Source organism: Phoxinus phoxinus (assembly GCF_949152265.1).
Source record: "Phoxinus phoxinus genome assembly, chromosome: 10".
Taxonomy (NCBI): Eukaryota; Metazoa; Chordata; class Actinopteri; order Cypriniformes; family Leuciscidae; genus Phoxinus; species Phoxinus phoxinus.
The window spans coordinates 20695278-20909036 of NC_136885.1; the positions used below are offsets into that span (position 1 = coordinate 20695278).

The 213759-nt window shown below is 38.1% G+C and overlaps 13 protein-coding genes, 1 long non-coding RNA gene and 1 pseudogene across 27 annotated transcripts; 5 read left to right on the top strand and 10 right to left on the bottom strand.

Moving 5' to 3' along the window:
• Positions 1-668: 668 nt before the first annotated feature.
• On the bottom strand, positions 669-9397 carry ddx61 (DEAD (Asp-Glu-Ala-Asp) box helicase 61). The gene is made up of 14 exons (XM_079626805.1): positions 9249-9397; positions 7567-8522; positions 7351-7414; positions 7147-7251; positions 6894-7023; positions 6255-6401; positions 2963-3057; positions 2739-2861; positions 2470-2598; positions 2210-2326; positions 1685-1748; positions 1489-1590; positions 1161-1369; positions 669-1057 (listed from the first exon to the last, which is right to left on the bottom strand). The coding sequence occupies exons 2-13, from the start codon at positions 7740-7742 to the stop codon at positions 1170-1172; spliced, it is 1452 nt and encodes a 483-aa protein (XP_079482931.1). The 5' UTR covers positions 7743-8522; positions 9249-9397; the 3' UTR covers positions 669-1057; positions 1161-1169.
• Positions 9398-9933: 536 nt separating this feature from the next.
• bcl3 (BCL3 transcription coactivator) lies at positions 9934-35090 on the bottom strand. Of its 2 annotated transcripts, none has more exons than XM_079626796.1 (9): positions 34202-35090; positions 33013-33175; positions 24628-24736; positions 15453-15660; positions 14652-14740; positions 14434-14511; positions 13979-14146; positions 11720-11786; positions 9934-11627 (listed from the first exon to the last, which is right to left on the bottom strand). In XM_079626796.1, the coding sequence occupies exons 1-9, from the start codon at positions 34695-34697 to the stop codon at positions 11107-11109; spliced, it is 1899 nt and encodes a 632-aa protein (XP_079482922.1). In that variant the 5' UTR covers positions 34698-35090; the 3' UTR covers positions 9934-11106. The 2 variants fall into 2 exon arrangements, with proteins under 2 accessions (XP_079482922.1, XP_079482923.1); XM_079626797.1 differs by having other exon boundaries at positions 9934-11646.
• Positions 35091-38418: 3328 nt separating this feature from the next.
• cblc (Cbl proto-oncogene C, E3 ubiquitin protein ligase) lies at positions 38419-55685 on the top strand. Of its 2 annotated transcripts, XM_079626799.1 has the most exons (13): positions 38419-39007; positions 39222-39824; positions 46094-46240; positions 46377-46533; positions 47130-47251; positions 47475-47612; positions 47701-47788; positions 47932-48063; positions 48694-48891; positions 53537-53683; positions 53859-53914; positions 54047-54102; positions 54290-54717. In XM_079626799.1, the coding sequence occupies exons 2-13, from the start codon at positions 39436-39438 to the stop codon at positions 54445-54447; spliced, it is 1788 nt and encodes a 595-aa protein (XP_079482925.1). In that variant the 5' UTR covers positions 38419-39007; positions 39222-39435; the 3' UTR covers positions 54448-54717. The 2 variants fall into 2 exon arrangements, with proteins under 2 accessions (XP_079482925.1, XP_079482924.1); XM_079626798.1 differs by having other exon boundaries at positions 38425-39824; positions 54290-55685.
• irgq1 (immunity-related GTPase family, q1) lies at positions 55638-60324 on the top strand. The gene is made up of 3 exons (XM_079626804.1): positions 55638-55882; positions 56485-57219; positions 58237-60324. Exons 1-3 carry the CDS (start codon positions 55875-55877, stop codon positions 58967-58969), a joined length of 1476 nt encoding a protein of 491 aa, XP_079482930.1. The 5' UTR covers positions 55638-55874; the 3' UTR covers positions 58970-60324.
• Positions 60325-60949: 625 nt separating this feature from the next.
• LOC307005378 (uncharacterized protein) lies at positions 60950-65321 on the bottom strand. The gene is made up of 3 exons (XM_079625484.1): positions 65124-65321; positions 63617-64794; positions 60950-62962 (listed from the first exon to the last, which is right to left on the bottom strand). Exons 2-3 carry the CDS (start codon positions 64783-64785, stop codon positions 61780-61782), a joined length of 2352 nt encoding a protein of 783 aa, XP_079481610.1. The 5' UTR covers positions 64786-64794; positions 65124-65321; the 3' UTR covers positions 60950-61779.
• A 1495-nt stretch (positions 65322-66816) lies between these two features.
• On the bottom strand, positions 66817-69065 carry LOC307006027 (interferon-gamma-inducible GTPase 10-like; annotated as a pseudogene). The gene is made up of 2 exons (XR_013800706.1): positions 69023-69065; positions 66817-68193 (listed from the first exon to the last, which is right to left on the bottom strand). The product of XR_013800706.1 is annotated as an interferon-gamma-inducible GTPase 10-like (transcript).
• Positions 69066-74542: 5477 nt separating this feature from the next.
• LOC307005760 (trypsin-1-like) lies at positions 74543-75911 on the top strand. The gene is made up of 6 exons (XM_079626212.1): positions 74543-74682; positions 74763-74913; positions 74993-75243; positions 75343-75476; positions 75567-75668; positions 75762-75911. The coding sequence occupies exons 1-6, from the start codon at positions 74643-74645 to the stop codon at positions 75807-75809; spliced, it is 726 nt and encodes a 241-aa protein (XP_079482338.1). The 5' UTR covers positions 74543-74642; the 3' UTR covers positions 75810-75911.
• A 6060-nt stretch (positions 75912-81971) lies between these two features.
• LOC307005094 (uncharacterized protein) lies at positions 81972-83884 on the top strand. Its single transcript, XM_079624904.1, has 2 exons — positions 81972-83648; positions 83782-83884. The coding sequence occupies exons 1-2, from the start codon at positions 81984-81986 to the stop codon at positions 83833-83835; spliced, it is 1719 nt and encodes a 572-aa protein (XP_079481030.1). The 5' UTR covers positions 81972-81983; the 3' UTR covers positions 83836-83884.
• Positions 83885-84405: 521 nt separating this feature from the next.
• Positions 84406-85555, bottom strand: LOC307005095. Its single transcript, XR_013799215.1, has 4 exons — positions 85108-85555; positions 84839-84920; positions 84670-84730; positions 84406-84540 (listed from the first exon to the last, which is right to left on the bottom strand). It is a non-coding gene; the product is annotated as an uncharacterized lncRNA (long non-coding RNA).
• Positions 85556-86408: 853 nt separating this feature from the next.
• Positions 86409-88028, top strand: mrpl17 (mitochondrial ribosomal protein L17). The gene is made up of 3 exons (XM_079626832.1): positions 86409-86864; positions 87527-87595; positions 87691-88028. The coding sequence occupies exons 1-3, from the start codon at positions 86691-86693 to the stop codon at positions 87946-87948; spliced, it is 501 nt and encodes a 166-aa protein (XP_079482958.1). The 5' UTR covers positions 86409-86690; the 3' UTR covers positions 87949-88028.
• A 472-nt stretch (positions 88029-88500) lies between these two features.
• tmem145 (transmembrane protein 145) lies at positions 88501-105085 on the bottom strand. 3 transcript variants are annotated; one of them, XM_079626801.1, is made up of 15 exons: positions 104827-105085; positions 100808-100882; positions 100127-100204; positions 99660-99746; positions 99262-99363; positions 97296-97380; positions 96154-96225; positions 95861-95929; positions 95548-95628; positions 95061-95139; positions 94686-94779; positions 93137-93309; positions 91823-91943; positions 91554-91739; positions 88501-90469 (listed from the first exon to the last, which is right to left on the bottom strand). In XM_079626801.1, exons 1-15 carry the CDS (start codon positions 104920-104922, stop codon positions 90224-90226), a joined length of 1644 nt encoding a protein of 547 aa, XP_079482927.1. In that variant the 5' UTR covers positions 104923-105085; the 3' UTR covers positions 88501-90223. The 3 variants fall into 3 exon arrangements, with proteins under 3 accessions (XP_079482927.1, XP_079482928.1, XP_079482929.1); XM_079626802.1 differs by lacking the exon at positions 104827-105085 and adding an exon at positions 102734-104120; XM_079626803.1 differs by lacking the exon at positions 100127-100204 and having other exon boundaries at positions 104827-105048.
• Positions 105086-105259: 174 nt separating this feature from the next.
• lipeb (lipase, hormone-sensitive b) lies at positions 105260-129665 on the bottom strand. Of its 3 annotated transcripts, XM_079626789.1 has the most exons (14): positions 129513-129665; positions 126599-126633; positions 123059-123300; positions 122457-122741; positions 121702-121792; positions 119965-120110; positions 119143-119328; positions 118372-118524; positions 115922-116066; positions 114735-114962; positions 113374-113514; positions 110969-111213; positions 109351-109611; positions 105260-109176 (listed from the first exon to the last, which is right to left on the bottom strand). In XM_079626789.1, exons 2-14 carry the CDS (start codon positions 126612-126614, stop codon positions 108787-108789), a joined length of 2529 nt encoding a protein of 842 aa, XP_079482915.1. In that variant the 5' UTR covers positions 126615-126633; positions 129513-129665; the 3' UTR covers positions 105260-108786. The 3 variants fall into 3 exon arrangements, with proteins under 3 accessions (XP_079482915.1, XP_079482913.1, XP_079482914.1); XM_079626787.1 differs by lacking the exon at positions 126599-126633 and having other exon boundaries at positions 129513-129661; XM_079626788.1 differs by lacking the exon at positions 129513-129665 and having other exon boundaries at positions 126599-127019.
• Positions 129666-130029: 364 nt separating this feature from the next.
• On the bottom strand, positions 130030-133158 carry cd79a (CD79a molecule, immunoglobulin-associated alpha). Its single transcript, XM_079626831.1, has 5 exons — positions 132996-133158; positions 131935-132285; positions 130655-130770; positions 130448-130507; positions 130030-130361 (listed from the first exon to the last, which is right to left on the bottom strand). The coding sequence occupies exons 1-5, from the start codon at positions 133033-133035 to the stop codon at positions 130245-130247; spliced, it is 684 nt and encodes a 227-aa protein (XP_079482957.1). The 5' UTR covers positions 133036-133158; the 3' UTR covers positions 130030-130244.
• Positions 133159-133310: 152 nt separating this feature from the next.
• On the bottom strand, positions 133311-181023 carry arhgef1 (Rho guanine nucleotide exchange factor (GEF) 1). Of its 7 annotated transcripts, XM_079626780.1 has the most exons (33): positions 180606-181023; positions 169301-169365; positions 165844-165930; positions 164244-164357; positions 163408-163506; positions 160532-160574; positions 160304-160409; positions 159985-160125; positions 155129-155158; positions 152993-153110; positions 152822-152876; positions 152478-152510; positions 150805-150981; positions 145976-146117; positions 144916-144927; positions 143577-143732; positions 142456-142646; positions 142206-142352; positions 142009-142091; positions 141759-141884; positions 140834-140948; positions 140477-140577; positions 140132-140206; positions 139965-140040; positions 139699-139866; positions 138603-138690; positions 138337-138456; positions 138128-138189; positions 137895-138038; positions 137677-137796; positions 136578-136750; positions 136324-136424; positions 133311-136226 (listed from the first exon to the last, which is right to left on the bottom strand). In XM_079626780.1, exons 2-32 carry the CDS (start codon positions 169325-169327, stop codon positions 136350-136352), a joined length of 3204 nt encoding a protein of 1067 aa, XP_079482906.1. In that variant the 5' UTR covers positions 169328-169365; positions 180606-181023; the 3' UTR covers positions 133311-136226; positions 136324-136349. The 7 variants fall into 7 exon arrangements, with proteins under 7 accessions (XP_079482906.1, XP_079482908.1, XP_079482907.1 ...); XM_079626782.1 differs by lacking the exon at positions 152478-152510; XM_079626781.1 differs by lacking the exon at positions 144916-144927.
• Positions 181024-182545: 1522 nt separating this feature from the next.
• On the bottom strand, positions 182546-213198 carry erfl1 (Ets2 repressor factor like 1). The gene is made up of 6 exons (XM_079624907.1): positions 213112-213198; positions 190912-190988; positions 188662-188896; positions 187068-187254; positions 185374-185503; positions 182546-183985 (listed from the first exon to the last, which is right to left on the bottom strand). Exons 2-6 carry the CDS (start codon positions 190973-190975, stop codon positions 183153-183155), a joined length of 1449 nt encoding a protein of 482 aa, XP_079481033.1. The 5' UTR covers positions 190976-190988; positions 213112-213198; the 3' UTR covers positions 182546-183152.
• Positions 213199-213759: the final 561 nt, after the last annotated feature.

A 213759-nucleotide genomic window follows, 5' to 3' on the forward strand; every position in this document is an offset into this window, starting at 1 on the left:
AAACTGTCTGCCAGTTTAAAAAAAAAATGCAGGCTGAACTGTTGAAATTAAAGTCCTGCCTTTCCAAACATCCGAGCTGGGATACCTGGTGTCAGACAAGCAAATCTATTGCTCACCCAGCCAATGCTGAGGTAGGTGATGTCCACTACCAACAAACCGGTGGGTCAAATAGAGACCAAGTGAATTATGGGTTTGAGGTATTAGACAAGTCTAAATCTAGCTGGTAACAATTTTTTCCACTAACAATCCTGACCAAAGCAGATTTTTTTTTTTGCACTGCACACCTAGAGCGCTCCCTCCTACCCAGAGGAAGTATATAGATTAAGGCACTTAGAGAGATAGAGATGGCTGAAGTCAGAGTGAAAAAGCAGAGACTGAATAAAAATTAAAAAGTGTTGGATGCTTTCAAAAACTTTTGGGAAAGATGACACTGTGATGAGACAAGTTTAGCCAAATAACAAGTCTATTTGCATTTGAAAGCACAAGCCTCTCTCAAGATATTTACACACAAGGCTGTAAACAACCAACAGAAGACCATTATGAATGTGTTAAACCTCCCTAGTTTTCCCTGATCAACTGTAAAGCTCTGAGTAAAACTCATCATATAATGCGCAAAAACCTTTCACATTAGGCGATGGATAGAAAGCACTAAACGTACTTCCTAGTAAAGCTTGGGAATTTGTTTTTGGCACCAACTCCTTCCAGTATTTTCTATTTTTATTGTTCTGATAAATAAAAGATGGGGCAAAATCCTTATGAACAGCAGTTATGGTTGGTAAATGGTCTTTGCCAATGCTCTGGGTCCAACGACCAGTGGCTTATTGTGCTTCAAATGGAAAAAGGGTAAGCTGCCTCAGTGAGTCTATAGAGAACAAGCCTAATGACTTTATACCAGCCCCTAAACTTGTGGCAGCTGATCACATTTTATCATGGCAGTTCCAGACCACTGAAGCATTTGGTGAGAAAATAAACTACAACAAAAAACAAACAAAGTCATCTTTGCGTCTGTCTTCAGTAGAAATTGTGCAGAATGCCAAGCATTGGTCCCTTTATTCTCCTGAAAGAAAGGGAGATATTGCTACATTACAACTGAATAGTCACATCTGTATAAACAAGTTGAAGTGCTTTAGATCAGGTCATTCTGAACATGGCTTTCTTACCAGTCAGGGTTAATTAAGCTCGCCTGCTTTGTGAGCAGCCTCCTCCTCATCAGGGTTCAGGGAGTGAAACTCTGCCACATACAGGCTCTTATCAATGCTGCTGGGTATGGGCTTTATGTCAGTCACCAGCTGGTCCTCAATGCCCTTTAGATTGAAACGATCTTCTGAGGTGATCAGGTTAATGGCCAGACCCAGGTGACCGTACCTACCTGAGAACAGAGAGAGAAAACGCAATTCAATTAACAAACCAATAATAATATAAAACACTGATTATTATTGTAGGGTTTCCATGAATAATTTGTTAACTTCTGATGATGTTGATGGTTACCTGATCGACCAATACGGTGCAAGTACGTCTCTGCATTTTTGGGGAAGTCAAAGTTGATGACTACATTGACAGCCTGGATGTCAATTCCTCTTGTGAAAAGATCTGTGACAGGTAAAACACCACCAAAAATGTTTCAGAAACATTTAGGAAAATCCCTTAAAAACAGGAAGAGTGCTGCGAATGTGGCTATCCATACCTGTGCAGACCAGGTTTCTACACAGTCCGTTTCTGAAGTCATGGAACACACGATTTCTGTATTCCTGTGATAATATAAAATAATTTAGGAAAACACACTACTTTCAAAAGTTTGAAGTCTGTACGATTGTTTTTGAAAGTAGTTCCTTATGCTCAGCAAGAAGCAAGAAAGATTTCACATTAAAATAAAGTTTCTAATTTAAATTTATTTTAAAATGTAATTTTAATATATTACTCCATTATTCTAGTCTGTCACATTATAGATTCTAATATGCTGAATTGGTGCTCAAGAAACATTTCTTAATATCATTGTTGAAACTTATTGTGCTGCTTAGTAAATTTGTGGAAACCATGAAAAAAAAAAACTAATTCAGGGATAGAAATTTCAAAAGAACAGCATTCATTTGATTTTTTTTTTTTTAACAATATACATGTCTTTACTGTCACTATCGTTTCAATGCATCCTTACTGAAAAAAATTAATTCTTAAAAACTTTTTAATTATGTAGCTGCCTTATGAAGCTGACCTGCATCATCTTGGCATGGATGTAAAAGCAAGAATAGCCAAGCTGTGTGATCTTCTTGGCAAGGAGTTCCACCCTTTGAGTGGAGTTACAGAAGATGATCGACTGGTTGATTTGGAGCTAGGAAAAAGTGATATAAAAAAAAAATACAATTAAAAGAGAGAAAATGAAATTACTTTTTCCATAGGTGAGAACAAATCATTCAAAAAGCCTTTAAAGATAATACAGTTAAATCAAATGTAGTATGCAAAGGGTACGCTTACCCTTGAGAACAGTGTGTTGAGACAGTGCACTTTCTGTCTTTCTGTCACATAGGCATAGTACTGAGTGATGCCTTTCAGTGTCAGCTCATCCATCAGATTGATTTCATATGGCTTCTGAAGGTGTTTGGACTACAAAACGGGACAGAGTCATTAGCATGATTAAAGCTAATTTATATGAGACAATCTGAATATAGTTAAATGTTTTACACATTAAATAAAATATATTTTGCTTCATAAATTCTAGGATGATTTTAAAAACAGTGTCTCACCATAAATTTCTGCACACTGGTGGGGAAAGTGGCAGAATAGAGAAGAATCTGACGGTTTTTGGGCAGGAAGCTGATGATGTCCTCAATAAGCACCACAAAGTCTTGAGAAAGCAACTTATCAGCCTGTGAAGACCGAATCGGATATTATGAACTTCTCCATATTAGCATTCATTTAGAGAGGACGCTTAGTTGGAAATTAACTCTTTTTGCGTTATTTTTCTCACCTCATCCATCACAACCATCTGAGCTTTGTCAACCTTGGCCACACCTTTCTTTATCAAGTCAAGGATTCTTCCTGGGGTAGCTATTATAACATGTACTAGAGAAAAGATATTAAGGTTAACAGGAGGAGAAAGAGGGATTGCATTTAAATTATTTTAAATACCAAAAAAAAAAAAAACCTGCCATGAAGACATGGCCCCATATATGGTTTCAATCCTGGTCCTGGGGACCCATCGCTCTGCTCATTTAGTATGTCTCCCTTATTTAACACACCTGATTCAGATTATCAGTTAATTAGGAAAGAGATCCATGAACTGAGTTCTGTGTCAAATAAGAGACAAAATGTGCAGAGCAGTGAGTGACCAGGATTGAAAACCACATTACAAAAGGGGTGTCCAATCCTGCTACTGGAGGGACACTATCTTGCAGATTTTAGATCCAATTTAATAGAGAGCCTAAGTCCCTCCCTTTCCGATGAACCACCATGAAGGACCTTATTTCAGAAACATATTCTGTATGGTAGTCAATGGCGAGAGACAACAAATATTTTGATCTCGTTTGAATTGTGCCCTGAATTACACATATGATGTTTGTCAATTTAAAATATACATTTTAAAGTCAAGAAAGTCACAGTTTGATGTAAAACTGTTGAGGTATAAGACTGTGAAAATACACAATTACAAAGACTACAAACCCAAAAGGCGCACATGTGATGTCATACCTTTTCTCTCAATGAATGAAGCTAACTTAACGTCTGTCATTTTTTCTATAGTCTTACGTTATAATCGTAACGTTACGCCGTCATGCCTGAGTGTTTTGTACCAGACTGCACACATACGAGCAACGGATCTTGCTGACGTAACAGTGCGAGACGAGAGATGTAGTTCATTGAGCAATTTTCACATAAAACTAAATGTTACTCTTCTGTTTTATGACAAACTGCGACTTTCTTGACTTTCATAATTATCTTTTAAATTGACAAACATCATATGTGTAATTCAGGGCACAGATCAGACGGAATAAAAAGTTAAGTTGTCTCTCACCATTGACTACTATACATATTTTTTTCCGAAATAAGGTCCCATGAGCCGGAAGCGGAGTGGAGGGACTTAGGCTCTCTATTAAACACACCTAAACCAACTAATCAAAGGTTGTTTCTCAATTCCAAGAGCGGACTTGAATTCTTGAGTAGACCGGTCTTGCCAGGCTACTTTGAAAGAACCAACTCGTAAGGACACAGAACGCATCCTTGTGAGAATTGAGATCTTGTTGCTCAACTGACCGTCCCAGCATAACAGACGCTATGGCCAATGCACGATAAAAGCAACAGAACATCAAAAAAATAATATTAATATATAAAATAATTTAATTTAATATTTTTTACGGTTTTATTTTACCACATGTATTTGTGAAAATGAGTATGTGTTTAATGTTATGCTTTGTCAATGTCAAAATTATTTTTATTATGCCAATAAAAATACTGGTGGCTTCCTCCAGGTCTTTATCACTAGTAAAATTAAGCACACAAGAAAAAAAAAAAGACAAATATTCACTAAAATGCGCTGTAATGTCAGTGTATTATGTCAATTAAGCGGTATGTGAGCATCAGTGTTGTGGGTAACGCGTTATAAAGTAACGCGTTAGAGTACTCTAATTACCTTTTTCATGAAATGTGTAACTTAACGCGTTAGTTTTGTGCGTTAAGTAATCAGTAACTTCGTTATTTTTTAAAAAAAGTAATCCGTTATTTTAAGGAAAGGAAAATCCCGAATTAAAAAATTTCCCCAGGATCAAGACAGTGTTTCTGCGCTTCAATACCCCACCACCCTCCAGCTTCATTAAGGCACACGCGCGCGGTCTCTTGCTCTCTCTCCCTCTCTGCTGTGCACGCGCTGCGCGGTTTGGAGCACAGTCTCTGTCTCGCGGGCGCGCTCGCTCTAGATTCCGGGAGATTTTAACTAATTCGCGGGCATCAGTGAGCCGCTATCAATATGCGGGAGACTCCCGGAACTTCCGATAGACTTGGGATGTCTGCATTTCTATACTGAAATAATATCGCCATTATAATTATTGATTTTTTTATTGAAATAATAGCCCATCCGCGCATCTCTACTACCCGGGCTGGGAAGGTGTGAATTTTGATTAATATGTTCTGTGATAATAAATAAATAAAACGCTATGTGGAATAGCCTATGACTGTCTTTACTGTTATTGTTATCCTGCAGTGTTAATTTAGTCGGATGACTGACGTTATTCATTGCCAGGAGTCACGACTTCTAGGTGCATTTAAAGGGGGCCGTGTCTGTCAATCAAGCTGCAGCATGTGTGAGGCGCTGCAAACGGCTTTTAATTTTTGGTAACGCATGAGTACTCGAACGCGTTACTTTTATGAATAGATAACACAGTAACGTAACTGATTACTTTTAATTGATGGTAACGTTGTAACCTAATTAACTACTTTCCAAAGTAACTATACCCAACACTGGTGAGCATTGATCCAAAACAAATTCCTATCAACTTTGTTGAAATGGCTAATAATAATAAACTAACTAACTAACTTCACAGCCATCACGTATTTGCAGCGGGAACAAGAAGTTTAAAGCTTACAGGCTTCCGTACATACATAAACGGTTCGATTCTCTTAAGTCTGCATTGGGTGCATCCTTGATATGAACAACAAATCCAGGTACTTCCATGCTTCCTCTTGTATTTGGATTCTTGAGTACTGGAATTGAACTTTGACGACTGATGACGTAGTACGAGAACACAAGATCGCACATTGAGAAATGGCCAAGGTCTTCAGGAATGCCTGAAACCTACGAGCAAATGTGTGTGGAGGCAGGTTGGAGCTAAACTGCAGGATATTGACCTTCCGGGAGCAGGATTGGACAACCCTGCATTATAATAAAGTCCATATAATTATGAGACTCCTTATGTAACAACATTGCTCTTTAAGGAACAAGGAAGCACAACTTAAAAATTGCTCAAATGTCTGTGGTCTGGCACGACTTCAGAAAAACAGTTGGTAGGTGTGACATCCCGACAAAACAAGTCATTTCGAGTGGAACGCCACCTTTGGGCAAATTTCCAGTTCAAACTTAAGAACTCACTGAACTTTAATGCTCAATGAAGAATTAACCCTAAGATTGCCTGCAAGGCTGCCATTTGTAAGTGTTAATGTAAAGGCTTTTTTTTATTTTTTTTACTTACATTTTATAACCCTTTCTTTAATTCTCAAATCACACGCATTTTAAAACTTGGGAAACTCAAAGGATGGTAGAGAAATCCAATTACCAGTCTCATCAAGACGCATGATGTCATCCCTCAGGTTGGTGCCACCTGTTGTAGCCATAACCTTGACGCCACCAAGGTGCTTGCTCATGTTGATACTTATCTGGCTCACCTGCAGAGCCAACTCACGAGTTGGTACCATTACTAAGGCTAAAATAAAGTTAGAGAAAGAAAAAAATTAATTTATACACACACAAAAGTATATATATACACAAAAGTTTGAGGTCAGCAAGATTCTTTTGCATGGATGGATTAAATTTATCAAAATTGACAGTTATAAACTGGCAACAAAAAACGCAGTTCAGTTTAAACTGTTCATCAAACATTCCTGAATTTCCATAAAAATATTAGGCAGCACAACTGTTGTCAACAATGACAAGAAATGTTACTTGAGCAGCAGATCAGCATATTAGAATGATTTCTTAAGGATCACGTGACACTGAAGACTGGAGTAATGATGCTGAAAATTCAGCTTTCCATCCCCAGAATAAATTAAATTTAAAAATACATTAAAATATATTTTAACTTGCAATAATATTTTTTTACAATGTTATTGTAATTTTAATAAAATAAGGATTGATTGGAAGTATACGTAATTAATGAATAGAATTTTACAAATAATTCATTCAATGCATGTCAAACCTTGAACATGGTCCTTCTTCAGATCAATCCTTTCCAAGAGGGGGATGAGGTAGGCTCCACTTTTACCTGTGCCATTTTTAGCTCGGGCGAGAATGTCCCTCCCTGACAAGACAATGGGAATACTCTCCTCCTACAGAGACAGACAATGAGGGATATAAATATCAGGACAGGCTCATTTGACAGCCATTCTAAAAGGCATAAGCCAGGCAAATAGACCACAGTTTATTTTCTTACTGTACACAGGTTAGACTACCTGGATAGGGGAAGGCTTCTCCCAGCCCATCTCGAATATACCCATCAGCAGTTCCCTCTTAAGGCAGTAATCTTCAAACTCGTTCCCCTTTGTTGCAGTCACATCCTGTCAAAAAAATAGGGCATTCAAATAAATAAAACAACTGGGAAACCAGCAACCCATTCCAATATAACCATCTAATAAGAAACTGGTTGCATTACTTACTGTGGTTCGCACTCTCATGTCTTTTGGTGGAAGTTGCAGGCACTTCTTCCAGTCATCTCCAAACCTAAAAGAAATCGTTCACGAAAATGAATTCAACTTTATGCATTATGCAAGATTTAATTATTTTATTAATAAACAGCTCAACTAACATGATTAATATAAGGTATCAATGACAAAAAGTACCAGACTCTTCAAAAAGTATTAAATAAAGACTACCTGATACCGCCACTGCTTCGGGGTATACTGCTTCCTTTCTGGGGCATCACAGGTATTTTTCCTGACTGTGTTGAGGAAGTAAGTGATCCTGACTGGAGGGTCATAGGCTTGGACTGTCCATTCTGTTTGGTCATTTGCATGACTGAAGCAGGGATCTCTGTTCTCGCTGTAGCCATTGTCAGATGTTTTCCTCAACGGTTTCAATCAAATTGATATTTTTGTGTGTATGTGTTTTTTGCTACTTTTGAGCTATTTGTTAAACTGTTTTACTGTTACGCTCAATGCGCTTTTGTGTAAACAGTTTCCGGTACGTACAGACCTCTTAAAAAGAAGAGTGCCTGCCGTATAACAATTATTAATAATAAGCTCTCCCAAAATAGGAGAAAATTATATTTATATGAATAAATATATCACAAGCCTAGAGTCAACGTACAAAACAACTAGCAAACAAGTACTTGTAAAATTCAAGTCTTGCACAAGGATTTCAAAAATGCAAGTGAGCAAAAATCTAATGCCTTTCAAAAGTCACTTTTACGTTATCCCTGAAAAGTGACAAAGTATTCACTTTTAATTCTTTTTTTTTCTTTTTTTTAAACAGCTGGATTGCAGAAATCTTGAAGTACCCTGTTTTCCTTTTGGTATCCAAAAAGTATAAAGTATTTACATTCAAAAGCACGAGGCTCAGCTAAGGATTCTTAATGTGCTCTTAAAATTCTAGTATTCTCTTCGTCACGGGGAAGTTCAAATTTTGCTCAGTGTCACTTGCTCGTATTTAACCTGCTGAAAAACTCCAAAGACACTGAGGGATTTCAAACTGAAAGTCAATGCAGGATTACGAGTCCAAAATTAAGTAAACAGTTCATAAATGTTTCCACTCTTGACTTCGCGATGTCTCGTTTCTCCTCACTTTACTGTCACAGTTCCTGAACACTTTAGTGGAGGAAATCCTGGAACACCTGCCAAATATGAAAGGTATAAAACAAAATTAGCTTCATATCGATGACAGGCTATTTCTGACATTAAGCAAAGGGTTAGTTTCGCAGTTTATCATTAATTACACATGAACAGTTGTGTTCAGATCATATTAAAACGAACCGACCATATATAGTACAGTTCTGCGAGAATAATACCTAATTTTCAATACACAAACTAGCTAACAGTTTCAAACACTTGTTAAAAGTGTGAAAACCCCTGGAATTCGTATGACAATTCGGATTCATAACATATCTGTTTCATTTTGAATCTGATTTAAGGTCCTTCACTAATTAGCTAAAGGTTTAACGCTAAGCTCTGAAGCTAAAAGTGTGCGAGAGCGTCAGGAGTTGTTAGCGGAGCTAACTGAGCTAGCCGACAAGCACCACAAAGGTGGTTTATCGACAAAGTTTTTTTCGTTTCCGATTCAACGAAAGAGTTCGCGAATATAGTTCTGACCATTATATAAGAACAACTCAGCGCAAAACGTTTTTTTTTCTTCTGGGGACAGAGCAAACTTTGTTTCCTGGGTTGAGAGATCGATTAACTAGATTTAAAACATACTATTAAACAGCATGCTAGCTCAGCCTACCAGCGGTACATTGTTGATAGCTTAGCTAAATGCTAATAAGAGCGCAAGAGAGAGACGATGTGCACGTTGGGAAAGATACATGTCTATTTTAACTAAATTCATGTTTGACTATGTTTACCTCCTATATTTGAAGGAGTTGAATCTTCGTGGATATGATTAATTCTTCAAATGTTTCTTGAGAAATTCTTTGTTGCTGTGGCTTTTGTCTCTTCCGTCTAGAGATTTAACATGGCCGTGCGCTGAATTGATCTCGGAGTACGTGAACGCATCGAAAAAGCGACGTCGACCAATCAGGTGACCGAGTTTGAATTTGGTGGGCGGTACGTAATCAAATCTACCCACGTACTTCTTATATGGGCACTTTAGAGCCTGTGGATTTTCAGAAACATTTATCACACACATATCATCATCACCCACCACAACTTTTATATTTCATATCAAGCATGCCCAAATATTTAGTTGTGGTGATAATGTTTCGTCATGTATGAAAAATTATCACATTAACATCATTATTAATATAAATAATAAATATTGACGAGGTTTAGATCATTAGTTTTAAACATACATGAATAATGTATTTTTATGTTAACATTGAAAGCCTATGTCTGGACAAAAGGTGAATAAATAAATACATCTATACATAAAAAATAATTTGAAAAGTAGTAAACAATTATAAAGACATGGAAAAAAGTCTTTCATATAACTTCATTTAACAAAAAAAAAAAAGCATTTTGTTGTTGATGTTTGAAGAAATCATGTTGCCTACTGTATTATACAAATATTAGTCATGAAATGCAGATATGTATAAAAATATGTATTTTTTTATTCAAAGTAAACTAGGTGACTCTAGATTTCTGAACTTATTTTCACACATTCATATGAAAATTAAAATCTATACATTACTGTCAGCAATATCACCATTAAGTACCTTTTTTTAAATTCATATCAAAGCCCATGTCTGTCTGCATGTTAATCACAGTTTCTTAAAATGCTGTTAATGGTTTTAATTCTCCTGTTACCACAGTTACCTTTTTTCCACACTGGCTTTCTACAAGATTATACATTTTAAGCGTCAAAACTAAGAGTCAAAACTCAGAATTTGTCACATAACTTCCTCAGACAGAGATTTCAAGCTGCCATTCAAAGATTTGCACTAAAATAAAATTGGCATGAGTAATCATTTTGGTGTAATAAGGTGTAATAAACAGGCACAAAAACAATATAACTGCAAAAAATCTCAATGCTTTCTTTGACAATAGTTGACCATGTTCATTGTAGATAAATCTATCCCGACCTCTATATGCATTGTACTTGGTTGATATTGGCTGTCATGTGTGTACCTTAATGATACTCTTTTGAGAGCCACACTGTGTGAAATAAATTTTTTGACAATAAACATTTTTTTGTAAACATGAATGCGATTAGAGATTTTCTGTCATACGAATTTGGGTAACTTAATTCTGGAAAATCTGTACATGGGAAAACTAAAATGCTGTCAATAAATATACAGACTCCACAGTAAAAAAAAAAAAAAAATGAAACGGGAAAAAGAAAATATCAGTTTCTTGCTATAGTAGTATAAATATCATAGCTCTTTAAAATACAAGACAAAATCACCATAATCATTTCAATTACAAAGCAAAACACTTGGTAACACAAATACACAGTTATGTTATTGATTTAGCAAAACTTCATAACATCAGCATCAACTTATACAAATTTGAAAGGATTTGAAAAATGTTTAGATACATATACATGCTATAAATCAGTCAGTATGTTCTCCAAACACAAATAATATTCAAACACCACTTTCAATTAGTTCACCCAAAAATCATAATTTACTCACTCTAGAACCTTACTAATTGAATTATATGGTCACAAAAGCCATTTAGTTACTACATATGTTCAAACAGGATTTTCATTTTTGGGTGAACTATCCCTTTAAGAGGGCCAGCTGTTTAAATATCTAGCAGCTATCAACTCACACCTCTTTCTTCACTGTTTACACTCACAGTAGACATGTCTGATTGGTCACTGCTGCGACTGGATGGCCGTGATTGGCTACCAGCACCCTGTGAGGGAGAGCCATATGCGATTGGCACAGGGATATTGGGGAGTAAGATTATCTGTGTATCTGAGTAATATGGAGATCTTTGAATACCAGGGGGATAGTAAAGAGGGGAAGCGATTAGAGTCCTTCTCTGGATGTGAGAGACAGGCGGCTTAATTTGGTCGTACCCAGACGGTGACAGATATGGGAAAGGATGGAGTGCCATTCCGTAGCCTGCCCTGTTGTCTACTGCTATATTATGGTGTGTCCGAGGCAACATTTGCAGAAGGGTTTTTTCATTGCTGTTCATCGGTGATTGACGTTCTGAAATGCTCTCCACCGACTGACTTCGTGGTAAATTTGGATTCACAGGAGAATGCGACGTACTGCGCTGAAAAGTGGGAGTCATCTGGGGAGAATGGTTGGAGCTGCCAGGGGACAGAGAGCCTAAACAGGGGGGAAATGACTAAAAACTTTAAATGCCCTACTTGAAGTGTTTAGAGATAATTTCACTCTTGTAATTTCAGAGAGACTCTTACCATTACTGCTGGGTAATGTTTTCCCATTGCAGGTGCGAGTGCCCCTCCCACGCAGCACATCAGACACCTTAAGACAAAATCACATAAATACTTGTTTAGATGAGTTACAGAAGTTATAATGACACGCATGGATAGATTATGGGGCCAATGTTGTTGTTTTTTTAAAATTCAGGGACCTTTAACTTGAGAAGCCTGGAATGGACTGACACAGGAAATAAGGCTTTGCTAATGTAGCATCGAAATTGACGGATGAATAGAGCTTGATTGTGTGACAAAGTGAAGTAAAGATCTGATATTCATCCCAGATACTCTTTAGTATTATAAACTTGGAAGTATTAGAATTGTTGTTCTTCAACTTAAGCATCACTTTCAGGTTTTAAAATCACCCTGTGGGGATAATCATGTTTTTAATGTTGTCTATATGTCTATATGTGGCCTTTTTAATATGCTTTAAAACCCTTTCACACGTAAGTTTAAAATATTCTAACTGACCCCCCAGCGTGAGTTTTTCAAGGTGACTGTTATTTAGAACCTGTCACTTTATCGTTTCCATGGTGACGCGTCATTGCTTGTCACTTGACACAGCGCAAACAACACAGCGCTGAATGAATGATGATCTGCTTTTATGTAATTTTCTCTTTTTGATTCAAAATATTCAAAAATATTTTAGATATAGCATGAAACACAGATATTCCGATTGTCAAATATGTGCATGTGGATGTGTTTGGTTGTTTAAACACTTTTATAACGATCGCGTTAGTTGAGCTGTATGCGCGATGGGCGACGCCATGTTAGTTTGTGCCACAGTTCAGAGAATCGGATCTGTTGGATTTACAACACGTCAATTCCTCCACTTCTCACGAAATACATGAAAGTAAGTGGCAGGTTAACTGGGAGAAGAATAGGGTAAAATGTAAAGCTAACGTTACTTACACATTGTGTATCTGATATGAATAAAACGTGTCGTCTTATTATAATGGAAAGGATTATTATTGCCGCTTCCATAGACATCTGTGTATTTTACAAACTCAAATTCATTGGTTTGCTAGTAATTATGTGATTTTAAATGCCTGAAACCTAAAATAAACATTATGTGGTTGAAAACACTGAATAGTCGTGATATATGACAAGCACTAAGCACGTCCGTCTCTGGCTCAGCGCCAGCCAACGCGCGAAAGCACATTTGAATTTAGCAGTTGATCACGTGATGCACTGACCGTTCTAATCACACCGGTGTGATCGTACGCTCCAGGGACCAGCCAAGACTGATCACACCGGTGTGATCGTACGTGCGAAAGGGTTAAGTGCAGGCGAGCTTTAGCATATCATTAACTGCGAAGCAGGGCAGTCTCAAGAGAAGCCAGTTTATCCCAGTATATTTTCCGGTTAACATGAAAAATTGTGTACATTTAGCAATATAGTGGGTGAATTAGGTATTTGATGTATATTACAATGTTATTATCAACTATATGCCACTGGTATGCCACTCCACTGACGTTCTGAGTTGTTCATAGCTTTTCTAAGGATGCTGTTTTTTAGAAGGCAGACTTGAGATGGCGAACGGCAACGGGAACATGGTTTGTGTAACATTAGCAACGCATTATTAGCTGTTTGACAACATAGTCAAACAAAAAGCTAATTAGCAAACTAATGGATCCACATATACTAAATGAAGCAAGGGCGTTACATTCAAGCTATTTAAAAGGCATTAAGTTGTTGTTTTTCACAGGACAAAAAAAAAAGCTTAAATATGTAATTTTGGTGATCAAAGATGAGTTTTAAGGGATAAAATTATTGACTACAGGGGGACTTTATAATGTTTTAATTTTTGAGAAATAGATTTAAAATTCTAAGATTTTAAATCACAAATTAAATCACTAGTTGTCATAGGAAATGTTATTTTGTTAATTTTTTTCTTAGAAGAAATGGTCTCCATGAGGCTTCGTACAACAATAATGTATCTTTGGTGACACTGGTAATTAAGGTGTATGGTTAGTTAATATGCAATACAAATGAGCAATGAAAGTTTTATGAATCGCCACTTGTTGGCAGTGTTCATGTACTATATATATTCTACTGACTTTATTAACTATTATAATGAAAGACTTAGTGACTTTCTCTAATTTATTTCTAAATATGATGTTGATAAATAGAAAAAAGCACTTTATTTTGTAAATAAACACACAACTAGGCAAGACTAATAAATATACAGTACATGTTTTCAAATGCACTACTGCCATTATTTCTTTCAGTTCTTACCTTTTTGTTTTTTGCTACCATGATGGCGGTGTCATTGTGGTTGTTTTTAAGACTGCTGTCAGCTCCATTCTTCAGCAAGACCCTGACAATCTCTATCTGACCTCTGCCACAGGCGCTGTGTAAGGCTGTGTTCCCACTATAAGACTGTGCGTTCACATCACACCCACTCTGAATGACACGGCACACAGAAAAAAACATTGTAAACACTAATAACTGCTTCTCATGCTCTCATACAAACACTGAGTAATAATGATTAATAGTTTAAGTTTTCAGTCTCCTAGTTATACATGTTCTTTCCTGTGTTCACCAACAGAGAAGTACAAGATAAAAATGAAAGGAACAGACAAAAATGATGATCAAGAAAATGACCGTCTGATTAGCTGACTCATTGGATTTGACATCACATGTGAAGTGTGAAAAAAAACTCAACAGAAAAAAGATATGCACACACACACCTCGATCAGCAAGATGACCATGTCAATAGAGTTGTTTTCTACAGCATGAATCAGTGCACTGCGACCGCTTTTATTATCCTGTGTTAAAAGAGGAAAAGAGACATAATAAACAATTGAACCATAGAGATCATAATACACAACTAATTGCACCGATACTGCAGGGATAGTATCACATCTGAAAGCATAAAGGTAGTGGATATGACAACAAATTCACTGACCCCAGCGTTGATTTCAGCTCCGCTCTCCAGTGTGAGTCTTGTCAATGTTTTATCTCCTTTCTGCACAGCCAGGTGGAGGGGCGTCAGACCTTAAATTAAACAACAAAATATTCATGCAGTAATCTGAATGACCCACTGAAGCGAGTTTCGGCATGTTTCACCAATACACAAACAAAACACTAAAACTCTGTGTTTCTAGGGACTTTTTGAATCGTGACAGCAACAGGAAATGTCTCATCTTACATTTCTTACACATGAATGAAGCCAATATCAACTGCAAGTACTGTTTACTATTAAAAGACTATTAAAATAATAATACTTTAGTTCAGCATTCTTAAAAAATTACTGTTTTCTTTAGTAGTAGAAGTGGTTATCTGTTACAAGAGGGAATTATTGTATCAGAATCCACAAATAAAGCTAGATGGCGATATACTTCCCTCCTTCCTGATGAGCAAAAATTTGCCCCCCAAAAAATACTAAAGTTCAGCCTTCTGAAGATGGAATGTATAATTTTCTAAAGTTTTGGATTATGACACAAACAGGATAAATGCTCATTTCCAGTTATGTATTTGCTTATATTGCTGTACTAAACAGGACCTAAGAGAGCTGTAGTGTCAGCACATCCATTCAAGTGGTGCTCCCTGCAGAGCCAAATGGGTCGATCTTGACCAAGTCCACCTCTGTGGATTTAAGGCGTGAAGCTTAACCCTATTATGAAATAACATTTCCCTATTGTGCTACAAAAAATATATGTATATAATTCAATAAATATACCATTCTAGATGTAGGTCCAGCACTCACCCTCATAGTTCCTGATCTCCAGGTGGGGCAAAGGGTTTTGGGGGTAGTGTCTGAGGATGACAGAGAGGCAGTCTACATCTATGTGCTCACAGCACAAGTGCAGCGCTGTCTGTCCATTACGGTCCAGAGCTCCAGGGTCAGATCCTGCATCCAGCAAAGCTTTCACCAGAATAGGCTGATGGGTGATTACAGCCAAGTGCAATGGTGTCTGAGAGAGCGAGAGAGAGAGAAAGAGAGTTTACTGATTTAGTTAATAAAATCCACAGTATATTTAAGGGCCAGTTATATTAAAACCACAGGATCAAAACTCTCACAACTCTTATTGCATGTCAATATTTAAGCTGTGTATCAAAAAAAAAAAATCTACTAGTCTGATGTCTTATAAGGTGTTCAGGTTTATTTGGACTAATAGGTTGAGTCACATCCTGGTGTGGATTCCTGTAACCGTAGCTGCTAACCTGGAACTTGTCTAACAGGTTAAAGGTCAGTTCCACAGATCTGATGAGATAAAACTGGTCTAACGCCCCTTTGTAAACAGCTATGCAGTGACTTATCTAACACACAAATAAACTAAGAGCGTAAACATGACTTGTTAAAGGGATTTAAGCAAATAAAGAAAAGCAAAGAACAAGTAAAGCAGTAAAAGAACAAAAAAATATTGTAAAGTAATCCATTTGAACTATTTGTGAATAATATTTTGGTTTAAATATGCACATATTCACTCTTTTATAGTATGCAAATATGCTAAAAGTAAATGTGCAATGTTTCTTTTCACTCCAGTTATGGAATGCATGAATCTTGTAAATGATTGCCTATATTGTCATAAAGTAGTTTGCAAGACTGTCAGTCGATTCTATTGCATTTCTATTGCAAAACAATTGTAATTCACGCTCAGCTTCTGTGAATAGTAAAGCCCGCCTTCTTTGATTTGATTGGCCATATTTGATTACACGGTCTAGGTGGTGGTTACAGCATACTATAAACTGATTAAAGCAGAGTGATACATTTATAGAAAAACATAAACTTATTTAATATTTCATTAATGTTTAATTTTCACCTATAAATTAACCGACATAACTGTAACACAGCAAAGTTTGCGTGTCTGCTCGGTGTGTTAGTGAAACTTTATAAGTAATCTTGGTCAAACCAATCATGGAGAACTTTATTTTCGTTTCCTTCACCTTTGGTAAATTCTTGAGAACTAGCGTTGTTGAAAGCAGTAAAACAATAAAGTGAAAGAAAAAAAACTTCAAGGCTTACAGACAAGAACTGAGAGTCAAAATGACAACACACAACACTAGTTCCTTCAATGTAAGCATATACAGGTAAGGAAGCAAAAATAAAACATTACATTAGTCACTTGATAGTTCTTGAACATGTAAATACATTGGAAGTTAGCATTTCTGCTAATATAGGAAGCTAAAACTGCATAGCAGGTCAAATAATCTATCGTGTATGTTTTGTTGACAGAGAGGACGATTGAGAAAAAGATAAAGAGAGGTTTGTGGTTTTTAATGATACCCGCTAAAGATTAGCATCAGTGCAGACTTGCTAGGTAAAGTTGGAGGGGGGTGGGGGGGTGGGGGGGTGGGGGAGTTGGGTTGGGGACTAGTTTATCACTGGAGGAAGGATGTTCCAGTAAGGCACAGTAGAAAAAAAGTACAGCGAGAATGAGGACAGAAATTCCTCTGGTGTCACAATGCATTTGGCCCTCCCTTCCTATGAAAACAACTCCTATTTCCCTGAATCCTGTCTGACTCACCAAGCATCACACACTCGAGTTTTGTGTGCATGTGCTAAAAGACATGTTACCACACACATAAAATTTGATGGGTTTTTCTTTGTGCCCAGATCAATCTCTACAAATCTAACTTAGAAACAGTGATGGATAAAACACACTCACATCCTCTTTAGGCAAGCCCTGAAACAGGAAATTGTAAGAAAGGACGTCAAATTACATTGAGAAGAGAAGTTTTTAGTGCAACGGTACATTTCTCAATTTACAATTCCCATAAATGCAATAACTGACCAATAAACCACCAATAAAGGTTTAAAGAGGAAATGTAAGTGCTTGGTAGAGCATGGGGGAGAAAAGGAGGGACGAGAGAGACAGAGAAAGGGAAAGGAGGAGCCGGAAATGATCAAGCAAAGGGAGTAATGAAGGGAAGAGATAGATCAGAGAGGGAAAATCCCTTTCCTCTCCCCTGCAGTGAGTTCTGAGACTCACATTCCTGTGTGTAAACACAGAAAAAAGAAAAAAGGGGAATGTTGGATGAATAAGGAAAGTGATTGAAGGGAAGACTCATGACACATGCATGAGCCAAAAACACACTCTAGCGAACTGAAACTAAATCTTGCATGATTTAGCATTGATGACTGGGCTGAAACAAAAACACAAGGACAAGAAAAGAAAGGAAAAATAAACAGTGCACTCAATCCATGCAACAAAGATATGAATGCTGCTTTATACACATTCATGTCACACTTTTGAAATGAAACCCATTTTAATTCCATAATGTGACGTATGTGAAGCATGATATTTAATGCAAAATAAATATTGCAGGGAAAAATAGAGCCAGATCTAAATAACAAAAAAATCCAGGATAAATCAGCATAAAATGTTTTGCCAGTCTTATGTGGGTTAAGCTGGTCTCCCAGCCTGACCAAGTTTGTGGTCAGCTGGTTTTAGACTGGTTGCCAATCTGGTCCCCCAGCATGACCATCTGAAGAGTGCCCAAAATCCCTCTAAAACCAGTCAACAGAGCAGTGTGACCAAGCTGAGCAAGGTAGCTATTTGGCTATTGTTTCAAGTGCCCCTGTAATGCTATTTTAAAGGCTCCTAATTTTGTTTTGGAGGTCTACTACAACAGGTTTACATGCATCAAAGGTTAAAAAAAAAGTCATCACCATTCACATCACCACATTTTTCAATGATTCTTAAATGACTCGATTGATGAACCAGCCTCTCTAAATCCCTCCTTTACGCGAGCCTACTCTGCTCAGATTGGCCAGTCTGTTGTGATTAGTCTACCACGTACAGCGCGTGTCGGCATTGAATGTCAGCAGCACCGGAGGCTTATTCAGTCCTCAGCGATTGTACACACTGTAAATATAGTAACGATGATACCGATATCACCATATCAACCCGAGTGTGAGTCCGATGATGAAACTTTGGAAGGACTAGTTATTCAATCTGAACTCCCATCGCAAGGATGACTTGAGCAGGACGTTGCTCAGTGATACGCTACTCAGTTTGAGGTACATTATTAGATGTTGCAACTGTAATTCCTCACCATTAGCATCAACAAGTGCAGGTTCATCAACAAACCAATGTGTATATTTCAAATTTACTGTGGTGCACATGCGGGAACTGAATCAATAACAGCGCATACATTAGCTGAGCACTAACGTAAAGGACTGATGTAACATTGTAAAACAAAGCTTGCTCCATCCTTTATCTTTACTCAAAGTAGTAAGAACTACAGATAATCTACATTAATAGACTAAAGTTTAGGTAATAGTGGCCCACAGCTGATTAGCAGAACCATTTCAGTAAGACAGTGATAACATGATTTAGCCGTTAGCCGGAAACTTACACAATACAAAACAAAAAATATTTTGAACACCAGGAAGAAAATATATACATCAATGATTATTTATACATACAGATTGTGATTCTGAGAAACAAGCTGATCTAAATAAACTGAGAACTGATCTTTCAAGAGCAAGCGTTTTGCAAATCCAATGTTGGAACAGTCGTCAGTAAAATAACCCGGGCAGACAACGTGCAACATAGGGGGGCATTATGCAAATGTATCTTCTAGTGACGTAGAACAGCAAAGCAGTGGGTTTCGAATGAAAAACTACTCGGTTACTATCATAACCTCGGTTCCCTGAGATAGGGAACGAGTATTGCGTAGCTATACGCAGTGGGGGAAACTCATTTCCTCAGATTTATTGAAGCTTAAAAAGTAAAGCGCATTGCAGCTGCACAGCTAGCACAGTGAGACTGGCTCACTTATTGGCTGTGCTGCAGCAACTGCACATCCAATGGCAAAGGCACCTCCAACGTATGCGCCAATCAGCTAACAGCACGCCGACATACGTCAGAGCCCGCCAACAGGGCATGGCAGAGTCTATAAAATGAGCCGAACTCACCATTATAGCAGGTTTAGATCGACTGAAGCGACAAACTTGCCACGTTACTAGTGCGGCAGGCTACACAATACTAGTTCCCTTTCAAACGGTCACTTCGTATTGCGTAGCTATACGGAATGGGGACGCCATGTAAAACGCCGACCATAAGTAACTGGCCGAACATGAAACTCAGGACCCCTGAGTCCACGAAACAAGACAGAATAAAAAAAAATATATATATATATATATATATATATATATATATATATATATATATATATATATATATGCATAATATACTGATAAGAACAGACACCGTCGGGTCTAAATCAGATATATAATAATAACACTATCCTCATACCCCCAATAACTTATCAATAGACCAGAACCCTCGGGTCTAATACAAAAACAGCCAGAGGCTGGTTCATAGTAAGGGATAGTGTGCTTATGAACAGTGACTTAAATACATAGATAAGACCAGACTAGTCGAGTCTTAATCATACAGAAAGGACCTTCGTCTGCAGGAAAGGAACCTCCAAGTTGTAAAACCTCACCAAAGTGGAGGGCGAAGACCAGCCGGCCACTGCACAAATGTCCTGAATGGGAAACCCACAGAACCATGCCCATGACGAGCCCATACCTCTAGTGGAATGGGCTCTAGTGCCTAAAGGGCAACCCTGGCCCACAGAGGTGTATGCCAGTGATATGGCATCCACTATCTATCTGGACAGTCTCTGCTTCGTGACAGGAGCCCCTTTGGACCGGCCACTGAAGCAGACAAAGAGCTGTTCTGACTGCCTATAGGATGCGGAGCGCTCCAAATAGACCTTCAGAGCCCTGACAGGGCAAAGTAAATTGTCTTCCCCGTCCCCATCAGAAGGGAGAAGAGCCAACAATGAAATCACCTGTGCTCTAAACGGTGTAGAGAGCACCTTGGGCACATAGCCATGCTTGGGTTTCAGTGTGACTTTAGAGTCACCTATACCAAACTCCAAACAGGAGGGGCTCATGGAGAGTGCCTGCAAATCTCCCACTCGCTTGATAGACGCGGCTTCAGCATGGGTAGGCCCCAGGCACGAAACACACTCTGAGTGCCCGTCGCCCTCGTGCAGATGGGATCCGCACATGGTGCATGTAGAACGAGCCATTTGGAACAACGCTCGTTGAGCTCTTTCAAACTGTATAACGTAACAGTTTTAGAGAAAAGGATATATGTTGATCGCCGGATGGCCACAGGAGAACGGCGACAGAAGGAACCTGTTGGCGGGCTCTGACGTATGTCGGCGCGCTGTTAGCTGATTGGCGCATACGTTGGAGGTGCCTTTACCATTGGATGTGCAGTTGCTGCAGCACAGCCAATGAGTGAGCCAGTATCACTGTGCTAGCTGTGCAGTTGCAATGCGCTTTAATTACATTTACTTTACATATAGCTACGCAATATGAAGTGACCGTTCGAAAGGGAACAACTCGTTAAGGCGGTTCAGAGTCGATTCTTTCTTTTGGGAGACAATAACTTTATTCATTGTGCACTTTCGACTTTACAACTTTGCAGAACGTTTACATTCACAAACAGCTATATAACACACTGCATGAAAGGGAATATTCGAAAAACCATAATAGGGGCACTTTAACATTAACATTAAATTGCACAAGTTGACAGGAGGAAGTTTAAACACTAAAAATAGAATGTATTTTTTCTTTTGAAGTAACATGCACCAATTAATCATTCACAATAAGACCAGAACATGCATTAAGGAATTCAACAGGCACTATTAATGATATGCTTTATGCTTGAAATTAATGCTAATATAGCCATGCATAGTTAACTTATGGGTTAGTCTTTCTGTGAAGATATCTATGAGTCTCTTACTCGTAGTAAAAGCAGATAGGAATGTTTTATAATTCAGGGTAAAAAAAGATAAAAAGAGAGAGAGAGAGAGAGAGAGAGAGAGAGAGAGAGAGAGAGAGAGAGAGAGAGAGCGAGAGAGAGAGAGAGCGAGAGAGAGAGGGAGGGAAAGTCCCTTTTAATACCCTTCAAACCTCAACACAAGGTATGTTGAGAAACAACCCAGGGTGTGAGGGGGGGGGGGGGGGGGGGGGGGTCATGTGACTTATCGGAATGAGGATACTTAAGTTCATATGCATACACCAGCAGCTTTTACTGTGTTTGCACATACACTCATACTAGTATAAAAACATATATGAATTCACTGACAGGCCATGCAAACAACTCATCAGCTGCGGTCTTGCTTGATTGATAATAAGCAAAACACATTTGGCATGTGCACGCACACGCACGCACACACACACACACACACACACACACACACACACTTCTCTTCTCATGTGCATTTTAAATGTCAGTGTCAGTGTTGGTCGTGACAGACATGTGGGAGGACAAGATTTACAAAAGTGTGGAGCTGAACCAGAGACATGGCGATACAAGTCATTCTAGCATGTACAATTTCTAGTGGTAGTAATAATGATAGCTGTAGTAACACTTTCCTCTGTATCGTACAAGTCAGCTGTGTGTGTCTGCCTGCCATTATAATATCACATTAATCATTGTGTTCCCTCGCTAATCTTGGATTTTGAAACACCAAAACAGTAATTTTCTTCAAATGCTGCAATAAAAGTGAATCAAAACTCCATCTAAGCTTCAAAGACATGCTAATGTGCAGTTCACATTTCTGGGGAAATAAGAAATGAACACAGGATATAACACAAATGTTAACCTCAACAATCTGACAGAAACAAGTTTCAGCCCGCGGCTAAGACATACACGCAGCTTCTGGTAACTGCCGGCTGCCTGTGAATATACAGGCATTCGTGTGTGTGTGTGTGTGTGTGTGTGTGTGTGTGTGTGTGTGTGTGTGTGTGTGTGTGTGTGTGTGTGTGTGTGTGTGTGAAAGTGCGTCTCTACATGAAGTGAAACCTAAACGTGAATTTGAGGTAATTTTTGATGCCTGGTTAGGCATGCAATGGCGGTAATTGATAATGCGGTTGAGTGACAGTGGTGGAAGTAAGGGTTAACGCAACCAGGAGTTGCAAAAAGGAGAAGAGCAGGATGTGAAAGCCTGGGAACAGTCTGACAGGTCTGTGCGCTCACAATGCTGCTGACACATGGGAGCAAGATGAAGCGAAGCACACAGTGTGTTGTGGTGGCCATGTGGTGAGCACACAAGTGGGCAGGCCAGAGACGACTAAAGGTGCTCAAATAACCGCAAACAGTACGTCGGCACTGCCTGAGAACAACAGTGCCCTTGGAGTAATTTCCTCTTCTGTTTAAACCTAAATTTATCATGTAACAGTTAAGAACACTATTGTGGAAATTTACAGTTAACCAACATATGCCCCACAGGGACTAGAACTCAGGTTTAACTAGCCCGGTGTTGTTTGTTAAATCCTATTAATCCAACAATCACTAACATTACTTCCCTTCTTTTCTTTTACACCCTGCTGTAAAGGCCAATGTAGGTAATAACACTTTACAATAAGGTTAAATTCATTAACTTCATTAACTAACAATAAAATTTTATTTTACAATTGCAATATTACAATATTTCCTCCAGCATTTCTGCTATAATTATGACAAAGCTGCTTTTTTTTTTTAAACAGAAACTGTAAAACAAACAAAAACAATTGTTACTGAGAAGAAAAATTAAAGTTTTCCGCAGTTAAAACAACATTCCTTCATGTCATGTCTTATGTTCTTTCATTTTTATTTGATGCTATAAATTATCTAGAAGGAAGAGATGAGCAGCTTTAAAGGAACACTCCGACTTTTTGGGACTTTAGCTTATTCACCGTATCCCCCAGAGTTATATAAGTCCGTACATACACTTCTCATCTCCGTGCGTGCCGTAACTCTCTCTGACGCACCCACCGCTAGCCATAGCGAAGCACTGCTACTTCTACGGAGTGATTTGCTCGCAGCACCTGAGAAGCCCCGTGGTGAGGAGCAGAGAATTCGCTCAGAGTGTTGTGCTAATCACTCCGCCCAAGTAGCAGTGCTTCTGAGAATAATAGTTCCCAGTATGTATATGGTTAGAAGATGGCCGTGTCTCATGTGACCTTGTTATTTGTACACGCTGTGACTATATAAATCACAACATGTATATTAGGAAAATGTTGGCGTCTTATTGGGAGCAGTATGCTAGCTGGAGCCGTTTACCTCCAGTCTTTGTGCTAAGCTAGGCTAGCGGTGGGTGCGTCAGACAGAGTTACGGCACGCACGGAGATGAGAAGGGTATATATGGACTTATCTAACTCTGGGGGATACGGTAAATAAGCTAAAGTCCCAAAGAGGCTCTACAGCGATCTGTCAGACACATTAAAGAGCCACAAAACGGTATTTATTGTTTACATTTCTTTAAAAAATGACCTATTTTGAAATTTGAGACTTTGTTTCATATTAAAAGTAACCTGGTCTGTCCTGTCTGTCAACACCTTGTCAAGTGTCCTCTTTGCTCCGCAATGTATTTTTCATTGTGTGAGAACATGGTGTGTGACGTGAGAGCGGCGTCGCTTGTCGGACATAGCAACAGTAACTAAAGGGGGCTCTTTGAAGTTTTTGCGAACGGTCAATTGTGACTTTATATCACACAATTCTGAGATTTGCAAGAATTCTGAGAATTGCGAGGTATAAATTTGCAATTGCGAGAGAAAAAAAGTCCATTACCTTTTTTATTCCATGGTGGAAACAAGCTGCCATATCAAGTTGTTTCATACCTATATTAATTTCTTTCTTCTGCTGAACACAAAATAAGATATTTTGAAGAATATGGGTAACCAAAAAGTTGATGACTTCCATATTGACTTCCCATTGACTTGAAGAAAATACTATATAAATCAACTGTTTGTTTACCAACATTCTTCAAAATATCTTCTTTTTTGTTCAGCAGATAAAAGAAATTCATACAGGTTTGAACAACTTAAGAGGGAGTAAATGATAACAGATTTGGGTGAACTATCCCTTTAACAAATAAAACCTTATTGTAAAATGCTACCTTCTTTGCTGTGTTTGTATACACCTTACCTGTCGTAGATTATTGAAAATGTCCAGGTCTTTGTGGGCCCGTTGAAATATTTCAATTAGCCAACTAACCAGTTGGATGTTCTCCTTGACCACAGCAATGTGAAGAGGTCTGCAAATAATACACACATGCATTAATTACCTAAACACAGAAATAACAGCAAAAGCAGCATACATAGTCCTGTAAATTCATTAGCATTTAACCACACAAACAAAACTAGTACCATCAAAATGTATAGTGATGCATTTCTTGTAACAATACAGGGTTGACTGTCTTTTTTAATGGCCCGCACAAGTCAGCCAACGAGTTCAAAAGGTTGACTGAATGACACTTCACCTGGTGGACTAAAGGTTTGTAAAAAACAATCATGTGTATGACTCATCTTGTACACAGTGGCTTTTAATGCAACCAGTTGGTGAGTACAGGGAAATGCTTATCTCTCTATCATTTCACAGAAAGCCTCTCTGAGGTGAGAGTGTAGAAGTCAAAGTTTGGGAAGAGGAAGAAAACAGTGTGAGAAAGAGAAAGGGACTCTTCATGAAATCTTTTAAATGATTTTTTTTTTTTTTCTAAATCTGCTTCCAGGAACAGCTACTTTGGTTTGAAGTCACTTCCTGCCCTCAGGGACAATGGCACTGTTCTTTCTGTTTTGAATACTAATTATCATTATATTTACTTTTGCATTAGGGGCTTTCTGTGCTTTTCAGACTCCTATAGCAGAACTTCCCACGAAACCCTGAGAAATTTACAAAGAAGAACCTTCACTGACTTGAAACACACGCATGATATATATATTCACAACTTATCTGAAGAGTACAACATGCACCATTTGCACACCAATTGCTCACTATAAAATGCAAAACAATATTAAAACAGTGGAATCAATACTATGTGCAGAGTGCAACAACATATATGGCCATAGAAAATTGCATATTATAAAACAAATATCTGAAGCATTGCAAACATACAGAAGCCATCAAGATAAAATATATTATAATTTTAAAACACTTTTTTAGCACGACTAACACTTAGGGTTCTTATCAATGCCGACATCAATGTAAAATGTTAATTTCTTGCATTATGAACTATAAAACAGTTCTTGTGGCAAGAATGTTAATAGGCCCTGATGGGAAGTCATACTGCAACAGCTGGAAAAATGAGAGAGGGACAGAAAAAAGGGAACAGTAAAGAACAGGGGCTCTCATTGTTTATATTGTCTTTTGACTTGTATTGAGTCACTGTGGGATGAAACAAGCCGGAACACAGACAGTGGGAAAAGCCAATGATTTGAATTATGGAGCTGATTCATAGTGATAAATGTAAATATTGTCCTATAATTGGCTGTTGCAATTGCCTCATGTGGGTTATTCCATTGTGGCAAGATTTTGGAAATAAAACAGAGAGAAGGAATCGCAGTACTACATATATAACCACAAGTGTATAAGAACATGTATAAGAACAGGTGATATAACATAAGATCGGAGACGATTCCCTGTTCGGATCAACAGTCACCATACAATCAAATTCCTCCATGAAGCATCAAACCAAAAGAGGAAGAGAAGAGCGATCTAGTCAAAACGAATACAAGCTGGCCTGACTCAGGCTATGACCCGCCTGCACTGCCTGTTCTTTGCTTTTGATAAGAAAGCAGAAGAGATTATTAGTAGCTTTATTCTTTCTTTATTTGCCTCCTTTCCTGTAAGTGAGCTCAATGTCAGCGTACTTCAGGAAATCTCATGCTTTTTCAGTTCTGCCATCAGGGCCATGTGTTCAGCCCTTGTGACAAGACCCTGTTTTGGATCAAGGAGTCTTTATCAGGTTTGAGAATTGTATGTTTACACAGAACAAGTAAAACTGGCCATGTTGCAAAGGCCACATATAAGTCATATGTGACAGACGTATTTTTTTCTCTATGCATCAAAATTGCAAGTAGAGCTGAACAAAATGAACAAATCTCTGCCTATTGCATTTGCAGTGAGCGCTGTAATAGTATGGGTCTTCAAAGTCGTCAAGGAACGGAAATTGCAATCGCTTTCTCTATTGGGACTTATATTTGAGTAAAAAAGCTTCTCAAACTGTAGAGCAGGACTTGATTTAGTCAACCAGGAATTGATTGGTTCATTGTTGTTAGCTAATTTCTGCGATCTAATCTGAGTGACAAGTTATTGGGGGGGGAACTGCACACATCACCAGAGAAGAGATTAAAGCCAGCATGACATGGAAGTTGTGATAGTCTTTTCTTCCCTATTGTGATGTATATCAGAGTGAAACGGCTTCCAGAACAAGAAAACATTTAGGTTTTTACTTGTAGTTTTTTTGTCCTATTGCTGTGATCTCATGTGAGTGACAGGTTGTCCCGCCCCTCATGCCAATAAACACATCATAGAAGATATGAGAAATCGCTGCAAGATTTTGATTAAAGATTACGAGGGCACATGAATTTGACAAAAAAAATAACGATGTGCACGGATAAATTTTCTAGGATAAGCACGGCAATATTCCATAAACAAAATAAGGATTGAATATTTTAACATGCAATTTAAACATCATAAAAAAGTGAGTAAATACATTAAAATGGTATATTACTGTTATTACAGGTCAGGCTTAAATACAACACAATTTTATACAACATTTGAAAGACAGTCCCTCCTCCATCTGTATTCACCAAGGGGTATTTGGGCTGAAAATGGTTGAAGACCACTGATTGTCACAATTATTCTTAGTTTCACCATCATGGACTTTTAGTTTGTTTCCTGTCTTCCTTTGTTCAGTATTTCCACCACTCTTTAGTTGTCATAGTAACAGATATAATTTGTTTTCAGTTCAGCTGTGTGTCATTCATTACCCTCGTTTGCCTTGTTGTTTAAGTTGCTGTGTTTGTTCACCCATTGTCTGGTCACGTTTCCGCATAGCAGTTGGTTTTGTTTGCTTGTCTTCTTTTGTATTACCTTCTGAGTGGATTAAAGACGTTATACCTGATCTTCATCTTTATTGTGTGTTCCTTGCAACTGCTAGTAACACTGATATAGTCAACCCGATCTCACGGCAATTCGTACAAATTTTACGAAGTGGCTAATTCGTATGAATTCATACGTCTTCACTCATACGAATTCGTATGATTTTTGCTAAATCGTACATATTTTACAGGTTGCCCAATTTGTATGATTTCGTACGAATGACCTACCCCTGACCCCGCCCCTAAACCTACCCATCACTGGCGTTTAGACAAATTGTACGAATTCGTACAAGTGAAGTCGAACGAATTAGCCACCTTTTACTCACTTATTCGAATTCGTACAAATTGGTCGTGAGATAGCGTTGGTATACTGCATACAGAAAACAACAACAACAAAAACAGGTAGCCTTTCATTAAATTTTGTCGGTAAAAAGATACTTTTTATAATAATTTTATATCACTTTGTGATATAAGAAAAGCCAACTTTGTGTTTTCGATAGAAATAATGTACATAAAGATATTTTATGTACTAATGTTAACTAATTGGCCATTTATCTTATGTTCTTGTCACATTTGGTGGCCAATTAGTTTTACATTATGTTAAATATCTTTATTTACATTATTTTTATCCAAAATACAAAGCCTTTTTTTGTCACATATATGTCTGTGTGATGATCACTGGCTTTGTTGTCACTTATACTGCAGGTCATAAGTTTCTCTCTCTCTTTCTTTTCGGCAGATGAAACTCTCTGGGTTCCTGGAAGTGACTGAGAGTTAGTTAGACCGCAGCGCCAGATAAGGCCCAGGCTGAGACTGACGTAGGAACCTGAACATCATCAGAAGAAGATGAAGGGCTCAAGGCGGGGCAGTGGCGCATGTGTGGCATCCTGTACAGCCCAGAAACACAAACCTCTAACATCCCCTGTAGCACACAGGCCTGCTGCTGCTGTAGCAAACAAACTCAGAGGCTGAGACAAGACATTAACAGCCTGAGCCAAACACATGCAACCTTGCTCTTATTTAAAAAAAAACTTGAATGGGTATAGAGGAGACTATAAAATTCCTACAAGCAAGGTGAGTGAAACCCTATGTCAAGGCTCTATGTTTCTCTGCACGAGAGCTGAAAACAGCTTTCACATCACATACAACCTAAACATTTGACAGACACTTTTATCCAAAGTGACTTCTATTGCATTGAATACATTCCCTGAGAACAGAAATACCAAGTCTGTCACTTTGTTTCTTCTGTGAAACACAAAGTAAGATATTTTAAAAATTGTTTTTGTCCAAATAAGAAAGTCAATGGGGTCCAAAAAATATACATTGGACCCCATTGACCCTCATTGTAGGGACATTTTTTCAAAATATCTTCTTTTGTGTTCCACAGAATAAAGAAAGTCATACAGGTTCGAAACTACATGAGGGTGAATAAACGATGACAGAATTTTTAAAGCATGCATGGACTACGAAATGCATACACTAAATATACACTAAAAATGCGTAGACTACAAGAGAGGAGGCAGGAGGAGAAAGTGGGTATGAAGAGTTTAAATGTCACAGGGATGTAAGCTTACAGTACAGAGCGAAAGGAGGGAAGGGGGGGGGGGTGATAAGCAACAGAGAAAAAGCGGTAAAGGAGGAAGTGAAGAGCGGATGTTTGGGTTTTTGAGCCCATTCATTTTAAACACACACAAAGCAGCGAAAAAAAGATGAAAGAGAGAGAGAGAGAGAAAGACACCTGAAAAAACCACAGTCACACAACAGACTCGCACTCATATCAGGCTTTCCCGAAAATGAGGGTCTGTGAAGTGCTGAGAAGAAAACAAGGTGAGAGCACGAGACACCCTTTGACGCAAGAGCCAGGACAGAGCACACACAAGGGGGGAGGGCAGTGTGTGAGAAAAAAGATAGAGATTGTTGTTTTTCTGTTTGTGTTAATGCAGTTGATTTAATAGCATGATTGACATACAGTATGTGCATGCAAACAATAGACAGAAACCAGGAAATAGGGATCAACTGGAAACTAAAACTTTGCTATAAATTTAGCAGCGTATCAGTTCAAGGAGGAAATGTGGTTTGAAAAAATCTCACCAATTAGAAAGCCAAACAAAATATCAACATTTTAATGAGAAAAGTTCACACTAACAGTTCACCTCATCGTTTGCATGTTATTTTAAACTTACACATGAATTGTTTTTGTTCTGTGGAACATAATAGGTGAAATTCTGAAGAAGTGAACTGGTGGCTCTTTTCCATAAAATTACAATGACAAGCAAAAGCAAAAGCACCATAAAAGTGGTACATATGACTTGTGGGCTGCATTACATTTGATCATGCATTTCTTAGGAATCTAACCCATGACGCCGGTGTTGCTAGCGCCAAGTCAGTAATTTGAACTTTGAGAACAGAAAGATTTTGTGAACCGGAAGAAGCGATTTATTAAACGATTTGATCTGGAATCACTGCACTCTCATTAAAGGGATATTCATTTTAGCTCACCCAAAAATTGTCCCATAATTTACTGACCCTCAAGCCATCCTAGGTGTATATGACTTTCTTCTTTTAGCCGAACACAATCGGAGTTATATAACTTATATTAAATAATATCCTGGCTCTTTCCAGCTTTGCAATGGCATTGAATAGTGGCCGAGTTTTTGAAGCTCCAAAAAGCACATCCATTCATCATAAAAAGTAATCTGTCTCCAGGGGGGTTAATAAAGGCCTTCTGATGCGAAGCGATGGGTTTTTGTAAGAGAAATATCCATATTTAAAGGGGACATATCATGAAAATCTGACTTTTTCCTAGTTTAAGTGCTATAATCGGTTCCCCAGTGCATCTACCAACCCAGAAAACGTGAAAAGTGACAACACAGTATCTTTGTTTTGGTAAGCCTTTCTCTGCAAGCATGTAAAAAAATAAGCCGATCAGATTTCGCGCTCCTTCTGACGTATGAAGGGGATTTTATTGTAATATTACCGTCCCTTAATCTGCACGTTTTAACCCACGCGCCGCTGCCGCCATTTGGTTTTCGCAAGTGACAACAGTGTAACCAGTTCTAACGCAATGGCAAAAGTTAGAGCAAAGCATGCAATCTGTTCTGTCGTTGGCTGCACAGACGAGCACAGAACACTATTTGACCAAAAAATTTCACAGTTGTCTTATAAAGACCTCAGGGAACTGTGTCATCTTGTCACGATGCCACGCCTCCTTCAAAACACATAAACGCACACAGCAGAGTTTGCGGAGCGTCACGAAACGAGAGACAGCATTAAATTACCTCATGTCTCAAAGCACATGAACAAAAAAACATTACAATAATAATGAACGTAAACAACTTACTGAGCTCTTATTTACCTCCTGACTGCTGCAGATTCATGTCAGTGTTGATAGTGTTGACATAGAAACACATAAATCCGAGTCCGAGGACATGAACAGCTCAGAGTAGAACGTCACGGGTTTCCATCTTGTAATAACAGTTATGACATGTCGTGAACACAACATAAGCTCATTGTTTTGGTTTAAGAGAAACTGTAATACTGCGGTTTGTTTACGGTGCCCGGCGACTGTCTACAACGCGCTGATGATGTGTGATGTCTGTGTGAACAGGATGTGCAGGTATGGAAATACATATGTTGACAGGTAGGACATTGTATCATTGCATTCGGACCGAATGACTTACACAGAAGATATATGGACATGTTTTAAAATTTAGACCACTTCTTTTATTGATTGCTTTCAGGATGTGAAAAGGTTTCAACCAATATAGAAAAATGTTTTATAAAACAAATTGCCTACCTTTACGGGTGATTAAATTATGGGATCATTTTCATTTTTGGGGAAACTATTCCTTTAATACATCATAAGGAGCTAGGTCAGATTATCAGTGAATAAGAACTTTTAGTTTATTAAATGTTGGTCTGTTTCTCATAATATGGCTTTAGAATATCTCTAACAAATCATATAAACCAATTTTATGATACGTTTGTGCACATTTTAAAGCTTGAGGTCCCTGTTCATTGGGACTACATGGAAAAGAGCATAATTTACTAAATATTTTCATTTGTGTTCTGAAGATGAATGAAAGTCTAAAGGTGCAGTCACATTTTCATAGGCAAAATCCATTCATTTCAATAGGAATCTACAGTATGCGATAGGGAATTTTGTGTAAGGGCAAAATATTTCCCCATGCAGATTTCGCAACGATTTCAACGGATTCACCCTATTGACCAACTGAAAGCTGCTTTGTTTTAAAGTGACTGTGTGTGCCGTGCTTCATACATCAATTCACTATTGACAATAGACTGTGGACCTTTTTTGTTACATTTTTATAAAATTTCACTTACGTGACCACACATTGGGTTTGGAACCACATGAGGGTGAATAAATGATGACAAATGTTTTTTTTGTTTTGTTTTTTTTTTTGGGGGGGGGGGGGGGGGGGGGGGTGGTACTATCCTTTTAAGTGGTATAGGTTTTATGGGATGAGTCAAATAAAACATGGTTAGTAAAAATACGCAGAGCTCCATATATCACCACATTTCTCAAAAAGGGAATCAGCTTCATTTGTTTACTAAGCATTAAATGCTGACTAAACCTTGATATCAATATTACGTGACACCAGGTGTCATTTTTGGAGAAGTTTCACTCACATAAGAAATGTTATTTTCATACTGAGTGAAGGTTCCGATATTATAGTAACAACGTACATGTATTTGTGTTCATGCCAAAGCCTGAGGGAGCCAGAATGTTCATCTCTGGCATCCCCATGACCTACCACACTCATAAAACCAAGCCCTGAAACAGCAGCACGTGACATATCGAAAACCAGTTTCTCTCAATTACTCTTACTCATACCCACAAGACATACCCTCCTCCAGAATCAGTCTCCCTTTCTCTCTCTCATACAAAGAACAGATCTTTCTTTTGGTGTTGATCATTACCAGATAAGATGATTTTGGTGGGCTCAGTGAGCTTGTTGAACAGGAAGTGTAACATCAGTGATGAAATATACTGGGTAACAGGGGTCACAATGACTCCCTACTAAAATCGTGTCTCTTGTGATTCAACATAAACAGAAGGCACGTCTACATATTTTTAAACACACTGGATCTCTTTTTTTGTTCTGGATGACTAAGCAAGAGTCAGAGTGACATATCTAGGATAATCTGGAATTTCCAAAAAAAGCAAACAGAAAGTACATGTCACTGATACTCATAATTTACCTAGATACTAATAATAAACCCATGTGCAGTTTTCCGACTTAAATCCGACTATTTAAATATACAGTACAAACTATAAAATATGGTCTGATCTACTTCTTTACCTGTTGAAAATTCTCTGTTGGAATGCATGATGGCCCTGTGACAATTGTGAGGAATGTTGTTCCATCATACCACAAAACAAGACCGCATGAAAGGGTGAAAGACTCACGTGTCACCATCTTCATCCTGACATGTTGCTGAAGCAATATCTGCCAGCAGCCGATCTGTGCTTTCCAGCGGCGGAGGAGGCGAATGAGTGGGAACCGGAATAGCAATGGATTTCTGTTGGCTGTAATGCGGAGACCACTGGAAAAATGGATAGCCTGTTATAACTACAGAGAAGAAAAAAATATTAATATTAACCAAAACAGCCATGCATATCAAACCAACACTAATGAAAAAGAGTTAATTGAAGAGTTGGCCTGGTCATAATGAAGAATGAACCTTTTTACCAGGTCCTTCCATTTTACCAGCTAAGAAAAAGTAAAAAGAGATGTTTGCTATTAAGTTGCTAATGCTTGGGCTGAATTTTGGAAATTTGCAGTGTGGATACATTTGGTTTAGATTATCTTTATGACAAAATAAGATTGTTCTGCATAGCACACTATCAAGAGCAAGAAATAGACCACTATTGGAATTCATACCAATGTCTGACGCTTTCAGCATAATTATGTAGATTAATATTTGTATGTTAGATTATCTGTATAAAGGAGAACAAGGAATGTTGTAACACAAGGTAGGATGTAACACTCAGTTAAATGAATGAGAAATTAGCTGTTATCTCACTAAAGGTGTTATCATATGGCCACAACCATCTAGATTTTAATCTGAGCTGTGAAGTTAGGCTATACAACATCACTCAAGATTTTTATCCACTTAAAAAAAAAGGAACTTTTGGAGGGTCTGGGACAGGTCATTTTATTGACATAAATTTACGCACATAATTTATTATGTCTATGTTTACTTTGATAAATAATAGGCCTATGTGGATATTATGATTTTGGTAACATGCCTACTGAAAAAAAACAAAAAAACATTATATATTATAATATTCCTCGGTTTCACCTGCATGTCTTAACCCACTGACACGTTTTGAAAACAGCTCAACCAAACATCCTGCTGATTAGCTCAATGGTTTCGCGTTGACTGACTGTGGTTCGAGCCTGGACTGACCATGACTGCGCAATCATATTGCGGACGCACGCGTTCCAACCGAACGGGCACACATAGGCTACTTCCAAAATGACACAAACCAATGACACACACCAAGTATGAACAAGCTGAATAGCACAAAGTCATCCAAGTTTTGTGCTTAAAATATAATATGATCAGTCAAAATAAACATATTGTAAACTTACGACATGGTGTTACGAACTGAGAGTCAACGCTCGGGAGACCACGAAATGGGTTGAATATCAGCGATGCATCTGGGTGTATTTGACCCACGGCAGAGTCCTTCAACTCTTTTGCACCCGGGCTATGTGGAATATTTCTTGGAGCACTGGTATCATGATCCACATCCGGAGGGAAAGGACGTTTCTTTATCGGACGCGTGTTGCACTTAGAGGTTATAGGTCGGGTTTGTGTGGGACCCTCACGCGTCCTGTTTGCCCTGACATCCCCATCATCTGTTTGAGTCGTCTGCGAAACTGATCCATCACAACTGTCCCGTGATTCAGGGGGAAGGATCTCGAGTCCATTGCTGAACTTGTGCTTCGGTTTCACCTGTCTTTCTGGAGTATGTTTAGGGCGACCTTGGTCTCCCGGTTGCGCGCAGCTCCCACGCTCTCTGGTTTTGTTGGTAAGATCCAGTGGCACAGATCGCACAGTGTGATTACTGCCGCTCATTGTCATTGTCCTCGGGTAGGCGATATATGGGTCCTAGACGAATCCTTTTATTAACATTATGTCAACATGACTAACTTGACTCGGTCCCAAGATGCTCTTGCTGCCCAGATTAAACAACATACTTACATGCGTTGCTCAAGATGTTTTAGCACAGCTCACTGAAGCATTTAAATTCATAGCCTTCGCTTATGCACAAAGTTTTCTATGAAATGGTCAGTTTAAAAAAAACAGAACTGAATAAACATCCTAATTAATTTCACATGCAATTAGAAGAATGCCATTTTAGTGCAATGACAATATGTCATGTGCATTATTATTATTAGGCTATTATTGATCACGCGCTGCAGTCATGATGATAACCTCTGCGCTGTGCTGCTCGCTGGCTCTATGATCTGAACTGAATTCACAGAGTCTCCCTCTCTCATTCACTCAAATTAGGAAGTAGGTGGGTGAGTGAACTGGGGTTTTCCCTTTCAGCTGTAACTGAATCGTTTGTACTACCCATTTGCGAAACGATTAAACGCTCTGCAAAAGGTCTGTGCAGTTGATATATATAAAAAACTAGTAGCACATTTATTAGTTGGCTACTTTGTACTTAGCATTATTATGCACATTATTATCACTTTTACGCGTCGTATGTTTCATGGACGGTTTCATGGAATCGGTTTCGGTTTAATTGTTAGACGACGGTGTTTGGCATATTTTGACGTATTGTCTGACTATTGAAACTTTTTTTCATCAGTGCAGCTGAATGTGTCGCGAGCTGTTGGATAACAGGTGTGCAGTTTTGCTTTCCCTTTAGCCGTAGCTAAACTTTTTCTCTCTTTTTTTTGCTTACCCTGGTGCCTGGTAGGAAGCGGGCTGGATCTCCGGCGGGGATCTCCCTCACAGCTGTTGTCGGGAAACCTGCCAGGCTCGACCTCGTCTTCCTGTAGCCTTGCACATTCACATTGGGTCAGCGGATCATTAGTGACTGATTGATAAGAACTGATAAGATAGGGTCATTTTCTTTCATTATGATTTCATTTATGACTCATATCGATGATAACAGCAAATTACTGTCGTCTTTCACATGCTATCTCAGCATCTTATCTGGAAAGCACCCCCATTTTGACCAGATCCCTTAAAGATGCATAGCTGTAGCTATATACAATTTTTGGTTACAAAATAGAACCTAAAGAGAACATTAGAACGATAGGAATTTGTTATTTTAGAGAGAGAGAGAGAGAGAAAAAGGACAATGTTCAGTTTCACTTTATTTTGATGGTCCCTTTAACACATTCTGTTGACTATAAGTATACCGTTAGACCTACATGTCTACTAACTCTTATTAGAGTGTTAGTTGACTAATGGTAGACTGGTAGGGTCAGAATTAGTTGACGTACTTGCAAAGTTACTTTAGTCAATAGAATGTCTGTTGAAGGACCATCACAATAAAGAGTTAGCAGATATTAAGCAGACAGTGAGTCTACTCTAAAGAGAGTTAGTTGACAAGTAGTTGTAAAGTTATAGTCAACAGAATGTTCAAAAGAGACCATCCAAAAAAAGTGTTACCCAATGTTCTGTGTTAGCTAGGAATTTGATATCATTAGCATCAGCCTTCTGCGCCTGCTCTATATGTAGAATCAAAAGACCTTACAAAAACGTACAAGTATCAGATTATGCGACAAAAAAATCAGCGTCATACCCATCTCTTTCCACCTACACCCCATAGCATTAGTTCCTCCTCACACCAGAGGTTTGGAGTTACCTGGGCCAGTTTGGGACTTTCCTTCATTGTGGGGTTGAGCGGGTATGGAACGGCAAACGGAAAAAAAGATAGGTGTTTAAAGTCCCCAAAAACACCAAGAAGACTCCACGGTGGGTCTGAACTTGTCAGTTGGTGACAATACCGTCCAAATGCGGAATCGCAGCCAGTTTAGTTCCCATGGGCCAACTGAAGACCTACAGCAAATTAACCTGGTAATTTGATCACACAATTCAATTTAATGATAGGTTAATGTTAGTTTTTTATTTATTTATTTTTTAATCACAGGACTACAAAGTGGAGGACTACAAAGTGCTTTAGAGAGAGAAAAAAAGACAATAAGCATTACTGGTGTGTTCAAACTTGTTCAAATTTATGTATTGAACATCCTGTTCTCAGGTTGTGTTTTCTTAGAATGGCTGCATGATACACATTTGCAGGGAAAGTGATAAGTGCTGCTAACATATAGGCAGAACAGGCCCCAAAAGGAGTGTGCTTGAAATGACTACAGTGTAAGAAATAACCTTAAATAATCAGATCTCAGACATTAGGCCTACTATAGACATTTTTTAAGATGGGTTTACTAACATTATATGGGCTGACAGTGACTTTTTCCAGGACATGCTCCATTTAAGCGACATTACAACCATATTAGTCTTGAGAAGGGGAAATATATATATATTTGCATTTAAAGGGATATAGTTCACCCAAAAATGACAATTCTGTTATCATTTACTGCCCCTAAAGTTGTTCCAAATCTGTGTAAATGTCTTTATTTTGCTGAACACAAAGGAAGATACTTTGGAGAATGTTTGTAACCAAGCAGATCTCGGGCCCCATATATGTCTTTGTTCAGCAGAAGAAGAAGAAAATATACACAGGTTTGAAACAACTTGAGGGGGAATAAAGTATGACCGAATGTTCATTTTCGGGTTCATTTTACCCTTTAAGTATTCAGGATTATACAGTCTATAATAAATCAATTTGTTAATGCAAGTATTAATTATGTATCATGGAGGGACCAAAATCATCAAAGCTACCCATGAGTTCATTCAGAACACCAAAAGCATCTTGCATCTTGCACAAATGCTGTTAAGCAGTGTCCTCTGCTGGTGTCTCTTTGCAACACAAATTAGCGGCTACACACATCGTTTCATATAAAGAAATAGCTTCGGAGCTATATGGATTATGCAATATAACAGAAAAAAATCACAAAAAAATCTTTATGAAAAATAATTGGTTGCCCGAATATAATATAAAAAAAGTAAAAAGAAAATTAAATTCGGAGTAATGATTAGCTATTTAACAGGCTATGGATTATTCAGGGAAATCCTGATGAAAAAATAAAGGGTTACCTAAATATAAAAGTTAAAAAAATAAAAACAAATGAATAAAAACGACAATGGTAAAAGTTACAGGCATTGTCAGAGAAGCTTGTTATTAAATTTGTCCATTAGAGGGCCACAAAGAGCCAAATGTTTAAAACAAGTTAAATTTCGAGAAAATTTGTGCTAATACCAGCTTTCCATATGAGATTAATATCAGTCTTTTAGATCGTTTTTTTTTTTTAAATCTGTGTGGATGTGTTTAGTCTTTGATTAGTGTTTTTCTTTTTTTTACTTTATGTGGTTTTATTTTATGTTATTCTAAAGGCATTGGCTATATTGAAGATATATTTAACAGCATTGCATAAAGAATCATATCAATATAGGCTATTAGTTTTAAAGTTAATTAATTTATGTAATGATAATGTAGTTTTAAGGCCAGGCCTAGTACAACGGCACAGACACTCTATCTCTCCCTCTTTCTATAGTCTTTTGTTATGTGTTCAGGAAGTTGTACACACATGGTTTGTCCAATACGTCACAATTCAAACAGCGTCCCAACTGCACACAGCCCATGCTACACAGCTCACTCACAGTCACAAAAGAAAACAAACCTGTTTGTCTGCCTCTTAGCTACCCGGAAACTGATCAGAGAGAGAGAGAGAGAGAGAGAGAGAGAGAGAGAGGGAGAGGGAGAAAGAAAGAGGTGAATGTCTGCAGCTGAGTTCCTGTCCTAAACCAACTTGAGTGTAAGTGCCTCTTAACAATTTTGGACACAGAGATACTCAGACAGACTGAGAGACACCGTATGGATGAGAGAGATAATGACTGGCAGTATGGGTGGAGTGACGGTGCAGGAGGCCGTTAGATCTAAGAGCAAAAAATGAGTATCTGAAGAATTCATGTTTTAGGGCTTCGTTTTGCCTTGTTTGCAACATCTTTATAACGGAGACCTGGCAAAAGGACACATGGAGCGTTTTTTTTCAATGGAGTCATAGCACATTTTTTGAGGACGTATAGGCACCAACCTGTATACTTTTTAGGTGTTGGAGGTGTGTTGTTTGAATAAGTGAGCTCTTCTTGTTCTGCTCGTGAAGAATGTATCTTATGAAAGGCATCTGCCCTCACAGTGGCAATGGTGACAAACATCTCTCATCACTTCTTCGCACTTGACCGGACCTGTGGGCCTTGATATGGACAATTCAAGATTTTTAAACTGGATTACTGAACAAAGGTTTGCTGTGGTAAGATGATAGTTGATTTAGAATTCATCACAATTACAGCCGCTTTTAAACTGCCGTTTCATCATTATATCATAATCAGTGATAACAGGACAAAGAGTTACCGAAGTGGTTTTCAGATTATTCTTTTTACCTAAAAATAGATATCTTTTCTGAGAATAATAGTGTAACCGTTTGATAAGTCATAGCCTCAGAGGTTTTCATCTTTTCATGCTAGCTCTGCTAAAGACGATGCTCTCCATAGACTCAACTAATCATCAATTGTTGTATCATGCATACAAAAGGACAACTGAATCAAATACACTTTAATTGTGTGAAGGAAGTGAGTGGACTCAACACTATCTCAGACAACTGTTGATTCAGGCACATGTCTGAACATTAACATAGCCTGACTAACACTCCACGTGTGGCTCATTGGATACATCTCATCTATGATGGCAACAGCTAGGCGTTCAGGACCTGCAGGCCGAAGTCAAATTCTTGACGCTCCTCAATCCATGTCTCAGTCCCCCACCAGTGCAGACCGCAAAGTTCTTGATAAAGTTTTCAAGAGACTGGAGAAACTGCATAAACTGAGCACCGACCACAGGCTGGGACTAAAAAACAGTCCGCCATACCTCCCCGAGCTGGTGTCGGAGACCGCCACCCTCCTGACAGAAGTGTGGGCTCCTTACAGGGGGTCAATGATGACCGTGCCCCGAGGGGACGAGGGTGATTATCTGAGGATCCATATTCGCCACTTACTGGACAAGACAGATAGAGCTGTGCTGCTGTTTAAAGATGGCAAGGAGAAGATGTTTGAAGAAACATCAAGCTACAGGTAAGACAAAGCCAAGCAATGTGGAGGTCAGTTTTTAGTCTTTGCTCACTGGTCACAATGTGTGTGTTCTTCATTTGTCTACATTCAAACATCTCAAAGACCATCAAAGTCGGCAGAATGATGTTAAAGTCCACGTGAACCGGAAGTTGCAACCGACTTTTCTCCAGTGTTGTGACGTATTTCCAAGTGAAACGGAATATTGAACAGAGGGCAGGGTTTTACTTTAGCGCTCCTCCTCTCCATCTCTGCTCACAGCAGACTAACGGTTTGAGGGGAGTGGTTAAGCGTCATCAGAAAAGGAACGCCATTCCAGACCGGAAGTAACTTTTCAGACTTTTATAAAAGATTACCACGGCAAACTAATTTTTTTTGATAAACTTGCACGGATTAATTGTTCACCACAAGACGTGTAATTTGCGCTAACAAAGTAAATAGGGTCAATTTTGATTTCATGTCGACTTTAAAGGGGTCATATTATGTTTTTCTACTTTTTCAACTTTAGTTAGTCTGTAATGTTGCTGTTTGAGCATTAAAGTCGGCATGAAATCAAAATTGACCCTATTTACTTTGTTAGTGGATATTACTAGTCTTGTGGTGAACAATTAATCCGTGCAAGTTAATACACGGAAAAAATTTATTTGCTGAAGTTATCTTTAATCAAAGTCTGAAAAGTTACTTCCGGGTCTGGAATGGTTCTTTTTCTGATGACATAGGCTTGACGGCTTGGGTTGGTTAAACGCTTAACCACTCCCCTCAACCCGTTACTCTGCTATGGGCGAGAGATGGAGAGGAGGAGCGCTAAAGTAAAACCCTGCCCTCTGTTCAATATTCCGTTTCACTCGGAAATGCGTCACAACACTTAAGAAAAGTCGTTTGCAACTTCCGGTTCACGTGGACTTTAAAAAGATCTGCAAGGTTACAAAGCTCAAATTCCACTCCAATTTAACAGAATCCCCTTTTCAAGAACTACAACAAACTAAATTTGGACTACAATGCGATTTTTCTGGGCTTTGTGAAGTCACAATGTTACTCATTTAAATAACCCCGCCCACAGAATAAGCAAAAAGGGGATGAGGCCTGGTTGAAGACCCTGTTGTCACAATGTAAAGAAGACAGACACTGTTTTTTGCACAACATTTCCAAAACTCATTTGTTTGACCTTCCTAAGGCTGATGAACTTCTTAGAGTAGTTACATTTTATTTTTTAAACATTGTTCCTGAATATTAAAACCCAAACGTTTATCGGAGCATGCACATTTTATGGAGAACATTTTACTGGTTTTCTGTAGCGTTTGTAAGCTCTTGCTTTTGTAATGGTTCACCTCTCCTTAGGAAAATTAACCATGCTTTTGTGATTGATTAACGTTACTGTTTCTATTCCTACCTTAGTTTTCCGACAAATAATGGTGGATAACATCGTATCAATACAAATTAATGTATAATCAAATTACAAAAAACATACCACTCAGACTCCGTTCTGGACGATCCTCTTGTTTGTTGGTTAACATTTTCAGGGTCTGAATTAGGCTACGTTAGAATTGGTTTGAAATTGACGCCATTCGTTAATATTTACATTTGAGTAGAGCTCGCGGTAATGAAGGGGCGTGACATTTCCCGAGCATGCGTTAAGCTCTGCCAATCACAACACACTGGGCCAGCTAACCAATCACAGCACACTTCGTATTTCGGAAGGAGGGGCTTAAACGAAATCAGCCACGTTCGAGCCAGACTGGGGAGAGAGGTAATAATGTAAAATATGTGGAAAAGAATGCGTTTTTTGAAAAGTATGAAAACATATTCTAGTACAGCCCAAAAACATATTCTAGTACAGCCCAAAAACGAAATCAAGACTTCATAAATGGGCGTAACAGGAACTCTTTAAAAGTTCCAAAAACAGACAGAAAGTATATAAATAGTAAAATAGTAAAGCAGATTATTCCTACATTTACATCCTGTAGTCCAATCAAAGATGTAATATAGAATGGCAATTAATGCATAGTTTTTGTTTTAGTTTTGTATAGTTTGCAATAAAAAAAAAGCATAAAATATGGGAAATTGTTCTCTGATTAAACCTCTCAACATCTCATTTCAATAAACACTGTGAGAGGCAGAAACACAAAAATGATATAAAACTCATTCAAATGAACCAGTGTGTGTTTAAATCAGCCATCAAATAAAATGACCACCACATTTTTTAATGTGAAATGTCTGCCTACTACAGAAGTAACTACAATGCTTGGCAAAAATGTCCGCAAAAGACTGTAATAAATGCGTACATGTCCATACAAGAGAGGGTCATGTGCTTCGGTTTTGCGAGGGTTGAAACTAATTTCCTAGGCTATACCAAACCTGACGGCAACAAAATGGCTTATTTTCAATCTTAAGCAACCAAAGATTGCAGTCCCTATTTAGTCTTGACCAAGTTTCTGGTCTGCTGTGACTACTAATGACCTGTCTGTATAGTGCAGTATTATCATGTAAATTGAGGAAACTTCCCTCTAGCAATGGAAGCCAGCAGTTTAATGTTGTTTCGGCACTACAGTTTACTTCCTGACTTTTTTATTCCTTCTTTTTTTTTTTATGCATGCAAAAAGAGTGAGTGAAATACAATCTTCTAACAATATATCGACTTTAAATAACTTAAAATAAACCCAATAGATTTTCAGTCTACTCTTCATTTATCTTAAAGTAACAGTAGCCTAACTAAATGGCTTGTTCGCAAGGTCTGCAAATAGTTTTCTCGTCTCTTCTGTGAAACTCAATGCTCAATGTTCCAATGAGTATTTAGTATTTGGAATGTGCATACATGGTGACGAGTGCACGAGCTTGGTTTGAGAACAATGTTATATATTGCCGTACTCATTCAGAAATTGCTTTGCAATGCTAATGCTATCAAAGTATTGTGTTGCCAATAACCAGGTTAGCATTTTCTGAATTGGCTAGTTAAAGTTAGCCAAGTTTCCATTACTTAAAATATTTAAATAAACATTAACATTTACATTTTAAGTTAATAGCAGTTAAAATGTATGAGTACAAAATAAAAATCTGCCAGTTCTGCTTAGGTTCTACTTACATTCTTAACTTAATTTTTTTTATGCAACTGATTACCACAATTGTTTTTGAGTTTTGCCAACTTATTCAGTTTTCCAGTGCAACAGAACATGTCTTGCTTGACCTACAAATGAATAAATGTTTCACACAGCATGTCACACCTAGAAATTTAGCGTAGAAAAACACAATCTAAAAGGAAACTGTACCACTGTGCCATGCAGCAGAAAATGATTTCACCAAGTGCAACATGTTCAACATTCCTATCAACTAATCAGATTTGAAACAAGTTTACAGTTTATGTTTATGTATACACTTCTACTTCCATCATTTCCCTCTCATTTTAGGGATAACTTATGGTAAGGGTGTTAGTGGTAGGCCTATTGGATTGTATTGTGCATTGTTTATCTGTGGTTTTATGTTTACTCATTAGGATACTTGTTTACACTTTGTACAGCACTTTGGCCAACAGCTGTTGTTTTAAATGTGCTCTATAAATAAATATGACTGACTGACTGAGGGTAAGGTTTAGGGGTTCGAAATATGTTGAAGAAGGAACGCGTCTAACTCGGCAAAAGCAGGATGAGTGTGCATCATGCATACTTTAAACACACACGCACGCGCGCGCACGCACACACATACACACACACACACACACACACACTGTCATTTGTCTCACTCACTATTAAAGGTAACAGAATCACCACACAAACCTATTACTGTACATGTGGGTAAATTTAGCTAATTTCGCCTAGTTTGTGACTGCTTGACAATGCTGAAACCATGTCAACATGGTTAGTGGACAGGACAGTATGTGTGGTGGAAACTTTAAGAACATAACTGAAGGAAAGTTCAAGCCTAAGAAGCGGAGCACTGTGCTTTGTGGCTAAGCTAGAGATAAAAGTGGAAAGTAAGCGGTCATATTGTCTGAGTGGAAAGATCTGTTGCATACAAGCCATGGTTGGTCAGTTTAAGACCCAGGCCAGAGCGTTTATGCATATGCATTTCAACACACTAAGCCAAATTATCCCTTAATAGCCTCAATGAATGTCAATTACAAGAAGATTTATTATTTAAAGATTCAATCATTATTATATGAAAAGTATTAAAAAAAAGTATAGACTACAAATAAACTACAATAGACTTTCTTCAAACATTACTAAAGCATTTTTTAAATAGATTTTTTGGACCAAAAAGTACAACAGACGAAGGGTGCCGATCTGTGCTGTGCTGTGTAGAGAGGATGCTGACGTTACCATGACAACCTCTTTGATCAATTAGTAATGGAAAATTCTGTCACCAGTCTCACCACACACACTCAGGACAGGATGTATCAAAGTACTACTTCCTGTTTCTAGTGTGTTGTGCTGATGTATGTTTTTGCATGCAGGAATATGTCGTGTATAAACTTGTTGACATGATTATATGACATATCAACCAACAATCATCATATCTGCAAAAATTTGTAAATAAGCACCACAGCTCTCCTGTGCAATTAGTATTTCTGGCAACCTTTTACAAAAAAATGTGTTTTATGTGCAACACACACTAAATATGTGTGTTCATATTTATTTATTGGTAACACTTTATAATAACTTTCATTAATAAATCATAAACAAACATTATATAATGATTAACAGATCATTAGTTAATATATATTCACATAGCTATGCGATAACATGCTTGTTAATTTTTAAATAAACATATGTTTAAATAAACTTACTTAAACATGATTAACATATCGTTATTTAATGTAAATAAAATGCTATCTAATGTCATTAAACTTCTATTCATATATTACCTAATGCACATTTCTACATTTACAAATATTGTGAATTTTTTTTTTATATTAATAAACTAATTCATCTAATTAGTAGTTAGGAACTGCTTAAAGGATTAGTTCACTTTTAAAATGAAAATTCTGTCATCATATACTCATCCTTAAGTTGTTTCAAACCTGTATGAATTTCTTTCCTCTGCTGAACACAAAGGAAGATATTTAGAAGAATGTCAGTAACCAGACAGTTTTTGGTTCCCATTGACTTCCATAGTATATTTTTTTCCTACTATGGAAGTCAATGGGAACCAAAAACTGTCTAGTTACTGACATTCTTCTAAATATCTTATTTGTGTTCAGCAGAGGAAAGAAATTCATATATGATGACAGAATTTTCACTTTAAAAGTGAACTAATCCTTTAACACTTGTCACACCCTGACGAAGGCATGTAAAGCCGCAACGCGTAGGTGGATCTGTCACCATTTTCAATGTTTTGAGCCATCAATGAAATAAAGGCTTTTTAACTTTTTTCTACTTATTTCGAGTGCCTTGGAGTTCCTAACTTATTAGATTCTGTATCCCATACAACCAAAGAGCACCGATATTTTACACCCTGAAGCAGCACTTTTTTTTTTTTTGCATTCTTTGCTCTAGTAATTGTAAGCACTTCACACACTATTCATGTTAACAATTTTCATTAACTTATAACCATAGTCTCTAAAGGTCATACACTGGGTCTTCTTTTGTTGTGGTGTGTATTTTTATTTATTTATTTAACAGATAATTTATTAAGTATTTGTTCATGTTCTGCTTGCTCTCTTGTGCTTCTTTCAGTTCTTTGTCAGTTCTATGTTTCATTTAGTTAGTTGTTTTGTTCCTGTCTCCGAGATTCTGTTTTGTGAAGTTTTGAGTTTCTTTTTGAATGAAGCTGCTGCATTTAGATCCTGTTTCATCTCTTCTGTAACCACCTTGTAACAGTAATATAAGCCGTGTTCCCTTTTAGTAATCAGACTGACGCCTGTACACTGGTGACCTCTTAACAAAGACTTGTATACCCGTACCACCAAACCTGACCCTAACCGTACCCGTATACACCTCAATAGCATAAGTGTTTTGCACTTTGATCATGAACACACGTACATTGTACCGAACAATCTTTTTTTGACGTAAGTACATAGTTAAAGACACCTAAAATAAAGTGGGACCAGTCATTCTTATATTGTTCAATTTACTGTTGAAAATACTGTTGTGAATGTGAAAAAAAGTGCATTAGGTAATATGAAGTTTAATGACACTTATAGATTTTCAATTAAAAGTTTATTAACATTTGTAAGCATTTACATGAATAATGATCTGTTAATCAATCAAAATGTATTAATGGAAGCTATCATAAAGTTTTACCTATTTTTTTAATCTTATGTTTTAATTTGCTTTATCTTTCAGGAGAAATCTTACTAAGTTGTCACTTCTGTTCAGCCACATGTTGAATGAAATACGAAATATGTTTCCTGGAGGACGATTCCAGGGTGATACTTATAGGGTTACAAAGACGGAGGCCAAAGATTTCTGGAGGAAGGCTTTTGGACACAAGTATGACAAAGATAATTGATTTAATGTGTATGAAAGACTTTTAAACCATATGCATCGATTTTTGGACATTCATTACACCCCCCCCCCCCCCCCCCCCCTCTCTCTCTCTCTCTCTCTCTCTCTCTCTCTCTCTCAGGTGTATAGTGCAGTGGAACATTTTTAAACAGCAGCTGAGGAGGGTTCATTACTTCGAAGAGGGAATGGAGTCCATGGCTTTGAAGTCCACAGTTGATCTCACTTGTAACGATCACATATCCATCTTTGAGTTTGATATTTTCACCAGGCTTTTTCAGGTATCCTGAGCTTGAGAACTTCTAAGGAGATAAGGAGATCTTAAAAATAACAGGCACATTCCATGAATAGTTTGTTCTGAAACTTATTAGATATGTTTGATAAACTAAATCTACATATTTAATCTAAATTTTAACCACAGCAAATGGCCATTTTGGCCTGTTTGACCATTTGGCTGTGATTTTGATCTTATTGAGTTTATCTAACAATTAATATTATTCAAAAGTCTTGTCATTTACATAAAATATTATATTGACATTAGTTTTATTGTAGTAAAAAAAATATTAACTAATTTTAATGACAAAAACAATATTTATATCTTTTATCCTTAAAATAATATTATTTGGACCCTTTCTACACCATTTTATTACACACATTGATTTGTGAAGCTCCAATGTTATCTATTTAATTTTTATATGTATTTTATGTTTAACCCATAATGAGAAAACCCCATAGAAATGGAATAGAAAACAAAACAGTTTATAAAAATATACTTATAATAAAAAGTTTGTTTGTATTTTGGTCCTTTGTCATTTTCTTCATCATGTTGTAATTACTTCAAAACAAAAATCTATTTAATCGTGTATTCTCCCTTTAGCCCTGGTCAACTCTGTTAAGGAACTGGAATCATTTAGCAGTAACTCACCCCGGATACATGGCGTTTCTCACCTACGACCAAGTCAAGGTCCGACTGGAGCACTACAGACATCGTCCTGGCAGGTGAGACATGCAGCAGACAATATCACGGTTAAAAATTATGTAAAAATAATGCCACTGGCTCACAGATGGGGCAGGGCAGAGTACCTGTAAAGGTGGGCCAGTTGCGATGATCACATCGTTTTTGCATATAATAATAATAAAGTATTTGTTATAGGATGCTTTAATGTTTGACATACTATGGTTTAGATCTAATCTCTTACTGGCTCTCTCTGTGCATCCACAGCTACATCTTTCGTCTCAGTTGCACACAAATGGGTCAGTGGGCGATTGGTCATGTGACCAGTGATGGCAGCATTGTGCAAACCATTCCCCAGAATACACCTCTCTACCAAGCACTCATACAAGGTTTCAGGGAGGGCTGGTGTGTATTATTTTAGGGGAAAAATTACACACTGAAATTAAAGCTGTCACCATAATGCTAATATAACCTGAAATACTTCCATCTGCAGCTACTTATACCCGGATGGGCGCGACGTGAACCCTGACCTCACCAGCCTGTGCAGTCCGGCTCACAAGGGTCGAGTTAAAGTCACAGAGGTAACTGAGAGATAATAAATGAGAGTATCAAATTTATTTCTGATTTGCTCGTTTCTTTTATCTCTTGAATTCAAGTCCATTTTGTCTCTAATGCAAGATGGACTTTTTTCTGTCTCCTTCATTTGTTCACTTTCTCTCTTCAGGAGCAGTATGAATTATACTGTGAGATTGGCAGCACATTTCAGCTCTGCAAAATCTGCACAGAACGAGACAAGGACACTCGCATTCAGCCATGCGGCCATCTGCTGTGTCAGCCCTGCTTGACTGGCTGGCAGGTAAATGATATTCTTATTGCGCTCAAACCTTTACATCTGCCTTTCACACTTGGATTCACACTCATTGGCAATTATGAGGTGACAACCAAAAACCCACAATCAGAACAGCTATGATAGCATGATTGTGGTTTGTCTTGTTGGTGTAATATAAACATTAAAAATAGAACTCATTGGAGTATAACTATTTTAATATCAATTGACCATTGCCATAAACTGATAATTAAATACTTGCAAAAAGCAAAGTAATTCAGAAAGCAGCACTGCATGAATTATAGTGTTTGCCACGGCGTCATGCAGGCAGCATGACCTGACTTTTTGGCTCAAGCTTCCTGCCTGTGTTTGATCAAACATGTGACTGATTTTCCACTTCTCTCAAGTTCAGTCACACATCATTGCATGGTGAGATAACATTTACCTTAGAGGATGTGATGCATTTCTGCAGCTCTATTAATGTCACACATTCAAAGAGTAGTGCAACTCATTCTCATAAGATGCCAAGATATAAGCTTTCTTGTGGTATGATGTTTTTGGGAACTAAGAACTAGAGTCCATAGTTTTGGTGCCTTTGTGCATTAGATTAGTAGGTTGAAATTGAGGTTCAAAAGTAGTGTCATTCCTTCTAATATGCAGAAGTCAGATGGACACACGTGCCCCTACTGTCGCTGTGATATCAGAGGCACAGAGTCCATCCTCATTGAGCCCTACCTGCCAGTGAGAGACAGGAGTGCAGAGGGGAATGAAGAAGACGATGAAGATGAAGATGAAGATGAGGAGGATGATCATGAGGATGTGGAGCTGGTAATGAAAAAACTGGCTTGTATGAAAAAGGTGAGAGTGCATAATTGTGGCATCAGGAAACTTTTGGTTACCAATCTGAAACCCACATCCTTACTGAATAATCTAAATTTCATCGAATATTTCAACAGATTTTACCCTTATATGGTTTCTCATGTGTTCTTAAATATTCATTGTGCATTGTTTGCATTATCATCAGCTTTATTTTCACACCTCACATTGCAGTAATTTCAATCAAAATGCATTTACATTAAACAAACATGTACTCTAATTATATAAATATACAGCAGTGTAATGGCTATGGTGATTAAACTAGAAATGCACAGTACACTATCAAAATGAATATCCGTTTTCATACTTTATAATTTTTTTATGCCTAAAGTTACACTCAGCGGCCACTTTATTATAGGGACACCTTGCATAGTACAGGGTTGGACCCCCATTTTCCTTCAGTACTGCCTTAGTTCTTCATGGCATAGATTCAACAAAGTTCTTGGAAACATTCCTCAGAGATTTTGGTCCATAATGACATGATAGCATCGCGCAGTTGCTGCAGATTTGTCAGCTGTAAATCCATGATTTGAATCTCCCATTCCACCGCATCCCAAAGGTGCTCTATTGGATTGAGATCTGGTGACTGTCACGGGTATGGTGCGGATGAAGACAGGCAAAGGCCCAAAGTTCCAATTCAAACTTTTACTATAATAAAACTTAAACAAAACTGGTACAGGCAAGGGTAACACTCTCCATACACAATGACATATACAAACACAAACATTGACCGACAACTGAAAGGAGAAAGACAGGAACTAAAATACACAAAGGATGACGAGGGTGCAACAGGTGATGACAATGAAGGGTGATTAACTGATTAACTAGACAGGTGATGAAAATGAACTAATGAAAATGACGACAGAGATGAAGAAAAACACTGAATGAGAAAAACAACCTAAAAGTCCATGGAAACAACAGAAAACACATTAACAATGTGACAGAACCCCCCCCTCCCCCCAGGCGCGTCCTCGCGCCGTAAAACATCCAAAGGGGTGGGAGGGTGGGCGCCCTGGAGGCTGATGAACAGGTGGCCGATCTGGAGCAGGAAGCCTCCAGGGCGGAGCAGGACGTGCAGGTGGCCAGGGCGGAGCAGGATGAGGGCGTGGCCATGGCGGAGCAGACGGACCCTCAGGCGTCCATGGTGGTGAGGACCCTTCGAGTGGCCACGGCGGAGACGACCCCTCGGGCGGCCACGGTGGTGAGGACCCTTCGGGCGGCCATGGCGGTGAGGACCCTTCGGGCGGCCATGGCGGTGAGGACCCTTCGGGCGGCCATGGCGGTGAGGACCCTTCGGGCGGCCATGGCGGTGAGGACCCTTCGGGCGGCCATGGCGGTGAGGACCCTTCGGGCGGCCATGGCGGTGAGGACCCTTCGGGCGGCCATGGCGGTGAGGACCCTTCGGGCGGCCATGGCGGTGAGGACCCTTCGGGCGGCCATGGCGGTGAGGACCCTTCGGGCGGCCATGGCGGTGAGGACCCTTCGGGCGGCCATGGCGACCGTGTCGGAAGGGCCTCCACGATCCCCTCAGAGGACTTATTGCCCCCCCCCAAAATTTTCTTGGGGAGGTCAGCACTGGACTGGACCCGCGGCGAAGAGGACTCTGAGCTGACCGGGGCCAGCGGCGAAGGCGGTCCTGGGCTGGACGGGACCAGCGGCGAAGGCTCTGGGCTGAACGGGACCAGCGGCGAAGGCCCTGGGCTGGACGGGACCAGCGGTGCAGGAAGCTCTGGGCTGGACGGGACCAGCGGTGCAGGAAGCTCTGGGCTGGACGGGACCAGCGGTGCAGGAAGCTCTGGGCTGGACGGGACCAGCGGTGCAGGAAGCTCTGGGCTGGACGGGACCAGCGGTGCAGGAAGCTCTGGGCTGGACGGGACCAGCGGTGCAGGAAGCTCTGGGCTGGACGGGACCAGCGGTGCAGGAAGCTCTGGGCTGGACGGGACCAGCGGTGCAGGAAGCTCTGGGCTGGACGGGACCAGCGGTGCAGGAAGCTCTGGGCTGGACGGGACCAGCGGTGCAGGAAGCTCTGGGCTGGACGGGACCAGCGGTGCAGGAAGCTCTGGGCTGGACGGGACCAGCGGTGCAGGAAGCTCTGGGCTGGACGGGACCAGCGGTGCAGGAAGCTCTGGGCTGGACGGGACCAGCGGTGCAGGAAGCTCTGGGCTGGACGGGACCAGCGGTGCAGGAAGCTCTGGGCTGGACGGGACCAGCGGTGCAGGAAGCTCTGGGCTGGACGGGACCAGCGGTGCAGGAAGCTCTGTGCTGGGCAGCGATGAGGGCTCTGTGCTGGGCAGCGATGAGGGCTCTGTGCTGGGCAGCGATGAGGGCTCTGTGCTGGGCAGCGATGAGGGCTCTGTGCTGGGCAGCGATGAGGGCTCTGTGCTGGGCAGCGATGAGGGCTCTGTGCTGGGCAGCGATGAGGGCTCTGTGCTGGGCAGCGATGAGGGCTCTGTGCTGGGCAGCGATGAGGGCTCTGTGCTGGGCAGCGATGAGGGCTCTGTGCTGGGCAGCGATGAGGGCTCTGTGCTGGGCAGCGATGAGGGCTCTGTGCTGGGCAGCGACGAGGGCTCTGGCGCAGGGTCAGCGGGCTCAAGATCTGGCTGGACGCGAAGATCTGGCTGGACGCGAAGATCTGGCTGGATGTCTCCCACAGTGAGTGAGGAACCACACACCCAAAGTGCTCTGTCCATAAACTCAATAAAAGGTCTATCTAAGTCCCTGAGCAGCAATATCTGGGCTAGTGGATCATCAAGTCCTCTCCAGAACCGTTGCTTCAAAAACTCCTCCTCCCAGTAAACATCCTGATGAAGATGAAGGTAAACTTCCACCAACTCCTCCAATGAACTCCCATTCTGATTGAACAGAAATGCCTCCATAGCGTTTTTGGTCGGTCAATCTGTCACGGGTATGGTGCGGATGAAGACAGGCAAAGGCCCAAAGTTCCAATTCAAACTTTTACTATAATAAAACTTAAACAAAACTGGTACAGGCAAGGGTAACACTCTCCATACACAATGACATATACAAACACAAACATTGACCGACAACTGAAAGGAGAAAGACAGGAACTAAAATACACAAAGGATGACGAGGGTGCAACAGGTGATGACAATGAAGGGTGATTAACTGATTAACTAGACAGGTGATGAAAATGAACTAATGAAAATGACGACAGAGATGAAGAAAAACACTGAATGAGAAAAACAACCTAAAAGTCCATGGAAACAACAGAAAACACATTAACAATGTGACAGTGACTGAGGAGGCCATAGTGAACTCACTGTCATGTTGATGATTTGAGCTTTGTGACATGCTGGAAGTAGCCATCAGAAGATGGGTACACTGTGGTCATAAAGGGATGAACATGGTCAGAAACAATACTTAGGTAGGCTGTGGCATTTCATCAATGCTCAATTGGGGCCCAATGTGTGCCAAGAAAATACCCCCACACTATTACACCACCACCAGCTGCCTGAACCGTTGATACAAGGCAGGATAGATCCATGTTGTCTATGCCAAATTCTGACCCTATCTGTCTGCCACTGCAGAAATCAAGACTCATCAGACCATGCAACTTTTTTCAAATTTTCTATTGCCCAATTTTGGTGAGCCTGTGCGCGTGTGGACTGTAGCCTTGGTTTCCTGTTCTTAGCTGACAGTGGCACTGATGTGTCTTCTGCTGCTGTACCCCACATGCTTCAAGGCCAGATGTGTTATGGTTGCAGACCTCGGTTGTAGCGAATGGTTATTTGAGTTTCTGTTGCCTTTTTATCAGCTAGAACCAGCCTGGCCATTCTCCTCTGACCTCTGGCATCAAGAAAGCAATTTTGCCCACAGAACTGCCGCTCACTGGATATTTTCTCCTTTTCGGACCATTTTCTGTAAACCCTAGAGATGGTTGTGCGTGAAAATCCCAGTAGATCAGCAGTTTCTGAAATAATCAGACCAGCCCGTCTGGCTCCAACAATGTTCAAAGTCACTTAAATCACCTTTCTTCCCCATTCTGATGATCAGTTTGAACTTGACTCAGATTGTCTTGACCATAAGTGCATCTCAAATAAGCTCATTTGCTCCCGAGCTCGTAAATCAGTATATCGTGTATGAATCCGGGCACTGGGAAGGACCCTGGCTCACTATACATTGGGACAGCGATTTCTCAATTTCCTATCTGGGTATAAAAAATTTTTTTTTAAAAAATTAAAAAACAGTTTTCAAATCTTCTATCACGCGTCATTATATGTATTGAGTTGGCTACAGAAATGTGATGTGATTTACGGTAAGGGCGCATATGAGCATCAATGCTCCCAGGTTTTTGCGGTGCATTGTGGGATTTTTTTAGGGAGCGAACATTCCACTGCAGGACAAAATATTTACTTATCCCTAATTGCTTCTACTATCGGTACAACCTTAGACTTAGCATTCTCAAGTTTCTGTTCTGATATTTGTCAGTACTTCCAAAATGTATTGTATCATTTCATGTATCAAGTTGCTTTGCTAAGAAAATGCCTGCTTAGACAATAAATGTAAATGTAAGTGTAGGTTTATCTACTTTCCTGAGTCTGAGCATTTCTTTAATTTACTTCGACTTTAATGGTTGATTAATCTCATTCCTCTCTCACTATTACAGATATCACAGGAGGAGTATCAAGTTCCCCGTTCCAGTCAGTTACCTCCTCCCCTTCCTCCCAAAAGAAATTCACTTTCCCCGTGTCCCTCTCCCAAATCACCCTCCAGATCCTTTGGCACAGGCACACGGGTCAGCCAGTCTGGTTTGGTGGGTTGTCCGTCTGTCTGTCTGTCTGTCAACGTGTTGTTTTTAAACCACTTTGTCGTTGGTATCCTTACAAAATTAATATGTTACTTTTATTAAGTGCATGGTCCTCGGTAGTTAGCAAGTGAATTCAAACTTACTGTTATCATGAAAATCAGTTATTATGTTTTCTTCCCAGAAAGTCAAACACAGTTCCTGGTCAGAAAACATGCTAAGTCAAACTTCCTCGGATAGGTAAATATCTGAATAAGCATGTTTTCCCCAAAAAAATAAAATAATAATAATAATAATGGAAAATAATGGCTAAGTGCTGTTTCTGTTATAATTTTACTCCTCCTTTCCATTCCCCATTCCAACCGAATTCAGAAGCGAGGAACTTTTGGAAGACTTCCGTCCCTCCTCTTTGCCATGTGGTATACACAGTGGGTACCATAACTAACCTTGATTCGCCTGCTTCATAGCTGTGAAAGCCTGAGAATACTTGTGACATGTTTTCTTGAACATGACAACCACATTTGATGCTGTTGTACTGACACCTGGTGGCAGGGATTATAATTACATAGAGTATAAGCCATTTCTGATTAAAAATAATTTCCCTATCTCTCTTAGGGGTGCCCTGGGAAGGGCCTTCAGACACTGTTAAAAGGAAGAGGAGAGAGAAAAGAAGGGACAGGAAAGAAAAAGAGAGTGAGAGAGGTGTGGTGGATTCAGCATCTCTCTCAGGAAGACACTGTCATGGGGAGACCCAAGAAAACACTTCATCCTGACAGCAAAGTTTAATCTTAGACTTCAGACTGTATGTTTTAGCAAGACAAAGCAACCGTGTGCTATCATCAACACTGGACAACCAAAATGATTCAAAGGACTTAATATTTACCAGATTAAGAATGTTAGCTTGATTGATCTTTGCATTGACAAAGCAGAAAACACATCTCAATGCTCACAGATGTTAAGACATTTTAAATCCTACCTCATGCCAACTAAATGTTTAGCGAAAAGGCACTGTTTTAATAGATCGCATTGAATAAAGAATTTTAAAAAACAAACAACAGACTTTTTTCTTTTATATCTTCTTTTGCCGACTAATCTGTCTCAATTAAACCACCTGCCAAGGTGGAATTTACAGTCCAATAAAGTTAGGACTGTAGCCTAGACCATTTAGTAGGGTTTTTCCAAGGCTGGTTAGTTAATCCAAAAATGAAAATTCTGTCATTAATTTGGCTACGCAACTTCACGTCGTTCCATGGCCCAAACCCGTAAGTATTTCGTTCATCTTCGGAACACAAATGAAGATCTTTTTTGTTGAAATCTGAGAGATTTCTGTCCCCCCCATTGATAGCTACGCAAGAATGTTTTGGTGAAAACCCTTTAATGATCTAAATTGTCTTTGCTGCCCTCCACTGGATTGAGACATTCGGTTGTTTCAGAAGTGTTGCATGAGGTTCACCGAATGTATTCTTCCAGTTTCCTTCATTCTTTTGAAATGTTTCATATGTTTTGTTGCTGTTATAGTGTGTCAGGTAAACCTGACTTTCGAGACAGGCCTACAATTAATTTGTTTGTCTCCTCCATTTTGCCAGTAAACTAAGCAAATAAAATCATAAAACAACATGCAACTTATTATTTATAAATGAATGTAGTCATGATTGGTAGCCGATATCTGCACTAATTTAAAAATTGTGAACATTATTTATGAACATTATTTGGAACATATTAACGTGGCGTGCAGTAGGCTAAAATATAGGCTAAGGGGTTCTGGGCATTTAATAACACAACTCAGTTTTGAATCTTTTAGAAATAGACACTAATTATTTTTTTATTGCATACGGGCTACTTTTCCAAATGACTCAAAACAACAATTCATTAACGTTAATAATACAAAAAAATGGTCTCGCTATTAAATAACGGTTAGGCTAAGTCATTTCTTGTTAAACGGTCTTCAGATAGCTTTCATGACGTCGTTCCCAGCTCCTCCTCCTACTGCCCATATTTAGTTTGGTATACTCGGCGTGAAGACCGCAGTCGTTTTTATTAACATCCGCAGTTCTGAAAGTAAATTGTCAAGAAAGCAGAAATATGATAGTGTGTTGGTTTTGTTAATTAATTTTTTGCACATTGCCCATAATAGCCTAACGTTACCACTTTCGATTTCACTGGGATTTCGTGGAAACTGAAACCGCCAAACCACAGCACAATGGATAGGTGAGTGGATTTACTTGGCAAGACTGTCATGAGTTTACCTATCACCGAAAAAGTGTAATTAATAAGTGTTGAAATTTAATGTTTAAAACGTTATCCACCTGTCAAAACTGAACTTCCTGGTATGATAGTTACGCCTATCAATCTCTTTGAAAAAAACATGACAACAATATCAATGCGTTTGTTTTTGTGCGTGTTTAGGTAGGCATACGACCGTGAAGTTGACCAGTAGCCTATCTTCATTTTCCAAAGTCAAAACGCGAGATAAGACGCAACAGCTAAAAGAAAAGAAAGCAGGGTCTAGAGATGTGTTTTTAAAAGTTTTTAAAATAACTTTTTCGACGCGATAGAAGACAATATAGAAACAATTATAATCAGTTACTGTCTTCACCGGACACGACAAATTCCCGACAGTAAATTTATTTATTTATTAAAAACTGTACGCAAACTGTTAAAAAATATGCTCAGATTTCGAGTTTCTCAGATTGGTCATATTCACAGTCATATTTTTGCTACAGGAGCCCAAAACACACCAAATGTTATTTTTAAAAAAAAATGTTAGGCCTACAGCATAAAATGTTGACAGAATATCATGTTTTCCATAGATTTTACATGCCAGAAAAAATTGAAGAGGATCATTTCACCAAAATCAAGGATTTGTTTGCTTCTGAAAGCCCAGAGAAAATTCCCAATCAGCTTATTTCTCTTTTGGAGGTTTTTGACCATTTTAAGATAGATATCGCTGTGACTGGAGAGTCTGGTGCAGGAAAGTCTTCCCTTATCAACGTGTTCCTCGGACTGAAACCTGATGACACTCTGGCGGCTCCAACTGGAGCTGTAGAAACCACAAAACAACCAACTATGTATCAGCATCCAAATCTCCCACACGTCAGACTGTGGGATCTTCCAGGGATGGGCACCCCTTCCTTTACATCCAAGAGTTATGTAAAGACAATGAATTTTGATCTATATGACATGTTTATGGTTGTGATATCAGAGAGAGTCAGAGAAAACAACATGCTTTTGATCGATGAAATTGGGCAACGAAAAAAGCTGTTTTATTTTATAAGAACAAAAGTTGATAATGATATGCTATCCCAAAGCAAGAAAAGCAAATTCTCTGAAAAACGTGCATTGGATCAAATGAGACAAGACTGTGAGAAGTATCTGAAGGAGAAGAAATTGGACCCCCACGTGTTCCTAGTTTCGGCCCATGAGACACAAAAGTATGAGATGCAGAAGCTCACGGACACCCTTAAGAATGAGGTTTCTCAGCTTAGAGCAGAAGAATTTTCAAGTTTTCTGGACAAGATGTTTCACGGAGGTTGGATAAGTGCAAGGTGAGTATGTACTGTAACTAAATGCTTGTTCAAAACAGTATAGTCATTTGTCTTGGTAATTCAAATAGTTTGGAAGAGAGTAAAATTAATGTAATGTTCTTAGAAATGTATACCTTACACCATTTTCATTCTCTAAAAATTTAATTTTTAGTCAAGTAAAAAGTAAAAACATATTTAATTTTCCTTACACCTTTAATAAAGGTACACATCTTAACCATTACTCTCCTAAAGATTTAAAAACATTTTTACAAGTATAATTAATTAATTAATTATTAACTCATAAACCTCATTACATTTTCAGAAGTTTTATTGGCAAAATTTAACACAAGGAACTTGTTGTGGTACTTAACATAAATATAAGATACAGAATATAAAAAAACAAGTTTAGGGAGTTGTCACCACATTACATTTTACAACCTGAACTATAATCTTTCCTTGTCATAGAAAGTCAATATCAATTTATTTGATATTTTATTGACTTGTTGACTCAACAAGGGCCTCCTGGGGTCCTCTCTATGATATAATTTCCTGATCTGTGTAAGCATGGTTGGACCACATGATTTTTATTTATCAGAAAAAAGTTATCAAGCATCAAAAAGCAGTCATTTTTACTTAATGAAGTTTAGTAAAATCAGCGGCCTGAAAATGCAAGCTTTGGAAATCGTGTTTCAAAGTGCAAGTTTTTGAAAACGATACCTTTATCGTTTCCATGTAAAAAAAAAAAACGCGAATTTGTGGAAACGGTGATGTCATGCGCATGCTTATTACGTGTTCACTGTTCAGTCTATAGGCGTGTAATATTTATTTACAAACTGACCGCAAACTACTGGCCTGGCATTAATAACACAGCTTAACACCCTTATTTTAATTCAGAAATTAAGAACATCGCCATAAATCAGGTTTATCGAAGTAATTGAATGTTTGCCATTTTTTTATGTATTTCTGAATAAATTAATAGAGAAGACAATTAATGAATGTCACATCATTAATTTAATTGATATTTCTTTATTACTTTAGGCATGCTACAAACCACATCCAACAGACTGGAAAACTTCAAGCTGACGACATCACAACATTGCAAAATATGTATAAGCGCACAGGCTTTGGAGCCGCAAAAGTCAGTGTTGTACTAGAGGCTCTGAGCCACTTTCAGCTTGACGTTGCAGTTTTGGGTGAGACAGGGTCTGGAGTATCCACTCTAGTAAATGCCTTAAATGGTCTTGAGAATAAGGTGAGTGATGCAGCAACAGCATACATCAGCAACCCTGCAATGTGTACTGGATACCCAGATGTCCGGTTCTGGGATGTGTCTGGCATAGAGGCAAACGTGGATTACTCAATTAATTGGACGAAACATGTCCTGAATTGTTATGACTTCTATATCATCATTCTATCAGACTGTCAGAAAGCACGCCATATAAAACTAGCTAAAGCAGTTGAACAACTAAGGAAGCATTACCTCTTGGTCCAAACCAAAGCAGACTGTCATTTACAGACGCGAACAGATTTGTACTGTGATGAGACTGAGATGCTTGATGGGCTACGGGCACAATATACACAAGGGCTTCAGATGGCAAATCTGTGTGAACAACAGATTTTTCTCATCAACAGCCTAGACAGAAGTGCATTTGACTTTATAGGCTTGGAAAGTGCACTGTCCGGTGACCTCAACACTGTCAGGGCAAGTGCTTTTGCATATTACATAGCAAGAATAGTAAAGCAACATCAACAAAATAACACAGAAACATGAGATGCAGAAATAAACTGTTTAATTTACCATCAAATATTTCTGCGTACAACTGTTTTTTGTTTATAATTAGTGTGCAATATAATATGTGAATGGAATAAGTCTAATATGCTGAAGAACTACTGTACGTGTTTTCCTCAGGTTTAATTCATGGGATCATTTCAGTTCATACAATGAGTAATCGGTTAAAATAATTATAAAATAGTACCATGTTGTTAAATACACTAAACATTTTATGTTTTCTATGAATTTATATGTTTTGTAAATGCATATGATGTTAAATATCTAAATGTTAACGCTGTTAAAATGGATGCATCTGATCTGGTCATGTGTGAGCGTTCTCATTATCGGGGAGTTCTCGCAATTCGCTTCTTTCTCAGTAAAGCTGTAATTGTAAAGCATCGTATTTTGAGTGTTTACTGATAAACATACTCCCTTTCAGGTATGTATGACACACAAATGTATAATATGCGTTCTAAATGCATTCAGCTAAATATTTTGTGTTTCATTAACGTAAAAAATGTAAGCTATCGCCATTCGGCACAGCACCTTACAGCACACGAGAGCCTATGTGAGATGATTACATGTAAATGTTATTCTGTTATTTTGTGAGTTATTCTGTTTGGTCAAAAGGTAAATGTGTGATTATATTGTTATGTGTGTTTTAAATGAGATGCATTTTGAGTGTCTACTGCTAAACATAATCCATCGGTACATAAGCAATTAAAATATAAGCATGTATTAATATACTTTATAGTTGATTGTGTCTTTGAAACATGTAAAGAAAATGCAAACTGATCTCAAAACTGTTGGTGATCAGAAGCATCTTGTCTGTTATATCTGATGTTAATGGTTTGCGCTTGGTGCACTGATCAACTACATTTTCTCTCTCAAGTCATATGTTTTAAAAGTAATATTGTAATTTAAGTTGTTATAAATAAACAGAAATTGGTTGCACTATATTTTGCAGTACATACACTTTCAATGTACTTCAGTGTACTTCTCACAAAAGTACTAAGTAGTGTAAGGTAACCACGTGGGTTAAGTCAAGGTTCAGGGTTAGTACATAATTAGTGTCATTTACAATAGTTACAGCATGTGAAACAGGACTGTAAAATAAAGTTCTACCCAGAAATGTAGGACATTTTGTAATAAAACCACATGTATGAGCTCTATATAAATTGTCAGTATCAATAATATAGCCTACAGGCTTCACATATTCTGATTCAAAGGAACCACAGTTTGTTTTTGATTGTTTCGTCCAAATTATTGCAAAAGAATAGGGACTGCTATGCAGATTGTCAAATCAAGGCAGAAATACCTTCAGCCGGAATGCAGAATCCCTGACAACATTCAAAAGACAGTTGAAAACTCATCTCTTCTGTGAGCACTTAACCTCTTAAAAAAAAAAATATATATATAATATATATATATAATTTCCTTTTCTTGTAATCATCCATGGTCTGGCTTATGCCACACAATGCTTGAACTTTGTATTTTGAGCACTTCTTGTGTTGTTTTTGCCTCTTCATGATGATTCGCATGCTTTAGTTCTTTTGACAAAGGCGTCTGCTAAATTACTAAATGTAAATAAGACTTTCTTTAATAAAAAGGTTCATGAAAAAGCACCACACTTTTCTTGTTATGCAAACCATCAAAACAGTTTGTAATGGACTGGTTAACTGATTTTTTAACAGACCTGAAAATCATATAATTTTGGTGAAACTGTATGCTAATCTAGATGCTAGTTATTTGTCCCTATAACTCAAGCATGATTCATATATGTGCACTTTCCGGATCAACTTCTATGTGCTTCATGTTGTTATGGGTAACAGCACAAACAAATACTTTGACTCCTTGCTTGGTATCAATAACAAGAACTGGACTAATCTTTTACTGTGACACCCAACGCAACGCCTAGTCACACCTTACTTTTAAATAGGCTTCATAAATTAAAAATGTGTCATAAAACACCTAAAAATAAACCTGTGAACAAAGGGCATTTTTATTTTTGTCTTACAATAGCTTCATGTATTCACACACACCAAACCAACACTTTTGAGAATTCAACAAATTAACTGTCAACACTATCTTAAATTAAATATATAAGCAAAATGTAGCACCATGAAACAACATTTTTAATTTCAGACAATCACAACACATTTATTAATATGAAACTAAAAATCTATGTATAATCTTTGGCCCTTTTTTAAGTTAACCACACACATTTTGGATAGTAAATGCAAATCCCTAACTCATAACTATAGCTCATCCTGAAAGTCAACACATGCCATATGCCTTTTATTATCATTTGTCATCAATAAGTGTAATTTCATTAACAATATGGATAAAACAAATTAATGAATGAATTAAAAAAATTATAATACAGAAACGGTTTATTGTTAAGTAAAGATTCTGTAAAGAGGTCCTAACCCTTGGCATAAAACCCTTCCACATTGTAAAACATTTAACCATCCAGTAAAGTTAATAGTCCTTATTTACAAAATTGCACAATAAAAAGATTAGACAGAACATTTCTTCTTGCACCAACCACCATATTCACACATTTTTACATATTTGACCAATTCTGTTGTTAAAATACATATTATTCCATATTCCATTCCATTTAACATGCACCTTGATAAAATACGAAGAAAATTACTGGACAATATTCAGTATAACTTTCTCTGTCTAGCCATTTTACTTTTTGGGGGGATAACTCTGCAGTGTGAATTCCCCAAACCTATGGCTTATAAACTAAGTTTTGATGTTCTGATTTAACATAAACAGTTTTGGAAAACATCTCTTTGATTTTATTCATCCAAACCTGCTGCTTGGAGAACATTTCTCATGTCATTGATCATGTCATTTAGAGCTCTACTCAAGACAGTGTGTGTTGCTTTGAAGGCCTCAGTTGCATTCAGAAAACTGTTTAGAAGAAATTGACTATCTAGCAAATCATCCAAGCTTTTCACTGGTGTTGTTGTCAGAGATCTACGAGGCCTAGTCGCCAGTGTGTTTACCACTGCTACTGTCACAGGAGACTTTATAGCTGACTGCAGCTGTGAGACAGGCTTGTCCATTCTCTCTGACAGTGCGATGAGTGATTTTTCACTCAAACCCAAATTATAATGACAACTGATGAGATAGGTCGTCAATACCGCCTTGTCTATGGCCAGGGATAGTACAGGGACAGGGACAAGGGCACTCAAACCTGAGGCTAATGCCACAAGCCAAATAAGCTTCTCCATACCCTCTTTCTTCTTCTCTAGCATTGCCAGAGAGCACACAGGCACAGACTGAACCAGAGCAAAACTCTTGGCTTCTGAAAGGTCTAAGTCAAGGGCCTCTATCAGGTCTTGGAAGTCATATTTTCCCAAGTCATAAGAGGATATCAGAAACACCTTGGGGTTTCCAACTTCTTTCAAATTTCTTTTGCAGTCCTCTCTAATTGTGCAAAGTACCTGCTGCTCATTGAAATTTCTGTTCTGCGCCACTGAGCGCATGTCATTATCAATCTTGGTCCGGACAAAATAAAAACGCTTCTTCTTTTTTTGAATCTCCTTGGCCAGAAAGACATCATTTTCCTTGAACCTTTCTGAGGAAATTATGATAAATAAATCATACGTCTCAAATTTAACTTCTTTGAGGAATTCGCTAGCCTTGAATTTTGGCATACCGATCCCTGGCAGGTCCCACAGTCGGGTGTTTGGTTTCGTGGGATGGGTGTACATGGTCATTTGCGTCGTGGTTTCAGTTATTCCAGTTGGTGCAGAATTATCGTCATCATCACCCAGACCTCGAAAGGCATTGATGAATGCAGATTTTCCTGCTCCTGTTTCCCCAGTTACAGCAATATTCAGAGTCACACTGTCAAAACTTTCCAGTTGTTCTTTAGCCTTTGCAACAGCTGCATTTGGGTCATCTTCTCCCAGTCTCTGCAAAGCTCCAGATAAATCCATGTCAGAAGAAGAATTTTCTGTCTGTAATTCTTTACTGTAAAACACATAAACAAAATATTATAGAAGGAATAAATCTTCTATAATAAATCATTGCATGGTTTGACTAAATTTAAAGTCATAACTTATTTTGGTGGGTCATGGACATATTTCACATCTAACTTTTTCATCGTAATTGCAACTTTATTTTTCACAATGTAACTTTATATCTCCCAGTCCCAACTGAGATTGTATATTTATATCACAATGTGTTTTTATTCCTTATCTAAAAATTTCCATAAACAACTGGAAAATGTAGGAAAATGTGAAATATTATAACGTATATAACATAACAAATATTTATCACAGAAAGGTATATATTTTAATGTTTTACTGTATGAAAATGTGTCCAGATTTCAGAGAAAATTATCACAAATTGTAAACTATTTTTTAAAACAGGCCTATATATTCAACATGAAATTGAATAAATTAGTTTTTTAACAACGTTTCCCCTGAATAGAGTATTAATGACTTATGAAATCATCCATATGCATAGTGAAGACATAGGGGTACTGTAATCTCCTTTCTAATCAGCAAACAATCAAACATAAAATGACCATTAACTCCATAACAAAGGCAAAAAAATTTTACATGCCCCAAATTAAATAACCAATAAAATCAATATAAAATACATTCTTAATGAAACACATACTGCGAGTCACTGCATAGTGTGTCCAGCTCTGCCTCTTTTCTGATTTCTCGTGCAATATTTGCCAGTTCTTTTAAACCTTCTCTCAAGATGCAATAAGTAGTAGCGAATGATATTCCTGCAGCAGCAACACTGCCCACACCTGGAAGGAGGCTTGCAACATATTCAACGGTAGCAAGTACTGCAAGTGAAACAGAGACTTGAATCCTGGCCATTGTTTTTTCACGAATGGCAGTTGCTAACTTTGATTTGGTCAGACGTTCCACCAAGGGCTTGTTCAGTTTTTCCGAAAGCCTTGACAGTGATCCATCATCCAAACCAAATGCATAGTAGCACCTTGTGAGGAAAAGCAACACCATGCCTGCATCACATGCTACTGACAGACCAGGCACAGGGACCACTGCTATACCAGCAGAGGCAAGAGATGCAGCCCAGATCATGCCTTCGAAGAATTTGATCTTCTTCTCAAGAGATGCTGCGGAGCACACTGGCCAGGCTTGTAGAAGAGCAGATCTCTTATGGTCTGGAAGCTCTTCTTCGAGAGTGTTTTGAAGTATTTCAAAATCATATTTCTCCAAGTCAAAAGACGATATCAAGAAAACTTTGGGGTCTCCCAATTCTTTCAAGTTTTTTTGACAGTCCTCTCTTATTATATCAAGAACTTTCTGCTCATCAAATGCCTTTTTCTTTTCCTCTGCTCTGATGTCATTGTCAATCTTGGAACGAACAAAGTAAAAGTTTTTCTTCTGTTTTCTTATTTCTTTAGCCAGCATGATGTCATTCTGCGTGAACCTTTCTGAGCTAAGGATAATGAAGAAATCATAGGTGTCAAGTTTGACATCTTTAAGGTATTTATCTGCTTTGAAGTTTGGTGTTCCTATTCCAGGCAAGTCCCAGATCTTCACATTTGGCATAGGATGTTCATACATGTTGGGCTTCATTGTAGTTTCTGTAACTCCAGTAGGTGCTGCTCCATCATCATCGTCACTTACACCTCTAAGTACATTTACAAAGGAAGATTTCCCAGATCCTGTCTTTCCAGTCACGGCGATGTTAAGTGAGACATTTAACAACTGGTCAAATGTTTCTTTAGCTTTTGCTGTAGCCTTTTCCAGGGTGGACTCGCCTGATGCCTTTACTGCCTCAACAACTGCAGGGTCTTGAGTTTCCATGTTTTTAAACTGTAAAAGTTAAATATAGAAGTAGATGGTTCAACATTTATTCTTGAAGCCTAAATGCTAATAATTCCTGTTATTACAATAATCAGCAAATAGTTTCAGTAAATATAATAGGTTAATTTAACCCAAAGTTCTTTGTTCAATAAATGTAGTCAATGCAGATCCTTGTTACTGTTTACCGGCTAGATGTTTTGCTGTTCCTAAATGGTCAGGGATTGCAATAATTATGCAGTAATTACCCCCCCCCCCCCCCGGTAGTAGTGTAATTTTGGCGACTTAATGAGAGACGTAATAAAGTCAATCAATAATTAAAGTAACAAAAAAATACTTACTTTTGCGTATCTGGTTCCAGAAGTAGGCCTATGACACACTGTGACTGTCTTAAGTCACAGGAGAGACTTAAGAAATAAGATAAATATTTCTTTTACAGACAGAAATACAGCGCTGTTCCGTCACAGTTTCACTTTCCAAGAACTGATTTCTTCTTCCTAAAACATAGACAGTATACGTCATTGTAGGCGTGTCTCACTGGGATCTGTGAGTGACAGCCCAAATGGCCAATTAAATCGCTCCACTCACTGAAAAGCTCTGTTGCCATCCGCCATTCACATACAATCTTTTCTTTTCCTTTTCTTTTTTGGATCATGTGATTCGGATAATTCAGTTTCGTTCGATCCGTTCCTGATCAGCCAGTAGCCTAATCTAAAAAATGACCAGACATGTCATTCTGAATAAAAAGAATTTTATCGTTCATATCTTAAATGGGTGATTGGGTTAACAAGGTCCCTAATTCGTCAATCACATTAGGCTATATGAAGAAATCATATAGGCTAGTTTGTTGTGTTTATCATTACTTTCATTTGAAATGTTCAATGATTTTCTGTCTGGTGTATTATCTGACCTTTGCAGCTCTAAAAGTTCCACTAGACCACAGTGAAATAATGATGTTTTTGTTATAGGCTAAAATAAAGTCAGCAGAAAAGACATCTGGCTCGACGAAAGAGGAAGCAAAAGTAGTTTCCTTTTTTTTTTTTTTTTATTAATACGAACAATTTGACTGGTCCAGAACAAAGGCGTCTGTGATATGTTCATTTTATTGCTGCGTCTGTCGAGGCTGCTTTGCACCATGATGAAAAGGGGAACTTGGATATGCTCCTCTTAAAAGGAAGATAGATTTCTACACAGGACATTCTATACCTTGGACTCAGACCTTTTGGCTCCTTGCAATCTATCAAGAGCGCACTCTTGACAACTTTGCTGCAATAATATTACTCAGAGTAGCCTATTTAGAGTGTGATTTAGATTTTATTTATAAATATTATTCCATAATTTGCTTCTAAGAAATAAAATAGATTTTGTCATCTGACTGGATCTCCTCTTTACATCAATTTCCCCTTGTAATTTAATTTAATTTAATTTAATTTAATTTAATTCAATTTAAATGTTTAGGGCTAGATTTACTAAACAGGGCAAATTAACATGAGAGCGCAATCCCATAAAAGCGCCAATGGGAGTGACGACGCACAAATGAATGAGCACAGACACAGCCGGACCCGGATCATTTCCATGACCAATGCAATCTACCAATAACAGCGCAAATTAGTGTCTGTTTAAGACGTGCTTTTTTAACGGTAAATAATGGCGCAATAGGCTACCAGTCAATTGACTACTCTCCTCCCATAAATTGAAAAAGGAAACTGAAAGGGAAACTCCTGCAAATGCCATCCTGACCGCCAAAAGAGGGTTTGTGCTGCTGACACAAGCTTTTGTTAGCCGTGAGAGTGAGACCACAATGGAAGTGGAAAGTTCTGCATTATTGATAACCTGTTATGATGGGAAGAGGAGGAAATAGTTAGTGTTGTGTTTTCTAAAGTCAGAAAGTCTCCGGAAGCAAAGTTTCCTTTTTGTGTGTTTTTGTTTTTTATTTTGCAACAACAAGCCCATTTGTAGCCTACTGGGGAAAAACACAATAGAGCAATGAATACTAAATAGCTTTTTAGAAAATCTTTATTCTTAGCTGTTAGTTTATAAACACATTTAAAGTGGTCTCTTTGGAAAATATACGGCAGTATTTTACATGATATAATGGGCAATTTTTAAGATCCATTAAACACAAAAAGCGTCCTTTTGTTCATGCTCAAATTGCTAAATTTTTGGATAAGTAATATTAAGCTACAAAGTCAGAACAGAAAAGAATTCAGTCTAAAAATAAAGTGTTCATATATTACATATTATAGTTGTTTCAATGCCTCACCCCAAGTGCACATATGTAGCTAACACATTCTAGAATGTGTTACTTTTTGTCCTCAGTCTTGGTTTAAAGTCCAAGATTTTTTCTTTTTCTTTTTTTTTTTAAGTTATTTGCATGTTTTAAAACAGAGTTATGAGTGATTCTTACTATTGGCAATGGCAATAAGCTATAGCTTAACCAAAAAGATCAATGACCACAGCAGTGTCATGACCTTTTGACTGTGATCTGTTTTAATAGACATCAGTCAGACCTGCAGCTTTCAGCACTTCTCTGGCTGTATCCGCGAGATCTTGAAGCTTGCAGAAGGTTCAGTGTTCCAGAGTAAGATATTTCTGCTGTTCTTTTGCTCCCTACAACAGGAACCAAGCTCCATGCGAATTTGACAGCTGCTTCCTTACTTGTCAGTGCTGACAGCTCTTTATTACTTAGTTTCTAGAGGTGAACTTCTTACAGATTTCAGGGATGGATTATTGACCCTCACAGACAACTTATATATTGATTCATCATCCAAACCGAAGGTGTAGTAGCACTTGGTGAAGAAACCCAGCAAAATGCCAGCATTACAAGTAATGGAAAGACCATGCAGGAGCCACAGCAATGCAACCAGACGCAACGGCTGCTGACCAGGTTTGCTTCATTTTTTGGGGGATTTTCTTCTCCAGAGTCCTGGACAAAACCAAAACATCTCTTTTGTGAGCAGGTAGCTGCTTCTCCAATGTGTCGATGAGGGCCTGAAAATCATATTTATACAATTCAAAGGAGGAAATCAGGAACCTTTAGGAAATGTATCCTAAAGGTTTCTATGGCAGTCCTCACGAATGTGAGAGAGCACTTTCTGCTCATAAAAGTCTTTCCTTTGAGATTCCGCTTGAATGTCATTGTCAATCTTCGAGCGGAGGAAATAAAACAACTTCCTCCTGTCTTTAATTGCTTTAGCCAGCATGATGTCGTTTTCTTTGAATCTCGAGGAGATGATTATGAAGAAGTCAAAGGCCTCAAGTTTAACCTCTTTTAGATATTTTTTGGCTTTGAATTTGGGACTTCCAGCCCCTGGCAGATCCCAGAGTTTTATATTGGGCATTGTGTGTACAGCATTGGTGTCATTGTCATCTCAGTCTATAAAGACATAAACTTCATTTGACACGATGATTCTGAAAAAGTAAAGCAACTTGGTAAATATCACCAAACATTTATGGTTTTTCTGCCATAAAGGCAGAGTTTGGCTAATAATGGAAACATATATGGAAAGAAATATGGAAGTCAATGGGGCTTATAAAGTGTTTTTTATCGGCATTCTTCAAAATATCTTCTTTTGTATTCAGCAGAATAAAGAATTTCATACAGGTTTGGAACAACTTGAGGGTGAGTATATGATATAAATTATGAGAATTTTCAATTTTTGGGTGAACTGTTTCTTTAAGTTATAATTAGTTCACTGAGTATTTCCTTAATGTTGCGCTGACATCTAGCGGCGGAGATGCAGTATAACACAAAAGAAAAAAAAATGCAGTTGCAGAAACCGATGTAGGCTAATTCTCAGTCAGCATAATTTATTCCACGAGCGAAAGTGTCAGGAACAGGTGGTTATCGAGATAAAGTGAGTATTATTCGGCTGATCTGAAATTTTACACACCCATAAGGCAACATAGCAAACCCCGTAGAATAGGCCTACAACTTTTAACAAGGAATCTCATTTGCATCTACATCATTTTACATTTATCAAAAGTTGTATTTATATTTTCAGACGTAAAACATAATTATAACATAACACCCCATCTTTTGTAGCCTACAATTAAAAAAAACAGCATTACAATACATTTCTTTACACCAACAGTTGTAGTGGATGGAAATCTTTCCAATTTCGTCAGAATTGCTTAATAATATTGAGTTTTAGCCTATGTGATGAAACAAATAAAAAGGCTAACCTTAAAGGCAAAAAAACCGCTTATTTGCGTTTAGGCTATAATAAGACAAACTCACCTTCTGTGCACATAATAGCCTAATTTCGGTATCTCTGCATGTTTTAAAGTGATGTGAGCTGTTTATGAAAAAGTAGCCAGTAAGGGGTGGTTTAGGGTGTGGTTCGGAAAACATCTGAGGACTGAAACAAAATATTTGGTTAGAAACACTTTATTAGAAATCTACTAAATATGAGTTAAGTGACATGCTGTCGATTACCCCAGAAAATAAAGAGTAAATTTGTAAAACTTAACTAAAATAAACTAAAACTAAATTTGTAATTCAAAAATGTTAAAGAATGAATTAATTCCAAATATGCACATTTTCATATGAATGCTGCAGGAAGTGTTTTACAGGAATCAGATCATAAAGTTGTGAAGCTTGTCATGTAGAATCAGGGCCATGTCTTCAATATGAAATATGAGCCTATTATGCATCCACTGTGGAAAAAAAATCTCCTGTACCAGCTATTCATTTATTATTGGATCTCATTCAATGCTTTCAGAATCTTTATACTTTTTAAACTAATTTTGTTTCTGTATTTTTTAAATGAATATAATGACAGTATATTCATTGAACAAAATGTATTCTTTTATTTATCAAAATAAACCCAAAATAGTACAAACATCGCTAAAGGGATTGTTTTGAGCAAGTATTAGCTTAGAAATGATTAAAAACATTGTTTTAGCTGAAGTATTTGTGTGCCTTTTGCCCCATGCTTTTTTTCCACACAAAATATGTTGCTCCATCAATGTTCAATAAAAACATAGATTTTTTTCTGCAATCATATGGGAGTAGTGAAAAGCAAAATTTTATTAAGCCCCCATAAAACATAGTAGGGAGCTAGGAAGGTAGACAGAAGTGGATGATCTTAGGTGCAGGACTGATTATAATGAAATCAAAGGAAAACCAAAATAAGGAAACACTGAACACAATGATACAAGGGAAGGGACTAACATGGCAACCGGGACAGGAAACATGAGGTATAACAAAAGTCAAAATGACACAGGGAACCATTGACAGCATGAGGCTAAGTTATTGTACATAAAGGAAGTGTGTATGTGCAGAAATAAAAGACATTTACCTTAAATGCTCACTTAATTAGTGATAACATGGACCATATATAAATAAAAATTAAGGCAGGTCAGAATCAAGAACAAAACCAGAAATTCACAATAGTACACAGCAAGAAAACCCAGACATAGAGTGAGTGTCTTTGATTGTGTAAATAGATGTCTCCTTAAAAGCCATATAAACACTATTAGCACTGAATGCTAGATTTTGGTTTGTTTTTATTAAATTGATAGCAATATTTCCAGGCAAAAAAATCCAGAATCCAAAAACCTTAAAGAGATTCTGAATCAGACTGCAGATACAGAGAGCAGAATTCACCATTTCAGAATGAAGCAAATCTTTTATAGATTTCAAGATGAGAGCTATACTGGCACCTGCAGCATGTACAGTGTACTGCAACTGTGCATGTGAATGGCCTTGGCCAAAACTGCTGTAGAAGTCTGAAGTTTCAAAGACATCTGGTCTCAGACAGGAAAACTTTCCCTGTGAAAGTGAGTTCATACAGTAAATTTGACTCCATACAGACTGTATAAGAGTTTTAAAAGAAATGTGTGACAAAAACATGCCTTAAACATGCAAAAAAATCTGCTTGCCAAAGGCTTTCCTGACAGACGGATAATGGAATAGCCTTCTGCTTACTCTGTGTGTTCACTGAATAAGGTACAGAGCATAAAAATAAGTATTTTACATTAACAACTTAATTTATTAACGACATATTTTACATAGGTTGACTGACATCCATATTAAGCATAATTGTAAGAATAATGCATAACAGGTTAATTTGAGAAACATGAAACTAGGCCTGCATAGCCCTTTAACAAGCAGTTCAAGAGCAAATTACATTATTACAGTATATGCTACATTAAAAATACTAAGAATCCCTTGATTTATGATGTGAGTTTATGATTTAAGACTATAGAGATTAAATAATATTTTCTCTTTGTCAGTATGCTTCTTAAGAGGTAAGAGCACTTTTGAGAAAGTAAAATGTCAACATTAACCTAAATGTTAGGTTAACTGCTGCCTGAGGTCTAATGGAGAGTCTCGTGATCAGAGAGTTGAATCTTACAATGGCAAATTACAATAGAAAAGCTATTCTGAAAGAATGTCCCTGGATACTCGAGATTTGCAAGTAAAGACTGAGTATACCGAATTATGCTACATTTGGTTTAATATTAAAAGGACTGAATTGACTGAATTCTGTCTCCCAATACGTGCACTTGTACAGGATTAAAACCCCAGTCAGTGAAGATAATATGAATATAGAGATCTTGCCTTTTACTCTGTCCTTGGATTTGTCCTCTGACCTAAAAACAGCATCTGGGTGTTTCCCAGCTTATAGTACAAATCTGGATCCACATGTTTTCTAAAGCCTTTTATACCTTTATGCTTATTTTGATCATTAATAAACTAAATAGAGTTTACATAGTTTATATTTATATAGTTTAAAAACTAGATAGCCATTTCTACATAAAGACTATATGTTGTTATTTATATAATAAGGATTGTTATAAGGTATTTTTCATCAACAATGTATTTTAATTTTAACGAAACCGGTTTGAACCAATAAGAAACTTATTGTACAATTTACAATAAGGGTCATTAGTTAACATTAGTTAATGTATTAACTGTGAGCAATTAATTTGTTACTGTATTTGTTCATCTTTGTTAACCTTAGTTAATAAAAATACAGCTGTTCATTGTTAGTTCTCAGTGCATTAACTAATGTTGAAATTAACATTAACAGAGATTATTAAATGATATATATGTGCAGTTCATTATTAACTGTAGTTAACTAATGTTAACTCGTGAACCGTATTGTAAAGTGTTACCAAGAAACACTACTTTTTAAAGTCAAAATACCTGATTCTGAGATGAAAAAGTTTTGGAATTTTTAGATTTCAATATACATTTTTTAACATATTAATTAATAAATTAACTAATTCTCAAGTCAATTTTGACGCATTTCCCTCAGTATCATTTTTCATTCAAGAGCTAGAAACAATACCTTGTAGTTCAGCACATTTAAAAAAATTATATTTTTTATTAAGAAAAAACATTGAGTGCAGCTGTGACAATTTAACAAATCTAATCATAACCAATGTTTATGTATTCCTCTGTCTGAGGTCTGGCTGAGCACAACATAATTGAGCGTGGGTTCTGAGCAGTTCCCTGACTCTGAATGTGTCATACTGGAACATCATCAGTATTTCCAGTATGTGCTCCTGCTGGCACCATTTGCAGTGTCACTGGAGGAAATACAATGAGTAAAGGGTTTGAGTGTTAAAATATATATATATATTTTTTTTTTACAGACTCCTTTTTTTTCTTTAGCAGCTGATTCCAAAAATAGGAAAAAAAAGAGTGACATTCCCATCTGGCCTGAAATGACTGTGCTTTTCTGCATAAACCTGGAGGAAGACAAGGACACTTGTCAGTTAAAGAACAATTTATTAAGAGTTATTTTTTATAATACATGTACACAAAATGAATCACTTTGAACTGTTTGCCTATAATTAACATATAAAAAGAACCTAACAATCACAATATAGTTTCAATCCACTAATCCTGGATTGAACATGACTTTGTATTTAGAAATGTGACCGACAATGTATGCCTAAGTAACTGTAAGAAATAATAAAGAATAAATGTATTCCTGTAATAAATTTGTGCACTTTTTTCTTTTCTCTAAATAATTTGCAGGAGCAATTCTGGACACTTTTATAAGAAAAATAAGACGGATAAAAACGTCCAATATGTAATAAGTTAACTATTTTATTGTTCTCAAGAAAATAATGGTAGGTACGCTGATGTTAACAGCGTGGAGCCAAGAAAACAAAACAGAATTTTATAAGCAAAGGATCATTTACTCTGCCATTAGCAAAATCGAAATGTTCTAATAGACCTACATCTATTGTTTCTAGATGACTTTGTTTGTGCTACTTGATAACTTGTGTCAGGCTTTAGGGCACAAGACCAATAACCAGCTGTCTTGTAGCCTACATGTTGTTATTAATTTTACAACCATTATAAAGTGAAGTATCTGCAAAGAATCTGTAATGAATGATGGTGAACTAAATTATGAATAGCCAAAGTCAAAGTCAAAGTCTTGGTCATTAATATCCAGTGCAGTTGCCTTTGACTAAACTTAACAGACACGCTATAACTGTGCAAGGTCAAAAATCTGAAATTACACTATGCAGGATCAAAAGAGTTTCACAAGAACCTTTAGATAGCATGTTTTAGCATTCAAGAAGAAAAATCACATGCAACATGATTATATTTCTCCTGGTAAAACTTTAGGCCTGTTAAGCATGATCAAAATAAATGCAATTTCAATCAAATGCAAAATCTAAAGTTTATGTTTATTCATTATTGTTTTTCTATATTTTAATTCCTTTTATTTTCATTGATGAATTACTTCATTGCAAAAGTTACCCTTAACCTTCAATAGTCTTTGATTAGTCTCTGATTTGTAGTGTAATTTCACAGAAATATTTTATACATTCTAATTGCACAGATAATATAATATATAGTTAATAAGATTAGCATGAAAAAGGCACAACAAATAGCATTAAGCGCAAATACTAATTGCATATTATTTAAACATAGGTTATGATAGGTATCAATAACAAATTATTTTGTTTCACAACTAACAATGAAATCAATTACAGAAGACAACTGATAAAATTCACGAGCAAAAAAACATTTTGGCTACAAATATGATTGCTTGTTAGATGGACGTTTACTATTAGAAGTTCATGTGAAATATTACTAAGAACAATGTCCTGTTACGACTAAACAGTCAGGGACAAGAACAGATGTAAAACCTGCAGGTGAGAAGATGGACAGCTGTTGAAAACCTGGAAGCCTGCTGTCAAGGTTACAAAGCCAACAGCTTACACATTCAACAGCACAGCTGCTGGATCTCCCTGGTTGTATCTAAAATTGACATAATGTCTTATCTACACACTGTCAGCACTTTGTGTAAAATAATTTTGGGCTCTAATTCGTATCTCAGAATGTTAAAACTTATTGCTGGTAGCTTTTCACTGTTAGGTTAAGGAGGTTTTGGCTTTATATTTTGGGAAATATATGACATAAACCTTTTACTTTTGAGATACACTACTTAAGCAAAAAAAAAAAAAAAACACAATACATTTTGTTACTTTACATGCTCTATACACTCTAAAAAAAGGTTGGGTTGTTTCAACCCATGTCTGGGTCAAATATGGACAAACCGGACTGTTGGTTTAAATGGTTTGTCCATTTTTGACCCAAACACGGGTTGAACAATTTTTAGAGTGTACACTGAGTGACACTAGAGTGCCAATGCCGCCCCTACCCCTAACATATACCGTAGTGTTCTAACATTCAAGTAATGTAATACTGCATTATTTCTTCATGGAAACACAATGATAGTGAATTACTTATCAGACTTCAGATAGGTCTTTTGGAGCTGATTGGTCAATGGCTGACCGCTGGGGCGTGGATCAGTAGGCTGGCAGTCTCATAAATACTGCGAGTGTGGAGCGAAACAATCATCGAACAGGTTCAATCAGCAGTCATGAGGTCTTTGGTTTTCCTGGTGCTCCTTGGAGCTGCCTGTGAGTACAGATTCCATTCAGAGATAGCAATATGGAAAAGGTGAGTCAATATACTGATGATACTCTCTCATTGTATCTAGTTGCTCTGGATGATGACAAGATTGTTGGGGGATATGAGTGCACGCCCTATTCCCAGCCCTGGACGGTGTCTCTGAACTCTGGCTACCACTTTTGCGGTGGCTCTCTGGTCAGCCAGGATTGGGTTGTGTCTGCTGCTCACTGCTACAAGTCGTAAGTGGCGTCTTCGCAGGGTAGCTCATGTTCCGGTCCAGTGGCTTCCTCAGTTCTGAACAGTTTTTTTGTCTTTCAGACGTGTGGAGGTCCGTTTGGGCGAGCACAATATCGTACTTAGTGAGGGTTCTGAGCAGTTCATCACCTCTGAGAAGGTCATCCGCCACCCCAACTATGACTCCTGGATTATTGACAGTGACGTCATGCTGATCAAGCTTAGCAAGCCCGCTACCCTCAATCAGTATGTGCAGCCCGTGGCCCTGCCCAGTGGCTGTGCCGCCGCTGGCACCATGTGCAGAGTCGCCGGATGGGGAAACACCATGAGTTCCAGTGAGTGACTGAGTTCATGATGTCACTTCCTTCACACTTAATGTTCATAGCACTTGAGCTAACTCCCTCTCTTTTGTTGTTTTATTCCTTTCTTTGTAGCCGATTCCAACAAGCTTCAGTGTCTGGAGATCCCCATCTTGTCCGAGAGTGACTGTAACAAATCCTACCCTGGCATGATCACCAACACCATGTTCTGTGCTGGATACCTGGAAGGAGGAAAGGACTCTTGCCAGGTAGAGCATGACAAGATATATTGTTGTCACACAAATTTGACCTGAGACGATCTTAATAATAACCCGTGGTTGTCTTTCTCTTTTTTTCAGGGTGACTCTGGTGGTCCAGTTGTGTGCGGCGGTGCGCTGCATGGTATTGTGTCCTGGGGTTATGGCTGTGCTGAGAAGAATCATCCTGGTGTCTATGCCAAGGTAACATACAGTAGTTGTTGTTAGTTACAAAACAATAGGTTTGGTATGATATCAAGGAATTTCATGACTTCTATGAATGATCTTTTCTTCAAGGTCTGTTCGTTCAGCCAATGGATCGCCGACACCATGAGCAACAACTAAAGCTGATCCAAAGTCTCATACAGTCTCTAAATCTGCAATCCATCATTTTTTCTTTATTTTGGAGATAAAAACCTGTGTGAAAATAAAAGCATTTAAAAAATATCCTGCTTTCTCTAAGTGCTTCATTCATATTTATGAATAAATACTGAATACATATGTTGTTGTAAGTAAGAGGCCAATATTTAAATGTACAAATGCCCTCAGAAAACAATACAAAGCAAAGCAACACAAAATAAAATAAAAGTAAAATTCCTAATATTTCTAAGAATCAAGACAGTTATTCCATAAAAATGTATTTCTAACAAAGGAAGTGTTACGCAGCTATAGCAGCTAACAGGAAACTTTCTCAGAAGTTACTCAGAGCATTGGATAACATTCTGGCAATGTTTAAAAATAAAATATTGTTCTTCCAGTAACATTAATAGAATGTTTGTTAAAGTTATCTGGTCTTTAATAACGTCATAAAAACGTTTGCACAAAAACACTATTCATTCATCTCATGAAATGTTTTACTGAAACATTTTACTACATCTACTATTTTTTTTTAAATGTAACTACTTGTTACAGAAGGTTTAGAGAACATTCAAAGTACTGTTCCCATTATGTTCGCACATAACCAAGAAAAACTTTTGAACATTCTGAGAACATTCTTAAATAATAAACAGAACTTTCAGAAGAACATTCCTAACCATCCATTAATAACTTCCATTAGACTGTTAGCAAAACATTCTTAGAGCATATTTTTTGCTGGGATGGTTATGTATAATACAGTGATTGTTAGTATCTACATAAATCAGCAATTTATTTAATATAATAGCTTCAACATCTTTCTGAACAACTATAAATGAGCCGTCATCAAACTTATTTTAGTTTTAAGAATGACACCTAAAGAAGTAGAATAGGCCTTTAGTTTGAAGATGTGTTGTATGACTAAAGTAAGTCAGGCTACTCACATAGGCCTATATCTATCACATTTACTGTGGCCGTATTGATGGAGTGACAGTCCATAGAAAAATTATTTTTGAACTTTTGGACAATATCCATTACTTCTTCTCTTTTGTTAGAATTTTTTTTTATATTGTGCTTATTAGTTCATCTGGGATTCTTGCTGCCAAGTCAGGGCCAATGTTTACAAAAAAATGATTGAAGCTGTTAACTACCCTGTTCATGTTGCGATATTCGCCATTTGAGTCAACATAATATTCTGGGTAAGTGTTTTTTTTTTTTTATCCATTTTTATGAGAATGCCATTTAATACATCCCATGTTCCTTTTATATTTGTTTAATTATCAATTAATAGTTTCTTATAATATAATTTCTTGGCTATTCTTATTACATCAGTTAACTTGTTTTTGCACAACTTAGGCTATATCTATTCTCAGCTACTTTTGTTTTCAATTTAATGAATGATTTATAGAGATTATTTTTCTTTTTACATGCATTTTTTAAGCCTTTAGTCATCCAGGGACTTTGAATATTTCTTCTGTTTACTGTAAACTGAAATGGGGCAGTGCTTATCATATAAAGTTGTGAATATTTCTAAAAAGTTATTGTAGGTTCGGTCTGTGTCTATCTCGCCACAAACAGAGCTCCAGTCTTGCACTCTCAGGTCATCATTAAATGCATCAATTGCTTCTTAAGTTTGTAATCTTTGCAGCTTACATTCCAGATTTCTTTAGTTTTAGAAACTTTGCAGTCATGAGGCAAAAACAGGTAAGTGGTCCGCATTTCTGTCCAAATGTCTGCAATAGGGTTTTGGTATGATATGAAGGAATTTCATGACTTCTATGAATTATCTTTACAGACCCCTGACGGGGTCTGTATCGCTTTTACTGGCACGTACAGAACTTCCATAGATAGTATATAAACTGGACACAGCGACCCCATAGGTTTCAACGGAGAGAAGTGAAGTCAATTAGAAGCACTTACTTCCTGATCGCCAGGCGAACTGCGCAGGCTCAAACTGAGCTTGACGACGTAGATGTGACGTGAGCAACCTGTAGGTCTTCTAGTAGCTGTGCCGAGGAAATCTGAATCATTCCCTTCCGAATCTCGCAGAGACGGAGAGCGTGAGTATTAGCTGTCCATGAGCTAGCAGCAGGAGCAACTTTATCACTCTCTATGGGCTTCTCCCTTGACTTTAAGCCTCCACGTCCTCCCGATTGCTTGCGAGCTTCTCTGCCTGTTCATACGGTAATTTCTCGACTTGTGCGACAGAGTCGCGCGGTTATGACGCAATCGTTAGCCTATTTTTACAAAAACTGCTTCTACGGGGCCATAACGTAAGATACAAGGTAATGGAGCCTTTTATACATTTTCGTGTTTCTTCAGAAATAAACAATGGACAAACGGTGTCTTTAAAGGCCTCAGATGTAAAGTTATTCGCTGTCAAAGTGACGCCAAAATGAATGGGAGTCAATGGAATGCTAACAGCAGGTGGGGGTCCGCTAGCCAATGGCGGCGCCCGGGGATGCTTCAGTGTCTTTCGAAACACTGCCCCCCTGGGAACTTCGGGGTTCGGGTAGTAACCCGAGCACAAAAGAACTACAAAATTCGACTGCTTTACGGCATACTCACTTCCCCCACCACCCCCCACTTACTCAAATTCGGACAGCCCAAATAGCGTCTGTATGCACGGCCGAAGCAGGTTTTGTCGGAGGAGACTAGGAAGAGAAAAAGGGAGAGTTATAAAATCAAATTCCGGACGAGGATCAATATTGGTCCAGCGTAGGGACCGATGCTGACTTGGCCGTCATGCTGTCGGACTAGTAATAGCTAGACGGACACAGGGGCGTAATTTGTGTGTGTGTGTGTGGGGGGGAAGAACCCCCCCCCCCCCATATTTAAATCTATGCATTACAACCCCCCCCCCCATATTTAAATCTATGCATTACAACCCCCCCCCCCCATATTTAAATCTGTGCATTACAACCCCCCCCCCCCCCCCCTCGCCTCGATTTTTCAAATTTGCAGATTCATCTATGGTAGCTTGATATTATAATATTGACGATATGGCTATTACCTACCGCACAAACATTGAATTTAATTAGCATATCCATTATGTACATAATGTACAAACAGTAGCCAATGCTAATGACACTGGCTTGTAAACGTGAGCTACGCGATCTAGCGTTTGAAAAAAATAAAACCCATGAAATTATATTCATATGACATGCTGACATATACTGTATCTGGGATGAAGACATTTCACAGACAACGCAGGCAGTCTGCCCAAGACGTGAGAACTCCTTCTGCAGAGTTCGGGGGTATCGGCTTGTCAACAAATGCACATATATCCCCTGGTGTAACCATGACAGATTTTACGGCAGTAATAGAAGACAATACTGTTTCCCAACTGTAGGGGGACCCCGAGAGCAAAAGCTACTTGGTGTTGCTTTAACCTCCACCTTTCTAACTTCCCTAAGCCGGGCAGTGCTTTAGAGTAAAAGGCGTCGATATTTCCATAGCACTGCAAGGCAGGCTGTGTCGCGGGTGGGACAAGTGACATATTGCTGGTATGTGGGTAAGTGCTCCTTTAGGCTACATGAATTAAAATCTCCCATCACAAAATTAGCAGAATCTGGAGACTCCGACTGAGCTAAGTTCATGAATAGTAGAAGCAGCAACTTGTGTATCGGCAAAGAGGGTGCAATATACACAACACAACTAATCATCATATTGATGTGTACTCCTGTAAAGGATGATATTAAAAATAAATAGGCCTACACATTCAAGTGATGCTCCTTCACCGTTGCTTTATCGTGAATCAATACATTATAAACATGTGCATAGTCTCATACTTTTCAACACAGATTTACATTACATGCTGGTTTAATGCAAACACTCAAATTTCATTCATGACATCATCCAAGTGCACTCGACCTACATGCCGTCATATACACTATCAGTGAATCAGCACGAAATAAACTCATAACAAAGAATGAATGAATAAAGGATAACATGAAACACATACAATAACACTACATGATCTGTATTTTATCTCCGCATCATCACCAGCGCTAATCGCGGCACATTTGCTATGTGCTGTGCTCAGCACCGATCGTTAACAATAGAGTTTACAGACCACTCTCATGTACATCGGAAAACAATTAATGTGAACAGTCTACATTTATTTTACACCTGTAAAAGACGATGTTAGCCAACACGTTCAAGCGAAGTTCCTTCACCGTTGCTTATGAAGCTGATCGCGACATTCGCGAGAACTCCCTCTACAAATGTAGGCCTACGCAATGACGCGAAACACATGCACACGTATAACCAATCACACATCATTCTCCAGCTACTACAATCATATATTGTAGCCCATTAATTTGAAGCAATTCATATTATACAACCAAAAATATTAGCAACAACAAGCATTTTGATGAAAAAAGTAGGCTAATGATAATAATAAATCGAATATAAATCTGAAAATAATCTCTTAAAGCATAAACGCATACAAACCACATAAATGCATACAAAAACCGATAGAGATAATAATTATACAACTTATCAAAGAAAAAAAATACTGTAGGCTATATAAAGAAAAAAAGAAGCTGTTAATTTTGAGAATTATTCAGCTAACGTTACCACATGCACATGAAAAGGAAAAAAATGGTCATAAACTTAATTAGCCTACAAGGGTAAAACAGACTGTTTATGAACAATCATAGATTAAACATGCTTAGTCACTCTTTGTATTTGTATTGCATGTCCAGTTTTAATCTAATGAAACAACATCTATTTCCAGTCACTCACAAACACTTGAGTTCATTGGGCGCCGTGCTCCACTGTGACGTCACTATGAACGAACAGTTGAGTGCATAGCAGAGGTATCTTGCATTTTGTTGGAGTCGGCGAGTGATTGTGAGTATGCTTTTTATTCAGGGTTTGGAGATTTAAATTGTAATACATATTTGCATTACTCAGATTAGAATATATTTAAACAATATAATGTTATTAACTCGATGCAGATAGGCCTAAATGAATATGCATGCTAGCGTACAGTGGTGTGAATTTTTTTTGTAAATTGGGTTTGATGTTTTTTAATATAATGTAAGCTATTGTATACACAGATGACATCCTCCCATATTGTTGATATTTAATGACACATTATTCTGTCAATCAACAACACATTAAATCAACAAATACAGACTATGACCATTTTTAGTTACCATTGCATAAATGGAGAGCTCCATAGACGTTAAGTTGTCTTTGTGAGGAACTCACCACTCCTTTAATATGATAAATTCTCACATGGACCTGTCTTTCAATCTTTCTTGCTTTAAGATCCTTTATATTATTTGACCAACCAATAGCAGATCTGATTACACATTGAACTGATAATGAAACCTGATTGGCCTTAATGGTTATCTGTGTATCTCTGACTGTAACTGATTACATATGAAAAGGAGGTCATTTTCATTTAGCCTCCTTATGCCTTTAATGGCCATTTTGGACAGATATTGCCAATGTCCAATTGAATATTTATTCTCATTGGTTTCATTAATGGAGCCTTTATTGCTGTCATCCTCTTCTATTCGTGCAGTAAATACAATTTGCCTTGACTACCAGGCATGAAATGAAAAAAATATTTATTTTTTACATAATATGCATCTTAGTTGTCCACACTAGTATTTAAATTGATAAAAATATATATAACTTAACTTTTTCAGCTTAATGGTTCATTTTGAATAGATTTTAAGGAGGCTATTGGACTGGACTCCCTTGCGTCTTCTGATAAACAGCCACGGGCATACACTGTAGAAAATGTATTTTTTTGAGTATTTTGATAACTAAGACATGCAATCAGCTTCCAGGTTCGTATGTGTTTGCTCAACTCATCTCTTCCATTTCTCTGTCTTTCACAGTATTTTACAGATAGAGATTGACAGCCTATAGATTGCACAAAGGCAGTATTGTTCAGTTCTTTAGATCATCATCAATACAAAATCAATATGAGTTTGTCAACCTTTCCCATCGGTTCCCCTGAGAATGCAGAGCAGTCCTTATGTCCTGAACTCTCAAGTGAGCTCACCATGGCCCTTGCTGCAGGAGAGTGGTGGGCCATTATGGAGGTTTCAAATCCCATCTCTGAGGAGCCGGAGTATGGGGACCTCATCTCAGGCCTGTGGTGGGGAACAATGGAGGCAGGAGTCCCCACGTGGAGCACCCATGCCAGAAAAGGCACCAAATAGGCGAAAGCTAAATATCCCTGAGCCTCTTAGACAGGAACCGCTGCAGAAGCCTCAAGCTCCTTCTCTTCAGAGAACTCTGCCTGACAATATATCAAAGAGGCCAAAGCTAAAGATCCCTGAGCCTCTGAGAGGGGAGCTGCTGCAGAAGAGGCCTCAAGCTTCTTCTCCTCAGGGAGCACCCATGCCTGCCAGGTCTACACAGGAAGCACCTGTGCATGCCCGTTCTAAGAAAGGGAGCCTCACCTCAGCGCTGTTCTTCACTGATGCATCTGCGAAGGACCTGAACTCAGATGCAACACTAAAAACCGTGGAACAGCAGAGAAAGTGGAGGCAGAAAAGGCCACAGGAAGAACCAGTGGCTGTCGAGTCACCACAGAAAGCACCTGTGCCCAAGTCTCTACAGAGACCACCTGTGCCTGCCCCAAAGGTGCGTGCATGTTCCCCACGTGGAGCACCCATGCCAGAAAAGGCACCAAATAGGCGAAAGCTAAATATCCCTGAGCCTCTTAGGCAGGAACCGCTGCAGCAGCAGAAGCCTCAAGCTCCTTCTCTTCAGAGAGCTTTGCCTGACAATATATCAAAGAGGCCAAAGCTAAAGATCCCTGAGCCTCTGAGAGGGGAGTTGCTGCAGAAGAGGCCTCAAGCTTCTTCTCCTCAGGGAGCACCCCTGCCTGACAAGACCTCAAAGAGGGACAAAATAGAGGTCCCTGAGCCACTGAGACGAGAGCTACTGCAGCTAAAGCCTTCTATTCAGGGAACACTGCCTGACAATATATCAAAGAGGCCAAGGCTAAAGATCCCTGAGCCTCTGAGAGGAGAGTTGCTGCAGAAGAGGACTCAAGTTTCTTCTTCTCCTCAGGACACACTGCCTGACAAGACCTCAAAGAGGGAAAAACAAAAGATCCTGGAGCCACTGAAGCAGGAGATGCTGCAGCAGAAGCCTGTCTGTTGTGCACAGGGATCACCTGTCCCTGACAAGGTTCCAGAGAAGAGAAATCTGATCTCTGAGCTACTGAGGAAGGAGCCGCTGCAGCAGAAGCCTCAAGCCAATAAACCTTTACCTGACATGACCCCAGTGGGAGCGTGTGAGCATGCCAGGACCCCACAGGAAGCAGCAGTGCCTGCCAGAAATCCACAGGCAGTGGCAGTGCCCTCTGGGGCTCCGAAGGGAGCAGATATTTCCCTAAGGATCCCAAAAGGTGCGGTTGTGCATTCGGGGACCTCACAGGGATCACTTGGGCCTGCAGATCCCCCAAAACTGGGAGAAAGCCTCAGAATCCCTAAGGAGCAGAGGGAACAGCAGGGACAGCAGAATATCCCAAAGCGAGCTTCTGTGTCTCCTAAGACCTCACAGAGTGCACTTGTTCCACCTTGTTCCCCACAAGGAGTATCCGGGTTTCAACAGGAAGCACTCACGGCCTCCAGTGCTCCACAAGATACACCTGTGCCCATGAACTTGTCCCCATTCCTGCAGGGGACCCCAAACGGAGCAGCACTGCCCGGCAGAACCACAAATCAAGGGGAAATCATGATCCCTCGCCATCTGTGGCAGCAGAAACCAAGTCCCTTTGCACAGCCCCATCCTGGACCACCCATGTCCAGTCAGAGTAAGAGGCTGTGTCGGCGGAGCACAGAAGCATCTGTAAGTCCCTTCCATCTCTTGTTTTTACTTATTTTCAAATTTATATATAAAAAAAAAGATATTGTGTTTAGATGTATTCTAACAAGCACTCATTAAACCTGCCCAACATTTATTATGTTTGTTTCTTCAACAGGACAATGTAGGTGTGTGTCAGCCACTTCCCCAAAATAAAATATGTGTGGTGTAGCACTGGTCTGGATTATCAGCAATAATTGAGTAGCTTTTTATTTTATTATTATAATACAGATAGATTTGAATTTCGTCAGAAGAAATAGGGATCGCTAAGGAGACGGCGGGTTATCACGAGAAGTAACAGACAGACACAAGTCTAAATTAGAAATAGAAATATAATTGTTTTCACATGGAAGAAAAAATAATAAAAAGTCAAGAAGATAAAAGAAAGTAAAATGACAAGATCACATACAATAGACAACAAAACTGACTATGAAAATTTCCACCACGAGTGCACTCTTTTCGGTGTTTTCAAATATATACCCACATAGTCAGTTCAACACTCAGAAAGAAAACAAAAACAAATAATATATAACAAAAGAAAGAACTTCAAGTATCTCTTGTAAAAAAAAAGTTAAATGTCTCTCAAATCTGGGTTGTGGTTGATTATACACCCTCAAAAGAAAAGAAAAAAAGAGAAGAAAAAGTTCTTTAAATCAAATTTGTCATGTTCCAATGAGTAACACTGGAAACTCAAGGAAAGGATATCAGCCTCCTCTCCACGACGTGATGTCTTCTCTCTTTCAACAAACTTGGTTGGCTCGCCATCAAACACGAGTCTACAGGATGTTACAGAAGGTCGTGCAGTCATCATTTCTCCACGAAATCAAGAAGAAAGAAAAGAAAACGGAAAAAACAAAGGAGAGAGAAAAAACCTGGCCTGATCACAGACCAGAACACTCATTTAGTACATTTCACAATAAGTTTCACATCAAAGATCCAGAATAACATCTAATACACATTTACAATTACCATTTCTTCATGAACTAATATAATTACATTCGTTTACCTCTGAATCAATAGCTTTCTTTCGTATACAGACACGTGGCCAACAATGGAGACGGTGAACTCTGAAATGAACAAATAATAACCATGCGGTTCACTATAACCGCTCAAACTGAAGTTATCACATATTTAGTAACATACAAATGTCTTTTTTCACAGAATTTATTAATTACCTTTGTGATCGATTTTTCTTTTGCTCTCATACAGACGCACCTCAACTACAGACGTGCGTGATCATAAAATGGTGTCGGTGAACTGCAATGTAACGTTACAATGACCACGCGGTTCACGTTAGACATTTTATGATTACTCGGATCAAACTACAATTTTAAGAGAGAATAAACAGTCCACAGCAACTAATTTACTTTAGTAGCAGTAATTCTATCCTATTATGAATTAATACGATCTTTTTTTTATCATTAATTATATGATACTGACTCACCAAGTAGAATGTATTCCTCTATTCAGTCGGCTTCTTATTCAGAATGCATCAAATTAATTAAATCTCAACTTTAATACTTTATCAAAGATTTTTAATCTAAGATTTATCAAATGGATCACGACGATCAGATTGCGTCTGCTCCTCTCAATCAAGCTCGTCTCTTCTGTCATCGCGCATGCTCGTCAACACCCATGGCGCGAATGACAAAGAGCTATCATTGGTTGATCACCGAGCTTTTATTATAGAATGAATTCGCATATTTTTCTTAATATTCTTAATTTTTATATCTCTTATCGACTTTTATTAAGGGGACATCTTATCACTAAATGGTGTTTAAATTAAATAATTACATTTATTTAACCTGTGTTACACTGGGAATTGACAAGAAGGTGCAGCTGAATCCTAAACTGAGGAGTCAGAATCAGATAAGCACTTCACACCTGGACCAGAGCAGCCTTCAGCCCAGGTCCCAGCTGAACCGGAAGAGAGCATTGGTAAGTTCCCTCCTTTTTTTTAAATAAAAAAATGTAAATACTTTAATAATATAATATATGACTAGTATTTTATTCTTTTCAGTTTATAGAACCCTCATATTGAAATTGTAGAAGAAACGTGTATTAAGATTTTCTCTGAGAATCATTAATCAAATCTGGTCAGCGTGACATGACATGTCTGTTCCTTCAACAGGACAATGCAGGTGTGGACCAGTCACCTCCACAAAAAATGCAGCGCTTGGCAATCAAAGTCCAGGCAGCTTAAAGAAGATGTGCCATTTATGTAGCATATTCATACATTTTTGTAACGTTTTAAATATTTAATATATATATATATATATATATATATATATATATATATATATATATATATATATATATATATATATATATATATATATATATATATAAATAAAATAAAATATTGTGTTGGAACGGTTTGATTTGAATGCATAATAAAAAAATTAATATAAACATAGTTTTTGTTTATATATCCAGGACAACACATTAATTAACACCAATGTTATATAAATATGCACTTTAAGCCAAAATATATAATTTTTATCTCCTGTCTCTGAGCTGATTAAATGTTAAAAAGAAGCTGCACACTAAGCCAAAGGACAACATTGTAACAACATGATTTCTATTTTCTAGAGACACTGCACGCACAGACACGAACACTCAGAGGAGAACTTTTAAGCTTTAGGCTAAATATTTTCTGAATAAATGATAAAATGTAAGTATCTTAAAATATGATAAGACAAACTGATATTAAGCTTTTTAAGGGGTACATTTTAACCTTATTTAGTGCTTGATGTAATCGGTTTTGTCAAGACTTGCATGCGGAACCTTTCTCAACTCTTGTTTTTCATTCCGGTCTCTTCAGACCAACGTACCATCTCACATGTATTGTAGCTGACCGTACAACCTTATACTCTAGTTTATATAAATGCACTTTTGTATATACGGTGGATGCAGTCGCTGATCACAGCAGTGCTAGTCTGAGTTCTCTTTACTTTTGCAGTATATTTACGTTGTGTAACAAAGGGGATTTCTTTTCTGGAGTGGTGTCCTTCATCGCTTCTTGAAATGCGACTCACCCTGCGGGCTTTGATTTCCCATGGCCGAGTGGCTCGTCGGATGGGACTCGGACCTGAGTCCAGAATCAACATTCTTCGGAACATACTCACTGGTCTGGTTCGACACGAGAGATTAGAGACAACAAGAGCCCGAGCCGATGAAGTTCGCTTTTACGCTGAAAAGGCAAGTACAAGCAGGCTACGGTAACTTTACCTATATTTATTATATAAATAAATATTTAAATACATTTCAAACAATAAAACGGTTTCAAACTTTGTTTAATCTTGGACTTCTGAAAAATATTTTGACAGAATAAGGATTTGATCGTGATGTAAAAATCGTAATGTATTAAATATAAAGTTATAATATTAAAGCTAAAATGTCCAAACAGTGAAATCCTGATTAAGTAATTTGAGGGATAACGTTAGTTCAAACTAAAATTTAAATTCTGTCATAATTTAGGCTACTCATCCTCAAGTTCCAAATCTGTCTGAATTTCTTTCTTCTGCTAAAGAACATATTTAGAAGAATATGGGCAACCAGTTGTTGAGCCCCATTGAAAAAATATACCATGGATGTCAATGGGGCCCATCAACTGTTTGGTTACTGAGATTATTCAAAATATCTTTTTGTGTTCAGCAGAAGAAAAAAAAATATTATAGTAAATTGTGACTAAATGATGACAGACATTTTATTCATGTGAACTATCCCTGTAAAGAGTTTTGCGGTTTCAACAATTAAAATGTTTACATCCATTTTAATATATTCTTTAAAACGATTATTGTTTTTGAATGACTTTATCTATTTTGACTTTATTATTTTAACATTTGTGTTTTCTTTTTTAGATGATTGATTATGCAAAAAAGGGAGAAACTAATGAAAAGTCAATGAAAATGGCTGATTTCTGGCTCACGGTAAGTTTTCAGTCATTGCTTAAAAAGTTCTAACAATGTTCTAACAGTGTTTCTGAGTAAAGGACATCTACATTGTTTTCAATTTTTTCATTCAGGAAAAAGATTTGATCCCCAAACTCTTCAAAGTTCTGGCGGTAAGATTTGAGAATCAGACAGGTGGATATACGCGCATGGCCCGCATTCCTAACAGAGAGAATCTGGACCGCGCAGCCATGGCTGTCCTCGAGTACAAAGGCAACCCTTTCCCTCCCCTGTTCCCCGTGAGACGTGTCCGTGAACTGAGCTTGGTAAACCAACTTCTGAAAGGATACCGAGAAGAAAAAGCTCAAATGGTCGCTGAGAAAAAGGACTAATCTTGCACTGTATTTGTACATTATATTTCATGCCATAAACCAGTATACATTTAATTAAAATATAATTTTTTGGTTCTCAATATTGTGTGTGTATGGTTGATGATCTCTAATATGCCCATGACTTTTTTTGAATCAGTATTTTAAAACCAAAATGGATGTATCTGTGTAAGATGAGCGCGTCTGGGGTCCCGTAACTGGTCACAAACAGATGTTTATTTTTAATTAGCATTTTGTCTTAGATATTAGAAAGATATTATTTTGTATGAATTGTTCGTTCGAAAGTACTTATCTTTGTTTGAGAGCAACCCCCCCTGCTTTTATTGTCTTGCATCACAATATGGATCCACACACTCGGATATAAAAATGGGTCAAATTTTGAAGATAAATATTGTAAAATCTAGGATTCACTTTGATGAATGAAGGGATGTGAGACTACATGGTCTTAAACTGATTTTCAAGCCTCATGACAATTTGTTTGTACTTTAGAGTAGTTGGTTTACAATTAGCTACCTTCATTGCTAATCTAACTGCAAAAAGAAACAAACAAGCCGGTGTAGTAAAACAGACCATTTTAATTTGGCAAAAAGGGTATGCACTGCCAAGTCATTTGACACTATTAAAATGCATTCAGTATGAACAGTGCAACAGAAATGTGCTTAACTCAATCTTTCTGTGCTCCCGAATGTGATGTGCTATTATCTATCATACATTCATAAAGTGTGTTCTCTCTTCTCTGCTTGGTGTGCACACTCACTGAAGAGATGGGGAAAAAAATCATGGCAAAGCCTTTTAGAATAACCTTTTCTAGTGTTTCAGGCCCATAAACGTCTTTTAATACAATACAAAAAAAAAACAAAAAAATCACACGAACCTAGCTTTAATGATTCTTCAAGTATGGTTCATCTCTTTAAAAAACAATTTTGAATATAAATATGTCATTATGTACATAACTTATAGGCTTGGATTTATATCGGGTCAATTTCAGATGGAGATTATATAGAATATGTTCATATATATAACATAAATACGACCCACAGCTCGTTTTTCTTTTCAAATAAAACAAACACAGCAGTGATAATGGGCATTTTACAGATAAAACCTTCACATTTTACCTATACATTTGTCATTCACTCTATTGCATTATGATTGCATTTTCAAGGGTCTGATGGTAATGAAATAAGTGTTTAAAAACAGTAAAGTGCTCCATGCTGTCAATACAAAGTGTTTCTGTAAGAGTAGAGCTATATTTTCATCAGACACTCAAGTAAACAAAACGTACGACAACCCCAGTGGACTGCATGATTCTACCTTCTACTCACAGACATAATAAAAGTGTCCGCTTCATGACCGCTCCGAGTGTTATTACATGTACAAATGTATAACAAAGTTAGCTGGAATTGAATCTGAACTGCACCATATTATCTGCTATTATGGAACAAACAATACAGAAAGACAGGATACAGATGAGGCCGTCATCATCATCATCGTCCGCTTGAGTTAAATATCCTCTATATACTGTAGCTATAAACAGTGTGTTCTGCTTACAAAATGAAGACTGCTAGTTGTAAAAACTAGGCACACCCAAAATTACATTGAATATATCAGAATGTAGACAAAGCACAAACATGCACGGTATACAAATACTGCCAAGTTGTTCCAGTTAACTTGCCATTGCAGTTTAATATCAGTTTGCAAAGTCTCTAACCGTATTCAATGTGAATAAAAATATATAAACCCGAAATTATCTCAACTTCACAGACAAAATTAGTAAATTAAAAAAATGAGTGAGGGAGATGAATACTTGGTTCTGTTGCATTAAAATGGCAAGGAAATACAAATGTTAACAGCAACACTTGAAATGAACAAAGCATTAAAAAAAATATGTCAAGAGCTCACTGTACTGTTACTGTACACATCGCTATCCTAAAGTCACATTAAGCTCGAAATAGCTATACTCTAGATTCACCGTCGTCTCCTGTCACTCTATTGCACTGCTTGTATTTTATCTCTCTCCAGTGACTCTACATCATCTCACTGAAATATTTATTGCTTCTTATTTTTTAGGAGCATTGTGAGCAGGTTATGGCCCACTCTCTCTCGACGTTCTGCAGTTTGCGTTTCCCTTTACAAAATTCAAAGATACGGATGTTTGGTAACTTTTTTTGAAAATGGCTTTACTTTTTCACGCTTGCCTTAACCTAATCTATTGAAATATTGAACTCTTTTCCACCTCGTAGATGTTTGAAAGTAGTTACTTTCCGCATGGCCTGTTCCTCTACGGCCCGCTCAAGGCATTGGTACCCATCCCAGTGGCCCCTTGCATACTAAAATACTCGGTGAAGTGGGACGTTAATCTAGGAGGAGGCGGGGAGTGTGCAGAGCTGCGTGGTGGTATTGGAGGAGGAAGAGGGGAGAATGTAGACGACAGGTCTGCCGTTGTGGTGATGATCTTGTGCTCGCTGTTCCTTGGCACTTCCTGCCCCTTCCGAGCCACCGTCTCATCTATCGTCTTTACAGGGTCCTAAATAGAGAAACATGACACGGAATATAAGAAATAGCACGATTGAACACTCCTAAACATAAAGGTTCTTTATTGACATCTATGGTTCCATTAAGAACCTTTAACACCAATGGAACATTTCAATTTCACAAAAGGTTCTTTATAGTGGAAAAAAAGTTTAAAAGAATAAAAATTAATTGACTTGAGAAATTAAATTTGCCTTGAAACCATTAAAATATCCTGCAAGCTTTTGGCTGAAAGTTCACCCCAAAAAGAAAATTCTGTCAATAGTTTCTCACCCTCATGTTGTTACAAATCTGTAAGAACTTTAAGAATATTTTTGTAACTTTGTAAGAATATTTTTTGATTAAATCCGAGAGCTTTCTTAATTCGTGTTCTGAAGACAAACGAAGGTCTAACGGGTTTGAAACGACATGAGGGTGAGTAATGACAGAATTGACATTTTTGGGTGAACTAACTCTTTAAACATGTCCTCAACAAATAATTTCTTTAAATCAAGCTCCAAAAATGGCTTGTTTAAATATTATGAGATTTGTGACAACCCCCTCCCACTGGCATTCAATTGCTTATTGGCTGACATTTGCCTACACTGGATGTGAGCGTTGCGTCGCGTCGCGTCAAAAACTAATAGAACCCATTTTAATCACTGATGCTGTCTACACTGGATAGAGTATACAGATGCGCGTTTAGTTTCACACTTGTCTGTCGACAACAGGACGAGGAAGAGTGAAAGAATGTTCGCTTTGACGCATCCAGTTTAAACAGCACGTTTGTGTCTCTGTAGCATCAGAAACAAGTGCATGGTTTATTTGAATGCCGTGCCAGATTGCATCAGAGGATTATGTTTAGTCAGAGCATTTTGTTTTGTAAACGAGGCAGTTATGTAATGGAGAGTTCGCAACTTTGAGATTTATTATTTGTGAACCTCAAGGAACATTAAAAGAATAAATAAATCCATGTCATGACCCATTTAAGAGTGAAGCTTAATCATTTGAAAAGCTGCCCAGCCTGATTATATTACCATCAAAATAAGTTCATTTATATTCAACTCATATCTAAATCATCTACAACATCCAATACTCACTGAGTGGATGGAGAAGAGCTCTGTGAAGTTTGGCTGAGAGTCTCCCAGGAAGGAGCTATTCCCATAAGCATGATGAGGGAAGCATTCTGCCCCCTTGCCTTTAGGACTGGAGAGGAGGATTCCTATCTGTGACGTCCGCACGTGGTAAGGAAAGTTCTTATTGGCTGCTGATGGACGTGTGATGGCCTAGAATGACAGGATTAGTCACATGCAGGGGTGTTTTATCATATTATTCGCTTAAATAAAGCAAGCAATAAACAACAACATACCAGGAAGACGATGTGGGCATAGAGATGGATGCCAAGTTGGATGCCGTTCACAATCTTTTCCCTGGCCCAGCGAGAGATGCCAAAGTTGGCAATGAGAGCCATGACTGGCACAGCAAAAAACCTATGGGTGAAAAAGTAATGGATGAAAAGAGGAACAGCAGCTTTTTACTGTCAATCTTCTTCTACAGCTTTACAAAGGCAGTGGAGAATTATAACCCACTAGATTTTGGAGTCAAAATAGTGTCAGCCTGGTCTCATGAATATGTATACCGGTACTCGAATATAAATTCTTGCAAATGTTGATGTGCTACATTTTACTGTGATTTACAAGTGAAATTTCCACCGGGTGACACCAAAAACTATTCAAACGCATTTTCTTTGCTATTAGGAGTGCTACACTTAAACAAGAGGTGTGTCCCAATTTGCATACTTGTGCACTCTATGCAGTTTTTAGCATCAAAAGTGTGAGTAGGGTGTTTATACTGAAAATTCCAAAAATTTAAAGTGCACTTTAAATACCCGGATGATGCACTAAATTAACCGAAAATGAAGCATGGAATGTTGTACACTTCATGCACTTAACTGCCGCAGCTTTCCTTAGCAGAGGGGGATGGGCTATCAGACTTTAATGTTGGATAACAAAATAACCATATCAAATTCATACACTTGATGGTTGAGTACACAGTGCATTATATAAGTGCACAGTGTATAGTATGTATTTTGGAACACAACTAAGACTAACAAAACATTTTGATTGGAACGGCTCACACCAAAACCAAGATCAGGTCGATGTTTTCGACTGTCGTCAATTCAACTGTATTTCATGTAATGAAAACATATGCAATAAATTATGTTTAAGGCACTATTAAAGTCACAAATGAAAGTAGTGACAGATCTTTTCTGACATATTGTGACGTACCTCCAAGTGAAACATATTGGGGAAAAAAATTGTAGGGTGGAACTTGGTTCTACAGGTGAAACTCGAAAAATGTGAATATGGTGCAAAAGTTAATTTATTTCAGAAATTCAACTTAAAAGGTGAAACTAATATATTATATAGACTCATTGCATGCAAAGTGAGATATTTCAAGCCTTTATTTGTTATAATTTTGATGATTCTGGCTGACAGCTATGAAAACTACTAAAATGTTGTATTTTTTTAAATAAGCTGTACGCCAAAATCATCAAAATTATAACAAATAAAGGCCTGAAATCTCTCACTTTGCATGTAATGAGTCTATATAATATATTAGTTTCACCTTTTAAGTTGAATTACTGAAATAAGTGAACTTTTGCACGATATTCAAAACTCACCACAGAGTGTACGCAGTGAAGAAGGGGATGTAGAAAGGTTGTTTTTCAGGGTAGTGTTTGAGGGACACCAGCACAGCATAGCAGAACCATACGTACGCAAGCAGCTGCAGACCCATTAGACCGTACCCTGCAGGGCTGTCGTAAGCATACAGCACCTCGCCTGGATCAAAGAACTACAAACACACACGCAGTGGGAGTGGGAACAGGGAAATCACCACCCCTCGGCATCCCATCTGTATGACTGATGGTTTTAAATCCGACCATGGCACAATCTGTTAGGCTGCATAAGTGGAAACTGCCGGAACATTCCTCAAATCCAAACATCTAAAGCTGCATTAGAGCAAAGGGTGACACTGAGACAGGATGCAACAGGAGCTCTTCCATGATACTGCAAGAGCTTATCTGGGTCATTCTCTTTACCTGTCTTTCCCTCGCTCTCTTTATCTGTCTATCTGCCGGGTTCCATTACACAACGCTAGAGCAGAACGACATGCTCGTGCTGAGTAACTTCATCTCACAGCTTTACATTATGTATAGAGCAGAGTAGCTCTCGGGTGCAGCATGAGAAACTGCAGTTGATAGTGCTCAAATATAACGGGTTTTGCACATTAGGTAATATGGAAATTAATAGACATTTTGAATACATTTCTGGTATGGTTATACACTGCATATTATTTGCCTGTAACTACTAAAATATATCTTGATGAACCTACATTCTTTTAGCATTATTTTGATATATACATATTTAAAATGTATATGAACATTAATATTTTAACAAATTAATTTTCCAATTATGAGTCATTTCAACTAAATAGTCATTGAATCAAATTATATTCCTAAAATTGAATGCAAACACTAAAATACAATAAAAAACAAGGCATGCTTTCCACGCTTTTCTTTCAATAATGAACAAAAATATAAAATCAATTTGGTAAAATCTTGTTCAATTGTACGGTCAGCAAAACCATCAGAAATACTCTACCGTTCAAAAGTTTGGGGTCAATAGATTTTTTTTAATGGTTTGAAATAAGTTTTATGCTCATTTACTTGATCAAAAATAAAGTAAAAACATTTTATTATTACAATTTAAGACAAAGGTTTTCTAATTTAATATATTTTATGTGATGACAAAGCTGAATTTTCAGCATCATCACTCCAGTCTTCAGTGTCACATGATCCTTCAGAAATTATTCTAATATGCTGATTTACTGCTCAAGAGACATTTCTTCTTATTATCAATGTTAAACACACGTGCTGCTTAATATTTTTTGGAAACCATAATACTTTTCAGGATTCTTTGATGAATAGAAAGAATAACATTTATTTGAAATATAAATCTTTTTTAACGTCGTAATGTTTTTACTGTCACTTTTGATCAATTTAATGCATCCCTGATGAATAAAAATATATATTTCAATTAATTTTAATTAAATAAAATGTACTGACCCCAAACTCCTGAACGGTAATGTACTATATATTATGAATATCCAGTATATTGCCCAGCCTCAGCATATGACAAAAGAAAAAGATAAAGGCAAGCAGATCTTACCTCTGCTTCATATATGAAGAGAATGATGTAGGTGATGGTGTACACTGTCATATAAATGGACAGTTTCACAGAGCCACTGTGACTTATTCTTGCCCTGGAAAGCAGAAAAGAAAAGAAAAGAAAGAAACATCACTACTGCACGTCATTTTCCTTGAAAACATGGCTCTAAAGACCCATTGGCAGATATAGCATCACCTCACCTGCATATAAAGAACATCCACATCAACAGTTAAGAAGTACGTTCATCACTTAATTCAGTACATACTCTGAAAGTATGGGAATTTGGATACAAAATTGACTTGACATCTGGGTCACATTTGCATGATAAGCCTTGTAAGTCATTACCCACATTATGTGAGAAGTAAGGCCTCCTACCTTGTGACTGTGAATCCCTTCCCCAAGAGAATCAGCATGAGCAAGAAAACCAGGAAGCTCACGGAAAAGAGTAATTTCCCTGGTGAGAGGGAGAGAGCCACGAAGAGTTACACAGTTGACCATAAGTAGGTTAATAATCAGGTCAGCATTTAAGAATGAATCCAATCACACGCACACAAATGTGTCATGCTAAAACCAAGTACGTTTTGTTTAGATATTGTTTAGCACATTATTTATCTGGAATACTTCATTCTGATTGGTCATTCAATGTTTGATAAAATATTTGTTGGCTAATTGGCTAAAAAAAGTTAGCGAATTAAAACAGCACATTAACATGGAACGGTGATTAAACTGACCTGGAACTACCTGTGCATTAAATGGTTTTATTGAAAACTTTCCAGCCAATCAGAATAGAGTATTCAGACAGACCATGATATAATTTGCGATGATGAGCATGTGTATCATCGTTTACATAGTGCTTTCTCACCTAACAACTTGAGGCTGCCATTCCCGACACCATCCCTGGCATAAAGGCCCCAGTAAAAGCAAAAGAAGAGCAGGCTTAAGACTGAGAGGAAGGAATCGGAAAGTGAAAGAAAGGATGCCAGAGATAAGAGAGATAGATAGATAAGTCACAGTAGCAGCGGTGAGAGCGCAGAGGAAGTGGGGAAGAGATACGGATAAAAGAAATAAGGGATGACACAAGAGATATTGTTATGCATCCAGTGTTGCAAAGCCCAGTGTCATAAAACGTGTGTGCTAGTGTTTATCTATACGAGTGTGTTCAGAGGCTTTCTCACCCTCCACTCCAGCCGCAGTCATAAACATCTTATAGGTCGTATGGAGCAGCTGTCTTCCCTTTAAATGATCTTAAAGGATTACACAGAGGGAGAGAGGTTCAGAGGAAACTAATAACTTAAACAGAGGGACTAAAACAATAAAAGAACCAATAGTAGCTGTATGTTTGTTTATCTGGAAGATGGAGGATGGCTAAGAATATCCTTTAATTTAACTTCGTGCATATGTTTAATTTACATATGCTTGAGACCAATGCATGAGAGATCTTTTATACCTCCAGGACATGGAAACTCACAAGCAAAATAACAAGACAGCATAAACACAGAGGCGAAAATAACCAAGAACGTGATGTCTGTCTCCAGGATGCCTGAAACAGAACCAAACAAGAATAGCTTTCAGTCACAGTGCAAGTATGATGATGTCTTAAAGAGATAGTTCACCAAATAATTATTTTTAATGTCTCTTCATTTCAAGCCTCAGACACAAAAGGAGAAGTTTAGCAGAATTTGAACACTGCTCTTTTCTAACAAACAACATTTTTATTCATTTTAATTAATTAATAATAATATGTTGTGTTTCTTACACAAAGATGTCCTATCACTTCAGTAGACTTGGAATATACTGTAAAACTGTATGGACTAACATTATGCTGTTTTTCACTTTCATTATATAAGAATAATGGGTAACATTTTGGAATAATGATCCGTCATTAATAAGCAACTATGCAGGAAGTAATGAAAGACTAATGAGTAGTTCTACATTAACACTTCAACTACTACTATTAACTAATATTAACTAATCAATACATAATATCGAATTTAGGACTAATATAGTTCCTTAGGTAATCAATAATTAATGAGATTGTCATAACTATGTTTTACTCTCAACGTGGTCATAAAATGCATCACTAATTACTTAAGTGTTACATAGTCACTGTGCAGGAATTACTAGAGATCCATTATTTTAAAGTGAAAAACATCTTTCTTGATCACTAGTTCTTGAAGATTGTAAAAATGAACTGATTACGCCTCAGACACACGATAATGTTCTTTAAAATGTGTCAGTTATATAATTAAATCTCATTAAATAATTATCGATTGCCTAATAAGGAACCATCTCCTAAAATTGATATTACTTACTGATTAGTTTAGCTTGTTTCTATATTAGTTAATAGTATTAGCTGAAGTGTCAATGTAGAACTACTCATTAGTCCTGCATTACTTCCTGCATAGTTACTTATTAATAAAGTAAGGACACTGGTTTGGAAAGAAGATATGTAAATAATATCCTATTCCTTTAAGTCTAAATCTAAGATCACATTTCAGTGATAACTGAACTGGTATTATTCACATTACACACATACATATACACACATACATACAGCCAATCTTTCACATAATACAAAATAAATCCCTCTCTCTTTCAGTGGTCCCTCACCAAATTCATCTGCAGAGAAATGCTCGGTCCAGAAGGACTGTCCGTTGGTTAATGTCATTTCATATTCCAGCTGCAGCCCATCTCCCTGTGGGTCATGCCAAAATAGAAAAAAGGGGAATTCAGAGGAGGGAAAAGTAGGAGGTGTGTAACTGAGAAAAAAAAGTGAGTGGGGAGCTGCAGAGACCACATAAACACTGAGTGCACAAACAGATCTTTGGCCTATAAAAGACTTCAAAGCAGCACAGTTTCTAGCTGTTGAGAGGATTTCGGCCTGGCTTAATAAAAGAGAAACGCTTTGATTTCACGTAGCAGGAAAAACCAATTCCCTTTCCCTCACTCCAAAAAGGTGAGGTGCATATGAAGCTCGCCCTATCACCAAATCAATGTGGCAAGAGAGAGTTGGACAAAAATACAGAGCTAGAGAGGGACAGAGAAAAGACTGTTATGTACAAAGTGAATGAGCATGAAAGAATAAAGTGAGTAATCAAAAAATGTAACAGAAGTTACGAGGCACAGTGGTTTTCGGCTGGCCAATGAGAGGGGAAGTATGAGGGAGATGAGAAGAGAAATTGGCAGCAGGCACAGAGAAGCTCCCTTAGGGACAGAGCTGAGAGCTCGCTGATCGGAGATGGTGCTTTACTTCAGTCCAACAGGATTTAGCGTTGTGTCCTTCAGCCTGCCTACATCCATGAAACAACCCTTTACATTTTGCCCCATTTATCTGGCTAAATCCCTTCACATCGTTTACCTCTCCAAAACTTACATGTGCATCACTTTAAACAGCTACAACACGAATCACTCTCACTGTCTCCGGTAGAGAGTCCAATTCAGCACTGAGGCCCTGTGTTTTAATCCGTCTCTTTTATCCACTTTCAACCACTTCTGTCCTGATTTCTTTGAGGGGAAGGGTCTATGGCCGGGTAAATGTATGGGATTTTTCAGATCTTTCTATCTAATGGACGAAACAAGCTCAAAATTTACATATGAATGCAAAAAGAGACGACGAAAAAACATGGAGAGCATCAGTTTTCGTTTCTGCTCTGATAGCTGAAGGACCACACTAAACTCTGTCAGTGCGTGTTAGAAATCAGGAATGGTGAAAGAACACTGTGTTTGGTACGTTTTTTGTTTTTAAACCAAACACGGGTCTTCAGACAAAATTTAAACCGCGTCTGGCTAGCACGTTTCCCGTAATGTTTACACATTAGGTCAGTATGCGGAGAGTAAGTGGTCTTTTGTGGCTGTTCGAATGCATTCGATTTCGATCACATGAGCGTTTGCACTTAGAAAGCAATCCGGGCGAATACGTTTTCGACTACCCCTGCCTGGAAGTAGTCGAAAGTGGACAAACTCGAAAGTTTTAGACCCCGTTTACACCTGCATTTAGTGTCGTCCTCTTGTGATCCAATTGACAAAAACGCATCTTAATACCAGGTGTAAACGGGGCCAAAGCCTCTTTATCTATCAAGAAATCCATTTCACACTTGCCATGTTTCTTACATGCCATATATGGAAGCAGTGAATTTGGATTATACAGTAAATTCAAATTCATAATAAAAATGGAACCTGTAGAAAATTAATTTATTAACATTTTGAATTAGCTTTTATTTTTTTCAAAAGGTGAAAAATATGAATGACATAGTATTTATTTTAATGTTCAGATTTTTCAGTCTCGCAGTAAAAGGAGACAGCAACACAGCCATCTGTGTTCAGACTATTTCACACCCTTCTCCTTTTCATTCACAGGATACCACTTTAGCCATACTGGCTTCGCAGACAAACCATTATGTTTTTTGATATGTTCATTAAAAATATTGCTTTGCCCTTGTTGCACAATCAGTCTAACGTATTATTCAGTGTAATTACTTATTCATTGTGAAGTCATTAATCATGCCTCTGCGAATAAGGTAGTCTGTTACCGGCACATTCTTAGTCACTAGATACTGTTTATTGTATCAGCACTCACCCCACACTTGCTGAGCGCAATGTACCACCATCTCTCTCTGACAGAACGAAAACTTCGACCTCCTTCACAACTCAGCATCTCTTCATTACCTTCGCCTTCCACCTGATAGAGGCAGACATAAGATTACAAAAACAAGCAGCTCTTCACTGCATAATTGTACAGCACTTGAGAATGCTTATAATTTGATGCGTGCCATTTCTTTCTATACGAGGAGACATACTGTAATTAAGACACAAAAACAATTTGCAAACACAAATCAATATGCGTTCATTATGTTTGTTTGAGTTGGCTCAGCCATTGGCAAACAGGCAGTGTTTGGGGAACCATTTTAAAAACATTATTTTCGCAATAGTGTTTGGGTGTGCACACAGACTGTGTGAGACTAGCGTTTGTCTTACCATACAGCCAGACCAGGTGTAGTGGGTGGTCAGGTTGATGACTTGGTTATTTTCAGGCCTCAGTACTGACTCTTTCAGGTAGCAATCCTGTAGAGCACATACACCCTCCATTAACAAACATGGGATTTAAGACACCCTATAACAGCATCAAGAGCTGAAGCACTAAGTAGCAGATTATGACTGATGAAGAGCGGGGACTTCCTTAGAGCACTTCTTCATAGAGTCCCGCAATGCAGATCCTGCCACAGGGAGGGAGAAAATGTGCTGGGTTTAACTTTAAATACGCGCATGCACTGACACTCGTGTCTTTTTGGAGACTGGATTTGGACTCCTAATCCACAGAGCACTGGACTCCTGTATCACACACATTCGGGCTAATGCACTCTGTTGGTTTACGCACACACATGCAGTCTTGTCATTTCATTCAATATTTTCACACACACAAAGTCTGTCAGAGTGTCTCTCACCTTGTCCGGCCTCTTGTACACAGCTGGCCACTGAGAGCTTTCATCAAAGTAGAGCAATATGTTCTGACAGCATCGGGACTTTCAGTGAGCAACAGACATAGAGAGAGGGGCAGGAAGATAGGACAGATGGATAGATAGAGAGAGAGAGAGGGGGAGAGATTAACACTTGGACTGTTTATGCCACCTAGAAACTTAAAAGGATGTAAATGACTGACATATACAGAAAGAAGAAAGGCGCTGCCTGAAAACATAATTTAATGGTTAGGGTCTAAAGCTGAAAACATTCTTTTGTAGATAGTATTAGAAACCAAGTTAAGTAGCATTAAAACCAAAATTATTTCAGAAAAATCTTATAAGAACAGCTTAGATTTATTTGGAGTTAATCAGAGTCACTTTGTGAAAACAGGTGTGTACTATTTCATATAAGCTCTTATTTTTTATTTATAATTTTTTATCTGAAATTTGTCACTTTGGTTTTCAGAGGCATTGCATAGGTTGTAATTTTTACTAAAAGTTCAGATATGATTGATCTTTGTTTCCTTTTCTACATAAAAAAACCCAGCTGTTTGAATAGGAGTGTGTAGACTTTTTCTCCACTGCATCATGCATTTGTGACAGTATTGGAGATTTAGTACAACATAAGTCATGAGTAAAAATTCAAATATAGGTTTTTAATCTTACCTTGGGGTATCGGAACTTAAAGTTCAATCGGCCAAAATCGGTCAGGAAGCAAAACCTTGTGAGGAAAACCCAGTCCTGTGGAGAAGAGGGGAGGGTATAGGGAAGCATGTAGTTATGTAGCAGCCATGTCTGGATGGTAACCCTCATTTTGAGAGTCTCATGGGATTCACTATAGTGACATTCAGGTACTGTTTATACAGAGTCCCGCAGAAATCGTACCCTAAAAGCAAACGCACAAAATGGCGTCACCATCTAGACATGACATAATTTAGCAGACAAAGCACCTTACAGTACATTTATAAGAAGGACATTTTCCCTGAGACTTGCTCGACAACACAGTGATGGCTCACAGTCACAGCTTGAGGTATCAAACCAGTAATCTTCTTGTGCTTCCAAGCGCTGAGCTTTACACCACATAAATTCACAAGTTCAATCTTATCTAACAGAAGTCTGATCTGATGCACTGATAACAGTTTAAAGACCTTCATATCACATTATATGGTAATAGTTGAAGGGTTAATGAAGTTCCTGCAGTGTTCAAGACTTCAGTTGGGCTTCATCTCACACACTCTCTCGAACTTACGCTGACACGCAGGCAGTCAGTGAAGTGTAAAATGGCACTAAGTGCGCTCTAGCTTTCAGCCCCTTGTCCATATTAACTTCCTCTTCAGTGTCTGCAGATGGTGGTTTCTATAACAACAGGTTTCCTTGACAATACAAGACAGCAGCCCTAAGACTCCCTGACCCAGAACTGAGCCCAAAAAACAACCATTAAGATCCAGGCATCACATGACAGAGCTTTTGAAAGACCACCTTGTCTCTCTAAAACAGAAGTGCATGTAAAATAGCATCTATGGTCAGTCAGACAGTTAAACAAACACCCACTCAAAAAAAAAGACCTCACTAAAACAAATCTCAGTACTATTGTCATGGCAACAGACACATACTGCACTTTGCAGCTACTATAGAAACCGGTAGAGGTCCGACCCTGTCTAAACCCCATTATAGCAAGAACGACAGTCCTCCAATCCTGGTTTTTAAAACCAAAAGACTTCACAACATTGTTTTTCTTTCTTTCTGTCCTTGTTCACATTCCCATCTGTTACGTTTCCTATGTGATTGCATAGCCAGAAGCATTCACGCATGTGAAAATCCTCTCCTGTACCTCATGCGGTGGTGCAATATTCAGGGTTGAGTGCAAGTTAAGCTCAAATGAGAGAATTTGTGCTGTAATGTTGGTGACCACAACAAAAATTACAGTGAGGCACTTGCAATGGTAGTGAACGGGGCCAATACATAAATGTTAAAATAGGCTACTGTATTGTTTAGGTCTCGCAACTAGTGGCTATGTGTTAACATGGTGTAAAAATGGCTTACCAACCTTTTCTATGTAAAGCTTTATCAAATGTTAGCATTATATTGCTTTGAAAGTTTAATAGCAATAATACTATTATAGGGTTACACTTCATTTTAATGTGTCCTTGTTATAGAGTAATTACACTGAGTAATATCAATTAACAACATACTATGGGAGTGTTTAGTGTTAGTTACGTATGTAATTATGCATAATTTACTGCAGAAAGTACATGTAACAAGGACACTGTAAAATAAAGTGTTTCCTATTATTGTATACTAATATTGCTTTATGAATAATTTTATAAAACATTTGTAAAATTGATTTTTGAAACAGTTTTCAGCTCCAATAACAACAATAATTTAAGCACTTTTTATAAAATTATAGACATCACATTTTTGCTTGTAAAACTTCACTTGTATTGATAGTACTGCACCATAACCTTGATTTTTGCCCTTTAAATGAATTCGATGGATGAGTTCAAACTTTTGTGAGTGATTAACATAATGCCGCATGCTTTGACTGTGTTTGAGAAGATTGAGATGATTGTTTATCTGTTTATGTAAACTCACACTCGTATAATGGCTGGCTGCACAACATAATGCGTGTTGTGATGCAGAATAGGCCATAAAGTGTCACCAATAATCCCTGCCATCCGTCTTATCCCCCACAGACACTGCGTTGTAATACAAAGTCATTGAAATCAGGAAAAGGGAGGATGAGAGACACGGCACACGGACCCTACATTAATCAAGCACTATACGCAGATGTAGTATCCGGTCACTTCCCCGAATCACTGGTGGCCTCACCTCTCACTGTCTTTCCGGATCTCTGTCCGACCGCTAAGCCTCATTAACAATTAATTACCAATCAACTAGTCATGTCACCCCGGGTCCACTGGGCTTTTAAATGATTCATTACTTTAGTTACACAACGGAGCAACACATAAATACACTCACATGTGCTGACACACATATACACTAACACACACACAAGATGTCGACCTGAGTGCCCCTGAGTCTTTTATGCCTGTGGCAGTGGTAGTTAACATTACCTGCACAACTCTCTGGCCACACTCAATTCAGAGGAAGGAGCTTTGCTGAAAGGACAATGCTGTTTTTTTTTCTCGGTCTCAAATTAATTTTTAATTTAATTTCAACCAAACAACTTTAAAGGGGTTTAGCTCACCCAAAAACAACATTGATCAGAGAACAAACAGAAGTTCAACTGTACTTGCTTGATGCGCAAGAACAAACCTCATTGGTTCTAGTGCTGCGTAACACATGAGAAGGAACCTTTGGTTCTTGCACGTCAAGTGAACATGCAAGCTTCCATTTACAGCAACTGATGTGTGAGTTGATGAATGTATGTGAATAAAAGCCTATCTGTTCGTCATAACGCCATTGTGTCTCTTCAGAAAATAAAATAAACCGCTCAATTCGTATGGATTAGTTTTACGATCTCATGAACTTTTTTGAAACATCAAAGTGGTAGTTGCATGGAGTGTACATCCAATGGAGGATGTAAATCTCTCAGATTTCATTTAAATATCTTCATTTGTTTTCCGGAGATGAACAAACTTCTTATGGGTTTGGAGTAATTAATGATAGAATTAAATTTGTTGGGTGAACTATCCCTTTAATGTGATAAAACTTTCCAGTAATTTATGTGTGAGTGTGTGCATGGCAGTGTAAACGAACGACCTTGTAAGGAAATAAACAGAAGTGAGATTAATGGACTGTTTAACCATCTCATACAGAGACCCAACACAGAGCAGGATCAGCACTTGGATAAAGGCAGGAACAGGTTGTTGTTAAATTACCAGCAGCAAAACCTACTTAATCATGATTTAAAGACTTAAAATTACTTTTTATTACTATAAATAATACGGGCAAGTTAAGTAGTTTTTTCTATGCTATAGTTTGTACTATGGATTTTGAAAGGAAATAAATGTTATTGCTCCCTAATTTTTCTTCATTTTTTAATTTAGCCTACTTTTTTGAAGCACTTTAGTTTCACTGTTTGCTTCAGGCCAACATTTTCTTTTTGCACCATGTGTCTATCAGATAATAATAGCTAGTGTTTCCCACAAGGCACACTGCAATCAAATAATTCACCCAACAGCTATACAAATTTAAGAAAATGACGTACGGCAAACATGGACACATTTCAACAGCAATATGACTCAAATAGTCAATGCCTTATTTCCACGTTTGCAGAGTTGTTGTTTGAATATTGTCTCACAATGCATAACACACCTTTATAAGCACAGCTAAGCAACCTAAAATCAGTTTGGACACAAACATCAGCATGCGATAGCCTAAATATAATCTAACAATGCTGTAATGACAGACACACACCTGTAAAAGCGGATGGGAGGGTGTAAGTTGGTTGTCGGCAATACGCCGTTTAAAATGTGTTTTTCGTGTCTTAAGGAGGAATTAAGCTTTCATCGGCTCAATAGCGGCGGGTGTAATGATCTTGGCAACGCACAGGCTATTAAAGCATCAAAGCTTCCAGATGCGCGCAAATACAGAGGCGTCAACACACACTTGCTGTAAGAGCCCATTAATAACAGCAGTCAGGAGATGCGCAGCTGAAGAACGTTAGAAAACTCAGAACCATTACCAGTACAATAGTGATAAAATGTAAACACTATACTCACCTCTTTTGTGTTGACGATACCTCTGACATATTTCCCAAAAACCGAGCCGACACATAACATACTGGATACCACGGCGAGTCCTAATACTTTCTCCATCTTCACCTGTCCACCGTAGCGTTTCTGCGCTCTCCTTCCTATATTGTGTGAGCAGGAGATCTGCCTAGTGAGGCTGCCAGACGCGCGTCCACGTTCTTCGCCTCAAATGCATGTATCCCCCAGAATTTTCGCCGGGAGCGCGCCTAGTATCGCACGCGCTTTGCCAGGAAAGCGTGAAACGCGCGCTGCCGATATTTTATTGCGACATAGCATTACACAAATAGCTATTCCTTATGGGTATTTTTTTAAATCGTTTTAACCCCTTTTCTTATATAATTATTAGCCATGTTTTGCGTTCTCTATCCCGTCACGAGATAAACACAGAGATGCAGAGACAATTATTTATTCAAATATAAATCGACACAGGGAAAATACATAGGCTACTGCAGAAAAATAGCTACTCTCATTTATCATCGTAACATTCCTACAGTCCGCACAAGTCTCAAAATACTCTATCGACAAATTTTTTTTTATGAGTATAATTATGGTCTCTCTATACAGTAAATGTCATCTATGCATAAACAGTACATTCCAAATACACAGGTTTGCACTTACGGTGTCTTTACATGAGGAAATAATAATAACAAATATTATTATTATAAATAATATTATTATTAATAGTTATAATTATTAAGAACATGTATAGAACAAATCATATAATCAAAGAAGCTAGCTCTCAGATCCTGAACGGCTGTGAGGGCACCTGAAAGCTCTCTCACACGCCACCTCAGATGCTGCTATACACTGAACTATAAAGTACTTATTAGCTGAGATTGTCCTGAAAACATCAGGTCTGACTGAATGCGAGAAAGTTTGCCTGGGACACACAGTGCAGTTTGTATCACTCAGTGGATTTTACATCCCAGTGAAAACGAGGAGAGAATAGACATCAGCACCCTCGCAAACGATACTGCAGTGGTCATTAGAGCCTGCACTTAAAGTGAGCAACATCATCGTTGGTGGACTTCAAGAGGACAGGAGCTCAAAACACAACGGAACAACCTACTGATTAAAACTCTAAGTCAGTGACAGTTTGACTAGAAGTCATAAAAGCCGATGTAAAATGCAATGACACGACTCATGCCTCTGAGGGGAGACGATGCAGCACGGTTTTGGCTGCTTACACCTCAGTGATAAGTGCAGGTATGGTCATTTAAACAGAGGAGTAAATTAACATGGTGTTTTATATAACACCCTTGAGATGAATGAGTAATCTCTCAGTAAGGGAGGCAGTTTTAGAGTCACACACACACAAGGTGGAAATGCTCAAGTGCATTCAAGGTTACATCGTCCTACCAAAAAAAAAAAAGCTTAGAGACAACTCGACTGGAACGGATAACCAGAGGGCGTCAGAGTGTCTTATCGTTCCTCTCCCAGTTCGGCTTGTTTTAGTCATGGTTCCATGAAGGGACTACAGACAATGTAGAATCTAAAAGCACAATCCATTGAGAAGCTTTTCCATGCAGAGCGGACACAACAATAACACAAAGTGCGACAAACAAACAACTTGCAACTAGCACATACAGATACAGAACCAAGCTGTCCAAAACAGGCATCATCTGACAAAAATACCCAGAAGAACAATTCGACGAGACAAGTTCTACATACGAACCATAACAAAAAACTGCAGAGTAACCAAGACTTAGTATTTCAAATCCGTCACCAGAAAGGAGCAGCTTTGACACGGTGAAAAGAGCAAGCAAGCAAATCTTTTTATATCGTGACACTCTTAGAAACTGACTCTCAAATGCTGCAATCAGCAGTAGATGGAGCATTGTTTCCTCACAGCTGATAAAGCCTGACTTCAGCTCTGGCTTAATCCAATCATAGACACACCGATAAAGACCAGGCCTTTGCAGAGGATATATACAGTCCCAAAAGACATGTCATGCTGTGCTGCTTGAGCACAGCGAATCTTAAAATGACAGCAACAACCACTGTTGTTTCAATAATAATGTTGACAATACTTTAAACATGTGCGCTATATAAACACACTCCGGGAGGTCAGGCCACTGTCACATAGCGGAGCCGTGCACAGAAAGGTCCAAACCTCCCATACAGCACTAATACATTTTATGGAGTGCCAAAAATGTTGGCGAGTTTGTTTCGGAGAGTCAATAGAGTCAATTAGTGCCAGAGAGAGAGGAGAGCCGATTCAAATAGAGACACGCTATCACAGCGGTGTGTATCACACATGTGCAGGCTGAAAGATTTCATTGGCTCAAGGTTGCTGGGTGTAAAGGGAGTCTGCTTAATATACCTCTAGGACGGGCTGGGTGAGAATTGAAAAGAGTGCTCAAAATGGGTCAGCATGCACGGGGACAGGCGACACGACTGTGAACAAGAGGGAAACAAACTGACTGAAGGAACGAGGGAGATGAAACAATAATGGAAGCTCGAGCTGACATGCCGACAAAGAGGGGAAGGCAGTGATGGAGAGGTACAGCCCATGTTTTTTTTTCTCTCTAAGCTCTTGTCCAGATTTTTTAAACCAGTATATATATATATATTCTTGTCTTTTTGACAAGTAATCTAATCTAACAGATAAATAATGTGATTATTATATGATATAAACAAATTATATATGCCATTTCAAAATATAAACGAGTCAAAATATGCCATTTCGACTTAAAGATGTAATTCATCCAAAAAAAAGATGAAAATTCTGGCATCATTTACTCACCCTTGTGTTGTTCCAAACATGTATGACTTTGTATTGTTTTGTGAAGAAAAAAAAAGACAATTTGAAAATGTTGTGTTTTTCTCGCTCATTCAATGAAAGTCAATTGGGTCCAATGTTGGTTTGTTTTGGACCGCAGTGGCTTTCATTGTTTGAGCAAAAAAAGCTGAAATGGTCTTCAAGAAACAGTCATACAGGTTTAAAACAACATAAGGGTGAGAGAATGATCACAGAATTTTTATTTTTGGGTGGACTAGCAATTTTAAGTAAACATTTACATACAATAAACAATTCTCCATACGAAGATAATACATGACAGTAGCAAAATAGACTTATCTTGACTATAACAAGACTGGAGCCTACAGAACAAAAGTAACACTATCACAAATTGGGTGAAACTTGAGCTTTCCTTCCACGGAAGGCTTGTGGAAATTCAATCACGATTATTTTAAATTTAATAATCATTGAACTCTATGAGGACAAAGCAGCATCAGAAATCCCATTCAAGCGCTAGTCACACAGGACGTCCTCTAGGTGCCAAGAGGCAGGTAGATTAATAAAGGGTGATTAACATACACAGTAACACCATATTATAATTCGGTGTCATAAATATTTCAAAAGCTACAATAAAGAAAAAAAGTCAACCATTAATAAATGCTTTCGTCAGTTAGCCCCAGGACGCCTAGCAGCAACACATTCTACAGAGTATAAATTGTAGCACACAGGTATAATATTGAATTACAGTTTGTAGACAGATTTCATTATTGTATAAGAACATTTAGTGCTATAAGGAGTGAGGTTTGGGTTAATACATCCATTTGTAATAATGACGATATGTGCTGGGATGTTTTTTTTAGAACAAGGCAGGATATTCGTTTTTGTGCTGGTATAACGCACCAAAAGGCAAAGTGGTAATATAATAGATGTAAAGGGAGTGCATGTGTACGCCATCAGATTTGAATAATAAAGCTAGAGGTGTATTCATTTTTCCTCTCTATAATTAAATGGTCTCTTATTCAAGTAATTATTTAATGATTGCTTAATTTTTCTCTATATACTCTTATCCACTATAATCATTCACATAATGTGTTATTCACATAATATGACCTTACTCTGGCCTACGTAATCTCTCTCTTTTGGTATCATTCAGAATGAAGCCAGTCCAAAATCTTAAGCTGGAATCTTTAAGATTCAGATTTAGTGGGAGGGTAAAAGCCAGCAAGTCCCTCCTCATCCACAACAGAAGCCTCTCCCCCAACAGATACCCCCTCCTCCTCCAGCACGGTCACTTGCGAAAGTTGAATGTGGTCTCTTTTGGTAGAAGCATTCTGAATGGTCCGTTCCAATTTGCGGTGTTTGCGCATCTCTGGCGGAGGGTCTTTCATGGTGAAGACATCCTTGATTCGCTCCATGCATACGTTAGCAGCTTCTCGAGTCTCCCTCGAGAGCTGTGACAGGCTGAGGAAGCCGTGAGGAAGGTCATCCACGACACATAGGGTCACTGGCTGACCGACATCTCGCAGCCTTTTGGCAAACATCACAGAGTCGTCTAGCATGGGGTCCAGATGACAGGCCTGAGAAATGGGGGATGAAGAAGAGTCTCAGACATAGGCAAACGGAATAAAAATATCTACATGTGCTTATGAGGGGAGTGAAAGCATTTAAAATCATTTTCTCATCCTAAAATGAAGTACCAAGCGCAACTTCTTAATCTCATCAATTGTAAAAAAGTATTTGGTCACTCTTACCACTATGTGTATGGGAGGTAGTCCCTTTAGCATGCTGTCTGGAGCCAGAAGGGGGGACATGTAAGGGTTTCTGACGATGGGAGAGCTCTGTACGTTCATTTCTGCTAATTGCTCTGAGCGCAGAGGCTCAAAGCCGTCTGGAAACTCCCGGGGTGTCTCAGAGTCCTCCTCACCAGCAGGGGGCGGAATGGCCACAGCAGAAAAGGATTCTGACACAGAGGGATCCACTTCTTTGCAAAGGAAGAAACTCACATCTTCGGGCTAGGAGAGAGGTGGAGGTAAACGGAGGTCAATAAGATATGAACGTGAGGCGACAAGGTTCATCCAGGGCAGATAAACAAGATCTCCATTATGGCCACACTTGTTTTTTTTCCTTTTTCCTTTTTAAAAAAAAAAATTATGTTAAAATCTTGGGGTCGGTAAAACTTTTTTTTATTTGATCACACATACAGAAACAGTAATATTGTGATATATTATTAAAATTTGTAAAAAAAAAAATATGATTTTAAAATGTAATTTATTCCTGTGATGGCAAAGCTGAATTTTCAGCATCATTACTCCAGTCTTCAGGATAAGTCTACATGATCCTTCAGAAATCATTCTATGCTGATTTGGTTCTCATGAAACATTTCTTATTATTATCAATGTTGAAAACAGTCGTGCCGTTTTTATTTGTTGAAACTGATACATTTTTTAAATCTTTTCTTATATAGGGCAGTGGAAATTTATAAGGAACAGAGGAACGGAGATGGGTTCAGGAGGGGCTGAGATCACTCATTTGAACCAGGCGGTAAAAATCAGCGTTTCAAATCCAGCAATTGACGTCATCGTATCATGGGATTCTCTGTGGGATTTTAAACACATGCTTGAACAATGGCATGCAAAATCCAAGTGACATCATTGCAGCATAATCCTTTGCACTTTCTCAGAGTTGCACAAGTACTTAACTCTCAGCACTACCCTTTCTCACTCCACTAAGCCGGACAGAGTGGAATACAGTGAAAGAATTGTGCAGAATCAAAAAAAAGCTAAGCGATTTATTTGCACACAGTGTACCGGACTAAAATAACCAGATCAACAATTTACTGCAAGCAATTACAAAACAGGCAGTGTTAAGAGGCCAGTTAATTCTGTGCATTAGACAGCCTGCGTTCTGCCACCGCTCTGACTCTGATGCTAATTGTGGCATAACAAACTCCTGTTTTTCTGCCACCAATGGCAATTTGATACTGTGCACGAACATCTGTGCTGCACTCCAGCAAACATACCAGATTCTTACTAACAATGGGACTGTCTGTTATTTAAATGTTATGTTTGACTATGATATAAGCAACACGATTTAATTGTTGAAGGCTAGGTCATTCTCACTCTAGTGCAAATTAATCAGCGCAAATATTGGCATATGTTTCACATACTCATAAAGCCATGAAAAACAGCCTGATGGATGCTATTTAGCAGAGATTGGCACCCTAGTAGAATGCAAATCAGCTGGATGATTAATATGACTCACTGTTGCAGTCTGTAAAAGAGAGACCTTCGACACCACGGGAGCTTTAGGAACGCGGTGAAAACAGAAATTTGATGAAACCATTTTAAAGCACAAGACGCGGGACTGTACCTTGCTCTCGGGTGTCAGCGTGATGTCAAGGATGGAGTTGTGGTTGGCTGTAGTGGTGCTAAGCTGGTTGGTGGTCTCGCTGACATTTTTCTGCTCGTTGCTGTTAGCATGGGAGCCCAAGTCCTGGCACGTCTGGCTCTTCATAGACCCTTTCCCATGGGAGTACTCCGACGGCTTGGCAGACACTGGAGGGTCTGTGTGAGGAGAGGTCAGAGACGATTCTGAAACGCTCTTTCTCACAGAGTCTAAAAAGAAAAAAGGAGAGATATTTAGGTTGTTTTTAGAGGTAGTAGTAACAATGAATGTCATTTCAAGTACACCTCCTGTTTTTAAAGTGACACATATGCACTCCCATTATTATTATGTTGGACAATGTCTACATATTAGATATTAATAGGCCCAAAATGTGATGGTGGAACAACAAAACTAAGGTAAATCCCGAATTCCCAAAGCAATTTCTAAGCTGGAAAAGAGGAAATTCCTCTTCGAAATCTTATAGAGAGCAGATATGCTTCCAGAAACATCTCAATGCAAATATGTAGAAAAGCAAAATGAGAGAGTAAATAAATATGTAAAAGGAGTACAAATGGGCAGAGTAGGAATTTTAAGCAAGAGGGGTGGGGGTATACAAAGACCCTCATTGGACATTGGTGGAGGCTGTTGGCGAGGAAACGGTTGCCAGGGAGAGAGGTAAGGCATGTGACTGTCTGAAGTGAAGTGCATGTGTGTGGGATTAAACAGACATTCAGGAAAATATTAAGGCCCTCAAACTACTCTACAAACAGACATTAACACACACAACTGACCAGCCACAACACAGCTGTATTGCCCATAGCCATAATCTTGTGAAAAATTATTCTCAGCTATGCTGGTACAGTGAATAATGAATTCATGGCCATCATGAGGCAATTAGAATGCTTTGTGTTGTGTGTGACACCACACTAATGATGCCTTTTAGCCACACTGCATTGACATCCTGCACAGCCCTACTCTTTCTCTCTCTGTGAGAGCTAATGAACTCAAATGATATGAGATCTAGGGTTGATAGTAGCCCATTTAAACCATTGACTTAAAAACCGATGAGCATTTGGCACAACGCAGTATGTAAAGCCATTACAAAGGGCTCTGTTTGAGAAGGTTATTATTAGCTTTTCAGTTCAGCTGTGTGACTGTGCAATCAAAACCACAATAAAAATAAGAATAAAAATGCAGATACAGTCAGAGCAGAGGTGAGCATGTGACAATTTTATGGGAAATGCAAATCATCAGTAACATATCCATTATTGACAAATATTAGAGATTTTTTAATTCATCAATATTGCATATTTAACTGTGCTCGCTCATTTAGAGAACATTTGCTGTCATCTAATAACCTATTTAATAACACTGTTTTATGTCATCTTTAGCAAATATAAAACATTTTTCATTCACCATTGCACACTGAGTCCGAAATTCGCATCCGAGATTGTCGCACAATAAAAAATAAATACGACCTCACGTTATGTCAAACACGCTTGCAACACTGCCTCCGAAACTTTCGTCCATCATAAAAAAAATCTAAACTGGTTCGATTTTCTGCGTTTTTCGCATCCGTAACAAGCAGTTTGAATGGTGTTTGAATGGTGCTTTGACAATTCAGAGTCACCGAATCACGAATACGAAAAAACGCAAACGAAAATTTCAGACTCAGTGTGCAATGGCCTTTAGCATTTAAAAATAATTTTAGTGTTTTATTTTTCATTCTCATGGACAAAAAAAAATGTATAGGATTCTAATATAATTATAACAATTTATAAATAATTGGTAGCAACCAACTGAAGCAGGGGAGGTGGGGCTGAACTACTGTTGTTGCAATATCATGGGGTAGATCACTGAGGCAAAAGCGGTGCCGAGTTAGTAAAACATAATACTGCTGTAGAGCGAAGGGTGGAGTTGTGAGACAAAAGACAATTGGGTTGTGGGACCATGCATACATTAGCCTTCCAGGTATGCTTTAACAACAGATGACAGATACAGACTGAATCAGGGCCTCCATTCAGAAGCCTTCAGTCAGCACATGCTCAGGAGGACCACTTTCCACAAAACCATCTGTGGGTCACGCACCACAAGCTGGAGAATGAGTTCAGAAGCTACCACATATAGCTCTGAACAAATGGCTATTATCACCATGGAGCCAATTATATCAAGCAAAGCAGAGTGCTACGAGGGATTTGTGTGCCTTAATTTAAACCTAATTAAAACAGATCAAATAATTAGCCAGCTGCACCATTACAAAGGCATCACCATCAGTGTGCGTAGGGATTATTATCATAAAAAGACATATTGATAATACCGTTTTAGACACACTAGGCACAATGAGTACACTCTAAAACAGAATACGCTCCATTTCAGCCCTTTACATGTACCTGCACTTCCTCTATCCAGCAGGGAATGGATCCAGTTGGAGGCCCCCTGTTTGAAGTCTCGGAGCAGCAAGGCAGTATCTCTCCTCACCATGTTCAAAGTGCTCACCTTCTCCACCTGCTTCTCCACCTGTGGATCTGTGCCTACACAGAGAGGGGAAAGCAAATAACATACAGTAGGGATGGGAAAATCCAAATTGAATGTGTAGGATTCAATCAATATATAAACAAACACTTTTTTTAAAAAATGTAATTTAAAACTAAATATACAAAATAACATTTTATAACAATAAAAATCTCAAAATGAGTCAACTATCTTGTGGAGCTTTCATAAAAGCAAAACTGTGACATTCTTATATTATATCTGTAAAAAAATAAGTGTTAAAATAAAATATCAAAATGGAAGCATTTTAGTTTTAGATACTGTAGACTAGATAGAAGTATCCAGTAGGGGTGTAACTATATATCGCAATACAAAAATACAACAATATGTATAGTGGGTAGTTACAATATGTATTGTGTATAAGTTCACCCAAAATGAAAATTACTGTGCGTGAAAAAAATTCACGTTTTCAGAGTTTTAGTGTCAGCAGTTTTACATTAATGTTAAATATAATGTATAATAATGCAATGGGGGAATATGACCTCCTGATAATGCCAAATGTCTTGTATGGCAAATAATGTAATGCCACTTTTTGCTTCTAATATATCTAGTCAGTGAAAGAGTGCAAGCACCTTCATCTAAAATAATTCAGTTTTCAGCTCCAGAATCATGAATATTTTTATTCTGGTGTCACCATTGTCCTGTGCATTGGGTTACCAGCACCAAGTCCAATCCTATTTATTTACACCCCCAATGTTATTACAAATTTAGCATTTTAATCAACAGTTAAATTTTTGTTAACCTTTTACCATATGTCTTGGAGTATCGCAATAATATAGTATCGTGAGTTCAGTATCGTGATATGTATCGAATCGTGACATGAGAGTATCGTTACACCCCTAGTATCCAGTACTCCTATAACAAAGACAATATTGCTACACTTAACCTGCAGAGAAAAGACAATACAATGGGCCACTGATTTGACTTTATCATTACTATGATTGAAAACACTACTAATCAAATCATTTATAACAAAATACAAACCTATTAATCAATTCCTGATGTGTGTGGCTTCACTTAACTTTACTTGTTGAAATCATTCATCATCATTAAGGTGTCTGCACTCCCTAAATTGTGAATATGCTACATTTTTACCAGTGATAAATTATGCATCAGACCTGACCATTCCAGCTTGCTAATAACCTGAGTCACAACACAGCACTATTTGCCATAAAAAAACCTATTACGGTTCCAGACTGACCTGCGTAAGCACTGAGGCAGCGTGAGAGCACACTGAGGGGTAACAGAGGGTCTATGAGGGTGAGCAGGCGGGATGGCGAGGCGTACACGGTGAGCAGGGTAGCGGGGTATGCAGCGACGATGCCATCCGGCATGCGCACGCCGTGAGCAGCGGCCCGCATCGACACAGTCACACACAGGTTTCCTCCTGCGCTGTCACCGGCCAAACACACACGCTCACCGGTCCAACCTGAGGAAGAGAGGGGTACACAGGATAATTAAAAAGGGGGCGCAAAGCAGAAAATGAAATAATGAGCAATAGATCAGATAAATATATATTATTTAGGAGAATCAAGAAGATAAATACACTCCATAATTCTAAAATTAGTTTATATTTTTATCACTAATGTGGTGTGGTTTTCACACCAAAAGAGAATTATTAGAAGTGCAAGACCTGCGTCATGATCCTGAGATACATAGCGGAGGTGAGAGAACACTGAATGATGAATATGTTTACGCTGCTGCAATCACACAGAGTGTGAGCTGAGTTTCAATAGGCATCTTTGTTCCCTGTGGGATCTCGACACCATCACAGTACAACAGTATGACAGCTCGTCAAGTCAGCCAATTTCACTTGTCTTGTACCTTAATCAGTTTTCTTAAGGACTAATCAAGTGAATCATACAATGTCAAAAAAAGTTCAAATTTAAATACAAATTTTAAAAAGCAGTCTGGTAGATGGATGATGCAATTACTATAAATGTTGTATTCAGTTTCATTAAAGTTGTAATAAAACTAACAGAACTAAATTATTCAAATAAAATAAATCTCTGCAAAATGTGTTCTAACATTCTATAAGAAACTCATTTTTCGTATGTGGGTTGGAGTGCACTCATAAAAGCTGAAGGACCACGTAATAGCTAAATGCCGTTTTATTGGTCGTGAATAAAATCACCTCGGATTGTTCAAATGTCAACCATGAAAAGACACAATCATGCTTGACGTGTGCCACCAGCAGTCTGGTGTAATTAAGATTTTTGGGACAAAAAAGGTGGACTGCCGTCTCCACTGAAAATGAACCAGCAACAAACCTTGTACCATACAAAGGAGGCTTAAAGTGGGCATGCAATGAAAATTCACCCCATCAATTTTCACAATATCACAATATCATGTGATAAGGAAGTATAAAGGCGGCGCTATTCCTCTCACCTAACAGGTTGTGGTTCTTGATGGCCCAGCAGTAGGCATAGAAACATTCCTCTAAAGCCCGAGGAAACGGGGCCTCAGGGGCCAGAGAATAGTCCACTGAAAGGACGGGAGCATTCAGGTCTTGAGACCAGCTCTTCAGATATGGCTGGAAAGAAAAAGAGAGAGAGAAAAAAAAGAATCAAAACTGCTACATTTTTAGGGATTAGAAATCATAAACTATGTTGAAAAATTCCCACCAGGATTTTCAGGTTTAGTTATTTCTTCCTTTTGTTCTTCGCACTTTACAGGGAATATGGTATTTGTTTGGTTTAATGTCAAAATCGAAATTATTGACTGGAATGGTGCAGAATTAATATTTCTGAATTTTTCAGTGGACATTGATTTAATTTGTGTTGTTAAATTTTTTTAATCCAAAACATTAACATGCTCTCCCCCAGAAAGACATCCCTTCCATGATGACGTGTACACCGGTGCTGGTCCGTAAGTTTTAGCAACCAGTCATTCCTCAGATCTGCCTCCATTTAGTTTGCAACTCCCAATTTCCACAATCCAACCAATCCTGCACTGCATGTTTTTCTCATTTCACTCAGAAAGACACCAAATTCTCAATACTATACTCACTTATCCGGAGTCTGAATATGGCTACCTACTTACTATACAGTATGTGAAAAGCAATACATCAAATGTGCAGCACGTTTAAATATGCAGCATTCAGTAGGCACACAGTATGTAAAAATACCCAGATTACCTACTTTTCCACCAAGATTTTAAAGTGTGTATCCAATGGACACAATTATCCCATGAGGAGCGTTGTCATATATATATATATATATATAGCAGGGAACAGTGTCACGGCTGTAATTGATGATAATGCCATAGCCAACATGTCAGATGTAGTATGTTCAAATTGTAATAGAAGCGTACATTATTAATGAACGAGAAGTGTTTTATCCTGAAATGTAGTACATATGACTACATTTAAATTAGGTCATTATTTCACTTCTGTCTCAATGAAGTAGTTCTAAACCCTAAACGGCTTACCTAGCTCACACTTCTAATTCCTCTCTGAATCCTGACCTCCTGTAGTTTCCAGCTTTCCAGTTTCAGTGTGACACAACTGCTGAAAAGAGCCTGAATTAGGGTCTTCAACACAAAATGTTCATTTCAAGTAGCTTCTGTCACCCTGAATATCCGTCTAAACATGCCTCACCAAGCATTAAGAGAAAACACTTAGGGAATGAGCATATTTCTTCTCAGATACTTCATTCTTTTTTCTTGTTCTCACTCTAAGTTTTGTTTAGTGGTTTAAAGGAATGATGCGTGCTGACAGGCGTCACAACATGTTGCTCTGACTGCCAGTTACATTTCATATCAACGTGTCCATTGTTGAGCGGAGCTCGTTCAAGCAGCTAATGCAATGCGTCAAGAATGCAGGCTGCCGCTGGTGAGTTATTTGTGTGAATTTTGCATGAGTGAAGTGATAATATGATACTTTAACAGAGCAGAAGTCTTATACTTTGCATGAGACACGGGACACAATCAAACGCAAATGACCAATATCTTAAGTTATACTGCTTGCCAAGAAGCTGCTCTGTATAAAAGAGGCACTATTAAAACCACTTAATGAATAATCAGACATAGATGTGGAATCCTGGGTGACTACAGTCAATGTCTAAAGACAATAAAGGATTCAAAATTCAAATAAATATGCCATGAACAACTTAGGATAAATCTAACAGTAAAAGATTCTCTGTAGACTGTAGCATCTTGGTTATTTCTTTAACTAACTTAACTTCTTTAACATCTGTGAAAATAACCTTTCTTAAAAACAATTTAATTTGTCCAATGTCCAACAGTGGACGTACATGAATCACAGGAAAATTTAAAATTCTCACCACAGTGTCATTTCCACCACATATTAAGTGACGTTTTATTTCATTACATTCGGTGTTGGAAATGGCACTTTAAATAAAACCCTTTTACACCTTTAAACACTTATTTTGCTACTGTTCATTTCACAGCTAACATTTTATGCATCTTAAATATCATGACAAAATTACAGCTTGAAATATTCTGCAAAATGACTTTACCTTGATTTTTCTTCACATATCACTGGTCTCATTTTTCATATCAAGACATTGTTGTCACATTAGTAAACCAAAAAACTTATTTTACAAATAAAAATTATTAGGGGGAACTTGTTGTGGTGGAAATGACATCAAAACTGGGACTATCCTTTTTTTTTTTTTTTTTTTTTTTTCTAATAAGAAATATATATGTTTATTTCATTGTTTATTCCCACCCCAAGGCTCTATGATATTCTGCTTCCTGGATTTAAAGTAAGTGACTTTTTTTATGCCTGATGACTTACTAACAGGTCTGCATGATTTAAGGTAGGATGATAAAGGGGGCCTATAGGATGTGTAAGGAAAGAATAGGTGAAGAGATACCTCATGTGATTTGGAAGTCTGAGCCACAAAGCCTCCTCCGTGGAAGTGCAACACCAGCCATGGGGAAGGGGGATGGCGCTTTGGCTTTAAGCCCAAAGAAAGAGATATCTGGCCCCCTTCTGAGCGACACAGTGCTAGTAATTTCTCACTGTCCTGAAGACAGAAAATAAAAATATAAAATGGACTATAAGCACCAGAACAATAAAGAGCAACATATGGAACATTTGAATCTCTTTGAAGCTCTGTGCCCCACACAAAGACAAAAACTCTCATTTAGACAAGAGACGTGTAATTAAACGCTACAGACGCATGGTTCTTCAACACGTTTACGCCTCAGCTGGATCAATAGGAGTTCAAAGGGTGTGAAGAACAGTCAAGTAGGCTTTTTAAACACCATTTCATCTTACTCATCTACATTGCAACCAATTCAAGTCCTCCCATGACACAGAGAGGTATATCAGGAATTATAGGGCTTTAAGTAAAGGATAAAAGGAGATAAAAGGATAAAAGCTTAACCGCTTTATTTAGCTAAGCACACCTCATTATTCATTCCTTGCTTTCTGTCCATAGTTATTTATTTATTTATTTGACAAGAGCGTCAAAATGTATAGTGGAAAAATTACTCTTTGAAGAACAAAGTAGTCAGATTGTGGTTCAAATAAAAAAAGTTCATGCTTTAGCTTCTGTGAGGAGGAGGAAGAAAAACATTTAGAATATTATCATTCAAGACTAATTAAGATGGTCAATGACATCAATATGAACCGTATGTACCTGTCCTTCTCTCAGCTCATATGAGATCAACCTCATCAGCACAGGCCCCAGGCCGATATGAGCTGCTGGAGGAGACACGGTCACCGTGTGGGTGGGATCCGCAACCAACGGCAGGTCAAAGGGCATAGGGGGCACAGAAAGAGCTCGATTTACTTTCACGTTTGTGGCCGTTATAGACATCAGACCCTTGAGAGAGAGAGAGAGAGAGATAGAGAGAGATGAGAGAAGGCTTTTTCTACTATGGGATTTGAACTTGCAATATGAGAACTTGGACTGGTCGCAATCAGATCTGATCAGCTGTAGCAAAAGATTTGAGTATATTAAAAAGACACTGGTGCAAGGAGTTTTATAACTCAAGGGAATATTTGACAAATATTGTCAAAGCAATTTGAACTGCCTTGTAAACAATTGGTATCTCATATTTCTATTGAAAGAGCTAAGATATCAAGACTAAAATGTTTTGCCCACACTCTGCTGTCAGTATCCTTTAAATGCATTTAAAATGTAGAAAGTTTAGAAACATTGTTTTTTATTTCATTTCTCACGGCCCAGTGTTAATTTTCACTCACTTTTTTTTAACCCCAGTTCAAATATGTAATGTAATATAATTCATATATTACTAGTAATAGTAATACTGAATTATCATTATTCATTTGAAGATTACAATTTTCTTATTACAGTGGCAATATGCATTAGGCATAATTTATTTTATTTAAAGCAGCATTTTTTTGTGGTTTAATAATACTAGGTCAAATCTCAAACCAATTTTCTTTCAATTAATTGTGATGCCCTAACTGAAACACACAGATATTTAATACTAACAGATAAAAGTTCAGTCTCTGTAACGTTCCAGAATGTCTTCCAAAAATGAACATCCAGGTTCTGAGTGATGCGTTCATACTCGCGGCCTCTCAGTTCAGGGTCAATGGCATACTTCCCAGAGGTGAGTAAAGAACTGGCTGCTACACCTGAGAGAAACACAGACAAATAGACCGTTAGATTAATGCCTGGATACATAACTAGCATATCACACCAGGGCATCCTACTTGGGCAGTAATACAGTGGGGTGAAGAAATGAAAGAAACACAAAAATAATAGTGACCTCGATCATCTTACCTTGACAAACATGCATGAGCAATTAGTTTAATATTTACAAACATCAATAGACACTTAAAGAAAGAACTGATCTGTAACCAGTCTTGCTCTCATGCTGAAGCACAGCATAGGAACTAGGGGTGGGAGAAAAAAAAAAAAAAAAGGTTCTCAGATGCATTACGGTTCTCTTCTCAAACTTCAGAATCGATCCAGAGTTTAGTTTTCCCCCCTGCATATTTTTGATGACACTTGTGAGCGCTAGAGCATGGCTTCTCAACTCTGGCCCTCGAGATCCTCTTTCCTGCAGAGTTTTGCTCCAACACACCTGAGGTAATCAAACACACCTGAACAAGCCATCTAAGCTCCTTAGGATTACTAGAAAGATACAGACAGGTGAGTTTGATCAAGGTTGGAGCTAAACTCTACAGGAAAGTAGACCTCGAGGGCAAGAGTTGAGAACCCCTGCACAAGAGAGAGACTTCTGCTTGCACACACACACGCACACACACACCTATAAACTTGCATTAAGGTTCATGAGCGAAAAACAAGGGGTCGAAGCGAAATACAAGGGCAATCACGGGCTTGATTGCACAGGATATGCGCTGTGAGAAACGCATTTCGGTATACGTATTTCGGGGTTTTCTCTTCCAAATGCTTTATGAAAGCATAATTTATGCTGTCTAGAATGCAGTAAATATATTTGATACACAAAAGCCATTTACAAACAGACAGCTGCTTTTAAATGCTCATGTGAAATACTCCTTGTAAGTGGTTAAACTGCACATTGGTGGATGCTGCACATTGGTGGTGGTTGAGGAGATTCCCCCCTTCTATGTAAAGCGCTTTGAGTGTCGAGAAAAGCGCTATATAAATGTAATGAATTATTATTATTATTATTAAACACACTTGCATCTCAAAATGTATAAGTAAGTATACTTATAATTATACAAGTCATTTAATAAACATTCACAAATTAATTTGATGTTCAAAGTCGGTAAACTCAGTAATAATAATAAAAAAGAAATGTAGATCACAAATTGTTTTGAAATCAGATTGTGATTCCCAGAATCGGAACCAGAACGGATCGGGAGGTGCGTAAAGATTCCCACCCCTAGTAGGCACAGGCACTAATCATCTCTAAAGAGGAAAAAGGTAATATACTAGCAGAATAGATGACAGGTTTGGGAAGGACAGAAATTTCTCTCATCCATACCAGCCTCTGTGAGAGCTACTCACCATATGGTGCAATATCGCCTGCCTCCACTAGAGTGCAGCATTCAGCACAAGAAACAATATTAGAAAGCCTCTGCAGGTCAGTGTATACAACTACACTTTTGTGTCCTAAATTAACACAAGAGGGAAACCTGCTGTGCAGACTCTAGAAATAGTGACCTGTTCCCATAAATCAGGAGGCACATAAAGGAAGGTTTATCACACCAGGCTGAATGTGACAGCTTTACTGACCTATCCCCGACTGATGCTTCTTGTAGTTGTCTCCAAAGGCAACCAGGCTAATAGCAATTGACTGCAGGCATGGACGGATGGCAGGAGTAAACTAAAAGGAAAGAGAAAAAGATATTTATCTTAAAACATGAAAAATGACACAAGAAAATATTTTTTAAATACTTGATAGACTAAAGTTGAAAAACAGTAATATTGTGAAATAGTATTACAATTAGTGTCATATGATCTTTCAGAAATCCCTCTAATATGCGGATTTGGTGCTCAAGAAACAATATTTTAATATTATCAATGTTGAAAACAGCAGTGCTGCTTAACATTTTTGAGGAAACCTCAAACAGCATTTTTTTTTTATAGAAATCTTTTGTGACATTTTTAAATGTCATCACTGTCACTGTTGCCCAATCTAATCTATCCTTGTTAAAAAATTACTGAACCCAAACTTTTGAAAGTCAGTGAACTTTTTTTGTAAATATATTTATATGTAAATATGAAAACATTAAAATGCTAAATGTATAACATGAAAATATTGCTGTTTATGACTTTGTTGTTATATTATAAAAACATGTATGGGAAAATCTGTCTTAATTATCTTTAAACAGAGTTTTGGTCTTAGATTCAAAAGGTTTAATGCCAGAACTATTTAGCAACAATGGTTTTGTTGAAATTGAGATTCCAACCTTACAGTAGAAACGTGAGACTCATTTGTCACTGGAATCCTGTGAGGCACAAGCTCATGCGCTCTTGAACAAACACACCTGAAATCCAACACAGCGGCCGTAGAAGCAGCCCTTGTGCATGGAGGCGTACTCTCTCAGGAAGCTCTGACTGAGGCCACTTTCCTCCTGGAAGAAGAGGTTGCCGTGGCTGTTGTCATGAAGCAGTCTCTGAGCTAGATAGAGCAGCGCCCTGAGCTGACACAGAGCGCTACAGTATGCTTCCATCTCTGCCGCATTGTGGCTGGCACGGAAAAAGATGCTTCGCCTGTTGGATGTGATATAGCGCCCTTTGTGGATGATGTGGAGGAGGCAACAGCGCACCACCTGAGGAAGAGGATGACAGAGTGAGATGAATTGAGGTGTATGCTAGGAAAAATTCGCAAATGCATCATGCAGGAGAAAGGAGGTGCAATGTAAACCTGCTTATTGAGAGAAACAAAGTCATAGAAAAGACAAGCGCAGAAGGACCAAGGAAACATGCCTTCGGCAGAAATGAGCTTAACAAAAGCAGAATATGTAAACAGTTACCTGTGATGACTAACTGCTGAAAATTATGCACTTGAAGTAGCTATTTACAGCAGGGAAATTCTTGCCCTCAAGCGAACTCATTAAAATCATTAAACACACAGTCAGAAATGCACCTTAACAAGGGAGCGATATCCATTGGCGGGGATATGAGGGTCGAAGTCAAAATGGTGGTAGATGGCAGCGAATCCAGAGATGACAGGCTCCAGGCTCCGGGCATGTTCCTGGATGGTGGTCATGGCGTCCACCAGGCGCTGAGCTGCATCCCCAGCTTGGCCCTTTGTGGCCCCAGAGAAAAAGGCGGCATTTTCTTCACACACGTCAAACAAGGCAGTGAAAACTGCCTTGGTGTCCATCACTAAAGGGGATCAGATGCGTTGAGGACACACGAATTACTTCAAATTGGCACACACACTGAAATACTTTAAAGCCAATAAAGAGTGATTAAGCTCAGGACAAAAGCTAAGCATTTGTGTAGACTGTGGTTATAAAAAGCGTTATAAGCATTCTATAGATCAATCAACTGGAAATGCCTCAGCCAAAGTACTTCCCTTCAGAAAATCATTTTCTTCATCAGTACTTTTTCATGTATCCAGTACAATATCCAAACATCCATAAAACAAGATATATGTGCGAAAGAAACTAAATTGCATAATATATTAGGAGTTGTTTCTAGACGAGCACACTACTGTTCAAAGTTTGGGTGTAAAAATAAGATGTAAAAAATAATAATAATAATAATACTTCTCTTCTTTTTTTAACCTTTATTTATATAGCGCTTTTTAAATTACAGATTGTTTCAAAGCAGCTTTACTGTGATAACAGGAAAATAATGCAACAGTTTTTTTGTCTGTACAGCAGATCTAGAAGAAATAAGTGACACTGACGTATGAAGTAATGGCTGCTTAAAATTCAGCTTTGCGATCAAAGGATAACATTACATTTTAAAATATATTCAAATAGAAAACAGTTATTTTAAAGTGTAATAATATTTCACAATATCACTGTTTTACGGTATTTTTATAAAATAAATGCAGCCATGGTGAGCATCAAAAACATTATAAAATGTACCAACTCTAAGCTTTTGAACGGCAGTGTATTTTCTTGTTTTAAGAATAAACATCAATAAATGTTTTACTGTAGATTTCTTTTCTTAAAAAAAAAGAAGAAAAATCCTTATAGGAATAAAGATATATTCTATAAAAACAACTCAAATTTTTAAAGCAATTTTTGCATTTATTGTTTTAGGGATGTTAAAATGTTTTTACTGTAAAATAAGACAAAATATTGTTTTAAAAAATAATTTCACTGTCAGTGTCTATGAAAACATACTTACCTTATAGGTCCTACCACTATCACACATATGATACAACAACACAACTAATAGCCTCTATTCAAACAAGACACAGACAACTAAGAACACTACTGTTGCTTGTTTTCTCAACAGGAAAATAAGAAACAGTAAGAACAGCAAGCTACAGGAGACAGAGGCTGAGGACAAGATCACATGACATAATACTGAGTAACCAGTGACTGCCAGCCACTGTATACACTCATGCACATTTATCTGATCAAGATCGACATGCCAGATACAGAGACAATACAGGTGACTAGGTCACAAAACTTCAGCTTTTTATGATTTAATAAAAACCAACAAATGCAAGCAAATACACATCTTGATAGTAATCTTTTTTTCTTTTTTTGTCTGAAAATGTCTGAACTTTATCAATGCAAAAATAGTTTAGACAATATTTTTTCTTACATGCATTACAAACATGTCCAGTGTTATTTAAAGCTGAATTCCCAAGATATCCTCTTATCTGCTGCACATATAAACAGCCCTGGCCCTTTCCTTTCTGCCCTTTACCCCAGATAACCCCACCCATCACACGTCCAGTCATTCTCTTCTCTGACTTTCCAAACGCTCCCTTGTTGCCTCTCTAACTGGCAGTGATATCTTCCGTTCATTGGCAAAAACAAACAATACATCTTCCTCTCTTAAAAATAATTGTCCTCTCTGCTCTTCCATTTCTGTACCCTGTCCTTATTCTAAAGGCTGTAGCCAGACCTGAGAGATCAGTGTCCTAATCTGCATGGGAAACCAAGCATGTTACCGTGTCACTGCTTCCATTGAGATATAATCAAACAACTATCGTAAAAGTAGTTTGGCTCATGTAGTAGCCGAATGGCTTTCACAGCTGTGATGGGGTTCAGTTCAGACTAAATGAACCTCATGCCCATATAGATTATCTAAATTTTTCATTATGGAAACATGCGCAACAAGAGAACCTACCACCCAATCCCTTTACTCAATGAAAGACTTCTTAGAACAAGTTTACGACAGCAAAACACACACACACACCTGAAAACACTCTACAGTTAAGAATTCAAGGCTCCTGACAAATCTATAAAAACTCTATTCACTTTAGAAGAATGTTGCAGGTTTAATATACGAGTTAAGCTTAATTGCAACTGAAAATAATTTAAATTGATCTAATTTGTAAGACAAACAACGAAAACCGTTATTAGAAATCCTCTAACAATGGAAGTCAAAGGGCAATATGGGGTGTGTTGTGTTGCCCTCAGAATTTCGTTGTAAGCTTGTAACTGCCACCACACTGTTTTATCAAAACTTGCTGAAAGTAAAGAGTGACACTCTTTCTGCGAGTCATTCTAGGAAGCTATAAATACATGTCACTCCATTAAGACTAATAACAACTTTAATTGAAAAGTTTGGGGTCAGTAAGACGTTTTTGAAAGTCTTCAGTGTCACATGATCCTTTAGAGATCATTCTAATATCCTGATTTGCTTTAAGAAACATTTCTCTTTATTATCAATGTTGAAAACAGTTGTGCTGCTTATTATTTTTATGGAAACCCTGATACATTCACGATTCTCTGATGAAAGAACTGCATTTATTTGAAATATAAATCTTTTGTAACATCAAATGCACTGTCACTTCTGATCAATGAAACGCATCCTAGCTGAATAAAAGTATTCATTTCTTTTGAAAAATTTATTTTATATGCTTAAATAATGTATAGTTGTAAGTACACGCGTCAAGTTTTTCTTTCGATTTTGCCGTCCGTCATGTGTATACAAACCCGGACACTCAAGTGGTTGCAGTGGTAAGAAGAAACAGACTAGGTTGCAACATTTCTGTAACGTTAATTAAATTAGTCATTGTGCACATCCCTATTTGCTACTGCTGGCTAAATTCAGTTGTTGGACAGAAGATGGTAAGTAGAACATTTATCAAATCAACACAGTTCATTCCAATTAGTCCCAATGGATCGATCAATCAAAGCACAAAAAAATAAAACAGCTGCATCCAGAAAAACAAAGCCTAACCAATGGTGTCTACTCTGAATGAGAGTCCTTCTCAATTCATCCAAACATATCTACAGCCAAAGCCAAACTACTGCAAGGACACCTGCTTTTTAAGTGACACTGCGCTAAAATACATGAATACAATTTACCCATAAAGCATACAACACAACCCACAGCAGAGGAGCAACAAGACACTTGTAAGGGATACAAGGGAGCAAAGCGGAGCTTAAATGTGAGAATCTGCATGCAACCTAAAACACACACACACAAAAACAAACACACACGAAACACACAGGGACTTATCCCTGGAGAATCTGAACGTTACCCTCTTCTGAACTCATGCTGGAGTCCTTGTGCGTCCTGTCCCCTCAATACCAGCACAGCCATGGAGCCAGGAACATAGAGACATGGGAAGGGGGAGGTAAACAAAAGGGGAAGACAGTAAGATAGAGTGTTTCGATTGGACGCTTGCAATCTCCCTCCCTCCCACCTGTTCGTCCCCTCAGATCACGACATGACATTCTGTCACTTTCTATTTCATCCCCGCTTCTTTTCTGCGAACTCCTCCTTCCTTTATTCTCATTCCTCTCATTCCCTGGAGAGAACAGCTTTGTTATTTTCTCCAATACCAACTGTCCCTCTGTTATGGTGAGATGGCTTTTCACCCAGTGTACAATGAAAACAAATTACTCACTGCAACACACACACACACACACACACACACACACACACACACATTTAAAAGGATCCAGGCTAACGGTGTCCTAAGACCAACTAGACTCTACCAATGCAAACCCACAATTGCCTATTAAGTAACCTTTGTTTCTATTGGTTGTATCAGCCAGGGGTGGACACTGGCCAGTGACCTTCACCCTAACTGTCTGGATGATCCAAATTTGCTACAGACAGACACAAACAATGACCTCTAAAAATGACCTTTTTTTGGGGGTCATTGCTACACCAAAAGTTGTGGGTCACATACCGACTTCAATTATGTCATTTGGCAATGGTTGTATCATATGGCGAAACAGTAATATGCATGTCACACTGTATAATACATTAATTACTAAAATGTATTTCTGACTAACTAAAAAACTAGGCTACACAGTAAACAATGTTGCATTAGTTAGATTGCATTTAATAACTAGGGACTCACTGATATCAATACAGATAACGATTAGCCAATACAGAAAACTATTTTTATGTTATAGCTGATACATTAAAAATAATAAAAAATAAATTGTATTTTCATTAAATTAGTGTTTAAAGGTTAACTTACTAGGTTGGTGTAAGATAAAAGTAAAGGAAATCAAAATGTAAAATTAAAGATGCTATAATATGATACTTACTGATACATCATGCATCCCTATCAATTACAATTTTCCTATAATTGGCAAAATTAGCCTATTCGATAGAATATATAAACTGTTTAATGAACTCTATACTTTTCACAAACCACCAATGCACTTCAATACACAAAGTTTAATGGCATGGCAGCAATAACACAAGTGAGTATGTTAAAGACCCAATCTTATAGCTATCAATTCTTAAGAGGAAATTACTTCTTTATACAATTTCAAAGGGCAAACTGTTTGTTGGAATTAAAAGAAACAAAGATCAAAAGATGGGATAGCATGGGATGTTCTCTGTCTGTTTAAATTAGCTTAAGTCTGACCTAGCTAGAAATGAGAAGTAGCCTACATTTAAATGCTACACATAAAAATAGAAGCATACTTTTTATATAAATAGAAGACGATTAGAAATGTAAATAATTATTGTTTAATATATAGGCTACAATACACATACAACTCATTTGTGTCACATCGCTCATGTAATGTAAAATGTCTGCACTATTATGAATGAAAGTACACTACTGGAGATTAGTTTCTGGCAAATCAGAATTTTTCAGATTTTGTATGGTACAAGACAAGTAAGCTTATTTTTATCATAAGCTACAAAAGGCTCTCACTGTTAACTTGCAGTTCCCATCCTCATGGGTCGAGGACCACACATTTCTACTAAGAACATTTGTGGTAGGGAAATTAAGACAAGAACCAAAGTAAACTGACCAGATCTGAACTTTCTCTTTTTGTTCTACATGCACCAAGAACCACATCCTTTATTAATTTTCATTTAGCAAGCCGTAAGGAATAATGGAAGGATCGAAGCTGACCTTTGTCCCAGATTATTTTGTAAATGTAGTCAAATCATCTCAACAGGAAAAGAAAAACAATGCACTGGCCCTGACATCAGTGAAGAGTTTCCTCTCACACATCCAAACACAACAGCAAGTGACAAAAATTACTTATATTGAACATATCAGACTGTTCACATCATGCATGTTCGTATGTTATATTAATGTACAAGACTGCAAATATTTTCATACTGTTCTTCTGCACATCTGAGAACTCAGGCTGAGTGTGTTTAGATGGCAAATCCTCACACTGATCATCTGGACAAGACAGGGGTCTATGGTGAAAACCTGAAACCAAACAGCAAATGACGCTCTGCCGTTGCAACACAGAGAACATGGAGAACTTGCTAGCACCATTTCAATAATAGTGTGGTTAAAGAAAACGGTTATCTGAAAACCCACAGTGGTTTTTGAAAACAGTCAAAACGGTTGCTCTCAATTGAGGTCAAAACATATCTTCACAACCACCTTAAAGTAAAAATGTTTAAGAACATCTAGGCTACACTTACAACATACACTGTGATTATAAGCTTAAATCCACAGTCTCGACCATTCATGAGTCAAGCATACCCTGATGTTCTACAGCAAAGTTAAGGCAAATACTCACAGGTCATTCATTCAAACGTATATTCTCTCCTGTCTAATAACAGTGAATGCACAGATAACATCAATGTATTACAGTGTAATCAATTTACGTGGAAATGTCATTAATGCATAAGCTAATATTTTACAGTTAGCGTAGAGTAGACGATAGCTTATTCCATTACACAAAATGGTTCAAACGTGATTAAAACCTGTTGGTTTAGAGCTACAGCGTCTTGAGAGATTTCAAAATGACTGTTTACATATTAGTAAGGAAATACCAGTACTCATACGGTGTGGTACATTGGTCCAGCATTACTGTAAGTTACACAGTAAGCGTCGGGTTTTAATCTTCTTTTTGACACTTCTGGAACCATCTAACCGGGAGCGCGGATGTCATTTACAAGCGACAGCTTCCCCCCTCCCCCTTAAAAGCGGTTATGTTTATTAAAAGAGAATATACCTATTGGAACTTCTTTGTGCTTTGACGAGCGCCTCCTGTTTACTGTCTTTTCAAGAACACCGCTCCCAGACTTCTTTGAAGACGCCATCTTCCTCAAACACGAATCATTACTCCCAGCTCCCACTTCTGTCTGGATATACCTTACAGACGGTCACGCCCACATTCAAATATATAACCAATAACGCGTCCGAGAATACTCAAAGCACCTATCACATAGTTCTCACTTCCTAGTAAGTTACCGCCCATCATGCTGCCCATTTTTAGCCAAGTGACGTTCCTACAACACGTGTGACGTCAAAATAAAATAAATAAATAAGTAAATAAATAAACATCCCAGGTTTCTCTCTCCCAGTTAGTCTACTGTATTACTATTTAACTGTCACTTTGAGTATCCAGTGGAGTCGTTATTTTTTAATAATAATATATTTTTTCTTTTATATTATTATTATATTGATCTTCATTAGGACACCCTTAAAATGCAAGATAGGCTACATTAAAATCCACACAAAGCAACACAAATGTTTTATACAATTTATTCAAATCATTAGCAGATATGTTTGATTTACCACTGAAAGACACAAACAAGCTTATCTTCAAACTATTAGATGATGCAAACAAAGGCTCATGAAATGCGGAAATTACGAATTAAGCAATTTATCACAAATAATACACAGAGTTCACCCTTGTCTATCATGTTTCAAATGGTCCCTTTCCCTGTTTCTTCAGATCCAACTATGGCTTCTCCAACTGAATGTCTTCGGCACAGTTGGCCACATCCTGATAAGGGCCTTGCTGATTGGAGCGTTGAATTTGATGGTAAGGTGAGTTGCAGTCATCTAGGTTTAGCCCCTATGGATGGATATGTGAAGGTCACTTTCATAAATACGCAGCGTGTTAGTAATAAAAAAAAGAAAATGAAGTGGAAATGGACATACCTCATAAATATTCTCCTCCTCCCGTCCTTTCTTCCTGTTCAGTTCATTCAACGTCTTTGACTAGAGAAAAAAAAGTTGCACACCTTTGATCTTCATGGATTTACTTTATTTGTTTGTTTAACTGTTGTGTGTGGTGCAGATGTGTTTGCACATGGTGTATGGAACACATTTAATATGTTGAATAAACATTAAATCAGCATATCTGACCTTACAGAGCAGCATAGTGCCAGGGACCAAGACACACAGCAGCAGCAACACCCCTTCTGCTGTAATGATGCTGTTCTTCACACTCTCACTGAGGTTTAAGGTCTTCTGCAAAGGTTCTAATAAAAAAGAAGGTCTTAACCCATTACATTTTTTTTTAGGAATGACAAGAGCACTTCATTGCAAGTTGATCAACCTGACCATGGACCATTGTCTTGAGAAGATTTCAGGGAAAAATTCAACTGGACAAAAAAAAAAAAAAAAGGGCTGACATGTTTACTTCATCTGACAATAAATCTTGCCTGTGTACATGCAAGGAGAGTTACACGAAGTAACACAAACTTAGCATGAATGAGTAGAATTTGGGTTTTGTCATTGAATGGGCTATTTGTGTTTGCCTAACTCAGCCAATTAAATGATTTGTGGGGATTATTGCACAATGCAGCCTCTTAGAGAGCTTGAGTGCTTGCATTGTTAAGTTTATGACTTTCATATCACATTTATGTAATGGAGAATAAATAGTGAGCCTACAACAAATAATGTGCAATATATTAGATAGCAATGCATAATCTTACATATGCATTTATGTTCAAAATTTGAGGGCAGTAAATTTTTTAAGATATTAGTATTTTATTCAGCAAGGATGCATTAAATGAATCAAGTGACGTTTACACTGTTACAGAAAAAAATCTAGCTCAAATAAAAGTTGTTATTTTGAACCTCCCTGAAAAGAATGCTGAAAAAAATGCATCACTGTTTCCACAAAAATATTAAGCAGCACAACATTGATAATAATAAGAAATGTTCTTGAGCAGCAGATCATCATATTAGATATATTTCTGTGTGGCACTGAAGACTGGAGTAATGAAGCAGAAAATTCAAATTTTCATCTCTGGAATAAATTATATTTTAAAATATATTCAAAAGAGTTATTTTAAATTGCAACAATTTCACAATATTACTGTTTTACTGTATTTTGGATCAAATAAATGCAGCCTTGAGCAAACGAGACAAACTTTTGAACGATTGTGTATATTAAAAGAGAAAACAGCCATTTTAAATTATAATATTTCTCAATCTAACTCCCCCCCCCCCCCCACCCACAATAGTTTGGATAATAATAGGATCTTCTTGGGAAGCATGATACTTCTTTCAAAAATATTAAAAACATCTTACAGATTCCAACCTTTTCCCCAGTAGTGTTATCCGATGAAATGGTTTCTGTGATGATTACAAGAAAGAAAATTGAGTATACTTTAACATATAACTATGATCTGACTCACTGTACACTTGAAGGAAGGTACCATGGGTAAAGGCGTGAATTGAGCCATGACTCAATTTACACTGGTAAAGGCCGGTCTCATTGAGTTGGCTGCTCTTGAAAACCAGCGAATGGCATTTGACTCCATCTGTTTCATCCATAGGCATGGGTGTCACATTCTCGGACTGATTTACTAAACTGGGCAGTGTGGTGCCATTGATGGTGTGGACATTCATGATCCAGGTGACGCCGGGGCTCTCCTTCCAGCGGTAGCAACAGCGGACTGTAGCTTCATGGTCCACGGCCACACGCTGAAACGGCTGATCCGCCTCCAGTTTCAGCTCTTCTTCTTCTACTTTGGCGTTGGCAACAGCTTATGCAATGGACAATAAACCAAAAAGCCACATAAGAGAAGTTAAATACTATATGGTCTAATTGAGGGTGGAAGACACTAGAAAAAAGCAGTGTTTAAACAGTCAGTGACTTGTCCAGAGTGGGGATTTCTTTAAGATATGGTCATATAAGTGATTAAAAACCTCTTACCGGTATATAAAAGCAGCTTAATATGGGCTACTCCCCCAACGGCCATTCACTTCAGTCCACATGATATCAGCATGTTTAAATCTATTAACTAAACCGTACACTTCCCACCCACATAATGCTTCATAGACAAGACTTCGATTCATACAGTCAAAAGCTACACAATACAGTGTAAAATTAAATTAGACCTTTAAAATTGAAAGTCACACTGGAAAAAAGTGAAGAAAAACCTACACACTGATAGTAATAAGATGCACATTGTAACAGCTGCTCTGAGAGGAAATCAGCTTCACTGAAGCAGAACGCAGACGTGCAGATGGAAATTTTGTGTACTTTGTTCTTTTTTTAGAAGATAAAAAGTTTAATAATCAATTTGAAATGGTATGCTGTCTAAAAACTGTAACTTTAGATTACAATCAATTGCTCAAAGAAAGCCCAGATTACGTTAGAACCAGTTAGTTATAATGAATGCTGAACAAATATTAACATTCCACATTAAAATCAACGCTACATAAACACATTAGATGTATGTTAAACACCCACCTGCCCAGAAACACAACAAAATTACCAGTCCGAACTCCATTTTCTCCAATAAACCAGACAAACTGAAGAAACCTACAGCTGCTCGCGAGTTAATTTACTGTGTGAGTGTTTGTCTTCCTTTCCTGTATCATCTACACCCACCCATTCTTCTATTTCAGTTTGTGGTGTGGTACACACACACACATGGTACACACACACACACACACACACACACACACACACACACACACACACACACACACACACACACACACACACACACACACACACACACACAATAAAGCAAATACTTCAGAAATAGAAGACAATAAAAGCTTGTAGTTTATCATTTATTTTAAAAAAAGAAAGAAAAGAAAATTATAATAAAAAAAAATACGTACCTACATTGTTCTTAAGTAACTTACATATAAAATCAAAGCCCAAATACACAGAATAGTCCTTGCATAATCAATTATATAGACAGACAGCAATGGAATGCCTGTATCAAGTGGACTCCTGTACACAGAATTACATAAAAGACAGTCATAGACTCAGAGGTTTTAAAAGACCTAACAAAGAGCACTCAGCCATTTTAAAGAACAAGGGGTTTGCATTTAAAACTGAAAATCGCTAAATGAAGAGAGGGCATGTCAACAAACCCGATTTGCACAAGGCACCCTATAAATAGATGTAAACATACAGATATATCACTATATATACGTATATGTGACAGGTACACATGAAAAGTTTAAGGGATGAGAGAGAAATGACCGCACTCAAAACCCAGTCTTACCCATTATAAAGAGTTCATAGGGATATCAAAAGTTCAGTCTGAAAATGACTTTAGTTTAAATTGTGGTAAATTTCACATGGCTCCTGCCATAAAAGTGAAATTCAGTGAAGCCTTTTATAGTTAGTATGGTCAAGGGTGTACTTTGTGTCTCTCTCTCTCAGTCCCTTAATCATAATAGGCAATGCATAGTACTATAATTACATAGTTTTCGAAGAAAATCAAGACAACAGAATCAAAGAGAATGAATGGACCACCCATTCAAGCAATCGCAAATGAAAAAATTGCGCAAAAGGACTGTAGGAAACTAAAGTGGGTAGAACAGATCTCGCACCATGATAGTTTCATTACCAAACTTTAAGCATTATCATTTGCTACTTCTAAAAGGAAAAGGAAAAAGAAAAAGAAAGAAAAAGTTATGATTGATGTGTACTAGAAACAACACTTCTGGCCAGTAAGCAAGACTTCTGGTAATTTACTTTGTATAAGTCTTACATCTTAAGACCTTCAAAACAGTCTTTTGACTGTTATGAAGGTAAACCGCTGAGGAATAAGGGAAAAGGAAACAAGGCCTTACATGTATCAGAATATACAACACAATTACAAATTAAATGTTAATATAAATCACACTATGTAACAGTAAGGTAAAATAATAATTTGACAGTTGGTCGGTGGCAGAAAAACCTGTTGCAGTGATCATGAATAAATGAAAATAATTCCAGTACTGGTGTGAAAACCTACTGTTTGTGTCCCTGTCTCTGAACTCTGAGATATAACACTTTTACACTTTCAAGCCCCATGCAAGTGCCTGATCCTCTGTGGTCTGATTTACTAGGAAGATATGAGAGCAGGAGAGAACAAGCTGGTCCCTAAAGCTGAAAAACATGGACTGATAAAGAAATCCAGGATACTGCTCTATAATCGATACAGCAACACATTTACAAGCCAATCCATCCACTTCACCATTATGTGGGTTGATCCAGCAGCTAAGGCGACCACACACAGTTTGGAAAGGGGAGACTAGACCCCCCCCCCCCCCCCCCCCTCCCCCTTAAACTCAGTAAGTCATTCCAATTTACAGCTGACCTCCCTATGCAAAACAAATATTTTTTTTTTTATTATATCTAAACTTTGTTCTGCTATCATCTCTTTGGTCCTGCTTATATAGAAAACAATGAAATTAAATAGTTATATTTTTTTGCAAACCAAGATATATCTATTGCATTCAACTTGTAACTAAATTTAAACATTTAAAAGAACATTTAAAACCGAAATAAACAAAATGACTGAAGCCGGTTACAGCCACACCACATGAAGAATTTGCATAGAGACTCACAAATTGGCAATGTGTGATGATTATCATCAGTTCTGTGTAGAATTACCACAGTACTGTTTGCAACACCCTGGTAAGAGAATGTTATATATTGTGCACGCTTCATGTTATAACAACACCGAAGTGCGGATGTACCTACAAGCTGGTCGGTATGCATTAGTTACATTCAAACTTCTACGTAAAATATACGCATATTTCCTCAAACCCTGATGACATCTCTCAACTTCAAACCTTTGCCACGTCAAATCTTGCATCTCTCAACATCAGAACTTGCCTGGTTTCACTGCAGAAGGGTTAGACTCAACTTAAAGCAAGCCCAGCGTCCCCAAACCTCCTCTCTACTTCCCTTCCTCATCCATGTATTGATCTCTCCTACTTAGCATTTCTTTTCTCATTCATATAGCAATAAAAGAACGTCTGATAACAAAAACAAAAACAAAACAGGGTTTTATATGCGTTTACTCTCCATTTACAACAGTTTGGCCAATGCATGCTACAAAAGACTCAATACTCTGCAAAAAAAAAAAAAAACCCTGCATATATCCATTTCAATATCTGTAATTTTTAAAAATGCATGTAATGGTGTATGGTAATAAATATTAAGATGAACGAACGTGATCTTTAAAAAAATATGAAAGGGCACATTATCCGTTTAAATTAACTTATTGAAAACCTGACTGAACTACAGTCTGAGCAGTAGGCTTCATATGCATCAGACTGCATTCACTATACTTTTCTATGAATATAGATAGTCTTTTGGTACTAAATTACTTTTGACATGCTTAGACCAGTTAATCTATGTGTGTGCGTGCATGTTATAATGCTTCCACATGCACACTTTCGCTCTGATATCTCTCTACATGTAGGTGCTGCACATTTCTTTGGCATTTTTTGGAAAGACTTTCTCACAACAGAAACACATACACACTCATTCATGCTCAATGATCACTATAATTTCTCAACACCCACTTCATTTCATTTCTCAGTGGTATGGAAACTGCTGGAGGCCTGCTGTCAATCTTCTGAAAGAACAGTTGAGAAGAGAGATGAGAGAGCAGGAACATTCAGGCAGCATTAGTCAATCAGCGAATCCCCGAAAGCAAGTCCCAAGTCCAGCACATACAGTGATCTGAGGACAAAAATGACAGATGGCTATACTTGCAAAAAACAGAATGGCACTATATAAAAATAAAGATTACAGTATTGTATTTAGTATGTGGTTGTACCTTGTAACAGCAAGTTGTGATGTTTCTCAGTTGAAATGGCCACCCTGAAGTGAATATTTAGCAAGAGCTTCTTGCAACTTATAATGGTCCTCCTCAACAGCCTGGGAACAAACAGAACACCAGAGATACATATTAGTAAGGACACCTCTCTCAGCTTCCCTTCACTCGGATGGAGACCTATTACTCCTCTCTTCCTCTTCAAGAACTGAAGAGCTGACAGTTCGGTTTCACAAATGCAATTGATTCCTCCTCACCTGTAGTCTCTTCAGTTGCTCCTCGAGAGCCTGCAGTCTCCTCTGCACCTCCTCCAAGCGTTCCTGAGAAAGCACAAGAGGAGCGCTGATCCCTCTTTCCCCCTCTCCTTTATTCCCTCCATCTGCCCCAGCCTCTTCTCCTTCGGTTCTTCCTTCTGTGCTGGATTCCTCCACTTAGAGAGGGAAAAAAGGCATCAGGAATTTCAAAATGTATCAAAAGAAACACCCCCAAATTCTATATACATTCATATACATTGTTCTATATACATCACATACACACAAATATATAAATGTATATATACACACAAATACATATAAATGTTTTTAACATACATTATTAGTTAGTGCATTAACTTATGTTAACTAGTGGGACCTTATTATGTGTGCAATGTGCATGCATATATATATATATATATTATATATATAAAAAAAACTTCTAAAGCATTAATTCAACATTTACTAACACATTATTAAAATCAAAGTTGTATCTGTATTATTATTTAACAAACAATGAGCAGTTGTATTTTTATTCATTAAAAATAGGATGAATAAATACTGTAACAAATGTATTGCTATTGTTAGTGCATTAACTAATGGGACCTTATTATATGCGTATATCTATGTATATATGAAGACCTCCGATGCAAGAGCCTCTAAAAGCCACCGCTGTCAAAAATTAGATAATAATATTGAGTGAATGGTCTCCGCACATAGTATACATTCATCAAATACTTTCACTTCAAACTCACTAAATCCCAGCCTCAGCCCATTCAGAAATGTTGGTACCTGGGTAGAAAGCTATACAAAGGAGCCTGATAAAAATGTTAATATTAAAGAAAAATGTTAGATGGACTTAGAGGCTTTTACATCTGAAGTCTTCATATACTTAATAAATATATATATAAGATTACTGTATTTATAAACATTATACACACACACATAATAATAATAATAATAATCTTATACATCAAACATTTTTACTAGGATTTATCACAGACCTGAATGAGGTTTGGTCAGAAAGGATCACAGCTGTACTTGATGATTAAGTGTGAGGCTGAACCTCTACAGCTTAAAACCTAAAGCAATATGTGTGTAGTACCTGACGACTGAACTCCATCTGCCTCCAGGCTTTCAGGTGCCGTCCCTCCATTTTCTCCAAGAGTCTGAGAATCATCTGACAGGCTAATACTCCCAACCAATAGCCTCTTCAAACACATGACTGCGAGAGGAATACAAGCACAAAGATTAAGTATGGAATCAAATTGTAGGGGTGCAATGCAGTCTGTTAGAATTGTATCAAATTTCGTAAATGCTGACCTTCGTCCAAAGCACCATTAGCGGACTTCTCTGGAGGCGTGTGGCTGTGGGTGAGCAGGTCAAAGCCATTGGCCGCTAGGTAGTCTATGAGTGGAGGATCAGTTTCTCTAGCCTTTTCATCAGTAAGAACGTCTTTAAATTGCCCTATGGTGAAATAAAACACACAGTCACAATAAAATACCACAATAAAATGACATGGATAGGCTTAAAATCCAAGTGCCAAAAAATCTCACCAATACTGCGAGCTTTCAACAGGTCTCCTCCGTTCTCAGTGGGGCTAAGAGGAGGATTCAAACTGGAGAAGAGAAATGGAAAGAGTTTTGTTGACTGAAGTTGGCTTAGAGTAGGCTAGTGGTGGGACACCTTTCTAAAAGGATGCTTGAATTATTTTAGGGGGCCTTGCCATTTGCCAAAAAACAACAACAGCAGCAAACACACTCACGTGTTAAATACAGGTCCAATGGCGCTGTTGGGCGTGCTGCCACCTCTGCCATTTCTTTCCAGCGGTTTCGCGCCTCTCTTCTTCAACTCCTCAACCGCATTTTTGATCGCCTCTGTCCAACTGGAGCATTAAACAGACTGTGAGTGTCAGATCAAATTACATGCTTCTGATCTCAATTTATTAAAAGCAGAATTCAATATAATCTGCTTGTCAGTCATTCATGTAAACGTTCCATATAAGTGGCTTTATATGGTTCACATACTCACTTTTTCCTCTCCCCTACGGTCTGAGCCACTAGTTCATAGATCTGTGCTCCGCTGTCCCAGGTGAAGATGACGTAGAGGGCCTTCGGGTCTGATGGAAAGAACGAAAGTAACTGCGTATCAAACTTATGTTCTTCAGAATACAAACTTGTATTTCGTCCTTGTATTTTGAGGCTTAAAAAGGATCTACTAACATATGGTGAGAAATGCATGGAGTCCTATAATGTAAACATTATTCAATGACAGTGTATGTAAAGCTATACTTGGCACAAAAACAGAATGTATACCCCTTGTTCTATTGTTTATTTGTTTTATATTTCTCTGTAGTTCCATAATAGCTTTGTTACAACCCTCGAGTCTATCTCTATTGTATGTTTTGTTTGAGGGAAGTGTTTAGTGTGTATTCTGTACAGGAAGGCTGATTCCTGCAGACGCATTACTACTACACCTTGATGGTCAGCTGACACCTACAGTCCTATAAAAAAATCTCGTCACTTCTCTTGTCAGCATTGTTGCTCGCCTGCTGTGTTTGATTTAATCTTGATCACATTAGCTAGTATTTGTAGTGTTTGATGATTTTGAGTGATTTGAGAGTGTTTCATGAGATTGCTTGAAAGATACTTTGTGTGGTTGACTAGTTCAGACATTTTGTGATAACTACTACAACGGCCTGTTTATCAACTTTGATTTAGGTATTTGGTATCCAAAGTGTATATGATATTATAATTTATATATAATTAGTAGGTAGTCCGATGCTATTTGTTTTTCATTTATTGTTTATGCTTAAAAAGTCGGGTAAGTTAATTTTCTTTTCTTTCTCTGAATTATGTTTAGTTAGAGAAAAATACTGTTTAGCTTTTTGGCCTTGTCAGTTCCTAAAGTTAAAATCTGTTTTTCATTGCCATTACAGCATTCAATCATTTTCAAAAATCTTTGCTTCATTCTAAAGTCTTTTTACTTTTTATGTTGCGTCCTTTACCCTAGGCAGGGCGTAACAACTATACAAAACATTTTCTTGAAAATCAATAATAAAAATTTGGTACAAAATAAAGAAAACAACAAGCTAACTCACTGCAACTCATTAAAAACTCTAACTCACCAGTGGCCACGTCTCTGAGGAAAACAGACTCCAGTTTGATGATTGGACTCAGCATCAGTTTGCCTTCTTGAGCAGCGATGTTGCTTTTGCTTTGACATTTCAAAACCATCTTATCATCCTGCTTCTGAAGCAAGACCAGCAGGTCGGACAGCAACACACAGTGCACATCTGCAGAGACACAAAAAATAGAGTGAGTAACAGTCCCGGTTCTTGATTACAGACTGATGACACTGAAAACCGTCAAATTTGTCAATTTGCAAGATTACCGATCGCTTTCTCTTTGGTCACCCTCCATGTCAGAGATCCTTCATATTGCATCCTTCTGGTGGTCAGATCAATGGTCTGATGAATAGAGAAAAGAGTGGATATCATACAAGTCTGAGAGTGCCTTCATTAGTGACGGAACTGATACATACGTCAAGACATTTCTCACCTTGTACTCACTGTAGAGGTCATTACTGGGTTTCAAACCTGAGGTGTCCAGTCGGCGCTGATAGTCTTTCAAAATCTGAGTTTAAAGAGGAGTGGATATTTAGGAGAAAAATAATTGAGAGAGGTGGTGTGGAAAATGCATATTAGAAATTATGAATCAAGCTTAAACTATCCATATAGGGTGGGCGGTATGACTAAACATTTTTTATCACAGTATGAGCAATTTTATATCACACTAAATACATACACAACATGCTGGAATGTAATAATGCCTGTATAATGCCAAACCACACAGCCTTAGTAGACCCCGTTTTATTCTTAAAGAACTTGTACAGAATGTTCTAACCAGCAGGTTCTCCATGAGTTTGACTTCTTCGTTGACGTGGTTAAGGACCTTGCGGCAGGATTCCGCTGCTTGGATAATGTTCTCTTTTTCAGCATTATCCCCTGTGAGGGACATTGGGAATAAACTTTACTTTTTTTTTTTTTTGTCTAATATATTGCAGTATTGTTAGTGCTGTCAAACAGTAATTTATGTAATTACATGATATGCTGATTAAGCAATCAAATTAAGGATAATTACTGTCATTTGCTGAGAAAAATCCCAAAGGACAAGATTTTATGACATTACAATATTGGAGGCAACACTATTTGCACAAAAGGTTTACTATAAATAAAGTATGAATAGATATGAAACACACACCTGTGTCCTTTGCAATATTGGCCAGCAGAAGAGGGTACTTGGTTAGTCTTTGCATCTCTATGGGAATGATATCCTTCAGCTGTAGCCTCCGACACTGTGGCTTACTCTCTGCGTCCTACAACACAAACATTTCCCAAAAGACATTTTGAGATTGAATAGAATAAAATAGAATTTCCCATTTTGGGGAAATTCGTTTTGGACTACAATAGCTATGCTTCCATCCAAAGTTGCAAATTTAACTTAAGCAAAATTGGAATATCACATAAAACATTTGCGACCAGTGAGCAGAAGAGAACAAAATTGTCACTTCCTGATAAACTGCCGCTAAATATCACTAAGAAAAATTGAAGTTCCTGCAGTAGGAAAAGCCACTGTATTTAAACATTTCGTATATAATAACCTCAGAGCGCACTGACGAAACACAATAAAGTTATCTTGCTTTCGGAGGCGTTTGCCTGTGGGAACACAGTCGTGTAAGACAGTTCTGGCAGGTAATTACACCGGACCACTTTGAAGAGGGACTTTGCTCAGACAATTTTCAACAACATTTCAACATTTCAGATGCTGTACAATGAGATTGGTCAGCTGGTTAGTCAAGTTATGCTGTCCCATTGCAAAGTCATGTCTTTTTTGATGCACATTGAGGAATTTATTCAGTAAATGTGTTTCTATCGCAGTTTAAGCGCATATCTTCTTATCGGATAAATACGTCGAGCGCATTTCTTAGAATTTATGCACATTTTGGCTTTTCCATCCAGCGTTTTTTTTATGTGAGTGATGAAAATGCGCATAAAATTAGGTGGATGACTACAAGATGCCAAGTCTCCAGAAAAAGTCAAGTTAACCCTTTTACCCATGACAATCCATTTGTGTCTGTCAACTACTTTCAATAACATGGACAACAGTGTTTTAAGTGTAAACGTACCAGTATGAAAAGATTAAAACGAGGGTCCTTCTTCTGTCTGCTCTTTATCAGCTCCAGAGCCCAGGACTGGTAGCTACAGAAGCGTGCGGTAAGCTTCTGAAACCATTCTCCTTCTGATCCACTGAACTACAGAGAAAAAGACATGTCTGCTTGTATAAAATGCTAACTACATTCAATCATTTAAGATGAATGCTAAATGGCCCAGTGTTTCAGTGAAAAACTAGCGTTTAGCACACTCTAAGCCACTTACCCTGTTGAGAAGTGGCGTGCTTATGATTTTGACAATGTAATCATCTTCCTCGCGCAGTTTTTTCAGGTTCTCATAAAAAGCATCTTAAAAAAAAAGTGACTATCAAGTGACTATTTATGCATGACTTAAATGGCAATCAAAATATTTTAGAACCATGCAGATTTCAGTGTATTAATGCATTTGAGGTAGTTACGTACAGTGCATCTCTATGATATCATCCAGGCTGGGGAAGATGGTGGCCAGCTCAGTTACGCTCATAATCTCTTCCCTCTCCAGTGGTCGAGAAAACACAGTTTGCAATACGCTCAGCATACGAACATGAGCGTGCTCTGTCGCAAACAGCTCTGAGAGACACAGAAAGAAAAACATGTTCATCATTGCACCTTGCTACATAGCAGATCCAACAAAACATTAAGGCATTTTTTTAAATGTTCTTGCATTTATTACCATTGATGACTTCTTGTCTTTTGATTTCCTTCTTGCTCAGTTTTTTCAGGTTCTCACTGGGAGCAAGTTCCCTCCAGTTGAGCGGGTCCTGCTCGAGCTCTAGGAGGCGGGGCTCCATTTCCTCCTGCTGTGGGAAGGGGCCAAAAGCAGGACCAGGGAAGGGGCCATCGGTCAACAATCCACCTTCCAGACTGTGAGAGACAAATAAAGGGAACAAAGTGAAAAGGGATACATACATGTTAAGCATTATGAAAAGAGTTAAAGGGTTAGTTCACTCAAAAATGTCGCCCTCATGTCGTTCCAAACCCACAAAGACGTTCGTTCATCTTCGGAATACAAATGAAGATCTTTTTAATGAAATCTGAGAGATTTCGTTCCCTCCATTGACAGCTACGCAACTACCACGTTGACACTTCAAAAAGTTCATGAAGAGATCGTAAATCTCTAATCCATAAGAATTGAGACTTGATTGCTTTATGTGATGAACATTGAATTTAGGCTTTTATTCACATTTAAACATTGATCAGCGAACATAAACAGAAGCTCAATCAAACCTGCTTGACGTGCAGAAACAGACCTCATTGGTTCTTGCAGATGCTCAAATGTGCTGCGTAACACAAGAATGAACCTCATTGGTTGCTGCGTAATACACGAGAGAATGAACCACATTGGTTCTCGCACGACAAGCGAACATGCTTGAGCTTCCGTTTACCGTATCTAATGTGTGCGTTTATGAATATGTGGAAAAAAGCCTAAATTCAATCTGTTTATCATATAAAGCGATCGAGTCTCCTCAGAAAAGTTGGACTGAACCGCTCAATTAATATGGATTAGTTTTATGATCTCTTTATGAACTTTTTGAAGCGTCAAAGTGGTAGTAGCGTAGCTGTCAACGAAGGGACAGAAATATCACAGATTTCTTTATAAAGACCTTCATTTGTGCTGACATGAGAGCGAGTAAAATAATGACAGAATTAAAATTTTTGGGTGAACTATCCATTTAAGGTTAGTGATGATCACAATCTCTGAACTCAGTAAGAGTTACTGAGAAGCCTTTTGTGCTGCTGTCTCCTGTGGACAGTGTATATATGAGTGTGCGTGACAATTAGTCTTTGCCTTACGGGACTGAATGCTGTGGGGAGGGTGAGAGGGGATGGGAAGTGGAAGTTGACTGTAGGTCCACGTCGCTACGGGAGCGAGACTGCTTGGCCCGGGTAGAGCCACCACGGCGAGAGTGACGGCGCTCCACACAAAGGCTCTCGCTGCGCCGTACATTCCTGAACACCCAAGAGAGGGTGGGAGGTTGAAGAGAAAAAGAGGATGAGGAAGGAAAGGAAAGGGAACAAAGGAAAAAGGTAGAGAAGCAAAAGGAAATAGAGGGGAAGGAAACGATAGGTAAGGAAAAAGGAAATGAAAGAAAAGGAAAAGGAAAAGAAAAAGGAGGGTGAAAGGAAAGGAAAAAAGGAAGAGAAAGATATTGGAAAGGAAAGGAAGGGAAAGCAAAGGAAAAGAAATGGAAATGGAAGAGGAAAGAAGTGAAAATAGAAAACAAAAGAAAGAGGAAGAGAAAGGGGAAGAAAAGAAAAGGAAAAGAAAGAGGAAGACAAACAGGGAAAGGAAGGAGAATAAAGGAAAGAGGAAATTAAAGAAAAGGAAAAGGAAGAAAATAAACGTACAGAAAGAGAAAAGGAAGATGTAAGGGAACAAGAATGAACAAGGAGGATGAAAAAGACAAGACAAGAAAAGGAAGAAGAAGAGGGGGGGGGGAAGAACAGATAGGAAAAGAAAGGAAATTGAAGGGTTGAAGAGTGGAAAGGGAAGGGGTAATGAAGTCGCGGAAATGTTTTAGTTCATGGAAATGTTTGAGGAAAAAACAGTGGAGGGGACAGACATATGTCAGTGAGGTTAGACACCACAGATCAAAGGTAACATGAACAGACGATAGAGGCAGAAAATGTAAAAGTGATTAAGTAAGAAACAGAGTGAAATGTGAAGACAACTGATGTTAAAACCACTAAAGTATATAACATGTTATTAACTAGTTCATCAAGGAGGTTCATTCAGCCCCAACAGTCTAAACCATTCTAGAATCCACATTAGAAAAACATCTCCATTTCTTTCTAAAAGTATCATATACAGCATCGCAATGCATTTGAACACCTAAAACACTATGGCAAGTAAATGGGTTCCAATTGTGCAAAGCATTCCAAAAAAGCAGATACTTCTGCCCTGAATCCCTACAGCCCAGAAACCAGAGTAGAACCATACTTAGCCATGCAGTGAGTGTCTGTGCGAGCCTGTATGTGAATCTAAAGCATAGAAAAACCATGCCACTTATTTTACTAAATTTCTACGATATTAATTATAACACTAATGTCATCTGTGTTTGGTAAGAGCATGTGTGGATCAGTAGCAGCTTGAGGCTGGCAGAAAATCCCAGAGACATTTGCGCAGACCCACCTTGCCTTCTTTCTGTAAAAACATAGGACAACGAACAGTTAACAGCATAACTGACAACAAACCGTTTTTCAACATACACCAAACCAAAACTTCCGACAATAAACCAACTAACCTTGAAGAAAATCGAATCTGAAGGCCAACAACAAAGCGAGACAACAACAGACAACAGCGACAAACAATGCTTCCACATGAAGGACAGTTGCACGAGCAAAATAAAAATGCACAGCTAATTCAGTTATGCTAGTTTTATGCCATATACTACAAACAATAAGCAAAGCAGCTACATTTTGTTACGTTTAAAATCTGATGACCTGAAGGTTCAAATCCCTCAAGTAACTATTGCCATTGTACCATACCGCATAACACCAGGTTGCTCCTGCTAAATATTCCCTGTCAAACGTGCACCAAAAGTCACTTCGGATGACATCTTCTGCTAAATAACAACCTTCTAACTACAGAACCAAAAACATACCTCTCCAAATAGTTGAGTGGTCGTAATATTTGCCCAAATCTCACAATCTGCTTATTTTGATAGCTTTGTGCCTTGGCGCGACATTGCAGGACACGGCTTTGGATGGCTGCGAAGGAAGACTGCGGGACGCGTACAAAAACTGAAAGCTTACAAAAATGACTCACATAGCAGTACATCATGTGGGACGAGGAAGAAACAGACAACAAGAAACAAAAAAAATGAGGCAACAAAATGCAGAGAAAAAAGTGAGGAGTGGGAAAAAAGGGTGTTAGGATAGGAGGGGAAAGGGAGGGAGGTGGTATGCGCAGTAAGGGATCATCTTGGTCTTTGCTGTCCACAAGGAGGGTAGCGTATATTGCGGGCAGCAGCAGGAGCAGTAGCACAGGAGGGACACAGCACGCTCCCCAGGACAAAGCAGACAGGGAGTTTTACCACTCTCCCTTAATTATATAGTAGATTCGGTAAAACTGTAACTTTCTTCTGCACAGTTATAAACTATGCTAACAGTTTTAGTTATTTCATTGTGAGTTTCGCATTTTTGATGAGTTGTCTCTATATAATCTCCTCCTCTTTTTCCAGCTTTCTTACCTGCCACTTTCCTGACTGTCCTCTGGAGGGATGTCAATGACAGAGAGAGGTTCACAGATGGTGAGACCCCCACCAATGCTGACAGGAGATGCATCACCCCCCTCTGAGACTGGTTTGGGGTCTGACCGATTGTTATTGACACCTATACGAGGAAAGAGACATAATTTCTGCACATGAAACACTAGGGGGGTCATTCAACAATATTAACGTCCAGTTTTTTATTTTTTTAACCTTTTCGTTAACTAAAACTATTACAATTTTTAACATGTTTGATATGTTAAAAGCTGAAATAATATAAAATATAAATATTAAGACGAAAATCTTAAACTAAACGAAAATTAGAAATGTGGCCTTGACAGCTAACTGAAGTTGGAGCCCTAAAACAAACTGGAAATAAACAAAAGACAAGCACATAACAAAATGACCAAAAAAAATCTAGTTAAATTTAAAATTAGTGCTGTCAATCGATTAAATCACACATTTTTTCTGCGATTAATCGCAATTAAAAACACTTTTTTAAACGTTTTTATAAATGTAATAATTTCACAGTTAATCTCCAAATTAAATTAAACAAAATAAAGACAGTATATTTTAAATACTTGATAAATTACATCTTTTTATGAATGAAGGCTAGAATCACTGCTACTAATACAGCTACTGATGTCTCAATGAAAATTATTTTAAACATTAATTATAGCCATTTAACATTATAGTGTACTTGAATGAAAGCTATACAAACATTTGTAACATTTATTGGGCTTCATAAAATATAACAACCTCACATAAAACCATAATAAAGATCATATTTACCTATTCCCCTTCGTACCTGTCTAACAGGTAGGAAATATACAGAAATTGAATAAAGTGATCAAACAGTCTGCACTGCATAAATTATAAATTAAATATAGATTAATCCTTAAAGCTAGAAATGTTCTTTAGTCAAGAGCAGTGAGTGATTTTCTCTGTTACCTTTGTTCTTTGATTAACATTAATGACAGACAGCTTTAGTGGCTGTTGAATTTAGTTCAAGCGGTGCGTTTCTTTCTGTGCGTCGTGTGTGTGTGTGTCACATAGACCGGATGTTCATAAACAGCGCGTTCTCTCTTGGCTTGTCGCGCTTGAATGGTTTAAAAGCATTTCCGCTAATAAAAGCGCAATCGCAAAAAAACGGATGCTGCGTTAAATATAAAAAATTTAAAAATCGCATGCATTAATGTTGACAGCACTTATTAAATTATACAAATTAAAAATTAAATTAATATACCATAATAGTAATTTTAATTATAATATACTTATTATGTAGTAGTGATCGAACAATGCAGGAGAATCCAAACAAACACTTCTTTATTAATCCAAAAAGGAACATACAGGAGATCGCCGGAGCAAACTAACACACAACAACATAAAAACAAGGACGATACCGGACAATGAAACAAAGGAAACTGAGGGCTTAAATACTCAGGGGAGTAATCAAAGTAAAACAGAATAGTTGCAGGAACTAATTAACTACCAGGGAGACTAATAATGATCAGGAACACAGGCAAAACAGAACCAAAACAGACATGGAACTACACGTTACAATACTATAATAGTATATAAATATTACTATACAAATAAAGGGATTTAGTATGTGCTTTGATTACTTTTGCCAGCATCTAATGCTCACTAAATGTTTCGAAAATAATCTAAAGGGGCTACATATAAGAATTTTCATGTATCAATCTCTTACTTATTGCCAGTGTTTGAACAGCTTGTAATGTAACCTTCCCCAATGTCCTAGGTTGTCTATAAATCCTGTAGACTGATTTTTAAGTGAAGGACTCTTTGCCGAGAAAGTTAAACGGATGTGGCGTTTACGCGTGCTCCCTAGAGCAATGACACATGAATTGTATGCTTACAATGTTCAGGATAATGCCGAAAGAGCTATTCTGTACTGTAATGTCAATGTGTCGTGCAAAGAAAAGGGATTCATTCAAACTATAGTCTCACATAGCCAGATCTGTATAGTCTATCCACCTTCTTCTTAACAAGCCTACTGCGTTTTAGATTATGGAGGGAATTTCTTGTTTGGGGAAGCTCCACCAAACACTTTAGATTCCACTCAAATAGACTGAAACAAATCATTTCAGATCATAAGGGTGCGCTACAAATATCCTTATCCGTCAGTTTGACTAAATCTGAATGAGCTGAAAATTTTTGTTTATTTTCTATTTTCAGATGTCAGGAGAATAACGTAACACTTGGTATTTTAATGTGACATGGTTTAACAAGAATATCTATGGCAAGAGCTCTTTTCAGACGCTGCATTCTTTTCCTCCTGTTTGTTTTCATTGTTCCCTTTGTATCCCGCTGTAACAGTATGAAAAAAAGACAACATTTTACTGTGCATTTGTGGTCTGTTCTTCCCATTTAATTTATAATATACATCCCACGAATTATTTACTGAAATGCACTAAGAATCTCTTGTTTTTGTCCCCAAATCCTCGCATCTCTTTCCAGGTTTGTTTTCACACAAGCTTTAAAATGTAATTGTCTCTCTTTTTTACTTCTAATCCATATTAGCACTGTTTACTGAAATGACGGAAATCACTTTGAAATAATATCACTTAAATGTTCCAATTATTGGTTATCAGTTACCAATTATCAGTTGTTTCAATGTATCCTATTTTCGATATTTAACATGTCTGTAATATTGCTCGGGAAATCATTTTGGGATTATTCGTGGTTTGTTGAAGTAATTTGTTAATGCTTTTACACTTTTAAATGTCCTTTTAAAAGTTCAATGGTTGAAGGGTGAGCAGAATAATATCATTTCAGTTTTTGAAAATGTGTTTTATGGTCATAGAGCGAAACTTTCCTTGACTGTTTAGGGTTTAACAGAAGTTAATCCCATAATCGTGCAGTGTCGTGGGGCGTAGGAAAAAGGTGGATAGGTGAATTTGTACCTCATAGTCAAACTATCATAACAGTGCAATTTTAAAAACCTCATCTGTTGACATGATGCAGACGCAGAGCTGGTGCAAACATATCCACATCGCTATGATCAGATGCTTTCTTAACTGCTACTTTCTCACCGCTGTCATCTTTGTTGTGCGTTTATTTTGTTATTGAGAGAAAAGCACACAGAAAATATTTACATATTCATCTAAACATGTGGTCTAAACATGGATGGCGTTTGGGATGTTTTTTAACAGTATATCACTACAAAGGTATTTCCAACCTTAATTTTTTCTAAGAGAATAATGAGAAGAAGAAAAAAAAATTATATATATATATATACTCGAGTATATGGGGCCATGAATCACGTTCAGTCATTTGTACATCACATGTGCATGAGTAGGAGCACAAGCAAAAAGTTGCTGGCTGCAGTTCACTTAACGACCACCGGTATCGCCAAAACACTTTAAACTTACATTTTGAATTCTACATAATAGCCCCTTTAATAACACATTTACATCTAATCTTCAGCAAATCTCAAAACAAAAACACATTTTTTTATACTGTAAATTATGATGCTTATAAATATGAATGTAGCATTTAAAATGTTTTTTAGTTTGTGTTTTTTTTATTTTTTTAGACAAAATAGTATAGAATATGAAAATAATTAAAGGTAGGGTAGGCAATTTGTTTTATAAACACTTTTTGTTATACTGGTTGAAACTCTCTTCACATCATGATAGCAATCAATAATAGAAGTGGTCTAAATATTAAAACTAGGGCTGTCAAAAGATTAATCGCATCCAAAATAAAAGTTTGTGTTTGCATAATATATGTGTGTGTACTGTGTATAACTATTATGTATAAATACACACACATTCATGTATATATTTAAGAAATATTAGCATTTATATACTGTATATACATTTATATAATTTATATTATATATAAATATAACCAAATTTTCTTAAATATATACATGATTGTGTGTGCGTTTATATATATATAAATAATTATACACAGTACACACACATATATTATGTAAACACAAACTTTTATTTTGGATGCGATTAATCACGATTAATCTTTTGACAGCCCTAAAAAACATGTACATATATCTTCTGTGGAGATTGTATTATTGCATTCGGACCAAATGATTGGACAATGTCCTACCTGCCTGTCAACATATGTATTTCCATACCTCCGAACACCCTGTTCGCGCAGACATCACACGTCATCAGCACGTTCCGTAAGGCTACGCAGAGTAGTATGCACAGACACTGAATACCACAAACGAACAGTAGCCGACTTTTACAGTTCCTCCTGAACCAAAACAACGAGCTTATGCTGCGTTCACGCAATGTAGTAAGCGTTATTACAACATAGAAACCTGTGACATTCTACTCAGAGCTGTTCATGTCCTCTGACTTATGTGAGTCTATGTCAACACTATCAACACTGAAATTATCTGCAGCAGTCAAGTGGTACAAGTAAGAGATCTGTAAGTTGTTTAAGTTGATTATTGTAAGTTTATGAGCTTTGAGACATGAGGTTATTTAACACCGTCTGTCGTGACGCTCTGAATCTGTTGTGTGCGTTCATGTGTTTTGAAGGAGACGTGGCTTTGGAGACGCTCTGAAGGGAAGGTGGGATCTCATGCTTTCAAAACTAACTTTCAATTGCCTAGCCTACCTTTAACAGCTTGCATGTATCAGCCACACTTTTAATACCTGTGCATCTCTGAATAACTATGCTGGCAGCCTAGATTTGTATGAATTGTTTTCATATACCTTTATATTGCCAGATGACTCAAACATACCATGTTTGTTGATTTCCCAGATGTCCAATGTGCTTAAATCAAAAACATTCATGAGACATTTTCTGATCCTCACCCGTGTCACTTTGAGAGTCGGGGCTGGGAGTCACACTGATGCTGGTGGTCAACTCTTCACTGCTCTCCGAACCATGGGTGCTACCTGACCCTGCCACACCAGCCTTTCGCCCTGGAGTGGTATTGCCATCACTTATGGACGGTCGATGAGGTGGGACAACTGGTTTGATTGGCTTTACTAGACCAAGAGAAAGTGAGAGGGAAATGAGAGCAGCACATTAATCATGTGCGATTATAAACATATTCTTAAACATGGGCATGATCATTGTGTGGTTCTAACAAGAAAACATGACAACTAGATTAAGGGGAAGAGGGCAATCTGGAGTTTGATCTAACAGTGTTAGTCATTCATTGGGAAAAGCGGTTTCCAGGGTCCGCCAAGCCCAAAAAGAGTAGGAAAGAAACCATAAGGCGAAACCAAACACGGACAAACATCACACATGAAAACAGTGCAAAGTATAATCTATTGATGAATACGTCACCCTTAATATATTGTAATGGTAGGACCATGAAAAGATTTGTAAGCAAGCATTAAAGTGTCCCTATTATGCTTTTTCGAATATTGCCTTTCATGTAGTCAGTGTAATATAGCCGACTGAATGTAAACGGTCTGCAAAGTCGAAAGTGCACGATAAATAAAGTTATTGTCTCCCAAAAGAAAGAATTGACTCTGAACCGCCTAAACGAGTCGACAGAATTCCAGTCTCACTTCCGTGACCTGCATATGTAATGCGGTGACACATAATGCCCGCCTGTGGACAGCATTGGCTGCCCACAAACAACGCCTACTTTGACCCGCCCTCAAAACACTGTAGCTGGATCGTGTGTGTACGTTTTGAGAAGACGCTGTTTTCTGCTCTGTAAAAGCAAATTCTCTTTGTAAGCACTTCCAACGGATGAGGATGTAAAGAGTCAGTGGTTGAAATTAGCACAGCGATATAACAGCAGTATAACCTTTTGACGATTGCTTCTCAAATCTCTGAGGTCTAAATGGTATTTACATATGGGACAGTACCCACTTTATTTGGACCAAATTCCAGTATCACAAACTAAGTATGATTGATGAACTAGTTCTTTCATAGATGTTTCATCATCTGAGGTTTGGATTGATATGGTAAAATCGACCCCATCTTTACTGTCCTTACAGAGTGAAAATCGCTGAGCTTTAGAAAGCCTACGTAGCTAAAATTCAGTTATGGTAATAGACGTTTCGTTACAGTCACGCGCTGTTAAGCCAATCACAACAGACTGTGCCATCCGGCCAATCATAGCAGAGTAGGCTAACGGAAAGGAGGGATTTAGAGAGACTGCACATCACCACGTTTTTCAATGATTCTCAAACGATTTATCCAAAGATTCAATGTATATATTATAAGAAAAATAAAGTGTTTTTTTTACCTTCGATGCCTGTTGTTTAAGACCTCCTAAACAAAATTAGGGACCTTTAAAATAGCATAATAGGGCCACTTTAAAGAACACTTTTTCCGATCACAACAAAGTCATCTCAACCAGAAAACCATATCAGATTTGCTACATGGATGGATAAAGAAACGGAAACTACAGACAAACCCATGTGTTTGAAGTGGAACATGCAAACATGCATTAGATTTGATTAGCAAGGGAATGAACCATCTGAAAATAGAGGATCTACACAAAGAGAACAGACCATAATACCTTCAAAGTCCAATCTAGTTTGCTTACCATCATCTGCAAGAGGAAAACATAGCAACACAAACAAGTTCCTTTAAATTTGACATCAATCTTTGATATTGCAGGTATTTTAACGAATATATGCAGAATGTTTCTCATACTATAAACTACAGAAGTGTCTTGTTTTTGTGTATATTGATTTCAATTATCTTAGCAGGTGTCTGAGATGAAATGGGTAATTAGTGTAAATGGCAGAATGGAAATCGATGTGCGCAGTGAAATAATACAGGTTTGGTCAATGAGAGTGTGATGTAAGTAGGGCGTGTGTTCAAAGCAAGGGGAATGAAGGGATTCTGCGTAGTACATACGGGAGAATGTAGGCAGTTTCACTGGGTTTCTGGCGGGTTTGCTGGTTCCCCATGGCTGTTCAAAACAAACAGAAACAGTACAATTAGACAAGATGATACAAATACAGTTGATATAGTTAAAAACATAGGAATTTATATTATATTAATAAACTATTGAGTACGTAATCTAACCTTCAACACAGAAGGGACAGAGGGGCGCCATCCTGACTTAGTCTTCTTGTTGTCAAGTGCTCTAGTCTTGACGCCAAGGTGCTTCATATAGAAGGCCACTGCTCCAAAGATGGAGTTACTGAAGGAAGAAAAAAGTTTAATTGGAATGTAAGGTCCACACTATAGGCTTAGTAACTACTAGCTTTACTAGACTAGTTAGTATGTAACTAACTCTGTACTTTATTCCATTGCATCATTTGTTAGTAAGGCAGAATGTAGCTAGAAGGTTGTAAGCTCTCCATAAAGTAATGCGTAGTCGCATATGACGTTTACTCTCAATGATCCGATAGCACACTTCAAATACGTGAGCAGAAGTTGTGTTTAAATGCTGTGAATTTCAGTTTATCATTCATTCTAACTTCACGCAACTAACGGTAAAAATGTGTTTCCATTAAATACGATACTTAATCATGAATACCATATTGTTTTTATAAGTAAATAACATTCAGAAACTGTACTTGAAACTAAATTAATAAGGATAAATAAGTACTGATACAAAAATAAAACATAAGAAATAAATTGTTTTGATTATGACTGATTTTATTTGAGATGCACAACACGGACCGATGGGACAGATGCACACAGTGGCGCGCTGTAGGACGGGTTCGTGTTGATGAGCCGCTAACAAAGTAATCTATTCACATAATGTTCTCTTTCTTAAAATGTAAGCGAGTGTAAATGTCAGAATTATCGTATATATTTCTAAAGAATTGAAGTCTGTCAGGTAAAACAAAGAGCTTATTTATGCAGTTCAACCTGTCTGCTATTTTATTCCAACAATTACTCCTGATCGGAGGCTTCCTTAAATATTTAGTTTATACGTAGAGTTACGCTTCAACTAAGTTTAATAATGCAATGGAAAAATATTTAGTAGCGGGTAAGTTGTAAGCTGGTGCAACCGGCCCCAGAAATGGTTATAGAAAGTACTAAAATATTAAGTCGCTTTATAGCTTAATGTGTTGTAAAAACCACTTCAACAATGTAATTTTGCACCAAAAAAGAAAAGAAAAAAGAAAACACCCTTTATGTTTCAGGTTGGTTTGCAAAATGTTTCTAAAAAAAAAAACTCAAACTCTCTCAGACGTTTTTTCCTGTGATGGCAAAGCTGAGTTTTCAGCAGCCATTTCTCCAGTCTTGAGATTCACACATGATCCTTCAGAAAACAATCTAATATGCTGATTTGGTGCTAAAAAATTTTTTTATTCTTATCACAAACAGTTGTGTTGCTTAATATTTTTGTGGAAACCATAATGCTTTTTTTTCAGGACTCTTTAATGACTAGAACAATCAAAAGAGCAGCATTTATTTAAAATATTGTATAATATGATATATTTGTAGCACTGGTAGTGTATATTTGGCATTCAGAATTCACTCTACAAAATGAACAGTGACTCACACCGTTACAGTAAGCCGCTGTATTTAGATAGAAGTATTTTCCTCTTGACTGTTGCCATATATTGGTGAAGTGCAACTGAAATTATGTGATCAGTGATTTGTCAATGCAACCCCCGTAGCGTACTATGAAATTGTCCAAGTACCTCAGGGGGGATCTTCAATTGGCATCAAGCCATTTCCCTTCACTCTAAAAGAGCAGCAGAATCTCCAGTGAAGGGGGAGAAAGAGAAGAGGGAGGGGAAGGAGCGCTGAAAAGGGGAGGGACAGAAGTCTGGAGGTGGAGACTGTGCACATGTGCATGTCCATTGTCTCATGCACACATGGATTAAGTGACACATCTGTGCACGACTAAATTAACAACTGCAGTATCTGCAAGTAGCCAGCAACAGCTGCTCTTACGGACACACTATGCACCATCTAACTTCAGCCGTGTTTTTTTATTATTAAATAAATGCACCAATTTCATTTTTTTAAAAAAAATCAAACCAACCAAACTAACTAAACTGTTAGAAATGACTGATATTTTCATGAAAACATTCCCTTAAAACCATTTTCAGTTGGGGATAGGGATTACAACTACAGAAAGGTGAATATATAATAGTTATAGTTAGAAAATGATAAAACTACAAACCAGTCAATGCAATAACCACATAAGAACATGCAAATGACTACTGCAGAAAAAAAGAAGAAAAGACAACTCACCCTTTGTCCTTGTCGGCAACAATTGAAGGGCTGCAAAAAGCGAAACAGAAATAATTAGAGGGATATGAAAGGAAAAAATGCAGCACAACGCTGGTCAAAAGGACTCACCGTTTAAAGTTAAGAAACATTTTTTCTTCCTCGTTCTCGACTGGATTTTAACTCTGTTTTAGGACGGTGGAATCTAAAGCGTTCACACTTTCCCTGATCCAAAATGACAGTAACTGTTGTATTGTTTGTAGAAATCAAACTAATGAACATATTCTGTCACTTGCGAATGAAAAAATAAAACTAAAATAAAAAAAATTTAAAAAAAAAGTGCTGCATCAAAAATCTAATTTGTTAGACACAATTATGCAAAAATACAGTTCAGTGAAACAATCTCTTGCGAAACTAGATGTCTAGAAGTCTGAGCTACGCTATCTTCTCAAACTGCAAGCACTACGATGGCACTCTCCTAAGGCACTGAGACTGTCCTCCAGCAATGTCCACAAGCAACCTAAGTGCCCCATCCACAGAACTTACTATTTAACTGTGTTTTTGTCTGATGCAACAAGCATGCAAGAACATGGAAATCAGATCCTCGTGTTTTCCTATGATAATACAAAAGGAGGAGTGCGATAAGGAATCCCCAGCGTCCGGCCAATCAAAAACCTTGATCCGCCTCTCAGATTAAAAGTGCAGCCAATGAGAGCATCTGTAAGTGAGGTCATTACTATTATACTGACGGAGGAGAATTGAATGAGGGATAAAAAAAAAAAAACTGTGCGAGAGGAAGCAGACCGTGTGAGAGAACAGAGGACGATTGTGTGAGTGAATATGAAGACTGAATAGCCATATTGAGACTAGACATTAAAATAATCAGTGTGAAGTCTCTGAGGACACATTATGTCTCTAATAGTGCCACTGAATGAGTAAGAGACAATTCATTTCATTCATTCCAATGCATTTTTTTTCTTCCAGTGCAGCCTTTACAACATCACTTTACCCTGGTGGATCTGGTATACATTAACTATTCTGTCTCACAGCAAACCGGCTTTTGTCACTTGCCGTGTTTTCCTCCCTCTGCCGGTCTCAAACTTGACCCCTGTCTCATCCCTCTTTCTATATTTCTCTCTGGCAAAGAGCCAGAACGCAGAGACTTCCTGCCAGCGTGGCACTTCTGACACCATCATCTCTCTACCACTTCCTCTCCGTTTGCTACAGTTTCTTTTCCTTTTTTGGGGCAGAATCAGTTACATGTAAAGTAAAAGGGTGCATATTTAATAGAAATAAAGGGTGTGCGCCTAGGCAGAGCATTCATACCACATTGCAGGATTCGCAATTACTGAGTAGTAAAATATATATTTTTTTTTTACCAGAGTTGATTGGAGTCTGAATTGAACCTTAGGATATAAAGACTGCAAAATGTGTGCAATATAATGGCAGGAAAATACTACTTTCTGTCTATCTGCACTCAGAGACCGACTAGTGTGGATTCATGAACAAATGAGAAATGACTCCTAAAAGTTATTTTAATGAGCCATCCAAAAAGATTCACAAATGTTCGTTTTTGATTCAATTTGATGAATCCTTAACTGAGCGGTTACTGAATCATTATCTTACTCTAGTCTTTATATTCAGACATGCTTGAAACAAAATGAAGCCAGAAGTGTTTTGTGTGCTTGAGGTTTGTGTAATGATTTTAACTACAAGACACAATAAAAAGCTAAACTATGAATTAAATCTTACACACTACCGCTCAAAAGTTTTGGGTCAGTCGGACTCGGGGGTTTATTCAGCAAGGATGCAGTTTAAAGGAGAACTCCGGTCAATTTTAACATTGAGCTCAATTTTTAGTAAATTTGGAGTGCTGTCAATACAGAGAACAACGACAAAAATCGGTGTTGCCTACACCGTGTTATCCTCTTTTTAAAATTTGCACCCTATTGACTTCAATGGGGCAAGTTTTAAACTTAACCAGTTCTTAGTCTTATCATCCTTGATGTGTCATACAAGTGCCCAGCCATGTTGAGTGATTCCTTAAGAGTGAACACGAGTGAATCTGACTGCAGTAGATGTGAAAGATATGAATAAAAATGATGTTATATCAGCCAGCGCAAATACCTGTATTTAGTTCCTGTTTTCAGTGGAAGTCCAAAGTAGTCGATTGTCGAGTTCAAGCGCATAGGTTTAGTTACTATGATCACGCGCGTGAACTCGACAATCGACTACTTTGGACTTCGACCGAAAACAGGAACTAAATACAGGTCTGTGCGCTGGCTGATATAACATAATTTTTATTCATATCTTTCACATCTACTACAGTCAGATTCACTCGTATTCACTCTGAAGGAATCACTCAACATGGCTGGGCACTTGTATGACACATCAAAGATGTTAAGAGGATAAAAGCAGGTTTAAAACTTGCCCCATTCAAGTCAATAGGGTGCAAATTTTAAAAATAGGATAACACAGTGTAGGCAACACCGATTTTTGTCGTTGTTCTCTGTATTGACAGCACTCCAAATTTACTAAAAATTGAGCTCAATGTTAAAATTAACCGGAGTTCTCCTTTAAGGTGAACGGTTCCTTTAAGCAACGAAACTTGGGTGCTTTAATTGGCAGTGATCAAAGGGTCAACGAGTGCAGTAGATTCACATTAAAGGGTGAATGTGTGTTTGTAGGAATTATATATTACACCCCACGGGTAGTGAGGACCCCCATGCAGGAAGTGAGACAGGAGGAGACTGCTGAGCCTTTCGCCTCTTCTGCACACTCTGCCAATCTGAATTCAGATCATTATTTCTGCACAATAAAAGCCAGCAGGGAAAATCTGGCACTCACTGCACACTGTACAGTAAAATAACCACACAGGTCCCTCTGATGAAAGGTTTATCATGTGGGCCATGTGTACAATGTAGTCCCTTACTACATATACGAAAACAACAACATTGTGCATAGATTACCATTTGAAAATTTGGGGTCTGTGAGATTTATTTATTTGAAATAGTAATCATTTGTAACATTATACCGGTCAATTTTGATCCATTTAAATGTGTCATTGCTGAATAAAAGTGTTAAAGGGGTCGTATTATGCCCTTTTACAAAGTCTTGAATTAGTTTTTGGGGTGTACTAGTATGCTTTCATGCTTGATTGTTAAAAAAACACATTATTTTTCACATTATTACAGCAGCTCTCTTCCCGGTCTCGAACGCGCCGTTTAGTTCCGGTTTTGATGATTGGTTAGCTGGCCCTGTGTGCTGTGATTGGCACCGCTTGTAAGCGCATGTTCGGGAAATGTCACGCCCCTTACCATAACTGCGAGATTTATCTGCTAAGGTGTAAATATTAAGGATGGTGTCAATTTCGAAACCAATTCAAGCGTGATTCAGACTTAAGAATGTTAACAAACAAAAGGATCATCCAGAAATGATTTAATTCACGGACTTTGCAAGCACAGATTTCATAGGATGTTTCAGAGTGGTATGTTTTTTCTTTTTTTCTTATACGTTTTACAAATTATGTTATACACCATTTAATCATGATATTTGTCGGAAAACTATGGTAATACAAACAGTCATCGATCACAAAACCAAGGTTAATTTTACTAAGGGGCGGTGAACAGCCTTACAAAACCGAGAGCTTACAAAAGCTTCATAAAACACTATATCAAGACTAATGTTGGCAAGCAGTCGAGCAGAGGCAAAGCTTTTCCCTTTGTTTACATCGTAGCAACAACATAAAACTTAAAATTAGAACTGTTAATAGAAAATGCAACTACAAATAATAAGGATATATTTACAAGTTGTGATCCACAAACAAGAGATTGTCCCGACAAAGTGGGGCAAGTGTCCCAATTTTGACCAATACCTATTTCTTTTAAAATATCTGTTATATCAGCAGATAAGCAATATGGTACCGATATACTGTGAAACTCTTTATGAAGACTAGTAATACAGCGCACAAATCATATAGACTACACTTATTGTTTAGCACTTTTTTGGAAAAGATCAGCCTGATCATTGTGCTACATATCTCCTTTTGTGTTCCACAAAAGACAAAAAAATCATATTGATTTCAATCACGTTCATTTTAGGCAAGCATCCCTTTAACTTTTTGCCTTACATTTTCAAAAGGTGACTTAACTGCGAAGAAGAAAGGCCCTAACCCACAACAAAAGAACAATTTTAGAGCCGGACTGAACTGCATTTGAAGCACAACAGTGAGTGGAGTGAATTCTGATACGACTATTATAGAATTCACTGCAAGGGGTCAAACAGCCCAGCAGCAAGAAGATCCTGTGCAGTGTGACACATTCAATAGGCATCAGTTAGCAGCCGGTGAGTGAATATCGACAGAGACTCGGGGGTTCTGATCCGCTGTGAATGCAGATTTGACAATAGCAGTATTCTGCCAAAACGAACGAGAATGAGAACTGTTTGTGGCAAATGATCCTCTTCCCCACTGCATAGACTGTGTTTGACTCAGCAGAGCAACACACACAAAAAATAAAAAAATAAATCACACAGCAGACAGTCCGAAATTAGGATTGGATTATAGGATAGGCACTACGGAAGGCTGCAAAAAGTAAAGGTCTGTGTTTCAGACAAGACCAAGAAAACATACACCCTGTAAACTGACTATAACATATGGGATAATTCCACCAAAACTGGATTGCATAAATACAAATCCTAGTAGGGCGGCACAATTAAGGGAATAGATAATGACTAAGAAACTGAGTTTCTGTTTCATTGTATAACAATCTCGCTGAAATCTATGGAGCACAGGGCTCAAATTCTACACTGGTCACAATTTAAGCACAACTATAAAACCATCTGTTGAATAAAATAAGATTATTATTATTAAAAACTCTTACTTGGCATCAACCATCTTTTCCAACAAGGATTCAGCTACAGCCTTCTCCTTCATTTCCATTGGGATGCGGTCGGTGGGACGATGGGATTCCACGTCACTTAGTTCATGCTCATTGGGAGTCATTCCCATCATCCTCTTCTGTCTAATGAGTGAAACAAAGACAAGTATGCTACTGAAGCACCAGGGATAGATGAACAATTGTTATCAAAGCCTGATTTTTTTTGTTGCTTTTTATCTTATAGGTAAATATACTGTGCATCATGAATGCAAAGTACTCCAGGTTCACTATTTTGAAATTCACTCACTGGTCACGGACTCACCTAAAGTCTTCCAGCTGCCGATGTATCTCTAGACCCTGAGTGAACTTCACTTCATTTACATAACGTCTTTGTTGGTCTTCGCTGCAAATTTCTGGACGCAAGCGATCTGAAGGAACACAGCGGAGTGACAGAGGGGCGAATACATTTAATGAAACCGCAGCAATAAAACAATATCAATGTTAAGTGCAGTGAGAGAAGAACTTTAATTTTTACTGGTGAAAGCCTTACCCAGTTCAGATGCTAAGTTATTTGGCAATGATACTTTGAGAATCTGGAAGACAGAAGGAATGAAAAGAGAGAAAATATGTTATTTCCAATCAAAATCCAACTGTAAAGATTTGTTAAACTTAAAGTTGATGTTTTTGTCCTTCAGTGTAGACTGTAATTCAGCACAGCACCACCAGAGGTCACAACAATATAAATAACCAGATTCCACGTCAACAGACTTCATGTCAACTCAAAGAATTGTGCAGAGATTGTATATATCGAATAGAAAAAAAAGAGACAACTTAAAAATGAAACATGAAAAAAAAGAAGAAGAAAAAAAAAAAAAAAAGTAATTCATCAGGGGAGGTCATTCCCATGACCCAAACAGGAAGTTAGGGTAGGACAAACACTAAGATGATACAGAAAAAGAGAACATGTCTAAAATAAGGTTACATTGGACAGAAGGGATATGCAGACAGACGGGGTGGAAAGGACAAAGACAAAAAATGAAGTCTAAACAAAGACGGATTGGGGGAGAAACAGATGAGCAGGGAAATGACCAGTATAATAAAAAATTAAAAGAAAGAACTGGGTAACATACTGTCTATCTCTAATGATTACATTAAATGTATTCAAAATATAGTCATAAAGAACCATACAAATTCACTCATACCAATGATGAAATTAAGAAGCACTCCAGTCCAGAAATGTATTTATTTTACTGCAAATAAAACCCACTTGAAAAAATAAATAAAACACTCTAAATGCTTACTGCCATGTTAGACCAAGATTTCATGTTAGACCAAGATTTCAGTCACTTTAATGCAATACAAGTCGTATGATGATACAAATTGAATAGCCTAAAATCCTTTTAAAAAGCTTTTTGTGAATAATTTTATAACTACAGTGGGGAGAACCAGTATTTGATACACTGCCAAATTTGCAGGTTTTCCTACTTACAAAGCATGTAGAGGTCTGTCATTTTTTTATCATAGGTACACTTCAACTGTGAGCGACAAAAATCCAGAAAATCACATTGTATGATTTTTAAATAATTAATTAGCATTTTATTGCATGACATAAGTATTTGATCACCTACCAACCATAAGAATTCCTGTTAGTTTTTCTTTAAGAAGCCCTCCTGTTCTCCACTCATTAATTGTATTAACTGCACCTGTTTGAACTCGTTACCTGTATAAAAGACACCTGTCCACATACTCAATCAAACAAACTCTCCACAATGGCCAAGACCAGAGAGCTGTGTAAGGACATCAGGGATAAAATTGTAGACCTGCACAAGGCAATAGCACCTGCTATTCTGCAGAATTAATCTGCAATAATTCTGCACCTGCACAATTATTAAAAAATGAAAGAAGTTCAAGATGACGGTCAATCTCCCTCGGTCTGGGGCACAATGCAAGATCTCACCTCCTGGAGCATCAATGATCATGAGGAAGGTGAGGGATCAGCCCAGAACTACACGGCAGGACCTTGTCAATGACCTGAAGAGAGCTGGGACCACAGTCTCAAAGAAAACCATTAGTAACACACTACGCCGTCATGGATTAAAATCCTGCAGCGCACACAAGGTCCCCATGCTCAAGCCAGTGCATGTCCAGGCCCGTCTGAAGTTTGCCAATGACCATCTGGATGATCCAGAGGAGGAATGGGAGAAGGTCATGTGGTCTGATGAGACAAAAATATAACTTTTTGGTCTAAACTCCACTCGCTGTGTTTGGAGGAAGAGGAAGGATAAGTACAACCCCAAGAACACCATCCCAACCGTGAAGCATGGAGGTGGAAACATCATTCTTTGGAATTGCTTTTCTGTAAAGGGGACCGGACGACTGCACCGTATTGAGGGGAGGATGGATGAATGAGATCTCATGTATCATGAGATCTTGGCCAACAACCTCCTTCCCTCAGTAAGAGCATTGAAGATGGGTCGTGGCTGGGTCTTCCAGCATGACAACGACCCGAAACACACAGCCAGGGCAACTAAAGAGTGGCTCAGTAAGAAGCATCTCAAGGTCCTGGAGTGGCCTAGTCTCCAGACCTGAACCCAATAGAAAATCTTTGGAGGGAGCTGAAAGTCCGTATTGCCCAGCGACAGCCCCGAAACCTGAAGGATCTGGAGAAGGTCTGTATGGAGTGGGCCAAAATCCCTGTAGCAGTGTGTGCAAACCTGGTCAAGAACTACAGGAAACGTATGATCTCTGTAATTGCAAACAAAGGTTTCTGTACCAAATATTAAGTTCTGCTTTTCTGATGTATCAAATACTTATGTCATGCAATAAAATGTAAATTAATTACTTAAAAATCATACAATGTGATTTTCTGGATTTTGGTTTTAGATTCCGTCACTCACAGTTGAAGAGAACCTATGATAAAAATGACAGACTTCTACATGCTTTGTAAACCTGCAAAATCTGCAGTGTATCAAATACTTGTTCTCCCCACTTGTATGAATCATGCTGTTTTCTGACCTTATAATAATTAAAAGGTAATGTCCTTACAAAATAAAAATGATAAATAAAATGTCAAGGAATGACACGGACATGTGACCTACCATTCTGCATTTCTCTGTATTTTTTTTATTTTTATGTTCCATGTATAAGTTTATGTTAATCTGCCTATTACAGAAAACAATGAACAAAAACTATTTCTCCACTTTGACAGACAACAATCTCAAAGATAAGATTGACGAACAGCAGATCATGTGATAAATAAAATACCCCTTCAAAAATATTCCCCAGGTTTCCTTTAGGGGGTCTAACAAAAACAATAGACAATAAAACGAGGGCAGACTGAAAATTGTGACAGAACAAAGAGGAAAACTTGTAAAGAGATAAATAATCTTGACAGCTGAATGTCTAGAACTCTTTTGGTTCACATACCGCTCCTTTTTCAAGGAAAGTGTTGAAGAATTCCCCAAAGTGCTTCTTTGTGTCTTTGGTACTGAAGTTCTTGAAGAGGTCAGCATGAAGGTAGCATAGCTAGAACAGGGGAAAAGAGAGAGAGAATGAAGGTAGGAGATTAAAGAAAAACAAGAATAACAAAACTGACAGATGTAGACACCAAAAAAAAGAGGGACAGTGATGTGTGCTGTGTTAACCTATACGTGGACTTTATTGACTGGATGGAGGAGAGGCAGTTGAGTTTTTTAGAGCAGTGAGAAAAGAGTATCAGGAGGAATGACAGGGACAAATGGGCCAATCTAAAATTAATGAACACAACATAGTACCTGCTGGATTTGAAACCAAACATAACTGGTCTAACTCAATAATACATTATAGGGCCACAAAAGGCCCTATAATGGGCCTTTATAAAAAACAATATAGGGTAAGATGTCCACCTTACTCCTGCTAATTAACTAATCAACTAATTTAGATTACTCATCTGAACATTAGCATCTGTGAGATGTATCCTATCTGAAGAGGTTTGAGGTTAAATGAAAAGATGAAGGATTTGAATTTGGGAGACGGTACCTGGGGTAGATCACATTGGCTGCATGCCAAACAAAGGAAGAAATACTCATGCTTTAAAATCACATGAAAAGGGCTTTATCTGAATACTAATACATAAATGACACCCTCACCCCCTAAACACACACATCATTCATAGCTGAACAAGAGATAGTGTAAGAAACACACAGAGCAGGCTCACATACTAAAGTAAGCACATGCATGCGAACTGACAAAAATAAACTGCCACACATTCTGTAATTTCTTACCACAGGAGCACAGTCAAACTGTAACATGACATGATGAACGAAGACCAGCAGGTGGGTGGGCCTGGACTTCAACAGCTCAATACTGTTAAAGTGACTGCACTGATCATCCACCACCTGAGAAGAAAAGCGATTACACGCATATCATTTTTTATTATTAAAAACAAACATGTATAAATAAATATACACTACAGCTTGGTAAGATTTTAAGGCGAGACACTACAGGTGAATAGGGTAATATTTTTAACTAGCAGATATCACCATGAAACTTTCCCAGTTGATTACCTACATTAAGATGAGAAAAAAATGTATTACAAGTTTTCTGTAATTTAATGTTTAAATATGCAAATTAGGCATGATCTAATAAAATATCCGCTAATTTGCCTATATTTTAAAAAACGAAATCTCAGAATTGGATAAAGCCAGGTTCAAAATTATTTTTTCATTGTGTTCACATATTAGATGGGAAAAAAAATACAGAGGGATTTATGGATATCTACTTTTGTTATCCTGTAAATCAGAATATACTGTCAATAGCCTTAAAAAATGTATTTTCGCCATGTTTTTTGGAATAAAATGTTATATAAATCAGGCTAGGAATAATATATTTACAAATCCCTCTGTAATTGTCTTCATAATATAACTAGGTACAAGACTGGAAAGTTTGGTGTGTATAGGTGCTACTGAAGAGGAGATTTCGGACTTGGAGTATGAGAGAAAAGTCATTTTGAGAAATTGTAATGTAAAAAATCATACTTTTTTAGTGGAAACAACTATTTACTGACACAATATCTTATCAAATCATTAGCAACAACAATACAAACCACCTAAATCGCATCAAAACGTATAAACACAGCATTTATGGCCTTCAACTGAGCAGAAAAACAGTCAAAAACACACATCTGAATGTCAGAGCGCGTCACGTGATGCATCTGAACGAATCAGGTTGTCAGAAATTGACATCAACCAATGAGATTTCGCTTTTAGGGTTAAATGCCCATTTTACTTTCCCGATTGGTTACTGATTAAAAGGAAATGACCATATTTGGATCCGACAGCATTGTACAGAAGAGAGAGAGCTTTTTTACAGACGTGTGCGTGATTAAAGGAAGAACACAGAGATTGCGGAGCAGCGCGTTGATTTAGAACGCCAACTTTTGTTGAATTTCAGAGAAATCTACAGACGCAAATAGACAAAGTGTAGTAAAATAAAGACCTAAATGTGTATTTTGGACTTTTTTTCAGCACAAGTCTGAAAGAAGACATGTTATTGAAGACAAATAGCCCAAAATCTCAAAATTGACCGTGAAAAAACCCCCGATGTTTTTGCCTGCCGTGTCTCGCCTTAAATGTTTTTGAAAAGTCTTATGCTCACAAAGGCTGCGTTTTTTTCTTTCAAAATACAGTCAAATCAGTAAAACTGTGAAATATCATTACAATTTAAAATGACTGTTTTCTATTTTAATATATTTTAAAATGTATTTTATCACGGTTATGACAAATTTTCAGGGTCATTTTTGATCAATTGAATGCATATTCCAAATATTTTTTTACCTCAAACATACTAAATGAACTACTAGTTCTGAGCTAATGTTTCACTCACGGGTTGCTCATCATTCTCAAAGTCTTCATCCTCTGCTCCAATTATATTCATGGCTGGATTCGAACTCTGAGCACCTGACGGCCCGCGCTGTGGAGAAAGAAAGATGAGATTTAACAGAAATAATCTTTAAAAAAAAAACAGCACAAAAAAAATCCTAAGGGTTGTTAACGTTTGTAGGATTTATTTTTTAGAAATAATCTTTAAATTACAAGATTCAAAAATAAATGTATGGCCTGATTTACATATAGAACACTTTTAAAAAAGAAGATTAAGTGTTGGTAAGGAAGTAAAAGAATGTATTGTGGCCATCTACACAATACTAGTAAAGAACAGTTCCCTCCACATTATAAAAATGACTAAAAACAAAGCCCTCAACAAATGTTACATACTGCGTGTAACATTATACTGCCATTATGAGATGATTTCTGATTAATAGAGAATAATTGAAAACAGTAGCTGCCACAAATATTCTGACTTCAGGCTAAATTAAAAGATTCATGCTGTGAACCGGAGCTCAGGGAGCCAATGAGAACATTTAAACATAGAGAAGAGTAAATTAATATTCATACACTACCATCTAAATAAAGCTCATTCTTTCACAAAAGTAACAAGAGGCTAAACTGTGATCATATTTCTATGTCCACCTGTTGATAAGAAACTAAATTGAATCGGAGGAATATTCCATATACCGGACCAATGCATGTGGCCAATGGCTGTAAATGTAACAGTGTTCTACTGTGAGAGTTGCTAAGAACAAATTTCCTCTGTCGATGTTATGCAATAATAACTCAGTGGAAAGAGGCTGAAAATCCCTGTACAAGTCAAACTCCAGCAATTCAACAGACTAACAGTGTTTACTTCAGTAGAAACAAAAAAGCAATTGTGATACTGCAAGCACAAACAGAGCAAATGTTTTTTTAGTGTAAAAATTTTAATCGCAGATCAAATGTGCATGCGTTGCCAATTACTAAACATTTAAAGGGATAGTTTCCCCCAAAAATGAACATTCTGTCATCATTTACTCACCCATATGCCGTTCCAAACCTGCATAACCTGTATCAGAAGAAAGTTATACTGGTTTGGAACAATAATGATGACAATGTAAATTTTTGGGTGGACTTCCCCTTGAAGCATAGAGAGAGAGAGGGGAAACAAAACAAACAAACCAAATGCAGGATCAACATTTGCTCAAGTCAGAGCAACACCCAGTAGTGTTTTTTTCATTCCTGAATTAATCTGTTTATGAACAAATCGGTTTGCGTTTCCACTGCAGTTAGCACCGCTTCAAAGTGGGTGGGATTATGGACTGATCGTTATAGTTTATCCGCTCCTCGGCAACCAACGAGAGGAACGTCTGCACTTCGTCCACTGACCACGATCCAGCCATTTATTTTTTGGATGTTTTTTTTTCTTCAAGCAAGTAGTAGTTAGTTTAAAAACAGGTGCAACAGCGGTGGCTGTTAATGGCTATTTAAATCTAGCGGGTTTGGTGTCTCGTGTCACGCAAAGACAATGACGCTGGTAGTGACGATTCTGTCTGACCAATCAGTGATCTGCAGTGTTTTCACGTCACATTTTAGTATCGGTACGGTGCGCTTGGAACCTCAACAGAGGTGGTACCATTTAAAGCGAGCCAAGCCGTACCGTACCATGCAGTGGAAAAGCGTCAAAGCGTGCCGTACCGTACCATGCAGTGGAAAAGCGTCAAAGCGTGCCGTACCGAACCATGCAGTGGAAAAGCGCCATTAGTCATTTCAGTCCTTCGGATGAGACGTTAAACCGAGGTCCTGACTCTCTGTGGTCACAAAAAAAATCCCAGTATGTCTTTCGAAAGAGTAGGGGTGTAACCCCGGCATCCTGGCCAAATTTGCCCAGTGGCCTCTGTCCATCATGGCCTCCTAATCATCCTCATATATACTAATTGGCTTCATCACTCTGTTTCCTCTCCACCAGTAACTGTGCGTTCACACCGCCGGCGGCGAGAGCGTCAAATTGGCCGGAAGCCATTCATTTTCAATTAGAGCCGGCGGCGAGCTCCGGCGAGGGCGGCGCGTCTTGGACGGCGAGAGCGGCGAGAAGAGTTGAAATCAAGTCAACTTTATGGTAATAAGCTATGACGCGGTTCGGCGGCAACCAGCGGCAACCAATCGTAATGTAGAAGTCCTCCGCCTGAGAGGATACCAGAGAACACAATCCTGTAAACTTTGGTTCCGACCACATTAGTTCCTAAGCAAAATGGAGGAAAAGTTAATTATTTCTGTTGCGGGTTTCCCGTTATTGTACGACGTGTCCCTGTTTACATACAGGGACATAAATTAAAAGAACGACGAATGGAAAAAGGTGTCTGAAATGGTTGGTGTTTTGTTACTTTCACATTTAAAAGATTTTAATAGGTTAACTTATACCCTACGTGTAGCCAGTATACACAAAATAGGATACTGATTTATGTTCCGTTCTTATTTGCTTTGCGGCTCCTTTAAATAAAGTTTTAAAAAAATCACGCATTCTAAAATCTACGTCAGAGAATTCCCGAATGTCACGGCGTCGATGGCAGGGCGGCGAGAGCGAATGTTGCCGCTCTCGCCGCCCGCGGGGTCTGAACGTACAGTTAGCTGGTGTGTGGTGGGCGTTCTGGCGCAATATGGCTGCCGTCGCATCATCCAAGTGGATGCTGCACAGTGGTGGTGGTTGAGGAGTTATGTAAAGCACTGAGTGCCAAGAAAAGCGCTATATAAATGTAATGAATTATTATTAGTAGTAGTAGTAGTATTGTCAAAAAGTACCGACTTCGGTACCAAGTAGGTACTGACATTTTTTTTTTAATTGACGCTTTGAGCGCTGTTGAGCAGAATCGTAAACACCTCTGATTGCCCATTGTGCTCACACGCTTATCGGATATGTCTGCGATTCAAAAACATGTTGCAAATATACATCAATCTTCACCGAGCGCTTTCAAAAACGACTTGATACCGAAGTCGGTACTTTTGACAACACTAGTAAGATTCCCTACAGAGAGGGACTCTGCCAAACCCCCCCAGAAAGGTCAGACCCCCTTCAGGCTGGTGAGAATATGGAGGAGTATAACTCATTGCACAAGACACTCAGAGAAGAGTCAGCTGTGCCGCCCCACCTTCTACAGCACATTCCTGATTTTATTAAGCATCCAGAAACATTTGCGTCTCGGCAGCTGTAATGTCAGACAGTGTATGCCTTTCTTTTTGAGTGTATTCATTGTCCATAATCTGATGCAAGTTAGATCTAATAATAACACAAATAAAACTTTCACTACCCCTTCAATAATATTCTTTTCATGTACAAATGGATTCAATAATCTGTGTACGGTACTCAATCCTGAGATGCATAGTCCATTGTTTTGGTGGAAACGGATTATGCCATCTCTGTTATCAAATCAGATGCAGGCCACTTATAAAAACATCAAGAACGAATGGAAACAAACCCCATTTTGGGCGTCTTCATAATCCATGCTGTCGTAGTTTGAACCAACACTGGTAATCCGAGGTCCTGCAAAGACAAGACATCATGAAAGGCTAGAACGGCATCCTGTGTCAACAATACAACACAAAGTGGAGCACATACAAACATACTGCCAAGTGCAAAGCAGGTTGGGCCATCTGATACAAGTATACAGAGTGGAGAACAACAGCATCAGGATCAGCCAATACATCAATAACAGATAGGCCGATGTGGAAGAACTAGAGCCAGATATGATCTATCAATGAGCAGGTTTTTGAATGAAAAACAGTGACTTCATTTCTCAGTGGTCAAAAGATCTATGCTTTCCTTATCATCCGCCTTATCATAGGCACAAGATCTTTACTGCAGGAGAGATTTTAAAAATAATTTTTCGCTGCTCAAGTGTCCTGCCAATGGGTTTGTCTACTCATTCTCCAATATAAAACAAAGGCTTCTTATGATCTAATCTCAATGAGCATCAATACCGGCATTAGGCTACTGTACTGCATTGAGTTTCGCAATGAAAGTGCACCAACTTTTTAGACAAAAAAAAGCAGATAACAGGGGGATGTCTTTGCATACCAGACTACCATATGCAGCTGTTGGGACAATGGCCTTGTCCTCTGCACTGAAGCAGTGTGATAGCAAAAGCCTAAAATAACTGCTAATGGAGCGGTGTTTGTGTTTGGGTTTTATCAGCTGCTTTAATCAGCCAAGTCTCTGAGATCTTCAAAGCTTTCCAAAGCGCTGCGTCTACAGTGCAGGCAAGCATAAAGAGACAAGAGAGAAAGAGACAGAGAGAGAGAGAGAGAAAGAGAGAGAGAGAGAGAGAGAGAGAGAGGGAGGAAGTGGGTGTAATTTCCTCAGGAAACGATCAGAGACATTTTTTGTCAACCTGTCTGCAAAAGTCATGTTCGGAGTAACAGAGAGCATAAAACAAAGGAAAAAGACAAGGAGGGACAAACACATAGACAAGTGTATGACACAAAGGAGAAAAGTGAAAAGATTTATGGCACTTTCCACAAATAGGGTATACTTAGTTGTGCCCATAATGCTTTAAAACAATGATGGGACACCAATGTTTTCATTTATAGTGAGAACTATTCAAAATGTTAGATGAACTATTATCACATTTGAAATTAATCTAGCATGAAAAGGAGCTAGTGCGCAATACATCAAACGTCTGTGAACCCCAGCCGATTTTGGTCTGTCCCGCATCAGGGGTCTTGACCTTCTCAACTATCTTGACCTATCTAACAATTAAAATAATACAAAATACATAATACAAAAACAAAACCATTTTTGATCTATTCAACTGACATTCAAATTATTGTAGCAAAAAACTACAAATATTTTTTAAAAGCTAATTTAGAATTTCTGTTCGTTTCATTTTGACGCAAAGTGTTTATTGCTAAAAAAAAAAGTATTGGAAAAAAAATTAAATAAATAAGGAAACTATTTAGACTCAAATAAAAACTAAAAGGCTCTATTTTGTATCCAATTCATGGAAAGCGTATAAAGTGAGGCTAGTGAAGATGCTTTCTCTCTCTTTTCGTGACACTGCCTTCGTCGCTGTCACAAAGAGAAAACATCGCAATATCAGAAGACTAAAGAAAAAAAAAAGCAAGAAAAACAACAATAGATGAAGTCATTCATGCATACACGTGGAAACAGAGCGGAAAAAACATCTGCAACCAAAAACAAGTCAAGTGAGAACAATGATGGAGGATAAGAGAGGAAAGAGGAACAACTGACAGATGGTAGAAAGTGGGTAGAAAAACTAGAAAAGTCTTAACTGTTCTAGACATCACATTCACAAGCTTTACTGAGACAGGACTGTAAATGATTCGGATAACATGCTAAAATGTGATTTTGATAAATGACAACCTAAAAGACATTAAAATACACCCACAGCTGTTAATAAATCATCTCAACAGCTGTCAAGATCAATCAGCGAGCGTTAAACACATACTTTCTTCAAGGAAGAGAGAAAGATCTGCATGGTGGTCACTGGTCAGAGACAGTGTGTGTCCTCCCAATTTAACTGAGAATGAGAGCGTGGAGCCAGTGGGGTGTTACAGGTGGGGTTAATGAGGTCTAGCGCTCGCTATCTCCTCAAAAGTATGTAATGACTGCACTCTTTCTCTCTGGACTGTGTGGTATTTCAAAACTGCAGGAGATTAGAGATCTCTGAGCTTCTCTCAGTCGTTCCAATAAGAGCAGAGGAAGGGTGGCGTACAGGCATGCGGCCTCACTGACCATGTGAGCATGAAGAGCAGAGAGAGAGAGAGAGAGAGAGAGAGAGAGAGAGAGAGAGAGCGAGGGGGGAGGGAATAAACAGTGTTACAATGTTTAGGACTGTGTGACTATGAGGTGTTAACCTCTAATAGACATCACACACTCTCCACCCTTACTTTCTTGTCGCATGATCTAATCTATGGTGCATCTAATCTAATATGATGATTTGGTGCTCAATAAACATTTCTTAACATATTATCAATGTTGATGGTTGTGCTGCTTAATATTTTTTTATGGAAACCATGAAACAATTTTTTCAGCATTCTTTACACGCATAAACTTTCTAGATCTTCCTTCAACTCTCTAGCATCAAGTATAGTAATAGGACATTAGGAATGCTTGAAACCATTCATTCTGAAAAAAGGAGGGGAAAAGCTTGTTATTCACCCTGCTTTTATCTCCTCCTGCTTTATTTCTATAGCCTAAACTTCCCATCATTGCTAATTGACGTAAACGTTGCCTGGAATATCCCGGAGGCATGCGTTCTGAACACACTTAAAGATAATCAAGACCCATTTCACAACATTTCTTAATATGCCAATTCCTGGATGTTTCGTACAGTCGCCTGGCCAAATAAAGGACAAATTGCAAGTATTATCTATTACCGCTGCGTTTTTTTAAGCCATCTGTAATATTTGAGGCATCCACAATATTAAAAGCACCTGAAAAAGAATCAGAAACACTGATCCCTGGCAAAAAAAAAATTCCCTTGTGACGGAAGGCAAAACACATTTTCAGTCTGTTGCGTGAGGTTGGCAAGCTTGTGAATTTTCCGATTGCTTCCCTCCTTTAGATCCACCGCTTTCCAGCTTCCTGTTCTCGTTGGTCCTCCATTTTGTACTTTTTAAACAGTACACAAAATGAAAAATTGCCAAAAATGCCTATCCCACCCTAGCCAATATGCGCCCTCAATGCGCACTTTTGACAAGCCCGGAAGCTCCGCAGCAAACTTCTACCCGATAACGTCACGAAACTGTGGACTTGGAGGAAGATCGCGAGGGATTTTAGATTTCTATTTAGGACATGGCCATCATTGAGCAGACCCTCATGACTTTGTGTAAAGGTCAATAAGTCTCTTAAAATATTAGATCATTTTAACTTTTTAGATTAACAGTTTAGATTTGTTTTATACCATTTTCAAGAATATTTTAAAATATTAAAAAACTATTTAAAATATTCTTAAAAATTGGTATAAAACTCTTTTTTCATTATCACAGACACTCTTGACCCTTTTGCAAACATCTGCCAAAGTTATCATCATATGATACTTTTAAGAGGTCACAATCAGAACGAGAATTACAAGCTTGTAAGGATAGTGTTTGGGGGCTAAGCGGGACACTATTGTCCAATGGGTGCAAAATTAAATGCTGGGCGAGTGAACCAGTGCCGCACCGCCGCATTGATTGGTAGAAGCCGTGGCAGCTTGCAGTCTCCCTCTAACTGTTTCCAAATGTGGGCTGCGAGTCCAGGGAGTAATCAGCCCGCTTCAAACACAGAGTCCTTTGACTGCACACAAACCTGGCCTGTCCGGCTGCCCAACAGACCTGCTCACCACAGGCACGCCGACCGGGATTCAGCGAGTTAGTGTGTAAGAGAGTGAGTTAACGTCTGAGTATGCATCTGTGTTTCATACACGTGTCCATGTATGTTCTCACATTGAACATCTCTGATTGGAGAACAGTTATTCAGGAACTTTACATGTAGCGTTTGTGTCCAACAGGCTGGGGAGTGCTGGAGGGGCAAGGAATGCCAGGAAGCTCCAGCACTGTGATCTGCAGCCAAGAATCAACCCACCCTCTTTACGGAGCCAACCACATTTAGACTACAAGCCGAAAACACTCCCAGAAACAACTATAAAGTCATTTTAGCTGGTAGATCATCCAACTTTAACCTCCATTTTGAGTCAAGTCTGAGAGATGGCTTTATCTGTACCTCTTGAAAATGTGCCAGTAACAAAAGGAAAATGTTAGAATTCGAGTCAAAACAAGTAGACTCAATGGAGACAGGTGATCACTCCGTAGCTCAACTCCCAGATCTGAACACTGGCATCACCACATCAAATCATTTTCCTGCCCTCCGCCAGCCTCACTCGCTTTCCCCTCCACAGTCCTGTCACCGCATCCATCATTCTGTCAGTTCATCACTCCACCCTGGGCGATCTGACTCAACCTGACTGCAACTCGTTTCTCTTCAGCGATTCCCGCCTGCATCACGTCTCACCGCCAAACATCTGAAGGAGGATCCTGGAACACCACATAATTTTCTGGCATATGCCCTTGCATCAAACATACAACACAGCTACGGTAATGAATAATTCCACCGATTTTAACTATTCATTTCGGCTTTTGAATCGTACCTAGTTCCAATTTAGGTTTTTATCGTTAACTAAAACTATCACAAAGACTATTAGTGGGAAAAAAATGTTTTGCAAAAAAAATTATAAAACAAACAGAAAATGTAATTGTGCACTACAATATGAATGAAAACAAAATCGAAATATAGAGAAAAAATATCTACTTTTTGTATTTTCAATGCTGGACAATGAACAACATGTAAAGCAATCAACCCCTTGTACGTGAAATTTAGGGGCAGGAACATCAGCAATCGACGACACCACTATAACAAACCAGCATGCAGCAAAGTTGTCACAGCAAACATATGGTGCACTGCACATGATTTCAGAGAAACAATGTAAAGACAATGAAAATTGTTTAGTTGATCCAAACAACCTCAAGCTAATGAACATATCTCAAGGATTATATGCCATTAACTTGCACTATATAGTGCAAATGCACTATATAGCTGCTGTCCAGTGCAGGCAATCTGACAAGATCTGAGTGCCAGTCAATCTATCTAGTCCATATTGTGGAATCATGAATGTTCCGGAGTTGCAGAGAGTGATAGTAACTGCTGAATGTAGCAGTAATGGCACATTTACTGAGTAATCACTGCCAGTAAGTACTGCAGTATGGGGTGTAGTTGCGATTTTCGACAAATAGAATCACACGACGATATAGATCATAGACTCTGATGCTATTATTTTGAGTATTGTGAGGTTTCTGATGAAATGCAGTATGCATCACCACAAGAGAGATGGAACAAATTATGGTGTTATGTGGAAGAAGAAAAAACAATAGTCACAAAATTAAACCTGAACTAAAATACCAAAAAACAAGTGACATTTTTAAAATGATAATAAATCTAGTTCAAATGTCCTGTGACCACTATGAAAACTCAGCAATTCAAGCTTTAAAGGGATAGTTCACTTTAAAATGAAAATTCTGTCATCATATACTCACCCTCAAGTTGTTTCAAACCTGTATGAATTTCTTTCTTCTGCTGAACACAAAGGAAGATGTTTTGAAGAATTTCGGTAACCAAAGAGTTAACTGGTCCCATTGACTTCCATAGTATTATTATTATTTTTCTACTTTGGAAGTCAATGGGACAAGTTAACTGTTTGGTTACCGACATTCTTCAAAACATCTTCTTTTGTGTTCAGCAGAAGAAAGAAATTCATACAGGTTTGAAACAACTTGAGGGTGAGTATATGATGACAGAATTTTCATCGCTCACAGTAAGAAATGACACAACAGCCAAGACACTTTCTTTTCTGCTGTCATTGACTACCAACTCACAGAGGCCGGCTCCATTACAAAAAATCCTTTAGTTTCTCTGCTCTGTAGTCAATTTAGTCAATCTCTCCTTCATTCTGTCATCTTGAACTTTCCATTTCCTTGTTTCAATTGGCCCTAGTCGTGCCTCTCCATTACTTTTCACATGAAGACATATCCCATATTTTTACCTTCTCTTTTAGATTCTGCATCTGTCATTGTCACAAAATATATTTGTTCACTTTAAGCTTTATATTTATCACTTATGTATCTGGATAAGGTTAAAGCGTCCACATACACCTTTGCTTCCTAACAAATTACAACCACAATTCACACTGCGAACACATCCACTGCCAGCTTTCACAAACATACCTCCCACTCAGACATACGCCACTACTATTACTCATGACAAGACATAGGGTTCTTTGTTAATGGGTCAGAGAACACCAACAGTTTCTGTTGCCTCAGCAAAGCATGCCAAAAACATCACATTACACGTATACACACATCCCCAGCACACTGTGAGAGCTTTGTCACTGCATAAACACACAAGCAGGAGACATTCTGCTGCTGTTTGCACTGGCCTTCGGATGTCTCATTTCAGTAGAGTAGATATGTGCAAACTTGACTTACCAGAAAACCAAATTAGCTCATTTATAGCTCCATACAATAAAAACACATAACAGAACACTTTTAGTCTTCTGCGACAAGAAACTACTTGACTGTGATCTCATGTTCTCACCTGCTGCACAGACATTCATGCACGCACACAAACTTACTAGGATTTATTCAATCTTTTTTTTCCCCGCAACAGAACTTTTCATATTAAAATTAATTTTTAACGGCGTTATGCGAGGCCTTCCAGGACAGTTCACCTGAATTCTGTCGAAATTTACTCAACTTCATGTTGTTAACAAACATGAATGGAAAAAAAATTTTGTATAAGAATAAATAATTAATTACAAGAATATAGTATACAATAGAACAAAAATACAACTAAAAAAGTAGTTTAAGTTGTTTTTTGGGTACTTTAGGTCTAAAAGAAATATAAAAATGAAACTATCACGTAATAGCCTACTAAAGAAACTGAGTAAAATGTAATAAATATTTTATTACATTTTAATGTAATATAAAAAGTAAAACACTGCACATGCACAATCATCACTGAATGAATTACAAATGGTTGCTTTTAAAGCTACAAAAGTTATTCAGTCAAGAGCAGTGAGTGATTTTCTCTTTTTCTTTATATTAAGCCTAACATAACTGCTTATATTCTCACTCACTGCTTAGAAGTTCAACCGAACCTGCTTGACGCACAAGAACAAGCCTCATTGGTTCTTGCGGAAGCTCAAACATGCTGCGTAATACACAAGAATGAACCTCATTGGTTCTCGTGCTTGAGCTTCCGTTTACCACAACTGATGTGTGAGTTGATGAATGTTTATATGTAAATAAAAGCCTAAATTAAATATTTTCATCGTTGAGACAAATTGGACTAAAACCACTCAATTCATTTGGATTAGTTTACGATATCTTTATGAACTTTTTGAAGTGTCAAAGTGGTAGTTGCGTAGACTGTCAATGGAGAGAACAGATATCGCTCAGATTTCATTAAAAAGATCTTCATTTGTGTTCCAAAGATGAACTTAAGTCTTACGGGTTTGGAATGACATGTGGGTGAGTAAATGACAAAATAGTGTTGTCAAGAAGTAAGGACTTCAGTAACAAGTCTGTACTGAAATTTTAAACGTGACGTTTATACACCGATTACGCTATTCACAGAGCTCTCAAACACTCCCATGCATTGATCATTGTAGCCAATCACAGACATACCCGATAAGCGCGTGAACACAATGGGCAATCAGATATGTTTACGATTCCGCTCAAATCGTAAAAAAATTTACATTTCAGTACCGACTTGATACCAAAGTCAGTAATTTTGACAACACTATGGCTAGTTTTTGGGTGAACTAGCCTTTTAACAATTTTTCAAATTACTGTGTGCCACTTGTTATTACAAAATATGATTTCCCATAAGCAGCATATTTTAATTCCTATGGTCTAATGACATTATTCTCCATTCCAGGAGTAAACACAAAGCACCAACTGTCTATTGAAAAACAACACGGTGTATGAGAGGAAGTGAGACACACAGAAAAGGACAGGTAAAGGAGAGATACAAAATGAAATGGTCTGCATTCCTCATTCAAAAGAAAGAGTCATTAGTCAGGACAAGATTGTACTTGCCTCTCTGTATGAAAGTCAGAGAGAGAGAGACGAGCAATGTCAGAACAGGAAGAGGAAGTGGTAAGGCACCCCCATTGTTTCAGTTATTATCCACCCAAATGACAAATCTGGGAGGCACTTCAACTTATACCGAGTAATTTATTGCATAGTGTACAGGTGCTACAGTAACCTGATGCCCAAGCCTTGAAATACCGGCAGTGCCACAAAGTATTTTCAAAACGGTAGTACCGTGATGCATGGTAGAGTATATTCTCATGCAATACTCAAGCTGAACTCATTGGCATGTATTATTTAAGTCCTGTGTTTTAGGTGACATTTACACTGGACCTGTGACGGAGCACAGCGGAATGAAACACAATGTGAGAATTTGACCGCATCTTTTTGACAGAAATAAAAACATATGTTCAGAACTATTTATGTATCATCACTGCAATTAACCACACGATAAAAGAAGTATTGCAATACTACTTGGTATTGACAACCCTAACATGTACTAATCTAAACAGCTGAAGCTACTTAAAGGATCACTTCTAAAATACCTTAGTGTAAAACGTGTTTTTCATGCATTAATGTTCAAAAGTTTGGCTATATTTTTAAGTAAGACTTTTTTGGGAAATTAAATTAAAACGTTTAAGGATGCATCAAATTGGTCAAATGTGACTGAGGACATTTACATTGTTACAAAACATTTCTATTTCAAACAAATGCCGTTCTTCCTATTAATCACAAAATCCTGAAAAAAAAAAGCATGACGGTTTCCACAAAAATATTAAGCAGCACAACAATTTTCCACATTGATAATAATAAGAAATGGTTATGGAGCAACAAATCATCATTTTAATGATTTCTGAAGGATCACGTGACACTGAAGACTGGAGGAATGATGCGGAAAATTCTGATTTGCCATCACAAAAATAGGCTAAATTACATTTTAAAATCTATTAAAATAGAAAACATAGAAATTTTACTTTATTTTTGATCAAATAAATGCAGTCATAGTGAAAATAAAACATAACAAAAATCTTACTGACTGCATACAGTAGTGCATTCTAATAATTGATATTGCACATATTGTACAGGATGATTGTACAGATTCTAGATAAAAAGACTTCCTTCAAGATTTTTTTATCCAAACTACCTTGAATCTTGCAGATGGTGTACATAGCCAATCCAACTGGCTTCCGTGACAACCTAATCATTCCACCTTTTCCACAGAACTACAGTAATTAGGAATCTCTTTGTAATGGGTTATACCATCTAGCCAAAATGCCTGAAGCTCTTTATTGTTGACCTAAAACTTTTTGCAACTAAGTATTGTTGTCTTCCTGTTTTTCCATTATGAACTACAGTAACGTAATACCACAAACTGCTAAAACAACAACGCTTGTGTTTGGCCATTCCATGTGTTAGTCCTATGACAAAAGAATCTATATAACAAAATAATCTGAACTGAACTGACTTAAAGGATTATACAGTGGTGCGTTTTCAGTCCAAATAATAGGTAAATATTTTAAAATGCAACAACATCAAGGAAACAAGCAATGAGAATGTTTACATAAAACAGCAGTGGGATGAAACCAGAGTACTATCAGCTGATAGAGAAGTACAGGCAGGTTAACTGATGACTGCAATTTCTCTTCAAATGCATCCAATAAATATGAACAAGGTTCACTCCATGAAGGTTAAACTAATCTAATCCCAGTTCACTCTAGCTGTCAGACGGTCGTAGCTAGGAACTACATCAAGACTAACGATGCTTCTTAAGTGCTCCTCGCCCCAAAAATGTAATGGACTACGGTGGTTTTCTACACAACGAATTACCTGGAAGACAAACATAAAATGTAAACAATGAACTACATCAATTTACCTTGACAAACTGTAAAAACAAACTGAGTCTGAAGTTAAAGATACTTTATGCATGGACAAGTACAAGGGGTACAATTTGTACTTAGTTTATTAAAGTCCATCAATAAAACCTATTTGTTTCTGCCTGCCAGAGCTTATTATAAACGTATCAAACATTATACAGCCAGCAATTTCTGGCTCAAATTTGATAGGTTGAGTGGTGTTTCAAGAGTGCAGTTATTTGATATTTACAGCACAGGAATAAAGACAGAAGAATGTGAGTGGTGTATAATTGAAACAAAACTAGGAGCAAGTTTTCTGAAATTGAAGTTACTGTTTTCTCTTTCGAATAGAAGAGGAGCGGTGAGATTTTGCCTGCAACTATTAGTAATTTCTCCTCACCGGGGTTTCTCTCACCAGTGACATACAAAACACGGGGTGGCACTACAGCCCCGTGATTATAAAAGGCCTGGAGCAAGGCGTGCAAATCCACTTATTCATGCTGATCCAGTCCAGGCTTTCGGTTTGTTTGTTTGTTTGTTTGATGGTTGGAGATCAGTAAAAGTTGTTACACTGGTTTATTTTGGAACTATTTTATTTGGCGAAGAAGAAATATTTATTAGTTAGGCAACTTGTGTATTTAACTGTTGTGTGCAATATGACAGTCGCGCGGAATTACAGCCGTGGTAATATGCAGTAGCCTACAACATAGCCTCTCTCACTTGTGTAATATTAATCCAATTCATAATTTAAAATAACCCCTCAAGACTCGTGTTACCTGCATGCTATGAACTACAGTTGATATAATCAGCTTATTATAAATGTATGAAATTAATTGCAATAGCGCTTAACATCATTGCTGATCAGACTGAAATATCAATAACAACGCAAACGGTGATATGTTGACACTGCTTTTGCATGCATGTACTGCAAACATTTTTCGAGACATGTTAAGTACAATTGTTTAGCTGTCAAAGATTGAGAGCTATTTGATTTGCTTATTCAAAACCTATCGGTTCGAGGAGAGGCTAGATTCAAATATTATCGTCGCTGTCTGTTTGTTGAAAATAGAGGCGCGGGTCGACGGAAATAATAAGAATGATGGCAAAGGTTACATTGTAGCCAAACACAACATTCCTCTTGCTGAGCAGAGGCAACTGGCAGGATCGGATCGCTCGCGGATCATGCTAGTAATCAAGCATGCGAATGCTCCCTCTGATGACAAATCACATCATTGCGCACAAGAAAAATAACAAAATCCATATCTTTAAGCTTAAAACTTACCTTCTAAAAGGTGAGACGAAGTGACAAGCGCCTCAGAAGGCTTCCTGTTCTAAAGTTGTCGTATGTCTTTGGAAAAAAACATTGTACGCGGAAGTGGAGACAAAAATTTCAAGCGCGCGGCGTTTGACAGCAGATATAAAAGCAGGACTAAATCATTCTTCTTAATGTGCAGATGATAATTAAATAGGTTCAATAACCACCAAGTGCACTCGACAGAAATCTATGTGTATTTTGCGTTGGAAACGTAACTTTTCGTCGCCCTGCCTCTTCCTGTGTGACTTGCGACCACCAGAGGCCGAAAGATGTCCAAAAAAAATCTTTCATGTATGCCCGTATGGTTCCGTTCAGTGTTACACTAAATTTGTTCCCCTCCATTTGGCTTTCAGGGCTCTTGAACGTGTATGGCTCTCCATGGCACATTACTATTGACATATTCACGATTTATGAATGTGAATTCCCGAGCCAAGGTGTTTTGGGTGTATGATAGACCTGTAGGTGAAACTCCAGCATATAGATTGCATTTTGTTTTATTTTTGAAATGCACTCATAGATTTTTGTATGCGCAGGAAATATGGTAGGCCTAATAGGTCTCTAGTTGTTTATCATCATTTCCATGTATCTATTTAATCTCAGAAATGCAGCGAGTTTGGTACCTGACAGGATGTAGCCTAGACTACCTCGTGAAACTTTTGACACAGACAGAAAAACCGAGTATTTTTAATTGGATGCATTTGATCTAAAATCACATAGGCTTACTGAACGCCAGAGAAAAATCCATACTCTTACAATTGAATCTCAAGAATATTGTTTATTGCTTTTGAAGATATTACTCTTTGCTCATTTTTTTTTGTTCTAGTCATCCTTTCTGTTTTAAATTTCACAATAAAACAAAGAAAAATCTTTACTGTTAGGTAAATGTTTTTTTTTTTCATTTTCAATGTGTACACACAAATACACAAAGTTCTATGTACAGATGAAATCTCCTTTAGTAAGGGCAAGTCAAGGGCACCAACTGTCATGTAACAACTCTTTCAAATTCTTATCTAGAATCAGATAAGAACTTTCCAAAGAATTGTAAGAATACATCTGTGAATATTGTTGGCACAGGTTTGGCAAAACCTTACTTTTATTTTCCCTTTGTATTAAACTTGTTCTAAGCCTTGTCTGAATGGTTTTCAATGTTAAATCCATTCATCAATGTGTCATTCTGCTCCTAGGCATTGTCTTTACATTCAGATTGGATGTTCATATATCAAACTTAAACATTAGAATGAACATTGGTTAAAGAAATGAGCAGATGCTGCAACTAATATTATTCACACTTGATTAATTATAGTACATCACCACTGGGTGAATGAATTATTGAAAAATTAGACTAGCAGCATAACTCAGTCCAGTAGGGTCATCTACTTTCCTGAGGTATCTGGAGAAAATTTCCACAGGGCACAATTAGAGGGAGCAGAATATTTTTTTGCACACCTCCCTGTCAAAACTCTATTCTTATGAGCCATGTGAAAAACAATTGCTCCTTCTTGGTCAACTTTGGGTCACTACACATATACTTATCCATTTCCCTGTCTCATATATCACTCTTCAATTAGGTAGAGAGTAAAATGACACCAATACAACTATCCCATATAGTAATAGTAATTAAACATAATGTACACAATAATAAAATATATACAATGAAATAGATACAAACTTTAAATATTCACTGACATGAGCAGTATTGACTCTGTCTCTCATTCTCAGGCTCATAAAGTTTTTTGGACGTTTTAAAAAAAGACATGGACTGAACATGACATTTTAAAGTTAAAATAAATAAATAAAAGTTTCTCTTAAAAAAAAACTATGAAGGGCTTTGAAAAATATAACCACAAGATGGCAATGTTTGACCATATATTTTTCTGAATCAGCACAATAAAACGAAAGTGCTGCAACACTGAATCACCTTAAAATTACTATCAGTGTTGCCATTATTGCATTTAGCTTGTGTTACACTGTTCAGCTGAACACTGTATTGCAGAGCTTAGCATTAACTTATGGAAAAGTCTGTGAAATACACCAAGCAGAACAAACTTACTGCCTGTCTCAGCATGGCCAGAATGCAGTGCAATTCAAAAAGTGGTGATAAAAGATATGTATATCCCATTACTGTGCTGTCTTGGCTATAAAATATCTCTGTTTCCTATCAGAGATTAGAGAATGAGAATTATTTAGATATTTAAACATTCTAATCTATTTGTGTGTGTGTGTGTGTGTGTGTGTGTGTGTGTGTGTGTGTGTGTGTGTGTGTGTGTTGCACTTCTACTCTCAGAATGACAAAAACTAAGATTGCATTGAGAGTCTCATTGTACGATACAGAAATCGAAGAAAGCAGAAATTGAAAGCTCTGATATTGGAACTGCATGAGTGGCTTGGGAGGACACCGGAACAGAGGAAGGGGAAAAATGAAATGGGAATATACAGCATTATTTCACAAATGCAGGAATACACAGACAGAAAATGAGAACCTGCAAGACATCAAAAATCACACAACAGAACATATTAACTGTGAGCAAGTTTAAGTGTCTCTGTTTCCCTTTGCCGGTCAACCATACTGAGGGAGGGAGAGAGGGATGGAGGCAGGGATGACGGTGGAGGAGTCAGGGGTCCCAGACTTTTGAGGGGATGTGGAGACACAGGTGGAGGAAGAGAAGAGAGAGGGGGCAGGACTCCCCCGAGACCCCTGGATTTGGCCTCTAGAAGGTGTGAGCGACCACCCAGCCCTGGCTCCTTCCTTAGAGGGAAGTCCGGTTCGTTCTCATTCTCTGAGCTGCAGTCGCTCAGGTCTGTGATCTCCAGCTCCGAGTCAGACTCTGGATCCTGCTTGACACCCTTTCTCCGCTCGGAAGGGCTTTGACGGCCTCCTCCTCCGCTTCCCACGCTGAGCCCACCCAAACCCAATCCCAATCCTAGGCCTAACCCTAAACCAAGACCTCCACCTATGACACCGGTGTTGGCCTCCCCTCTTTCCCGGTCACCTACACCCGTACCCCCGTTCCCCAGCTCAGTCCGACCCAGTGGCACGCTCCCTGGGTACGGTGGGATGCAGAGTCTGGGGGGCTGACCGTTAGTTCCTCCCGTTTGACCACGTTCTGCCCCGGTCGCGTCTCCAGGGGGTAAGAGTGAAGAGAAGGGGTGTGGTAGCTGAGACAGGCTGGACTGGAGAGGGTTTGGGTAGAAATGTGAGGAGTAGAGGGAGCCTGGAGGCAATTTGGGACAGTTGTTTAGAGAAAAGGCCCCTGGGAGGTAGGGGTTGAAGCCCCAGGGGTAGTCAAAAGCCGGGTTCCGCGGGTAAGGACCCAACAGGGATGGAGGTTTGGAGTAACAAGGAGCCCCTGTGGGAGAAATTGAAAAACATGGAACGGAAACCAGTGTTAATGTTTAAGAAAAGATGTTAGAGACACGACTGAGAACAGAGAATGCGAGGGAAAACTAAAAGGACATTATGAATCATATATTTCAAAACTTATATATATCATCATATAGTAATATTTCATGAGCCATTAGTCTTCAGTGTCACCTGGTCCTTTACAATTCATTCTAATATGCTGATTTGATTATCAAAAACATTTCTTATTATTGTCAATGTTACAAAAAGTTGTGCTGAGGTTATATGTTTTTGTGGACACTGTGAAGGATTTTTGGTCAGGATTCTTCAATGAATAGATAGTTCAAGTGACCAGCATTTATTTGAAATAAAAATCCTTTGTAACTTTATAAATATCTTTACTGTCACTTTTGACTTACTCAATAATTTGAGCAATAAAGTAGGCTATTAATTGCTAAATACTTTGAAAAAAGTACTTTAAAAAGTACACACACATATATATATATATATATATATATATATATATATATATATATATATATATATATATATATATATATATGACAATGTAAAATAAAACATACCAAGCAAGCTCATTTTTTCACATATTAATTAATAATCCTAATATGACATGAGAGTTGATATTTCACACTCTTAATACTTTACATGCTTTTCACTTACATTCAAAATACCTTTTCATCATTTTCAACCATATTCACAGTATACTTCCTCTCAGTCTTTCTTTCTTTCTTATTCCTCCCTACTTTATTTTCTCTCCCTCTCTTTATATCTCCACAGCCACTCTGTGTTATTTGCTATGCAGTGCTAATTTGACAGTGCTAGAGAGTGTGTGTGTGTGTATGTAGGGCCAGGAGTAGCTGGCAGACACATGAATATTGAATCAGTCAGGCAGGCCTCACTTGCTTATGAAAACACAGTAATGGGCGCCCACAGGCCACAAACTGAAGCCTGCACCCTCAATTAGGGCCTTCCTGCTTGGGAAGGGATTAGGACAGGGGGTACACATGGGAGGCAGAGACGGGTAAGAAGAGGAGGAGGGCGGAAAAGGACCTCAGGACAAACAGAGTTGAAGGAGGAGGGGTGGGGTGCGGTGGGGTGGGGAGTCGCACTGACATACTCATGCCCTTGTACATTCTGATACACTGATATTTCAATGTACATTCAGAACATCCGAAAAAACTAGAGAATATGCACATGATAACGCTCACGAAGGAAGTGCTAGAGTGCAATGCAAGTGCAAATGTCAAGAACATACCGATAACAGTGTGAACTAATCAGTTATATCTGAACTCAACACACTTTATTTCACTGCTTTTAAGAAATGAACATTAATCTATAATTTTCTCTTTTTCTTTTGTTAAATTTGTGTCTCACCTGAGCCGAGGAAAGGAAAAGTGTCCAATCTCAGCTTGTCCCCATCAGGCCCTGGGGCCCCTGCACTGCGCTCAAACAGAGAGGGCCCTCGACCCGATTCAGGCAAACGAGGGAATAAAGACTGAAGGGCCTGGGAGAGATGGGATAGAGAAAAGACAGCGTGTGGGGATCATTAGTCAGTGAGAAAAATGTGTTTAATAAATGACATGACAGGCTAGCTTTTTTCAATAATGTACTATATTACACTAATATATAACAGTATTGATAACATAAATACTAATTTTGTCCATTTAACAGTTATTATGAATTGTATTAAACATTTTATTGGAATGTTTAATGTGCTAAAATTGGGATAGTCATAAAATATAAAAAGAAGTGCACGGACAGACAAAGAATTCACTGCTGTAAAAAAAGGATGATAAGAAATGTGAAACCATCATGACATCTTCAACACTGTCTTCGAAGTCTTGAGGAAGAAAAAAGTCTTGTCTTAAAGACTTCATAAGATGTCAGTAAGAGTACAGGCCACAAAGAGATGCAGGGCTTTTTACCTCACAAAATGTGGAACGGCTTTTGGGAGCAGATTAGAAAAGGGTGGCGGGGGATAAAGCTCAATAAAGAAAACCTGGAAGTCATTGCAGGAATCTTAGCAGATGAACGCCATAAAGATTTTCTCTCTTTTTTATTATTAGTGACATGAAGGTGATCAATAATTTCTGTCACTCTTCTTTTTTCAGTGAGAAAGGCAGGACTACACTTCGAAGCTACGTAATCTGGATTGCTTAACAAAACCGCATTAATTACATGGCACTGATCTGACAGCCCCAACTTCTCTTTCATTTCTCACATGTCTTTCATTTTCAATCAATGGCAGTGATGAGTATGCCTCCAAGACTGGGATAAGAGGAAAGGGATAATGTCTTCTTTTGTTTTAAGGCTGCTTAACGCCATCTTTGACATTCTCTCTACTTTCTTCTTCACCTCTAGATCTTTCCCTTCTCCTTCAGTCTCCTCTAGTCAAGATGTACAGCAGACCACTTTCTCATAGAACGACCTGAGTGAATATACTTTGCAAGGCTAAAGTAAAATCAGGTTAATAATAAAAATAATATTAATAAATAATGTTTTTTTATGGAATTTGATCAGACTACTTGTTTGAAGTTACCTCGTGTAGCAAATTTAACACCTTTTTATTCTTTTAACCCATTTATAATTTCAGATTTGACTAAATCTTTATTGATAAAACCTATTCTCAGACTCTTTGTATTCAAGCAGGACATATATTTATGCTTTGCCTCTTGTATTCAAATCCTAACTATTTTAGTTAAAGTTTAACATTGACCGAAAACAAATAATTGCTGAACACCAATGCTAGAGCAATTACAGAAAATACATACAGTAAATACAAAAAAGATACCTACATACTGATTGGCTCTGTACAATCAATAGCCTGATCCCTCACATCAAAGCTAATACAGAAAGCCTTATACAGTATGGATAGAAAAAAAACCCATCAATCATTAAACACTGGCAATAGAGCTGTTATTATCACAGAGCACGTCAGCCCTTCAGGTTTTTGTCTGACTTCATTCTTCTGTTATACCTGGCGATTCATTCTTGTCTCTCATTATATTTAGATTGTTTGTTCTGCTATCTGCAATCACACTCACTGCGATGCATTTGTTCCCTCATACCTCGGGTGTGACAGGGCTGCAGTCCGGTGTGGCTGTTCCTCCATTGAAGTGGTTCTGGGCCAGCAGGAACGGAGAGCTGGCCATGTCCAGCAGCGGGTAATTCACCAGAACCACCTTACTGAAGTTAAACTTGTAGGTGAAGCGCTTGCCTTTAGTTTTGTGCAAAATGCGTTTGTTGTAGTAGTACCTGCAGGATGGAGAACAACAGAAAATACAATAAAACAAGCTGTAAATGTTTGTAAAAGAAAACACGATTGCATCTGTGCATACAAGAATGAATGCTTGAATTACAGGGATAGATCACCCAAAAAAAAAGACAATTTTGTCATCATTCACCTTGTGTCGTTCCATTTCTTTTGTGGAACAAATAATAATGTCTCAGGGGTTTTTTGTGCATACAATAGGGTACAAAGGAGTTTTCTTCTTCAAGCCATACAGATTTGGAACGACATTAGGATGTATAAATCATGGCGCAGATTTCATTTTTAAGTGAACTATCGATTTAAAGCGGGGAAAGGCTGCCTTCACCTCCACTGAAACATTTTCCAGGGTCACGGCCTTCATTTGGGAATGCCAGCCTTGTCAGCTGCCTGGTCTGCACCGCGATGACCGGTTAAATTTCCCTCAGCATCACACGACGGCATATCAGTCAGTTGGAAATAAGAGATGGATCTATACAAAGTCTTTTCCGCTGCCCATCACCCGTTTGCGCTCATCACTAGTGTCAGAATGCTTTGAGGATGCTCACCTGTGCATGAGAGCGAGGCTCTTTAATCTCAGCACACTTTATGCTTGACTTCACTTTACCCGGTCCGGCAGCCGACACGAGTTCCCGTGATGCAATCTGCCGGCGCTATAATTTGTAAGCTTTTATTTTATGTGGCAATTGTGCCCCTTAATTGAGCAATTAAGCAAGGCTAATCAACGAGGCTAATTATGGCCTGTGCCTATTCATAACAATTAGCAGCTAGCGACAGCATCTATTAAAGGGAGGCTGGGGGAGGGTAGGAGGGGAGCAGAGCGATAAAAAGGCGGGATGAGAAATGGCTAAGCGAATGTGCATGGATAAGAGCAGAAGTACTGCAACCAGGGTCAAAGTTCAAACCGGAAAAGTTTTACGTTGGAGTTTGGAGTTTGAAAAGAGATCTGATACATAGAATTTCGGTGAGGTACCAATCAATTTTAGACTTAATTTCAAAATCCCCATCGACAAGTATTCTTTATATGAGCCTCTCGCCGGAGAACATCCAGAATCCATTTAGATGTTCAAAGATTCCACAAATTGGACTGTATTGATGTTCTTTGGAGGGAAGGCAGCACTTAAAATATCCACATACTATCAAGCATCAAGCATGGAGCGACCAAGGCTTTTATGCAGGATATTATGTGAGGAAAAAATAAATGATGTTTCTCCCCCCATAAGATGCCAGATAAAAACACATACACACAAAAGAAACAGCCAAACACACTGTGTACTCAACAAAGCGCATCATCTGGAATATACATATTGCATGAGAGAACAATAAAGGCAGCAATTAAGCATTAACACAGAAAACAATCCTTTGAATATGAAACCCACACATGCTGTGCATACCTAAGTGCTCGACTGAGCTTGTCGTAGTTCATGTGAGGTTTGCACTTCCGAATGCCCCACAGCCTTGCCACCTCGTCTGGGTCTTTGATCACAAATTCACCATAGTCTCCCTGCCAGGCAATCACCCCCTGGTATTCCTCCTTCTGCAGCAGCTCCAGGATGAAGTGCCACAGCTGGATCTGCCTGGAGCCTGGGCTTGACTCTGGCTTATAGGCCCAGTCTGGGAAGGCGATGCCTGGGGAAAGAGAGGCAAGTAAGTGAAAGGATTTGGATAAGGCCTGTTGGTTTTGCTACTTGCTAAGAGCATTCCTGTCTAAATAACTGATGAAGCGATGGGTGGTTCAATGGGGTATTTTGAGCCTAGGGAGTAGTTAGCCTGTGTTTTAAACAAGTATAGGTAAGAGGACTTTCTCTCTTTTTTAATTGATTTTGATGAAATTTTGATGAGGGGTGTACACAAACTGCAGCAAACAGCCTGTGATGACAACCAGGAACAATTTTTTTTTATCAATTCTACCTTTTGTTTGAAATTGAATTTCTAAAGTTATTTCTGGTCTTTGAATTTGATTGTCTGAGCTGCATTCTGGGACTTTTTTTTCTGTTTGTCTCAAAGACTATCTATGCAAAATCAGTCTATATATTTAGGAGTTGATATTTTTAAAGGCCCTCTGTGGTGAAAATCAAGTTTTTGATGTTGTTAATGTGTCTATGTGGTGTTTTTAATATGATTTAAGACGAACCATGCGCAAATTCATGTCAACACCATTGCTGAGTATTTTGTCCTTAAAACTCCAGTAAACCAAAGACAGTCTCAAAAATGCGGTTTGTAATTGCTGGTGTTTCTTATGTCACAAACTTGTAAGCATTCACGTAAATGTGCGGGCGAGTTTTAGCATTTCGTTGCTCTATGCTCAACTATGCTCTGAAGCAGGGGAGTCAGAGAAGCCAGGATATTCCGGTATATTTTTCTGTTGTTATGAAAAGTTGGGTACGCAAAATAGCGTGTGAATTATGTATATGATGTATATTACGATGTTAAGTTAAACGATTTGCCTTTCTCCACTGACGTTCCAAGTTGTTCAAAGCGTTTCTAAGGATGCTGATTTTTAGAAAGGAGCTATCTGACTCTGAGATGGAGAATGGGAACATGATTTGAGTAACATTAGCGACACATTATTAGCTGTTTGATAACGTAGTCAAGCAAAAGGCTAATCATAATAACTACCATTATGTGTTAGACATTGTAAAGAGCGATACCATTGTGCCGCATTTACTACAGTAACTTGAGTAAAGTTGAGTGCATCTCTGAGCTGGCGAGTGAGTGGAGGCGGGGCTAATTTGCATATTCATGATCCGTGTATACTAAATGAAGCAAGAGTGTAGTTACTATTTTAAGGCATGAATAAAAAAAACTTCACATGAATAAATGTTTTAATATGTCATTTTGGTGATCAAAGATGAGTTTTAAGGGATACAATTATTGATTACAGTTCACTGAGATACCTCAGATGTTTGCCTTTATTATCCCACAATTTGGCATTTGGAAATTGTGTTTGGTTGTCAGTTTGTGTGTAAATGTAAATTTTGTACCTACTTTTCCCACTTTTCATCTAATTTCTAACAATAAATGACTATAGTAGTAATTAAGTATTTGCTTAGTTATCACCAGAGCTCTCTCAATTTTGTTGTAGATCATTAAACCGTTAAACACTGCTTCAGAAGTCGGTCCAAAATCAGTTTTGTGAGACACCTTCATGCACAAACACTAAACACTGCCTGAAGTCATTGCCTGATAAGGCAGTGAAGGCAACAAGTCAACTGCCTAAGGTTTTGGACGCAGCCTATTAAAGTGAGTCAGTGAATAATTTACTCAACCGATTCGTTCAAAACACTGTTTTATTCAGCACAAAACACTATTACTGTGGGTTGTTAGGAGACGTATTGTCGATTCTGCCTTGGCTTCCTTTGGAGCGATTTTCATTGCCGGAACAAAAAATAGACAACGAAGCTGGAAATATTGTGTCTAAAATATTAGTTGCTCAATATTAGCTTCCTGTTGAGTAAACTGTTGTATGATAACATATCGTGTCATGCTGTTGGCTGGGACTCTTGTTCATAAGCTATAACAATAATAGTAAGTATTGCTTGTAAGATCAATGTAACATCTATGCATTTGTCCTACGGAACCATGATAGTGAAGAAAAAGTCATTTAATTTTGATGAAAAAAAAAATATCTTCCGGTGTCTCACCTGGTGTCCAGAGGGTTGGGACGGGTGGCGTGAGCAGCAGGTCACTAACACAGTTACAGTCCATACCTCCACTACACCTGCATTCACACAAACCAACAAAATTTGAGTGTGAACCATTTTCAGTTAGACCACAGAACATAAGGCTAAAGCATAATACTTTTGACTCCACAAATTCTTGTGGACTCATTTCACCCACGGTCAGAACATGCCGTTGTAAACCATGAGGGCATGTCATTCCGATGGCCTCTGAAATCAATCAATGCCTTTTCATTTGAAGGGTTTCTTTAAATATGGTTGCCGAAGGCTGTCCCTTCAGCCATGCAGAAGATCACTGAGCATTTTTCCACAAAGAGCAACGTTCAAAAGACCCCATCTCATGTTGAGCATCTATGACAGTGTGTGAGGCCCTCAAGCAATTAGTCCAGGTTTTAATAGGTATCTGTTTGCACTTTAATAATGCATTCGGTTTCATTTCGTAATAATGATCAAAATACGAAAATGCACATGATATTTTATAATAATAATTGAAGCACTTTTCAGTTTCCACACGTTATGCACTACAGTTGAACTTCATTTTCAACATGAAATGTTCACGTTGCAGCAAAAGGAAATAAACACGCCACGGTGGGCATGTGTTCATACAAATAACTTCAAAGCAGGATATCAAAAATCATTGAAGATTGCATCTGCTATCAGAACAACTGGGAGCATCAGTAAAGATCCATCTCTCCATGCAGCAATTCAGTATACATGGCTAGAGGAGTTCAATCTCTCCTCAGCCATCACAATTTCATAAAGGTTGTTTTACAAAGCTCTGGAAGAAGAAGGAGTCGGTACAAGGGTATCTTTAATGCTGGTCTCTCCCTCTCCCCCTCTCCTCTCTCACTCTATTTAATTATGCTCTGTGAATTTTGGATCTTCCCTCCAGCATTGAAATGGAACGTGAATTATTGAGGTGTGTTTGTATAAATTATTATTGCTAACTCCAGGCACTTCTCTCTCACACACAAGTACACACACACACACACCCCTTTGTTGCTTTTACTCTTTGGACTGTCCACTAGCTCTCCCCCACCCTCGCACCGTCTACTTCTCATCTCGCTCTTTTTTTTCCTCGTAACATTCATCTGTTGTTATTTCTTTAGTACAATATATACTCAAGAAAACTGGCATATCAATTCACTTGGTTGTATTTTTACTTACCCGTTTTGATAGCTTTGCGAGGGCATAGAAATGTAGATTCAGACTTTGTGCTCACCTTTAAGATTTGTCTTACTGGGCCAGTCTTATAGGAGACTATCAACTTAAAAATAGATATACTTTAACACTATTAAATGCAATTGAGCACAGTGCAACTGGTGCAGTCCAGATCACACCTGTAAATGAATTCATTTGTGAAATCTGTATTCAGAGCCTATAAGCCAGCCTATCCGATCAAAGGAAACCCAGCCTTACCTGCCTATGCACCTAACTGCACTCTCTCTCTCTTTCTCTCCTCTGTATGTTTTTGCTCCCGCTCAGTAATTTTCCGTTTGATTTCGGAGGTAATGCATTTTTTACAAATCAAAGAGGAAGCCAGGACGCCCCCCACCCTCCCTTTCCCTCGATCTCTTTCTTTTGCCCTGCTCTTCCCCTCCAGGCCAGTGAAGAGATAAAGGAGCCCCCATCATTTCCTTGTTAGTTTTGATTTGGGCAGCACAGGGCTTTCAAGTTCTCCCCATCACCCCCAGAAACATTATAACTAGCAGCCAAGGGAATACATCTTCTCACAATCTCCTAGATATGAAGACACTGATTCAGGGAGTGCACAACCACCACACACACCAAACAAAAAAACTCAGAAGAAGAAGAAATGATGCGCATAAACAGGGCAACACAAAGTAACACCTTTGCCCAAGACAACATGCTCAAATGTACTCTTGAGAAAAGTAAAACTCTTCTGTGACAGGTACACATCAAGGTCACAAACTAGAAGTTCACATTTATATCGTCTGAGCATACAAATACAAAATATGATGATCAAAGTAGATAAAAGTGGAAGAAAATTAATATATATAATTATTTAAAATGATATATATACAAAATAGTTTTATAGAAATTATATTTGTAAATATATATATAAATGTATCTATATATGAGAAAAAGTTACATTTATATCACTTAAATCATTACTAGTGTCATCTGGATTATTTATTGTTAATGTTTATGTAGAACAGATTTCATGGTTTGATATGAAATATTTTGACCGTATGTTAAATCATTTTAATCATTTAGTAAATCTATGTTTTGTAATGCTGTAGGGATTCAAATATTTCAAGCTTAATGCCATGGGGAAATGATTTACGCTAATCTTATAGCACAAAAACACTAAGTATGAAATAATAAGTCTGCTTTTATAAACATTATTGCATTTAAACACAGGCATTGATTACTCATTCATTATGGAATGGCCATGCCCTACAGATTTAACACGTTTACCCCGGTGACTAATTACATTTTGTGAAAAGCTCTGCTGATTGCACATTAATGCTTCGACAACAGGGCTGCTGGAAACAATTTTGTGTTATGGGTTGACCACTAAAAAAAATAAAGGTAATAATAATAGGTTCCGAGGTGGACTAAAGAGTAGAGGAAAAGAGAAAGAAGTGAGTAACAGATGGTAGACATTGTTTCTAGTTGTGAAAAAGATGGACAGCAAGGTTCTGAAACAGAGATGAGGGAATGTGATGAGTCTCGTCCCTCTCGCTCTCTGCTCCCAGGACATGAAACAAACCCTCCGTATCTGTGTCATCTTTCTGTTTCGGGCTGCCACTGAAAAGGGACTTACTGAACACCCTCGCCCCTCTCTCTCTCTCTTTCTCCCCCCACTGCTCCTTCCTCTTTCCCTCTTTTACTTTTTCTCCATCTCTCGATTTCTCTTGACTCTACTCTGACAGTCTGCACAGCCTCAGGGTCAAAGAACAGAAGGACTGGCTTGTGTGTTTGTTATGAAGAAGGAAGCAGGGGAAGAGAGGGGTAAGGGGAAATATGGTCAAGATGGAGAACTTGAGATGGGGCGCATCTGACAAATTGTGCACACGATACAAAAAAATGACAGTTCCTAAACACATAAACATGGAAATATTTTCAGGTGGCTCACAAAATTATATGAAACCTTTATTTAACAAATGTGTACATGTTTATTCAAATTTCGTAATAACTCTTAACAATCCATATATAGGGGAGAAATCTTTGTCTCTCGGCTCAAGCATGCAAAGATCTGATCACATTAATTTCTCTACAAAAGTTTTGGATGCTTCTTGTAAGGGATTTCTATAAAGACAGTGTAATAAATGTATGTTTTATTTCATGTTCCATGTTATGCCAGTTATTGGAAATTTCAATTTGAGAGAGACCAGAGAATGTTACACATTTTTGTTTAAACACCTGTGTGTTTTATTGCACTGCATGTGTGTCTCAAACATTGACATTCACGTCCATGTATAGGCTACTTTAGAATGTATTCTTAAACTGCGTGTAAATCAATGTTAAGTACAATTAATCTACCCCACTAATATTGACTTCCACTAAACTTTGTGGATTAATTTATTGTGATCAAGTGTAGGCCTACAGTGAATGGTTTTATCATAAACATTTTATTTCAAAAAACAGTATGGAAACAGAAGAAATATCAGCCTAAATGTAGCATGTAATTGAAAATATTTTGTATTCTAAATCAATTAAATGATTTTAAATTATTCGTTTTTGTCCTGAATGTTTTATATACGTATATAAAGCATTTTGTCCTGAATGCTTTATATAAAATATCATTTTATTTTTTTACATACACAGACTTTCTACTGTCACCTCAGGAGGGTGGTCATGCATGATAGTAATGATTTCACCCCTGTAACTAATTTCTAGTTGGTTTCGTGACGTAGGTACGGCGTCATTTACGTCTCACCCCCACACCACTCTCCAGCGATCATCTTTCCTAACACTGCAAAGTTTAGATACGAGACCCAATAATTGAGTTAATAAGGTAAGGAGACAGTGAAAGCAAAGTTTTGCGGATGAGAAAACTGAGGAAACTTGATAAAAGAGAGAGAGAGAGAGAGAGAGAGAGAGAGAGAGAGAGAGAGAGAGAGAGAGAGAGAGAGAGAGAGAGAGAGAGATGGAACAGTAGCCTACTTGCTCAACTTTAGGAGAGATGATAGGAGCGAGCGTGCGATATGGTAGCCTATCAGTTTCTTATAGAACATCGGACTTAAGATACAAGGAAAAGAGGGGGAAAAGACGGAGAAAAAGTATCAATCGATAGGGTTAAATTATTCATCGTCATTAATTATCGATCGCTCTCCGTTGCCGACTCGTCCGCCTCGCGCGAGAGTTGAAAGGAGGGAAAGCGCGCTTTATTAAAACCGGCTCGAGCCTCATTGTTTCATGTCCCGCGGCAAAGAAAAAGCTCGAGCTTGGTTCTGCCCGCGCCAGTGAAAAACACACACACACACACACACACACATCGCCCCCCTTAAAGCTCTTTTTCTCTCCTCGCTCGCTTTCCCTCCCGATGCGCGGGAGAGCTTTGGGGAGCCTCGTACGGTGTTCACGGGGCGGCTGTGTCTCGCGTGGATCGATGTGGGATCAATGGCTCTCGCTGACTAATAGCCAGAGAGCGCCTTTGATCTCGCGGCTGAGAGATCAAAACCTGCGCGAGAGGGAAGAGAGAAGGAAAGAGAAAGAGGAAAATGCGCGGGAGACCGAGCGGACCTTAAACTTCACACAAACACGCGCACCGCTCGTACTTCGATACATCTGTTGTCTTGTGAGGTGACATATTGTCAACGATTGTTTACTTTCCTTCAATGAGCACTGAGCAGGTAGGCTATAACGCCCTGTCATACAAAAAAACAAGATAAACAAGCTAATTCAGCCAGTTCAGCATATGACGCTGCTTTAGGCAAGTCATCCTATGCAGAATATATTCCACTGTGGTAACTCCCAAACAAAATAAAATATTTAAAAATAAACTTCTCTCAGTCTTCACTAATTTTCCCCAGTTGACCTAAAAGTTACACACGTGAGTTAAGCTCGCGTCATAATTGAAATCTTCATGTTTGTCTATCCCCTTGCATCTTTAAAAATCAATTTTACGCGGAAACCCAAGACGCATTCATTCTGATTCAAATAATTTTTTAAATGGTGCACCAGGGAACTTTTTGGCTCTGGCTCTGCTTGATGTTAATTTAAAATATGTGGAAAGCTAATTAATACAAGTATCTGGAGAAAGAGAGTGGCGAAGAAGTGAAGTGCAGACTGCTCAAGGTCTTGAGATCACAGCGTGTGCATTTGAACACCAGATGATTCTCCATTAAATCACTCTAAAAAAAGAAGCAACCACGCAGTTAGGCTAATGAATCCTGCTCTTTTATGCGTCCTTCATGTGTCTTTATCGTACATGCAGCCTATTCTACAGGACAGAAGCCACAACTATATAGGCCTATTGCGCATTCTTCACTTGCTATCCCCCTCTCTTTATCCCTCCTCCCTCTGGTCAGTGAGTTACTCTCTCTATCGCTCTCACTTCCCGAATTAACCACTCAAGAAGTCACCACCGACTCAATCAATAGCTCATACATAAACCCTGCTATAATCGCTCCACATGCCTGTCTGTCTGCCCCCTCATCCCTCGTTACCCTTTCATTCTCTCTCTTGCACACACCTTCTGTCCCCTTAACTTCTATTTATGTTGGCTCGACAAACTACTAATTACTACTAACTAACAACTTATTGTTCACTTTCTTATTTTTTCTGATAACTGCTTCATTTTCATCCATAGGCACTGTACAAAAATTGTAATTAATCCAATCATTGTTGCTATGAAAATGTATGTGATATTTCGTTTAGAATCAGTTGCATGGCATTTTTGCTTTCTAGCGTGTAATACGCACGCACTCCCCACCCCTAATCCTACCCAAGGGCTTTCAGTGCGTAGCATATGCACGCAAAAAAAAAAAAACATGTTTGGCGTATAAATAGTACGAGAAATAACATTCGTGGTATAGATACGCACTTTCATTAGATCGTGTTGCCTGATCTGTGACGTTGGGTTGACAGACTCATGTCTTCCTGCAATCTGATGTCTTTAGACTGTGTTAAGTTGAGCAGCTTTGACTATTTATATCAAGTATCAACATTTAGATATTAGTAGGCTACATGAAGTATTCAGTTTTACAAAAATAATATCTACTATAGTGCAGCAATTGTCGGATTGTTTTTCCAACAGTTAATTTGCAAAATCTGATTTCTGTGGTAACATAAATAAACTGGTTTAAGTTAAAAAATATTATTTGAACTATATTCTGGTTAAATTGAAAATATAATTTGATATAACCGAACCAACCATTATAGAACACCATCAGGAAAGGTCCTCATATAACCATGTTTATGTTGTAATGCCAGTGTACCCATGTCATTATACAAATTTGTGTCCTCATAAAGCATATGAACACACACACACACACACACACACACACACACACACACACACACACACACACACACACACACACACACACACACACACACAATTAGGGGTTATATAAAGTGTAGAAACAGGTCCTTATGGGAACAATTGCACTTTACCACTTTTTGCAGTGCATTTAGTATGTTAATATGGCAGTCAGAATAGATACAATTGTGCTGACAAAGAAAAGTCAATCAATATTTAATGAAATCTAATAAAAAAAACGTTTTTTGTTTTTGTTTTTTTAGATAGCCTACCTACGATTCATTTGTTTTTGCCAAAGCAAGCAAGTAAATATCCAAGTTGGACAAACTCTGTTTTTTAGCCCCTGCTGATCTCCTCATATTCCAAAATATGAAAACACAGAAACCAACACACACGCACTCAAACACATAGAGAATTTAAAGATTACACACGAACGGGCCCTGCTCATATTCCCTGTGCTCCAGCCTCTCTTTCCCTCTGTCTCTGTTTCAAACTCTTTGATTCGATGGAGCAGTTTGATCTGTGCTAGAGCGAGTTTTGTAAACACATTTTTGCGATCATATAGCCATGGGCAAGGCGCGTATAAATGAGAGAGAGAGAGAGAGAGAGAGAGAGAGAGAGAGAGAGAGAGAGAGAGAGAGAGAGAGAGAGAGAGAGAGAGAGAGAGAGAGAGAGAGCGACGTTTAATGAGAGGCTCAAGTGGAAAGGCACACGGACGGATTCAAACTTGAACACGAGACATGTAGAGAAATCAGCCTTCCCCACCGGATAGGTTGATGAAATATAATGTAATAGTGGATGTCTGGATCTGCTTTTAAACAAACAACTCTATAGTGAAAAGTGTTATAGTAGGCTATCTAAATTGACATTTCCCCACGGAGAAAAAGAGAGAGAGAGAACAATTTTGCAAAAAGGACATTGCAATCACAAGTAAGGACAGACACAAACACATTACGGTGGGAGCAAATAAAGAGAAAACCTTGGCGTAAAACGGATTCGGTGCCAGCTAAACTAATAAATGTGCGCGGTCCTATTCTTTTCTCTGTTTCTTTTCTCCACATCGGCGTCGTGAGCTGCTAATTCGTTTAACTTCGATTGCCAGCGCAATAATAGCGCTAACCCGTCGCCTGGATTGCAGAGACTTCAGATCACATCTCATTGGGAGGGGAAGAAGCTATGACCCCATGTCACTGATGATGACTATAATATATACAAAACGAAATAATCAACTATTTAATATATCCTAATAAGTAGCATAAATTGTAGCTACAATAACTTGAATCAATGCGTATTATTGTGAATAACAAAAATAATTAATCTAGCTATATAGCTAAATAGGCTATAGCCTAATTAGTAAATAATAGCCTACTAAAAGTAGAAGGCCTAATCATTTTATGAGTTTTGAAACGGAAACGGTAGCCTACTAAAAAATGCGAGGACATTAAGTTCAAGTGTGAAACGCTGCAACGCATTATGCTAAGTTATGGTAAGTTCTTTAACTGAAATGCATTATTAAATGACATAATTTCCACTGTCCCCTTAGTCCATCTGTGTGTATTAATTGGTACAGATGAGATGTATAGCCTCTATGATGCAACTTCTCATTATCAAGCCCCGTATCGTTGTTTGCATAAAAATCCCAGCTGCACATGCCTCAGTCCCTTGCGCAGAAAAGGGAAGCTCTTCTTTTCTGTCCTTGTTTAGTGTGTGCTTTTCCAGCTTTTTAAAAAACGAATAGCTCGAAGCCGTAAGTGTGTCTCTGATCGGCAGTGTATGTGTGAGTGCCCGCGCGCGCTTTCTTTTCTTCCTCTTCTATCTACCTCTGTCCAGGGAATTGTTCTCAACATTCACAAACACATCGCAAATACCCGCCGGCTTCACAGTATCGATTTCTAATTAGACGGCAGGATAATCGTTGGAGAGAGAGAGAGAGAGAGAGAGAGAGAGAGATGAAAAAGGGAAAAGGGTGGCAAGAATAAATAAATAAATAAAAAGGTCTCGTGATTAACTGAATTAACAAGAGAAGTACAAAAACAAGAGAGCGATGCAAAATAATGGCCTTTCTTTGCATTCTTACAGTACCTTCGAACAAAACGCCAATGTGCATAGGCTATATGAAATTAAAAGATTTTTTTAACAAGAGCATTCGTCCTGTTTAACATATTTTCTGTTCCAATGCTCATTTCCTGCAACTTTTCTCGCTGTCGTTTGATCTCTTTTTGACGTCAGTCAGGAACTTCACACTCTGAACTTTACTCTATGCCCTCCCTCCCTCCTCCTCCTCCTCCTCCTCCTCCACCTGTCTCTCCTCCTTCGCTGTCCTTCTTGGCAGTGTGCGTCACAGAGGTTAGTCCAGGGCTCAGGTAGCTCGTTTACTTTAATCAAGCTTTCATCCTCATCAGGCCTATACGCCTAGACGCGCGCACATTCACGACGCTCTTCCCTCGTCCCCTTTCCTCTCTCTCTCTCTCTCTCTCTCTCTCTCTCTCTCTCTCTCTCTCTCTCTCTCTCTCTCTCTCTCTCTCTCTCTCTCTCTCTCTCTCTCTCTCTCTCTCTCTCTCTCTCTCTCTCTCCCCCTCGCTCTCTCCTCAAGCATATGCTAATAACTCGGGTGAATACACACCTACTTAACCCTTCTCTCCTTTGTGCTCTCCTCCCTCTTTGGCGCTCTCTGTCATTAAGATGGTGATAAAGTGTCGGATTACTCCGAGGGCTAAAACAGTGACTGCCCTGCCCCGAACTCAGCGCACACTATCAATCTCCCGGTGTGCTCCTGGAGTCCTACCAATCTCTACACTTTTGCTGTTTTTATCTATCGCCCTTTCATTCACACATCTCGGTATTCGAATCGTAGGCTATGTGTTGTGTAAGGTTAGTGTTGGAACTTGGAAGTAATTTATAATTTGTCTTGTGGCTTCAGAATTTTTTTCATGTCAAATCTGGATATTTGCACACAAAAAGATGCACTCACTCAGTAAACACATTGATTTGTTCTCTCCCTCTCTTGTATCAGAGATCCGCAAGGATTTCTCTTTTTTCCGTTTGTTTGAAGTTCTCGGCACTTCTCATTACCGACAAGCGAAGAATCTCTCAATAAAGGAAGGACGTCTTAGGCAGGTTTTACTCCTTCCAGGTGTTGTTGTCTGCATAGCACACACACACACACACAAACAATATTAATATTATTATATTTATAGTAGGCCTAATAGCCTACGATTTTTGTAGGTTTATCACAGTTGCGTCAGTATATAGGCCTAAAAAAATCTTAAATGAATCAGCACATAAATCATGATGTAACTGCAACGCAATTCTCTAGGCTAATGTCTCTGATGAGAAGGTCCATCAGACTCGCATGGCTGTGCGTGTGTCCTTTGTGACGCGATCCGGTTCAGGTTTTCCCAGGCTAGCGGGTAAGTAAATTGTTTCAGGAGCTGTCAGGATCAGGGGCTGAACAAAACCTTCACCAAAACTGTATCTAGGGGAGTTAGTAACTCAACACAACAGCACGAAATACTACTAAGATTAATGTAATTTGTCGAGGTTTTAGCGAACATAAAATACCGGTAATTGTGACTATTGGATACGTTTCAGGAATGTATGTTCAACTGCATAGAGATTAATCAATTTGGCTTAACATAAACAAATGTAATGTGGTTAGATGAGATGTAGATGATTATAAGGGGCTCGACAATTCGCCAAAATAGCCACAATGTGGCACCTGTGTGACTGACTGGAGATGATCTGAACTGGCTGAACTTAAAGAAGACTCGAGGATGACACGCACGCGTTAACTTCATTTATTTATGAGGAGGGTCACTGGTAAAAGTAATATCTTAATTAAGAATAGGCCTATCTATAAATAAAAAGAAAAAATAGTTAGGTTTGTTTAGCAAATGATAGCTATGTTTAACTTATTGTCTGTCATTAAAGGAGGTTACAGCTATTAGCTACGTGATATGCAGAGATGTGATATTCAAGGCAATAGGCTATTATAAGTTTGATTCTCGGATATCATTTTGTGAAAATGTATTAATATCGTTTATGTTTTGACAGTTGTGTTCAATCTCTCTCTGATAAACTGATGAAGAAACGAAAAAGCTCTGCGCAAGTAATAGATTTACGAGTAAGCCATGGCTGTGGCTAATTTATGGACGTTTTTATGAGCTACATGACCTATAGATCATAGATGCATGTGTTTTTTCCCCCTCTTTTTTTTCCTGCTTTGGGAAACTGAACCCTGAACATATTTAAGAACCTTAGCAAACAGGAACTTTTTTAAACATAGAGGAATTCTGGGTGCATATTTAGGTTTATTTTAAACTGTTATCCGAGTTTAGTGTGAGTTCAGCATGCATGGTTTCTTGAAAATTTAACAAATTAGAGTCCGAAAAAAATTATTAATAGAAAAATGTATATTTATGTAGGCCCAATTTTGTACTTAGCCTTGTGTCTTTTGAAACTATGTGATGTTGTTTATTCTGTGAAGTCACAGGTATTGAACACCAGTGTGATGGTTAACTGATTATTTTACAAACCAACACATAGATCAATCTTAACTAGAATTTGAGTCCATTTCAGGTCATAATCTGTTGAACTAGGCTAAAAATTCCACCAATATGTTCAAAATGAAATCAGAGAGTGCTGACTTTGCAATGATCAATATGTATTAAGATATGCATTAAGTGTCCCTTTTTGTCTCTGATAAACGGTAAAGAGAAAGACCCATTTAAGTTGCAAGTAAAGGGCTGTTCACATATTGAGCATTTTACATTGACAAATCAACCAGAGATCATGATCCAAGGCTTAAAATCTTTGCTTATGTAACATTGCACTTGGAGTTAGCTGGTTCAGACTCCTTAAACTAACTGGTGTAGAGGCATTTTGTAGGCTTGAGTATGACAAATCTGTGGATCCCAAAAGGAGCTAGATGTGACTGTTCCCAAATTTGCTGATGGCAAAGCAATGGAGGCACAGGAAATAAATCATCACTAACTGCAACTAACCCTTTAACAAAACTCCAGGATGGAGCAGGTGCTCCCAACATGAATTTAAACACCATAGAATCTTCTTTACAATCTAAATCTTAATCACTGCATTGGGCATTTTAGACCCTTTGAACACTGAAAAGTTCTCTAATTTCTAATCCTCAAATGTTTTATTTGTGTCCCTATGAATATCATCACCATTGCTGCACTGAGAGCAGAATACTGCAATGCTCTTGAAAATTTTAGCAGGACTGTAGACTTGGAGAGTTAAAAAATGCTGGGTTGTTTCAACCCATGTTTGGGTCAAACATGGACAAACCCAACTGTTGGTTTAATTTGCCCTCTGCAGTTGGGTTTGTCCATATTTCTGCAAAAGATATACAAAAATAATGCACCCAAATTTCTTTCATTATTTACTTTCCCTAATGTCACTCCAAACACTTTGTTCCATGGAACACAAAAAGTGAACGTTGAATTCTTTAAAGGTTTCACAGTCAGCTGTGTGAAGATCGAAAAAGCCCTTAAGACCAGAGTAGAAGTAAAAGTTATAACCATTTATCAGAACTTTTCAGTAGTTTTCTTTACTTTTAAAGAACACTGCTGCTAACTCCAAGATTCATCAAAACAGTGATTGTCAGGGATGGAGTGTGTCCATTTAAAATGAAGAAAACCTTGGTGAGCAGCTACAGCACCATTGAAGGGAGATAATATTTGAAACACTGTAATGTTGATTTCACTTGGCTTAATCAACTGATAAATTGTTATAACTTTTACTTCTAATCTGGTCTTTTCGATCGTCACACAGCTGGCTGCGAAACCTTTAAATAATTCAAAATTAACTTTTTGTGTTCCACGGAAGATTCACATGTTTAGAGTGACATTAGGGAACGTAAATAATGAATAACATTTTTGGGGCACTTTTTTATATACACTTTTTACACTTTTGCACATATGGACAAACTCAAACGTTGGTTTAAATTAACCTAGAATTTAGGTTAATTTAAACCAACGGTTGGGTTTGAACATATTTGACCCAAACATGGATTGAAAAAACCCAGGATGTTTTTAATATGAGGATCAATACTTTTATACTGTTGCACTGTGGAAAAATAATCATAATAACTTTATGTATTTTTGTAGTTAAGGGGAAAAGTTGGCACACCACCCCAAAAATTTTAAAATATTTATTTCATGTTCTCACCACGGTGACGTTTCGAGCCCAATGGCTCTTCATCGGAAAAGTTGGCAATAAACCAATTAACCATGAATAGGACACTATGAACCTAACAAAATCAAACTATATGCAAATTAAGCAAACTAACCTATAAGCAACCTCTAAGCAAACTAAACTAAATTAAAAACAAAAAACTTTTCTACAATGTTTTGGTTGAGACAGAACAAACTTAAATGGAGAGTGTGATTTTAAGTTCTATTATCTTGAGCCTGTTGAATGTGAATATTGATATGTTTTGAAACATGCTGCTTTGAAACGATATGTATTGTGTAAAGCTCTATACAAATAAATGTGAATTGAATTGAATATCTTACATTGGAATATAGCAAATTATTGCAATAACCACAAAGCAGGAATCTATCCTATTTACTTTCAGAAACAGAAAGTGCCTTATTCGCCAAGTTTTAACACACTTAAGGAATTGGATTGGGTTTACAGGAGCATTAGCACAAAAAAGAAAAGAAAATGCTGTCACCATTTTTTAACTCTTTATGTTAATACAATGAAAGTTAATGGGATCCAAAACAACACTGTACCCCACTGACTTTCATTGTATGAAAAAAAATCGACAACTGAGATATGTATATGTTCAACAGAAGAAAGTAAGTCAAACATTGGTGCATTTCCCAAAAGCACTGTTATCAACTATGATCGCAAGTTCTGTCATTACCATACAATAGTTCAATGATTTGGTTTGATTTGCAGCAACTAACGAACATTCGCAAACAGCATCGTAACCTTGAGTGGTTGGAACTACTCTCGACCTGTGGTTAGAAGTTAGAACCATAGTTTCTAGTTAATATGAACATGCTCTTGGACACAACAAGCAAGCTAACATTCAGGGCATTCTATATCTTTCATCCCATTTAAATATGTACATTTCAATCTAGTTTAGTGTATCAACAATCAGCACCGTTTTTGAAGAGTGTGCATGTGCATAAATACGTAAGGGAACCCCTGAGCAAGACATAGAGTTAGGGAACCCACGATGACTCAAACATCAAATAAAACAAAGCGATGAGAACAAAAAAGTGAAGTAGGCCTCATGCCATGCACGTTAGCAGCAATCTGACATTAATTGCAATCTTGAATGGATTTAGCAGAAGATATTACTCCACCACCTGCATGTGAAGTCATTCGTCCTAAATTGTTGAACCGACATGGTTCAAACGATGGAGGTGCGACCATGTTACTATGGTTTGGGGAATCAGTCGTGACTAGTTAATTTCTTCAACGTGACTTCATTTCTATACCATGGTAGTCAAGCAGCGAGTTATGTTGTTGTTTGGAAAACGCACCCTAGGTTTGGATGAGTAAATGCTAACAGGATTTTGGGTGAACTATCTCTTTAAGTTAAAATTCTCTCATAAAATAAGAGACATTGTTCTAAAATAAATCACAAAATTTTAAACTATAGGGCCACCTACAACCTCTTTCACACATAACTCTTACTACCCTTTGTCTTCAGTCAAACTCGGTACCTTATTTCCACTCTTGTATCCCCCCCCCCCCTACTCCCCCTCAACCAAACAGCCCACCTCTGCGCGTGTCAAATCGAATCTCCACCACAGCGCCTACTACACCCGCTGTGTCCATGTATAATACGTCATACACACAGGCAGTGTGCGATGACGGATTACTGAATTAGACGAATAATGACACCTGACACTTCTGTTACCGCTCCCTGAGCTGCCACAGCCAGCGCCGCAGCGCCGGTAAATAAAGACCAGAGATGAGGAAATACAGAGAGAGAGATGAACAAGGAGGGGGAACAGCAGGGAGATGAATGGAGAGAGCAAATGGAGGTGCGTAGGCCTATGTACAAAGAGAGATGGAAGGGAAACCGAAGACAAAGAGAAAAAGAAACTCGACAAGTCAGCTGGATGAATGTACGAGGGCATTTTTGTTTGCAATCTGCTTTGTTTCACAATAGTTCTCAATGGGGTACCTCTGTTTTCAAAACCAATAAACCCACGAAAAGAGAGGCTGTGTAGTGGCATCAACACAACTTGAGTTGCATGTGATGTTAGTGTGTGGCCTGACCTATAGTGAGTGCACGAGACCTTGGACTGAAGTTGGTTAGATATGAATGACACTATCTGCAAGGAATATAATATTCATATTATTAAAGGGATAGTTCCCCCCAAAAATTAAAATATTGTTTTTTCTGTGGAACATGAAAGAAGATATTTTGAAAAATGTGTTCTGTTTTTGTCCATAATGAAAGTCAAAAGGCTCATAAACAACACTGAACCCCATTGACTTACATTGTACAGAGAGCGAGAGAAAAAACACTAACACGTTTATCAAAATATCGTCTTAAGTGTTCAGCAGAAGAAAGAAAATCATACAGATTTGGAACAACATTATAAATTATGACAGAATTTTCATTATTGGGTGAATTGCACCTATAATGCTATATCAGAATAATATAGAAAAATAGATAAGGTAAGATATATACATTTAAAACACTTGGATTGGACAAAAATAATTACACCATCATACAAACAGTTTTAACAATCTGTCACTGTCATACAATTATGTGTATGAAAATCACATCAGAAGTTGTCCATGGCTTCTACAGGTTTAGGGCAACGTGACACCCACATATAGAGTATGTGTTTGAGAGAAAGACAGAAACAGAGAAAGTGGGGAGCCAGAAAGAAATATTGACAAAGCCTAGATATACACATAAGTCATTGAGTGTGGCCTGCCCGGCTCTTGTATTTTATAGCTACGCTCTGTGCTGGCGGAACAAGATGACAGCTGAGTTCCTTCAACGGAAAATATGGTGCCTCTCTTGTTTTCCCCGTCTCCCTTCATCGTTCTTGTTTTCTGTCTATCCCTCTTTATATTACTCTGTCACCTCACAATTTTGTTCTCCCCCTCCTCGTTGTTTTTTGCTTTCTCTTTCTGGTTGCCCTCTGTTCTCTTGCCATGCATGTTTATTTTTTCTTCTATCTTTTATCCTTATTGATGCTCATTCTTCTTTCTCTTTACCTCAATGTGTTTATTGTTTGCTCTCTGCCATTTCCTCTATTTGTTCTTCAGGTTTCTCTGTTTTACGTTTGTCTAATTTATCTCTTCCGATCACTGAACATGTAATATAAAATATACAAAAAAGTTTGGGGTCGGTAATATTTGTTTTATGTTTTAGAAATAAGTCTCTTATGCTTACCTATACTGCATTTATTTGATCAAAAATACAGTAAAAACAGTAATATTGTGAAATATTCTTCAGTGTCATTATCCTCCAAAAATCATACTAATATGCTGATTTGGTGATTAGGCTCAAGCAACATTTCTCATTATTATCAATTTTGAAAACAGCTGCTTAATATTTTTGTGGAAACGTGATACATTTTTTCAGGATTCTTTGATGAATAAAACGTTCAAAAGAACACATTTTTTTTTTACTTTAAGTAAAAGTCTTTACTGTCACTTTTGATCAATTTAATGCATCCTAACTGAATAGATACATTCATTTCTTTAAAAAAAAAAAAAAAAAAACTGACCCCAAACATTAAACTAAAAAATAATCTTGAAATTCCTCTTAAAAGTGAATTCTTCACTTTTTTTCTGCAGGAAGCTTGCAAGTTTATTTTTGCTGTTTTTCTTTTTCACACTTTTTTACACTCATTCTTCACTCATCACTGTCTATATTTTCTCTCTCTGTCATTTCCTTTATTTGTTCTGCTGGCTCATCCGTGTTACTTTTCTCTCATTTCTCATTTACATCTCTCCTTTTCACCTGATATTCTGTTTCATTTGCCGTCTTGTAACTTGTAGGCTAAAATGGGAGGTGGAACTTGTAGTTTCACATCTCTTTATATTTTCTGTACCCCTACCTGCATGTCTAACATATGAAATATATAAGCAACAAAATATTCAAATATAGAAACTTCAAATGCATATTAAATGCATATGAATCAACTCGTACCTGTATGCCTTATTTTATTCACCCTCATTTCTTTTGCCTGTTCCTCACCACTTCCCTCTCACACTCTCTACATTCCAGCCACCCCTCCCGCCTTCTTCCGCAGCCCGAGCACAGAGCCCCAAGTGTCGGAATCAATTAAGAGTGAGCGCCGTCGCGCCCGTTCCTTCACGGAGGTAAATATTAAACTGCAAGGAACGGCAGGCAGAGAGAGGGAGAGAAAAAGAGAGATAGAGGAGGGGAGAGCGAGCCCTCCGTCCCTAATCCGCCGCATCGATCAGCCGGGGATGAGGGTAATATATTATTTTGACAAGATACGATCCTCCGACGCGCACCGCTATCCCCGGCGATCGATTTCTTTTTCTCTCTCCTTTTTTCTTTTTCTTTTTTCCCTTCAGCAGTAGGGACACTGCATGCGCACCTCTGTTTTGTTGTTAGTCGCTGTGTGTGCAAGTGTGACTGAGCGAAACAGTGTGAAGCCAACAATAGTTGAGGAAACGCCTGGAGAAAACTTCTCATCTGAGCGGCACAATCTCAGCGTCTCGACAAAACGATAGCAGACGTGAAGTCTTAATAATGTCTTTACGGTGTCTCTCTCAGGAACATACATTTCAAAGTGATCACCCAGTTTCCTGGTCGTCAAAACTGTTCATCAAAAGGCAAAGGAAAGCAATTTACTTGTGCTATAAGCAGAGTGTTAAATGACAAAACTTCACAAATAAAGGAGCTTTTCCCACCAGAGATTTCCATATTTTGGAGCCCAGTCGTCTGGGTGATGCTGACCAATTGTAAAGTTAAGTGTCTGGCCCCTCCGGTCCCCTGTGCTCTTTTGCCTTCCCTCCATATCGCTTTGTAAACTGTGTCTAAATGCTAAATTCCCAGATCAATTTTTTTCATTCAACCTCTCCCCCCATCCCTTTGTGCCCGCTGCCCCTGCCTCCGCCTCCGAAGTGTATTGAAGTTCACTGTCTCTTTGCAAACGCAGTCTGCAGCGTTCTCGCGAGTGTGTGTGTGTGTGAACAAGCACACTGAGATTTAAAAAATCTGTAAAGGCAGGTAAATGCAGAAATATCGTATAAATCAGCTTGTTTCATAATTTCAACCACTGCTCGGCAGGCCGCTCTGCCTCACAGAGAACTCAGGCTCAGTCTTTCGTTCACTCTCTCCCGTTTTTATTGTGCCATTTTCTGCCACTTCGGCTGCTGTGAGGGAGTCAGTAATGCAGTCACTGTCCCTCTGTAGCCCCCTGCTGTGTGTGCAAGTGACTTGGCCTGTAAGGAGAGGGGGGAGACGCGGGGTCAAGGTGAGCTCTAATACACTATTGATCCGCCCCAATTGAAAACCTGATGGAAATTTTACCCCCCTCCCCTTTTCTCCTTCCCATCTGTGTATCTCTGTCTTTCCCTTGTCTTTCTTTTTTTCTGTCTCCCTAGTGAACAACTTCTTCTGTGCTTCCTCCTTTTTTGCAAATTAGATCCTACCCAGAGGCTGTCTTTGTGGCATCTTTTTCTCTCATGTTGTCCCCCTTCTTCTTCTTTGTCCCCTTTTACATCTTTACATTTTAGAGACATCTAACCCAGTTCCTTGTTTTTTTCTCATTCAAAAAGGGACTCACAAAGAGACCTTCTTGTTTGTCTTTTTGAAGAATTGCATGCAGTCTTTGAATTCATTTAAACTTGAGTGAGTATATATATGTGTGTGATTGAGTCTATAAGAGCACACGCACACACATTGACACACCGTGAGTGTGTGGCAGTATGGTCACCAGTGCAGTGTATTAAATGCCACTGTGGGTTTGGCCTCAGGGCTGCACAGCGATCCCTCAGCAGGAAGAGCCAGTCGATAGCACTCCATCCTGGTCAACAATGAACAACGCTCCACAAAATCTATGTCAACACTTTTGTATTTTCACTTTGGGTAAAGAAGAAAATGAGACGGACTTCATCCGTCAAGTTTTAAAGATATCTCTCTCTTTCTTTGTCTAATGTTTCTAATGTGGACCACAGATGCAAATGAGCTATATACACTGTAAAAAAATATGTTGTTCCATCTTAAATTTTAGGTTTAGTCAACTCAAATATCTAAGTTGTCACTGAGTACAACTTTACATTTCAAGCTGACTAAACTTAAAATTTTAAGGCAGCACAAATACTTCCTTTTTAAAAGATGAAACAACAATTTAGCTAACTCCGGCACAAAATCTGTGTTGTGCATGGTCCCTGTTAAATAAATTAAATACAATTCAACTATTTATATGGTGCAACCAATAGTCAGGGCTGGGCAATATTCAGACCTGAAGAACTGGCTCCCTTTCAATTAACGAGTGTGAATTTGACTGAATTGGTCACAAACAGGAAGTTGAATCGAAAATCACAGGAAGTGATTTCTATCTATCTATCTATCTATCTATCTATCTATCTATCTATCTATCTATCTATCTATCTATCTATCTATCTATCTATCATCCATCTATCTATCTATCTATCTATCTATCTATCTATCTATCTATGCTTATAACAGCAAGCACTATGCTTCAAACTTCAAAGGTTTTTTTCAAAACTTTAAAATGAGGCCATGTCAAGTCAACATTTAAAGTTTGCCTTAATTAAACTTGATTTTTAAGTTAAAAATTAGTTCTTTGAATTTCAGTTCACTTGAATTCAATGCAATTCTGCATCCTGTTTGCTGCCTTAACTCAAATTCAGCAACTTAATTGAAAATGCACTCTCAATTCAAATTTGAATTGCGCATAATCCTGACATATGTAAACGAGCCTTAAAGTCACCGAAAGCCTTAATGATTCTGTTCCCCAACAATGGGTGGTCAATTTAAAGACTAAATTAGATCTGAACATGTTTATATTTTTTTAAATCACAGGAATCTGAATCTGAATTTCACTCTCCATTCAGCATCTCTCTGCTTTGACCTTTCCCTGCTTGCATAGATGTTAATTACTTCGTAGAACAGACTGTGTGATAAAACTGTCTCTTTGAGTGCATGCAAGAGCTTCCAGGTGTGATTTATGTTCTGTTGTGTATCTGTCAGGTGGTAGCGCTATCTGTACCACAATCTCCCCATGGACGCAGAAACATTACACATGTGGAGAGGCCCTGTGTCGACCTGCAGCCCGTGATACACATCTGGAACATCAATGACAATGATGCACACTAAGGATGAGGAATGAGACAATGCTGGACAGAAAGACTGAAGCATTGGGGACAATAATCAAGGTTGTTCTGTGTCTTATTCCTTACTCCTTACACAGGTTGTATGTGCTAAAGATCCAAATAAACCCAAAATAATCACATTTTCTCTTTCTCTTTTTATCTCGCTCTCTGTTTCTCAGTCTCTCTCTCACAGAGTCTTAGCTTAATTGCTTTTAAACCGGATTAATGACTGACCGGGGACATGTTGCCTTAATCTCCGCTCTTGTAAAGCTGCTGTTTCTCAGCTGTGCCTTCTCCCTTTCCTGTCCTCATCCATCCTCTCAACCCACTTACTCTTCGTCTCCCTCTCCCGCACTTTACCTCAGTCACCATCAGTCTCCATGTCCGTCTATTGCTCCGTCCAAGCACAGTTTCTGCTTCTTCTGCACATTATAACTCAATCCTGTTATGCCATTTGTCTCTCTGTCTCGCTTATGCTCTTCGCTGATATATTCTTATCTTTTACTTTCATCTCTAGCTCTGTCCGAGTTATGAGCTCACTTACTCATAAATGCACACACACACACACACACACACACTCAAACCCCTCTGCTGTGTGTGTACGCTGTAGTCGTGATGCATGGCCAGTCGTGGAGTCTTGTATTAGCACATGTCGATGGGAGACTGTCATTGCCTCCTAAGTGTTTTGGCAATACGGGATCTGCTGTCATGCCAGTGCAACTAATCTCAATCGAATTACATTGAGCTGGTATTGAGATGGTGAGAGAGGACAAGAGTAGGAGGCTGTGTACTTGACTAAGCTCCTCTCATGGCCAACAAGTGTTAGGGTGTGTGTTTGCTAGAGTCCTTCATATGAAAAATCATAAAAAGCTACCTTTTCTAAAGTGAGATTAATTCAAATTGCCATAGTCTCACGCACATGTCATTTCAAACCTGTTTGACTGTCTTCTGCAGAACACAACATAAGATTTATTGAGAAATGTTTCAACTGAATTATCCCTGAAGGGTGATATATTGTGGAATAATCTGCCATCGGATGTTAGATCTTCCTTGACTCTTAATGTTTTTAAGGACCGCTTAAAATATTATCTGTACTCTTTGGCATTTTAGTAAATTGGTATGTTTTTATGTTTTGTCTTATTGTTCTGTTGCTTTTTATTGCAATGTACAGCACTTTGGAACTACGGTGGTAGGCTGTAAGGTGCTATAAAACTAGAGGGGTCCAAAACTACATTGGACCACAATGACTTATTATGGACCAAAAATATTTTTCACAATATCTTTTTTTGTGCAGGTTTAGAACATTATGAAGTGAGTAAATGATGACAGAATTTTCATATTATGGTGATTGGTGAATTACCCCTTTAAATAACCAAGGCTTTAATTTGATGTACTGATCAAATGTATTTAGAATGTAGAGCCAAAGAATTTAGTTCGGCTCTCTTTCTCTCTACACTCTCCTATCCGTTCCAAAAGCCTAAAATGTCTAACTTCTGAACTCTTTTATTTAACCTACACCCTCTCGTCTATATTAGTCTCTGCAACTTTCTCTCAAGCCTGCTGTCTCTTTCTCTCTCACAGACATTTCTATCTCCTCTTCTCCCCTTGCAGTTGCCGTCAGGATTAAACAGTTATCTCGGAGGCCCTCTATCGCCCCTAAATACTGCGGATGATAAGACTCACTTGGATTTGTCAAATTGGGCACCATCGATTAACTGACCTTTCCTTACTCTCAGGCTCCCAGGCACTCTCCACACCGTCGACAAGCCAGATAGAGAGATAGATGGATATATATATTGCTGTTATTATTGTGTACACGTTTGTAGCAACCAGGGGTGCAATGGAGGTGGACGAGATAGGAGGGAAGAACACAGCGGGGAGGGACAGAGCTGGGAGGAAAGGAGAGAGATGCCTTTGCTTTTCAAAGTACTATAAAAACTAAAAAAATGTTAGCCTAAAGAACACAAAACGTGTATCTGAATTAACTGTAAATTAATACATTTGTCTTTACAATATGTTAATGGTTACAAACACAAGATGGAGGAATAAAGATACAAAATACTGCATAACCATTTCAGCATTTAACTTGTGAGATAGGCTACATATTTGAAACTATTTTTTTAAATGACTTTCACTGCAGATGACAATATATTTCAGTGCCTAATGGAATAACAGATGCTTCGAAATAAGCGTGCTTATACCAAAGCCTTATGTTTGGCAACCTGTTGTGAACAAATTCACGATGCGAGTGAATATGAGTGATGTGTTTCTCACCGCAGTAGGGTTGGCTAAACAGCGCGTCGCTCGAGCAACATTTACGAAGCAAAATATGTGCGGGATGCAAAATGATGCGAGACCCGTGTGTTTGTTTTCGGAGCTGAACTTACCGGCACTCCCAAGTGGCCTCGCCTCAGACGGAAACCAAGGGCCGGAGCCGGCACCGTGGCTGCTGGCTGTAAGATGGACCGAAAATCTCTGGGCTTTATCTGATCCACTTCGAAGAGCAAAGATTGTGCCGTTCCGAGCAGTATAATTGTTGCGCTGAAACGGAAAAATGAATTGTTGATAAAAAATGAAAATAAAAAGTTTACAAAACGTGTTTTTACTATTTTTACTCTTATTTTATTGATAAATTAGGCTATTCTTCTTAAAAAGGCATTGTGGGTAGCTAAAATTGTAATAGAATGACATGTTCAACAGCGTCATAACATGAATCATTAGTAGCCTGTGCAGCAAAGAGCTGGAAAGCTTTCCCTCCGAGAATTTCCTACGAGTAAGATTTCTGTGTAATTTTGTTCTGCACATTTTATTCAATTCGTAGCTGTCTTTACACATTAAAACACAAATTCTCAAACATTTCGGATAAAAAAGCTGTCGGGTAGCCTAAAATGCAGAGTAAAAATTTGAATAGGCATATAGGCTACGAGTAAAAAGTAATTACATGGTTATATTTAGCCTAGGCTACTATTAAAATATTCTCAGTTTCCTAAGGAATTTTCATATAATTATCTGGTTAAGTAATTTTATAAAGCGAC

What these genes read in the sequence shown, in the direction of transcription:
- ddx61 (XM_079626805.1), bottom strand. Translation starts at nt 7,742, where the DNA reads ATGGCTACAGCGAGAACAGAGATCCCTGCTTCAGTCATGCAAATGACC. An exon ending in CATGCGTCTTGATGAGACTG is followed by an intron (nt 3,058 to 6,254) that starts GTAATTGGATTT and finishes TCTTTTCTCTAG; the next exon opens with TACATGTTATAATAGCTACC. An exon ending in TCAACACACTGTTCTCAAGG is followed by an intron (nt 2,327 to 2,469) that starts GTAAGCGTACCC and finishes ACTTTTTCCTAG; the next exon opens with CTCCAAATCAACCAGTCGAT.
- bcl3 (XM_079626796.1), bottom strand. Translation starts at nt 34,697, where the DNA reads ATGACAATGAGCGGCAGTAATCACACTGTGCGATCTGTGCCACTGGAT. An exon ending in CAGGATGAAGATGGTGACAC is followed by an intron (nt 24,737 to 33,012) that starts GTGAGTCTTTCA and finishes TATTATTTGCAG; the next exon opens with ACCTCTTCACATTGCTGTGG. An exon ending in TGGTAGCAAAAAACAAAAAG is followed by an intron (nt 11,787 to 13,978) that starts GTAAGAACTGAA and finishes TTTTGTCTTAAG; the next exon opens with GTGTCTGATGTGCTGCGTGG.
- cblc (XM_079626799.1), top strand. Translation starts at nt 39,436, where the DNA reads ATGATGGCAACAGCTAGGCGTTCAGGACCTGCAGGCCGAAGTCAAATT. An exon ending in CCTGCTTGACTGGCTGGCAG is followed by an intron (nt 48,064 to 48,693) that starts GTAAATGATATT and finishes TCTAATATGCAG; the next exon opens with AAGTCAGATGGACACACGTG. An exon ending in AACTGGCTTGTATGAAAAAG is followed by an intron (nt 48,892 to 53,536) that starts GTGAGAGTGCAT and finishes TCACTATTACAG; the next exon opens with ATATCACAGGAGGAGTATCA.
- irgq1 (XM_079626804.1), top strand. An exon ending in GGAGGTTGGATAAGTGCAAG is followed by an intron (nt 57,220 to 58,236) that starts GTGAGTATGTAC and finishes TTATTACTTTAG; the next exon opens with GCATGCTACAAACCACATCC.
- LOC307005378 (XM_079625484.1), bottom strand. Translation starts at nt 64,785, where the DNA reads ATGGAAACTCAAGACCCTGCAGTTGTTGAGGCAGTAAAGGCATCAGGC. An exon ending in ACACTATGCAGTGACTCGCA is followed by an intron (nt 62,963 to 63,616) that starts GTATGTGTTTCA and finishes TGTGTTTTACAG; the next exon opens with TAAAGAATTACAGACAGAAA.
- LOC307005760 (XM_079626212.1), top strand. Translation starts at nt 74,643, where the DNA reads ATGAGGTCTTTGGTTTTCCTGGTGCTCCTTGGAGCTGCCT. An exon ending in GGTGCTCCTTGGAGCTGCCT is followed by an intron (nt 74,683 to 74,762) that starts GTGAGTACAGAT and finishes CATTGTATCTAG; the next exon opens with TTGCTCTGGATGATGACAAG. An exon ending in GGGAAACACCATGAGTTCCA is followed by an intron (nt 75,244 to 75,342) that starts GTGAGTGACTGA and finishes CTTTCTTTGTAG; the next exon opens with CCGATTCCAACAAGCTTCAG.
- LOC307005094 (XM_079624904.1), top strand. Translation starts at nt 81,984, where the DNA reads ATGCCAGAAAAGGCACCAAATAGGCGAAAGCTAAATATCCCTGAGCCT. An exon ending in GGCGGAGCACAGAAGCATCT is followed by an intron (nt 83,649 to 83,781) that starts GTAAGTCCCTTC and finishes TTTCTTCAACAG; the next exon opens with GACAATGTAGGTGTGTGTCA.
- mrpl17 (XM_079626832.1), top strand. Translation starts at nt 86,691, where the DNA reads ATGCGACTCACCCTGCGGGCTTTGATTTCCCATGGCCGAGTGGCTCGT. An exon ending in TTCGCTTTTACGCTGAAAAG is followed by an intron (nt 86,865 to 87,526) that starts GCAAGTACAAGC and finishes TTTCTTTTTTAG; the next exon opens with ATGATTGATTATGCAAAAAA. An exon ending in TGGCTGATTTCTGGCTCACG is followed by an intron (nt 87,596 to 87,690) that starts GTAAGTTTTCAG and finishes TTTTTCATTCAG; the next exon opens with GAAAAAGATTTGATCCCCAA.
- tmem145 (XM_079626801.1), bottom strand. Translation starts at nt 104,922, where the DNA reads ATGGAGAAAGTATTAGGACTCGCCGTGGTATCCAGTATGTTATGTGTC. An exon ending in TTCACTGCGTACACTCTGTG is followed by an intron (nt 91,944 to 93,136) that starts GTGAGTTTTGAA and finishes TTTCACCCATAG; the next exon opens with GTTTTTTGCTGTGCCAGTCA. An exon ending in AGCTCTTCTCCATCCACTCA is followed by an intron (nt 90,470 to 91,553) that starts GTGAGTATTGGA and finishes TTCTCTATTTAG; the next exon opens with GACCCTGTAAAGACGATAGA.
- lipeb (XM_079626787.1), bottom strand. Translation starts at nt 129,600, where the DNA reads ATGGCGTCTTCAAAGAAGTCTGGGAGCGGTGTTCTTGAAAAGACAGTA. An exon ending in GCACAAAGAAGTTCCAATAG is followed by an intron (nt 123,301 to 129,512) that starts GTATATTCTCTT and finishes GATCCCCTTTAG; the next exon opens with TGATGGACACCAAGGCAGTT. An exon ending in ATGAGCTGAGAGAAGGACAG is followed by an intron (nt 118,525 to 119,142) that starts GTACATACGGTT and finishes TTCTGTCTTCAG; the next exon opens with GACAGTGAGAAATTACTAGC.
- cd79a (XM_079626831.1), bottom strand. Translation starts at nt 133,035, where the DNA reads ATGGAGTTCGGACTGGTAATTTTGTTGTGTTTCTGGGCAG. An exon ending in TTTGTTGTGTTTCTGGGCAG is followed by an intron (nt 132,286 to 132,995) that starts GTGGGTGTTTAA and finishes CCATTGCATAAG; the next exon opens with CTGTTGCCAACGCCAAAGTA. An exon ending in AGGAGGAGAATATTTATGAG is followed by an intron (nt 130,362 to 130,447) that starts GTATGTCCATTT and finishes ATCCATCCATAG; the next exon opens with GGGCTAAACCTAGATGACTG.
- arhgef1 (XM_079626780.1), bottom strand. Translation starts at nt 169,327, where the DNA reads ATGGATTATGAAGACGCCCAAAATGGG. An exon ending in TTGAGAATGATGAGCAACCC is followed by an intron (nt 164,358 to 165,843) that starts GTGAGTGAAACA and finishes TTTTCTTCTCAG; the next exon opens with GTGGTGGATGATCAGTGCAG. An exon ending in GTTGAAAGCTCGCAGTATTG is followed by an intron (nt 138,039 to 138,127) that starts GTGAGATTTTTT and finishes ATTTCACCATAG; the next exon opens with GGCAATTTAAAGACGTTCTT.
- erfl1 (XM_079624907.1), bottom strand. Translation starts at nt 190,975, where the DNA reads ATGGACTGTAACTGTGTTAGTGACCTGCTGCTCACGCCACCCGTCCCA. An exon ending in AAGCTCAGTCGAGCACTTAG is followed by an intron (nt 187,255 to 188,661) that starts GTATGCACAGCA and finishes TCCATCCTGCAG; the next exon opens with GTACTACTACAACAAACGCA. An exon ending in GCAGCCCTGTCACACCCGAG is followed by an intron (nt 185,504 to 187,067) that starts GTATGAGGGAAC and finishes CATCTCTCCCAG; the next exon opens with GCCCTTCAGTCTTTATTCCC.